At 41.7% G+C, this 286,859-nt stretch overlaps 7 protein-coding genes across 9 annotated transcripts; 4 read left to right on the forward strand and 3 right to left on the reverse strand.

Moving 5' to 3' along the window:
• The first annotated feature begins 6,026 nt into the window (after positions 1 to 6,026).
• Positions 6,027 to 12,652, forward strand: purg (purine-rich element binding protein G). The gene has a single exon (XM_067398434.1). It carries the CDS (start codon positions 6,339 to 6,341, stop codon positions 7,311 to 7,313), a length of 975 nt encoding a protein of 324 aa, XP_067254535.1. The 5' UTR covers positions 6,027 to 6,338; the 3' UTR covers positions 7,314 to 12,652.
• A 1,047-nt stretch (positions 12,653 to 13,699) lies between these two features.
• Positions 13,700 to 23,089, forward strand: LOC137028962 (uncharacterized). 2 transcript variants are annotated; one of them, XM_067398435.1, is made up of 9 exons: positions 13,700 to 13,838; positions 14,907 to 15,051; positions 15,203 to 15,368; positions 15,529 to 15,763; positions 15,872 to 16,015; positions 16,104 to 16,266; positions 16,460 to 21,564; positions 22,019 to 22,065; positions 22,157 to 23,089. In XM_067398435.1, the coding sequence occupies exons 2-9, from the start codon at positions 14,931 to 14,933 to the stop codon at positions 22,812 to 22,814; spliced, it is 6,639 nt and encodes a 2,212-aa protein (XP_067254536.1). In that variant the 5' UTR covers positions 13,700 to 13,838; positions 14,907 to 14,930; the 3' UTR covers positions 22,815 to 23,089. The 2 variants fall into 2 exon arrangements, with proteins under 2 accessions (XP_067254536.1, XP_067254537.1); XM_067398436.1 differs by lacking the exon at positions 13,700 to 13,838 and having other exon boundaries at positions 14,956 to 15,061.
• Positions 23,090 to 23,605: 516 nt separating this feature from the next.
• On the forward strand, positions 23,606 to 33,610 carry ppp2cb (protein phosphatase 2, catalytic subunit, beta isozyme). The gene is made up of 7 exons (XM_067398438.1): positions 23,606 to 24,030; positions 28,808 to 29,017; positions 29,098 to 29,271; positions 29,382 to 29,471; positions 31,112 to 31,273; positions 31,376 to 31,494; positions 32,888 to 33,610. Exons 1-7 carry the CDS (start codon positions 23,929 to 23,931, stop codon positions 32,958 to 32,960), a joined length of 930 nt encoding a protein of 309 aa, XP_067254539.1. The 5' UTR covers positions 23,606 to 23,928; the 3' UTR covers positions 32,961 to 33,610.
• Positions 33,611 to 33,798: 188 nt separating this feature from the next.
• ubxn8 (UBX domain protein 8) lies at positions 33,799 to 39,549 on the reverse strand. The gene is made up of 8 exons (XM_067398439.1): positions 39,462 to 39,549; positions 38,855 to 38,980; positions 38,692 to 38,765; positions 38,449 to 38,571; positions 35,149 to 35,280; positions 34,962 to 35,003; positions 34,764 to 34,838; positions 33,799 to 34,686 (listed from the first exon to the last, which is right to left on the reverse strand). The coding sequence occupies exons 1-8, from the start codon at positions 39,535 to 39,537 to the stop codon at positions 34,516 to 34,518; spliced, it is 819 nt and encodes a 272-aa protein (XP_067254540.1). The 5' UTR covers positions 39,538 to 39,549; the 3' UTR covers positions 33,799 to 34,515.
• Positions 39,550 to 39,991: 442 nt separating this feature from the next.
• hint1 (histidine triad nucleotide binding protein 1) lies at positions 39,992 to 43,163 on the forward strand. Its single transcript, XM_067395737.1, has 3 exons — positions 39,992 to 40,151; positions 40,628 to 40,732; positions 42,883 to 43,163. The coding sequence occupies exons 1-3, from the start codon at positions 40,041 to 40,043 to the stop codon at positions 43,045 to 43,047; spliced, it is 381 nt and encodes a 126-aa protein (XP_067251838.1). The 5' UTR covers positions 39,992 to 40,040; the 3' UTR covers positions 43,048 to 43,163.
• A 22,817-nt stretch (positions 43,164 to 65,980) lies between these two features.
• chsy3 (chondroitin sulfate synthase 3) lies at positions 65,981 to 187,262 on the reverse strand. 2 transcript variants are annotated; one of them, XM_067395738.1, is made up of 4 exons: positions 187,141 to 187,189; positions 186,105 to 186,700; positions 184,376 to 184,659; positions 65,981 to 68,249 (listed from the first exon to the last, which is right to left on the reverse strand). In XM_067395738.1, the coding sequence occupies exons 1-4, from the start codon at positions 187,161 to 187,163 to the stop codon at positions 66,687 to 66,689; spliced, it is 2,466 nt and encodes an 821-aa protein (XP_067251839.1). In that variant the 5' UTR covers positions 187,164 to 187,189; the 3' UTR covers positions 65,981 to 66,686. The 2 variants fall into 2 exon arrangements, with proteins under 2 accessions (XP_067251839.1, XP_067251840.1); XM_067395739.1 differs by having other exon boundaries at positions 186,105 to 187,262.
• Positions 187,263 to 197,603: 10,341 nt separating this feature from the next.
• LOC137028411 (major intrinsically disordered Notch2-binding receptor 1) lies at positions 197,604 to 232,750 on the reverse strand. The gene is made up of 5 exons (XM_067397166.1): positions 232,604 to 232,750; positions 224,386 to 224,721; positions 220,872 to 221,066; positions 210,894 to 211,124; positions 197,604 to 197,872 (listed from the first exon to the last, which is right to left on the reverse strand). The coding sequence occupies exons 1-5, from the start codon at positions 232,748 to 232,750 to the stop codon at positions 197,681 to 197,683; spliced, it is 1,101 nt and encodes a 366-aa protein (XP_067253267.1). The 3' UTR covers positions 197,604 to 197,680.
• Between the last annotated feature and the right edge of the window lie 54,109 nt (positions 232,751 to 286,859).

Below are 286,859 nucleotides of genomic sequence, written 5' to 3' on the forward strand. Positions count from 1 at the left end.
ATGTCACAATTCCTCTTAAGCTAATTGCAAATCTCTTTTATGTTTATGCTTTTAAAAAGCTTTTGTGCTCCTGACACATATATTACATATGTGAGAACTTAAATATAGACTGCTGACTCAACTTCAATAGGCTACAAAAGTGAAAAATCTCTGTTTTTTTCTGTGAATATTTGATTTAAAATGATGTAATGATAAAAAATTCACAAGGATAATTTAAAATTTCATGAATGATTGTAAGACTTAACTTATGTGTTCATGTTTTGAGGTAATAAGGAGCACTAGTGTTTTATGAGGTGTGAGGTAGGCCTATTTGCCTATATCTGGTGACAGGAAGGTTGCCTAATTTCACATATCAGATACTGATGCAATCTGTAATATTTTGCACTCATGCTTCATTATAGTGTGTTACTTGATAAGTTCATTACAATTGTTAAATAAGGCATATTGTTAACTTATAAATTGCCATTGGCTTTATATTATATTGCAACCTCAAATTCATAGAATTCTGTGTTTACAAGGTAATTAATTACTAAGTTCTAGATGATCTGAAAGATATTATATGACATGAGCTCTCTCAATATACTTCAATACAAAGATTGTGAAAGTTTCTCATGTTTGAAGTAAAACAATTGAATAATGCGTGCTTCACAGGGTTAAATCTGGGAACGGAATGGGGATCAGATATAATTCGCTATTTGCATGGATAACACAGAGCAGTCAAAACAGCATCAAAACAGCTTTGTTTCTGAGTCAAGTCACCTTTATTTAGTGTTGGATGTAATGCATTACTAAGTAATTAATTACTGTAATTTAATTACTTTTCTCTTGAAAAGTAAAGTAATGGATTACTCTTAATTGTTCTGTAATTTAACAGTTACTTCTGCTAATATTAAATACGACATACACCAATAGTGGATTTAGCATAAAAGAGTACACCCCCTTTGAAAAGTAACATTTTAAACAATATCTTAATGAACACAAAAACAATTTCCAAAATGTAGACAAGACTAAGTTTAATATAAAATATGTTTAACTTATAACATGAAAGTAAGCTTAATAATATAACTTAGATTACACATTTTTCAGTTTTACTTAAATTAGGGTGATGCAAAGATGAGTACACCCCACAACAAAAACTACATCTAGTACTTTGTATGACTTCCATGATTTTTAATGACAACACCAAGTCTTCTAGGCATGGAATGAACACGTTGGCGACATTTTGGAACAGCTGTCTTTTTCCATTCTTCAAGAATGACCTCTTTTAGAGACTGGATGCTGGATGGAGAGTGATGCTCAACTTGTCTCTTCAGAATTCCCCTATAGGTGGTCGATTGGGTTCAGTGCAGGAACCACTGAATCATTTTCACCCTGTTCTTCTTCAGAAATCCAACAGTGGCTTAAATGTGTTTAGGATCATTGTCATGTTGGAAAAGTGCATGACGACCAAGGGTACTGAGTGATGGCAGCATCTTCTCTTTCAGTATAGAGCAGTACATCTGTGAATTCATGATGCCTTCAATGAAATGCAGCTCCCCGACACCAGTAGCACTCATGCAGCCCCACACAAGGACACTGCCACCACCATGTTTCACTGTTGGCACCATGCATTTTTCTTTGTATTCCTCACCTTCGTGACACCATCCAGTTTTGAAGCCATCAGTTCCAAAAATATTTGTCTTGGTCTCATCACTCCAGAGTCCCAGTAGTCTTCATCTTTGTCAGCATGGGCCCTGGCAAAATCTAGGCAGGCTTTTTTGTGCCTGGGCTTTTAGGAGAGGCTTCTTTCATGGACGGCACCCATGCATGTCATTCCTCTGCAGTGTACGTCTTATTGTGTCACAGGAAATAGTCACCCCAGTTTGGCTTTCTACTTCTTAAGATAACTGCAGTGAACTTGCATGCCGTTTTTCTTCAACCCTTCTCATCAGAGGACGCTCCTGTTGAGGTGTTAACTTCCATGGACAACCTGGACGTCTCTGTGAGATGGTTGCAGTTCTAGCTTCTTTTTTTTTTTTTTTTTTTGTACCACTTTTGCTACAGTATTCTGACTGATAAGTAAAGCTTTGCTGATCTTCTTGTAGCCTTCACCTTTCTGGTGTAAAGAAATTATTGTGACATTTCTCTTCCATGTTATGCCATTGCTGACAGCATGAAATGGGAAGGGGTTTTAACACCCTTTTATAGTCAACTGTCTGCTGGATACCTGTGTAATGAATAATTAGACTCACCTGTGGTTGAATTCTTGTTAAATAAGACAATTGTGGTCTAAAATTTAGCTTTGCTCCAGAGACTTTCAGTGGGGTGTACTCATTTTTGCATCACCCTAATTTGTGTAAAACTGAAAATTTTGTTCTCTAAGTTATATTATTAACCCCACTTTCATGTTATAAGTTAAACAGATGTTATATAAAACTTAGTCTTGTCAACATTTTGGAAATTGTTTTGTGTTCATTGAGATATTGTTTAAAATGTTACTTTTCAAAGGGGGTGTACTTATTTACGCTGAGCACTGTATTTTTTTCAATGTAACCTTCTGTCTTTAAATAGCACTTTAGTCAGATCAACAATAACTTATTTGAAAGAATTAAAACAAAAAACAATTTCATGTCTATCCTTGTATTGTTCACATGGTCGATGTTGATATTGGATTTAGAAAGAAATTAGTAATAAGTAATACAAACATTTGGCCAAACGAACCAAGATGTGTGATCGGGGCGCAAAAATTGAAAAATGGGGTATGCAGTATATAAAGTGCATAGGGGAGCAAAATTGTTTGAAAATCTTTTTGAATAAAACTTTTAAATATATATGGTTGTTGAAAAATAATGTTTGTTTAGCATTTTAAATGAGCAAAAAATATATTTTATTATATCAAGTGACATGAACTGCTCACCATTTCGCCGTTGCTTAGTTACGGACAGTCACATGTCCAAAATTGACAGAGGAGGGAAGCGTTCTGGGACGCAGAACAGAAAACATAAAAAAGAAAAACTGAAAAAAATGAAAAACAGTGTCTTAAAACGAGGAAATCGGTGTCCAAGTGGGTAACAAGAAATTGGTAAGCGCTTTTATCATTGTACGTTACGTCTTTGATGTCATACACCGATCGGTCTGTGTAGCGCCGCTTCAAGTCTTTAATGAATAGCTAACGTTAGTCCGCTGAATCATGGTTTCACTTGGTTCGTTCAAAATGAACAAGTTAGGGTGATGCAACAGTTCTGCTTTGTCTTTTTAGGCAAAACTGAACAAAACAGACAATATTTTGTCTAAAATAACACAATATAAACTTACCGAACTGTTGTATAAAATCAGTATTGCATTTTGCAGTTTGCACTCGTTATATTTTGGACAAAAACAGCACTCGTGAAATATTGCACTCAGTTACTCTTGTGATATTGCTTAACTCAGGGGTGTCAAACATACGGCCCGCGGGCCGAATGTCGCCCCCAAAGGTGTCCAATCTGACCCGGGGGATGATTTTTAACACCAATAATAATAATAAAAAAAATAGAGATCCACTAGTTCACTGGCCATAAATCCAAACGTTTTTTAGTTTTATTTTGGTCAATCTTTATTCTGGGATTGCAAACAAACTGCATTGTAATAACTTCCCAAAATTTCATTTTTGTGAAAATATTTACGAAGTCTGTAAACAGGACGTTAACACGCTGAATACGGACACAAAGAGGAGAACAGACGCCCCAGCAGAGAAAATACTCTATCATGTACAAGCTCACTGTTGCGAAAAATAGGAAGATAAATAAAATATTAAATTGGGATTGATATGAATGTATCTCTGAAGGGAACTTTTTTCTTCAGAAAAGTTTTGATGGCTTTTCCTCTTATCTCCGTACAAAGTAGTACGTTAGTCTATTTATAAACGCAGCTTTGCTTATAGCGGTAACCATGGAAACGCTATATCACTGCTGTTCCATAAGCGCTACCTACTGTCAGAGAGTGAATTTGTATTTTCATTCAGTCCGTCTGCTGATTTTGTTTTGTGCAAGTGTCTTATGTCGCATAATTTCACAAAGCTGAAGTCAGACCATGCGGTTTTTGCGTTTAATCTGGAAATTATACAGTAATTTCAATTAAAAATAACTGCTCATGCACATAAAATTTTTGTTGGGATTGTGATAAAAATGCAGTGTTTGCCTCTAATATCAAAGAGCTACACATATTTTTTGAACAAACAACAATTAAATTTGCTTAAAAAAAATAAAAAGTTTGCAACCAGTATCAGAATCGGCCAATTTGCTTCTTAAAATTTGGAATTGGCCATGAAAAATCAAAATAGGTGCATCACTAATAAAAAAATAAATAAATAAAGCATTATTTTAAAAATCAAATATTTTCGGTGTAGAAACAAATGCAGTTTTAAAGAGCAGTGTACTAGTTTTCTATATGTTTAATATTAATGCAACTATCAGCACACTAAGGTTTTTTTTTTTTTTTTTTTAAAGGTAATTCGGTCCGCACATGGTCCATTTTTTTCTAATCCGGCCCTCACCCTAAAATGAGTTTGACACCCCTGGCGTAACTCACGTTGCATTAATCAAAATGTTTATTAACTAAAGCACTGCGTGATACTATTTCAATGTGATTTCCGTCATTTTGACAGATAATAAATTGTATTTAGGCTACCTAAAACAAACCTGGAAAGAGACACGAGGATTTAAAGAAGAAAACGAGAGATTCTTCATTCATTCCAGTCAATTATTAATGGGATATTGTAAATTAAATCGGAAGAACACACCACATATGTGTAGGATATGTTGTCCTTTTTCATACTATTACAGCGGAATGCAAAGGAGGGTTGGGGGGTAATCATGAGAAAAAGAATGCAGCGACTGAAAAGAGCTCTTGACATAGATATTCTTATTATAAAGTCACAAAGCGTTACGTTAATTCTCATGATGTCTGAAAATAAAACATGAAGCAAAATTGACAGCTCATTCAGTCAAACTGACAGATAAGATTTAGTTGTAGGGCAACCTTGTGATTTGAAATGATACATTTCAGTCTTTTTGAATGGAAGTTCCAAAAAAACTGGAAGTGCCACGCATAATTCAAAACGCAGCAGGCTTTTCAGGAATAAGGTGGATAATGTCAGATGACCTACATAGGTTTGGGGCGGGGCAAGTGTGTTAAATGCATTCAAATTTTTAACGATTTTTATTTTTTAATGAATTAATTTTAATTTAATTAATTAATCTAATTAACTTGTTAAATATACAGCCCTAATTTTAATGTAAAAATGCAGGAAGTTTTAGGGGATAGAGGATAGAGTGGCAAGAAAAAGTATGTGAATCCTTTGGAATTAGTTAATTTTCTGCATTAATTGATCATATCATCAATTTCTCAATGTCATATTCATCATGTTTCTATTTTCGCACTCTTGATATTTTAGAGTGTTACCCCTTCATTGCTGTTTAACATCATGGATGATTTTGTAGATTACACAAAAATCGTATTTTTGCATTCATTTACAATGATGGTCATTTTTGACCGCGAACAACACAAGTCTGAACAACTTTTTTATGTCCATTTAGCTTTTTCGAATCCACAATTTTTTACTTTTTTTTTTTTTGGTGGTGGTTACATAGCGACTGCCATTAAAGTAAAAGTTTCATAGCATTCTGATGAAGAAGCGATTTTTAAATATTTTTTTTTTCTGTTTAAAATGACCAAATAACACCAGAGGGGTAATGTCATAATTTCTATATGTCATAATTATGAATTAGTATGCCATATTTTCGACTCTTTATGTCATGATTTACAAAAGCATGATTTATTGTATGTGGCGGAAATGAACTTCCATTGAAAAGCGACATGTGGTGGTATACTGTAGAACTACAATGTACAATAGTAGTATAATACTATTGGTGGTGTACTACTACATATTTTGCCGTGTGCGCAGTGGAGTGCGTGTTGTAGTACGCAGAAGCGGTATGTGAGTTAAGTTGAGCTGCGCTGTGAAGCGCGCGCGTGCGCGCCCCTGTGTGTGGTAGAGGGAGGGGGAGTGGGTCATTGGGTTCATTCGCACTACAGCAGCGGCGCCCTCCATAGAGATCCGCTTGTCTCTCTCACTCCAGCTGGCAGGAATATGTGTCAGATGGATGGTGAGGCGAAAAACAAGAGCTTTTAAAATATGGTGCAAACGGTACGTGCCTCCGCGCTTCGCTTGACCTTTCATCAGGACAAAGGAAGTCGATGAGCCGTTTTAAGCGGAGCCGCTGCTGCTGCCATTTTCAGGTCAGTCGAGGAGACTCGCCGGAGCTCGAGTTGTCGATAAGCGGAATAATACAGAGCGGAGAGATGATGAAGCGCCGTGAATGATTATGGCCGATAGTCACCGGAGGGGCACGGACAGAGGCAGAGGCAGGATGACATCAGGATACTCGCAGCAGTACGCGAGCAGCAAAGCGTCAGACATACAGGAGCTCGCATCCAAGCGCGTGGACATCCAGAAGAAGCGCTTCTACCTGGACGTGAAGCAGAGCACCCGCGGCCGCTTCCTGAAGATCGCTGAGGTGTGGATCGGCCGAGGCAGACACGACAACATCCGCAAGAGCAAACTCACCCTGTCCATGTCCATGGCGCCCGACTTGCGCTACTGCCTGGGCGACTTCATCGATTACTACGCGCACATAGGGCTCCGAGGATGCCAGGCGCCGGACCGCCGACCGGAGGAGCAGAGCAACGGCCAGGGCCGCGCGCTGGAACCCCGCCGGAGAGCAGCGGACCAAGCGGCGTCTCCCAGCGGCTCCGCCGCATCGGAGGAGCAGACGCACCGGGTGCTGAAGAGCGAGTTCATCGAGCGGGACAACAGAAAGTACTACCTGGACCTGAAGGAGAACCAGCGCGGCCGGTTCCTGCGCATCAGGCAGACCGTCACCCGAGGACACGGCGGCATGGGTTACTACGGGCAGGGCATCGAGCAGACCATCGTGCTGCCCGCGCAAGGGCTCATCGAGTTCCGAGACGCGCTGTCTCAGCTCATCGACGACTACGGCGACGACGAACCCGAGCGGGCCTGCGCGCGGAACCACGACGAGTCGCCCGAACTGCCCGAGGCGGCGTCGTTCCGCGTCGACAACAAGCGCTTTTACTTCGATGTGGGCTCGAACAGGTTCGGCGTGTTTCTGAAGATCAGCGAGGTCCGGCAGCCCTACAGGAACACCATCACCGTCCCGCTGAAAGCCTGGGCGCGCTTTGGGGAGAACTTCATGAGGTACGAGGAGGAGATGCGACACATCTTCAGCTGTCATAAAGAGAAGAGGACAGACACGGAGGAGCACGAGGATTGACGCAGACTACTGTTTCTGATCTTGCTCTTGTTAGTTGTACCTCTAGCGGACCGTCCGGCCCCTTCTGTTCATGGCCATTATTGTAGTTGATATGAATCTAGGCAGAGTCCAAACGGCTTGTCCCTGTGCAGAGAGGCTCTGCTGGGGTTGCAGTGTGTGTGTGGGACCGGACAGGTGCAGTATTTCAGTGAGTGTGTGTGTGTGTGTGTGTGTGTGAGAGAGAGAGAGAGCGTGCTTATGAGAGCATTAGGACTTGGTCTCTTGCATCCAATGCTTCTTCCCAGGCTTTACATGTATGAGGCTGCTGTGCAATTTCTCAGAGCTGGGAATCAAATAATCAAGATCTTATCAAGCACTTATGTCAGAGATACACTGCACAAATTCGTTCTGAACGATCGAGTGCTGGAGTATTTTGATGGTCCAAAGTGAGGGCCCCCCCCCTTGAAGTCTGACTTCATCTCAATGATCAAAAGAATGGCTACACTTTGCCAATGCACAAAAACATTACTTTCCCCATCTGAAATCAGAAACCAAAAAGTGCATTTAATATTTACATTATTTGGATGAATTATTTACACACTAGCCTAATGAAAAATATCCAATTTAATGAGGTGCTTAAACTATAGAGCATCAAATATGACATTGTGTGGCTTTAGCATAAATGATGAACGCAAACACCAAGATTAGGTTTATTTAAAAGCGTTTAAACATGGCTTTAAATAATGGATTTTTTCCATCTCTCTGACAAGACAAATGCTGAATCACTCTTGATTGGTGTGCAATATATTATTTTCATCAGTCCCTGTCAGTGGGATTAAACGAGAACTGTGCAAAAGCAAAGCGAACATGAATGGGCTGTTAAATTATGTTCGTTTTAAATAGCAGAATGTAATATAGCTTGGTTTGGATGGTTATGTGAGGTGTTGCATTATGGATTTACAAAGATCTAAAAAAAAAAAAAAAAAAAAAGGTTAAATGCGTTTGACATGATGTCATTCTGCTTAAAACAAGCTGTGGTTAAAACAACATATTATCATACATATTTCCTACTGCATAACTAATAACTAATAATCATTCCTTTTTTATATGGCGTAGGATAAAATAAACAAATTACAAGCAAATAGCTGCATCCCCAGATGTCTTTCATGCCCAATTCATTGGATTGTGGGAAATGATTTTGCAGATTTTGGCATACAGTTTTAAAATCTACACTGAAATTGGGCATACTATGCACAGTATGTATTCTGCATACTGAATTTCTATTGAATATAATACAAGCAGTAGTGTACTATTATGAAAAACACAAAAAGCATATGTTATCTATAGTTGCCTTTACCAAACCTTTTTTTCTGGGCTTGTAGCATTTAGAGGCATGACATTCGTGCATCTAGGCAGTTGTTTTCTCGTTGAAGCACAACTAAAGGAATTTTTGCATTGGTTTTAGGAGTTGGCTTCTGTTTATTTGTACTGTAATTACTGTCCAGCTGACAGGAAAAGCAATTCGTTTCGGCACTTCTATTGATACGTTTTGAGTTCTCAGCTATCAACAGATGTCACCTAATACCTTTTCTTCTCTTTTCGTAAGTGTGTGTGTGTGTGTGTGTGTTTGTGTGTGAGAGAGAGAGAGAGAGAATATTAATCTTGTTTCAGAATATGACTGAATTATGGGTACGTTCTATGGGTTAGTGTTAAAGGGTTAGTTCACCCAAAAATGAAAATTCTGTCATTAATTACTGACCCTCATGTCGTTCCACACCCGTAAGACCTTCGTTCATCTTCGGAACACAAATTAAGATATTTTTGATGATATCTGAGAGCTTTCTGACTCCTCAATAGACAGCAATTTAACCACCGCTTTTAAGTTCCAGAAAGGTACTAAAGACATTGTTAAAATAGTTGACGCTTAAAATAATACTACTGTGCTTTTTACGTCCAGCACTTCCAGGTTTTACGTCAGAATGATGGCTCAGTATTGAGCATGTGAGCAGCACAACGTATGCGTGTGATGCTGACGGCAGAGCCAGCCAATAATGACTCTGTGTTCTGATGTAGAACCTGGAAGAGCTGGACGTAAACAGCGTATGAGAATGATAGGGCTGGATAAAAAAATATCGATTTCTCGATTTTAATTGATTCTCATTTTTATGAACCAATATCGATTCTTAAATCCCAAGAATCAATTAGTCTAGTCTGTTTTCAGTTGATGAATGAGCAGAATATGTAGCGCCTCCCATCCAATAAATCGCAATAATCTTTGTGCTTTGCTACTTTTGATATGAAGCAAAGTCTCAGATTTCAAATGACGTCCATCTTATTATGAGATTCAAAAAATAAATACCATTTTGGCGCTGTTTAATGTGACGTGACAGATCGCTTTAGCGCCTCAGTTAAAGAGAAGCAGCAGCACGGAGTGCATGTGAACGTCCTCTCCTCCGCTTTAATACCAGTTACAGCGCGAAATAGACACAACTAAACATCTGAAGGTATGTTAAAATATACAGCACAACTTACCGAAATCCGTATCATGTCTCGTTTAATAGCTCAATCAGTGTTTCAACCTCGGAAAGACGTCAATAGAACAGCTCGTAAACAATGCGACGTAACATCACATTTACCTCAGAAAAACATATTCAGTGACCATAAACTCAATAGTCAACTAGAAAAAATTAACTCTAGAAAGAAACATTCTGATCAGTATAGCTATGCACCGATACATATTCATTATAATTTTTAATGTTCTTCAATATTTAATGCATGTTTGAATAAATCAGTTATGACAGTGATTTAAATATTTATATTTCAAAAAACGAATTGGAATAGAAATATGATTATGTAATTCTAAACTTTATTTATGATAAAAAAATCATTGAGTGTAATTTAAGTGTTTGCATATAGACCTTGAAAGTGGAGGTTAAATTGCTGTCAGAAAGCTCTTGGATATCATCAAAAATGTCCTAATTTGTGTTCCGAAGATGAACAAAGGTCTTACGACATGAGGGTGAGTGATTAATGACAGAATTTTCATTTTTGGGTGAACTAAGCCTTTAAGATGCTGATCTATAACAGACACCTCCTACAGGAAGCACTTTATTTAAACAGCACTTTGAGCTGCTTCACCACTGCAAAGAGGAACTTCGTATGTGCCCCATGTGAGAAGAGTGACAATCGTGCTCCCAAATGAACACCTCAGCCTTTCAGAAGTGCATTCATCTGTTTGCTCTTTGCACTTCTTGGTTTATTTCGATCACATTTGGTTGCGATGTGTCTGATAAGCGTATCACTGACACCAAGTATTCAGTCTGTGATTGTATTGTTCTCATTGTCTGGTTCGTTTCCTTTGACTGTCTGCACACAGATTTCTTACAATAAGGGCTGCTATAGGAGGCAGAATATACTAGTGTGGGTCATAATGCCTAGTGTTCAGATTACCTATATTTAGAAGGTAGGAATGATGAGGCAGTTGTTATCTCCCCCTTTTTTTCTTCCAAGGGCATCAAAATATTTATAAAGTTACCCTTGAATGGCAGCGGCAGGTTATTTCCTCTTACTTATGAAGCAGTATAAAAGCTGGCGCGAAATGGATGAACCGTGTGCACTTTAAAAATCTGAGTACAGGTTTGTTCCCAACAAAGAAAACGAGTAGAAGTATGCTTGTTATACGTGTATGTGCAATGCATGACCAGAAGAGAGCAGTGTTCGTATGATGTTTTTCTTGCTTTATGTATAGGTGGTGTATAATTATTGCTAGTGTACACAGTTTTATCACCCAGATAAAATGACTGATTTCATTTTAAAAAGCAATTATTGGGAAGACTGCTGTCTATTTTTCTGTAGTGTTAGAGGAAACAGCTATGTCAATTTATAAGGCCATCTCAAAATGCTATTGTATTGCAGCTATATCCAAGTTACTCTAAACACTTGAATTCATGAAATTGGACTGTTATGCATAACATGTACTGAAGTCAACCCATAGGCCTTAAAATCATTACACTGTGGTTGTAATGATTGAATTTAGGGTTACAAATTGTTGCTCCAACGTAGTTTGCCTTCATCTCTAAAACGTAACATTTTGTACGCATGATATAAGAAAACAAAAGAAACGGGAAAAAAAGTATTTCGAATGCGATAACATGATCTCGCAAATAAAATGAACAATAACACAGAGTCAAAAAGTAAAATATTCTTTCTGGAAATATCAGAGCAGAGATGCATAAACTTCTGTATTTGTTCTTGGTAGTTTTGTGGGTAATGTGATGTTCTAAAAAAAGAAAACAGAGTGGTTGTTCACAAGCTTTCTTGAGTTGTTCCTTTTTTATCTTTGTGTTGACCATCTGCAGTTGGAATTAAGACGTGTCAGTGTTTGGTAAATGATTTTAAAAGATGGCAAAATTTTTAAAAGATGTTTTTGTGTACCTTTAGATAATGTAATGTAGTGTGTCCTCCTGTAGAGCCTTTTAATATTATACGAATCAAAAACAAGAAAGAAATGGTTCTGTCTAGTAGCACTTTCTTTAATGTGAGTACTGTATTAGTTTCTGTTTAACATGTATGGTACAGTATGAATATTCCTGATTTGCCTTGTAATGTTTTTAAAAGGTTGAAATATGTAGGATACATATATGGAGAAATATGAAGCTTAAAATTGACGTTTGTGCATGCCAACAGTAGGGTCCTGACAAACTTCACACATATATATATATATGAAAAAATGGTGCTATATGAGAACTTATAAAGGTGCTGTTCTGGACCCTAGCTGCATGCATGCTGAATGACAATGGAAACAGTAGAGCAACCCCGAGGCCAGACGCCGTCGTCAATCTCATGATGCCCATTCTCAACGCAAGCAGTTTTGCGTAACTGTAAATCATGCATACATCCAGGCGCTCATGACCGTGAGCCTGCGTTCCAGTCGTGTGTTGGTGGCTCCCTGCCTGCACACTAGTCTGCTGTCGTTTTCCAGTTACGGTTGACATAGGAAAGGTGTGTTTACTCCTGTTTAAGCTGCAAAAATATGTCAGACATGCAACCAGGGAGCAGCCAATCTAGCATGACTGATACTCCTATGTTACAGTGAATAACAGCGCATTATAAATATGTGGGTGTGATAACTGGAATCAGTTGAGCTCTAGCCATCTTCTGGTGGATATCCACACCAAAGTACATGCTGAAATGTGTGATGCTTATTTACAGTTGCCCAATATTTGTGTGTAAAAGTTCCACAGACAATCTAATAAAGTACAACTTTTTTATGTTTAAAATGTGTCCTTTGATCAACTCTTTAGATATCATTGGCTAACAGGATGATATTTTATTGACTGTTGTAAGCATATGCTGGCAAAACGGGGATGTTATCTTTTTTCCCATTAAAGTGACTTCATAACCTTTTTTTTGTAGTCGTTTGTACATAAGTGTTTTGGTGTAACATGCTTTTTTTTTTTAAATTAGTGTCTCTGAACGGTCACAAGGATAAATGTGTACAAACAGTAAAGGATACAGATCATCTGACTGTCTTGTAGTTTTACGCAAACTATTTTGCATTGTTTGGCTAGTGTGTTCCGCATATACTGAGTCTTAACTCTAGTGATCTTCTTCTCGTGTCAGGAAGAAATATCCCTCTGACTCAGGGTCATTTGAGCTTTAGCTCTGAGCCATGGTTTCTGATAGCTGCCTGATAGTGCTGGCCTTTTCTTTCAGAAATACTGGTTATTTAGTCACATGATTGCAGCAAGGAATTGTTTTCATCTCTTTTCATCTGCATTCATAGGATGTGTAAGTATTTTAAGAACTTCGTCAGAGATTCGAATCATTCTCAAGAAGAAGAAAAACCCACAAAAAAGGAAGCACACAGAAAACGGCAGCTTCATATGCGGGTGTGATGATGGGCGTAAACGCTGTAAATAGAGGCTTCTCTTTCTGAGAACGATGGTCAGTTGGTGCACAGCTTCAAGTAAAAAAACCATTTCCCCTATTGCATAAATGATCCAAAGTGCATCTGAGAAATGCACATATGTTGGAAATACAAATACTACAAAAAAAAATATGAAATAACCATTATATTCAGATTCAAGTGTCTTTAATCAGATCTTGAATCTTTATACATTGTAAAAACAAGGGACAAGAATATATTGGCTAGTCTTTTTCTAATGGCCACTGTTTTCCTTTATGAAGCCCTGCATGTGGCGACCCTTAAACCATATATCAAGCAGAGATTCTCAAATAGTATAATACTAAAATTCAAAAGTATTCTCAAAGTAAAATGAAGCAAATGTTCTCATCTCTTGTGTATGTGGGTGATATTTTCTCGAGGCTCACTGGTGGTTGGACTAAAGAAGAACCCGTGGTGTTAGAGCTAACAGTACTAGGTAATTTCCTGTGCCTTTGCTGTTCAGCGTTTGAGGTCAAGCGATTTCCTTTTTGGTATGTCTCACTTGATGTTCCTCAAACTGAAGTGACAAACTTCGCACAGTTCCTTGCTAAGACATCTTCGACCATGTCATACATGTTCAACTGCCATTTTACATGATGGTAAGTACCTAAATTTTTGATCCTACAAGGCGAAACTAGGATATCTTTCATCAGCGTATTGATACATGTCAGTTTGTTTTTTCGGTTATGGTGTAGACATAAGTTTACTTGGCAATAAAGATTTCACATATATTCATATCTGGGTTTTCACATGCACTGTTATGTGAAAATAACCAACATGTAATTTAATACTACTAACAATACAGCTTTAGCCAAATCAGCTTTCACTAGAACCCACGTGATTGTCATTGCATAACAGCAACGTTCCCTAAACCATTATATTAGTACTGACCACGTCTAAAGGCTGCTTTTACATGTAAAAGCTTACATACCTGTGTCGATGTTTACATTTCATTGGTGTATTTTACCATGCTGTGTGTTGAGTTTTGCTGTGGCAGCGTTATTATTTTCCAAGATGCATTTCTTTTTCTCAGTCAAGATTTCTGCAAGCCCTCCTTGTCCTAAATAGCATCGTATTCGTCTGTTTAAAAAGTTATTGTTGAACTAAAACCTCACTGACTTTTTATGGTTGGACAGTCACATGTTAAATAGAACAAACAGAGAGTTGACCAGGTTTAATCAAAGTTCATGTTTGTGAGCACCACAACATTATCTGGACAACAGGGAAGCTCTCGCTGCCATGACGTTTGGTAAGATTTAGTTTTAACTTTAACCATTATTCTACATAAAGACAGTTCTCAGTATGGTAATGCTGGCCTTCGGAACTATAGCAAATATCCATGTGAGTAAATGATTACTGGGTGCTGATAAGTGTGCTTTAGTGCTAGTGGGGCACAGGTGCTTTAGTGCTAGTGGGGCAACATGCACTTTTGTTATATAAATGCACCAATGATCCTGAATCCATATACATTTAGTTATCTATACAAACACCAAAGACGGCAACTGCGAACTTGTGAAAGAGCAAATCGGCTGTTTAGGTTTCCGTGTTTTATCTGTTAAGAGTGACTGCTTATTACAGTGTTTTAGGAATATCGCAGAGAGTCTTCAGATGAAATCTAAACTCTCTTTTTGAACGTCGGATTAATTAAGGTTTATCATCTTTTTTAGGGTGAGTATCAGTTGTAAACAAGAATGGAGCAAAGACAGCGTGAGGAGACAGTAGAGGGCTCCAGATCACAACAGTCAACATTAACAGGAACCCTGGCACTGAAGAACTTCACTATACCCAGGAAGAAACGGACCTCTGGAGAAGGTTTTTCTAGGTTTTCACAAAATCCACATCAGCAGAAAAATATTTGTGATGGCATGCAAACTGTGTGATGATGTTACTGTCGTAATCCAGAGTTACTGTTAAATTCATCTGCTGTTTTTTAATGAGTGCTGTTTCACTTTTGTTTGGTCAGTCCTACTGGAACATTGCTCAGAGGAGAGCCGTGATTACAGTCTCATACAGACAAAACTGAGAGATTCCAACCTAGACACAAGGAAGGACAGAGCAAACGCATGGGTCTGGAGAGATGTTTGTTTAGTGCACAATGAAGAACTCCTTAAAAAGTTCTCTGAAAAAAGGTAATTACATAAAACTGCAGTGTGCAATAACATCTTCAGTGATTCTGCTTCATACATCTGTTACCTACTGTAGCTGTATATTTAAAAAAGTGAATCCACAATAAATGAATTTTGTTTGCTTTCCATTACTTATCTGTCACCGCTCATTGACTGACTACAGGGCAGAGATGCGTGCTAAAGGAAGACACGGGAGAGAAATGGAGGAAAGCTTCTGTTTTTTAGTTGCATCAGATCAAATGACAGCCCAGATTTATCAGCATGGTCTGCGGGTTGGCAACACAGTCCAGCATGCCTTGGGAAAGCCATCACATGGTGTATATCTGTTTAAGCATGTTGATGTGGCATTAAAGTCAACTACCAGCATATTAAGTGCAAACAAAATGCTAATTTTCAAGGTTTGTTGAATGTTTCTTGTTCTTGTACTCTATTCAGTCTGAACATTTTGGAATGACACTTACTTATGAAATGACAATTGTGAGCATTTTTGTGCTTTGGCGCTTCAGGTTCTTTATGGAAAGGTGAAAAAAATTGCTCCAAGCTTGGACTGGAATAAGACGCAGGATCCCATAGTGAGCTTTGACTGTCACATGTGTAAAGATGCAGTGTCCCATCGAGACACTCTTCATCAGCAAGTACTGGGCTCTGCTGTGAGTTGATTAATTTCAGAATAGCAAATTATCCAATCAAATGTACCTACAGATTAGCAGGAGTCTTAATAAAACATTGTTTTTCTAGGTTTTTCTATTTGACTTTAATGAAAATCATGAGCTCAGTGAAAGACCCAGGCAGTGTTTGCCGTATGCTGTAGCTTCATTCGTTCCTGCCAGCAGTGCCATTCTGACTATACCTACAAACTTACCACTCTCTCCTTCAACGCTACCTCTTGGCCAAGTGCAGGGTAAGATAAAACAAACCCCTTTTTTAACACATCAAATACATGCCCATCATTATCACATCAAGTATATTCGTATTACACTTTCCATGATACATATGATTTCAAAACAGATTTGTAGAAATGAATGTCTTGTGATCATGCATCTATCTATTTAATTAAAAACATGTTGTTTATTCTACCACTGAAAATGCAATAGATCGTTTTAAGGCCTGTACTGTGGCAGAGAGAAGAAGAAAAGGAAACACAGCCACCATTACATTCAAACATTTTGGCACACCGGGCTGCTTTGAGACGGATTATACCCCTCAGAATCCAGGAGTAGAAGCTCCATTTCAAAAGACTGATATGCAAAACACTCGGCCACTCAAGCCAAAACAGAACTGGACTCCTGCCAGTGAGGACTCTGTATCTTCCAGCAGTTCAGTACCCGTTATGGATCACACTGCTCTCTCCCAAAGCTTGCTGGGAAAGAAAGCATTCACAAATCGAAGTAAAGACAGTAAATGGGACAAAAGACCTCAAAGTCCACTGGACAAAATTTCCACCTTAGTGTATTCTTCACGCTTGGTTAGGGATCCGCGTCTGTCTAGACAAGAAGCAAACCAACAGACCAACTGCTCAGAGGGTGAGGCAGCATACACTGGCTCAGCATGTGATAATAAAAAAAGCCAACTAGCCTGTCAAAACCAACAAGACAATTATGGGTTTGCTGGAAATAAGTGTGATTCAAAAGAGTCATCAAACATGGACAAGAAGGAAGCTCAAAGAGATGAGGGTCCTTGTTCCCTAAAATCTTCAATGAATGATGAAGGTGTGCCTACCCCAGCATTGCCCTCAATGAAGTTATTCAAAATGAAGTTTCAGAAATATGCTGCCTACTTTAGAATGAGTGAGGAAGAGAGACAACAAAAAATCTGGTCACAAGAAAACATGTCACTAGAACAAAAGCAAGAATTAGCTAACCGTATACTTTTCTATGAGGTTTTTTATGAGAAGTATAAAAAGGGATTACTCTTTCAAAAAATCTATGAGACAAATGAGACCTCCAGTCTGTCTCAAAGAGAGCCCAAAGAAAATCGTGTTTTACAGACAAAAGACAATCCATACAAACAGAATCAGTCCAGTTTTTGCCAAGCACAATGGCATGATGCTGCAAGTTTGTCAGATAACAATGATTTTGTTAACAGGGATAAATGGAGCACAACGCACATTCATGAGAACGAACATCCAGATCATCCAGAACCCAGTGCAGTAATGTTGACAGAAAAGGTACAGGCTCACCTACAGGAGGATGTGGGTCTGATTCAGTCTCCAGATAAACTTTCAGAGCAATCATTGGTGCTGGGTTCACTGAATCTCAACCTCACAGATGAAAAACATGATACACAAAGTGTTCAGTTTGATCTCAATCACCCGAGTCTTTTAACTTGTCCCTCTAATGAAGCTAAGCTTAATCACAGCACAGGATGTGAGCTCTCCAGAAGTGCAGGAGAAGACATGAAGGAGAATGAATCTACTCCAGGTGTTAACTTGGTTGAAAGGCCCAGCACTGAATCATCCCTTATGTATGCAAACAACGTAATCGTCATGGATATTGCAAGCTGTGTCGAAGTCTCTAGCTGTGGGACATCAGACAATTGTAATCTCAGCCCTGCCATGACAGAAAAGCAAAAGCAGAATGGGAAAAGTTGCAGTGGTGTTCAAGAGATGGATTCCTTTAGACAGGTAAAATACTGTGAAATACCTCCAGAGCTTGAAATGGAAACAGTACAACTGGACTACAGCGCTCACAGGGAATTGTACAAAAGACTTCAACTTGATCAACTATTGCCAAGCAAAACTCAAAAGCATGTTTTCTCCTCAAGGGCTTACCTTACACCCAGAGTTATGGGCAGACCCGCAGACACCATTTCCAAGCCAAAAAATGAAAGCAAAGATCACAACAAAGCCAAAACATACCTACACACGATAATCTCAGAAGATCTCCATCTCAGAGTTACTCTAAAAGCAAACAAAACGTCTGCCCATATAAGAGAAATGCTTTCTCTTTCTGAACGATTTTCAAAAATCAAAGGCCTTCAAAAGAAATTGAGTGGAAGAAACAACAAAGTAATTCAAACCCCAGGGACCCAAATGTGCAGCAGTGAAGGACACAAAAAAACTGCAACCAGTAATGCCGAACTAATACAGCTACTAGCTCAGAGGTTCAGTAAATCTAAAATATATGTGAAAAGCACAAGCTTGAGCAGACCAGGCAGTAAGAAGGCATGTCTCAAAAAACAGCACACAGTTCTATCACTAGGTCACTCTCTAAAGAGAAGCAAATATGTCAAGAAGACATGTTTTTGGAAAGCAAAGAAGAATATTAGCAGAAAAATTGTGTCAGCTAAGAGTGCCCATGAAACAGTAAACAGCAAGGCAACATCAGACTCTTCAAACATTCTGTCACATACATCTGAAAAAGATCAAGACCCAGACTCTATTTTAAGAGTAATGTCTCACACATCTGATGCTGAGGATGACAGACAGTGGTTTCACATTGAGAGTTGTCAGGAAGCTAATGCTTTTAAAGGTATACTCCAAGATCAATGTTCTCCAACCATGTCTGTTATCAGCAAAGATCTGACACCATCCATAGGTTTCAACACTATTCCTGGGACCAAAGAGGAACCAATAAATCATACAGAAGCATGTTCAGAAGATCTCTGTGAAAGTAACTCAGTCTACACTCAGAAGGCATCAAAAGATTTAACTTCACACCTAATCTCAGTAATGGTGGATAAAGAAGTGAAGACAACTAAAAACATCCCAAATCAAAACGAAACAACCTTGATGACAAGCACTAGCAAAGATTATGAGAGTATTACAGAAGGTATTACAGAGCGCAAGAGGGAGAACATGTTGCTGAAAGTGACATCAGACAATAGATTGAATCCATTAAGCAACGAGCATTTCACAATGAAAATATCAGTAGATGACGATGTATATGCTTCTAAGAGCTTAAGTATACATGATTATGAAGCATCAAAAACACACAGTGATGTGACCGCAAGCAACACAAACAACAGTCATACAACTAAATTCACAGAACCCAACGTGATGGATACTATCAATAATACAGCTGAGACAGACACTATCAAATGTCAGCAAAATGCAAGTGTGAAAAGTTCTTTAAATGTACAAGCTAGAGAACACATGCCAGCAAATATCCCATATATGGACCACCCATGTGTCAAAATTTTTACCAGCACATCTAATGGCAGCAGTGTGTGGAGTACTGATACAAAGGTGTTGGAAGAGGCAACATCAGATTCAAAGCAGGGTGGTCTAGAGGCTTTGAAATGTGCATCAAATAATGTTGTAGATCTTACTGTTGATGATCCAGCTTTGAGTGGTCAATGTGAGATTTCTTCAGAGCACATAAAGAGCAGCAACACCAATTTGCTTGGTTCTACCAAATCATCAAGTACTCACATAATCAAAGACAAATGTGATTTATCAAGGCCAGAGCAGAACAAAAAAGATGACGTGAACTCACCAGAAACCCAGCTTATTTCTAAACTAAGAGATTATCTGACCAAATTTGAGTCCACTGTCAAGAAACAAGAAGTAGTAAATGAAGATCTGAAAGAAAGACCAGTGGTGTGGATAACACTTGACAGCACGGCACATAAACAGCAGTTGTTTGAAAAAGGCCAGTACTGTATGGTGAATCTTCCCTGCCTGATGCCTCCTGAGAGTGACGCAGTTACAAATGGCAGTTCCAGTGAATGCACCAAAACCTCTATTCAAACCAGGAAGGATCCTCAAAGTGAACATGCTCAAACTGGAACTGATGTTTGCCTGCTAGTGCCTGTTGAATCTAAGAGAGGCAGACGATCTTCTCAAACCAAACGCACCAGAAGATCAAGAAGGAGCAAAGTCACTAGTGTCAGTCCTGACAGCACCAGTGCATTAGACACCGTCAAAGATAACACGAGTCCTCATCCCTTGGTCCAGGTGAACGACCTGAATATTGGTTCCCCAGAAATCTCCGTTAATAACACCTGCAATGCCCAGTTAAAGATGCAAAGAAATAACACAACTGGCCAACAAAATCCCTCAGCGAATTTGGATAGTTTATGTGAACGAAAGAGTCCAGAGAATCAGTCTTCGAACACGATCATAGAAATCATTGATGATGGCAATGTGAGCAGTACATTCGCTGGCAATGAATACAGCATCAGTGACATTTCAAACACTCTTAAAATGGCTGACGAAACAACCTCGTTAACCGAACTTGGATCTTTGCAGTCTAAATGCAAAAACATGTTGCAGCACTTTATCTCGAGTTTTGAACGAGATCAGAAAGTGCCATTCAACCAGTCTTTCGTTTCAAGGTGTCTCATCTTAGAACAATATTTGGAACATCCACCTGCACAAGTAGACCTGAAGTATGAAGCTGTGAATTCTTACTTGGAGTTGCAGATGATGATGGAAGCTTGGCAATTTGTTGAAAACAAAATGAACTTCATGAGAGGTAAACCTACTTTTAGGAGTTTGCTTTGGTATGATCCTTCTCTTTACGGAGAACTCTACAAGGGGGAGGTTGGCTTTCAGCAGCAGTCGTCGTTGTTTGCTTCTTTTCAAAAGATCTTGGCACAAGAGGGCTACAGCAAACTGCAAGAATACTACAGTGCAGTGTCCACGTTGCACCAACAGCTCCATGCGGCCCCTCATGCATCTTACTACATGTATCTGAAAAGCAAGCGTGAGCTCCTCGAGGCTGAGGCTGCTCTCAGAAATCCCCACGATATTAAAAGCTTCTTTTTATCTGTACCAATTGCTGCGATGATCAATTTTGGAGACAGTTTGGAAAGACTGGAAAAGGTCCACAAAGTTATAATGACTTTTGTGGAAACACCATCAGATCAGTTGCCAGGGACATTTGATGTTGGAAAAGCAGAGCATCTGTCCATCGCATGCAGATATCTCCAAGAAAAAGCCCTTTTCTTGAAATCATGCAAAGAAGTGATTTGCAAAATATCATGGTTTGGAATCGAGCACCTTCTATATGATGCCTCTAAGGTTCTTGTATGGAAAGACATGGGTCATGGTGCACCAAGTGAGGTTCTCAAGACATATAAGAATTCAAACCCACAGATTATTTTTGGGGTGACGGAGTCAGGAGTTGCTCTCGTGAACAAAGTGGAACAGCCTCCTCCGTCCATGGATGGAGCAGAGACCAAACAAAAGATTGATGCTGCACGGAAACGCAAAAGTTTACAGTTGTGGATGTCCTCTCAACCCCGTGTTGCACAGGTAAGATTTTGCTCAGATATATAGCATATATAAACATAAAGTATATAGTATATAATATATATAAAGTCAACATTAAATCAAAATGTTAGGTTTTATTGTGACTCGGGGTTCATGTTTTTCCAAAGAAAATAATTGTTTCTTTCTCAGAAATTACTTTGCCCTTTCCTCATAATGCTTATAATGCATTATTTTAGCAACCTCTAACTTGGTCTGGCTCCTTACTTTAGCTATAACACACATTTCTCTCAATCCAATCAATTCCCAGTGAATAAAGTCCTTCCATTCTTTTTTTATAAAGAAAATATCTTCTTGAATATGGGTTGCAAATGGCAGTTTACTTTGACTTTTAGGAAGCTAAAGAGTTGTTTTTTGGACGATAGAGATATTTAATTAAAAAATTTGAAAGAAAAACATTGTGTATCTTTCTGAATGTTTTTCTATATATATAATCTAGAGTATAAAGGCTGACAAGGAGGTGGCTTACAACATGGCTAAAAGGAGGTAGGAGATTTTTAAAATGTAATATAAAGAATAAATATCTTTTTTTAATGGCTAATAAATGTGGCTAATAAATGTTTTCCAACATCCTCAGGGCAACACATCCACCTGTATCACAATATAACATGAATAATAAAGGTGTGAACCCCCTTTTCCAAACAACTCCTGCAAGCCATGTTGAGATTCCAAGGCCTTACTACACTCTTCCTCACAGAGTGGATCGGGGCCATTGGGGAATGGTTGGAAGCACCGCTGCAGACTGGAATGTGTCTTCACCTTCCACGTCTCATGCACACTCTGAAATAAGTTCTCATCTTCTGTCTAAAAGACGTGTGACTTTATCACACTCTGACGAGAGGAGATCTTTAGCAGACATACAAAGACCTCAATGGCCTTCAGTCTCGGCTCCACAAGCAACTTTACGAGGAGATTCTTGTGTTACACATCCATCGTTTGATAGTGTTAAATATCAACAAACTAACACTGCAGCACATCGTCCTGTGCTCTCACAAGAACAAGTAAACCAGTTCAGTTTGGCCATGACACAACCTTATAATTTACCAAATTGTCCTTTGAATGCAAATTTGGTACATCCTCCTCTCTCAGTTCAGGCTTTGACACATGTCCCTGTGCCCAGCACAATTACAGCTATTCATTACCCTTATTTCCTTCTGAATGGACAAACATACACCACAGGCTCCACTTCAGCCATTCACCCTGATACTAGATATTATCCCAACACCATGGGCTAATGAACTACAAGCTATAAGTGAATCACATAGATAGCCTATGTATTTTTGAAAATTACATCAAAGAACTGGTTTTACATCTTATAACTAAAGTCACTGATACATACATATGCACTTGGTACTTTTAAGCAAATGTACTTTAATGTGACTTTAATGTATATATTATATAACATACATTTTCAGGTAAAACCATCCATTTCTGTATATAACAGTGTTTTGTACAGAGCTTAATTACTTTATTGTGGTATTTATTTGCAATTCAACATTTATTTTCTACATCAATATAACATTAATAAAGAAATTATTTGATAATTCTACAAATTTAGTAGAAAAACTGTTTTTCAAACAGATATTGTCTGTGACTTCTTACACATCATTAGAAACACGATACTTACATATACAGTACACTGTACTTTTCATGATTCTGGCATATGTAGGTCCAGCCACACAATTTTGCCAGGTATTTTACATAACTAACAGTATTAATCTGCTGAGTTGTATTACTTTACTGTTTAGAAATGTGTCACTTGAGTAGTAACTTTTTTTTATATTTTATATTTTTATATTTTATATTTTTCTGTTTATATTGCAGAACCAATAAGTAGCCTATTAAATAGTCATTATATTAGGCACAGAGATGCATGTTATGTCTAATAGGTTTCACACTAATTCATTGTAAACATTAAAAATGCACAGTTTGGCCTTCTTTTAACAATGGAAAAGTATGTGTGGTCTTCCTGGCCACAGGAGGCAGCAGAGCGTTCAGTGGCATGCCTTTCTGGTGACGTCATGGGCGGCGATAGCAGCGGCCATTACACAGCGCGTTTATGAGGAAGGTCGGAAGCGCAACGAGTCAACGGAAAATCTATCAACGACAGATCGCGCATACAGTCAAAAGACAGATATCTGTTATCGCCAAGCCTAGATAAAAACACCCGTGGCACGGCATTTGGCGTTTAATGAGCTGATATCCGAGTTGAACAGCAGTGTTTGTGCTTCGCGTCGGCCCAGCGCGTGAGTGTGGCAGTGGTACATTAAACGAGTTCAGTGCGCGCGCACTCACTGCTGATTTAATTACCGAAGAATCTGTGAGAATTACCGCAGAATCGCGCCGGTGATGGATGATAAAACGTTCACGAAAGAATTAGACCAATGGGTCGAACAGCTGAACGAGTGTAAACAGCTGACCGAGAACCAAGTGAGAACACTCTGCGAGAAGGTAAAGAAAATCTCGTGTTTTATACATTATTAGCTCATATTTGTCATTTAATAAACAAATGATTCCATTAAATATAACCCTTAGCATTACTGAACGCTCTGTGAGAACATAAAATATATACATCATTATTATATGAAACAATCATCAAGGTTCTTTGAACCATTTTTTGATGCAATGAATGGGATTTACATACAAACACACACTGATTTGGATATTTGTAGCTTAGGAAAAATACTTTTGTGCGTTAATGTATTCTGTATTGTGGCAAAGTAAACGAAATAAAGTTCGCAGTAGTCCTTAAACAATTACATTGTTGCATACAGTAAAGTTGATAGAGAACTCCTTAATACTTTTGTAACCTGCATAGAAAGGTTGGAGGAAACATGTCTACTGATATTCCATAATGACTAAAGCAAATCACTTTAGGCTATTTACAAATTCTCATTGCTCACCAAAATATGTTGAGGACCCATCGAAATGATGCTCCTGATTTGTATATTCTTGTCACATTTAATAATAAATTACATTTAATAATTCTAACGTGATAAAGTTAACGTTATTATAGCATCATTTGACTGATGTAACACGGCAGCCAACACACCTCAAAGTGTTCCTGGTAACTTTATTTCAAAGGTTAATGAATTTGCAACAGGTGAATGTAACAGTTTTAACAAGTCAAACATTTCAGTCTTGGTAACAATTTATTTAAGCCACAAAATATTCATTCTGTAAATAAGTATAATGAAAAAGTACTTCAAATGTTTATATTTGGTTGCCTGTATTTATTCATGTCAGTATTTGTTATATAAATTTGTCATTTGCAGTCTATATAACTTGAAATTGACCTGCCTGTCTGGTTGAATAGTATCCTCCAGCACTAAAGTTGCTTCTATTTACAGTCACTACCACAGTTGTTTACATGTGACACAGATGTTACCTCACATCTGTCTGATGTCATCATGGACTCCATGGATATCCAAAGATTTACCAAAACATTGCCTAGAAAATGTGTGTAGTTATTTTATATAACCAAATGCTTAAATAATACAAGTTAGTAAAAATTGCAATTAAAATAAGGAAATAAAGCAGCTCTGGTGGCTCAAACAGCAGAGAATATCTGATAAAATGTATCAGTGCAGTCAGTGTATGTGTTTCTGGATAAAAAGTAGTAAGGCTTTATCAGGAGTTCTTTGTGGTGTCTGAAGTGAAGATGGTTTTCAGTATGAGATTTAGTGCTATATTGTGAATTTAGTCATGGCGAAAGAGCATTTTTGGGCACAAAACACAGTGAGTAACTATTCTGTAGTGTGGCATAGAAAGCCTTATTGCTTTTATAAAACGGTTACTGTTTATTAAAAATATTGAGGTAAAAATTATATCAAAATGTTATTTATAAAGCACATTCATTAGGTACCATTATTCTGCTCGAAGATCTAATCCTGACAGAACAGCAGAATGCCATTTTAAAAAACAACCTTATCCATTATGATTTGACGATATTGCAGTATTGCTTAATCTACAAACACGAAGACATGTTTTTCATAACTGTCACAACTTGCCATTCTGATGTTTTGAATGTTACCCATACAGCTCTTCAGGAAGAGCTGAGAAATGCTTTTTTCATTGAGCCAGTGAGTCTTCATATAGTAAAATGTGATGCCTTTTGTTTTGAGTTTGCTGGTTTTGTTTGTACTTTTTAAGAATATGTCAGGCCTTTGTCATCATCACAGGTATGCACGTGGAGCAAAGATTCAAAAATAGACAGCATGGCTTGATCCGTACTGGTCTAAATCTGCCCATGTATTGCTACACAATTGTGGACCCTTAAAAAGGGTTAAAAGTAAAGAAAACTCTGTTCCCTACTGTACTAAATAGAAATGGGACCAAAGGTCTCCATGGAAACACACTCATACTGTCTCCATGGTGATGGGGGTTGTTCTCTCAGCAGTTATTGATTAGATTTCACAGTGATACAGAGTGCACAGACATGCACGTCCATCAGATAAGCACTCTGGCGTCTTTTATTCTTGTTGTGACTTAATCTTTGCATGTTTTAAAGCTGCTGTTGTCTTGAGGATTTCTCAGCATGGTCTAACTTTAGACAATCCTATATAGAAGCCGGCCCGTATTAGCAGCCTGTCCATTTATTCTCAATTCAGCATCGGTATTCCAGTAAAGGCAGGCTTTGTTTTGACTGACAATGTTAGAGAGATTTGGGAGCATGCATTAATGATATTAAACTAGATTTTTTTTACATTTTCTGATGAAAGTTTCAGTGGTGCTTGCCTGGTCACTTAACAAGACTTCAAGGAGACTCTGTTCATGTCCATACAATGGGTGTACTGAGTGTTCAAGTCACTAGATTAGAGAAATAGTGCCTCTTGCTTTATCAAACACCATTAATGAGTGTGAAAATTGTCTAAAGCAATCTTGGTGCTTGAGTTGTATGAATAAAGCTGGATGTTTGTAGCTCCTCCTTAAAAAACAACCAGATTGGGTTTTGGAAATGTTCTTGTCTGTTTTTCTGCTCCGTGCGCTTGAGGTTAACCCAGGCTAGGCATGCACTGACGCACTGAATGCTTTCACAACACTTATTTTCAGCTGCCAAAAATTTTCAGGCCGAAATGGTTGTGAAGGGTCGAAATCATTGACCGAAACAATGATGTTGAATTGGCACTTCTCCAGTGGTGCAGTTTGATTTTTCAGCATCTATTTCATGCACACAATGTGGATGAACAACAACAGTTAAATGTGTCAACTAGGGGTGGGCGATATGAGTGTTTATTTCACGATAACAATATATATCATAATATAGGCTAGTTATCTTTACTTTTGTTTTTATGAAAAAATAAGAACACATAAGCAAATTACAAACAGACAGTAGAACAATAAATGGACAATAGAACAAATATACAAATTAAATTTAAGCTTTTCAGGTACAGTTGGTTTATTTAACACATAGTCAGTCAGCGCAAGTCCCCATGTTCTATCACTGAGTAACTTTAAGTAGTTCTCTAGTACACAATAAATATATTTACGTACTGTGATCTAAACGATAGCAATTTTGTTGTCACAATATATATCTTTATCCAGCCCTAGCAACAGCGATACTGATAGAGTTGTAAATCTCAAGATCAATCTTTAGTCTGTGCTTTTTTTCTGTTGATGCTAGAATAAAACTTCACCGAACATTTGTAGTGCACCAGCCATCCAATAATCGCAATAAGTTTTGTTACTTTTGATATGAAACAGTCTAGACTTTCTAATTTTTTAGAAAGTTACATTTACCTCAGGAAAGCTATTCGGTGACCATGAACTCAATAGTTAGCTAGAAAAAAAATAACTCTAGAGAGCATCATTTTGGTAAATACATGCAGTATATTACATATTCATTATATTTTTTACTTGTCAGTGGTCTTCATTATTTAATTTACGTTTGAATCTGTTTTAAAAACAAATGATTACAGCCATCATTTAAATGTTAAAATTTAACCAGCAAATTGGTGTAGAAATATTCTATTACTAAAAAGTTGATAAAAATGTGCAATTTAAATTTTTGTAAATAAATTTAAGTAATTGATTATTAAACAAACTTTGAAAGGAAAAAAAGTTTTCTAAAAGACTTAATTTTGGTGTTTAGGCAAAATTCATAATATTAATCAAGTGTAATATTAATACAATTAAATTCCCACTCATTAATGGAGTTAAGCATTAAAATTATGTATTCATTATCCAGAAGTTAAAGAAAAATTAGATTAATTTAAATGGAAATATTTGCAGTAGATGCACTGCTTTTGAACACTTTTCCTGTGGCACGCTCTGTTTTAATTCTCTAATGACAGTGAGGAATGCTAGACGCATGATAATTCCCCTTTAAATTGCAGAACTCGTGTTCGGAGAAAATATTTCTTGTGAGAACAATAGATGTGTGCTTGAATCTATTATGGAAGACACTGCAGGTCCATTGTCCGGTTTGAAAAGGTCCGATGACAATACTGTTCAACCACTGCTGTACGGAGGTGCTATTGATGTGCAGGCAGACAGTATCCCAATGCTAACTCCTGTGATGAAAAATACTATTGTATTTGAAGGATAGAATTTGAAGGAAACGGTAAGATTTGCACGTTTTTTTAAGATGTTTTGTCACTGACACAAGTCAGACAATTGTATTTACGCTGCTGCAAAAATGTAATATATTTGATTAATTTAAATAATTAAATTAAAAAGGCTATTTGGCCAGTGGAAAAGAATGAGAATAATTTGAGAATAAATGAGAGAGAATAAATGTTTTCTCTGAAAAATATTTAAAATGGCTTTTATGGATCTTTTGATATAGTATTTATTCTAAAACAAGACAAGGATGCAAAATAATTTTAGCAATGTAATGCGACCTGCACAAATAGCATTTACAGTCCATTGTCTCTTATTTTCTTGTCTTGTAGCCTACCGTTAAACATGGTATCACGTAGATGGGAATATGCATATGAAAGGGATATGCAGATGACGTTATGCGTAGTAAAACTAGGCGTTGTAAGCTCCATATGTCGCTATTTTGGGGAAGAGACGGAGTGGAGATGCACTGGGTTTTATAAAGGGAATTTTGCGCATGTTCTGGCGTATGGATAGTTTTATAAATGTATGAAAACGTTTGTGCATATGCAAAATCTAGCTTTTGTGTATACGCATACTTTTAGGATGAAATCTACGTAAAGTTTTATACATGAGGTCCTTGGACTCTTACTGTGACTGATGCACTGTCTTATTCTCACACACGCAGGCTAAAGAGATTCTCACTAAGGAGTCCAATGTGCAGGAGGTGCGCTGCCCCGTCACAGTGTGTGGAGATGTGCATGGCCAGTTTCATGACCTTATGGAGCTCTTCAGAATTGGTGGGAAGTCACCTGACACCAACTACCTGTTTATGGGCGACTATGTAGACAGAGGATATTACTCAGTGGAAACAGTTACACTTCTTGTTGCACTAAAGGTACGTTTGCTACATTTGCTATGATGGTCTTGCAAACACTTCAGACTTCTTGACATTCCATTTGTCGTCTTCATTTGTAGGTTCGCTATCCAGAACGCATCACGATATTGCGAGGAAACCACGAGAGCAGACAGATCACACAGGTGTACGGTTTCTATGACGAGTGCTTGAGGAAATATGGCAACGCCAACGTCTGGAAGTATTTCACAGACCTCTTTGACTACCTACCCCTTACAGCCCTGGTGGATGGGCAGGTGAGAAACCCTCCTCTTCTGAGAAATACACATAAGAACAATAACAGAACCGATGTAACTTCTCTGCTGTAGAATCCTATCTTGTATAACTGTCTCTCTCTTTGTGTCAGATCTTCTGCCTGCACGGTGGTCTCTCTCCATCCATAGACACACTGGATCACATTCGTGCTCTGGATCGTCTGCAGGAGGTTCCACATGAGGTCAGTACAACCACAGATCGCATCTACATTATTGACTGCGTCAAGTGGCTTGAAGAAAGAGGACATCAGTGTGTGTAGCAGTAGTGTAAAAGTTAGTGTAAAGGTTTTGGTCTGTGTGAATGAAATGTTGTATCAGAACTGCTCTGCCCTTGCCATGACACTCAAAAAGACTGGCACATATTGTTTGGAATCTAATTGAATTAACTGTGGGAGAAGAAAGAAAAATGTTTAAAGGCGCAGTGTGTAAATTTTAGCAGCATCTACCGGCGAGGTTGCGAATTGCAATATAGAGAAGCTACTGTGGCCAACACAGGACAAAGATGTTGTCGTCTGAGACGGAAGAGACTAGCCAGTCAAGCATATGCCCTCTGTAGAGCAGTTTGTCCATTTAGGGCTACTGTAGAAACATGACGCCGCAAATTGCGACTTAACATGTAAGGGGACCTGTGGTGTATGTAGATAGAAATGTTTCATTCAAGGTAATAAAAACATAACGCTTCATTATGTAAGGTCTTTATATACCACTTAAAACATAGTTTTGTATATTATATTGCATTTGTCAATTGATCCTCATTCAATTTCTTTCAATTGAAATTTACACATTGCACCTTTAAAGGGGTAATTAATTGCTGGCAACCTTTTAATAAAACCTGTCTATGCAGTAGAAACACTTTAAACCTTTTGTTACTTGCTGCACATGGAAACACAACCATCTTCGCATATTTTTGGGCTTCCTGTGGTTTTCAGTGAAAATAAATGTTCAGTGGTTTAACATTTGAAAATTAAGACAACCATAAATATTAATGTAATTGTACAATTGTAGTCTAAAATTTTTGCATTATTATTATTATTATTATTATTATTTTTAAATACTATTTTTTTTAAGAGGAATATAAAATTTAATATTTTATATTTGAATAGTAATTGTTATATAATTTCTTTCCATAATCGTGTTTTTTTTTTTTTTTTTTTTTTTGTCAGAAAATAGCAATTAGATGAATAAACTGAATAAAGGGCCGTTCTCAACAAAAAATGACACAGCACTAGTTGAATAAAAGTTCTCTTGTGTAGTTATAGTTGTATTTATAAATGGACACCAGCCTCAATTTCCCCTCTATCCCTATACTGTTTTACTGGGAAACTGCTGCAAATGAATCGATTCAGACTATTTTATAAATTCACATGGCCTATTCATCAGAAACCAAAACAATGCTTAATGCTCCAAATGATTCAATTGCATCGCTAGTTCTGATTTTAAAAAGCCGACAGAAATATGCGACATGTCTTCATAACTGAAATTCTCAAGTAAAATGTGTCTTAAGTCAATCCCTCATGTTACACAGTGTAGTTCACACTCATTCACCGTCACATGCAGTATATAATGGGCTTTCGTCTGCTCTTATCAAGATCAGATTCATGGGTGTTGAGCTGAACTCTTGTGACTGTATAGCCCTGTAGAACCTTGTCTCTTAAACCTTTATTACCTCTTTAGATAAAATAACCAAGATACCAGCTCTACTTGTAAATGTCAGGAGTAATTAAAGTGCGTTTTAGATATATGGCATCGATACATCACACGTTCTCCTAAAGGCTTTCACTGGTTTGAGGGGATTTGCTGTAAATCGGTGTGTGTGTTTCAGGGACCCATGTGTGACCTGCTGTGGTCAGACCCTGATGATCGTGGTGGCTGGGGAATCTCGCCACGAGGAGCCGGTTACACATTTGGACAAGACATTTCTGAGACCTTCAACCACGCTAATGGCCTCACGCTGGTGTCCCGTGCCCATCAGCTGGTCATGGAGGTGAGATCCACAGTTCAACTTTTCGCAACCCTTCAGTGGAATAACGATTAAGATCAGATCGGATATAAAACAACTTTTTTTTTCTTCTTTTTTTTCTTTCAGGGGTACAATTGGTGTCATGATAGGAACGTTGTCACTATCTTCAGTGCGCCAAACTACTGCTATCGCTGTGGCAACCAGGCAGCCATTATGGAACTGGACGATACCCTTAAATATTCATTGTAAGTTACACTTATTATGATGATCTTTCTCATATAAAGTGTTATGTCAAGAACAAGTCTGAACCTTACTTCAAGTGTTTTACTTAAAGAATGAAAATGAAGCCTGTTTCGAGGACTATAAAGGTTTTCAACTTTTATGGCATTATCTTCATTTTGTGACATTAATTTCATTGCTTTTGAAGTCCCTAGTATGCTTTTTCGGGTATTTTCTTTCATGTAGTGTGTAATGTCTGCAAAGTTTTAAAGATCAAAGTGTACGACACAGTTATTGTCTCCTACAAGAAAGAAATGAGTCATCAGCAATTCCGGTCTCACTTCCATTACACATCTATGTAGGTTTATAACAAATTTGCATAATGCCCACCTATGGTCTTCATTGGGTACCCATGAACAATCTATGATCTACTTTGACCCTCAAACACTGTAGTTGTAGTTGAGAAGCAGTGTGTCGAAGACGTGCCAAATCCACTTTGCATCCACTTCCAAAGAATGAGGACTCAGGCTGGAATTTATACAGTAAAACTGATTCCATCATTACAGTTCACATCGCTGTTCTGAAATTCAGATATGGTAATGGGAGTATTCACTGTATGCACTGTAAAAGCACAACAGACTGGGCCATCTTACCAATCGGATCAGAGTAATCAATCACAACAGATTGGAGCCAGCTGACCAATCTGAGCAGAGGAAGCTCTCATAAAGGAGGGGTTTTGAGAGTCTGATTCCTTTATTGAACAGTTTCAGATGCTGTGAGAGAAGAGGTGATGCAGCTATGTACATTATGAGAAAATGTAAATGTTTATTGACCTTGGATGCATGTAAAGCTATTGTAGGAGACTCCAAAACAGAATTGGGAACTTTTAAAATGGCATAATAGGGGCACTTTAACCATATTACTGCAAAATTCTTATTGCTGTGTAATTGTCAACAAACTGCAAGAAACTCTGGTACTCTGAACACTCCCCAGTCTGCCATTGGTTGAACAAAAACACCCCAAACTCATGTGTTGCTGTGTTGGAATGTGAGCAGTGTTTTCATAGCACCAGTGTTGGACACTTCAGGAAAATCAGCCTACATATGTCTTACTGCATATTAAATCAGGATAGGAGAAAGAAAAAACGACTTGCAGTAATGACGCTAATAACAATCACCATTGAGAATAGTGGGAATTAAAAATACTATATATACAGCAATGTGAACTGTGGGGTAAAATGCGCTTAATTGCAATTAAAATGTCACAATGCAAAAAATCTCTTTAGTCCTAAAATGATGCTTCATTTTCATGCATTCTGCAATATATTTCTTACTTGTTGAGGTTTTGGAGTGAAATTTGATCAGAACATGTTTTCATGATTTGAACATATAGTGAGCGACATTTTTCTTTTTCCCCCAGCCTTCAGTTTGATCCAGCTCCTCGACGTGGAGAGCCTCACGTCACCCGCCGCACCCCCGACTACTTCCTATAAGCGAGCACTGGCCTGCCTCCAAAGACCTCTGACGCAAATGAAAAATTGACAATTCCAAACATGCATACATCTATTCGTCCAATGTGTACATAAAATGGGGGATATGTTCTGACACAACACTAACATGGACCAAAATGTGCCATACAAGCATTTAATGCCCAAATCCGATCGCTCTGTCTCAGTACTGCTACAAAGTGTCTCGTTTTAGCCTATAGTGCAAATTGCCTGCTGTATACAATGAATAGAGTTGTTCCCTTCGTTCTTGAATTGTAAATTACTCTGAGTAAAAAAACAAGCAACTAGCTTTCTCTTACAGTTTCACTGGAAAAAAAAAGTCATTTAAGTTGGCAATGCCAGGCATGTGAAAAACAGTAACATTTTATACACAAACTGACGTCCTTTCCTCTATCTTCACCAAAAAAACACAAAAAAATCCAATCGGGAAGGAATGTTGAAACCGAAGGAAGTGCCTCTTCCGTTCTGGGAGTGAACACACAAGTGTACATGGACTTTATCTGACTGTCCCTCTTCGTCTAATATTACCATTTTATTTTATTTTGTGTTTCCTGTCTTCTGTGTATTTGTTAATAAGTGATGGCCTCTTCTTTGGTGTATTTGAACTAATAAAGTACTTTTAATCGCAAGCTACTCCAAAACCACACACTAGTTGTGCTTTTTTGACATTGCTAATTGAGGATTATTGTTATTGAGAGTAAAACTACTCAGTAAGAAATGTAGAGGATAAATGTTTTATTTTTGTAGTTTACATTACGAATTGACTGGAGCATGAAAAGTGTTTATGTTTGTTGTACTAGAGTGGTGCAGGTCATTGTTTAAGCTTTGACTGGTTATCATCGTCCTCTGCTGGTACATGTGAAACTACACCATCTGGCTGCAAAGAGCTTCTTTCTCCATTCACAGATGGTCTAAAATATCCATGTATTCTGAGAACATGCACTTTTGCAAACAAGCATTTTATCACTTTGTAGTTGTAATTTTTACCAGCGAACGATTCTTTGGTTCCCATGGAGGTTGAATTTCAAAGTCAATGTCCAGAACTTCACATCCCAAAGGTGACACTTACTCAATTCGAGCACTGCCATAACCGCGTTTCAAAGAAAAACGGGAACGAAATCTTACGCTGACCTGCATTTAATTGATGTCAAAATTGTATGTACCTCAAACCTTTAAGTATATGAACATTCAGATATTAGATCAAATAAGACAAGAGTACCAATCTGCAGCCTAATATAAAAACTACCTGAGAATTCTGACCCTAACAACCCTTGTTTTATTACCATAATTTTGTTGCTGATTTAAAAAACATTCTATCTAAACAGGATTATTCTCATGTATTTATAGAAAAACTAAGATCAGCAAACACTGCAAGATTCATCCATAAGCCAGTTGAACAGCAAAAGTGAAGTTACAATGAAATATATCCCAATTCTGGCAGATGTAGAGAATGAAGTCCTTTTGATTGGTGCACGATGTTACAGCACTGATACTGATATCCATTAAGCCCCATAAAAGCGTTTCTAAAATAGAAGTTCTCTTAGGTAACAGAGGGGTCTTTCTCCTCCACGTGCAGCAGTGTGTCTGTGAGAATCCCAGCCTCCTCCAGGCTCACGTCTGCAGCCATCAACAGGGTTTTCCTGGGGTAGGATGTACACAGTATGTAGAGAGCAGGAGGGTATCCTGTCTTCATCATCCAGTCAAGGAGGAGCTAATGATCATAAGAAATTAGTATTAACTTGTCATCTTTCTAGTCAAAGCAGATGACAGTAATCAGGAAGGACTCACCATCGAGCTCCAGGTTTTGAGGAATCGCCGGTGAATCGTTCTTCTGCTTGGACATCTTAGAGCTATTTTTACAACCTGTTAGTGAATTACAGAGCAGAGCTCTAACTGTAAATACATGACTTAACAGAAGAAATGAATAGTTATCATTGGGTCATCTGCTTGTTTTTATTCATATGTAGGAAGAGTTGGTCCACTCACCCCTTCAGTATCTGCTGACGGCTCATCGGGCAAAACTATGACCTTTAATGGAAAGAAAAAAACATTTCTTCAACACAGGCCCATAATGGGGCTCAAATTTCTGAAAGTCGTACATAAATCTACACCTGTGCTTAAGGGCTCTTTTAGAGCACCATTCCAAGCGAAACACACATTCACTGTTTCCCACCTTCTTCTGCTTGGGCGCTTCCTTTTGGACAGGATCTCGAGTAACAGTCTGCAGCAGCTTCCGTCTCCTTCTGGCTCCCTGATTAGGATTCTCATCTACACTGACATCAAGACACATCTGATCCTCTTCCCCCTGAACCACAAAATACAAATAAAAGTGCTCTCAGTAATATGTGTCAGTCATTTTAGACCAGGGATGTCCAATCAGCGTCACTGTCCTGCAGAGTTTAGCTCCAACTTTAGCTCTCAACACATCTACCTGGAAGTTTGTAGAATGCCAAGTAAGACTAGCTGGTTAGAGAGACACAATGATTCACTTCATGCGCAATTCAAAACTCTTTTGCTGAAGATTACGAGATTAAAGAAAATGAAGAATTTAAACTCATGTACACTGATGAAAATAAAAGAAATTATCTTGCTCACTTGCATAGAGCTCAGTGCAAGTGAAACTTGTGTAGTTTATTTAGTTGATAATATATAGTGATAGAGACTCGGACATGTAAGGTCACATTATATTTAAAGCTTATTTGCAGCTAATTTTTATTACATATGATCTGTAAATATTAATATTCACTGAAACTAAATAATTAACAATAACTGTTAAACTAAAATCGCTTGTGTAATGGATTAATAATAATATATATCATTGAATTATATAAATCATATATAAATCCTAAAATCATTCTAAGTAATTATCATTAAAGCCAGACAATTTAATTGTTAAATATTTTTTTACTATATAGTGACCTTTAATTTGGACAAAGAGAAACTGGGGTGTGACTTTATTGCGTTGGATGTGTCAGTGTCACTTTGCTCACATCCGATTGGCCTAAATTCAGTTTGAGATCTCTGAACCATAACATAACCTTTCCGGAGCAGGTTAGCTATGGAGCGTAAGTTACTTGCTTTCTTTCATGGTACCTAAAACCCAGGATTGGCGCGAACTAATCTGAAACTTACCTGGCTAGCCAGCTAATCCGGCTTCATGGTACAGGCCCCAGGTGTGTTTAACTAGGGTTGGAGCTGATCAGTGGCCCTCCAGGAGCAGGTTTGGACACCCCTGTTTTAGACTCGAGCCAATGCAGTGTATCATGTAAAAGTTTACTGTTAACAATGCCATTATAGAGATGCTCTATTTGTAGTCAGCCATTATTACAATTAATTGGCTTCATGTCAAACGTCACATGAACAAACAGGAAAGGAGGTCTCATTGCACCCGCTTGTCGAAGAAAGTGTTAACAGCAATATCAACCGACCCCGACATCTATGGATACTAAGGTATCTTGAATAAAGCAGCTCAATATTTAACAAAGAGCTGAACCGGAAGTGATGCGACCTGTTTTGCACAATATGTAAGTTTGTTGTGCATAATCCCCATTACTACTACTAATAGCTTTTTAATGAAGATAATTCCTAGATTCAGTACACTTACACATTACTGTGGCAGCCAGCAATCCTAGAAAAGATGCTGGAAAGGTTGCTAAAATCATCACAATATTCTGCAACTGTACTGATTATATCAGGAGTTCCAAACTCTGGCCCTTGTGATCCAACCCTGATCAAACTCACCTGCCTGTAGCTTTCTAGTGACCGTGACATTGATTAGCTTTTTCAGGTGTGTTTGAACAGGGTTGGAGCTGAACTCTGCAGGACAGTGAAGCTGTGTCTGAAACTGCTCCCTATTTTTTAAAAAGTGCACTATATCGTGTTACTGCCATTCTGTAGTGGTGTCCAATTCTGAGTGAACAATATCATTCCCTACGTTCATTCACTCTTTTATACCCACAATGCACTCTGATTTGGAGTGTACTTATGATGCACACTCACCAACTGACTATTTCCCATATTGCAGTGCAAGACGGCAATAGAGATCACAAGAAAATAAAAGATGGGCCATGGCAACACCAGAGGCGGCAACTTCTACAAATCTAAGTGTAATGTTTTGCTAATTAAAGTACATCTGTATGATGATATTGTGAAGCGTAATGATAGAGATTGATTGATGCGGTAATTATTTTCAACTGCATAATATTAAAATTACTCAAACACCATTGTTTCCTCCTTCTTATGTAAATCTCATTTGTTTAAAATACTTCTGAAAAACAGGCGAATCTCAACATACCACCGAATGTTACGTAACAGTCAGGATCATTAATATGTACGCCCCCTAAATTTGCATATGCCAGCTCATGTTCAAGGCATTACACAAGGGCAGCCAGTATTAACGTCTGAATCTGTGCACAGCAGAATCTTCAGACTAGGTAAGCAAGCAAGGACAATAGCGAAAAATGGCAGATGGACCAATAATAACTGACATGATCCATGATAACATGATATTTTTAGTGATATTTGTAAATTGTCTTTCTAAATGTTTCGTTAGCATGTTGCTAATGTACTGTTAAATGTGGTTAAAGTTACCATCGTTTATTACTGTATTCACGGACACAAGACTGTCGCTATTTTCATTTTTAAACACTTGCAATCTGTATAATTCATAAACACAACTTCATTCTTTATAAATCTCTCTAACAGTGTGTAATGGTAGTTTTAGCCACGGAGCACTATCAAACTCATTCAGAATCAAATGTAAACATCCAAATAAATACCATACTCACATGATCAGATATGCTGCATGACGAACACTTTGTAAAGATCCATTTTGAGGGTTATATTAGCTGTGTTAACTTTGTTTATGCAATGTATATAGAGTCAAGAGCTCAGGGGCGGGGAGCGCGACGATTTAAAGGGGCCGCAGCCTGAATCGGTGCATATTTAATTATGCCCCAAAATAGGCAGATAAAAAAATGTATTAAAAAAATCTATGGGGTATTTTGAGCTGAAACTTCACAGACACATTCAGGGGACACCTTAGACTTATATTACATCTTGTGAAAAAAACGTTCTAGGGCACCTTTAATATAATAAACATAATAATGAATATACATAACAGCCAGTTGTTTTGAACATCTTGAGGGCCAGAGTTGAGAACTATACTATATCTAAATTGTTTATTTTTCTGATGCATGAGTAGTACAGTCTAACATGTATTACAACTTTAACTTTTTGACTGAATAACAACACTATTGTCTTCTGGACTGCATCTTTTTGCATCTTTGATCATTATGTTCCTGTTTATCAGTGTAAATTTGATTTTTAAAAATCTGTTTTATAATGCGCAACAGAAATAAAGGTGCCTTGACTTATTTTTAATTGTTTTAAAACAAAAACAAAACAAAACAAAACAGAAAAACACATTACCCGTACTGCAGCATGTAGCACTAGTGATAATGAGTTTGCTCACCCCGACTGGAAACCCTTGGCTGAGTTTCCAGGTCTCTCCTGTCAAGCGATGGTGCCGCTCCATTTTCTGCTGGAGCAAAGAGTTCTGTCTTGGCTTTAACACTCTTTCAGCATAGTCAGACATCTTCATGATATGAGAAACAACATATTTACTGTTAGAATATATTCAGAACATATTTACTGACCTACAGTGGAACATTTATTTGCTTTTAAAGGCAGAGAGTTGTGTGTTGTGGTGCTGAACCTTGTCATTGTGTTGATGTTGTTGAATTCTTCTAACTTGCTCTTGTTTCAGTCTGCTGGATTCATGCAGTGGGTCTGCAAGATGAAAAACTTCAATTATACAGTTACAGCAAATATACAACTACACAATTAAATAATAAAAATTGTCATCTGAATGTATGTACTGTCTGGGAGCTCTTGACACACTGGAAAGAAGAAAGATTTCAGCCTCGGTAACATATAAATCAGCCATGTGCAGATGCCCAGGAATATGAGCCCGCGTCCGGCCAGCTTCAGAGCATCTGTAACACCTTTAACACACATCAAACAGCTGTCAGGCTCTCAGTGGTCAGATCTTAGCAGCCCTGGATCACTTCACAGCTGCTGCTGCAGCAGCATTAACACATGCTGATCTTCAAGATTTATAGCAACATCCTCAAAATCAGAACAATATCAAATTCCACTGGAGGAAAAAAAGAAAGCTATAATAATTTGATAAGCAGTATCACACCACTGGTATTTTAAAGGCACACGTAGGAGGACTTCGAAATTTGAAAATTGATCTAAATAAAATGATACTATTAATTCAATTTCATCAATTGCTTCCTTCTGCTGACATTTTTAACACATTTTGTTTTCACTTAAGTAGAAGACTGTATTTTACAGGAAATTGTAATAATGAATTTGGAGCCATTTGTTCTTGCTCTATTAAAATTAGCGACACGAAGTGTTTTCAAAAAAAATAAAAGAATAATAACTGCTGGAATAATGATTCTCATGACATCGTGTTACCAATTAACGAGTGTTTCCATGAAATGAAGCAAAATCCTGCCAGTAAAACACAGATCACAACACCTCTGTTAGACATGTCAGCAGTGATACGAATAACAACACGGAAGTAAGCTGTTTCAAATTAAAAGCTGACAAGACGCGAAAAATACATAAACAATATTATTTAAGTATTTTATTAGACCTTGCTTTATAATGGAGTTTTTAGGTTTGTGTTGAGCTTTAGTCCAATTCAGTTTATTTCTGCGCTGTTATCACCGAACAGATCTATGCAGCAAGATTGCAATCATAGAATATTAAAATTATGGAACTTCTCAGTTTAATTAGATTTTATTATTATGAATACAAGCATTATAGGACAAATGAAGCAAGCAATAAACTCTGAAATATATAGGTTGTCTCGGGATGGCGCTTTTATTATGAAAAGACTTTATTTTAAGCTGTCTAATCATGTGGCTGATCGTCAGTGGGCTCTGTCCAGTCGCTGTTCTCGTTTTGTGCTGGTCTCAGCCAATAGGCGTTGAGCTGTGTGTTCGCTTGTTTGATTGACAGCTCCGCAGCTGCAGAAGCAGATCTGTGATCATGGCGGATGAGGTGTCGCGAGCCCAGAGCGCGCAGCCGGGAGGAGACACGATATTCGGCAAAATCATCCGTAAAGAGATTCCTGCCAACATCATTTATGAAGATGATCAGGTGCGATCTCTGCTGTTTGTACAGCCATAGCGATACTGCCATCAGGGCTGACAGGCAAGTCTGTGGTCGATTCTGCGCCTGATCTGCAGCATTACAATGCGCTTCAGACTATTTATAAGAATGAGAATCATTCGAGTGTCTGATCTCTGTCATAGACGCGTTTGAAGTTCAGTTGCAAATTCATTTCGAGTTCTGCTGACAGTTATATTGAAATCGAGGATATCTGGAAATGTGCCAACTTTCAGTGCTAGTTCACATGTCCTGCACATGTATGTGAACTCATTTCTGCACAACTTTGTTGCACATTGAACAGCGATTGATGAAGGCGGCGCCGTCCAAAATAATGAAAACTTTCAGTTACACGACAGTTTTACTACTTACTTACTTTTTAATACACCCAGTTGAATAATGCACATTGTTAAACTCTCTCTCTCTCTTTCTGTCCCTCTCTTTCTGTGTGTGTAATGAATTATTAGTGTATTGCCTTCCATGATGTGGCCCCTCAGGCTCCCACTCACTTCCTGGTGGTCCCCAGAAAGCCCATCACTCAGATCTCTAAAGTAGAGGATGCTGATAAAGAGGTCAGTATTAAACTGACACTGTATCACAGTGTGTTTGAACTTCATCTCAAAGCCACAGACCTCCAACTGAATCTCGTGCACATTAATCTACTTACATATTTGTAGTTTTGATCTTGTTCATTTAATAATTCTTCTTCAATAAAGAGTTCTGATCCAAATCAACCTGCTCACAATGTTACAATCATTAATATATACAGGTGCATCTCAATAAATTAGAATATCATGAAAAAGTTTGTTCTCTCTGTGATTTAATTGAAAATGTAAAACAAATATATTCTTGATTTATTAGACAAAGAAAAATATTTACATACTTTTTTGTTTTCATTTTGATGATTACAGCTTGCTGCTCGTCAAAATAAAAAAATCAGTATCTCAAATTATTAGAATATTTAATTTTCAAGTTCTATTAAATTACCATTCTCAGGATATAAATACTAGGTTTAGGTCAGTAATCCCAACAGCAGTCATGGGGAAGTCTGCTGACTTGACAGTTGTCCAGAAGACGATCATCAAGACCCTCTACAATGAGGGTAAGCCACAGAGGGTCATTGCTGAAAGAGCTGGCTGTTCGCAGAGTGCTGTGCCAAAGCATATTCATGGAAAGTTGACTGGAAGGAAAAAGTGTGGTAGGAAAAGGTGTACAAGTGAAAGGAATGACCGCAGGCTTGAGAAGATTGTCAGGCGAAGCCGATTTAAGAACTTAGGAGAGCTTCAAAAGGAGTGGACTGAAGCTGCAGTCAGTGCATCAAGAGCCACCGCATACAGACGCTACAACTGTCACATTCCACATACCAAGCTACTTCTGAACCAAAGACAACTTCAGAAGCGTTTTACCTGGGCTGAGGAGAAAAAGAACTGGACTGTTATAATAAGTGTTCCAAAGTCCTCTTTTCAGATGAAACTAAATTTTGCATTTCATTTGGAAATTAAGGTCCCAGAGTCTGGAGGAAGAGTGGAGAGGCACAGAAACCATGTTGCTTGAAGTCCAGTGTGAAGTTTCCACAGTCAGTGATGATTTGGGCTGCCATGTCATCTGCTGGTGTTGGTCCACTGTGTTTTCTGAAGTCCACAGTCAACGCAGCCATCTACCTGGAAATTTTAGAGCACTTCATGCTTCCTTCTGCTGACAAGCTTTATGGAGATGCTGATTTCATTTTCCAGCAGGATTTGGCACCTGCCCACACTACCAAAGGTACCAAAAGCTGGTTCAATGACCATGGTGTTACTGTTCTTGATTGGCCAGCAAACTCGCCTGACCTGAACCCCATAGAAAATCTATGAGGTATTGTCAAGAGGAAGATGAGAGACACCAGACCCAAGAATGCAGATGACCTGAAGGCCGCTATCAAAGAAACCTGGGCTTCCATTACACCTGAGCAGTGCCACAGGCTGATTGCCTCCATGCCATGCCGCATTGATGCAGTAATTCATGCAAAAGGAGGCCCAAACCAAGTATTGAGTGCATAGAAATGAACATTTCAGAAGCCTGACATTTCTGTTTAAAATATCCTTTTTTTATTGATCTTATGAAGTATTCTAATTTATTGAGATAGTGAATTGGTGGGTTTTTGTTAAATGTGAGCCAAAATCATCACAATTAAAAGAACAAAAGACTTAAAGTACTTCAGTCTATGTGCATTGAATTTTTTTAATACACGAGTTCCGCAATTTGAGTTGAATTACTAAAATAAATGAACTTTTCCACAACATTCTAATTTATTGAGATGCACCTGTGTGTATGTATGTATGTGTGTGTGTGTGTGTGTGTGTGTGTGTGTGTGTGTGTGTGTGTGTGTGTGTACGTATATACACACATATATATACATATATATATATGTATATGTTTAATGCAAAATATTCAGAAAGAACATTTGCAATACTTCATGGGAGTGGACAGTTACAGCTGTTTCCTGTGATTCTCTGATTGGTAGATTGAAGATTGTATTCATAATTACTCAGTTATTAAACACAATTGAAAGGTTATTGCTAAAAATCAGTATTATGATCTAGCTTTGTAACTCATGCCTTTAGGTTTATATTTTTATAAGGGCACTTCTTGAAATCTATGCCAATTGACTAGATCTACTGGTGGATGTGTTGGATGTTTTTGTGAGTGTTATATATTCTGATGTTTCTTTGTATTGGCACAGCTGCTCGGACACCTGATGGTGGTTGCTAAGAAGTGTGCCGAGCAGGTGGGTTTACCCAGAGGATACCGACTGGTGCTCAATGAGGGTCCCGACGGCGGACAGTCCGTTTACCATGTTCACATCCACGTCCTGGGTGGCCGTCAGCTGGGATGGCCTCCTGGATAACCACTTTATAGCTAGTTGTGTCATTGTTCGCCATAACTGAGGTTAAATGTTAAATGTCAAGTAAGAATCAATCCAGAAAATAAGTTCTGACTGAGGATGTCAATAAAAACCATTAAATGTTATTTTTTGGAATGTGTCATTATTCTAGTCTTGCTACCAATATTCTGTGTTTTTGGTTGTATTTCTCAGGCTGACTCTTGAATCCTATGTTATGTAGTTATAACATTGTTAACTTTGAGAAATAAAAAGGGATTTAGAAAGCAGTAAACATACAAATAAAGGATGTGTTCAAGTATTTCCCCATGAAGATCAACATAAGCCTCTGAGCTCAGAACAACAGCAACATGAGAATGAGCTGATATACAAATCTTTTATATGAATAATGTCAAGCTTTATAGTGTGTGCATTCAAGTCAAGGTTATTCCATTTGCTCAACTATTATATTAAATACAGATCATACATTTGCAAAATTCAAACAGACTTCATTATATAAATCAAATGTAAATAACAGGCAGCTGACTGCCATACAACTGCGGTTCATTATTTAGCCTAACCTTTACACGGAAATGAGTGAAATGGTTTCTTGCGTTACAGCACCCTCATTAGGCTCATATGAGTATTTATTTAGTTGAAATTGGCCAGGAACAATTTGAAAATTGGGATGGATGGATGGACAGAAGGCAAGGCACAGTTAGAATGACTGTTAAGTCACTGACTGTGTCCTTAGCACCAGTGCCAGCATGATGTGTATGATATCTGGTTTAAAAGGAACATTTGATTTGTGGAAAGAAAACATGACTTGTTCAAAAGTTTTGTAGTGTTTTTGGAACAAAATCTGTTGTCAGTTACCTACCCTTATGTTGATCCAAATTATTTTTAATAGTAAGAGGTAAAAAAAAGTAATTTTGTGAAAAATTCTAAGCGTTCATCTCTTTCCTTGCAACATGCAAACATGAAGGCACAGTGAATCTGAGATGACTAAACTCATAGACAAGCCCTAACGTGTATTTGTTGATACTCAGCTTCAACAACATCCTGCCAAAGAAACGTTTGTCTTTAAGTCCCAGCATAGTCTAGAGAACATACTGTTTTTAATTTTCCCTGTGTGTTACTACAGGGGTGTTCTCTCATGAGGACTTCCCATACCTGAGTACTGACGGTTTCCCATTAGATTCTGTATTCTTGTTGAAGATCTGAAGATGTGCTTCAGGTCAAGATCCTGAACAATGTTGGAGTGAGGGGGTATCCATGTTTGATGCTTCACCTTTTGGAGAATGCAATGACTATATATATATATATATATATATATATATATATATATATATATATATATATATATATATATATATATATATATAATTCAGGTTGATGGGACACTTTTTGCTATTGAAATGACTGGGAAAAGTGTCTAAGAGTTTAGATGAATCTAAACTCAGTAACTGGCCTACAGTATATTTACCCCATTTCAATAGTCCATTTACAGTTACTATTATAAAAAATACACTTACTTGTAGGTTTAAAATTGTACATGAGGCACATTTAATGTCCAACATCAAATATTTTAACGAAATGTATATTTTAGAATTATTGCGCTTCTATAATTGCCTTCCGTGTGTTTAGCGTGCAGCAGTGCTCATTCACTGTGAAGTTTAGCAGCAAAATGGAAATATTTGGATGACTTTCTAACATTTACAGATGGAGAATAAACTTGTGTAAAGTAAGTTATGCACTGAGGAAAACACCATGTCTCAAACACATAAAATAGCATAAAATGTATACTGTTTCCTATGGTGGATCGATTTGATCCATGATCGACTTCTAGGTTAAAAAAAAGCGTGCACGTGAAATTATCTTGACTAGGTAAACCTGGATCGAATTAGCGGGACTGCGTGAACTTCAATTACCTTTTATGAAACCGTTTTAGCCCCAACTCATTTGTTAGGTTAATTCAAGTCAGGTTTTGGAGTTTAATCCTCGCTTTTCTTAGCAACTTTTATGAAACAGCTCTCAGGTAGACGAGCAATGATTGTGTCAGAGATTCAATTTGAAACAAAAAATAACAAATTTTATTCAAATGTAGCAAATAAGTTTCAAGATAAGATAGATAAGTAAATCCTAATTATTAATATCCAAAGTATTGTATCTAACAGATGAAGTTTAAGATCAGAGTATAGAGAAAGAAAGGCCCAAAAGAAGCAAGATAGGCTATTTGCAGAATGAAAGGAGAGAAAAGAAAGAAGCCCCAAATCTTCTGAAACTAAACATGTTAATATGCTGTGCCTCTGTAACAGGAAGGGACTAGGGAAAGTACCTATTAAAGTTCTTTGTACTTCCCTTGCAAACCATTTAATGATGAACACAAGACAAAATGTACCCCAGCAGCTCTGATTGGGTCACCATGGCCCTTGTAAGGCATGTGGAATAACTTAAGAAGGAATTGTGATTTTAACACCTTTAAGAAAATACTGTAGATTTTGCATTATCTCACGTCTGCGGAGATGGAAGCAGACATATTTCCAGACAGGTAGAAGCTAGTGAGACTAGGGAAACTCACATCTAGGACCCTCACCATCAGCACTGGAGCTCCCCTTACAAAAAAGAAATATACTTCAAGTTCATTTTATGAAGTATACTTAAGTATACTTTATGTAGTAAGTATACTAATATCAATGTGTACTAGTAGTAAACTTGTAAGTGTACTATTTCAATACTGCTTGGGACTAAATTGGCCCACTTTAAGTATATAAAAATATTAGTTTAAGTGTACTATAAGTGTAAAAGTAGTCAACTTTCAATGCACGACTGTACTTGCATCTGTACTGCAAGTGAACTTATAAGTATACTAGTAGTTTACTATTTCAATACTAGTAGTACATTTTTAGTTAATGAAAGTATACTTTGAAGTGTACTTTCGGTAAACTACTAGCTTGGTAGTTTTATACTGCAAATATACTTGTAAGTTTTCTTTAAGGTCACATAAAATCAAACTATAACAGTTTACTATTTATATATTATATTTGCACTTTCAGTATACCACTATGTTCCAATTCATTTTTTATACTTGAAATATAGGCTACATTTAAATGTACTTTAATTTAATAAACATTTTATTTTAGCTTCATGCATCCTTTTTTATCAACACTTGCAAGTTTCATAAAGAAAGGCAACATTTTAAACAAAAAGTTGAGAAAATTGCATTTTTGTCAAAGACTACGTCTGGATCAGAATCAGAACGATGATGCAGATTTCAAAGCAGATGGAGTAGATCGAGTCCATTCCTCTTTATGGGTTCATCATTTCAATCGGTAATGTTAGGCAGTTGTGATTTACATGCTGTTTTATGTTTGATGATCACGTTATTTTATATTTGCGTGAGCAATCTTTTATCACTTATTTCAGCTTCTTCTTCTCCTGTGTTTTGATCCAGAGATTCTGTACTCTTTCATAAGATGCATTATAGCGCCCCCTACTGTAACCGTATAACAGTGAAAACATGGATGGATGGAAAATGCAGTCATGCCGGGGAAAGAGTAAAGTAGATTTTAAGTAAATTCCTATTTACACCAGTGGACTAACCTACACAAAAATTCACACACTCAGAATTCGGAACATAACTGTTTTCTTTATAAATCAATATTTTCAAACAAGGTTTGTTTATAAGACTGTATGTAAAACTATGTAAAAAACAAACAAACAAACAAATCAACAAACAAAAAACCCTATATTTAAATAAGCTACTACATCAAAAGATTAAACTACAATCCAAGTATACTTGGAATACTTAATTATACTTTTAAATACATTTCTATCAGTATAAGTCAAGTATACTTGAGTGAAATTTTAAGTAGTTATGTTTCTGAGAAGTACATAAAAAGTAGGCTGAAAGTATACTTTCTTATTTTTTAGTTGAAAAGATAGTACACTTGAATAAATGTCTTTTTCGTAAGGGTCCTCAGGGATCTGTTCTCTCCCCACTGCTCTTCTCCCTCTACAGAAATGACTGCACCTCCAAAGACCCCTCTGTCAAGCTCCTGAAGTTTGCAGATGACACTACACCACTCACCATCATGAACAACACTGTGGAAGCAGTGGAGTCATTCAGGTTCCTGGGCACCACCATCTCTCAGGACCTGAAGTGGGATACTCATATTGACTCCACTGTGAAAAAGGCCCAGCAGAGGTTGTACTTCCTTTGTCAACTGAAGAAGTTCAATTTGTCGGTTCTCTGCACTTGTATAACAGTATGGTTTGGGTCAGCCAGCAAATTAGACATAAGAATACTATCTGCAACAGACTGTAAGGACAACTGAAAGGATAATTGGTGTGCACCTGCCCAACCTCCAGGACTTGTACATCTTCAAAGTGAAGAAATGAGCAGGTAACATCATCACAGACCACAGCCTGTTTGCACTTCTGCCCTCAGGCAGACGTTACAGATCTCTGTGCATAGAATATCTAGGCATAAAAACAGTTTCTTTCCCTAGGCTATCTCTACCTTAAATAGCTAGCACACAATCACCTGTTTTTATAATTCACAATTCAGTACTCTTATGTACTCAACTGAGAGCCAAGCAATGTTGTGGCAAAATGAAAACGACTCTTACTGCATAAAAGACAAACTCTTCCAAACTTTCAAAGGTTTTATTTCTTGCAAGAAAGGTCAGACAGTCATACAGAAACACAAGTAGCTGCAGAGTATAAGACAAAGAATGAAAGCTTCCCCTCACTTTTATATCTCTAACATCCTAGGCTGAAGCCTCTGTCCTTTTACCAAATTAGGAACATGTTTACCACTTCAGTGTTTTTCCACGTGACAGTCACATCTCTTTTATATATACCCATACAATTGAAGAACATATGGTATTTGTTCAGGCCCTGGAAGAGAGCCAAAAATACATCCCAATGTCTCCCTCTAGGTGATTTGTCCTGCCACCATAAGTCACTCAAAGAATGCATACTTAAGCACTTCTAAGAAAAACATAATCCTTTAACCATAAGCATATAAGTAAAATCATATGGAAATTATACAGAAATTCAAAATTTCTTCCACAATTCCCCCCTTTTTATCATTCATTGATAACTAATCACTACATCTATTACAATGCTTCACTAAGGTAAAAATCTTCTCAAAAAATATGAAAACAAGCAAATTTAAGTTATTACATCACATTTGTACTCTTCATCTCTGATTTTCGTACAAACGATCACTCTTCTTAAATTTGTGTAGGAAGTAAGAAAAAACTCTTAAAGGATTAGTTCACTTTCAAATTGAAATTTTCATCCATGATTTCATCCACAGATTTTCATGACTTTCTTTCTTCAGTCGAAAAGAAATTAAGGTTTTTGATGAAAACATTCCAGGATTTTTCTCCACATAGTGGACTTCAATGGAGCCAAAATGGCTGAAGGTCAAAATTTCAGTTTACAGCGATCTCAGATGAGAAATAAAGGTCTTATCTAGAGTAACCATCGTTCATTTTCTAAACAAAAATTTAAAAATTCATACATTTTAACCATAAATGCTCACCTTGAACTAGCTCTCTTCTTCTTCTCTATTTGAATTCCAGCAGTATAGACACTGCTAAGTGTATTACTGCCCTCCACAGGTCAAAGTTTGAACTAAATTGTCATATAAAATGTGCTAGTGTAAGTATATAATAATTAGATCAAACTTTAACCTGTGAAGGGCAGTAATACACTTAGCAGTGTCTACACTGCCGGAATTAATAAGAGAAGTTCAAGCATTTATTGTTAAATCTTATATATATATATATATATATATATATATATATATATATATATATATATATATATATATATATATATATATATATATATATATATATATATATATATTTATTTATTATTATTAATTAGTTTTATTATTAATAATAGTTATTATTATTATTATTAGTTTTTTTTTTTTTTTTTAAGAAAATGAGCGATGGTTTCTCTAGATAAGACCTTTATTCCTTGTCTGGGATCATGTAGAACGTTTTGAAGCTGCACTGAAACTGTAATTTTGACCTTCAACCCGTTTGGGCTCCATTGAAGTCCACTATAAGGAGAATGATCCGGGAATGTTTTCATCAAAAACCTTAATTTCTTTTCAACTGAAGAAAGAAAGACATGAACATCTTGGATGACATGGGGGTGAGTAAATTATCAGGGAATTTTCATTTGAAAGTTAACTAATCCTTTAAGGCTGATTTTTAGGTGACAGACCCTAATATAAGCAAGCAAAATATAAGTACAGGTTTGTTATCTGGGAGCCAGGCTAAACGATCAAACACTGTTATTGTATTCTTGACAATGTTAGAAGAGATTGACATCTCAAAATCTAAACACACGACAGTATGTTCTGCTATCAAGTGTTTAACTGGGAGATCAACTTAAACTAGGCCAAACCCACAGACACTCTCTATATCAAATATGATATCAAAGATATCAAATACAAAGAAATATGAGGAGGATAGGTATAAGTTCATAATTTAATAGAGTGATCGATAAACTATTCCAAGACTTGCCTTAATCAATCCCTCTAAGGATTGTAATATGCATGGAAAATCAGGAAACAACAAATTGAGGTAACCACCCAATCATAGAACTAAAGATAGCATCATTCATTTTTACAGACATATAGCATGTACCATCTTAGTTGTATAACATCTTTTCACAAAAGATCTATTTTGTAGCCTGCGATGTGTCATTGTCGAACCTCAGTGGTGATTTGGAATTCCTTGAGCTGATTTCACCTGTACACAACCGTTAGACAGGATAGAAGACATTTCTTTACAATAGTTCAACATGTCATGTTCACACAATTCGGTTGATTGCACTCATTGGTTAGCCCCTTTCATTCTCAAAAGTGGGGTCTTCTAACCCAATTTGAAAAATTTCAGCCATATTTTCAGCCATACATTCGTTAATTGAGATACCATCCCACCCTTTGATGCATTGCCCATCAATTTATCATAGTGGTTAAAGAAATGTTTCTCTAAACAACATTTGCCATCTTTGTCTTTAATTCTGCAAACAGATTTCCTCCAGCTTTCTCTGCCTCTGATCATGCTCTGTAAAGGGTTATTTTCAGGTAACAGATTACACACAATCTCCTGTGTCTGCTGGCATTTCCTACAGAAACAGTCTTTTTGCATTAGTTTGTCAGCACAAACAGAAATTCAAACCACAGCACCTCAAAAATCATCTTCCACCCCAAACCAATAATGGGAGTCTGTGTAGATAGTCACAATTTTGTCAGTCATCAGTTTACCCACTCCAGTGAGGGTCACAAGCTCATCTGCTCATAATTAGCAGACAGCAGCCCTGAAACTAACACTTCACATTCCATGGTCACAACTTATCCTTCGCAATTCAGGCCTGTTTTTTTGTCTCTGAAGGCAGAGACACAGTTCTCACAGTTATCAAGTGGTTTGTCTAGCAGGTCAGGTCATGGTGTACAGACCTGATCAAGAATAGTCAAACAACAATGATGTTCCTTCCCATCCTCCTTTGTTCCCCCACCAGTCCTTCATACTGTGAACTGTTACTGGGCTCTCTGGATAATTTTGATTGCCAGTGTGTCACTGTTTCTCTGGCATCAAGTCTACAACATTTTACGTCTAGCATTCTGATCACACATTAGACCCTCAGTTGAATATAGACATTTTAACCCATGGACAGCAATCTTCAATTTCACAATTCCAATTTTCCATAATAAATACATAAACATACTAATCCATAGAGTAATTCAACATCATAAATGACAAATGTAGTCATAATTACCACTACAGAGCTGGATAACCAATCCTCTTAAAACTCGCCCCATGTTCTGTATTGTCTTTTCATCAGATTCAATTAGAATTATCGGCTTGTCAAAATGTGTCATTTCACTTAACCCATCTGTAATGATAAAACACACTCATTCCAAAAGGTTAATGACATACACACTGGGGGCAGAATGGTTCCCCAAACTAACACACACAAAACATAGTTCAGTCACCCTCACACTCACTCATACTCATACTAGGCACACATGAATATGAACTGCTTATTTTCAAGGTTTGCTTTTAGTGTTAAATCTAAAAAAAACATATTTAAACTTCACATTTTTCCTGTAGTTCTTTACTTAGTTTTTACATGATCTCTTATCCAGTTTCAAAGCATTTCTGTTCATTATAATTCTTTTTTATAAAAGTCAGCTGTGTTGTTTTGGTTCTAATCTCATTGCTTTGTTTTGTTTAAGCTTTAGCAGGCTGATAACAGACAGACAGAGTATCCTTGCCTCTACTCTACTCTCTCTTACTGCACAAATAATCTTTTCAACAGTCTCACAAGACTGTAACTTAGACAAAATGTAATATTAAATTCATTACTATATAGAACCCTTAATCATTCAAGATTACAGTTTTTTACAGACGCTAGGACACATTTCTCAATACTTAGGTCACTTTTGCAAAACTCTTCACACAGTTCTCCTAACCAACTTTCATCTTGGCAAAGCATTTCATTTCACACTCAAAATGCACTACAACTACCAAAACACTTTATTCAGGTCTCAAATCAACTCATTCTTCCAGAACACTAGCAAAGGTTGACAGCCGACAAACACACTTTGTCACCCACAAAACAATGACCTAAAAAACACTAACAACATGTAGCATTATACAATGTTTTCTTGTGTAAATCAAGGACACATCTCTGTTTATAATTCACTGCAATATATGTTACTGGAATGAATCAGACATGATGCAGAATTCGTCAATATTTTATGTCATTTATTTATTTTTATAATTTTGTATAATTCCAAAATACAAGAATTTGTATACACACCATCCACTGATACAGATACAATTCAATTGTTTTTATAGCATTTAATTTTCAGATTTAAAATATATTTCATTAAAATATTACTGTAGGAATGTAACAAATTTCTGTCTTATTCAGTTTTGTATTATGTTATTGTTTTGAACATAAGTTTAACAGTTTTGAAAACAGTATGTAAGCGTGTGCAAATTGGCCTGTACGTACAAAGAGTTTTGGCAGTTGTTGTGTCTGAGTCTGAGAAAAGAATTCATGAAATTTGAGAGATGTAGTCATTGAATGCATTTTGTGCCAAAGCAATGATAATTGATCCTCAGTTTAGCCCATATAGACTTCTGTTGTGCTCACTGTGTGAAGAGTTTTGCAAAAGTGACCTAAGTATTGAGAAATGTGTCCTAGCGTCTGTAAAAAACTGTAAAATATAAATGTTTATTTTTCAAATAAAACTATTACCACAGTCTAAAAATGTTATGCTAGGAGCGTTTTTAAAGTTATCTTTAGGTTCAATGCTGAATTCACTTAACTTTCTCTTGAATCTGCAAACGTGGTCTTCATCTTTAACCACCACCATGCCTTGGAATTATCCTCTGCCATGTCTAATAGAGTACCTCTCAGGGATGACGTTTTTTTGTAGGCCAACCCGGAAGTTAGTGGCGCACAGGTTCCCTCAATCAAAAGCCTATGCATTTTTCCCATAGACTTTTGGAAAATCACAAACAATAAGCTCTGTGTGTAACAAAGGGTTATGACACTTACACGTTTTGTCTACCAAGATAATCTTTACAAGTTAACACAACATTTATACATTTTGAAGCCTAAATAAAGTCGTCAGATATAAAAAGCTAACAGTAGTCTAAACGGACTACAGCCCACCATGGTTGTGGATCAATGTCACCACCACCAAGCTTCCTCATACTTTATTTAGAAAACAACTTTATTTAAAAACATGCTCACTGATTATGATCTGTGCTGTGCATGGATACTTATCCACTTTTTCATGAGAAATGCTGTCCAAATGTCTTGTTTGTCATGATGACGTCTAAAGTCCCCGCCAAAGGAAGTAGTCGTTTTTAGCAATTTGTTAGCAACCGTTTTTAAGACACAATAAAAGGTTTAAAAAATATGTCATAGATCAAAACGTGAAAATATTTAGAAGCTTTGTTAACCACAGACCTTATTTCAGGCGATTTAGCAAAAACCACTTAAAAAAAAACATTGACTTTAGGTCGATGGAACCGGAAGTCCTAAAATGCTAACTCGCTTCCGGGTTTTCCCTACAAAAACACGTCATCCCTAATGTACTCTTTGACCTGCAGGAATGAAAACTGTAATAGAGACACATTAGTTTAAAATCAACACAGCCTCATGAATTCAGGGATTCATCGTAATGTTGAGTCTGAAACTTCTATACAGAGTTTGCTCATAAGGCAACCAACATCATATTAATACATTTTTCTATGATCTCCCCAGAAATTACGGACAATCATCTCATGGTCTCAGTCGGCTCTTGAAAGCTCATTCCCATCAGCCCTTTATCAATAATCTTTTTCCTCAGGGTGTTGTCCCCTGGCATAGTTGCATCAAGTTGTGGCCACTTGTCACAATGAAAAACAAGCCATCCTAGGAATGCGGCTGGTGAGTGGTATATAGGAACATTTTTGGGGCAGACTGCTGTAACTTCTCACAAGTCATCCCCCCTTAATGATGCTGCTGGCCTCACAAACATCCGCTCAACTCTCATACCCATCTCACATAAAACACCTCCCTTCAGGGTAGGTACCCAGTGGCGGCAGTAACCCCTGCCTTAGGTTGTCCCCTGTCAGGCCAAAGAGGATCTTACCCATCATTGAGAAATCACCTCATGCACACTGGTAACCGCTTTTTTCCGATTCCAAAATCTTTGACAGTTTTCTTCAGCAGAATCAGGTGTTTTCTGGAGCTTAGGGAAGGAGCATTCAAGAGCCACCACAGCCATTTGACTGCCTAATAGTGTTAAAACATGGAGACAGGTTAATGACAGCAGTATTTAATCACTAAAATCATTAGACATTCTCTTAGCAGTGTTATCACAACTGTCCATTCAGTGTAGTGTTCTGCTACATCTGTAGCCTGTGCCATCGGCCCTGCATGGTGGTGACAAAGATCAGAAAAAAAGTCATAGAAGAAATTCATCAAAATAGTCACTTCTATCATTCAAAGTGTGTATTACTATTTTAAAGACTTATTTATACTCATTGAGTTTTACTATGACACATTTAACAACAAATTGCCCTCTTCATGGCAATCATTTCTTTTAACATCTCTGTGTCCATGATTTTCAACTGAGACACTGTGCTTCACTATAAATAGCTTATTATCACTTATGACACAGGCTCAGATAGCAGCATTTTGAATGAGAGAGAGAGACACATTCAGGACTAGTACACTGCCTTTTTATAACTTTTAACATCAGACTTTATCTACTGTCTTTTGACTCTGGCCCAGCTTAAGACTTTGCCAGAAATTACATTAATTTTCAAATAAACAACTGTGTTTATATTTGTCTTTTACTAACACATCACAGAATTTAGAAATTACAAATTTCCAATCAGGTCAAGTCTCTGTTACAACTGGCAGTCTCATTTTTGCCATTTAAACCCCCTTCATTTTGACCACCAAAAACAAAACATTTAGAAATTAAAGGTCCTAAATCATTTTAATTATTTTACACTATGGTAGTGATGTGCTCATCATATAAACAAGTGTAATAAATACATACATGTAAATACAAATTTTTATTTATACAGTTGTATACACATTACTTAATACACAAATCTGTACACAAGTGTTCTGACCTAGATGTGTATTACTTTATCAGTTTTTAATTTATTTTTTATTCTTAATTTTTCTTAATCTTACTTATTTAAAGGTTCTTTCTATTTTCTTATTTATGTATGTACGCAGAGCTCCTGAAAACCACAACACATTCCTTCTGTGTTTGCACACACTTGGCGAATGAAGCTCATTCTGATTCTGATATTTTGATACCAAGGTACATCACATAATCAGTTCTGATGGAAATACACCTACTCGATCTTACAGCACAGAAGAGACAAAAAAATGTAACATTTGGAAATAATCTAACATATCAGAGCATATAGTAGAATATATGTAAATGATTGTTAAAATAAATAACGTAAAAATAAATTATGTAACATAAGGCATTGAAATGATCTAGAATTCATTAAGAATAGATTCATAACAATTAATAAAAGAAATTAATAAAAGACATAAATTTGAATATGAAAGATTTTGCATGCATCAGGCTCCTATGTGCAGGGTGGAAATCGTGCAAACCTAGAAAAAAGCCCTTCATCAATCAAAAGCAAAGAAGAGTCAGGTTCAGATTTGCAAAAGGCCATAAGGATTGGTCTGTAGAGGACTGTGAGGTCATCTGCTCTTATCAATCCAGTTTAAACCTGGTTGTCTAATGGTTAGATGGAGATCTGGAAAGCCACAGTGTCTTGCACCCACTGTGAAATATGGTGGAGGATCAGTGATGATCTAGATCGATGTGTCCAATCCTACTCTCAAGGGTCACCTGCAAGGTTTAGCTCCAATTTGCCTCAACACACCTGCCTGGAAGTTTTTATGCCTAATAAGACCTTGATTAGCTGGTGTCTAATTGGTTGGAGCTAAACTCTGCAGGACAGTGGCCCTCCAGGAGCCGGTTTGGACACCCCTGATCTAGGTGATGAACTTACCGTAAACAGCTCTGACAGAGTTATAGATTGGCCCAAAGCAGACTTCTTACTTCAGCGCGTTCGAACCATGTGCATGATCATATATGTAATCTTCATTCTTTGTTCACTCAGCATCATAACAGTAAAATAAGTCAACCAAACTATTCTCCAGTATTTCAGGTAGTACTCTTCAACTCCAGTCCTGAAGGGCTGGTGTCTTGCAGACTTTAGTTTCAACCCTAACCAATGTACAAGCTAATCACAGTGTTCAGAATTACTTGCAAATTACAGACCAGTGGGTTTAATTAGGCTTGGAAATAACACGGCCCTCCAGGACTGAATTTGAAGAGCCCTGAAGCACTTTTTAACATTATTTTCTCAGAACAAGTGCCTAACCTGAACTGGGGCCTGGAGGGAGGAGGCCTGTGAGGACCAGACACTTTCACGTTGTTTTACATTTTAATTCAAACCTGCTCTGTCATTTAAAGACCTGGAAAAAATTCAATACATATTCTCATAATATCTGCACCTGTGTCACACTCTGTGTACCTTCAGTTTAAGTTTGCCATATTAAAATTTGTCACACCAAAAAACATCAGGTCCAATCAAGTTTCTACTTCTTTTTCTCATATGTCGAGTCCCACTGTTTTGACTAACCACACAGAACAGAATGAAACCGCAACGCTACACTAAATTACCTAAATAGAAATAGGTAATATTACACATATGTAATAATAAAAATCCACACCAACACATTTTACCACAATCTACTTGAAGGTTGATTAAGGCCATAATAGTCATTATCAGTGACACTGATTAAACAGTTTTAGAAGATTCATCGTCAAGATTTCAAATACTGAAAAGTACTTTAAATTGAAGTAATCCATCAATTCCCAGTTATGTTCACATATTTCTTAGCATTTTAGATTTCCAGAGGGAGATGTACCATAAGGGGGCGCTGCATGCATCACAGTTTGATACTCACTGTAAAACACTCTCCATCTGAAAACTGATGTGAGGGTTTTTTTTGTGGGTGACGTGTCTACAGAAACTGTAATATCATGGAAGGAAAGTTTTGTAGGTGATGAACAGACACTTTGAGATGTAACCAGCTAACAGTCTGGTGGTTTTCAGACTTCCTCATAAGTTTTACTCTTAGGGTAAGACAGCAGCACTTAAACAGTTGTAAAGTATATTAAAATATAAATGAAATTAAATTTTTATACAATATTGTTGAAGGTAACCTACTGAAGCAGTAAGACTATACTGGAGAACATCTACATTTTGCTGTCTTTACCATTTTCAGAGTCATTCATGTAGACATTTTAGATATTCACATGGGTTCACTCTTACACTGTAATATGTTAAATTCTGAAGATATTCTGTAATGATCTTTTCTGGTGAAGTCTGCATTTTATGCACACTGAGCAGGTTTTAATCAATTTCTTCACTTTAGTAGCAGCATATTATGAGAGCTGATGAGCGTGTCATTTCATTTGTTTTCCCTTCATTCAGATGATAATGCAGCAGTCAGTCATTCATCACTACACACACACACACACACACACATATTAAGAACTGATGAAAGAAGAATACATACGACCTCTACTATAAATCCCCAGCAAGCAGACGGTCATACAAACAACCTTAACAGCACAATATGAGGACAATAAAATGTAATGTGTTCTGTTGTAAAATAAATGCTGACTTGATAAATATGTAACCAAGCAAAAGGACAACAGCCTCCTCATCTCGTCGTCTCAAGAAATGAAGGTGAAACATCTGTTTATTATGTGAAGCCATAAAAATGGTGTAGTAGTACAAAGAAGCTAGTCTTCAATAATACAAAACAAATACTAGTCTATCAGACTGCATGCCTTTAAGTGTAGTTTCACAAGTTCGCCTGCCCATTCAGTCTGAATGGTTAATGGTAAAACAAACTTGCCATGCTGTCCTCGAAGGAGGCTTGAACCCGAGGCTCGGCTCAAGCCCGAGTTAAACCCCCCTATAACGGTACTGCGTAGAGGGAGAATAAGAGAAATAGAGGAGGAGATGGGGAGGAGGAGGGATGCTGGAAGAATTGTCGCTGGGATGACGCAGTGACTGCTGCTTATATAAGCTCGTAATGAGGATTGACTGAATGTTTAGGCTCCTCCCGAACCTACATTTGGAACTACATTTCACAAGTTCACCTGCCCATTCAGTCTGAATGGTTAATGGTAAAACAAACCTGGCTTGCTGTCCTCGAAGGAGGCTCGAACCCGAGGCTCGGCTTGAGCTCTGAGTTAAACCCGCAAAAAGATATTTACAAGGACAGCAAGCTGGGCAGTCAACTAAGAGTAGTTCAACAATATAAGTACAGAAGACTTAAAGGATTTAATCCCTCTCTCCCCCAAATATGTGCTGAGTATTTTTTTGCTGTTGCCGTATTGGGGGAAATATAAGGCAGCTTGTGTGGTGAATTTCCTGCGGGAGCTAAATGAGAAAACAAAAGGCTCCTGCAGGAACAGAGAGAGAAATCACTGATGGGACAGTGGAGGGATACTTTTCTGTTCCTACAGATGATTAGTTGGTGAACTGATTCGAGAGTGGAGGCTGAAATCACTGCTGCGGCTGTGAGAAATAACTTTACAGAGCAGTGGGGGAGATCATTGCTGTAGTAGATAGAAATAAAGTTTTAGTCTGAAAGCTGATGCGAGATCATTGGCTGAAATCACTGCTGTGGCAGTGGGGAATAAAGTTTTGATCTGAAGACTGTTGAGAGAGCTGTGGCTGGAATCACTGCTGTGGCAGTGGGGAAAAAGGATTTAGTGTGAAACCTGATGCGGGCGCAGCGGTCAAAATCATTGCTGTGTCAGTGGGGAATAAAGTTTAATCTCTAAGCTGTTGCAAGAGCACACGCCAAAATACCTGCTGTGGTAGTAAAATTCAATTCAATTCACATTTATTTGTATAGTGCTTTTCACAATATATATTGTTTCAAAGCAGCTTTACAGAAATTCATGTATCTACATTACAATTTAGTGTGGTCTGTTACCAGAGGTCACAGTGTCCAAGTAATAGATTTCAGAAATGTACATATACAAATCACACAGTTATCTAAAAATGTATTAATTTACTCCAGAAACAATGGGCTCATTAAATTAATTATTATAAGCTGTGAAAAATAATTACAATATATGAAAAATTTAGCATTGATATTTGCTAAAAAAATATTTTTAATGAGGGGAGAAATCACTGCTGCGGCAGTGAGAAATAAAAGTCTTACTGGAGAGCCTAAAGGGAAACCCATGCTAGGTAGTCTTGCACCACTTGAATGGAGATAGGCTGATGGAACTTTTAAGGTGGATGTGGAAATTCTGCAATTGCAGAGGAGAGGAGGAGAGCAGGAGGAGTTATTGATTCATGCGTTACAGGTACGCAGCAATACTTTGTTGAATGGGTAATTGATGAGCTTGAGTTTGTGTGACGGGGTTGAACTCAAGTCTGTTTGGAAAGTGTTTTGGAACAATGTTTCAAAGGATTTGGGAGTATAATTGTTGTTGACAAAGAGGGGATCAGCAGGCTAAAAATAAGGAAACAGACTGGTTAGGTTTGAGGGATTTGGGTAATTTAACAATGAAAATTGAATGGCTGCTCATTAACTGATCTGTTTGGCTATGCTTGATATTGTGGATGGTGTCGCTGTATAATACTTGGAGATTGGAGAAAGACAAATGGATCTGCGCGGTGGATTGAATTTAGAATTGCAAGTAGATTCGGAGCATCTGAAAAATCTGAAGAACGTGAGGATGAATAGAGAGTTGATTGTTCCGGTGATGTTTTCTTAGTGATTTCCTGCAGGGGAGGAATAAGCATTTGCTTAATACTTTACGAGAATCTAAAAGGCTGGGCTCATATATTTGAATTTGTGTCAGCATCACAAGCATGTGTTGTGCTGCTCACGTGTTCAGCTTCGGCCAATTCTGAGTTGGCGTTCTGACGTAAACAAGGCAATGACGTTGACGTTGCAGCCTATGTGTGGATCAGATACCCTTGGATTTCATCAAAAATATCTTAATTTGTGTTCCGAAGATGAACGAAGGTCTTACTGGTATGGAACGACATGAGGGTGAGTACTTAATGGGTCTCATTCATGAAACACGAGCAGAATGAATTTTTGTGTAAATCGTGTGTAAAGTGGTTCTGGCGTAAATTTTCGGATTCATTAAAATGTTCGTATTTTCCAAATGTTAGTTGGTACGTAAGAAATCTACACCTGCTCCCAGCCACGAGTAAATAGTGCGTTTAACATCCGAACGTTTTGCTCATTAATAATGCTGCATTTTAATTCACCTTATTCGGGTACATATTTACACAGCATTTTGAAAAAAATATATATAGTCATTGTAATGTATAATGTACATATGCTCGATGATGATGGTGGTCCTCCTCCAGTTTGAATACGATTTTTTTTCGAAGTGAACTAATTCGTTTTTTGCAGTCAAGCTGCATGTCGAACCATTTTCTTTTCACTTCTGGGACTGTTCGAAACTGGGACTGTTCATCTGTTAACAGATGAAACTCCATTAACAGCATCTGTTGCCAAGCTTCCTTTTTTGGGGGCCTGATACGCCACTATATATGTACGCTTAAAATGTGGTGTTTTGAATGAACTTCTGATAATAAAACTTCAATTTCTGCATCTGAGAAATGTATCTTTTTCATTCGCTTTTGAGAAGACATGTTGAAATCCTTAATTTGGTGCCATAATATGATGCCCATATATAGTTGTCAGTCGGATTTAATGGGCGGGATTTATGGTAATTGAGAATGAACGTGCACGCGCGTCCCATTTACAACTGATTGGAATTCATTAACACACACACACATTTCACTATCACTTCTGACGTTTAAGAAGTATTTGTGAATCAGGAGAAGAGTTTTCGGGAAGGTCTCTTTACGTGAAAATCACACACATATTTACTCATATATTTATGAATGTTTCATGAATGAGACCCAATGACAGCAATTACATTTTTGTGTGAACTAACCCTTTAAGACCTTTAAGACTTCTCCAGCCCTAGTATTGCTTTATTAATTATTTAATAAATGTTAATGTGTAAAATTATTAAAAATTGTTATTAGTGCAATAATTATGTGTCTAATTATTGCACTAATGGTCAGAGTAACAATAACGTTTCTAGTGTGATCTGATAGCTTGACTATTTTCTTTAAATGTCCCATCACCGAAGATGTGGACATGTGTTTTAACATTAATTCAAAATATTTAGGAAGAGTTGAATGCATGTAAACTGATACTGGCCAGTTGCAGTGGTGGAAAGATTAACAGACAGCAGTTTCATCAATAGACAACTTGTTGAAGCACCTCCAATATTCACAGTTGAGGGAGGTGTTACAACCACTAGATAAACAGTGCTGGCCACAGGCTCACACAGACTTACTGTAATTTACAAGCACACTCTGTATAGTGACATTTCTCAGTGTAACAGCAGGAGAACTGTGGATAAGTTCTGTGACTGAAAGTTTCAGGTGCAGCAGATTAGTTTCCTGTAAAACACACAGGGGCTTTTAGGTCCATTTTAATGTTAAAATATTATTTGTTACCTGTGTGCTGTCTTTCTATTTATGTGTTTATGTAAGGATGAAGTGGCTACCCTTACAAAAAAAGAAGTATACTTTATGTTAATTTTATGAAGTATACTTAAGTAATGTTCAAGTATATTTTAGTATACTTTATGTAGGAAGTATACTAATATGTGTACTAGTAGTAAAAATGTAAGCGTACCATTTCGATACTGCTTGGGACTAAATTGTAAGTTTACTTGTAAATACTTTTAAGTTTTCTTTAAGGTAACATAAAATCATACTTATAGTTTACTATTTATATATTATATTTGCACTTTCAGTATACCACTATGTTCCAATTTAGGAATCCTTATTTTATACTTGAAATATAGGCTAACTTTAAATGAACTTTAATTTTATTTTAGCTTTATGCATCCTTTTTTATCAACACTTAAAGGATTAGTTCACTTTCAAATAAAATTTTCCTGATAATTTACTCACCCCCATGTCATCCAAGATGTCCATGTCCTTCTTTCTTCAGTCGAAAAGAAATAAAGGTTTTTGATGAAAACATTCCAGGATTATTATTACGCCTTCCCTATTCTACTTACGGAACGAACGCAGCACCAGTTCCATTTTTTCCGTAAGAAGAATAGGAAAGGTGTAGGACATCTTCATATTGAAGAATACGAAAGTGCGGTTTTGGTGGAAGCACTTGGAAGGCGATCATTTGTTTATATAAAGCATATACATTTAAATTTTTTTTCGAAAATGACCAATCGTTTCACTAGATAAGACCCTTATTCCTCGTCTGGTATCGTTTAAAGCCCTTTGAAGCTGCACTGAAACAAATTTTTACCTTCAACCATTTGGAGGCCATTGAAGTCCACTTTAAGGAGAAAAATCCTGGAATGTTTTCATCAAAAACCTCAAAGACATGAACATCTTGGATGACATGGGGGTGAGTAAATTATCAGGAAAATTTTATTTGAATGTGAACTAATCCTTTAAATGTGGGTAACTTTCATAAAGAAAGGCAACATTTTAAACAAAAAGTTGAGAAAATTGCATTTTTGTCAAAGACTACTTCTGGATCTGATTCAGAACGATGATGCAGATTTCAAAACACGATGATGCAGATTTCAAAACACAGATGGAGTAGATTGAGTCCATTAACACTCCCAAACCTTCACAGTCACAGTCATATACTTGTATCTGTACTACAAGTGAACTTATAAGTATACTAGTAGTTTACTATTTTAATGCTAGTAGTATTTTTTTTACAGTCATTTCCTCTTTCATTTCATTCGGTAATGTTGGCAGTTGTGATTTACATGCTGTTTAATGTTTGATGATCATGTTATTTTATATTTGCATGAGCAATCTTTTATCACTTGTTTCAGCTTCTTCTTTTCCAGTGTTTTGATCCAGAGATTCTGTACTTTTTCATAAGATACATTATAGTTCCCCCTACTGTAACCGTATAAAAGTGAAAACATGGATAGCTAGAAAAATCAGTCATGGCGGGGAAATAGTAAAGTAGCTTTTAAGTAAATTCCTATGTACACCAGTGGACTAGCCTACACAAAAATTCAGACACTCAGAATTCAGATCATAATTGTTTTCTTTATAAATCAATATTTTCAAACAATGTTTGTTTATAAACCTGTATGTAAAACTATGTAAAAAAAAAAACTATATTTAAATAGGCTACTCAGTCAAAACACAACTACAATCCAAGTATACTTGGAATACTTAATTATACTTTTAAGTATCAAAAGAACACATTAGGCTTGTTCGAGATGCATCGGCGCTTTGCAGACCGATCGGCGTATTACATCAAAGTACCGCGGGAGCGTTTGGAGAGCATACAAATCGCTCTCACGGTATATTGATGTCATACGCCGATTGGTCTGCGCAGTGCCAATGCACCTTGAACAAGCCTATTCACAAGGGGAGCACATGGCAGGGAGTCACATGACATGACAGGAACCATGACTATGAAAAAGACAAAATAAAAGACATGAAAACAAAGAACACCCAAAACCAACTGTGACACCCAAGGGGAAACCCGTTCGGTATGATCAAGGTTACACGCTGATGAAGCATGTTTCTCCTCCAACATATGACCGGTGGATACAGGACATTTTCTATTGCATTGGGCTTGAAAAGTTAAGATGCTCACTCTCTGGTTCACTTAAAACTTTTCACAAGACCTGGGATCCCTTCTTAAATTACATTAAGGGTTTACCTTGCACACCTGTAACTAGTAGTGATACATAATTTTCATTCATCAGAAGGATCTTTTTGGAAGGAACTTTAAGAAATGTATTTATTTTATTTTATTTTATTTTATATATATATGTGTGTGTGTGTGTGTGTGTGTGTGTGTGTGTATGTATATAGATCATGTTTTTTTTTCTTTTTTTTTTTTATTTCTTTGACATTGATTTTGGGGAGGGGGATCATGTAAGGGGTTAATAATGGACAACATTTTGTTTACTGTTTTCATGATGTCTATTCTGTACTGTCCCTAAAAATCAATAAAAAAGATTGGGAGTAAGGTTACACGCTGATGCCTTTGTACCCTTGTCATATAGAAGAAACCATGGTTCCTGTCCCAGGGGAGCTGACATCGTTGAGGCAGGGGCTGAGGCCCAGGGAATGTTGACTCTATCCCGAGATGGTGGAGTTAACGTTAGAGTTGGCTAGGCGGAGATGGATCTGTTTGTGTCGTAAGAGATGACCCACTGCCCACTCTGGTTCTCCCTCACACATCCAGCTCATCTGGTACTGGATGCCAAGTTTGCCAGAACAGGATCTGCCTACTCCTTGTAGCCCAATTCTGGCAGGCCCGAGTGTGGAAACTGTGGGTGTGGCCCCTGAAGGGGATCAGCTCCAGAATACTGGTCTCTCAACCTCAACTCTAGAACTCCCTCCACGGGGAAACTATATACCTCAAGTGGAGACTCTTCACTTTATGGTGCAGAGAACGTCAGCTGGACCCAGTTAACTGCCCTGTGGCATCAGTGCTGGAATTTCCTTCAAGACTGCTTCCCCATCCCCATCCACACTTAAGGTTTAAGTGGAGGCCATTCCTGCCTCCCAAGCACCACTGAGCGAGGGATCTTGGGGAGACAAAATGGCTTGGTGATTGTTTTCACCTTTTTAACCAAACTGAGTTCTCTCCAGTCTAAAATAATATGGGAACCAGACGTTATACAAACACAGCTCCCACACTAGCTAGTAATTGCTCGCCGTGCAGGCTGTGCTTTTGCATAATCATAAACTGATTGAATATCATCTAGCTCTTAAGCCCTGTTCGCACCACCAGAGACTTTGTTGTGGCAGCAGCTTCCAATCACAGTGACCTCATCTCATTCATTTTCAATGAGTTTGTGACTTTCTTGTGGCATGAGTGAAGATGTTTTCCCAGAAAACATTCATTTTAGCGGCAAATAATTTTTTTCACCATCAAAATGGGTTGATATGGTATATACTTCACTGTATTGCTACAAACAGCCTGCAGCAACAAAGTCCACTTGAGAATTGTGTGCTATATAATATTAAAAATTCACTATATATGAAAAGTACTTTATGTTCAGCAGAAACAGTGTAAATCCAAAGTACACTGGAGTGTTTACCAGCTAGCTCTTGTGTTTCATTAAGTATTCATGCCTCATGAATCCAGACATTAACCTTTAAAACAGCATGGCCACAACGATCCTTTACACCTGTCAGGGTGATAAGTGTTTTCGCCCACTACTCACGTATCAATATTCCACTTCAAAGGTCAAAAGGCTCATTTACAAAATTTTTCTGGCAACACCCACAAAAAAAATAACCTTCAAGATCTGTTTAACGCTAATAACCATAAATTACTTGAGTGTACAAACTATTGTATGAGAAACAAAGAAATAAGTCTGTGAAAACCCTTTAGGATCAATAATTTATAACAAAACAATACTATCATAATACTATTTGTACTCTAGAGTCCAGACTGATTTTTTAAAAAAGTTTATTATTTACTTACCTGTGTCATTCTTGGTCTTGATAGATCTTCAGAGTGAAAATGAGGTTGAAAAAAGGTTCCCAATCCTTCTCAAAGACAAATGATTGATTTACAATGTCTTGTTTATGAATGAAAAGTACACTAATTCTTAGTCACAAAATTACAGTAATGCTAATGTAACATATACTGTACATTTAAGGTGCACAGTAAAGAAGCAACTCTCCAGCAAAGCTCATATTCAGTCCCTCTTCTCCTTTTGCATAATGAGCTTTATAATGTGGATAATGATGTGAAACCGCTTAACTCAGCAGAAGCAGCACAGAGGAACAATGGGAGATCAATTGGCTGAGAAACATGAACACAAAGCGGATATGCTGTATGATCTGGTTTTTAAATTTAAATCCTAACAACAGAATTAGCTCTGTTGTAACATACAATATCTGAAAAGTTCTTACATCTTTTTATATATATTTTATGATGATATGCTGCTATTTTTGGCTGCTATTTCATGTTCATCCATAATCTTTGATCATAGAAACTTATATATTTTAGCATTTGAATTAATTTAAGATTATTGGTTTTCACATAAGGATTTTCTGAAAATTGCATCATTCATTGTACAAGATGGATGTCTAAAACCTACATTGCCTACAATTTTTTCATACAACATTTGACTTAAAAGCAAGAATAAAGGAAATAATGTTTAGAAAATAAATAATTTAAACCATAGACAGATACATTTCAAGTATGCATTTAAATGTTTTTATTATAAATAATTTCAATGCCACTGAATTTTTCTGCCAGCAAATGGAAAAATCATTAAAGCCACAAAGCAAAAAAAAAAAAAAAAAAGAAAAAAAAGAGTAAGTTGTTCATTGCAGCACACAAGAAAAAAACAACAAAGACATAGATGTCACATGGTAACCAGTACCATAATATCATTGAGCAATTTTTGGTAGAAAAACAAAATCATCAAACAGTTCACATCCATTAAAAAATACTGAAATAAGGTATAATATTTCTCCTTGTATAAATCAGAGAACTCAATTTGTCTTGCACTTTCCCCAGCGAGAAAATTTAAAGCACATTTGTGGCACTTTCTGTACATTATTATTATTGTCTTGTTTATGATTTTTATAACCACTGCAATGTAAACTAGCTTGTTTCTATTTAATGACATACAAAGAACACCAATTTACTTAGTCCTTAGGACCTTATTAAACACATGGCAAAACATGCTCTTTAAGATATGAGCGGAAAAAAAGATGGAAAACAAATTACCGCATAAGCTCCAAAGTGACCTTCTTTTCAGACTTGGAAGATGCTGCAACATTTTAGATGGCAAGGAAAAACTTTTGAAAGTTGCACTAAAGGAATTGGATTGTACTCATTTGATACGACATACATTCACACAGAACCACTAAAATTATTCACACGTACAGTGAATGCCTTGCTGTTTGCACTTTTGCAGATCTGAGGTAAACTCCAGTGATTGCTGGGGAAAGGTCGGAACATCAGGAGGAAGTCCTGTTATAACCGACACCTAAATGTTTGGACAACCACAATTGTGCCAACTGCATTGTTGATGCATAAGTGCTTGCTTTGGACCCCACACACATTTTGTATTGCTTGGGCTCTAAATGTGTGTCACAGAGGACAGGATGAAAAATATGCACAATACCAGCTTCTTGAGAGCGAAACACTTTCAAGCCAGAATTGATGACTTTAGTGAACAAATCAACATCCTCTAAACCCCAGCCTTGTATTGAGGTGTCAAACCCCCCAGATCTAAGCAAGTCACTTTTGAATATGCAGCTGATACCAAATCCATAATCTCGCCAGAATCCACTCTTCTTGGTAAAGACAAAGTTGCTGTCTTCTGGAGGGTCACCAGCATAGACAATTTTGGGATCATACTGACTGAAGACAACAGGGAAATACACCTGACGTCCTTCAATGGTGTTGTCACGACACCTCTGGAGGGCATCAGTGTTGAAGACCAGGTCCACGTCACAGAAAAACAGCAGTGAGTTGTTCCTCAGCTGAGAGGAGCCCATCTCAAGGGCCAGTCCTCGAGAAAAGTCTCCTGTCATAGGTATGATAGACAGGTCTGCTTTAGGATATCTGTTGTGATATTCCTTTATCAGCTCTAGGTGTCTCTCCTTATCCTGGTTTGTATCATTGTCAACCAGGATTATGGTCAGTTTCACGTTCTGGTTGGGGATCAGGCAGATTCTCTCAAAGTTTTCCATGTAACGTACAAAGATTTCATAGCGACCGGTGAGCGGTACAAGGAAGTGGACTTTTGTCTGACTCTGGACTTTTGTGGACTCTGAGATCTGGAAGGAAGAGAAGATCTTGAGCGAATTGGAGAGGAAAGAGAGAGAACGAGAGTCACCATTGATGGTGTCTTCTAGTTCAGCAACATCCAGTTCCTCTGCCTCGCTGAAGAATGGCCGACTGAAAGACTGCTGAAGGTAAGCGTGTCTCCGTACTGGCACTGTCACTTTCCTACCCTTATGCTTCTTGTAGAGCAGCAGAAGGTCCAGGATGTATTCAGCACCGTGAAGTGGATCCACCCTTCTATAGCCGTACTGGATCTCTTTGAAGTCTATGACACGGCCTCGAGTTTTGGAGTTCTCATTGATCATTTCCATCACTTGAAGCACTGTGTCTTCCAGAGCTGAGCGGACCAGGTTTCCAAGGCCCTGACGGGGCATCTGCTTCTTACTAGTAGAAAACAGGTGCCTACCGGTAAAAAAATCCCACTCGATGACGTCTTCCCGCTCTGTGGGCCGGTAGCGTGTGTAGGAAGGTGGCGCCCCTAGTAGCTGGTCCTCCCACTGCACCGCAGTGTTGCTTAGGCGGCTCATGGTGACACCTTCACGGTGCAGCTGAATAGTGCGGTACCGCAGCTGAGAGATCTTGCGACTGAGCAAGTAGCTGTGCAGCCGGTACTGATAAGCTGGACGCTTGTTAGGGTGCAACGTGATGGCATTGTGGATCTTGCTACTGTGAAGATCCTGGATGAAACCTTTCTTGTTGTGTTCATAGTTCTCATAGAACAACTGCTGCATCTGCAGAGAGATAGAAGAAAACAACAACAGGCAATTTGAATATTTTAGTGACTTGATAATTAACACTCAGTTTCAAATGGAAATTACATCTTGTCAAAAGAATGTGGACCCCCAAACACAATCACCCATACGTGCTTGTTTATCATGACAAAAAGCATAAATCTCTCCCTACAAGAGCTTTCACTCTTCTGGGAAGGTCTTCCACTATCAGGGTTCCTCAAATCCAGCCCTGGAAGGCCACTGCCTTGGAGAGTTTAGCTCCAACCCTAATCAAAGACATCTGTACAAGCCAATCAAGGTCTTCAGAGTTACAGGTAGGTGAGTTTGATCAGGATTTGAGCTAAACTCAACATGTCAGTGGCCCTCCAGGGCCAGATTTGAGGAACCCTGCACTAGATGCTCATCATGAATACAGGGATCTGCTCCCAAAAGTACCAGTGGGTAATATGGTCTGGCTCACCAGTGTGACTCCAGGAACAGGGTTGGGAGCCACTGATTTAGCAGAGACTTTTATTCAAAACTTATAAATGTGTAATCTAACAAGGAATTCACCGCAGAGCCAACAATATTCATAGTATACTATGCCAGGTTAATTAAAAAACTAGATTAGGAAACAAGCTAGAGCAGATGTGAAATGCAGACTTTTTTTGTAGAACGTGTTTATAGGTTGTGAAGTGGAAAGTGTTTGCAGGAGAGCTGCTTTTTGAACGTTATGATGGTCTCAGTTCATTCCACCAGCAAAGAGCTGAGAGGGTGAAGGTTTTGGAAAGCAAATTTGTAGCTCACTTTGAAGGACTCTGGGACTCTGTTCAAGTCACTCATTTAGTGACTGTCATTGGTGGGAGGGAGCATACACTTGTAAGAGTGTACTGAGGTAAGAGAGTGCAGTTTCAGTAAATTTGATTATGGGGCTGCTGGGATCAGTTACTGTCATGCTGGAACAGAAAACTGAATTATCTAAAATGCCACTGTAGGAAGTAGCATTAAAAACGACTGGAAAAGCTGATTATGTTCAGAAGAAGTCTAGGGTGTCCACATACTTATGACTATACAGTGTGTCTGACACATAATGCTCACTGTCATTTTTGTGTTTTATAAGACAGTGGTAGATCCTTGCATAGCTGATACAGAGTCAAGGGCAGCAGCTCTTGGACACTTGGCTTCACTTCACTTCACTCACTTCTCTGAGAAGCTCCCTGTGCTTTTTTTCTCCCCTGCCTTTTCTCACTTCTGCTGCTCATGTCTGATCTCACCTAGGGCACTATGTGAGTCAGAGCCGCCACTGGTATGAGATATGTACTGGAAAGCAAGACATGACTGTGTTCTAGCCAAGTTCATTGAATGGAATTTTTGACCAGCCCTGTCTAGTCCAATGTGAAATATTAGTGGCTAGACAAAGAGACCATGTTAACTCCGGATATTATTTGATACATAGTGGATTGGCCTGAGAGAGAAGCCATCAAAGCTGAGCACAGCTGTGCAAACTGAACATCTGTATGGCATCAGAATTTTTATCAGCTTTTATCAGCTCTGCAGCTTCAATGCAAGTGCTCTCAACCTCACACAGGTAAACCTCCAAGTGTGCCATATTTTGTATTTGAGAGATCTGTTAACCCACATATATAAGCAGAAAGGCCAGTAAGCAGCTTTCTCCACACATTTCTGTTACCTTAGTTGTCCTGTGTTTTCCCACACACGTGTACCCTTAAAAAACTTGTAAGAATACCGCTTATGCATTTACATGACCACATAAGCCTTGTTCTCTGGTAGAAATCCAGGTGTGTTAAACACTACTAACATCCTTCAAATGGAATAAGGATGGCATTAGTGTTTATGTGATGTTTCAGAATGTTGCTTTCTGCAATAAATTATTTTCATGAATGCATGTAAAAAGGATACATTTAAATAATGCTACGAGCCATATTTTTGAAAGTAGCGTGTCTTTAAGCATAGTAGATGAACCTATAGACATAGACATGACGTAAATCTTTATTTGAAGATTTTTTAATGGCTCAATAATTTATTTCTAAAAAAAGAGAGAGAAAAAAGTTCATCCTATATATTGTACTTAAACTCAGCTTAAACTTTCAAGTGCCTTTATAACTTTTTTACTGCAATGTAATCCCCAACTGAGCAGGTCCTAACTGTACATTTTTCCAGTTAGCTATCTGCCAATACATATATATATATATGGACATGAGTTGAGTTGGTTTTGATTTACTATGTTATTATTATTATTATTACAGTTACAGTATGTAGGCAACAGCCAATTATACAGTTTATTGTTGTTATGGGCAAACATACAGAGAAGCCACTACTGACCAATACAATCAAGTATTGCAGAGAGATTTAATCTGTAAAACTGCAACTGAACAATATTGTGTGAAAGCTTTGTGGTAGTTTGTGATGTTGTTTAAGACCTGTCTGTTTTTGAGTCATTTTCTTTCTCTCATCCAGCAATCCTGTTTAAAACAGAACAGTTGAGTCACCCTTAGATGTGAACAGCTGATGTAGTCATAACTCCTCATGATGCTTTTCATTTTGTACTTACAATTTATGGAAAAATTATTATTCTTCCCCCCTAGTGTGCATTATGATTATTAGTTTATCCCATGCGTTAGACTCAATGACTCACCATGTGACGTCTCAAACAGTAAGTATTATATTGTAAGTGTTCTTTGCGTGTGATGTGCTTGTTGACACTCAGAGTCAAATATTAACATGTTTATTCTGACCTGTCCTATACTCATACATTTTGCTCTAAAAGCTTCTTCCAGCACGTCACTACTGATGCTGTGTTGCTGTTTGAGTGACTGACTAACACTGGACTGTGGTGTAATTCCCTTGTTTTTACACCAGAACTCCAGACGTGAGCAATCACAATCTACCTCATTCCTCCAAAAAGATGAAGCGAGTTCCCTGCAGTGTTCAGACACTTCTACATCACTTACAGAGCTAATCAGGGATCCCCTAACGACCCTTAGCCCCCTAATATCTTATGATGTTTTGATTATCAGGAGTGAATTACACTAAATTGCTTGCAACAAAGCTCAGAGAGTGATCTTGTTAATGAAGGAAAGCTGAACATTCTCAAGCTAAAGTTCTATGACTAATTTCTAGCAGTTAATAGCAGTTTCATAATGTGATAGATGCTGATGTCTGCAACTTATCTCACAAGCCTTTCTGGTCATTTGTCTGCTGACAGGATGTAAATGGAAAGTTGGCTCTGGGCTCTAGTGGTCCTTTTATAAATGCTGCAGTCATGCAGTCGTCAGCGTCGGCCAATGTTTTGCAACCAGTATAAAGCAGCTAGTGTCTCCAGAGCAAAACTCTAATTCAGACTCATCTCTGAAAAGCACAAATTTGTATTTGGTATCTATTTAGATAATAGAAAGCAAAACAAGCATAAGTGACCCTAGTGGGACACAGTAAACCTCTATGCTGCATTAAAGCTGCCATGAAACATGTACAAGTCCAGTCATGAGATGGGTCATGCACAGACAGGAGGAAGTGTATAAGCCTCTGCAATATGTGGAAGAGTAAGAGGAGAAAGTGTTAAGTCACGTTTATTTATATTGTGCTTTATATAATACAGATAGTTTCAAAGCAGCTTTACAGTGTTAAACAGGAAAAACAGTCATATTTTTCAGGATTTCAGGAATCAGTCATTTAGATTACAATTACAACTTGAATTTCAAATATGAAGCCGCTCTGAAACAGATAATATAATGTCTTTAAAGGGATAGTTTACCCAAAAATGAAAATTCTGTCATCATTTACTCTTCCTCAATTTGTTCCAAACCTGTATGAATTTCTTTGTTTTGCTGAACACAAAGGAAGATATTTTGAAAAATGTCTGTAACCAAACAGTTGATGGAGCTTACGCTATATCCTACACCTTCCTTATTCAACTTACGGAACAGACGTGGCACCAGTTCCGTTATTTTCGTAATTTGAATACTTACTGCAATTATAAAGCTCGGATGTGTCAGGATATTTCTTAATATACCTCCGATTGTGTTCATCAGAAAGAAGAAAGTCATATACACCTAGGATGGCTTGAGGGATAGTAAAGCTAGGGCTAATTTTAATTTCAAACTGAACTAATCCTTTAAAGCATGTTAGACCTGCACTTAAGCAGAGCAGTTCCTGTATTTCACAGCTCACATTCAATCTCAAGCCCATTTCCACTAAAATGTAGCATATGCACACGTATCAGGACCGTCAATAAAATCTGGAATCTTCAGGATGCTTCTCGCATGCTGGACTGTGTTGTAAGCTGACCTCGGCTCCGGCCGGTCTAGAGAAAAACAAACACTCTGACACATTTGTTACCCTCCGAAGTAAAACAGAAAACTCCAACTTCCCAACTTTGGAGACTTCAAAAGGAGCATCCCCCAGGGACTGACCAGATCACATTCCAACACACACCACACACAAACAAACGCATACAGAAACACACAAACATACATTTTTGACTGTATATGTAAAATACAACTATGCTGAAAAATATCCATCATGTATTTCGAGCGTATGCATGTTTTCTAGTGTTTAACACTCTCGGGTCGGCGGTCACGCCGGCGTGATCACCACGTTTTTTTTCGAACCTGTGTGAAAGAGACTCAAAATACTCCGTTAATGTTGCACATACAATTAAGAGTTATACACCATTTTAATCTGTGGAATATCTTCTTTTATTTGTATACACTCAGAGTAACAACAAAATGTTGTGCTTTTTGTAAAATAAAGAAAACTAACATGATGCGTGATCTCTCGTCTCCCTCTGAACGAACTCCAATCTGATAGTTCTCAGAAAATGAACTGTAACTTAGTGAATACTAATGACAAAAAAAATAGACTTATGTCTAAAAAAACGTTGAAATGTCAGGTTTTAAATCGTGTAAGTCAAATCGAAAACAAACATTCTGTGTTTATGTAATCTGTATGAAAAGAGAGCCATGTCAGAAATCCGTGATTCAGATCATTATCCGCTAATGCGGCCACACCCATGGAGCCAGCACTATTCAGACGTAAATTCAGAGTCAATACTTGCATTCATCATCTCAATCGTGTATTTATTGTCTTGAAAAGTGTTTTGAATAGCCGTAGTTAGTGATCTCTGGCCTCTGTTAGTTCAGTTATTTCCTGGATTGCCTATTCTTCTTTAGTGCTCAGGCATTTGTGGACTAAAGGTGTACAGAGTGCCCTCCGGCTTTAAGTATGAATTCAAAACAAAGTATCCAGTAATGACAATAAATCCTGAATAAATATTACTCCTCTGTATAGAAAATTGACAAACATATGAGAATCCATCAGTATTTCTCCAAATGTGCATGCTTTTAAGCTAAAAGCCTATATGAAATGCAGTAGAGGTAACATAATTGTTCAGACACTTTGCATCACAGAAATACATTATATTTTAAAGAATATTATAGAATACCATTATTTTAAATTGTAATAATATTTCACAGTATTGCTATTTTTTCTGTATGTTTGATTTACACCATGATGAGATTTGAGACATGATCAGCAGAGGGTTTTTTCACAGCCTACCTGACTGAAAGAGCTCATTATTTATGTAGCTCGTTAGAGCTCTTTATGCAATTCTTTTGTCTTCTCAGGTGAGAATCATCCATTATTCATGATTATTCACACCTCCACGCATACTGTGTTTCTTGACCAAAGATGTTTTAGAAAATTTAAATCTCTCTATTGTTTTATATGAACAAGCAGGCAGCATAATTTTTACCACATTTTGAAGCAAAAACTCTAGTCTACAACCTCAAATACCCAGAAGTGTTGTGAACAAAGATTTAATATATATTTTTTGGCTTTATTTCAGTGATTTAAGTTTTTTGTTTTTTCAATAACCATGCATAAACGTTATTCCTTCAAAAACACAAACATGTACATACATGTTCCTCAAATATTATTGTAGCCTAGTTTGTGCTGAATACAGTGTAATGACACTTTTTCCATTAATATGTTTGTGAATAACTGAAAAAAGCACAAATGTCAGGGCATGTCAAAACTTCTCCAGGCCCCAAAAATCCTCAGACCCCTGAGGGTTAAATGAGTGTATTTGTGCTAGTGTGCATTTTAATGATGGAATTTTGTCTGTAAACTATAACTTCTTTTATATGCCTTTCTGATCTATCGAGTTTGATCTCTCCGTAAAGCTCCGGACTCGAGCTATTCACTGAGATATGTCACATAGCTGACAAATGCATTCTTCTATGTGTTTAATGATATTGTGAAGAAAGTACTCCATCTCGAAATCCGATCTGATAGTCGGAAAGTATGCAAATTCAGCTTGGAGACAAGACAAAGAAAGAGCTTGCCCGCCAACTTTGCATCAATGTCATTAGCTACTCCACCTCAAGGAGGTGTGTCGACCTATCTGTCATAAAAAAGAACACCAGGATTCTCCTGTGTGTTCTCCTGACGGCCCTGAATCACTCACGCACGTCTCTCCCGGATGTCACGGCGACGCGCTTCCATCGCGCTCATCACGGGACCACCACCTCTCCGGCGAAACTAACTTTCACGTCCTCAGTTCAAACCCTCCCGCGGAAATGGAAGAAGCCAATGAACTGCAGCAGCACTGACCTGAAACCCCGCAAGCAAACTGATGCAAGTACCGTTTGGGAATCCTAGATAATGAAACTGATTTCTATGCTGGCTTTCCAGGACTGTTAGGTTTCGCTATTTGCCTTCTCTCTTTCCTTCCTTTCCTGTCTCTACGTTCCCTTTTGTATATATTTGTATATACGTATAACCTATGTATTAGTAGTTTTCATATATTAAATATATATTAAATCTTTGTTCTCTTGCTCGTTCCACAAAGACCAGGTCATTTTAACGTTTCGATCCTATGTCCTTGCTTTATGTTTGGATGCTAGAATAGGAAGTTTTTCTCGTTGGCCAGAGAACAGACCTTCCTTTTTACAACATTCTGAGGAGCTAGTTTGCCGGACAAACGAACAGTTTCTCTAAATAATTATTAAACCAGAACTAATCATATATATAATTTATTACAATTCGTTGTGATTAATTCGCCATATATGGTTAATTCCCCCTTGGGTCGGTATGTGCATAATAATTCATAAAGCTTTATGAATTATTATATTAATATCCCACCCATAAATCGATTAATAACTGTACAAATCGTTACAAAAACTATAAAATAAATGAGGAGAAAGTGATTCCAGGACTCAAGAATGAAGCTTTGTTATTTATGTTCTACTTCACAGCACATTAAAGGGGACTTATTATGCAAAATTCACTTTTACGTGGTATTTGAACATAAACATGTGCCAGCAGTGTGTGTACACAACCACCCTATAATGATAAAAATCCACTCACTTCTTTTTTTTCTGCCCCAATCCCCATAAATCAAAAGCAGTGTCTCAGAACAAGCTTTTTGCAGATTGTAGCTTTTGTGACATCACAAATGATTAGGCCCCGCCCATGACTGCTGTTGGACTCTGCCCTATTAGCATAGACCTAACAACCTAACGACTGTTTATGTGAACTTTGTGTATTTTTGTCATAATCTTTTGTGTATTTGACAGTTTAAGTGCAATAACACGTAAAAGACTCATGGGTCACGCTGTCTGACAGCTAACTTTCTGTGCACACGCTTCAGGTGTGTGCACTCAGAAAACCATATATGAGAAGTTTAGACTGATATTAAAACACATGCAGATAATAACATTTCATGATGATTAAGAACTGCAATGTCACTTGAGCGTGGTTGCAATAGAGATGTTAATCAAAACCAAATGGATGTTTTGTTAGGTTTTGGCAGAGTATCAGAGGCACAAGCTATACAGGCTCCACCCTCCTCTGGAAAATGGGCTGGGGAGCAGCAGCTCATTTGCATTTAAAGATACATGCACGAAAACAGCATGTTTTTCTTTCCACTCAAAAATGGGCATTTACAACATGGTATAATAAATGATCTGTGGGGTATTTTGAGGGTAAGGTGTGAGATGATGTCCACAAGATCACATTTTGACCACTTAGTCTGGCACAACTGACACAAAGCAAAACTAAATTGCAAGATTTTATGTTTTTGAAAGGTATAACTTTTGCTCACCAAGGCTTCATTTATTTGATCAAAAATACAATAAAAAAGTAATATTGTGAAAAATGACTACAATTTAATAGAACTATTTTAATATATTGTAAAATGTAATTTATTCCTGTAATCAAAGCTGAATTTTCAGCACCATTACTCCATTCTTCAGTTTCATATGATTCTTCAAAAATCATTCTAATATGATGATTTAGTGTGTAATTATTACCAATTATTATTAATGCACAGTTATTAATAATGGTTCTTAACATCATTGTTGCTGCTTCATATTTTTTGGAATCTGTGATTTTTTTTTTCAGGATTCTTTGATGAAGTTCAATAGAACAGCATTTATTTGAAATAGAAATTTTTGTAACATTATAAATGTTTTTATTGTCACTTTTGACTTAACCCTGATGAAAAAAAATTTTTTTCAGTGGGTGCTTTTTCTAAGATCATGAGACTTAGTTGTGATTCTCATATAGGTATCAGCTTTGTCTTCTGGTGCAAATTGCATAAACATAGCATAGTTTAACTAAGTAGCAGTTAACCAAAGGCAATCAGTCTTACTTTTCCAATTCAAATTAAACAGATATACCTTTATATGTAACTGACTTTAAAAAAGTTATTACCAGGCTTGAAGAAAAAAAAAAAAAAAAGATGTCTAACTTTTAAGACTAATCTAAGAGCTTTTTGCAACCAGACCCAGATGTCTTCCATTTTATTTGAGGAGAAACATGTTAAATTTTACATTTTACTAATAAATACTGAAACTATCATTTAAATACATTTCAGAACATGAAGGGTTACTTTTTGAAATGTATCTTCAATGCCCAACATTGTATATGCAGTGCATATTCCATACAATGGATTAGACAAGTGTAAGATGATTAGTCTAAGATAAATACTTTCTTTAAAAAAAAAAAAATGAAATACCAGTGCTTCATGGTTGTTATATAACCTCTGCTAAAATCATTGTGCAAAAAACACTGTCTACACTAAACTTCTTCTCACACTTGTCTCCTGAGACAAAAACAACACAGTGTGTGATGTTATTGAGATCTCTTTTAAACTTTAGAGGAGACAAGAGTGAGAGCACCAGAGACTATAGCTGAGGAGAAAAGCCTGAGCACAATGTGTGATATCATTGAGATCTCTTCTGAACTTTTAATGGGATAATGTTAGCATTCCAGAGTCTCTAGGTAAGGAGAAAAATTTGAGCACAGTAGCTATGTTTCCATCACCCTGTTTTTATGCACATTTTGAAGTATCGCATCAGAAATGAGTGATGGAAATGCCAAATGTCGAATAAAAATCCCATAATCTGCAAAAACGTTTTTACACTCACTTGAGGTGGTTTTTGACTTGTGCAAAAAAAAAAGGGTTAATGCGAATAATGGGAGATGGAAATGCATTTGCTGAATAAATTCTGACGTAGCGAACATTAAACTTTTAAGTGTTTTAAGTGACATTAAACATTAAATGTCTATCGTAATCGTCCGTTTCCGCTGATGGTGCTGTAACAGAAAACTTTATGTTGGATTCTGTTATGATGCATTAATTCTAGATGTACTGGCGCTCTTCGTATATGTGTGTGTGCAATGCATTTTCCAATCGGGGCTTGCTGTGGATAGGGTCATGCACCCAGGTTTTTCGGGCTTGTCCTCTCATGTGTGTGACGCTTAATAAAGTTGAGAACAGTTCAGACTGCTCTCGTTTATTGTTTTTTTTTTATTCGTAAGTGTTCAGGCGAACCCTTCATGAATGCTCGGTCACAGTGTTTTATTTACTGGTTACTATGTTACCAATACCACTGTTATCAGCTCAAACAACTTGATAGAAGCACACCTAAATCACATGTCTTTTTTTCTTTTTTTGGCAAACATTGAAAAGATTTCCTTCACATTTGGATGGAAACCCAGCTAGTGTGTAATGTTATTGAGATCTCTTCTAAAACTTTAAAGAAGACCAATGTGAGAGTGTTAGAGTTTTTGTCTCAGGAAACAAGTGTGAGAAGCAGGAGACTCAAGCAGAAGTCTCCATTTGATGTTAAAGTAACCTCATTTTTGTCTAGGAGAAACATTTGAGATGTTAAAGGATCAGTTCACTTTCATATAAAAAATGTCCTGATGATTTACTCACCCCCATGTCATCCAAGATGTCCATGTCTAGATAAGACCCTTATTCCTCGTCTGGTATTGTTTAAAGCCCTTTGAAGCTGCAAAAATTGTAATTTAATCTTCAACCATTTGGGGCTAATTGAAGTCCACTATAAGGAGAATAATCCTGGAATGTTTTCATCAAAAACCTTAATTTCTTTTCGACTGAAGAAAGAAGGACATGGATGACATGAGGGAGAGTAAATTATCAGGAAATTTTTATATGAAAGTGAACTAATCCTTTAAAGAGATCTCACTTTTGATTTTTCTTTCCTATGGGAATGTGCCCTTGATGAATAAAAGTATTAATTTTTTTTCTTTTTTAAAATTATTCCAAATGGTAGTGTATCTATAACTTTTTATTGTTCCATAATAAGTAGCTTGTGACACCAAATTATAAAATATTAAATAATTATAATAAAATATGTTCTCAAAACTCACAAGACTTATAATAAAAACTATGGCATGTGACATGCCATGTTTATCTGTAAGCTGGTGTAGAAACAATCATCTTGCAGCTCTCAGGACAGGTGTACTGTGGGCCGGTTTACTGATCACAGACTCCAGAAGCTTTTCGATCAGATCAACTGCTCTTCCTCAGGGTTTCCTACATCCTTCGCCTACACCTGCTATACTGCAGTGGGAACATTGATATATTTAAGGTAATGGGTAAGGGGTGAGTAGTCATACACCAAATGTGGCTTGTCTGTTGTTGAGTCTCTGAAGTTTTGTTGGTGCAACAAAACACAGGCTTATTTTCACCACATTAACTCCAATCTGAGGAATCTCATTTGATTCTTCCTTGAGCTATGAGGCAATAACACCACAAAGACCTCTGCTATTTCACTCACAGTCAGGGTGTTCTGTGTTTAGATGTTGTTATTCGTTTACAAGAGGAGATGAGAATCTGAGTGGAGAATGAACAGTGATTTTTAGTGTTCAGAGGGACAACTACTCATTCAGTTGTTCACTCAACACTACTCATGACAGTGTTGTGTTTGCTGCACACCATGTGAGTTCACAGCCTTTGAAGGAACATGATGATGTTTCAAATTCAGAAAGTGAAACGTATATTAAAATCTGAAATGTTAAAAAATAATGTTCACACATTAATGTAATCCAAATCTGGTTTGTTGTCTATAATGGAGAGTTTGATCCAAGTTTTAGCCCCCCCTGGACTTACTTAGGTTTGGGGTGTAGGATTGTTCCAGGCCTGAGGTAGGCACAAATTTTTGGAGTGAAATCCAAAAGGCATTTTTGCACCCTTGAAGTGGGAAGTCATTAAATGAATGTGAGCAACTTAACCCCTCCATTGAGCACCCTCCCACAAGACTGTTAGCTATGGGTACATGCAATCATTTCAAGGTAATTTTACCATTTATGATCACTTTCAAGTTTTTTTTTTTTTTTTGTGTGTGTGTGTGTGTGTGTGTGTGTGTGTGTGTGTAATTTTCATAATGCATGCAATAATATTTAAACAATCTAAATAAGATTCATAGGTAAGAAAGTGTTTAATAGTAGCCATGGCAACATTCTGATGACATCGTCTTTCATTGCTTAACCAAGTGTGCTCCAAATGGCTATATTCACGAGTTCACATATCCATATAATTAAATAGAGTAAAGTTATGCTATAAGTTATGCGTATTTGGTGTGCTGTCCGGGGAGAGGGCTCCGAGCTCAGAATTTTAGCCCAAACCCAGAGTACTCCCCCGGTGTGGTAAAAGTAGATAGAACTATAAGTGAGGAGATGGGGTGGAGGAGGGATGCTGATAAACTCTGAGATGAACAGAAGTCAGTCTGCTGAATTTATACCTTTTGACATTGGTTGAGTTGATTAACTGAATGCTCTCCACCTGTGATAATTAGGTTAATTATCTGAACTTGCTCCTCCCGAATTTTGTTATTAAAACATAATTTATGAGTTACCACTTCAGAGTGAGTAGGGCATAGGGATGTTCACTTCCAGATGGAATTCACCCTATAAATATGATTACTCTAGCATTATGATTGGTTGGATTACATGAACATTCTTCTACATGAACTTTAAGAACTCAAAGAACTCAAATCTTTCAGCATATTTAAACTTGCCACATCACTGTTGATCATGAGACATATATAATAGATCTGAGAGCTCTAGTGGAGAGAAGCATCATTACTACTTCTCTCTAGTGCTCGTTTCATGGAGAGTATCATGCTTCATTTTCATGTTAGATTAACTTTGATCTGCAATTCACTGATGTTCAAATATGCTCTGAGTAATAATGGAATTCAACAGCAAAAAAAAAAAAAATCAACTACATAATCAAGGGTCATCAATCAAGGGATTTGTGAAAATCTTGTCACTATGCAGACATTGATTTGCCTTTGAACTTTAGTGTGACGATCAGTTGGGAGACTGTAGGCCATGATATTCAGCACTGAGGAGAGATGGATGAATGTGGACATCCCCTCCTCAGAGACATCTCTCTGATGTAGAGAGCTGGTTTCAAGCCGAGTGATTATGAGCCAAATCATGAAACATTCACAAACTGTAAAAAAGCTGGTTAATTGTGTGAATTCACCATATATGGTAAGAAAACACATGCAACTAACTAAACATGATACATCATGTGTGAATCTGTTCAATGTTCTCTGGAGAGGATGTTGTTTAACCAATTGCAAGAACCAGTGAGGTTTGCTCTTGCATGTCAAGCAAGTATGTTTTGCTTCCATTTACCATATTTGATGTGCTCAGTTCCCTTTTGTGGGAGCTATTGACGCTACATCAATGACGTGATGGGAACCCTCTGTATGATGTGTTTGTGAAGACCACTGTATCCAACCAATGATGTGACAAGACGTCAGAGGCGGGTGATGTCACGTACCAGGAAACTATAGCATACCCGGAAAAAAGAACGCTAGCTTCTGTTGTCTTCAGCAATATATATATATATATATATATATACACACATTGATCTCTTCGTCCAAGGACAAGAGTTTCAAAGCACAAATAAGACAAGATATATATAAAATGGCAGAAAAGACCAAGCAGCAGTTCACAAAGTGTGTGCCTCCCTGCACTCGGTTCATCTTGGGTGGGGACACACACGAGATGTGTGTAATGTGTCTGGGAGTTGAGCATGCACAGGCAGCTCTCGAGGGAGCTGTCTGTGTACACTGTGAAAGGCTCACTCTCAGAGTGCTGAGGTTGTGCCGCACGCTCTTTGAGGAGGGCATTGCAGCGAGACACAGACGCTCAATATATCTTCCTCCGAGAAGGTTGATGTGGAGAGCGTCGAGGCTGGTGATGAGGAACCGCCATCCAGCTTATGAGGAGCTGATGGAGGTGGTGACCAGGGCAGTCGCTAAACTAAATATAGACTGGCCCGCAGAGAGGAGTGAGACAAAGTCAAAAAGTAAATTAGATGAGCGCTTCCTCCCCGCATGGTCACTACCCCAGCGTCGGGGTCTGCCGTTCTTTCCCGACCTCCACACCGAGGTGTCAAGGTCGTGGAATAGACCAGTGCAATATCATGTTTTCAGCCCACAAACATCAACATACAGTTACATCATGGGGCTGAAACACCACGGCTATGGGGCGATGCCTCAGGTTGAAGAGACGCTTGCAAGCTATCTCTCGCCCGAGTCCGCATCGTCCCTCAAGACCCCAACATTGCCCACCAAACCTCTTAAGACAACATCGGGCTTGGTGGGCAAGGCTTATTCGGCGGCAGGTCAGGCTGCAGCTGGCCTTCACACCATGGCAATCTTGCAAGCGTATCAGGCTGACGTGCTGGGGGAAATAAACGAGAGCGGGGAAGCAACAATTGAGTTCATTCAAGAGCTCAGGAAAGCGATAGATCTAGCTCTCCGAGCCACCAAGGAGACGGCCAAGTCAATCGGCCGCTGAAAAAGCACCATAAACCAGTCGGGTTAGACTGTCTGGAGAGACTGGTTCCCTTAGTAGAATTTATGGAAGAATAGAAACGTCTCCCGACGTGCTGCTCATGATAGAACAGGTTTACAGAATACAGTTTGGTTCTCGTCTGCCCAGGTTCAACGGGGTCCTTCCCACAGTGGTGACCCCAGAGCAGTCTCTGGTTATGGAACAAGAGGTTATGACACTTTTGCAAAAAGGAGCTATAGAGAGGGTTCCTCCTCCCAGCAAAATGTCAGGCTTCTAAAGCCGCTACTTCATTTTTCCGAAGAAGGATGGAGGGTTGCGTCCGATCATAGATTTACATGTGCTAAAGTCCAAAGTGCTTACACTCAAACAGATTATCCCACAGATCAGGTCCGAGGACTGGTTTGTGGCGATAGACCAGAAAGATGCATACTTTCATGTATCCATCCATCCTTCTCACAGGAAGTTCCTCAGGTTTGCTTTCGGGGGCGAAGCTTACCAATACAGGGTTCTTCCTTTCGGCCTATCATTATCACCCCGCACGTTCACAAAGTGCGTGGATGCTCTGGCTCCGCTGAGACTCCAGGGCATCCACGTACTGAACTATATCGACGATTGGTTGATACTAGCTCAAACAGAACAATTTGCAGTTCAACATCGAGATGTTGTTCTGTTGCACATGAAAAAGCTTGGGCTGAGGCTCAATGCCAAAAAGAGTGTGCTGGTTACGAGTCAAATTGCCAACTATCTAGGGGTAGTTTGGGATTCCACTACGATGCAGGCACATCTGTCTCCTGCTCGTGTTCCATTCTCGGAGCAGTGAATGGGGTGAAGTTAGGCCAGTCACTCACTGTAAAACAGTTTCAGAGACTGTTGGGTCTGATGGCAGCTGCGTCCAACGTGATTACTTTTGGCCTTCTGCACTGGACCAAGGGGTTTTCTCAGAGGGGAAATCCTTTTCGCATGATCAAAGTCACACGGCGATGCCTTCGTGCTCTGGTCATGTGGAAAAAGCCTCAGGGTCTATGGGAGGACCATCAGCTCTCCTGGCACATAAATCGGCTGTAGATGATGGTGGTGTTTCTTGCACTGAAACACTTCCTCCCAGACCTGAGGGGCCATCATGTGTTGGTTCGCATGGACAACACGTCGGTGGTCTCATACATCAACCATCAGGGGGGTCTACGGTCTCGTCAACTTTACAAATTGGCCCGTCGGATCCTCCTGTAGGCCCAGGGAAAGCTCCTCTCAGTAAAAGCAGCTTATATCCCAGGGCATCTAAATGTGGGGGCAGATTTATAACCTGGACATAACTCCTACTCCGGGTGCCTCAGTTCTACAAGATAATAGACAGGTACTTGGTGATACGGCATAGTTGGGATAGCATTCCCATCATGTCATTGACGTAGCGTCGATAGTTCCCATGAAAGGGAACGTCTTGGATTACTGATGTAACCCTTGTTCCTTGAGTAAGGGAACGAGATGCTACGTCTCGTTGCCGTACCCCCTGCATACCTGTGAGCGTCTTGCTTCAGACATATTCCAGAAGCTAGCGTTCTTTGTTCCGGGTATGCTTTATAGTTTCCTGGTCCGTGACATCACCCGCCTCTGACGTCTTGTCGCATCATTGGTTGGATACAGAGGTGCTTCACAAACACATCATACAGAGGGTTCCCATCACGTCATTGATGTAGCGTCTCGTTCCCTTACTCAGGGAACAAGGGTTACATAAGTAACCTGAGACGTTCTCAGCCCATATTACAGCACATATAAAGATAAATATTCCTCCAGCCAGTGTGTGTCTGTATAGCATATGAGTAGAGTAGCTGAAGCAGAGCTGTACTCGATTCTCAAGTGCAGTAAACATGAAAAGAGCAGAAAAAATGTTTATTGATTATGTCCACAAAATGAGAATGAGATGTTTCCTAGCACAAGAGAAATGAACATGAGTTTGATTAAATTATTAGTCTTCCCCTCCCTGTAGTTCTCAAATCTCATTCACACTGGCATCACTGTTGATGCACCATATCTGTACAAAATTGTGAATTTGGCTCTGTTTATCACACAAATGTTAATATTATTTACTTATTTTGGCCAAATTTGGAGCTTCACAGGTTTAGTCATTCCATCTATGGAAAAGAGCAGCGTGAACATTTTGTTAAACTTCTCCCGTTGTGGTTCACAGAAGACAAAAAGTCATACAGGTTTGGAACAACATAAGGGTGAGTAAAATTTTTGACATGCAGTAAGAAGTTCTTGGTCAAAGGTGTCATTGTAGCAGTCTGGTAACTTGTAAATGCAGCGTTCTATCGAGGTAGACTGATTTCAACCTGTTAAAGCAAACAAAAGGATCTTAAGTAAAGTCTGCCAATCAGCTTTTTGTTTCCCGAAAGCTCTTAACATTTTGGCAACATGCATAGACTGTCTGTGAGTCTAATGGTCTTTGGACTGACGCCTGCAGTCTGAGCTCAGGATCAGCAGATTAATCAAATGATCAGATGCAAGTTTCATCAGCGTTTCTGCAGCTCATGTGACTGCTCTTAGCTGTTTATTTGAGAGATTATATGAGTGGGGAGAGATTATTTTTTTGGGAGCCGAATAAAGGTAGATTTTCAGGTTGGTCACGAATAGAAACTCAACGAGCATATACAGTAGGTGGAGGGTGAACCAACTCCGGAGTAAGGCAAGGAGATGTGCTTCCTCTTTAAAAACACATTTAAAAAGAATGTCATGAAATAGTTTCAAGTTATATGTCACCTAGCAACAACCAACACATATCCCAGCATAAACACTCATGATAAATTATTTGTTATTAAAGCAGTTACGTTCACAAAATACTAATAATTTGAACAGAATAGCAAGCATACTGTATGCATGATTTGGCATGGCAGCTAATTTCACATTTCACATTTCAGAGAGAATCATTGAAGCTACAAGAGGATCTGCATACTGTAAGTGTTTTGCTGTCGTTTCTAGTTGATTTTAGTGCTGTATAGTTGCTTTACTGCTTGTTTACTGAGGTCACGTGGCAAATCGCGTTTGGTTTCGTTTGCTCTGAGTCAGTAAGGCGTGGTCAAAGCCAGCTTAGTATATAAACAGTTGTTATTTAGCATTCATTAGAGAGAATCATTTAAGCTACAAGAGGATCTGCATACTGTAAGTGTTTTGCTGTCGTTTCTAGTTGATTTTAGTGCTGTATAGTTGCTTTACTGCTTGTTTACTGAGGTCACGTGGCAAATCGCGTTTGGTTTCGTTTGCTCTGAGTCAGTAAGGCGTGGTCAAAGCCAGCTTAGTATATAAACAGTTGTTATTTAGCATTCATTAGAGAGAATCATTGAAGCTACAAGAGGATCTGCATACTGTAAGTGTTTTGCTGTCGTTTCTAGTTGATTTTAGTGCTGTATAGTTGCTTTACTGCTTGTTTACTGAGGTCACGTGGCAAATCGCGTTTGGTTTCGTTTGCTCTGAGTCAGTAAGGCGTGGTCAAAGCCAGCTTAGTATATAAACAGTTGTTATTTAGCATTCATTAGAGAGAATCATTGAAGCTACAAGAGGATCTGCATACTGTAAGTGTTTTGCTGTCGTTTCTAGTTGATTTTAGTGCTGTATAGTTGCTTTACTGCTTGTTTACTGAGGTCACGTGGCAAATCGCGTTTGGTTTCGTTTGCTCTGAGTCAGTAAGGCGTGGTCAAATATAATAATAATAAACTATTACCTTAAAGGTGCTGTAGAATGTCTTTTCAAAAGATGTAATATAAGTCTAAGGTGTCCCCTGAATGTGTCTGTGAAGTTTCAGCTCAAAATACCTCATAGATTTTTTTTAATTAATTTTTTTAACTGCCTATTTTGGGGCATCATTAACTATGCACCGATTCAGGCTGCGCGGCCCCTTTAAATCTCTCGCTCCCTGCCCTCCTGAGCTCTCGACTATAAGTGCATTTATACAGTGCATAAACAAAGTTCACACAGCTAATCCTCAAATGGATCTTTACAAGATGTTCGTCATTCATGCTGCATGCATGCATTGATTCCTGTGAGTATAGTATTTATTTGAATGTTTACATTTGATTCTGAATGAGTTTGAGGCTATATGCTCTGTGGATAACGGGCTAATGCTACACTGTTGGAGAGATTTACAAAGAATGAAGTTGTGTTTATGAATTATACAGACTGCAAGTGTTTAAAAATGAAAATAGCGACAGCTCTTGTCTCCGTGAATACAGTAATAAATGATGGTAACTTTAACCACATTTAACAGTACATTAGCAACATGCTAACGAAACATTTAGAAATATCACTAAAAATATCATGTAATCATGGATCATGTCAGTTATTATTGCTCCATCTGCCATTTTTCGCTATTGTCCTTGCTTGCTTTCCTAGTCTGATGATTCTGCTGTGCACAGATCCAGACGTTAATACTGGCTGCTCTTGTGTAATGCCTTGAACATGGGCTGGCATATGCAAATATTGGGTCATACATAGGGATGTCCCGATCACGTTTTTTTGCCCTCGAGTCCGAGTCCGAGTCATTTGATTTTGAGTATCTGCCGATACCGAGTCCCGATCCGATACTTAATAGCCTACATAAAAAAGAATAAAGAAGAGCGAAAAAACAGATCCAGGAACAGTGCTTTTCAGGTTTTTCAGGTATTCGGTTTTCAAATAGTAATCAAATATAAAATATCACTGCATATTATCTTTACTGTATAAAATAAATAAAGATTAATCATTATTGAAGTTACAAAAACTATTCAGTCAAGAGCAGTGAGTGATTTCTTTGTTTTTTGTTGTTTGATTTAACATTAAATACAGGCAGCAGGAATAGTTGATGTCCCTTTAAGACATGCACGATCCAGTTCATATACTGTTACACATGCGCTGTCTTTCTCGACTAATATACGTTCATTTAAGACATAACCGACTATGTTTGCTAGGATACTCGCTAGGACGGGCATGTTGACATAATGTTTGTATGAATTTGTCTGCTGAAGCGCAAGACTTGAAAGAGAACTCAGTATTTGCGCGCTGACTGGAATAAGCGTGTGCGCGCTTCGGATGAGCGCACACAAATCTTCTCACAGCGCGCGCGAGTTCTCTTTCGCGTCTTGTTCTTTAAGGTTTAAATCAGCAAGGCTTAAAAGAGTTAGTTTAAATACAGACAGCAACGTGTGCAACGTGTGTCAACACCCGGGTGATGACGGCGTAAATGACTGGACATGAGAGCAGACGGCACTCGCAGTTAACAGTTTACAAAGAGTGACTGTTTTGTCCACGCTTTCTGATTATCGTTGTTGTAACGTTTTGTGCATCCATCGACTGAAACATACATTATCTGAACTCTGTCTGTATTCCACGTTGCTATTTTAAACAAACCATATTAACCAATAGATGCGTCGTCATTCGAGATGGACCGCAGTGCAAGTGCGGTCTGTAAGTGGAGAACCGTTGCACCCCTTATACATATATATCCGAGTCCTGATCGGGAGGTAATGTCCGATTCCGATCGAGTCTGAAACCACATGATCGGGCCCGATTTCCGATCATGTGATCGGATCTGGACATCCCTAGTCATACATATTAATGATCCCGACTGTTACGTAACAGTCAGTGTTATGTTGAGATTCGCCTGTTTTCCGGAGGTCTTTTAAACAAATGAGATTGATATAAGAAGGAGGAAGCAATGGAGTTTGAAACTCAATGTATGTCTTTTCCATGTACTGAACTCTTGTTATTCAACTATGCTGAGGTAAATTCAATTTTTGATTATAGGGCACCTTTAACTAATGCAGAAAAACAATTCTCAATTAAAAAATCTCTATTCACTGTGATATTCACAATATGATATTATATTCTATGATATTGGGACATCACACAGACAAACACATTTGTATATGACTGCTTCTAAAGCAAGATATCGATGAATAGTTTTACATCATCGCACCATAGGAGCCGCCCACTGGCATTCAGTCACTTAACGGCTGACACTTGACTACAGTGGATGAGAGCATTGCGCCAAAAGCAAATAGAACCCATTATAATCACTGACGCTGTCTACACTGGATACAGTATACAGTGTTTATTTTTAAATGACAACCCAAATTGTGTTGGAGGATTGTATGTTTGTTCAGAGCATTTGACAACCAATTGTTTTATTATTGAGACACAGTGTAATGGAGAGTTTGTAAATATAAGGCAGCCAACTGTATTGGATCTGACAGTAACATCACTTACCGTCAATAAACAATTTCAAAATGCTCTGTCTTTCAATGATGGTTATATATGGATGTTTTCAAAACTCTTACTCATGTGCAATAGGGAGGGGCCGTTGATACGTTTTCCTATGCAATGATGTTGGCCGTTTACTGACAAGCCTTAAAGGAGCCGCCCCTTAAAAACGGATAATTTCAGACAGAAGGCCAGAATAAGGGTTGAAAATAATAATTTTTCTATAATCCATATGTATTATGTATGTCATGACCTGTATAAAACAATGACTGTGTTAATGCTTGAAAACATTAACAATGAACAACATCCTGCATCATTTGACATAGTAAACAGGAGCTTACATGAGCATGCTTTTCATGCATCAAGAAAGCTTCCACAAGATCCACTGAGGTTTGTTCTCACGCACCAAGCACACACGGCCGCACTTCTGTTTACCATATTTGTTGTGCTCTATGTACAGTGCACAGCATAAATGAGTAACACCCCCTCTGAAATTCTGAAAGTCAGCAATTACTCAATTACTTAGAAGACATGCTAGGGTTCTTTAGAGATATAATGTTCCAACAAGTCTGCTAAATCAATTACCAAAGAAGCATGTCAAAATTATTCAGGAAAATAAGATTCCCTTTCGTGGGAACTATCGACGCTGCGTGGTAACGCATTGGGAACCTTCTGCGTGATGTCGTCACTGAAGCACTCATGTATCTAGCCAATCGCGTAGCGAGACGTCAGAGACGGGTGACGTCACGGACCAGGAAGCTATAAAGCACACTTGAATGCAGAGCACGCCAGCTTCTGTGTCTTCAGCAAGCGCTCTATGTTCTCTTGTGTGTCTTATTTGGTGTTGTTTGTCCTGCTTATTTGGAAAACATTATCTCTTCGTCTGAGGACAAGAGTGTTACCGTGCACCACACATATATATATATATTTATATAGTGATAAGACACGAGTGAAATGGCGGAAGACAGACAATTTAAAAAGTGTGTTCACCCATGTACACGATATATTCCAGATGGGGACACTCACGAGATGTGTGTTGTCTGCCTGGGGGTTGAGCATGCACAGGCAGCTCTCGAGGGGGCTGTCTGTGTTCATTGCGAGAGGCTCACCCTCAGAGTTTTAAGATCACGCCGGGCACTCTTTAACAATAAAGAGGGTGCTCCGGTTGGCGTTCCCCGCGGATCGGGTCCCGCTGTTGCTGAGGCGCAGCGGCGGCTTCACTCGTGGGGTTCGCAAATGGAGCTGGCAGAGGGGGTTGAGACGGGCCCAGCCTTATCTCGCCCTTTACCGGCCAGCCCCAGTGCCTCTTCTCAGGCGGCGGAAGCACGCGCAGCGGTTTCTTCCCCCCGGAGAGAGGCACCCGCGCTTCATCTCTCTTCCTCCGAGGAGGTTGATGTGATTAGCGTGGGGGAAGAGGAACCGCCATCCTCTTCCCCAGCATATGAGGAGCTCCTGGAGGTAGTGACTAGGGCTGTGGCCAAATTAAAAATCGACTGGCCAGCAGCTCGGTCACTACCCCAGCGTCGGGGTTTGCCTTTCTTTCCTGACCTCCACACCGAGGTTTCGAGGTTATGGAAAAAGCCGGCGTCTTATCGTGTGTTCAGCCCTCAAACCTTAATGTATAGTAACATCGTGGGGCTGAAACAGCAAGGCTATGCGGCGATGCCTCGGGTGGAAGCGACGCTTGCGGGCTATCTCTCCCCTGAGTCTGCATCGTCGCTGAAAACCCCGACGTTGCCCACCAAGCCACTAAAAACCACATCAAGCTTGGTGGGCAAGGCTTACGCGGCAGCAGGTCAGGCGGCGGCATGCTTACATACCATGTCGCTCTTACAAGCATATCAAGCTGACCTGCTGGGGGAAGTGGAGAAGAGCGGGGAGGCCACATATGAGTGCATCCAGGAAATCAGGATGGCAACTGACCTGGCTCTCCGTGCCACCAAAGAGACGGCAAAAGAAATCGGCCGCTCTATGGCAGCATTGGTGGCTACGGAGAGGCACTTGTGGCTGAACCTCTCGGACATAAGGGAGTGTGACAAATCCTCCCTTATGGACGCGTCGCTGTCTCCTGCGGGCCTCTTCGGCGACGCCGTTACAACAGTCGTCGAGAGGTTCCAGGAGGCTAAGAAACAATCTGCGGCGTTCCAGAGGTTCATCCCCCGCAAACCAAGAATCCCTCCCCCCGAGGCTGATGAGCGGGATCAGCCTCGGCCGTCGACGAGCTCCTCAGTGCACCACAGAGCGCAACAAAAGATCAGCGTGGCCGCCCGTGCTCCCCCGCAGAGAGCTTGGGGATCGGGTCGGCCCGCTCAGCCGAAGCCTTCTAGGGGCAGAACGGACCTGCGCGCCGTTATCCTGGCCCGGAAGGCTTCGAAGCGGTCCTGATGTCTGTGGGTCAGGAACCGTTGAGGGCGGCCCCCTCCGAAGGGAGCCGGCGAAAAATACATCTAACAGCCGCTCCCCTTCGGCGCCCTCAGGGGGTCGTTATGCCAACCCTGCCACCCAGCGTGCGTCAGGGCGCAGCGGTCCCCACCGACCCTCCAAAGAGGGCCGGCCACTTGATTCGATTGTTCTCTGCCGGTGCGCCGCTTCAGAGCGTCGAATCAGGTGCTCAAAAAACACCAGAGGCCAGTCTCGAGAGACTGGTTCCCTTAGTAAATTTTCTGGTAGAATGGAAACTTCTCCCGAATATATCATAATGGGTGCTGCTCACTATAAAAGAGGGTTACAAGATCCAGTTCGGGTCTTGCCCGCCCAGATTCAACAGGGTTCTTCCCACAGTGGTAACCCCCGAGCAGTCTCTGATTATGGAACAAGAAGTTGCGACACTTTTGCAAAAAGGAGCTATAGAAAGGGTTCCTCCTCCCAGCAATCAGTCAGGTTTCTACAGCCGTTATTTCATTGTTCCAAAGAAGGATGGAGGTCTACGACCTATCATAGATTTACGTGTGCTAAATCGCTCAATACAAAAGCTCAAGTTCAAGATGCTGACACTCAAACAGATTATACCACAGATCAGGTCCGAGGACTGGTTTGTGGCAATAGACCTGAAAGATGCGTACTTTCATGTGTCCATCCATCCTTCTCACAGGAAGTTCCTCAGGTTTGCTTTTGGGGGCGAAGCTTACCAGTACAGGGTTCTTCCGTTTGGCCTATCATTATCACCCCGCACATTCACGAAATGCGTGGACGCAGCTCTGGCTCCGCTGAGGATCCAGGGCATTCGCATACTGAATTATATCGACGATTGGTTGATTCTAGCTCGGTCAGAGCAACTAGCAGTTCAGCACCGAGATGCCGTTCTGTCCCATATGAAGAGGCTTGGGCTGAGGCTCAATGCCAAAAAGAGTGTGCTAGTTCCAGCTCAATCCACCAACTATCTGGGGGTAGTGTGGGACTCCACCACGATGCGGGCACATTTGTCCCCCGCTCGGGTGAGTGCCATTCTTATGGCTATGAAAGGGGTGAAGTTAGGCCAGTCACTCACTGTAAAACAGTTCCAGAAACTGCTGGGTCTGATGGCAGCTGCGTCCAACGTAATACCTTTTGGCCTTCTGCACATGAGACCCCTACAGTGGTGGCTCAGGACCAGGGGGTTCTCCCCGAGCGGAAATCCTTTTCGCATGATCAAAGTCTCAAAACGATGTCTTCGTTCTCTGACCATGTGGAAAGACCCCCGGTTCCTGTCCCAGGGACCCGTGTTGGGGGCCCCTACTCGTCGAGTAATGCTTACAACAGATGCCTCCCTCACGGGCTGGGGAGCGATCATGAGTGGTCGCTCAGCTCAGGGCCTTTGGGAAGACCATCAGTTCTCTTGGCACATAAATCGGCTAGAGATGATGGCAGTGTTTCTAGCTTTAAAACACTTTCTCCCAGACCTGAGAGGCTACCATGTGTTGGTTCGTACGGACAACACTGCAGTGGTTGCATATATAAATCATCAGGGGGGTCTGCGGTCTCGCCGACTATATTACTTGGCCCGTCAGATCCTCCTGTGGTCCCAAGGGAAGCTGCTCTCGCTGAGGGCAGCTTACATCCTGGGACATCTAAATGTGGGAGCAGATGCCCTGTCGAGGCAGGGGCCAAGGCCCGGGGAGTGGAGGCTCCACCCAGAAGTGGTGAGTCTCCTATGGAAAAATTTCGGTCGAGCGGAAGTCGACCTGTTTGCTTCGGGAGAGTCAACCCAGTATCCGCTCTGGTACTCCCTAACACATCCAGCACCTCTGGGTCTGGATGCTATGGTACAGACATGGCCGAGGCTGCACCTGTACGCATTTCCCCCGATCGCCCTGCTCCCGGGAGTTCTGGGAAAAGTACGCCGAGAAGGGGCCAATCTAATACTGGTAGCCCCATTCTGGCCAACCAGGATATGGTTCTCAGACCTAGTGTCGTTACTCAACGGCTCCCCAATGGAGCTTCCTCTCAGACAGGACCTCCTGTCCCAAGCGGGCGGCACGATCATACATCCCCGCCCAGAACGACTGAAACTATGGGATTGGCCCCTGAGGGGGCCAGGCTCGTAGATGCTGGCCTCCCAACTGAGGTTGTGGAGACCATTCTTAACTCCAGAGCTCCCGCCACGAGGAAGTTGTATGCTTACAAATGGAATTTGTTTTCTACCTGGTACAGACATTTAAATACGGACCCTGTCCTTTCTTCCATTAGCTGTGTGCTAAAATTCCTCCAGGAAAAATTCTCGGAGGGTCTATCTCACTCAACCCTAAAGGTTTATGTCGCAGCAATCTCAGCATATCATGCACCTCTTGAGGGGAATATCTCGGTAAGACGAGACCCCCTCGTCACACGCTTCCTCCGTGGCACACTGAGGTTGAGGCCTCCAGTGCGCACAAGGGTGCCAACCTGGGACTTGGCTGTGGTCTTACAAGGGTTAGCTGAGGCTCCCTTTGAACCACTAGAGGAGGTTCCTGAGAGGTTCCTCACTCTGAAAACGATTCTTTTATTGGCTATCACTTCTCTGAAGCGGATAGGAGATTTACAAGCACTTTCTGTCGTTCCCTCTTTCCTTGAATTTGCTCCAGGAATGGTGAAGGCATTCCCTACCAATGTCCCAGGCCCCATTGTGCTTCAGTCTTTCTATCCTCCTCCATTTGAATCTGCGGATCAGGAAAAGTTGAATCTGTTATGCCCAGTAAGGGCTTTGGATACTTATGTCCACAGAGCTGCCCTGTGGCGTAAGTCAGATCAGTTGTTTGTCTGTTATGGGTCCCCTAAAAAAGGGGGCCCAGCATCAAAACAGAGAATGAGCAAGTGGGTGGTCGAGGCCATCTCACTTGCATGCGAAGCGGCCGGACAGCCCTCTCCCTTGAATGTTCGCGCCCATTCGACCAGGGGTATGGCGGCATCAAAAGCTCTGATGTCGGGAGTCTCCATGAGTGATATATGTGATGCAGCTGGATGGTCATGCCAGCACACATTTATTAAATATTATAACCTTGATGTTGGCTCCACTCCGGGGTCCTCTGTCCTGTCAAGATAACCTTGGCAAGTGCTTGAGCTACGGCTCAGTTGGGATTGCGTTCCCAATGCGTTACCACGCAGCGTCGATAGTTCCCACGAAAGGGAACGTCTCAGGTTACAGATGTAACCCTGGTTCCCTGAGTAGGGAACGAGACGCTGCGTCTCTTGCCATACCCCTGCACACTTGCGAGTGCTTGCTTCAGACTTACTTAGAAGCTGGCGTGCTCTGCATTCGAGTGTGCTTTATAGCTTCCTGGTCCGTGACGTCACCCGTCTCTGACGTCTCGCTACGCGATTGGCTAGATACATGAGTGCTTCAGTGACGACATCACGCAGAAGGTTCCCAATGTGTTACCACGCAGCGTCTCGTTCCCTACTCAGGGAACCAGGGTTGCATCTGTAACCTGAGACGTTTTCTTATCAAGGTGATAAAAAATGAGTACACCCTCCTAAAAGTTACTAAATAAAATGAAATAAAAATTTTCTGGTGTATGTTTAAGGCAATGTTTGGTAAGTATATTGAACCAAAACATTTAAAGAGAAGTAATTTCTTGACAATTAAAAGTGTTATATAGCCCACTGAATCATTCTCAGACTTAATGCTGACAACAATGAAACCACTTTTGAGAGAACTGTCAGGAGACTTATTTCTTAGCACAAAAGAGGACAGTGGTACAAGAGGATTACCAATTCATTGTTTTAAGCGTGAAAATATAGCAAAAGTAACACAGAAATTCAAAAACAATAGACTTGTGACAGGGCCCCTGAAATAATCAAGCCTTCATTTTAAGCTTTCATTTAGTGATGAGGGATATTTTTGCTAGAAAAAGAGCAGGAGAAATAACAAGCAAGTGTCTCAGAGCCAGCAAAAGCTATGAAAAGAGTGACTGTTTATCTCACAGAGTAAGATGCAGCCTGCAGAAGTGACATGCATGGTTGTTGTCCACACTGGAACTACCTTTATTGTGCCAAAGCACAATAAAGTCAGTTAGCCATTTCTAAAGCCCATATTTACAAAATATAGATTCTGGTGTCAATACTCTCGTCTCATGAGACCAAATCAATCATTTTTGATCTAACAGCATCCAAAATGTTATGGTGTTGCTCGAGGAGGAGTACAGTTGCCACAGTATAGTTCAGTGGTAGTAAAGCTATTATATAGGGATGTATGAGTGCTGAAGGTGTGAGGGAGTTGTGCTTTATCAATGCTGTCATGAATTCCCACACCACTGTGTAACACAAACTAGAAACAGAAGATGTTACCCTTTCCTCATTCCCTGCATTGTTGGGCATTTTTTCAACATGACAATGAGGATATGCATTCTCCCAAGCTGAAAAAGCTTCTGTGGACATGTATTGCACTCAATCTTTACACTCTTGAGTGCCTGTGGGGGATTCTGTACACTCCCTATTAAAGATCAGGGCATTTAAAGAGCTCATCATCCAGGAGTTAAACAGGACAGATGTGACAATTTGTCATGAACTTGTACACTCCGTGCCAAGAAGGGTCAGAGCAGTATATTATATAAAATTATGGAGGGCATACTGAGTACTAGAATATTATACATTTGTTAAATTAAATCTAGGGTGTACTCATTTCTGCAATCCTTAGCAAAATTGGCTAATTACTTATTTTATGACTATTAATGACATATATTTCTCATTTTTTATTATGTATATGTTTAATACATTTTAGTTTTGCCATCTTTCCATGAATTGTATCATAAAGAAAATACATCTTTTGTATTTATTCAGAGGGGGTGTACTCATTTATGCTGCGTACTGTATGTGTGTTGATCAATGTTTAAATGAGAGCCTGAAATTAAATGAGCATTCATTTGTATCTTTATGATAGTCTATTCAGAATGACGTGTCTAGTAATACTGAGTGCATTCATCATTGTTATTTGAACATGTATATTAAGACCATCAAATGTGGTTCATAGGTCCACAATAAATGACAGTAAAAAAAATGTTTGACAACAGATAATAGCAGAGACAGAAAACATCTATGTGGCTGAGAGATGAAGAGGACTGCAGTGTGTAGTCAACACTCCATCTGTGAGTGGGTGTCGCTCCTCAGAGAACGCTGGGTAAGAATCTCCAGCAGAGACGCTGCCATGTGTGCTGTCAAAATCGTTTATAAACTATAACACGATCTCATCGATCTTTAAATTCCTGTTTTAGATATATTCAACAAGATGTTAGCCTGTTTCATTTATTGATAAGCAATAAACCTTCTTACGATTCAACAACAAATCATTCTGTTACTTCATTGTACCTTCACAAAAACACCCAGCAAAGACAGATCTACCTGTCCAAACAACACATGGGCTGAAATTTACAGATCATTTGTCAACAGTAGACTGGTTGCACATTTACTTCTTAAAAAAGTCAATCCCCTAAAATTAAAATGCATTATGCATCAGAAGTTGTTCAGAAGTGCCAACTTCAGAGGTGGCACTCTAGTCTAAAGAAAATAACTGGTAGAAAGACAAAGATTACAAGATGACAATTCAACAAGACACACACAGAACAGTAGCAGATGGAGGGAGTGTTTAGGAAGCTTGTTTGAAAGTCATTATTTTTGCCATTTCCTCTGGTGATGCTAGTGGAGCTGGAATGAAACAGTTTTATTTTCATTTTAGTAAGGTTCCTCTCTCTTGTAACCTTCATATCTTCAGTCAACAAGAGTAAACTGAAGCTGCTTGTCAGCTGCAATTCTGCAGTTTACATAACTGTGGATCACTGTAGACTGAAAGAAACTTCTGAGTAAATAGAGGCCTGTCTGGACTGAAGACAACAGCATGAGTAGGATAAGACTTATAAGAAATGGAACAATTCTGGTTTCAATTCCGGTAACGTCTCTGTAAGTACTTGAAGAAGTGCTTCATTAGTGCATGTCACCCTATCTGCTCTGGGTTCATAGCGAGTTGGAAATCAGTAGCTCAATAACCGCTTGCCCAGTTCAGTCACTGAAAGAGTCATTTGACTCTTATTAAACCTCTTATTAAATAACCACAACTAGATCCTAAAGAATTAGTCAATTACAGGCCGATCTCAAATCTTACTTTTCTGTCAAAAATACTAGAAAAGGCAGTTTCATCGCAACTGTGTTCCTTTTTAGAAAGAAATAATATCTGTGAGGATTTCCAGTCAGGATTTAGACTGTACCATAGTACTGAGACTGCTCTCATTAGAGTCACTAATGGTTTGCTCTTATCATCAGATCGTGGTTGTATCTCTCTATTAGTGTTACTGGATCTTAGTGCTGCATTTGACACTATCGATCACAATATTCTCTTAAATAGACTTGAAAATTATGTTGGCATTAGTGGAATTGCATTGGTATGGTTCCAATCATATTTATCTGACCGTTATCAGTTTGTAGTAGTAAACGATGAGATATCATATCGATCACAAGTTAAATATGGAGTACCGCAAGGCTCAGTACTAGGACCATTGCTTTTCACTCTGTACATGCTACCCTTGGGAGATATCATTAGGAAGCATGGCATTAGTTTTCATTGTTACGCTGATGATACTCAGCTCTATATTTCTTCATGCCCTGACGAAACTTACCAATTCACAAAATTAGCAGAATGCATAGCTGATATAAAAAACTGGATGACCAGTAATTTCCTACTACTAAATTCAGAAAAAACAGAGATTCTAATTTTTGGACCAAAAACTTCTTCACGTAATAACCTAGAATATTGTCTAACACTTGATGGCTGCTCTGTTAAGTCTTCATCATCAGCTAGGAACCTGGGTGTGCTCTTTGATACCAATCTTTCATTTGAAGGCCATGTTACTAGCATCTGTAAAACCGCTTTCTTCCATCTTAAAAATATATCTAAACTAAGACATATGCTCTCAATGAAGAATGCAGAACAGTTAGTTAATGCGTTCATGACCTCAAGGTTAGATTACTGTAACGCTCTACTGGGTGGTTGTTCCTCCCGCTTGATAAATAAACTACAGCTCGTACAAAATGCAGCAGCTAGAGTCCTTACTAGAACTAGGAAGTATGACCATATTAGCCCAGTTCTGTCATCACTGCATTGGCTTCCTGTTAAACATCGTATAGATTTTAAAATCTTGTTAATTACTTACAAAGCACTAAATGGTTTAGCCCCCCAGTACCTAAGCGAGCTCTTAATGCATTATAGTCCTTCACGTTTATTGCGATCTCAGAATTCAGGCCAGCTGATATACCTAGAATATTGAAATCAACTGTAGATCGTTCTCCTATTTGGCACCTAAACTGTAGAACAACCTTCCCAGCATTGTTCGGGATGCAGACACACTCTGTCAGTTTAAATCTAGACTAAAAACGCATCTCTTTAACCTGGCATACACATAACACATTATATATTTATATTTTCAAATCCGTTAAAGGATTATTAGGCTGCATAAATTAGTTCAGCCGGAACCGGGAACACTTGGTATAACACCAGATGTACTTGTTACATCAGAAAAAGAATGGCATCTACACTAATATTAGTCTTTCTGTTTATCCCGAGGTTTACCATAGTCAACCGGATTCGGGGCCGTTTCCAGGTGATACCGAGGACCGGTGCCTTGACACGACCACAACGCAGCCCTGTATCAGCAGAGATTGAGTCGACTAGATCATCCATTGTGAAGACATCATCAGCCTATGACGTCAAACAGCGCGAACTGTGACGTATAAAGGGAGCGCCTGGGGAAGCAGTCTCACTACTCCAGTAAGAGCATTTCTATCATGTCTGAGAAACGTTTCAGGAATTGTGCTGATCCTTATCCTAGGTTTCTTACACCTGAGGACACACACAACCTGTGCGTTATGTGTCTGGGTGTGGAGCACGCACGGACAGTGCTTGAGGGTGCTGTCTGTGTTAACTGTGAGCATCTTCCCATGAGGATGCTCCGTTCTCGTCTGGCCCTCTTCTCGAGGGGAGAGGCGGCAACACTGTTGCCTGGTGGTTCTGGCCCCGCTTGCGCTAAGGCAGAGCGGCGGCTGAAATCATGGGGCTCTCAGGTGGAGCTCGCTGAGGAATTTGAGAGGGCAGAGAGCAGGAGATGGCTGAGGAGGAGGCGGTGGGTGAGCCCACAGCCTCTCTCAGGCCACCCTGCCCGGCATATTCGGAGTTATTGGAAGTTATGGAGCGCACTGCGGACAGGTTACAGCTGCCTTGGGAGCGTGTTAGGAAGGAACCTGCTCACAGTAGATTAGACAAACGCTTCCTTTCAGATCATAACCCCATAACTCTGGGGAGCCTTACATTCCTTCCTTATCTACATGTCGAGATCGAGAGGGCATGGAAGAATCCTTACTCGTCCCAAATTTATCGACATCAGCGAGCCAGCTCTGCTGATGTTGAGGGTTTGAGCCAGTATGGATATACGTCGATGCCTCCTATAGATGAGACGTTTGCGAACTATCTTGCTACAGGCAGCGCACCGTCATTGAAAGCTCCGGCCCTGCCATTCAGGCGTTACGTCACCTTCAGCGCCCTGGATGGCAGGGCCGGAGCTTTCAATGATGGTGCGCTTACGCCGCTGCAGGTCAGGCTGGTGCTGCTTTGCATTCTATGGCAATTTTACAAGCGTACCAGGCTGATGTGCTCAAGGATCTTGATCAGGGGCAGGGTCTGTCCGCTAAGGTGGTTGCCGAGTTGCGCCGGACCGCGGTTCTCGCTCTGAGGGCCACCAAGCAGACTGTTGCCGGTCTATGGCAGCGATGATGGCCACGGATCGGCATCTGTGGCTCAACTGTGCAGACATTGGAGAGAAAGAAAAGCGTTTTCTCCTCGATGCCCCAGTCTCGCCATCTGAACATTTTGGCACATCCGTTGAGGCGGTTGTTGAGAAGTTCAAGGACACGAGGGCGCGCTCTGCTGCATTCAGATCCTGTATCCCGCTCAGATCCGGATCTTGGCCCAGACAGCCGGGGGGCTCCGCCAGCAGCGCAGATGATCGATCTCTCCTCGCGGGGGCTGAAAACATCTCGCCCTCGCTTGTTTTTCTTCTTCCGCCTCCCGGCAGCATTAATAACATTCTGTATGCTCTGGCTTTTGCAGTCAGGCTGATGGTCAGGGCCTATGATGAATATTTTTCTGACGGCCTACCGTTTGGTTTGATAGTGAAAGTACTTTTAGGCTTAAAGGACTTTGGATTTTCCTTCTCTTCTAATGGTTACAGAAAGGGAAGGTGTCTTCGTCCCACAAGCCGCAGGAGGTAAGCGAGGTCTCTTTTTATCCTCCATAGAAAAAGGGAAAATGTAGACCTTGTCTTTTTCCTGTGTAGTTTCCCGAGTATATAGTTTGTCTTAGAAGGGGTTAATTTGGGCTAGATAACTGAAACGCTGGGTTGGCTAGTTGTATTCACAGCTACTGTTTATCGCTGTGTTATTTTTAGCCTCCTGTGTTAGAGTGGCTTGCTCTTTGACTTTGGTGTTTGTTAGAGTTGTCACTCTTTGTTTCAGTTATGTGTACTTATTCCGTCTCTCGGTCGCTTGGCGCTGTTGTCTGGTGCTCGTCATTTTCAGCGCTATTGATTAGATGAGCCCATAGTGCAGCAGGGTCTCTTCAGGCTAGGGCTAGGTGCTAGTGTTTTTCAAAGACTATTATCACTATTTTTTATTTTGTGATTTCCTAGTTCTGGCCTCCTCCTGAGGGAGTTGTTGACCGTATGCCCCTTTTGTAAACCCCTATCATATTGCTATGTAGGTGCTATAGCTAATTTTAACAGCTGGGTTTAGGCTGTGTTTTTAGCCTTCCTGATGCTGTAGTTCTCAGGTGGTAGGCCCTTATCTTTGAGAAGATAAGTCATGCACTGTTGCTAAGCCCCACTTTAGAACCTTTTCTTGCCGATAATGTTTACAATGAGCCCCTTGAAATTTATACAAGTTTGAGATACGATTTTACTCATATAAAAGGGGTTCTTTTATTCTCTAGGGCTCATTGCGGATTTCAGTGTAAATCTGCTTTGTGAAACATTTATCCTGTCTGGATGGCATGTATTACAAAGTATTCATGTTTGCTTTGAGTTCTAGCTTAACCCTACATACATATGTGAGCTTACTCCCATCGATCGTGACCTCAGCAGCTGCCTTGCATTAGCTGTTGGATGGTTGGCCCCTCTTTTTGGTAGCCTCCTTTCTATTATAGCTTGTGTTTAGTCGCTGTTGGTTATGATCATGAGTTGGCTCATGTATTTGTAGCACTGCCTCAGGCTTTTGCTCATGTTGTCTGAGGTAATAGGCCTGTGCGGCCTTTCTCAGTTCGTGATAGTATTTCTATGTACTGAGGTACATTGCTTGTTGGAATATGCAGGCTTGAGCTAAGGTTTGGTAAGTTAGTTCCCCACTTATTGTGTAGGATCTAGACCTGCCCCCTTGAGCTTGGGCCCTGTTATGACCACGGGCTGGCACCACATGGCACTAAAAGTAGTAGGCCTTGCCAGGCCTCCTTTGTAGCTTCTGTGTTGACCCAGCCGGGTTGGTCATTTCTGGACTCATTCCATGGTTGAGTTATGTCTTTGACTCTCGCCGCCTTCAGCCGCGCCCACCTCTGTTCGAATAGGCTCTGTCGGGCCTTTTGTTAAGTTCTGTGGTGTAGTGTGTACTTCTTTACCCAAGGGTTTTCAAGTACCTTGTCTGCGGGCTGGCCCTAGTCATGAAGCTGCCACTGGTTGTTGCCATGTGTTCATAAAGGTTGTAGGCCCCCGTCAGGGCCTCATTTCTTTCTGCATATTGGCACAGCTTTGTGTGGGTTTCTATGCGACTCACCACCATGGATGGGTCTCGATGCCACTAGCTGACGCCGCGTGTATATGGGTTGTAGGCCTTTGCAGGCCTCCTTTGTGTGACGTGGGAGTTTGGCTTTGTACTCCTCTTGCTTTGAGAGTAAAAGGTGCTTTTACTGAGTACATTTCTGAAGTGGCTTGCCTCTCAAGGTGAGCTTTGTACTAGGTTTTATGTATTTTTGTATTTTTATTTTGTACTTTGGTCTGGTTTTATGCATTTGCTGCCTTGAGCTTGGTCTCCTTTAGCTCTAGTCGAGCTAAATAGCTACCCTGTCTCTTACTTGGTTCTAATTTGCTCCTAGAACTTTAGTGGCCGCTAGCTGACACCACATGCGATGGGTAGCTTGAGGGCCTCCTTGTAAGCACGCTGGCTCTTCCCTTTCAGTTTTTATTTACAGTAAAGGGTCTTATGTCGCTGGCTGGCTGGGGCTCAGGCTGGCTAATGACCTCCGGTCCAGTCCAGTTGTCTAGCCTGAACGAGCTGATGCCACGTGTCTGCTGAGGTTATAGGCCCACGGGGCCTTCCTTAGTGCATGTTGGCGTACGTTGTACTCCTCTTGCTTAAAGAGTAAAAGGGTGCTTTTACTGAGTACACTGCTCATTGGTTTGTGTTGGATGGGCTGTCTTGTGGGCACTCACAGCTACCTAATCACTTGGTTGGTCATGTGCTCATCATGATTTGTTTCAGTTCTTTGGCCTTTCGGCCATCCTGAATACCACCTGGTATGATTGGGTTCGTGTTGTGATGATTAGTTCTCTATAGAACTTGTAACTATGCTGTAGGCCCCTTTTGTTCTGCCACCATGTTTATGTGCCTACAGTATGGTCTGTCTGTTAGGTTGAGCTTCGTACTTCCCTCTGGGTTGACTGCGTAATTGTGCTTAGCTCCCTAAGCTGGTCATTGGTTGAAGACTTTTATGAAGCCTCCTGTTCGGACTGGCCCCAGGCTGGTTTGTGCTCCCCTGTACCAGGGTTTTTCTAGCACACAGCCTCCTCAGCACTTTATCAGAAGCTGAGTAGATCCTAGGATGAGTGGTCTTACTCCCCTCAATACGAGGGTTTATAGCACTCAGCTGAGTTCCGCTTTCCAGGATGCCCATATCTGCATGTGGGTTTTGAGTTGCTTACTGCATATTGCAGTCGCTCTTACCTGCTCTCCTCTTTGGAGTTTGCGCATTGAAGATTCTGTATGTCAGACAAGGTTGGCCCAGACTATGTTTGGTTTTCCCTAAATTGGTAGAGCCTCCTTGGTGGCGTCAGGGGTTAATTTATCCCCCTAGTGACTGGCCAGGTTTCCTCTAGTTCCCTGGCCACATTCACTTTAAGTGACCACTTCCTACGGGTTGTTGGTCTCAGATGCCTTAGCAGCCTTTGTAGCCCTTTTGCAAAAGGCCTCTTTAGGCTCAGCTTGGGCTTTCCCTGGAACTGCCGGACTTTTGTCCAGACTTCTTGGGCATGCACTCTCCTGCTCTCCTCTTTGGAGTTCGCGCATTGGAGATTCTGTATGTCAGACAAGGTTGGCCCAGACTATGTTTGGTTTACCCTAAATTGGTACAGCCTCCTTGGTGGCGTCAGGGGTTAATTTATCCTCCTAGTGACTGGCCGGGTTTCCTCTGGTTCCCTGGCCACATTCCCTTTAAGTGACCACTTCCTACAGGTTGTTGGTCTCAGATGCCTTAGCAGCCTTTGTAGGCCTTTTGCAAAAGGCCTCTTTAGGCTCAGCTTGGGCTTTCCCTGGAACTGCGGGACTTTTGTCCAGACTTCTTGGGCATGCACTCTCCTTCAGCATGGTGGCGTGGGTATATCGTTCCCCATAGCGCAATTCATAGCGCAGAGTTGAGTTCCCTTTAGAAAGGGAACGTCTCAGGTTATGTATGTAACCATGGTTCCCTGAGAACAGGGAACGAGACTCTGTGCTTCCATGCCATGCTTCGGGGTGCCTGCGGAACAGTCCCTCAAAGACGTGAAGGTGTTTGACTGCTTCCCCAGGCGCTCCCTTTATACGTCACGGTTCGCGCCTTTTGACGTCATAGGCTGTCGCCGGCCAATAGGATTGGAGTTGTGTGATTCTTGGCATTTCGAACACGGGTCACGAGGGACGTTCCCCATAGCGCAATTCAAAGCGCAGAGTCACGTTCCCTGTTCTCAGGGAACCATGGTTACATGCGTAACCTGACACGTTCTTCTCAAGACTGTAGATGTTTTACATGCCTTGCTTTACTCAGAACAGCGTTTAAGCTGGAATATAAATGAGGAATTCCTCTAGCAGCTCAAGGTTACAGCAATGACTACTGCTCTACATCCGCATTTAATGAAATATTCATGGTGACGTTTCCTAATGAGGCTACTGGAATTAGTCCTGACACTGGCAGACAGTGTAACATGGTGCAGGGCTGCACACAGCTTTCTGTTGTCTCTGGTCATAGTAAAATTTTCAGAGAGGCCGAAGGCCATGATGCATTTGGGAAGGCTGTTTATCATGCCGGTGTGGTGGGGAGTGAAAGTGGGTTGCATAACAGTGTTCATAATGTGGTTTGTGTGGTGCAGTGTTTCTTGATCTCGATTTCATAATCTAACACAGTGGTCCTCAATGTGTGGGTCATCAAATCTCATTAACTTTACATTCAAATCTGCCGTCTTGATGATGCACAAGAACCAATAAAGATTGTGCAGCTTCTTCTTCTTGTCCTAATACAGTTCTTGATTGGAATGCCATGTAGGTGAATAAATTATGTCAGAATGTTCATTTTTAGATGAACTATCGTGAAATGACTCACTGACATTTGGCATTCAGACCAATTGCTATGACACAGGTACACCCCATTTCTCTGGATCATCTCTCAGATGCTTCCAAACTGGACTGGACCTGTGGCAAATTCAAAATGGTCCAAAATCAATTTGGAAAGGCAGACACCAGCCTAACATCTGAAGATGCATTTAAGAGCATAAACCATGGCTATCCGTGCTGAAAAATTAATCAGCGCTGGTCACTAGCATAAGGTATGTTTTGTATGCTGGGATCTGCATGGGATGGTCACACTCAATTGCCATTCCAGTGTTCGGTCTAAAACGCAATTGCCCATCTTTTGCCACAGGACAGAAATTGTGAGTACATTTTCTTTCATCCTTGAAGAAATGTAATATAAAGATTTTACACAGTAACATTTATCTTCAGCAACACTGTTAAAGTAAATAGCAAATTTTTACAGCTCAGTGGCCTTTATAATTCCTAAATGGGAAATGTTTGGGACAACCAGGTCTCTTTCTAGAGCTGGGTGCCTGGCCAAACTGAGGAGAAGGGCCTTTGTAAAAGGACTGTGTAAAGCTAGTGGCTGTAATCACTGACAAATGTGCTTTTTCCTTTTAATACATTTGCAAAGTTTGTCATTATGATGTATGGAGTATACACAGTGTGACAAAATTAAAATATTTAAATATTTAAAAAAAAAACCTTGTGGTTAATGATTAATAAAGACTGTTAGTCAAGTCAAGTCACCTTTATTTATATAGCGCTTTTTACAATACAGATTGTGTCAATGCAGCTTTACAGTGATAACTGGTATATAATTTGGCTGCACAGCAGCTCTTAAAGAATAGTGTCAATGCAGGCAGATCAAAGCACTGTTGAATAAATGTCAAGAATACTGTTGAATATCAAATATCAAGTCAAATGTCAAGTGTCCCCAACTAAGCAAGCCAAAAGCGACAGCGGCAAGGAACCCAAACTCCAACAGGTGACATCAGGTGGCAAATAGGTGTTAAATGGAGAAAAAAACCTTGGGAGAAACCAGGCTTACCAAGGAAACCAGGAGAAACCAAGACTGCTGTATGCACCTGTCTGTCCATGCATTATCATGGCATTAGACAGATCAAACTGTATGACCAATTCATACATACATATAGGTAAATCCATATTCATGCAACATTAATATGGGACTTCAAGGTATTACCACAGCACATATCAAAAACAAACCCTTTGGCAGTTTTGGATAATAAAAGTATAAAATTAATAATGTTGAATTGCAAAGAATGAGCATTCAGTGTATGCAATAATACTAATGGCTGTAGCACCACAACATCAATTATTCTGTTTCACAAGCACTAATAATATCCCACAGCTCATAATATTAGGCTGTCTATAGAAATAATCATCATATGAATCATAATGTGCTGTTGAGAAATCATTCACATGAGAGGAACACATTACACATTACAGATGGCATAAGAGTGCTGAATGTTCTCAGTGTTTAACCAGGAAAAAGGCTCTTCACTCTGATACCCAAGACTACAGCAAACGGTGAAAGTGTTGAATTTTCCCAATTAATGGCAAGTAAAAGCGTGGAAGTGTCTCAAGTGCAGTATTTGAATGGCTCATATCATGCTGCTGTTGTGTCTGATGAAATAAAGGAGAAGAAGGATGGAACTGATAAAAAAAATCACACAGGTTTAAACTGAACAGTGCTCTAAGACAAACTTGTGCCTAAACGCAGTCACAGCTGGCAGTCCAAAAAGCAACCTCATAATTTAGAATAATATGACATTGAATAAGTATGATATCTTTTCCCCTCAGTGCTTTCTTGCCAGTAAGCCATTTAAAGCTGAATAATTCTTATCTTTTTAGGTTAGAATACTAATTAAAATCATCCCAAAATGATGATAGCCACTGAATATCTTCATTAACATTAAACATTTAATAACAGCATCTCAGCTCAATACAGCTCTCATTAATAATATCAGCTGGAAAACATACAGTACACATTCTTTACATTGGGTCTGTAAAAAAATAAAGTAATAAGAATAACAGTATAACAGTAATAAAAATGTCATTCATCACAGACTGCCTCATGAAGGTGCTTTTATACATACATCTTTGTGTTTAGTCAAAGCTTTTGAATTATGAATGGGTCATGCTCATTCTCATCACACCGTTATTCTTTACATACTAAGTGATCAGGGCAGGAATGGATAGTGTATCTTCAGTATTCATCAGCATATTGCTGAGCTAACGCATGTATTGAGCATGATCAGCTTTGCTGCTCTGTGATGGCCTAGTATGTGGTGTTTTGGGTAATGGCTGCGTTTTTGAGAGTTATGTGGGTGTTTCATACTGAAGTGCTCCAGGAATATCAAATATTACATCTGCATAACTGACCTGGGCAGCGTTTCCCAAAAGCATCGTAAGCCTAAGTTGAACTTAAGTCCAACTTAAGCTTACAATGCTTTTGGGAAACACTGCCCTGAGCAGTAAACAGCCTGAAGTGTTAACGCATTAACCCTCATGAGGCTTCACACTGATACTGCTCTGCGCTGAGCTGATCTGAAAAGATCCGTGTTTGAAAAGGAAAGCAAAGCTTTTCTTTGGACTGAAAATAAAGAGCACACTACCACTACAAATACTGCCTCTATTCAGAAATAGATTGATTATTATGAGCAACTAAAGGGTAAAACAAAGTGTGAAGAAAAGAGAAAAAAAAAAAAAATCTAATTATATAATGTTATATAATATCTGATTTTAACCTTCCAAAATCAGTCTATTCCCAATCACATTTTCATATGCATGAGGAGAGGTACATCAGTCCATTAAAATGTAGCTGTGGGCAGGGCTCTCTCTTGTACCAAGCCACAGATATAAAAACCAAGCGATAGACAAAATGTTGTGCTGCTAGTTGCAGTCTTGGCGGGTTATACAAATGGTTTATTTGTCTGTTGTCTTCTACTGTGTTGCATGCAGCCCATTTACACTACCAACATTGCATAACTCAGCTGTCTTCATTTCTATCACCGTAGTTTGACAGGAAATGGAATACATTATAGTGTGGTGAAAGGATGACATCAAAACCCAGAAAACTCACTCGGTTACTAACGTAACCTCGGTTCCCTGAGATACGGAACGAGTACTGCGTATGGGGGAAATGTCTCCCTTTTCCCCGCTACTGAAGCCTTTTCAATAACGCAGTGCAGCTGCATCGTCATTGGTTCACTCATTGCAAGTCGTTGAACCAATGACGGCGCGGCTTTGCTTTGTATTTGGCTGGAACTTTCAAACTTTCCCGCCGAAAGGGGCGGGGTAAAGCCCTATATAAGTGAGAATTTCGCCATAGGCTACTCAGGCCATATCGACTGAAGCGAAGACACTGAGTGCAGCATAGTGGCACGGCAAGTAACGCAGTACTCGTTCCGTATCTCAGGGAACCGAGGTTACGTTAGTAACCGAGTAAGTTCCCTTTCGATACTTCACTCCTACTGCATTTGGGGGAACGAATTCAACCACGCCGTGCCACTGCTGGGGAACGACTGGACTTGACCGGACACCGCGAGGGGACTGAGTGTCAAGTGGGAGGCCAAAGCTGCCATCACCCTTGTGCACTACGAGGGAAAAACTCCCGGGTTTTGAGAGGAGGTCCCGTCTCAGAGGAATCGGCCAGGGGGCTTTCGTGGAAAGCCTGAATAGCTCCGAGGTCCAAACTTGCCACCTCCAGAGTGGGGCCACTAACAGAACTCTGTGTCTGTCTTCCCTGACACGCCTGATTCCCATGGGGAACAGAGCGACCGGGGGAAAAGCGTAGAGAAGGGTGTTGGGCCAGGAGTGGGCCAGCGCATCCTCCTTCTTCGAAAAATAAATTGGGCAATGAGAGCTGTCTTGAGAGGCAAAGACGTCTACCTCTGCTTTCCCTAATAACTCCCAAATGGTGTGAACTATCTGGGGATGGAGCATCCACCCGTCTGAGGGGACGTTGCTCCGGGACAGCATGTCGGTTCCCAGGTTATTCTTTCCAGGAATGTGGGTTGCTCTGAGTGACCGAACCCGTGAAGAAGCCCATTCTAGCAGTCGTTTCGCCAGGGCGGATAGCAACGTCCTCCGTGACACTGCCTGTAGGGGTACTCCAAGACTGAACCAAGAGGGGTTCATCCAGGGCCTGATTGACCTTGAGGCGCAAGCGTCCGTGCCGCCATGCGTGAGGAGGGACCCGAAATTTCAGCCAGTACTGAAGAGGCCGCATTAGTAGCAGGCCTAGCTGCAGCACCGGGGAGGCGGAAGCCATCAGCCCTAGCAACCTCTGGAACAGCTTCAGAGGGAGGTAAGCTTTGTTCTTGACGGAGGCCGCAAGCTGCTGAATGGTCAGAGCGCGCTCTGACGAGACTACTGCCGTCATACTGACAGAGTCGAGAACTGCACCCAGGAACGAGATACGTTGAGTGGGAAGCAGCGAGCTCTTGGCTAAATTGACCCTGAGACCCAGACACTGCAGGTGGCTGAAAAGCACGGATCTGTGGTGCTCCAACTCCGACCGTGAGCTGGCTAGGATGAGCCAGTCGTCGAGATAGTTTAGAACGCGTATACCCATCTGTCTGAGAGGGGAGAGCGCAGCGTTCATGCACTTCGCGAAAGTGCGAGGAGCTAGGGACAACCCGAAGGGAAGGACCGTATACTGGTAAGCCACACCTTCGAAAGCGAATCTCAAGAATCGCCTGTGCTTGGGGGCTATCTGGATATGAAAGTAAGCATCTTTCAGGTCCAGAAGGGGGCACTAATTCTATAGCGCCTTTTCTCAGAAGAGTTAAAACCTCGGCCCGGAGGACATGAGCGTCGTCCGGTTGTACCGTAGTTTGAATCACCCCGCCAAAGCGCGGGGGCCTTCTGGCAAACTGGAGCGAGTAGCCTAGGCTTATGGTTCTCAGAATCCAACTTGATACACCGGGGATGGCTCGCCAAGCCTTGACCCGGGCAGCAAGGGGTAGAATGACATCGGATGGCGACCCGCTTAGAAGGGGGTCGCACACCAGTATGGTAGGAAGAGGAAATAAGCTCTTTTGAGGAGTGTGGGAAAATTGGGTCGCCGTGATAACGGCGGTTGTTGAGGACGCAGCAAGTGTGGGCCCTGTTACTGCAGGATGCATTTGTCCCGCGGCCAGAGATAAACGAGGCAGAGGGGAGCATGTGCGAGCGAGCTTTCGGGGTGGTCCGGCCGTGGCGAGACCTGCCCCGATCCTCTTCTTTTCTGGCTGATAAGGACGACTTCTGAGGCGCCGGGTCCAGCACGATCTTGGGCCGGGGTCCCTGGCGTTTCGGGAAGCTTGTGCGCTTAGCAGAGCGCGAGCGGTGGCGGTGCTCTTTGGGCGGCGCAGCCTGAGAGGCAGAAGGGGCTGGTTTCGTCTGCTGAGCCGGCGCAGGCCTGGGGCGGCTAGGAGCAGATGCTGAGCTTGAACGTTTGGGCAGGAAATGTCTCATTGCTTGAGAAGACTTCTGTGCTGCCGTGAAACGCTCTGTAAAACCTTCCACTGCCGGTCCAAAGAGTCCTGACGGGGAAACAGGCGCATTGAGGAAGGCCGTCTTGTCCTGATCCTTGATTTCCGTCAGGTTAAGACATAAATAGTGCTCTAGCACCACCAGGCTGGCCATTGATCTGCCAATGGCTTGAGCCGCTGCCTTTGTGGCCCGCAGGGCTAAATCAGTCATGCTGCGGAGATCCCTGAAGGCGGTCTCTTCAGTGGCAGACTCGTCCATGGCGCGGAGAAGTTTGGCCTGGAAGACCTGGAAGATGGCCATAGAATGGAGCGCTGAGGCAGCTTGGCCAGCGGAGGCGTACGCTCTTCCTGCAAGGGCAGAAGTGGTCCTGCAAGGTTAAGACGGAAGGGAACGCTTCGTCTTCCAGCCCATAGCCACGGGCGGACAGAGGTGAGCGGCCACTGCTTCGTCCAGGGGCGGCAGGTGTTCGTATCCCTTCTCCTCCGAACCATCAACTGAGGTTAGGACTGAGCGGTGAGAAGTGTGCAGGCGGGCTGAATAGGGGGCGAGCCATGACTTCGCCAGCTCCTGATGAAGCTCAGGAAAGAACGGGGCCGAGCGTTGCTGAGGAGCTTGACGGCGGCCTGGGAGGAACCACTCGTCCAGGCGGCTTCGTGACGGCTCCTCTGGTGGAGCCCAGTTGGCTCGGCTTCAGATAGGACGCAGAAAAGTTCGGCGTCCATACCCGCGCCGCGATCAATGGGCTCCAGGGGAGGCAGGGGGGCGGGGTCGTCAGACTCGCCCAGCCAGTGCTCCGGTTCAGAGGCTGCCAGAGACACGGAGTCATCGAGCTGCTCTTCGTCGGATCCGCCGAAGGAAACAAGGTCGCTTGCATCTGCTGAGGGACGTTGTTCAGGGCGGGAGAACAGTACTGGGGACTGCTTTCTGCTAGGAGAGGGCGAGGCACGCGGGCAGTGGGCCGACGTGAGCTCGCTCAGCTCAGTGCGCTGGGCCGGTCTTCCCCGCTGTCTCTTCCTAGCCGGCTCGCGGGAGGAAGGAGAGATGAGGGCGCGATCGGCGGGGTCACTTCCCTTGAAGAAAGAAGCCTGTGAGCGCAGTGATGCCAGGCTCATAGCCTCGCAGTGTGAGCAAGAGCCTCCAGCAAGCGCGTCATCTGCGTGGGACTTGCCCAGACATCCGACGCACTCGCCGTGGCCGTCTGCATCAAGCAGAGGGTTTCTGCACGTAGTGCAGTGGTGAGGCATTGAAAAATGCCGGGGCGCCGTGATAACGGCGATTGTGGTGCTCTTAAACGGCGAGGGCCGTAAGCGGTGAAAACCGCTGTGGAAAGTGCTCTTAATGCGGTGTGAGAACCGCAGAAAAATGCTCTATTAAATGCGCCGGATGGCGGCAGGAGACGCGCTGAGTCCGGGCCGGAAACAGGAAGCGGGAGGCGGCTCGTCGACGGCGCGCAGGCGGCAGTCGGCGAGGGCGAATCCGGCGACTCAGCTGGGTCCGCTGCAGGGCCTCTTCGACGGCGGCAGAGCTTCTTCCAAGCCGGCGAGCTTCTTTCCAGGCGAGCAGGCTTCTGCAAGGATCAGCGAGGAGAAGACGAGTCGTCGCTGAAGGAGAAAGGACTGAGTAGCCTATGGCGAAATGCTCACTTATATAGGGCTTTACCCCACCCCTTTCGGCGGGAAAGTTTGCACGCTTTGTCGCCATAGGCTGCGCAGCAAAGCCACGCCGTCATTGGTTCAACGACTTGCAATGAGTGAACCAATGACGATGCAGCTGCACTGCGTTATTGAAAAGGCTTCAGTAGCGGGGAAAAAGGGAGACTTTTCCCCCATACGCAGTACGAGTGAAGTATCGAAAGGGAACTAATTTACCACTGGTACCCTCAAGATGTTTCTATGTTTTTATAATGGTGTTTTTCAATTTATAATACTTAGTAAAGTAAGGTTTTTGGGAAACATAACTTGATACTTCGACAGTGTACAATGAACACACTCACACCCCAAACTTATTGTTACACATATTCAGTTATTGGGTAGTTTCTGTGTTCCTTTGTTTCCCACTTCTCATGTTGTTTCATTGTTGACATTCATTATCATCACAGGTGTTAATCATTAGTTCCCTCATTTGCCCTGTGTTTAAGTTACTCTGTTTTACTCTTCAGTTGTCGGTTGTTGTTTGTGTTTAGCGCACGCTGCTATGCCTGATTGCCTTCTTGTTTATTAAACCTTGTTTGTATTTTGAATCCTGCCTTCAGTCTTCATCTTCTTCAGCATTGTATATCAAATGTAAATGTATGTCCTGATTATGTTGCACTTAATTTTCATGGTTAAATAAACATTACATAAAAAAGAGAGACCAAATACAATTCTATTTTGTATTTTTACAGTATGTAATGTTCTTAAAACCAAGTATATATTTCATCACGTTTTTACACATTTTTAAATTCATTCCAAAATAATTACTAAAGGCAGTAACAATTTGAACAATATATTTTATTTGTGAACTAATATTCAGCTTTTCTTTTTAACAGTCAACTTAATTTGAGCAGTCATGAACTGTAAAACATTTTCAGCTGGTTAAACTTAGAAATGAAAGTTCACCTGCTGCCTTAAAATTGTAAGTGAACTCAACTTGATAACTCAAAACTTAAAAATTAAACTTAAAGTAATACATTGTCCTGGCTATTTGTAAGTTGAAACAAAAGTTATCTTCAAGTTGAGTTAACTTATGTTTAGTTGAGTTAACTCACATTTTTAAGGCAGCAGGTGAACTTTCATTTCTAAGTTTAACCAGCTGAAAATGTTTTACACACTCATCACAGACACAAAGACATACCTTTAATTTCACTTCACTGATTGCTCTCTAAAAACCCTCACAGTCATCATGTTTTCAGGCCATTTCAAATGTGATTTTGACGTGACATAAAGCGCTGATATGTAAGTGGCTGAGTTGTATACTTACTTTTTAATTAGCACCTCTGTTTTCATTCAGGCCGTTTTAAGAACATGCACAAAAACAAGAGAGAGGATTTACAAATCAGTCATTCAATCGTAACCGATCATATCCAATCATAGCACAATAGAGGCATTGCCTCCTCTCATGTGACTTTCCACCATTCATTCTCAATTCCCCCCCCCCCCCCCCCGCCCCATTAAACCTACCGCATACTTTAGGGGTTCTGTTAAAACTGAATGGGCTCAAGGGAGGCATGAGAGACACGGCTTTACCTGCGGGTGTCGCTGTTGTACAGTGTTACTTTACTAGTGATTTTCACACTTTTTAATGTCACATTTTGTAATATTTGCATTGTTTTATTTTTGTATTATTATTTTCTCATCCAGTTTTTTGAGGAGACACTGCCTCCCTTTCCTCCTAGGAAAACTTCACAAACCCACACCTAGATGGAATGTATGCTTGCACGAAACTCCGAACCTCTGACCATTTTAGACTGAAAGTAGATTAACAGTAGCGATAGCTAATAGGAATTTAACTTTTTTTTTTTTTTTTTTAGATTTCATGCTTACGGTGTATATTGTTTGTATATATTGCTTTTATAATGTATACAATATGCTAGTTTTACTGTTTGACAGTTTAAATATTTTACTTTTTAATTAAAATGTGACAAGCCACAGACGAACAGAGCTTTCACACCGAACACGAAACGACTGATTGCCTTCAGCTAATTCATGCCTGCATGATAGGTGGCTCTGGCCGAGAATACATTTTTCCTCATGTATGTATTTTGTAGGTTTTCCCATTTGGCTTTAACCTTGTACGCTGCACAACATACAACAGTAAATTAAGATAAATAAAGTTTGGTACTGTGCCAGAACTATCTATAATGCTTCGGAGATCTTATGAGAATTTTCTTTTGACCAAATACATCATTAAATACTGTTGCAGCTGGGTGTATTAGAGCTATAATTAACATTATGCTACACATCACAACTTATGAGATTATTACTAGCCTATGTTTTTGCTCAAACCCCACTTTAAACCATTGAGTGCTTGTATTACCTTCCAACCGATAAAGTGTTAACCCTATGGTATGCTATATGATATCAATGAGGAAAAAATTATTTGTGTTGTTTTTCCTGCTTAAAATGGGACACTTTAGCAATATCAATAACCATTTTCATAAATTTTTAATTTAAACATTTTATATCCAGCTGTTGCTCTCAGGCAACATTGTACCATTGTGGAACACAAGTATTACCAAACCATCATATCTTTATGTTATCATATCAAGCTATCATATCCATCTTCATCCTCATCTCCATCTTCTCTCTCACCCTCACTCTCTCCCTAATGGACTGTCACTATGACCTTATCTTCCTCATTATAGTATGACCCCTCATCCTCACCCTCACCAACTGGCTGTGCTACCTGTGTTTATGAAGTGCTATAGAAAATGTGCAGATCATAATATATACAGATATAGTATGTGAAATACTATTCTTATAGGTGCATTACAAAATCATGTAAAAATGCAAATATATTTACACAATTCTAAATGCCCCGATATACTTCAAACTAAATCGAAGAACGAACTGATATGACGTCATTTCGAACGAAATCAGGCCAAAATGAAGTTCGTTTTGTGTTCTTTTTGGAAGTTCGAAACGGCTTGCCAAAGCGAACTTTCAGGAAAAGTTTGCTCCAGCTGCAAAACACCTTTGTACTACCATTGGTCAGTGGCGATAACATAATAGGAGGTGTGTGCCGAGTCTCCGCCTTCACTCGCGTGGACAGTGTCTCTGACTCATTTTGTGTGTTTGAGCTTGTTGAGGTAAGATCTCCACGGGTAAAAACATGAACACACTGTATAGTCGTTTTATAGTACAAAATGAAGTTGTGCATCTGATAAAATGAGGCACTGACATTGTTTATCATGTTTGATACTACAAAGCTGCTTGATTTTAAACAATCTATTGAATAAAGTGCTATATAAATAAACGAGACTGGAGAGCTAATTTGCAGAACTCGCGCTAATATACCCATATTGTTATAATCAGATACTTTTCTTATTCTTTCTATAAAAAATGCTTGCTATTTTCTCATTTTTGTTGTGTTTATTTTGTTAGTGAGAAGAAACGGCACGGCACATATTTTGTATATTTATCTAACAGTTGCTCTCAACAGTGTGGGCAGTGTCAGATTTACAGTATATCGCTGGTCACGCATTTCGAACTTCATTTTACCCCTAAACGATGAACGAAAAAGAACTTCGTTTGAAGTATATTCAATGTATTCAGTGTATTCAAACCCATTATGCCTGTATGGCCTTTTGCGATTCCATTATGGTATAATGTTGCCTCGAGGCAACACAGAGTTTTTTTGTTACTTTCTCTAAAACATTTGATGATATATTATGTAAAGTTCTTGAAAATACGTCTTTACTTGCCAGTGAAGGTGATTCATATTTTTTTGTGGGTGATTAAATGGATACAAATAAGTAAAAAATTCACTTTTCATTGGAGAAAATATGGGGCCATGTGACATGTGCTGAAACAGGACACAAAATGGACCCCTGTGGGTCATGTTTTAGTCTTTTTTGCACTTTCATTGATTAGTATTTAGATATTCTGCCCTGAGATATGTTTGATCAATAAATTGGTGTCTTATTTTATTAAAAACAAACTAAAATAGACTATGTTGCCTGGAGGCAACACCGCATCTATAATGCTCAGGAGATCTTATGAGAATTGTTTTGACCAAATACATCATTAAATACTGTTGCAGTTATGTGTATTAGAGCTACAATTAGCATTAAGCTACACATCACAACTTATGAAATTATTACTAGCCTATGTTTTTGCTGAAACCCAACTTTAAACCAGTGAGTGCTTGTATTTGTCACTGTTCGCAGATTCATCGACTCATTTATTGTGTGTGTTTGTGTGTGTGTGCGCGTGTGTGTCCACGGCTGATTAGTTGATCAGCGCCAGCTGGAGCTCATCAGGATCCCTATTTAATGTCTGAGCTTTTTGCCCTGTGTTGTCAGATTGTTGGTGTTCTCAAGCGGTGTGTTTCTTGGCCGTGGTTTTGTCTCTTGTCGTGTTAACCGTCCCCATTTGGAGCCTGCTGGATTTTTTTCCTGTTGGATATTTCTCTGAGGACTGGTCGCCCATTGCGCTCCCTGCGCTGCCAAGAGACTTTTGCCATCTGCACCCACGACTTTCTGACTGTTGGTTTCTCTGCTCTGCTGAAATTTGTTCTATTAAATCATTTTTCTGCATTTGCAATTGACTCCTCGTCATTTCCTGTGACAGTATTAACTTCCGACTGATTAAAGTGTTAAATCTAAAGTGATTTTTTTTAAATAATGGGGAGAAGTGCATTATTTGTAGTGTTTTATTATAAACTGAAAATATTCCTAAAAATATCCTGCACGAAAAACACATACAAAACATATCACTGTAATTATTAATTTAGCTTCATGTTTCATCTGTAGCAATGTTTCTCTTAGTTGTGTACATGCGGAACCGTGCAGCACTCAGAACAAGGAAATGAACATGTTGTCATTTGGAAGGGCAGAAATTATGATTATATAATGTGATTGACAGCTCTAGAGCGATTGAGCTTTCTTACTCATAACACACATGCACTGAAGCACTCTGTACGCTGTTTTATGCTCTTTGGATTGCATAATTCAGTGGAAAATGAATAGAAATTAAATTCTGTAAAAAGGACATAAGAATAAATCTGTTCTCAGACACCAATGATTAAAAGAACTCCATTCTCTTCTCTCTTCCATAATACTTTTCTTTGTTACACTGGTTTTCAAAACAGCGCCACCAATCCTTTTGGCCTCCACCTTTTCATTATTGATTTTATCAATTTGTCCTTATAGTCCATTATAGATTCAGGTAGTATCTGTTAGCAGATATGAGCTCTGGGAACAGATCGCAGCTTGTCACATTTCAGTGTGAAAAGCAGCATGATTTATTGCTGTAGATACTGTCTATCAAAAGAACTTAGCCAACAGGGAAGGATTCAAACACTTCTCACTGGATCTTGCAGCTCTGTTTAATAACAGTGTTGTGATTGAGATCGGTCAAAGACAATATATATAAAGACAGTTCACTCCCATTACTTGTGAATGGGAAAAACTGCAACGTGCAATATGGCGGAACACGTCGCTTTTTAAGTAAAAGAGCCAATCGCTGATTGGTAAAGCCATTGTGTCACTGCAGCTGCTGTCAGAAGCTTTGTTTCCAATAGAAACCTGAGACTCGCGCTTAGGACTGCACATGCGCATTGGCTGCTCTAGCCTGAAAACTAAGCTTTTTTAATGCTATTTGAGCATAAGAAACAACATTTATGGGACAGGTCATGTCAGATTTTGCTGCTGATTTGAAATATTGTTATTTCATTGTGAGTTCGTCAAGCAGTTTTTGAGATTTCAGGATTCCCCCATTCAAATGGATAGCCCCTGTTTCCTGTTACACCTGGCTCAAAGGTGTAACATTAAGGGAGACGACACGGCGGAATAACTTCAATCATAATATTTATTAACCAAAAAAAACAATCAAGAGGTCAGTATCAGTAGAGTTAATCAGTATGAACTGCAAGTGAATGGATGCATCAATTGAAACGTTGTCAGCGCAAATGTATGGATGTAAAACAAGATACAAAATAACAACATTAGAGCGCGGTCCTGGCAAACTGCTCCCAACAAGAGCTGAGCAGCCGCCCCGATGAACTCCTACAGCATGTTTAAATAAGACCCATGATAAGGAACAGGTGTACTGAAGTCACGCCCCAAAAGTCAGGACCTACAACAAAGAAAAAACCAAAACACAAAAACCAACACAATCCTAACACACCCCCCTTTTAAAAAATTAACCCACAAAAAAAAAAAAAAAAAACAGAAAAAAAAAAACTCACATCAGTTGCAGACAGAACTTCACGTCACTCCATCACGGGGGCACGTGACAGAGTGTCTGCTAGAACATTCTCAGCACCCTTAATATGTTTAATCGTTAAATTATATGGCTGTAAGAAAAGTACCCATCGCATTAAGCGTTGACTCGGACTCTGTAATGAGTGAAGAAACGTCAAGGGATTGTGATCGGAATAGATTACTACCGGAGAGCCTCCCCCGACATAAACGTCAAAATGTTGGAGAGCCCAAATCACTGCCAGCGTTTCCTTCTCAATAACGGAGTAGTTCAATTGAAAGGAGTTACACTTGCGTGAAAAATAACGGCCCACCTCTCTTCCCAAATAAGAAACCGTTGCCCGTGCAAAATCACATTTAGACAAATTCACTGTCAAATTAGCCTCCACTAGACGCTGAAATAAAGCTTGTATCCGTCTCACATGTTGATCCCAATCATCGCTGTAAACTATAACGTCGTCCAAATAAACTGCGCAGCCGTCTAAACCTGAAACCACACGGTTCATTAACCTCTGACAGGTCGCGGTTCTTACCGCTCTAGAGCATTTCCTAAGCGGATTCATCCGCTCTAAAAGAGCTTCCGCGGCCCTCGCAGCTCTAAAAGAGCCCCCCAATCGCCGTTTTCACGGCGCCGGCGTTTTTTAATGCCGCGTCACTCCTGTGACACCTGCAGAGCCCCTCTGCAGGACAGCGATGGACACGACGAGTGTGTTGGATGCCTGGGTAAGCCCCATGTGGAAGCTTACTGACGCTTCATGCCCGCACTGCGAGTGCATGAGTCTGGCCTCTCTGCGCTCGCGGGTTGCTTTCTTTGCCGGAAGCAGTCCCACCGCTCGCGCCCTCCCGTTCCCTTCCCGCCGCAAGACTGCGAGGAAGAGACAGCGGGGTAGAGCGACCCAGCGCACGGAGTCGAGCGAGCTCACGTCGGCCCAGCCCCCGCGTGCCTCGCCCTCTCCCACCAGAGAGCAGTCGCCCGTCAGATTCTCCCACCCTGAGCAGCGTCCCTCAGCATACGCAAGTGACCTTGTCTCATTCGGTGGATCGGATGAAGAGCCGCTAGATGAGTCCATGTCTCTCGCGGCTTCCGAAGCAGAAGGCTGGGCTGGCGAGCTCACCTCTGTCCTCCAACGGCTGTGGGCTGGAAATCTAAGAGGGCCCTTCCTTCAAAGCCCTGCAGAACTACCTCCACCCTGGCTTCGCGAGCCTATGCATCTGCAGGCCAAGCTGCCTCGGCGCTCCACACTATGGCCAACTTCCAAGTGTTTCAAGCCAAGCTTCTCCGCTCTATGGACGAGTCCGGCTTTGATGCACCCGCCTTCAGGGACCTCCGCAGCGACACTGACCTAGCCCTGCGAGCCACGAAGGCCACAGCCCAGGCCATTGGAAGGTCCATGGCCAGCCTGGTGGTTTTGGAGCGCCACTTATGGCTCAACTTGACAGAGATCAAGGACGCGGATAAGATGGCCTTTTTAGACGCCCTTGTCTCGCCTTCCGGTCTCTTTGGGCCATCGGTAGAGGGTCTCACCGAGCGATTCACCGCAGCACAGAAGTCGTCTCAGGCCATGAGACACTTATTGCCAAAACGCTCCAGCTCCGCATCTGCTTCAAGCCAACCCAGGCCTGCGCCGGCTCAGCAGAGCAAGCCTGCCCCCTCTGCCTCCCAGGCAGCACCGCCAAAGGAGCAACACCAGCGCTCTCGCTCTGCCAGATGCTTCCTCCCGAGACGCCAGGGACCCCGGCCCAAGATTGCGCTGGACCCTGTGATGCCTAAGTCATCCTGATTTAAGAGGAAGGAAGAGGACGGGGGAATGTCTCGCTGCGGCCGGACCACCCCCAAAGCTCCTTTGCGCAGTTTCCCCTCCGCCTCGTTCACATCCGGGCGTGGGAATGACGCTCAGTGTTACAGATGGACCCACAAATGTTGCGTCCACACAAACCGCCGTTTTCACAACGAACACATTTTTACGTTTTATAAAAAAGGGCAAATTTCCTCTTTCACTCCCCTCGGTGTACAGCCCTCCCTCAGGCGGGCTGTCAGCCGATGTCATTCAACCTCTTGCCACCCGGGTCGAGGCTTGGCGGGCCATCCCCGGGCTGTCAAAGTGGGTCCTAGGGATCATAAGTCAGGGCTACTCGCTCCAGTTCGCCCGAAGACCCCCACGCTTCGGCGGGGTGCTTCAAACTTCTGTGATTTCGGACAACGTTCACGTTCTCCGAACCGAAGTCTTGGCGCTGCTCAGGAAAGGGGCTATAGAAATAGTCTCTCCTCCAGAGAGCGAGTCAGGCTTTTACAGCTGTTACTTTCTGGTCCCCAAGAAAGATGGCAGTCTCAGACCCATCTTAGATCTCAGGATCTTGAACCGCTCCCTCATGAGACGGAAGTTCAAGATGCTGATGCTGAAGCAGATCCTTGCACAGATTTGTCACGAGGACTGGTTCTGCTCACTGGACCTGAAAGATGCCTACTTTCACATCCAGATAGCCCCCCACCACAGGCGGTTTTTGAGATTCGCCTTCGAGGGTGTGGCTTACCAATACACGGTCCTAACCTTCCGGCTGTCCCTGGCTCCTCGCACTTTTACCAAGTGCATGAATGCGTCTCTCTCCCCACTCAGACAGATGGGAATCCGTGTTCTGAATTATCTTGACGATTGGCTCATTCTGGCCCACTCGCGAGCAGAGCTAGAACGTCACAGATCTGTGCTCCTCAGCCATCTAGAATGCCTGGGACTCAGGGTCAACCTATCCAAGAGCTTGCTGCTTCCCAGCCAACACATTTCGTTCCTGGGAGCAGTTTTCGACTCTGTCCGCATGACGGCAGTAGTCTGGCAATTCGGCAGCTCGCGGCTTCCGTCACAAACAAAGCCTACCTACCTCTGAAGATCGGATGCGGCCTCTGCAGTACTGGCTGAAGTTTCGGGTCCCCCCCCCAGCCCCCCCATCAACCCCCCCCCCCCCCAGCCACCCCCCCCCCCCCCCCGGCCGCTTCTGTCTCAAGGTCAATCAGGCCTGTCTATCAGCCCTGAAGCCCTGGCTGAACCCCCAGTGGTTCAAGCGTGGCGTACCCCTTCAGGCAGCGTCGCGAAGGACGATGCTCTCGACGGACGCTTCCAACTCAGGTTGGGGCGCTCTGTGCGAGGGCAGTCCGGCCTTCGGCTCGTGGTCACACGAGGAGAGCCATCTTCATATCAACTGCCTAGAAATGCTGGCAGTGATACGTGCCCTTCCCTTCTTTCAGGCTCACCTGACTGGACGCCACGTCTTAGTCCAATCGGACAGCATGACGGTGGTGTCGTACATAAATCACCAGGGAGGTCTTTCGTCCAGCCGCTTGTGCACACTGGCGAACCGTCTTCTGGAATGGGCTCTACCCAGGATTTTGTCGCTCAGGGTGACACACATTCCTGGGAAAACCAATCTGGGAGCAGACATGCTGTCTCGGAGCAATGTTCCCTCAGACGAGTGGACGCTCCACCTGGTTCTCACAATATGGGAATTCTTCGGAAAGGCAGAGGTCGACCTCTTCGCCTCAGAAGACAATTCTCATTGCCCAACTTATTTCTCGAGGAAGGACGACGCACTGGCCCACCATTGGCCCAGCACCCTTCTTTACGCATTCCCCCCGATCGCTCTGATCCCTCAGGTTATCAGACGAATCAAGGAACACGAGCACAGAGTCCTCCTGGTGGCCCCGCTCTGGAGGAGCCAGGTTTGGTCCTCAGAGCTGTTCAGGCTCTCCACGAGAGCCCCGTGGCCCATTCCTCTGAGACGGGACCTTCTCTCTCAAGCAAACAGGACAATTTGGCACCCGCAGCCAGAACTTTGGGCTCTGCACTTATGGTCCCTCGACGGGAGCCGGTTAACCTCCCCGGGGAAGTGTTGAACACCATCTCTCAGGTGAGAGCTCCATCTATGAGACGTCTCTATGCCCAGAAATGGTCAATCTTTGTTGATTGGTGCTCTGCACGCAACATAGATCCAGCGGAATGTGACGTATCTCCGATACTGTCCTTCCTCCAAAAGCGTTTGAATTCAGGGCGAGCCCCTTCAACGCTCAAAGTTTACGTAGCAGTCATTGCAGCGTTTCACTCTCCTATCGCTGGCCAGTCGGTGGGCAGAAACGGCCTAGTGGTGCATTTCTTGAGGGGTGCTAGGCGATTGAATCCTCCTCGTCCCCTCACTGGGACATCCCTTTGAGCCGCTATTCTCAGCTGACCTCAAGCCCCTGACGCTTAAGACCGCTTTGCTAATAGCTTTAGCATCGGTTAAGCGTGTCGGCGATCTGCAGGCCCTCTCTGTGAGCCCTGCTTGCCTCGAATTTGGGCCCAACGACTCTAAAGTCGTATTGAAACCCAGGCGTGGCTACACCCCCGAGGTGCTCTCGACCCCGTTCAGAGCACAGGTCATCTCCCTCTCTGCGCTCCCTGTCTCGTCAGAAGAGCAAGAGCTGGAGTTGCTCTGCCCTGTTAGGGCATTGAGAACTTATGTAGAGCGATCACAGCCTTTCCGGCTATCAGATCAGCTCTTTGTTTGCTTTGGCGGCCGCACCAAAGGGTCTCCGGTCTCAAAGCAACGCCTCTCGCGTTGGATTGTCGACGCCATAGCTCTTTGTTACTCCTCCATGGGCTCAGAGTGCCCTATAGGAGTTAGAGCTCACTCCACTAGAAGTATGGCCTCTTCGTGGGCCTGGTCCAGTGGAGTTTCCATCAAAGACATCTGTGAGGCGGCCGGCTGGTCCTCGCCGTCCACCTTTGTCAGATTCTACCAGTTGGACGTTCCGACTTTGCAAGCTCGGGTCCTATCGGTGTGATGCAGCGGCCTCTTCGAGCCCCGCCTCTAACCGGTTCAGGAGGTATCTCCTCTTGTAGTGTAACTATGGTTTTGATGGCTTCGGCCTTCTCATTAGTTTCGTGGACCCCCCTAGGCGTCCCAAACTTGTCCAGTCGTTCCCTGCCGTGGCACGGAGCGGTTGAATTCGTTCCCCATACGCAGTACGAGTGAAGTATCGAAAGGGAACGTACTCGGTTACTAACGTAACCTCGGTTCCCTGAGATACGGAACGACTACTGCGGTACTTGCCGTCCCACGAGGCTGCGGCTTCAGGGTCGTCGCTTCAGTCGATATGGCATGAAATCCTATGGTGAAACGTCCGCTTATATTGCACTAAACCCCGCCCCTTTCGGCGGGAATATTCGCAAGCTTTCTCGCCATAGGTCGCGCAGCTATGCCGCGCCGTCATTGGTTCAACAACTTCTCATGAGTGAACCAATGGCAATGCAGTTACACTGCGTTATTGAAAAAGGCTTCAGTGACGGGGAAAAAGGGAGACTTTTCCCCATACGCAGTACTCATTCCGTATCTCAGGGACCCGAGGTTACATTAGTAACCGAGTACGTTTTTCGCCATAGTGACTACTAATCACCTACACCTGTCCCTCGTCAGCCCCTTGTTAACCTGTGTATTTATATCCCATGTTTCTTGTGTTCCTTGTCTTTTCCTATGGCTGTATGTTTGGTGTACTCTTTCTGTTCCCTGGTTCTTCAAATTGGATTTATTGGTATATTTTTTATGTTAATAAATTTCACTGCATTTGGATCTAGCTCTCCCTTGTTTTTGTATCAGGGCTTAAAAACGAAAAAATAAAAAAATAAAAATTAAATCGTTCCACTCCAAGCAGAATCGGTATTTTAGTATTTTTTATTTTCTGTTCCAGCGTTCCTTCTGTATTATAAATGTGACCCGTCACGGAAACCAGGGACGCAAGTCGGCAGCACAACATTCGCGCCTCTCCGTGTTTGATATAGCAGTATTGGTATATTTAAAAGCGTACATTTTAAGTTTGAAATCGGCTTGTTTTTCTGAGATTCTATCTCGCAGTAGGGGCGTGTCATTGTCTGTTTGTATTTCCTTAGCCAGATACGCTGGCTTTTGTTTCTTTTGTTATTGCCCCCGCCCTCCAAGGGAAGCGTGGCTACTTAGTATGCAGCACCGGCTCTGCTGGATTCTTTAGCTGCGGAAAAAAGTGGCGAATTATTGGACATTTAGAGGCAAACAGACGGTTACATCCACGAAGAAGACCCTGACAAAGAGAAAGTGTGCCCGAACGACTTATTTCATTGGAGGCAACGAGATCTGCAAGAATACTTTTCTGTTTCTTATGGGGTGAGTTTCCATAAACATCAAAGTTTTTCGTTTTGTGTTCATTCTAAGAACACGTACAAGTTTTCTCATGTGTCTATTGTTATTAGTTAGCTCAGGACTGTCATTTTTATTAAATTACTATATAATGTTAGCATCTGCTATTAATTTGAATAGCGCTTCAATTGCTTGAAGTGACTGGTGTGAATGACTTAGCCCACGTAAACCTCATTCTTGAATTGAATGTGATGCTAATAATTTTAGCCCATGGTGGAGAAAGTGCTACTTAATATTCTTAACAAGGATTTACTAACGTAATAGTAAATGTATCAGATTAAATTCCTACTAAGTATAAAGTATCCATAGCCGTAAAATGTGCGTTATTAAGTCAAAAGTAAAAGTATTGAAGAGTTTAATGTACAGGATTTTTTTAATCCTTTGACTCAAACCAGGTCTAACCACTAACTGAGGTCTAAACCAGGAAAGATAAATTAAAAGATAAATTACTGACATTTACAATGCACATTATGCTTTATTATTAAAAGTATGCGGTCAGATTTTTCCTGTTGCGTCTGTCGTTGCTATGCAACCATGTAGCTTTACAGGGGGGAGCTTTACAGGGGGTATGGCTTATCTAAATGAGATGTAAATGAGCCCTATTGTCACTCCCAGCAGGTGAGAACAGGCGAGAACTGCACAAGTTTTAGAGGCATTTTCTCTCTTTAGAGCTTTTTTGAGTGCCTACCTTCAAATGGCCACAACTTCTCCAAATATTAACAGATTTCCATGTGTTACACATCGTTGGAAAGCTTGGAGACTACACTTTCAGAATCTGTGAATATCTCAAAATGTCCCAGAACCGACTTGTGTCCCTATACTTTCCGTGATTGGTCACAAATGTTCCAAAACCGGTTTGATTAGAAAAAATAACGGTTAATAACGTTATTTTTTTTTTTTTTTTCATGTAGCCTATTTAATAATAATAATAATAAAACGTACAGCATGTTATTTATTAGAACAAAGAGAGTGTATTTGCTGTCTTAGCCATGATTCTGTCCAAATGTAAACCTATTTAACGAAAGGAAAAACAATGGTTTTTAGATTAAAATATTTTTTCAAGATACTTTAAGGTTTGCTGCATGGTTAAAAATACAGACGCTATTCCTGAGAGGATAAAGATAAGTCGCATAGGCATCGCATTTATTATTACATTCAGAAATAATGATAATAAAGTTAGCGGTAAATAAAAGACACAAATAACGAAAACTTTTCTAGATCTTTGGACTGCGCCACAAATAACCACTTTCGTTTTGTTAATCTGTAGACCTAATTATTTAAGTGAAATATTTTGTGTAGCTTATAGACCTAAATATTGTTATGTAGGTAGGCCTAGTTTTCTCTGTTCACAGAAGCGCTGCAGATGTCATTGAAAATTGTACTATCCTGCCATTTTCGCTGGTTTCAAAACGCACAACAAGCTCCATATTAGCCTACTTGACATTCATTTTCACTTAAATGTAGGCCTAATACTTGACGGTTGGTGACATATATCATCGGAAAAACTAATGCCAGGGCATTGCCATTGTGACTTACCTAACCTATGATGACTACGCGGACATTTTACTCACTGTAGAGCCTGAGCGTGGGCATTTCACTCACGTTGGATGCGTCAGCATCACATTTGCATAGGCTGTACTATTTGAATTCGTAATTGGTCGACTGCCAAATCAAAATATTAAATGGAAGGATTAAATAACATTATTAAGCAGTTAACGGACATTTCAAATTAGCGTTTTTGTTCAGAACGATTAAATTTGATTTCCCTTCCGTTTCTGGTTACATTCCAGTCAAAATTTCATTCGTTTTTTTCGTTTTCATTCCTTGAACCGGTTCAGAGCCCCGGTCTGAATAGGTTAATTGGGTTATTTAAAAATAAAATGTATTTGACTCTGTGACATAAACAATGATATGATGTTTTTTCCATGTTCATCTTTCTTTAATGTGTAATGTTGCTGTTTAAGCATGAAAAAGTCTCTCCAAAGGGAGTTATTCTCTATATCAGTGTGCACTGTTTCTGAACTCCCTGAAACGCCTCCACTGTAGTCTTGAGTTTTCTTCTGGGAACAGAGGATATCAAACATGTTTGATATTTTTAGCAGATTTTAGAACACATTGTTTTCATTTGTCACGTGTCTTCTAGCAACAAGGCATGTGAGTTTGTTGTATTTGTAATGACTTGATGTCTAGTAGTGTGTGATTCTCAGTCGTTTTGTGTATGATGCCCAGTTGTAACTATTTACAAAATCGACAAGATTATGATACATTGCCTAATGGTTTTAAAATCTGTTGAGATCTGTTCAGATTTTAAAAGTTGTATAACAGCCTTAACCCTCTGGAGTCTGAGGCTGATTTGAGGCCTGGAGAAGTTTTGACATGCCCTGACATTTGTGCTTTTTTCAGTTGTTCATAAACATGTTAATGGAAAAAGTGTCATTACACTGTATTCAGCACAAACTAGGCTACAATAATATGTGAGGAACATGTATGTACATGTTTGTGTTTTTGAAGGAATAACATTTATGCGTGGTTATTGAAAAAACAAAAAACTTAAGTCACTCTAATAAGGCCAAAAAAAGTATAGTAAATCTGTGTTTACAATACTTTAGGGTATTGGAGGTTGTAGACTAGAGTTTTTGCTTCAAAATTATGTAAAAATTATGCTGCCTACTCCTTCATATAAAACAATATATTGATTTAGTATTTGTAAGACACGTTTTGCCAAGAAACACAGTATGCGTGGAGGCGTTAATCACCACTGAATAATGGGCCATTCTCACCTGAGAAGACAAAAGAATTGCATAGTAATGAGCTGAAATGAGCGGAAATGACTTGCATATTAATGAGGCATTTCAGTCAGGTAGGCTGTGAAAAAAACCTTCTGTGATGTCTCAAGCTCATCATGCTATATGAAACATACAAAAAAATATTTTTACAGTAATGATTTTATATTATACTTTAAAATATAATGTATTTCTGTGATGCAAAGAGTCTGAATATAGACTTTTAGTTTAAAACCATGTACATTTGGAGAAATATTGGATTCTCATATGCTTATGTCAATTTTTTATACACAGGAGATATATATATATATTTAATATTCATTGTCATTACTATGAGCGCTGGTGTTTTCAATTCATCCTTGAAGTCGGAGGGCGCTCTGTGCATTTTTAGTCCACAAATTCATCTAAAAGAAGAAGAGGCTATTCCATCAATGGAGTTTCCAATACATACTGCAGCCGGAGTGCGCTAAAGAAACAAAAACTCATCTAAAATTCATCTGTAGAAGAAAAGAAAACAGGAACTAACTGCATGTCTTCTAGAGCTCCCTAACCATGACTTTTACAACCAGATAAACACATTTCAAGACAATAAATACACGATTGCCTCTGAATTTGCCTCTGAATAGCGCTCCCTCCGTGGGCGTGGCCGCATTAGCAGATAATGAGCTGAATCACGGACTTCTGACATGGCTCTCTTTTCATACAGATTACATAAACACAGAAGGTTTGTTTTCGATTTGACTTACATGATTTAAAACCTGACATCTTAACGTTTTTTAGGACATAAGTTTAATTTTTCTGTGATTAGTATTCACTAAGTTGCAGTTAATTTTCTGAGAACTATCAGATTGAAGTTCGTTCAGAGGGAGAGGAGAGATCACGCATCATGTTAGTTTTCTTTATTTTACAAAAAGCACAACATTGTGTTTTTACTCTGAGTGTATACAAATAATAGAAGATATTCTATAGTTTCAATTGATATATTAATTATGTCTCTATGACAAAAAATTACGGAGTATTTTAAGTCTGTTTTGCTGCAATGTGAAAAAAACCCTGCAAAACGCGCCGGCGCGTTTTCAGAGCTTAGAGTGTTAAGACCGTCCTCCTGGTTGCATTGGCTTTGCTCAAGAGGGTAGGGGACCTGCATGCATTTTTGGTCGACAAATCGTGCCTGGAATTCAGCCCCAGTGACTCTCACGTCATCCTGAGACCCCGGCCCGGATATGTGCCTAAGGTTCCTACCACTCCCTTCAAAGATCAGGTAGTGAACCTGCAAGCGCTGCCTTCGGAGGAGGCAGACCCAGCCCTAGCTTTGCTCTGTCCCATCCGCGCTCTGCGTGTGCACGTAGACAGAACGCAAAGCTTCAGGACCTCAAATCAGCTCTTTGTCTGTTACGGAGGCCAGCAGAAGGGAAAGGCTGTCTCCAAGCAGAGGATGGCCCACTGGATAGTGGATGCCATCGCCCTGACGTCCCCTGGGCCAGATACGTGCATCTTTGACTCCAGTCGTGTTCCCCGCTTGGCCAACCCTGTCAAGTTCCTCCGCCTCCCCCTTCGGCTCGGACATTGCGGAGTGTCTGATGCCAGGCCAACATCCGTCACTGACGTTGTCTGTTGGCTGGGTTCCATATGTTGCGATCCCTCTACGTGAGCGGTCCCATATGTGTAATTGTCCATGATCTAAAACTCCCTACGGTGAGTCTGTGTCTTTCCCTTAGCAGAGCCAGCTCTGCTGTCACCTGTCAGATGAGTCTCCCCCTACCCAGGTGGAGCCATCCCAGGGACTCCACTCCTGCCTACTGCCCCCCCGGCCAGTCCATATGTGTATTCTCCATGTAAACTCCTCCCCCATTGGGAAGGTAGTGGCCTCCGCAGCGTCCCTTACGGGTTCGCTTCCCCAGTGTAATCTAGTTTACTTAGTGGGTATGTCGGAACAGCAGTAGACTCTCTTGGCGTAAGCCTGCCCCCTTCACCGTCCCAATTGGTGCGACGGGTGGCTAGAGCTTGCGCTGGGCACTGGAAGGGGTTTCGTAACTGTAGCGACGGTAAGGGGCGACGACAATTCCCAAACATGCTCAAAGCGCTTGACCAATCACAACACACTGATCCAGCCGACCAATCAGAGCACATGTGCTTTTCAGAAGAAGGGGCTTCATAGAGACAGGAACTAAACAGGTGTGCATTTCCCATACAACGACGTAACTCACTGCTTAACTACCATAGTACAATTCATCAATGAAGAAATCAACTAGCTAGTCATGACTGTTCTCCAAAATCTTCTGTACTAGAGCACGTACGCATATGTGCACTCTTCAAAAACAGTGCTTTAAATCTCCTGACAAACTAAAAGATGTAAATGAAATTTGTATATATTTGAAATAAAAGTTCTGTCATGACAACTCTCTGAGTGTTTGGCATGGTAATGGGTGTGACAATGTTGATATGTTTGGTCTTGGTGGAATAGATCTGCTACGCTGCTGCTGCAGAGCAAGTATGGGACTTGCTACTGCCAATACATAAACAACACACTACTGTGAGCAAGTAAGACATGCTGCTGCTGTAAAATATAGCGAACATGAATTACTCATAGCAGATCAATACAGGTGGAGCTGGGGAAGTTGGAGGGTTTCTGGAAGCGCACTGCACTGCTAAGGAAAATGCTACTCATGTATTTGAAGATTGAGCATGCAAGCTCATTGGCTACTGATAAAGTAGGAACCATTTATCTGTGTCCTATAGATAATGATGTGATTACAAGCAGGTTGAGTTAAGGACCTATTAGCCTGCACATCTAGAGTTTCATGACATAACTTTGTATATATAGATTGTACTGAATTGCAACTTACCTCTGTTCGTTGTCAGTTTATCAGCATCCCTCCACCATCTCATCTCCTCACTTCTAGTCCTAACTATTCTTATCACAACTGGGGGAGTACTTTGGGTTCGGGCCAAAATTCCAAGCTTGGAGCCCTTCACCTGGACAGCACGCCAAATACGCATAACCTTTACTCTACTTAATTATATGTATGTTTGAACTAGGGCTGTGCTGATAAATGATATCATATCGAATCGCTATAAAATATATGTCGATAACGATGATAAGCTTTAGTCATTTTTACTCTATATGGATTAATATAAGAGCCAATCATACAGCAGAAATATGTGACAACAGCCAATCAGCATGCAGCTTTAAAAATTCACGTCAAAGAACAAAGTCAATTTCCTACCGCACTTTGCAAATCAAACTCGACACAAGGAAGAAAAAAATGAGTGGAAGTTATTATCCAAAAATGATGAAATTGTCGACAAAAAAAGGTAGCACGAATTCAGTTATATGGAAGTGGTTTGGTTATTTTAAAAGCGACCAGGCCAGATTAAAATGATCTGTAAAATATGTCGTCGGACGGTGAAAAACAAGACTGGTAACACAGCCAACTTATTCCATCACAGTGCTTCCCACACATAGACTTTACTTGGGTGGGCCGCCCAGGTATATTAACAGCCGCCCAAAAATATTTGGAGACACATTTATGATTTTATTATTTTTATCCTCTCATACTCTTGTATCTGCCCAAGATAATGAAACCATCCGCGAAACCATCTGCAATCTACGTGTTTCATACCTGCTCATTATGTGTGTGTCAGAACTGTTTACTCCCACTGACATTCCCACGTTAGCTGGATATTTCACAAAGAGCACTGCATGTTGCAATGTCACAAGACGGCGCTGTTGCACATTCTACACTTCCACAGGCTTGCGCAACAGCGATGAATGAAAAGCACAGATTGATGTTAAGCGATTGCTAATGAACTCAAGTTGATGAATTATGACAATGTCTACTTTATGGCCTTTATATATAATGTTTTAGACGGTTGTAAGAATCTGAAGGATCAGCCTACAATTGTGTAGACATTTCAAAATAAGAGTTTCCAGTGTATTTCGGGCTTGTTTATAATTAAAAGACACACGCCAAGTTAGTAAGTTGTCTTAATTTTTAAGGCCAAATGTGTAATCTGTTATTGTTAATAAACTATACTTTAAAATGTAATTAATGAACCCTCAAATATTTGTGGCTTCAGTCAGAATGTAAGAGAGGTTCTGCAAAAATGTTAAATATGTGAAAAAATAAGGTGTTTTTTGACCATTCAAAAAACCTCTTCTAGTAGAGCCCAAAAACAAAATCAAGACTTTGTAAAATGGCATAATATGGCCTTTTTAATGGCTTTGCAATGCACGTACAGTACACATCATTTAACCCTGTAAACACAAAAATATGATGCTACACACATATTATTTTATGTCAGGCTTAAGATTCAGCCTTACTGGAACAGTTCATGTCCACACACAACCACATGTGCTTCAGTTCAATATAAACTGACACTGACACATAGCCTACATTATATCATGTTTGCACTTGAGAAATTCAAAGCATGTGAATGAAGAAAGAAATTAAGATCAAAATATTTGTTCATGCTACAAAAGTGTTGTGCAAAGTGAATTACACTTTGAAGTTTGATTCTTTCAGTGTTGATCCTCCTGCAGGCATAATATCAAATTTCCTGTAAATAATGTGATAATGCTTGTATGCATGAAAGTATCTTGTGAGCCACATGAAATGAGGTGGCAGGCCGGTTTTGTCTTTTTTTTGCCTTGAATTTGACATGTGATCTGGGGCACCAGAGAGAGTGTGCTGAGCAACTGGGTTACTGTCTATTACAGAAACTGCAAAGCCTCCTACCAGCAGAGAACATTTCACATATATATGATGAAAACCCAGTAATGCTTTTGAATTAGCTTCGGTCATCACCAATGCTAGTTTGTTTCATTCTAAACGATGCTGCTTATAATTCAGTTTGTTTTGCTAGTCTATGTCTGTTTGGTGGTGTTTGTCCATTATCACACACCAGGGTCCTACACACAGGCGGGTACCCAAAGTGTGAACTGCTAATATTTGATGTAAAGGGTGGAATAATATTTATGTGGCCATTTGCGGGTCAGGAATCAATAGGCACTGGTGGACTGCCTATGTGCACAACCTATGTGATTTGAACATAATTGTGCATATTTGTTTAAAATAGTATGAGCAGATTCACATGATGTAGGCAAAGTGTTTTTTGTTTGTTTGTTTGTTTTCTTTTCATTAGCTATTACCATGTTGGGCTGCTTGTCTATTTTTCTATTTTTATTTTAGAAATATTTTTCTATTTCTATTTCTATTTTATCAACTCAGAATGCCTAATGTTGTTCATGTTCATGTATTTATTAAGCACCGATAAACACAACAGCAGTTGAACCATAGTGCTGTACAAATAAAATAAAACAATGAGAGGAAAAAAAACAATACTAATAAAATCAGCAAAGTTAACATCCAGGGTTTAAAAAGCCAAAGTAAAAAAATCATATCAGTTTAGATTTAAACTCATAGACAGAATTTGACATTTTCACAGATAAAGGGAGACTATTCCATTGCCTAGGCCCAACTATCGCAAATGCACGATCAGCTCTTGCCTTGAACCATGATCTAGGCTGAGACAAAGAGCAGTTTGTTGTAGATCTCAGACATCTTGTTGACTTTTTTTCTTTTAATAAGTCAGACAAATAAGAGGGTGCCAGATCATTTAGGGATTTAAAAACAAAGACCAATATCTTAAGATCAATTTGATAACGCACTGGTAGCCAGTTTAAAGTCTTTAAGATTGGAGTAATATGCTCTCACGAGTCCCAGTTCAAAACCTGGCTGCAGCATTTTGAAGCATATCGAGTTGTGATATTGAAGACTGAGTTAGACCAACACATAAAGAATTACAGTAGTTCAGGTGCGATAGGACAAGGGCATGCGTGACTTTCTCAAGATTTTTAAAAGATAACCAAGGCTTGAATCTAGAGAGATGTTTTAACTGGAAAAAACATGACTTCACTACTGTATTAATATGTTGATCAAATTCTGATCAAATCTAAAAGGAATCCCAAATTTTTCACAGTTGGTTTGATAAAGGTGTTCAGACACCCAAGATTAAGGTTCACATTAGCCTTTTTCGCCTGGGACCCAAACACAATAACAATAATCTTGATTTGATTGCTTGTGTTACATGAGAAAATACATAATTTTTTCTACCTGATGTAGTAGATTTAATGCAGGTGCGGTTTGGGTCGTGGCCTTTATGTCAAATGGGTTGGGTTGAGTATGGAATTAGTGCTGCTGTCGGATAACGGGTCATGTGTTCTGTGAGGGTGCGGGTTTACCAAACAGGACCCGTGCAGAACTCTGTCACACACCACGTGAAAACTTTTCTCAATGTGCTGGGTAAATCATTGGCTGTCGGCTGCTTCTCAGACATAACTGCTCCACTGCTTCACTGACATCCACGACCCTTTGCACCCTTGACGCATATACTTCAGTACATATCTATATTAATATTAGGAGTATACCATGCCAGTAGATCTCAGAATATTAAAATGTGACGAGATTTCTCATTGAGGTGAAAAGCTGCCTCACGATATCTTGATTATGGTTGAAATTAAGTCTAGGAAATACATTTTACTTATTTTTGTTATTTATACTGTTTTTATTTCTATGTTCAATTTGTGGAAATGAGTTCAATTAGGAGGTCACACAGCCTCAGTCAGAAGTTCTAGAAGCTCATAATTTATGTACAGTAAGATCTGAGGAGACTTGAAAAATGTGAAATCATACAGGAGATAAGCCACATTTTACAGTGCTTGTATATTGTTGTCTTTCAATACATATGATAATTCATACTCAGAAAGTAGAACTGTAATGATATTCATTACAAGATGATTAGTTAAAAAAATTCAAAATACACCTGCAGACTATTTTTCCAGTCATGATTTTTCTTTGAAGTTTTCTTAAAAATAATATGTAAAAATCTTGTCTCGTTCTCGTGAACCCAATTTCGTGTCTCGTCTCGTAAGCTATGTATCTCGTCACACCCCTCGTATATACAGTGGGTACGGAAAGTATTCAGACCCCCTTTAATTTTTCACTCTTTAAAATCATTTAAGTTCATTTTTTTTCCTCATTAATGTACACACAGTACCCCATATTGACAGAAAAACACAGAATAGTTGACATTTTTGCAGATTTATTAAAAAAGAAAAACTTAAATATCACATGGTCGTAAGTATTCAAACCCTTTGCTGTGACACTCATATATTTAACTCGGGTGCTGTCCATTTCTTCTGATCATCCTTGAGATGGTTTTACACCTTAATTTGAGTCCAGCTGTGTTTGATTATACTGATTGGACTTGATTAGGAAAGCCACACACCTTTCTATATAAGACCTTACAGCTCACAGTGCATGTCAGAGCAAATGAGAATCATGAGGTAATAGGAACTGCCTGAAGAGCTCAGAGACAGAATTGTGGCAAGGCACAGATCTTGCCAAGGTTACAAAAAAATTTCTGCTGCACTTAAGGTTCCTAAGAGCCTCCATAATCCTTAAATGGAAGACATTTGGGACAACCAGAAACCTTCCTAGAGCTGACCGTCCGGCCAAACTGAGCTATCAGGGGAGAAGAGCCTTGGTGAGAGAGGTAAAGAAGAACCCAAAGATCACTGTGGCTGAGCTCCAGAGATGTAGTCAGGAGATGGGAGAAAGTTGTAGAAAGTCAACCATCACTGCAGCCCTCCACCAGTCAGGGCTTTATGGCAGAGTGGCCCGACAGAAGCCTCTCCTCAGTGCAAAACACATGAAAGCCCACATGGAGTTTGCTAAAAAACACCTGAAGGACTCCAAGATGGTGAGAAATAAGATTCTCTGGTCTGATGAGACCAAGATAGAACTTTTTGGCCTTAATTCTAAGCGGTATGTGTGGAGAAAACCAGGTTCTGCTCATCACCTGTCCAATACAGTCCCAACAGTGAAGCATGGTGGTGGCAGCATCATGCTGTGGGGGTGTTTTTCTGCTGCAGGGACAGGACAACTGGTTGCAATCGAGGGAAAGATGAATGTGGCCAAGTACAGGGATATCCTGGACGAAAACCTTCTCCAGAGTAATCAGGACCTCAGACTGGGCCAAATGTTTACCTTCCAACAAGACAATGACCCTAAGCACACAGCTAAAATAATGAAGGAGTGGCTTCACAACAACTCAGTGACTGTTCTTGAATGGCCCAGCCAGAGCCCTGAATTAAACCCAATTGAGCATCTCTGGAGAGACCTAAAAATGTCTGTCCACCAACGTTTACCATCCAACCTGACTGAACTGGAGAGGATCTGCAAGGAGGAATGGCAGAGGATCCCCAAATCCAGGTGTGAAAAACTTGTTGCATCTTTCCCAAAAAGACTCATGGCTGAATTAGATCAAAAGGGTGCTTCTACTAAATACTGAGCAAAGGGTCTGAATACTAAGGACCATGTGATATTTCAGTTTTTCTTTTTTAATAAATCTGCAAAAATGTCAATAATTCTGTGTTTTTCTGTCAATATGGGGTACTGTGTGTACATTAATGAGGAAAAAAATTGACTTAAATGATTTTAGCAAATGGCTGCAATATAACAAAGAGTGAAAAATTTAAGGGGGTCTGAATACTTTCCGTACCCAATGTATGTACTTTAATATCTAATGTTGTACATACAGAATTATTGTTATTATTAAAATCATATTATTAGTATTCAATGTGCCCTGAGAAATACATGTTAAACAAGAAATTATGAGCTCATGGCTTTAATCTATCAGTGGGATTACATTGTTTTTGCATTGAGTTTAATTTTAGCCTTTGACTGGTGTCACATCTATCAATTTTTTTCAGTGATTTACTGGCGCAAGGGTGAAATAACCTGTCACTCACATGTGATCCACCAATAGCAAACCACAACCTTCCAATTAATTCAAAATCCCACCCCAAATTTCTTCTTGTTCCAGAAGCCGCTTCACTTGGATATATGTCACACTAAAGAAGAAAATACTATCACAACTTCCATTTCATGCCAAATTTAATGCAATTTTTGTACAGGTCAGAGGCACAATAGTTTTGTTATAATTGATTGTACTAACATGTTAAATTGACAGCTTTAGTGAAATTTATTTGAGCACAACTCAGTAAAGACAGATGAGATGAGTTTTCTTCATTTGTTTACTTCTCTTGCATTGCAAATGTGGCTCAGTTTGTATAGCATCTTAAATCATATATGGATATATAATGACTGTTCCATGACATGATAAGAGTGTACACTGGCATATAAAATCCTACATTAATGTTTCTGGATGACATCAACAGCAAATTAGAGCTGTAATAGCCATGTTTTCTTTATATGTGGTCAGTTATGTATGAATGTTGTCATCTACAAACCCCATTTCCAGAAAAGTTGGAACATTTTGTAAAATGCAATAAAAACCACAATCTGTGATTTGTTCATTCTCTTGAACCTTTTTTTTAACTGACAAAAGTACAAAGAAAAGATTTCCAATGTTTTCACTGAACAACTGTCACACCACATGGACTTTCAGTTTGTTTGTTTTCATTAATCACATGTGCTCATTTGTTCTGTTTTCCCTCCACAATCAGTCACCATGGACACTAACCTATTTTTTGGGGTTTTTGCATAGGATTCAGTCTGTTCCCCAGTCTCCAGCCATCTGTGCCACCCAGCCATTTGGCCTCGCCGGACTCCCTCGGCACATCGGCTCCACCTGGGTCAGACATTGCTTCACCTCCGCTGCGGACTTGCAGAGGGTCTGCTGCTCTCTGGTCCTACACCCCTTCGACTACAGCTTGCTCCGCCCTACCTCAGGCTCCGCCTCTTCCCTCGGTCGCTCCAACTCGTCCTCAGACCTCCGGGTCCTCTCCTTGATCTTGGGAGGTCGTCACTGTTGTTCTGTCACACCACATGGACTTTCAGTTTGTTTGTTTTCATTAGTCACATGTGCTCCTTTGTTCTGTTAAAGGGATAGTTCACCCAAAAATGAAAATTTGATGTTTATCTGCTTACCTCCAGCGCATCCAAGATGTAGGTGACTTTGTTTCTTCACAAATGATGATTTTTAAGTGCAACTGTTGCCGTCTGTCAGTTAAATAATGCGAGTGAATGGGAACTCTATCAATAAGAGTCGAAAAAACATGCATAGACAAATCCAAATTAAACCCTGCGGCTCGTGACGACACATTGATGTCCAAAGACACAAAATGATCTGTTTGTGCGAGAAGCCGAACAGTATTTTTTATCATTTTTTACCTCTAAAACACCACAATGTCCAACTGCGTTCAGTACTCAGGTAGTGTGATCGTGCTCTGACAACGGCAGTGATGTCTCGCACTCATTGAAGTATAAGCGCAAGACATCACTGCCATTGTCAGAGCGTGATCAGACCTCACTAACCAAGTACTGAACACAGTTGGACATTGTGGTTGTTTTAGAGCTAAAAAATTATAAAAAATACTTTTCGGTTTCTCGCACAAACAGATCGTTTCATGTCTTAGGACATGAGCCGCAGGGTTTAATTTGGATTTGTCTATGCATGTTTTTTCGACTCTTATTGATAGAGTTCCCATTCACTCACATTATTTGACTGACAGACGGCAACGGTTGGAGTTAAAAATCATCATTTGTGTTCTACTGAAGAAACAAAGTCACCTACATCTTGGATGCGCTGGGGCTAAGCAGATAAACATCAAATTTTCATTTTTGGGTGAACTATCCCTTTAATTGTCTGTGCATTTAAGTTCCTGGTTTTCTTCAGTTCAATGTCGGGTCTCATATGTCACATGTGTTGTGTTCCTGCCTTCATCTGTATTTGCCTGTTGGATTATCTAGTAAAGACTTATTGAGGTTTATCTTCTTCGTTGTGTGAGTTTATACACAGCCACCACGTTACACCGACATAATTGTTCCAATTTGGAACCAACTCCAATTCAAAAATCACATTTCTCAATGCAAGATTGTAAATAATTTGTTTATTATTTCACCATCCATAATATTGCGAAAAGAGTCTGTGTAAGGCAAGGTAGGAAACCTTTGTTAACTGTGTGTGACCTTTAAGCCTTCAGATGGCACTGCATGAGAAACCATCATGCTGCTGTGTTAAATATAGCCACATGTGCTCAGGAGTACTTTGGAAAACCATTGTCACTGAACACAATCTGCTGCTGCATCAAGAAATGCAACTCAAATCTCTGTTACGCAAAGAGAAAGCTACACATCAGTTCTTTGCAGAGATGCTACCGAGTTTTCTGGGCCTGAGCTTGTCTTAGATGGTCTAAAAGACAGTAGAAATGTGTGCTGTGGTAAGATGAGTCCACGTTTCAGCATGGTTTTGGAAAAAATGGACACAGTTTTCAGTCCCAAAGATGAAAGGGACCATCCAGACTTTCATCAGCGACAGGTACAAGACAATGCCAGGCCTAATTCTGCACATGCTACAACAAAGTGGTTTCGAGACACTCTACACCATAGAGTGGATGTGGTTGACTGTCTGTCTGCAGTCCAGATCTGTCTCCTATTGAAAATGTATGGAACATCATGAAAAGGAGAATCAGACAACGACAACCATGGACTAGTGAGCAGATATCTTGTATCAGGTGAGATTGGGTAAAAATTCCACTTGCAAAACTGCAAAAATTAGTTTGCTCAGTTCCCAAACATTTTAAAAGCGTAATTAAATGGAAAGGTGATTTGACACCGTGGTAAACATGGCTCTGTCCCAACTTTTCTGGAGTGTGTTACAGCCATCAAAATCAAAATTTGTTTATATTTACTTCACAAGTTCGCCCATTCAGTCTGAATGGTTAATGGTAAAACAAACTTGGCTTACTGTCCTCGAAGGAGGTCTTGAACCTGATAATAACAGAATAATAACCCCCTATAACAGTACTGCATAGAGGGATAATAAGAGAAATAGAGGAGGAGATGGGGAGTAGGGATGCTGGAAGAATTGCACTGGGATGACGCAGTGACTGCTGCTTATATACGCTCGATGATTGACAGGACTGAATGTTTAGGCTCCTCCCGAACCTACATTTGGAACTACATAAAATATAATAAAGATGTTCAGTGAAATATTTTCTTTGTACTTTTGTCAGTTAATAAATAAAGGTTCAAGAGAATTAACAGATCACAGATTATTGATTTTATTGCATTTTACTAAAAGTCTTAACTTTTATGGAAATGGGGTTTGTATAATGTGTGTGCAATTCAGTGATGTCATGAGCCATTACACTCACTCCATATTCCAGCAGCTACCTATCTGGTGGTGTTGTTTATAGAAATGCTCTTTTTACATTGTGTAACATTGTGTAACTTTCACATTGTGTATACATTCGGTGAGGACACACAAACATCCTCTTAATGTAAATTTCAGTAGGCTTAATAGAATTAAATACTGGCACAATGTGTGAATATTTTCAGTCATGTCTTGTGAGACAAACAAGCTTTATATTTCAAATGTTGCAATTTGTTTATCCAGCAATACATATTTTAAACAGATCATATACGTTAGTAAGTTTATAGCAATAAACTTCTTTTACAGGAATTTAAATCAGCCCTTCTCAGCGTTTGTACAAAATATTCAAAAGGTCAAGAGCGTAATTTCTGCTGAATTGGCAAAATAATAGGTTTCCAAAAGGTTTCAAACACTTTTTTTGACATTAATGGGATTCTCATTATCTTTCTGTTCAGGTCAGCACAGTAGAAGTCAATTGAAGAACAAATACTGTATACTGAGAAAACTGACAGAAACATGCAGCACTTATTGTTTCCCTGGATAAGAATTTTGGTGAACAGCTTGCAGACAACAGCTGAAAGAGCCCATGAAGCAGACAGCACAGAAAATATATGCTTTAACGACATCCAGGAGCTTTGTTCAAATTACTGCTCATTACTCCTGATGTATTCAAAATCCACAGTGGGCCTATGTATAGATATGAAGCTTTAGCGCAAGTTCTGCCAGGAAGACTCAATTGTTATGTCACTTATTAGTTCAGATCTGACCAATCATTATCTAACACTATAAAAGATCGGTATTTACACATGTCTGAATTCGCACATGATAATGCCAACCTTCATGTTGGTGCGGGATATAGCTCATTTAAAATCCAGCTGATTTGTCGATATCTATTAAATTCCTGATATTTTTGATGAACCACTGATGAACCACTGTAAGCAATGTTCCTCTCATGATGCATGTACAGACCTATTATCGTGATTATCTAAATAATCACACAGATTACAAAATGTTTGCGTTTATTGATTTACTACTCCAATGTAAAATATTAATTTTAGACAGGGATATGTTAAATGATACAGTGTCATTTAAATTCATGTCAGCCTATCATTCTGAATGTTCATTGAGCTGTTGCGGCAATAGGAGAAAAGATTCCCATTTAATTTCAGAAGCATGCAGGTTCTCTCTTCGCGGATTTCTCCTGTTTTCGAATTTCGTTTAAGCAATATCATCAAAGTAGTCTGGGTAAACCCAGCCTGATCTGCCGAATTGATTTAGCTCGGCAACTCAGTCTGGGAACCCGTGCATTCATTTCTGTTGCACTGTTACACTTTTATGGGGACCAATCACAGACTGGCTTATCCACCTTGCTCGCTATTGGCGGGTATAACACGATGACGATAGAGAAGCGACAGCAAGCAGCTTTCAAACTCTATCTGATCTACCCGTCTCTCGCACGACCCTCAATCCAAAATAACAATGCACAATCACAGTGACGCCGATTGTGTTAAGCATTTACCTTATCTGAGAGAAATGTAGCAGAGCGTTGATCCGACAGTCTCTTCATAGGAAGATTACAAACAGCGATTAATGACACACAATGATTCTCTGCTGTTATTTATGTGGTTTGCGTCACGATGTGAGTACAGGACTCTTCTACTTCAATGCCCCTTGATGGTAGACAATATTTTTATTATTATGCTCTATGTTTCGTCTCCCTGCTTCTTGAATCTCGCGCCGCCTGAGCTGACTGGAATTCTTTTTGGTTGTCATGACAATGACCTAGTTTAGGGCGGCTATATTCCGCATTCATTTACACTGAACCAGAACAGTATCAGAGTTGCCTTTTAAACTCTCGACGATGCTGAATGACTTCTTTAGTTAGCAAACAAATTGCTCGAGTGGGTGTAAATACCGATCACTTTCATGTTTTTTGCACAACCTGCAAAAATCGCTCGATGCCATTGCTGCTTCTGGAAACCGCGGATCAATGCTACAAACCAATACTGTCACGATCACAGTCGGCTCCTGTCAGTTTCTGGACTACGCTTCCCACAATCCTCCCTGCCAATCACATGCACTCACTCCACCAATCACCTGTTGCCACATACAGCCATGCACACTCCACACTAATCACCACACCCAGCTGATACGCATTACCTGGACTATAAAGGAATCACACACACACCACCTCACCGCGAGGTCTTGATTCCTTGTGACAATTCTGAGTGTTTCCTTGTATCCTGTCTGCCTGTGATTGATCTTGCCTGTTCCCATTTATTGACCTGTTGCTGCCTGTCCTGACTCTTGCCTTGTATACTGTTCTGTGAATGATATCCGCCTGCCTCGATCTACTGCCTGTGCCCTGACTACGATTCTGCCTAACCCTCTGCTGTACCTGTTTGCTCCTGATTTACCCTGCCTGTACGGCCACGCTTACTTTTGTAATAAAAGCTTGCAAATGGATCTCCGCCTCAGTCCCGCTTCGTTACAAATACAAACTAACCCTGTGTCTCAATCAGCTCCCTAGTTCCCTAGGTCGTGAATCAGAATATCATGAAAGTGAATGTGGCTGATTCCCTGATCAGTGCCCTGACTACTGAACTAGGGAGCTGATTGAGACACACGGTAAACCTGTCTGGAGTTTTCGCATCGCTCTGCAAAGTACGTCACCCGGATCATTGATCTGATTGGTTGAAGGACTATCCAATTGCATGACTAATGCTCGTTGATCACGCCTCTTGTGCAGTAGAAAATACATAGCAAACTCCCCAGACCAATGTTCAATTTTAAATTGAGCTTGGTTTGGTGATAGCCAGACTATCATCAAAGGGCAAGACACGGCTGCATTCTTCACCATCCTCGCGTTATCACTACAGATCAGGCATTTCATCTCAGAGATAAGTATTTTCATTGTGTTATGCACTTTGATGTCAATTGGGTGTAGAATCATCTTTTGCTCTCTTTTCACATTCACAATCCATATTATGCAGGCGCACGCATTTGTTAGAGTCAGAGCGCTCGTTGTTCAACGTGAGCGCTTGTAGTGCTCATTTGCATTGTAGCCTATAGCACATTGTTAATGATCCATCCACATGATTCAAGTACCATTCATTTTAGGAAGTAGAAAACAATAGGCTTGTTTGAGATGCGGCTGGCCTCGCCTAAAGTTCAGCCGAGAGTAGGCGGCTGCAGTGAGGGGAGGAGTGAAAAAAGTGCAGGCAAGATGGACAATTCTCCGTTCTCGGAGTGCATCAGACACCTGCGAGATCAAAGGCGGATATCGCGGGATTCACACTCGTGCGCTGTGTTGCTGATAAACTGGATGTAATTTACGTTCTGTTGCTTTTAAATTAAAATAAACATAATGAAAAATACACCCAAAGTACTTGATATTTATTTCCATTCAAAGGAGGTGTGTATCAATCATTTTTATTTTAATTACAGACATGTTTTTATATATTTTTATAAATATGATAACAATCACATAACCCACAGAGAGATCGCACTCTCAGAGAGTTTTGGAATATTCACACATAATTTATAAGCATAAAATCATGGTATTCGTGTTTCAAAATCAAACATTTTAAAAGAGATCAATACATCACGGTTACACGTTTAAACCAATAAGCTTTAAGCTGTGTCGTCATCAAGTCGTTTCCCATCGTGCTTTTGGTCAGTGCAGTCTGTGGAGAGGAACTGTGCTCGACTGCAGAATCCGACACGTCCGCCTCGCCCTCGCGAGAGGTTTTTGACACTCGGACACATTTCTAACCGGCATGCATCTCATCTCAGAATTTGCTCATCTCAAACAAGCCTAAAGAATGGCGTACCATATCCAGCTCTATCGTTGCAAGGCTTGGGAAACCCTAATTGTGGTTTAAACCTTAAAGGAACACACACCCACATCATTACATTTTAATGTATAGTCTAGATTATTCCAACGAGACATTGTGTTATCTTTTTCTGCGACTATACACTCAAAAAATAACTCTTTGAACGAACATAAAAAAAATCATGGAAAGGATTTCCACATGATTAAGTTGCTTTATTTCAGCATTATGCAATTCGTCTCGGTTACGCATGTAACCCTCGTTCCCTGAAGGAGGGAACGGAGACCGTTAGTGACCGACGAATTGGGATATCGCTAGAGAGCCCTATCAGCTTCGAGTGAACTAAAACAAGCCAATGGAATTGGCGTGCGATATATGCATAATGCGCACCGCCTCCAACAGGTGTATATAAATAGGAAGCAGATGCAATCGCACTCTGTTTTTCGCTGAGGAGACAACTGGTGTCCACACAACAGCGAGGGTACAGAAACTGTGGCGACGGGACGTACGTCTCCGTTACCTCCTTCAGGGAACGAGGGTTACATACGTAACCGAGACGTTCCCTTTCAGTCGGTCACGTTCGACGTACGTCAGTAGTGACCGACGAATTGGGATCCCAACTAAAGCGCCACAGTTACGAAACCCCTTCCAGTGCCCAGCGCAAGCTCAGCCGCCCATAGCACCGGCTGGACGGTGAAGGGGGCGAGCTTACACCGAGAGAGTCTACTGCTGTTCCGACATACCCACTAAGTAAACTAGACTACACTGGGAAAGCGAACCCGTAGGGGACGCTGCGGAGGCCACTACCTACCCAATGGGGGAGGAGTTTACGTGGAGAATACACATATGGACTGGCCCGGGGGGCAGTACGCATATGGAGTCCCTGGGATGGCTCCACCTGGGTAGGGGGAGGCTCATCTGACAGGTGACAGCAGAGCTGGCTCTGCTAAGGGAAAGACACGGACTCGTCGTAGGGAGTTTTAAACCGTGGATAATTACACATATGGGACCGCTCACGTAGAGGAGTCACGACATATGGGTCCCAGCCAACAGACAGCGTCAGCGACGGATGTAGGCCTGGCATCAGACACTCCGCAATGTCCAAGCCGAAGGGGGAGGCGGAGGAACTCGACAGGGTTCGCCAAGCGGGGAACACGACTGGAGTGAAAGTATGCACGTATCCGGCCAGTGGCGGGAATGGCATTGCAAGCCGACACTCAGAGCGGGTACAACACGTCTACCGACTAGTGGATGCGAGTACACGTGAAGATACCGGCTCTACACGTAGGCTATAAAACCTAGCGAACGTGTTAGGTGTCGCCCAGCCCGCAGCTCTATAGATATCTGTCAGCGAGGCACCATGAGCCAGCGCCCAGGAAGAGGCCTCCCCTCTGGTGGAGTGGGCTCTCAACCCGAGCGGGCAAGGCACGCCCTGGGATTCGTACGCCAAGGCGATGGCATCCACTATCCAGTGGGCCATCCTCTGCTTGGAGACAGCCTTTCCCTTCTGCTGGCCTCCGTAACAGACGAAAAACTGATCTGAGGTCCTGAAACTTCGCGTTCTGTCCACGTAAACGCGCAGAGCGCGGACGGGACAGAGCAAAGCTAGGGCTGGGTCTGAGAACCAGGTCCGAGTGGGCCAGTACGGAGCCACTAACAGAACCTGCTCCTCGTCCTCCCTGACCTTGCACAAGAGTTGTGCGAGAAGGCTCACTGGGGGAAACGCATATTTGCGCAGACCCGGGGGCCAGCTATGTGCCAGGGCATCCGTGCCGAGCGTGCCGCCGGTCAGGGAATAAAACCACTGGCAGTGGGCAGTTTCTGGGGAGGCAAACAGGTCTACCTGGGCCTCGCCGAAATGCTGCCAAATCAGCTGAACCGCTTGGGGGTGGAGCCGCCACTCGCCCGCAAGTGGAGGCTGCCGTGACAGCTCGTCGGCTGTACGGTTGAGCACACCTGGGACATGAGTGGCCCGAAGGGACCTCAGATGCTTCTGACTCCACAACAAGAGATGGCGGGCGAGTTGCAACATGCGACGGGAGCGTAGACCACCTTGATGGTTGATGTACGCAACGGCCGCAGTGCTGTCCGAGCGGACCAGTATGTGCTTGTCTGACAGCAGCTCCTTGAAGCGGCCCAGTGCAAGACGTACTGCGCAACTCCAGGCAATTGATATGCCAATGCAGTTGAGGCCCCGTCCATAGACCCGACACTGCATGCCCGTTGTACGTGGCCCCCCATCTGGTGGCGGAGGCATCTGTGGAGACCACAGCGTGCCTGGACACCTGTTCCAGGGGCACTCCGGCCCGCAGGAACAAGGGGTCCGACCACCGGATGAGAGTGCGTCGGCAGCTCGGTGTCACGGGAACACGGAGCGTACCGCGCTGCCACGCCCATCTCGGGACCCGTCCGCGAAGCCAGTGTTGGGGAACTTGAGGGGAACAATGGCCGCCTCCGCAATCTTCGTAAAGACACGGGGTGACAGGGCCAGCCCGAAGGGTAGGACTTTGTACTGACATGCCCGACCCTAGAACGAAAACCGTAGGAAGGGTCTGTGGCGAGGCAAAATCGAGACATGAAAGTACGCGTCCTTCAGGTCGATCGCTGCAAACCAATCCCAGGGACGGACGCATTCGAAAATGCGCTTCTGCGCATCTTGAACGGCAACTTGTGAAGGTACCGGTTCAAGACGCACAGATCCAGGATTGGCCATAGCCCACCGCCCTTTTTGGTACAATGAAGTAGGGGGCTGTAAAACCCCAACTTCATATCGGCTGGAGGGACCGGCTCGATTGCATCCTTCGCCAGGAGGACAGCAATCTCTGCCCGGAGAACAGGTGCGTTGTCCAGTGACACCTGAGTGTAGTGGACACCCCTGAAAACCGGGGGACGCCGGGCGAACTGAATCGCATAGCCGAGTCTGATGGTACAAATGAGCCAGCTGGACAGACTCTGCGAGGTAGCAGTGTGAATGGGAGAAGGCACATGGGGTGCGGCCTGAACCACCACACTGGAACCTGCTGGTGAAGTGAGAGAGGGCTGAGAGTGGCAAGGCGGGGCCTTGCACACTACCAGCCACACCCTCTTGGGACCTGGAGGATCAGAAAACAGTTCTATTCGTGGGTACCGCTGGACTCCGGAGAGCCAGCGGCGGAACAGACCAGAATTCTCCACCCGGCCCTCCTCCGGGGAAAGAACTGTTTCCTTCAGCTGCAGGTCACCATATCCCCAGGACCGCCTCCTGTTAACCAACTGGGTTGGCTGCGGGGAGAGCGGGCTGGGTTTTAGGCCAGCTTGTGAGATGAGCACATCGAGAAAGTGTACTTGACGATGACACATCCCAGCAAGACTAGCCAGGGGTGTTTCCGGACCACCATGGTGGACATTGTCTGGCCAGAGGCCTGCGCTATGACCTGCATCATGCGTAGCTCAACCCTGACTCAGATCTACCCCCCTAAAGGGTAGTGAGAGAGAAAACTTGTAATGCAGATTATGGCCCCCTTGGCGCTCCATATTTAACACCAAAGAGGCCACAAAACTGCCAAGTTTTTCCATGCATGTCCGGGCACAGGGGGCGGGGCAAGGCGAGTGCGCGTCACACAACCGGGAAAAGCATGGTTGTCAAGTCTGAATCTGATTCAGCATGAGCACATCACGACTGTGGGATGCTCAGCATCATCTTCATTTTCAGAGCCCAACAATACTCTCTCCAATGTCGCAGTCGACATCTGATCCTCTGCTGGAGCTCCGACTAAGACGCTAGGTCCCTCATGAGAAGGACCAGCAATCCAAGCAGAAGCTACCAGCCATGTTGGACAGTGAACGTGGCCGTCCAACTGGACGACACACGGCGCACTGGGCGCCGACGTGGTCATGTTTTACTAAACATGAACCACCCACGGACATAGTCACAACATGTTTGCGATGCACTAGAGGAGTGGGGGGCCCACGGAGAATGGCTCGGCGGGTATAGCCCCTCTGTGATCCTCTGGTCACCCTGGCTTATTAACCAAAGTAGTATTCTTCTTATTCAGAAAAATAACTAGATCGGGGAATAAGTGAGGGGACTCCACCTCATTAACACTCTGAGGTCTAAAAACGCGCCGGCGCGTTTTGCAGGTTTTTTTTCACATTGCAGCAAAACAGACTTAAAATACTCCGTCATTTCTTGTCATAGAGACATAAGTAATATATCAATTGAAACTATAGAATATCTTCTTTTATTTATATACACTCAAAGTAAAAACAAAATGTTGTGCTTTTTGTAAAATAAAGAAAACTAACATGATGCGTGATCTCTCCTCTCCCTCTGAACGAAGTCCAATCTGATAATTCTCAGAAAATGAACTGTAACTTAGTGAATACTAATCACAGAAAAATTAAACTTATGTCTAAAAAAACGTTAAGATGTCAGGTTTTAAATCATGTAAGTCAAATCGAAAACAAACCTTCTGTGTTTATGTAATCTGTATGAAAAGAGAGCCATGTCAGAAATCCGTGTTTCAGCTCATTATCCGCTTATGCGGCCACGCCCACGGAGCCAGCACTATTCACACGCAAATTCAGAGGCAATACATGCATTCATCATCTCAATTGTGTATTTATTGTCTTGAAAAGTGTTTATCTGGATGTAAAAGTCATGGTTAGCGATCTCTAGAAGACATGCAGTTACTTCCTGTTTACTTTTCTTCTACAGATGAAGTTTAGATGAGTTTTTGTTTCTTTAGCGCCCTCCGGCTGCAGTATGTATTGGAAACTCCATTCATGGAATAGCCTCTTCTTCTTTTAGATGAATTTGTGGACTAAAAATGCACAGAGCGCCCTCCGACTTCAAGGATGAATTGAAAACACCAATGCTTATAGTAATGACAATGAATATTAAATTAATATAACTCCTCTGTATAGAAAATTGACATAAGCATATAAGAATCCAATATTTCTCCAAATGTGCATGTTTTTAAACTAAAAGCCTATATTCAGACTCTTTGCATCACAGAAATACATTATATTTTAAAGTATAATATAAAACCATTACTTTATATTGTAATAATATTTTTCTGTATGTTTCATATATCATAATGAGCTTGAGACATCACAGAAGGTTTTTTTCACAGCCTACCTGACTGAAATGCCTCATTAATATGCAAGTCATTTCAGCTCATTACTATCCAATTCTTTTGTCTTCTCAGGTGAGAATGGCCCATTTTCAGTGGTGATTCATGCCTCCTCGCATACGGTGTTTCTTGGCAAAAAGTGTCTTACAAAAACTAAATCAATATATTGTTTTATATGAAGGAATAGGCAGCATAATTTTTATATAATTTTGAAGCAAAAACTCTAGCCTACAACCTCCAATACCCAAAAGTCTTGTGAACACAGATTTACTATACTTTTTTTGGCCTTATTTCAGTGACTTAAGTTTTAGTTTTTTCAATAACCACGCATAAATGTTATTCCTTCAAAAACACAAACATGTACATACATGTTCCTCACATATTATTGTAGCCTAGTTTGTGCTGAATACAGTGTAATGACACTTTTGTCATTTATATGTTTATGAACAACTGAAAAAAGCACAAATGTCAGGGCATGTCAAAACTTCTCCAAGCCCCAAATCAGCCTCAGACTCCAGAGGGTTAAAGGTGTTCGAGTCTCGACCGTGCATCTAGAGCGCCAGACGACGCGCAGGGTTGCCATGGCAACGCGCGCTGTCAGCCGGCAGCTCGACGGCACACGGCGCGCTGAACGCTCAAGCCCTTACGAGAAAGGCGAGACAAACAACGCGCCGACGTGGGCATATTCTCATAAGAGAATATGAACCACCCACAAACACAGTCTCAGCACGCTAAGCAGACATGAGAGAAAGTGGTTGTGGCCGTCATTGAGGATAGGAAACGACCGCCTCCAGAAACGCACGGACAGAATGACGTCTTGAAAAAGACGCAGTGTCTGTCTGTGAAGCTCTTTTAGAAGGGGAAGAGTCAGCTCTCTCGTGCTGAAGCACACAGGGAGTGACGCGATGTGTTCAGGTACACCACTCCCCGAACACACCGGGAGGAACCGGCCCAAATCGCAACAGACAACTGCGTTTTATATGGGAATTCAGTTGCTGTTAAAACAGCAGTTGAGAGCTTAAGCTCAGGCTCCCCGGGAAGCTCGCGACCTCGCTGTTGTGCTTTAACGCCAACACAAACATATAACACTCCAGTGAATATGCAAGGAAGTTACACTAAATAAAGGGAACGTTTATGTTTCTTAAACAGCAGGGGGAAAAAAGAAATACAACCGGAGACCGATGTCAACAATAAACCCAAATGTATTTACAATTCAATCAGTGTACACCACAAAAAAAAAATCACATTAAACATCCAATATAAAAAAAATGTGTGTGTGTGTGTGTGTATGTGTGCATGTGTGTCAACATAGTCTCTAGAGTCCAGCGCAATGAAAAGTTTATATAGGAGCAGTCTCACCGGGAAAACAACCAGTCCGTGAGCAGGATCCTACAGGTATAATCCAACTGTTTTGAGTCCTCTTGGGCGAGTAATCCGGAAAAAACAATATACTCCACAAGAGATGGCGAGAAAACAGCACAGCACAAAAACAGTCGGAAAAACAAGGCAAGGGGAAAAAAAATTGTGTTTAGAAAAGACGCGCCCCTAAACACCGGCGTGCCGGTTCCTTATATGGAAAAAACATAGGAAAACATCCCGCTGAGTTGACGTAACGTCACGTGACGACGGAGCGCGAGCGGAATCTCGCGGGAGCAGATTCTCGCGGGAGTATAAATCTGGGTCAAACACAGACAACATATAAGGGAGAAAACAACATACAGGGGATAGCTATTTACATGTAATAGTCAATGTATTATTATTATTATTGGCTATAATTGGCTTCCCCTTATGTGGCAACGCTACAAACAGACGCTGAATCTCCAAGGCTGTTTAGTTTCACTATTGTGAAGTCTGAAGCTGGACACCAACTGTTGGCTCAGAAGCGAAAGACAGAGTGCGATTGCATCTGCTTCCTATTTATATACACCTGTCGGAGGCGGTGCGCATTATGCAAATATCGCACGCCAATTCCATTGGCTTGTTTTAGTTCACTCGAAGCTGATAGGGCTCTCTAGCGATATCCCAATTCGTCGGTCACTACTGACGTACGTCGAACGTGACCGACTGAAAGGGAACTGTTATTCCAATTTAATGTACTTACGTCGGGTCAACATAATTTATTAAGGTTGATTCAACTTATTTACTATGGTTGGGCACAGCTTGACAAAACAACTGACTAAGGAAGAATCTATGTAAAATAGTTATGTCCAACTTACACAATTCAATCATGGACAATGGTTCCACATGATTGAGACAAGTAAAATCCAATAGAATCAACCATGTTAAATTAACTAGAATCAATTGTGTTCATTTAAAATAAAATAAAAAGCACTAAATAAATACAAATAAATTGTTTTCATATACATTGATTTTTACAATTAATTCTTCTTGTTTAATTTTGTGATTTACATAACTTTTGTGATGTTCTGTGTTAGAAATCGAGATGTGATACTGGATTCATCCTAAATTACCTTAACCAAAACATTGTAAAGCTTAAATTGATGATAAGTCCATTGGTGGCAATGGTTTTACAATCAACATAGGCTTACAATGCTTTTGGGAAATGCAACCCAGAGCACTACCACAGTGATTACTTTCTTATTAAAGTAATTTTAAAGTTTGTTAGCAGGTCCTCAACCCAAGCACAAGTGCAACAATTCACCACAATGGTAACCCTAAAACTATTAAAAGAAACTTTTAAATACAAACATAATAGAACAGTAAACATTAAAAATTCTTTCCATTTCCTCATCTTCCTAAAAACTGCTTAAAATAACACTTTATTTCAACATTTACACTCCTAGTTCAGCCCCTTTGCAAAGCATGATGGGAAGTGAAAATCCTGTTTGACTGATTCCTGGTTCGGTTTACTTGATTGAAACATGTTATTTCAATATGAAAACATCAAGTTAAGTCAAAGAGTAATCGTTTCAAGTCAGTTTAACATGAATCAATCACATTTAAACCAGAAACCTGATACAATGGTGTTGAATTAAAATAAATTGTTTAAATAAAGTGAACAGCATCTGACAAATTCATCAGTTTACTCCAATAAATTAATACTAATTCTAGAATGACTGTTACAGATCTGGTAGCTTAGAAAACTCACGACGAAGGTAATAGCAGAAAACACAGTCTTTAATCCAACAGGAGAGCATAACGGGTTACACCAGTAACATCTTACATTATACAGTGACTGACAAAGAACACAGAACAGGCAGGAACTTAAATACACAGATAATGACTACTAAACAGGAACAGCTGACGAGACTTAATTAGAAACCATAATGACTAATGAGGACTAATGCAGACAAGACAAAACAGAGGTAAACAGAACATACACGTGACAATGACTGGGGTGATTTAAATGTAATAAATAGTGTTTGATGTTTTCAGGCAAGTATTTAGCTTCAGGAAATAAATAAATTAAATGTAAATAACACTGCATAGTCTTCACTGCATAAAATGAATATAATCAATTGCAGTGTGAAATTGCGGGCGTGATTGCTAATAAGAGACAGATATCAGTGCCACGCGAGTCCCAGGGGATAGCTATAAAGGAATGAGACGATTCATTCTACCAAAATACTCCCAAGTGTTGAAATACTACTCATACAGGTCAGTTTATCCGTCGAATTTAAATTGTGACTATTGTGGATGCACTCATCGCGATTGTGCAGCCTACTGCATTTCAAACATCAGAATTACTTTGCGCTCCGTACTCTGCCCCTGCCTGGTTATAAACATTTCGCTTGTGCTTATCGCACCCCCATCTCCTGTGCAGGGCACTTTACAGTTTTTCTCTTCACTGAGGTATTAAACAACAATACTCACATTGTTTTCCTTTTGCAAAGGTTTGCTAGCTTTTGCAGGGTTCAATAGCTAGCTAAGGTTAGCTAGTAAAGCGTTATCAAGTAAAGCATTTTCCTTTCTACAATGGCATTATACGACAAGGTTTTCTCAGTCTTTATCTGTGTCTATGTATTTTCAGTATTCTCGTACTTATCTTTCATGTTATTTGGTTAATTTTCTTTTGGGGGTTCTCTTGGCAGGTTCTGGTGGCTAATGGAGTCCTGTTTGCTAAAGCCCAGTTCACAGAGCCAGCGACAAAGCAACAGGATCCCATTCATTTCAATGGAGCGCTGGCGACTTCCTGCGACAAGAGCGACAGTGACCGTTGGCGACAGAATGTAGCTTGTCAAGCTACAGGAGACACGTGACAAAAGTTCAGATATTTAAACTTTATGCAAATCAGGAGCGAATTTCACGAGCAATAACTAACAGAAGTGAAGGCTCTGTGTAGCTCACATCACCGTCTCGAGTGCTGGCAAGACAGACAGGAATAGTTCTGGAGCAATTTCACTGTTTTATATGATTTGGCTGTACATACACTGATATAATAAAACGCTGCATGGAAAAGAAACTGTCGGCAGTCTTGTGAGTTTGATTCATACATTTTGTGTTGTTAATTATATGATGATGTGAGCAGTTTAGCAATGCTGCAGTTCATATTACAGTTTCCCCTGTACATTGTGTTGATAATTGGGGACAAGACATTTGATTATTTGTGAAATTCGAATGACGTTTTAGTATTTTTTTTTGACGGTATGAGTGAGTTTGTTGATAGAATGATAGAATGATTGTTAATCTAATGAATGATTTAATGCACTGAGCTCTACAGTCACAATACTCTGCAACAGCAGAATGTTACTTTTAATTATTTTAAGCCTAATTCCTAGTCAAATTAGAATTATTTCTTAGTTTTATATATCATTTGTGATTGCATTTTCTATAGATATGGCCAGACGTGCAGTCTACCAATGACATTAGAGCGACAGCAGGAATGCCCACAAGCGACTTGACAGTACAGAGACTAGCGACATGCAGCGAAAAAGTCGCTGGTGGTGTGAACGGGGTCAGCCACGCCCTTGCCTTCATCTTCAGACAGGAATCGCAAAGTCCGCAACCCTCAGGATGTGAGCTATGGACGGGGCCTACGCCAAAGAACCTTATCTTGTGATATTTTGCTTGCTGATTGGTAATAAATATCATTGTTTCATTATCTTGCCTACTGAGTCTTTCTGGTAGAAATGATTATATATATCACATATGGCAAATGCATGACTTTCATCAGGCCCTTTGTTGTTTTTAGGGATGGAGAAACTGCAGAATTACTGTTACAAGTATTTTTAGCCACTGATGTGATGAGGAGGAACACTTCAAAGGAGCGACCCACAGAAATGCATGAATGTTAATTGCAGCCGTGGGACATCTTGAGTAAGATCCACAGTAATTCACAAGCAATACAGAGAGACGAATTTTAATATTATGTTCCATTGAACTATACACTTGATAGTACAATGAAAAGCATACAAAACTGTCATTAAAAGGATAGTTCACCCAAAAATGAAAATTTGATGTTTATCTGTTTACCCCAAGGGCATCCAAGATGTAGGTGACTTTGTTTCTTCAGTAGAACACAAATGATGATTTTTAACTGCAACCGTTGCCGTCTGTCAGTCAAATAATGCGAGTGAATGGGAACACAATCTATAAGAGTCGAAAAAACTTGCATAGACAAATCCAAATTAAACCCTGCGGCTTGTGATGACACACTGATGTCCTAAGACACTAAACGATCGAGAAACCGAACAGTATTTATATTATTTTTTACCTCTAAAACACCACTATGTCCAACTGCGTTCAGCACTCAGTTAGTGAGGTCTAATCTCGCTCTGACAACAGAAGTAATGACTAGCACTCATTAAAGTATAAGTGTGAGACATCACTGCAAGAAACAAAATCACCTACATCTTGGATGCCCTGGGGATAAGCAGATAAACTATCCCTTTAAAATATACTGCAAAAACAATGGGTAAGCGAAACAACAGCACATGTTAAAAATTGCCTCATGGACCACCACTGATAATGTTAATTTTTTTTGCAGTTTTTTGGGTCTTACCAAAAAAACATTGGTATCCTATTTTTACTGCCAAAATACACACTATTTGAGATCAGATTATCAAAAGATAAGGCCAGTTCTACATTCCTCCAATAATGTTCCCTCAGCAGCAGAAACTCCTACTAGCGACCAACAGTGCAGTGATGAAACTGCTGTCAGTGTGAATGGGGCTGATAAATTAATAACATCCCGACAATCAATAGCTATTTATGGTGTTCTGGCTCAGTATCAGTGTTACAAATCATTCATACTATTTGATTTAAACATTCAGGAACAGCCTGGAATTAATCTTCCACATCTATGTTTGTCCTTCACTATCAGGATGTCAAACTGTCAACATGTCAAATGTTAATTCTAGCTTGAACGAATGTCAGTTAAACTGATGATGAGTACTTCTACAGATGATGTTATGACAATAATCTGTAACATTTAGTTCTACAGTATAGCACTATACACACTGTAACACACAGGACAGGTATGAGCAGATTACAGAGAAAGAAATGTCAGGACAGACAGACAGATGGCAGACAAGATCAGAGCAACAGACAGATACCTTTGTGTCCTGTACTGCAGCGATGAAGAGCTTCACATTTACTGTTGTGTTTTGTGATTTGGACAGAAAACTTGTACTTGTTTATTTTCTTGACTGCTTTCAATGAAGTTAAATTTGGAGCACACTTTGATTTACAAGTAAGCAAACTGCAAGGAAGAATAAAAAGTATGACTTTTGCCCTGGAAATGTCATTGTGTTTATTGGAATCAATCGATCAAATAAACCTGAAGAACAGTGATTGCAATTTACAGCCTTGGACTTAACAAGAGTCATAAACGTGTTAGTTACTGACACATGTTCACAGAGTCATTGACATTACCTGTGTGCTAATGAATGTCCTCTGACTTATAAATTAGGGCTGGGTATTGATTCAAATGCTCTGATTTGATTTCGATTCACAAGATCTCAATTCGATTCGATTCTCGATTTTCGATTCAATTCAATTATTAATTTTAACTGCCCCCACCACAAACTAAAGAACAAAGTAGTTATTGTTTTTGACCCATGTCATTGTACTGTAATAAATACAGTTTTGACACCAAAATCTTAGATACCAGTGACATTTCACAATTCATATTCCAATTTCGATACCACAACTAAAACTAAATTTCAAACATTATTAAAGACAAGTAAACAGTCATTAAGAAAAGAAAAACAAATAATCAAACTACAAACAATAGCACAAATAAAATAGGCTACAATAGAATATTTTCTAACAGTAGGTAGGTCTAACAGTAGTTTTCAGGTACAGTTTAAAGCTAGATTAAAAACACATCTCTTTAGCTTGGCATACACAAAACACATTATCAAATCATAATTTCACAACCGAAAATTAGGTCAGACGGAACCGGGAACACTTCCTAATTAATATTAGTCTCTCTGTTTATTCCGAGGTTTCCTCTATCACTGTAAAGGTGCTATGACACAATCTGCACTTTAAAAAGTATATAAATATAGGACTTGACTTGATCATTTACTTATTTTTGCTGCATTACAAACACGGACAGCAGCAGGTTTATTTTTGGCTGCTGTCACTTTAAGACTAAAATATGGATCGAATGTCCTATTACATAGGCTATATGTTGTGTTTCTCTACTGTTTACATTCACTTAACCCATGACTGACTTAAGACAATCGACTGTATACGGTATTTTGAGATCATTTTGTGTGTGCATGTGTCCGTTCAAGCACAAGGAGTAGCGAAACAGTTGATTATGTGTTCGCGCACCACCTAAAGGTGTCTCTGTGTGTGTGCGTGCTTTGAGTGAAAACAGCACAGAAAACAGTGCGTGATTGCAAATCGAGATCTCTTTTGCTTTTTTCTTGCATTTGAATCACCCGGGTGCAGGTGAGACCTGAACAGCACACTTTGCTATCTGTGTTTAAGCTAAACTCATTTAAGCCTTGCTAATTTAATCTGAAGCGGCGTCTCACTGACTCACTCTCCATCTTAAAAATATATCTAAACTACAACATATGCTCTCAATGACAAATGTGGAACAGTTAGTTCATGCGTTCATGACCTCAAGGCTAGATTACTGTAACGCTCTTCTGGGTGGTTGTTCTGCTCACCTGTTAAACAAACTACAACTGGTCCAAAACGTTCTTACTAGAACCAGGAATTATGACCATATTAGCCCGGTTCTGTCAACACTGCATTGGCTCCCTATTAAACATCGCATAGACTTTAAAATCTTGCTACTTACCTACAAAGCACTAAATGGTTTAGCTCTCCAGTACCTGAGCGAGCTCTTGATGCATTATAGTCCTTCACGTCTATTGCGATCTCAGAATTCAGGCCAGCTGATAATACCTAGAATATCAAAATCAACCGCAAGCGGTAGATCCTTTTCCTATTTAGCACCTAAACTTTGGAATAGTCTTCCTATTACTGTTCGGGAAGCAGACACTCTCTGTCAGTCTAAGTCTAGACTAAAAACACATCTGTTTAAACTTGCATACACATAAACCATTATCTACTTATCTATAATTCAAATCATGTAAATTGTTAGGCTGCATAGATTAGGTCAGCCGGAACCGGGAACACTTCCCATAACACCTGATGTACTCGCTACATCATAAGAAGAATGGCGTCTACGCTAATATCCTTTCTCTGTTTATCCCGTGGTTTGCCGCAGCCTGCCAGATCCAGGCCGTATCCAGATGAGATGAAGGATCTGCATCTAGACATGATGATAACGCAGGCCAAACATTTCCCTTTCCTTTCCCTATGTATAGATAAAACATTGTCAAAATTATTCCAGTTCGCATGGATCCGCGGACAACAAATTTTTCTGTATTATGCGGACCAGTAAAGTAATTTGGCAAATATCACTTTTTTAAAAAGACCAAGCTTCTGCACACATGCACACTCAAACATGCAAACCTATAGACTAAACATGTAAATGAACAGCAAGAATGCATTAAATATATTCGATTTTCAGTAGGAAAGGTGTCATTTAAGTGGCCCCTAAAGTAATAATTAACAATTTTTCCAACGGAAGTGATTCAATCAAAAACCAACTTTAGCTTGATAAGAACTTTCCTATTGTCACTGTGAAGCTGCTTTGAAACAATATATATATTGTGAAAAGCACTATATAAACGAAGATGATTTGACTTGACAGCTTACAAAAGTTCTCTTTAGATTCTTGTGCTTGAAAGGACAAATTCACACAAAAATTATGTCAACATGCCCATCTTGGCGAATATTCTAGCAAGCAAACATAAGCTGCTTTTCCATAGTCGGGCCGAAAGGTTCTCATTGCGTAATCGTTCCAGGGGCGTGGGCACGGGGTGGCAGCTGCCACCTTAATAATTAGTCTTGACTAGTGCCACAGCTGGCATACTGATGTAATGCACAAATAATTTTTGGTTTTGGTTTGGCGTTAGTCAACATCCTGATCGGCTTAATTATCTACAAGATTAACTTACCTAGATTGGGACACTTTAAAAGCACATATCTAATACGAACTATAATTCACAATTTAGTTTCATGTCTGAAATCAATTTATTTAGATAAAGGCGCATTTCTGTCCCTGCAGTAGGCTGAGTAAAAAGCTAAATCGGAGTGAATCAACAGACTGGAGAGCAGGCTACGCCGCTTCAGTATGTCGGAAGAATGCACTCTTGTCCACAAGCCCGGTTTCAAAATTAAACGTGAAAAAAAGTAAAGAAAAAAAAAAGTGCTTCTGAAATTAGTTTGGGTGCTCTAATAAAGTTCAGATGCAGCCTAATGTGTAAGCACTCAGCAACACCTTAACAAAAATAGCAATGTACAAGAGACGGACAAGATTTACAGTTATTACTTTAAGAAAGCCTGACTGCAGCAGCATTTAAAAAATATTTTGATGCGAAAATTCAAATATTTTAATCTATTAGTCTGCATTTACACTGGTTAATACACATTGACCCATTAATGTCCCTTTGATTGCTATGGTTTTCACTGTTAACCACTGCAATTTTGAGAGTGAATACCATAGTTATATGTGTATGTCACTTCCGAAACTTTGCAGTTTGTACGGAGCCGTTGATCTAAATAGCAGTATGAAAAAGCAAACTGTTATTAAATACTGAATGGATAGCCTAGAAAGTGCACAAAGAGTGCTCTATAATCACTAAAGGCATTCATCTGATCTCAAGTCATCGTGATCTCACAAAGTAATCATATTAATTAAACATGATTAATGTAATAATATTATAATCAATGAAGCCACTGCACAATAAATCTCTTATTTACATCGTGTCTACACGTTGTTGAAAGGATTTGCAAACTCAGTACTGAATAAAAAAGGAAAAACTTGCATTCATGTGGAGAAATAGCCAAATCAAAACATTAAAGATGTTAATTTTTTAAAAATCTAAATTACAAGTTTTTTTTTTTATTATCGAATTTTTAAATTGTTGACAGTTTAGTTGTGACATCTCAGAGATTAGCTGATTTCTGGATTAATAACTAATTGCTATTAAAATGTGAAAGTATCAAATATTAAGCAAATATTAAAGCTGCAGTCCAGCATTTTTCCTCTTTGTCGCCATCTCTGTTTGAAACCTGCGAACCTTGTTATCATTACATGCGTTGTGCATCGGTACGACTCCTCAGCAGATAAATTTAATGTTTGCTGTCAATCACTACACCGGTGTGGATACTGTACTTTAGAATCACAGATTCTACGTCTTGAAAGTATTACTAATATAAGAATTTTCACTGGAAAATGTAATCTGAACAAGTAACATTTCTGCCACTTTTGTTCTGACCAACAGAGGAAAAAAGCATTAGCCTACAATAAATCGTGCTGCCAATATTGATTAAATCTAATGATCGCTTAGCTCGGATCACACCAAACCATGCAAATTATTATTTCTGTTATACTTTGTTCTCAAATTGTTAATGTTAACAACATCAGCATTGCATGACTATGTTTATGTAGTGTGTATTTAGCATTACCTGTAGATTAAAATTTTTGTAGACAGTCCACAGTCCAAAGTCTTTTGCTTTTTGACTACAGGTGAATCTCAGTTGTCACTGATGATTGTCATTTGGACCTTTATGGATTACAATCTGCCATCAAAACAATATGTTTAATTATTTCAGCTGCTGTGAGAACAGGCTATAAATGATCCGCTACAAGCAGCATCCTCACATGATAAAACCGTCTAGCCTGGACTCCTTCCTTTCTGTTTACAGGCGTGACGTAATGATGCAAAGACGAACTGTTGCATGCTCGAATTTCCCACAGAAATCCACCAGGTCACTCTTATTATAAAACATTATTACAAGCTTACCGTTGTGAATCGAGCCAAGATAAGGAGATAGTTTTGAACACTGGCTGGATAAGTACTTGCACATAAATTGATTTTGGATCATTGTTAACCAAAAAAAGCAGCTTTAAAATGACCCTAAAATGACCCTTTTGTGAAACCATTGGTTTTATTATTAATTTGTGTTTACGTCGCACAGGCCTTTTTCCCACCAAGTACTTGTCAAGGGCTTCTCGAGGCTAGATGTTCAGAGAATGGAGGATTTCTGGCGGATTCTCCCCCTGTGGAAACATCTGTAGCAAATCATTCGCTGTAAAACCTCTTCAATGGAGTGGTAATTTCAGTGGTCCAAGGGGAAGCAGCTTGGGTTTTACACTACGCCCCACGAAAAAATTCATATTACTAAGCAATCACTGACAGGAATAACATAAAATAGGTATAATTTTAAAGCTTAGAAACTCACCAAAAAAACTACACGAGCGCAGTATCAGGCCTGTATCAGTGCATCCCTAGTTACCATGATCTAGAAGTGAATGATACTATGGAAGAACATTAGTGCATTTTAATAAAACCAAATCCAAAGTAGAATCAAGGTCGCATCAACTCCATCCCATTGTCAGAACATTTACATTTTTAAGTATTTTACACTGATGTTAATATCAGGAAATTTACATCTGCATACTAACTCAATCTCAGCGCCTTACTGTCAAATTTCCATGAGACAAATTATGTAATATTATTAGTAAATCCACTTTGTGAGAAACAATCAATTAATCCATTCTCCCTAAACACGCAGGCAGAATTTCCTGCTCTGGGTGACATAAGGGTAAAAGAGATAAACTCAGTGACACTTCATGATGGATGATGGTTCTTGCCATGACACAGGAAGTGACTTGCATGCATCATGCTTCTGGTGTGGCCTCATCTAGACAAGCAGATCATTACTGAGAGTGACAGGACAACAGCATGAAAAATCTGTTTAAATTATGGAGATGAAGCAAGTGATACAATGAAGAACAGAATATCTGTCCATAGGATTTCCTCACATAAGTGATAAAGGAATCAATTCTTGGAGCAAGTTCAGCCACTGCAAACAATGGACATGGAAATAAATTAGTACATTAACCCAAGCAATTAATGCTTGATAGCTTTGTATGTAGAGAGCACCAACAATGAATCTGATTCAGAGCACAGTGTTTAGAATGGACTACTATTGACAAAAGAAGCAGAAGACATTGCATGGGTCAATAGATAAATGTTGTTCACTGTAGTCGCAAACAGCAGTTAAAACAAACCTGGAGCATTCATTGAATGAATTGTCTGTCATTGCGTTATCATATTAAATTGATCTGCAAAGACAGTGGAAAACAAATGCTTGCAATGCATTAATGTCACTATGAATTGGCTTTGACTAGTGTGGATGGTAACTTTTTAAGAAATGCAACAAAAAGCACTTTCTTAATGACACAAAACAGTAGCCTGACCCTGGCATTTTTTATTTTATGTTTTCCATGTTGATGTAGGCTAACAAACTTGATCTAATTAATCTGAAGAGATACAGATGGTCTACTAAACAAAAAAGATGACTGACTGTTGTTTTCTTTAAGCAAGCTGAACAGTTTTTTTTTTCTTTTCTGTTATTGTCGTAACTCCAAAACCTCATGTGGCGACATATTCCTGCAGTTAAACCACTGACACTAAAATAAGGAACAAAATCAAGATGGGTCAGACTGATTTTTTTGTGATGCTGTGAGTGATAAAATGACCTCCAATGATATACAGTACTGTGTGACAGTTTAAGTGACTTTAGGGACTAAGCATGTTTTGGAAAATAATGCCATGAAGACTTTTTAATATCTCAATTAATTTCTATTAACTAAATCAAAATTATTAAAGAATCATGCAACCATTTAACATTTAATACACAAGATACTCCCCTATGGACCTCATCTGTAGCACGATGCCACTCATCACAGACAATAATTTAAACTCATACCTTAGTGTATATGAACAGAGCTAACAAAGCTAACAAAGATATAGTGAAGAGCAAACAATTCAAACTTATAATAGAGATCCTGCTCTTATGACTGATAATAGAGTGCAGTGATAATTCTTCAGTGAATTATCTTCTTTGAATTTAATATGAATGTAGTATATCATTTAACAGCTGGAATGATGGCTACATTCATATAGTGTTTGCGTGTGTCTCGACTTTACAAAGAAAGGCACAGTAAACTCATGGAGCTAACTTTTCAATCATTATTTTGATGGATGACGCAGAGAAAACTCTGACCAATAAGAGGACAGTTGTACTCGCATGTGACTTGCATAAACACATTTTGGTACGCTTTGAAATGTTGCCATGTGAAAGCAAACCGAACCCAGAAAAAAATGCAACATTTTAACAAATTTAGAGCCTGTTTCGGAACATAACAAATGATCCATAGGTGTGAAAACACCCTAAGAGAATTATGATAATGAAGAAATTATAATTCAAGTTAAAATAACATTAAGTTATTAATTAGAATGCTAATGTAGGCCTGCCTTTACAGGTTTATACATTATTGATTTAAATCAGTTTGAAAAAAAGGGGAAGGTGGTTGAATGGCATTGTAACCTTCTGAAATTCTACAACAGGTAGGATGATGCAGTTTTATGTACTGCATTATGAAATTGTTCACTGCTCTCTCTCACTTTCTGTGTATACATGCACCAAAAAAAAAAAAAAAAAAAAGAGGTTCCCTGACCTGGCAGCCTGCTCCTGAGGTAAGATGCTCCCTGTTCTCAATGCACAGCAGGAATCATGGACAATGTCTATGGCAAAGCTCCTGATAATTCCAGAAGATGAAACAGCTTCCAAAGGACTCTGGTGAGTTCTACTTGTCAATTCCATTAGTTCAACCTTGCCTGCAGATGCAACTTCATTAGCATTCAAGTCACAGCTTGCTCTGGCCAGTAGGACATATAATAAGAAAAGCTTTGATGTTCCCATCATTTAGTCCAGAATGCCTTTGGGAGGACATACATTTCCTGTGACAGAAGCTCAGGAATTTTTCTCAGGCATTTTTCCCAGTTCTCCTGGGAACATTTCAGGACACTGGAATGGATATCAGTGAAGGTAGTGAGTACGGCCCGTCTATGCTACTCAACATCATAAGTAGATCCTCTGAGAATACTTCACAGGTGACACTTCAAAGATAAAACACATAATGAGCTGTTCACAGATCCACATGTTTCACTGATGTTGTTTGAGTCTTCCCTCATGCACCGAGATACACTAATTTAATTAAGTTCCTTATTTTGCATTAACATGACAGCACTATTCACAACAAAGGAATATTTATTGTGAATGTTTACTGCAAATACCTATGCATCTTTTCACTATCCTTAGATAGGGCTGACCAATACAATTAGAGTTTTGGCTCATGTGTCCTAAGCTGTTTCCAGCACAATGGTGGTGTTAACACACCAAAAAAAAAAAAAAATCAGCATTGAAAGGTACATGGAGCTGCCCACTCTCTGATGCCAGAAGAAATGGTCAATCTCAAGAGTGCTCACACTTCTGTAGAAGGACCAAACTCAGACCTCTTTCAGTGCCATCAAACTAAATGGTAAACTGAGTGAAAAGAACACAGATGTGTCTGTATTCACGTCTCCATTTCAAGGATTTTAACATTACGGGACAATACTGTGAAGCAGTAATATTCTGTTATCTACCATATCTTTGATTCCCCTTCCTGGTCTTCTGTCTACCTCTTCGGCTGATGAAAGCATTGACTTTCTGTTGACCATTTTTATATCAAATCACATGTGAAGGAGAGAGGTTCAGCATGCCTGAAACTAGGCATGGGTCTAACATTAACGAGGCTGGGTCTAACATTACACATAAAGGAGAATAGAGAAAGTAATTAAATTTGACAGAGCCATTTCACTGGAGGCAGAAAGCCAAATGTTCTAGATAGGATGATACATTTACCGGTCATCTTCACACTGCATCCTGAAGCTGTTTTCGAAAAACAGAGTACTATGAGTACAGTATTAGCCTACCCCTTGCACAACATTAGGACATTGTAGAGATAGAAGCATAAATATAAGTGGCTTGTCGACTTCTGCTTGTTTGGTCACTTTCTTCACATATTATACACACTGAATATATAATATCTCTATGATCAACTAGGCTCACAATGCTTTTGGGAAAAGCAGCCCAGAATAGTTACTAAATCAACATCAGATTCATTGCCTTATTAACCAACAAATTGTCATTACTCGCTGTCCCGCTGTCACATTTCCTACCTGCGACTGTGAAATACGAAGTGAGAAGACTCAGGGTGTGTTCACACTTGTAGTTCAGTTCACTTGATTCGTTTGGTCCAGACATTTAGCCCTGGTCTGCTTAGTCAAGTCAAGTCATCTTCATATAGCGCTTTTCACAATACATATCGTTTCAAAGCAGCTTCACAGTGACAATAGGAAAATTATTATCGAGCTAAAATTGTTTTTTGATTGAATCACTTCCGTTGGAAAAATTTGGTAATTATTACTTTAGGGGCCACTTAAATGACACCTTTCCTACTGAAAAACAAATACCTTTAATGCATTCCTGCTGTTCATTTATGTGTTTAGTCTATAGGTTTGCATGTTTGAGTGTGTATGTGCACAGAAGCTTGGTCTTTTAAAAAAAGTGATATTTGCCAAATTACCTGTCTAGTCCGCATAAAAAAGAAAAATTAGTTGTTCTATGCGAACTGGAATAATTTTGATAACGTTTTATCTATACATAGGGAAAGGAAAGGGAAGAAGGCCTTCGCAGGGGATAGTTAAACTGACACTTCAGGGCTGTCTAGGCACAGGTCAAGGCGCAGGTCCTTCATCTCATCTGTATACGGCCTGGATCTGGCAGGCTGCGGCAAACAGAGATAAACAGAGAGAGACTAAGTACACAGGTGTTATGGGAAGTGTTCCCAGTTCCAGCTGATCTAATCTATGCAGCCTAACAATTTACATGATTTGAAGCAAGTTTAAACAGATGTGTTTTTAGTCTAGATTTAAAGTGACAGAGTGTGTCTGCTTCCCAAACAGTGATAGGAAGACTGTTCCAAAGTTTAGATGCTAAATAGGAAAAGGATCTACCGCCTGCAGTTGATTTTGATATTCTAGGTATTATCAACTGACCAGAATTCTGCAATAGAATTATCGCAATAGATCGCAAAAAATCTTAATAGAAGGACTATTAAGAGCTCGCTCAAGTACTGCGGAGCTAAACCATTTAGTGCTTTGTAAGTAATCAGCAATATTTTAAAATGTATACGATGTTTAATAGGGAGCCAATGCAGTGTTGACAGAACTGGGCTAATATGGTCATACTTCCTGGTTCTGGTAAGAACTCGAGCTGCTGCGTTTTGGACCAGCTGTAGTTTGTTTAACAGGTGAGCGGAACAACCACCCAGTAGAGCATTACAGTAATCTAGCCTTGAGGTCATTGAATGCATGAACTAACTGTTCCGCATTTGTCATTGAGAGTATATGTCGTAGCTTAGATATATTTTTAAGATGGAAGAATGCGGTTTTACATATGCTAGAAACATGGCTTTCAAATGAAAGATTGGTATCAAAGAGCACACCCAGGTTCCTAACTGACAATGAAGACTTAACAGAGCAGCCATCAAGTGTTAGACAGTATTCTAGGTTATTACATGAAGAAGTTAGCGTATACATTGTCATTTTTAACACCAAACCTAAACGCATAGGGATACATTCACAACCAGATTGGTCAGCCTTTATGAAGTATATTTTGAGACGTTACAAGAATCCCTCTGTCACACACACAAATGAAGAACTGCTGTGGTGAGATGCAATTCTGACACCTGTACCGAACTGTGATGGGCAAAATTGTGATTATTATGAGAAAACTACCCTACCCTATTTATTCTCCCTGTATTTGCAATCCTCTGCTGGATCATCGTCGTACATTCCCTCATGTGTGTGTTTGTCTCAAGTCAAGTCAAGAAGTCAAGTTAGAAAGTCAAGTCAAGAAGTCAAGTCTAGTCTTGTTTCCCCCTTGGGTTAGTTTTTTTGTTGTTTTTTTTTTGTTTCATTTTTATTAATAAAAGCCCATTATATTCTGCGATTGAGTCCTCGCTTCATCCCCTCACCCACCATCCCTGACAATAACATGTACTTGTCAGCATTCTACCTCCTGTAGTTTGTCTCCATGCCTCTAGAGGCCCCCTGTGTTCCCCTCTGTCTTATTCTTCCTCGTTTGATCTTGTTAGCATTATCCAGGTCACCTGTGCCTTGTTTCTCTTAGGGTATTTTAGCTTTGTTTTTCCTTTTGTTCCTCACTTGGTTTTTGAGTCTTGGCTGCGTGCTACCTGCTTGTTGTTCCAAGTCTTTCCTAGTCCTTCCATTCTACCTCAAGTAAGGTGTTCTTAGTTATTTCATTGTTAAGGAGCTCTAGTTTTGTTTTCTCCCCTCGAGGAGCTTTTATTTTTATATGTTTCTCTCATGTTACCAATGCCTCTGTCTGAGAAGAACTTCTGTTAGATTTTTGGCTTGCAAAGACTTTTTTTTAATAAACCAACATTGCCTGGAGTTCTGCCTTGAGTGTTTCGTTTGGGTCCAACTTTACAACCTCTGTGGTCTAGTGGCAGATCTCTCAACTACCACATCAGAGACCCGAGTTCTAGCCCAGCTTGTGACAGAAAAACCAAGTCAGTCATGGACCCAGAAACACTTAGTTCCAAGGACCTGTTGGCAGTGATTGCTCAACACGAGGCATCTTTTCAGCGCCACGAAGCCGTTCTCAGCCGACAAGAAGAGCTAATGGGCAAACACTCTCAACTCTTGGCCGATGTGATGAGTTCCATCCGCCAGCTCTTCGAACGCCTCCCTGGTTCTTCACCTTCCTCTGCATCACCGCCGAGTGTGGACAGACCTTCTCCTGTGGCGGAGCCCCGACTGCCACCTCCTAAGCCCTTTGCTGGAGATCCCAGTTCCTGCCAGGGTTTCCTCACCCAGTGCTCTCTCACCTTCGAGCTCCAACCCTCAAGTTTTCCCACAGATCGCTCTAAGATTGCTTACATTATTACCCTTCTCTCAGATAAGGCTCTCTCCTGGGCCTCTGCAGTATGGGAATCCCAGGATGACTGTTGTGAGTCCTATGTGGCATTCGTGGAAGAATTCAAGCGAGTGTTTGATCATCCTGTCAGTGGTCAGGAGGCTTCCAAGCGCCTACTCACTCTCCGTCAGGGTTCCCGTAGCACTGCAGATTTCGCCATAGAGTTTCGGACAATAGCAGCAAAGAGCGGATGGAACGATGAGGCACTGAGGGTCTGCTTTCAAGGAGGGTTGTCTGAGCCACTTCAAGACGAGTTAGCCACTCGAGAACCAGCTGAGGATCTTGAGTCCCTCATAGCAATGGCCATCCGCCTAGACAATCGCCTGAGAGAGCGGAGAGTGGGAGTCACATTCTCAAGTTCCTCTGAATAGATCTGTTTCTCCAGTTGGTATTCCTGCATCCAGAACTTCCCCAGTTCCCGAACAGCTCCATGATTCCCCAGAAGACATGCAGTTGGGCCATTCCAGGCTTTCTCCCAGCGAGAGGGAACGTCGCAGGAGGGAGCGTCGTTGCCTCTACTGCGGTGCTTCCGGCCATTTCCGTTCCACTTGCCCCGAGCTCTCGGGAAACGCCTGTCCCCGTACAGCAACAGGAGGGCTGTGATGGGGAAAATTAGAGGTCCTCCTGCTAACGCCGTCCTGACAGTTCCAGCCACTTTGTCCTGGGAAGGCCACCAGCATCTGGTCCAGGCTATGATCGATTCTGGGGCCGCAGGCGACTTCTTAGATCTAACCTTGGCTAAGAAACTAAAGATTCCTACCCAACTTCTTCCTCACCCCCAGGCAGTTACCGCTTTGGATGGCAGACCTCTGGAACCAGGAAAAGTAACAGAGGCCACTCAGTCCCTGCAACTTACCATCTTTCAACACCAGCAGGAGGAGACCTTCTATCTTATTGACCCCCCCGAGTACCCCATTATCCTGGGTCACCCTTGGCTGCGCAGACATAATCTGCATATCGACTGGCCCACTGGCACTATTCTAAGTTGGGGTCCCACTTGCCAACTCTCTTGTCTACTTCAGAGTCCTCCAGCCCCTAGTTCTGAATTTCAAGACTCCGTCGACCTATCCCGAGTCCCCAGCGTTTATCATCAATTCAAGGCAGTGTTCAGCAAGTCCCGGGCTACCTCCTTACCACCTCACCGCACCTACGACTGTGCTATTGATTTACTCCCTGGCTCCTGCCCTCCCAGGGGTCGGATCTTCTCCCTGTCTCCCCCAGAGCGCTCAGCTATGGACATCTACATTAAGGAATCCTTGGCAGCCGGCATCATCCGTGCCTCTACCTCCCCAGCTGGGGCAGGTTTCTTCTTTGTTGAGAAGAAAGACGGGGGTCTTAGGCCTTGTATTGATTACCGGGGCCTCAACAAGATCACAGTTCGGAATCGATACCCCCTACCTCTCATGGCCACAGCTTTTGAGCTACTTCAAGGGGCTTCCATCTTTACTAAGCTGGATCTCCGCAATGCTTACCATCTTGTGCGGATCCGGCAGGGAGACGAATGGAAGACTGCCTTCAACACCCCCACAGGCCACTACGAGTATCTCGTAATGCCGTTTGGGCTCACCAATGCCCCTGCAGTATTCCAAGCGTTAATTAATGATGTCCTCCGGGACCTGCTCAATCAGTTCGTCTTTGTATACCTTGACGATATTCTCATTTTCTCTAAATCTCTGGAGGAGCATGAGGGGCATGTTAGCAGGGTACTCCAGAGACTCCTCGACAATCACCTCTATGTAAAGCCCGAGAAGTGTGATTTCCATGTTACACAGGCTCAGTTTCTTGGATTCATTGTCACTCCTGGCCACCTGGAGATGGACCCTAAGAAGGTAGAAGCGGTCCACAACTGGCCCATACCTACTACGGTCAAGGAGGTTCAACGTTTTATTGGCTTTGCAAACTTCTATAGGAAGTTTATTAAGAATTTCAGCTCTGTGGTGGCCCCCTTGACTGCGCTTACCAAGGGAGGAGGAACTAAGATTCAGTGGGGTCCGGAGGCAGCAGGGGCCTTCAAGGATCTCAAGTGCCGCTTCACTTCCGCTCCCATTCTTTTGATCCCTGACCCAGAAAGACCTTTTGTGGTGGAGGTGGATGCTTCAGAGGTGGGGGTAGGGGCCATCCTGTCACAGAGAGGTGAAGATGGAAAATTACACCCTTGCGCCTTTATGTCTCGTCGCCTGTTGGATGCTGAGTGCAACTACCACGTGGGGGATCGTGAGTTGCTTGCGGTAAAACTTGCCTTGGAGGAGTGGCGCCACTGGCTTGAGGGGGCTCAGCACCCTTTCCAGGTTCTCACGGACCACAAAAACCTAGAATATCTCCAGCAGGCTAAGCGGTTAAACCCCCGGCAAGCTCGATGGTCACTGTATTTTAATCGATTCCAGTTTCTCCTATCTTAGAGGCCTGGCACCAAAAATGTCAAGCCGGATGCCCTGTCTCGAGCCTACTCTCCTGAGACACAAGAGAAGCCTTTGACATCAATAATTCCGAGGTCTAGGATTGTCGCACCCCTTCAGTGGGAACTGGAAAGAGTGGTGCTCCTGTTTGTTCCTCAGTCTGCCAGGGCCCGGGTCTTGCAGTGGGGTCATGAGTCTCCCTTGACTTGCCATCCAGGAAGTGCTCGCACCCTTGACTTTCTCCAGTGGTGGTTTTGGTGGCCATCCATCAAGAAGGATGTTAAGGTCTATGTGGAAGCCTGCCCTGTGTGCAACCAAGGAAAGTCTACACACCAGCGACCTCAGGGACTGCTCCGTCCCTTACCTGTTCCCCGCAGGCCATGGTCGCACCTTTCTCTGGACTTTGTTACTGGACTTCCACCATCCCAGGACAACACGGTCATCCTGGTGGTTGTAGACCGGTTCTCTAAGGCTGCCCGGTTCATTCCCCTGCCCAAGCTGCCTTCGGCCAAGGAGACTGCAGAGCTTCTCATTAACCATGTCTTCCGTATATTTGGTATTCCCTTGGACATTGTCTCTGATCGAGGTCCCCAGTTTTCATCCCGGTTCTGGGGAGCCTTCTGCAGGCTTATTGGGCCCACAGCTAGCCTATCATCTGGGTTCCATCCAGAATCAAATGGCCAAACGGAACGAATTAATCAGGACCTGGAGACCACCCTCCGGTGTATGGCGGCTAATAATCCCACGTCTTGGGCCACCTATATAATTTGGGCTGAATATGCTCACAACACCCTCCAGTCCTCGGCCACTGGACTATCCCCCTTTGAATGCCAGTTTGGATATACGCCCCCATTATTCCCAGAGGAAGAAGCACAAGTAGGCGTTCCCTCAGCCCAACGCTTTTTCCAACGCTGTCGACAAACATGGAGGAAGGCCAGACTCACCCTCCTTAGTACTTCCCAAAGATACCAAGATCAAGCTAATCGCCGCCGCCGGACTGCTCCTAATTTCCGAGCCGGTCAAAGAGTTTGGCTAGCTACAAAGAACCTGCCCCTCCGGGTCGAATCCAAGAAACTTTCCCAGAAATACATCGGCCCTTTTCGCATAGCAAGGAAAGTTAACTCTGTTTCTTATCGTTTATTTCTCCCTCGTTCTCTTAGAATTAACCCCACATTTCATGTCTCATTACTAAAACCTGTCTTGTCTTCTCCCTTTGCCCCCCCACACAGACCCCCTCCACCTCCCAGGATCATCAACGGCCAGCCAGCCTACACAGTGCGCCGGATACTGGACTCCTGGAGGGTCCAGAACTCGTTACAGTATCTGGTGGACTGGGAGGGCTACGGGCCGGAGGAGCGCTCCTGGGTTCCAGCCAAAGACATCCTGGACCCAAGCTTGATCCGGGAGTTTCGCACCCGGAGGCCGGGGCGTTCTGGAAGGAACGTCAGGAGCCGTTCCTAGAGGAGGGGGTCCTGTCAGCATTCTACCTCCTGTAGTTTGTCTCCATGCCTCTAGAGGCCCCCTGTGTTCCCCTCTGTCTTATTCTTCCTCGTTTGATCTTGTTAGCATTATCCAGGTTACCTGTGCCTTGTTTCTCTTAGGGTATTTTAGCTTTGTTTTTCCTTTTGTTCCTCACTTGGTTTTTGAGTCTTGGCTGCGTGCTACCTGCTTGTTGTTCCAAGTCTTTCCTAGTTGTAAGTGTCATTGAAAGGATTCATGTACAAAGATGTTTATTTTTGTTCAGAAAAAAGGGGAATATTTTTGTTGAATATTATTATTACTCGCGCTGATAAAATGTGTCTTTATTTTCCTTAAGATGCAATATGTTTCATTATACAGTTACACCAGTTATTGTCTTTGATTTGGTACCGCTAGTATTGCGAGATTTAACGAGAGCTTGAGAGACTATCGGACCACAGGTACAATAGACATGCCCCCCCCATGCTCGGGACTTTCAGAGCGAGAGCCACGCTTAAGGCAGCTCCCAAAGCCTAGTTAACTAGCTGCATAAGGTACTTGTTTTGTACATGTATAATAACTGTAATTGTGAAGTTGTGTTGTGCTGATTATACTGTTCACTGTATACAGCTAGAAAACGCATACATTGATTGAATATTCGCCTAAAGACCTCCGAAGTGACAAGCGGCCACGAGGTAGCTATTTTTATTTTACACTTGTGTGCTTAGCAAGCCAAAGTGGAGTGTCTAATTGCACTGTTTACTCTGTCCTGTAGTTTTCACGGCGTTTCATGGCATTTGAGAAGGCTAATAAATGCGCCCGTACTCGAGAAACCGTGTGCAGTGTTGTCATTGAGGAGCTACAGTGAAAACTCGCCCAGCCCAGCGCCGGTGAGAAGCTCGAGTTGAAGACGGCAGCTACAGTGGGTCGCGGTACCGAGGTACACCACAAGGTGGCACCATTAAACCAGTTCACCGCTCCCCAGCAACAGAGCTCTGTCAATAAAAGACAATCAAAATGAAGTTAAGTAGAATACAAGTAAAAGACTACGGAAATAAGAGTGGTTTAAGCCAAGTTAAACTTAACTAAAGTTATCTACCGCACTTTATGGTTATCTTTTGTTTTCATTACTGAAGTTTTTATGCATTTGTTTGAAGTTAAAACTATTGAAGGTTCATTCAAGCTATAAGTTAACATAGCCTGCTGATTAAGAAGTTCATTATCAAAGGTTTACACAAAACAATAGTAATCTTAATGCAATATTTAAGGCACATATGCACTAATCTACATACCACTGCATATTTAAACTTACACTGAGTTAAAACAATAACATCTGACTAGACATAAAGAATGATTGATGAACCCAATGAAAAGAACTGCTCTGAACCAACTACTCAACCTGAAGCAAGGACTCGCAAGAGCGAAAGAACAAGAACATTAACCGAAAAAGGAAAAGAGCTTCAAGAAGACAAGCTTAAAGCTCTCAAGCGCAGATACAAGGTTGTTTATGAAAAATGGAGATATGAGGCAAGATTAAGTAAAGTAATATTGACTGATACAGCCATTGAGAGTGAGTTAACTGAGTTGATAGATAATGTGAATATTGCTTGCCGGAATGTACAAGCCATATACAATGAGATCCATCAGATACAAGCTCCTGATTCAGATATGAGATGCAAAGTAGATGCGTGTACATCCCTTTCAGATTTCATTGTAAAAAGGGCTGAAAAATGGCTAGAGGGACATGCTGAAGATGACAAAGAGCCATGGCCAGATGTTGGATCATGCTTGGAGTCGTCAGGATCCAAATCAAGGTCAAAGTCACAAGGGTCAAATTGTAACTCGGTTCTCTCAAGCGCGCAGTCAGTTAAAAGAGTAGAAGCAGCAGCTGATGCAGCGGCATCTCAAGAAATATTGGCTGTTATGGAGGAACAAGAGAGACAAGCAAGTGCACTACAAAAATTAGAAGTTGAAACCAAACAATGTGAACTTGAAAATTTGATAAGACAGCAAGCAATGGAAGAGCAGCGTAGGAAACTTGAACGTTTGGAAGAAATCAAAAGGTTGAATGCTGCCAAGGCCAGAGTAAAAATCTACAATGAAGCTGAAAACAACTATGAGAGCCGTAGCTTGCCGTACAGCAATAAACTGATGAGTGAATGTCATGCAGTTCCTATCACACCACTCGCACTCTTCCAAGCACCAAATGCCACAAGTTTTGCATTTACCCCACTCGCTAATACAGAAATCACAAGTCAAGCTCTCAAAGCCTCAAGTCCACCATTCATTCCTCAAGCAACACCAGTACCAACAGCTGTCACACAACTTCAGCAAAACTCAGATTTGGTCAGCATATTGGCAGAAGCTATAAGTGCTAATCATCTTCCAACTCCAGAACCTGCAATGTTCACCGGAGACCCCTTAAAGTTTAAAGACTGGCAGTTGTCATTCGAAACCTTAATCGAAAGGAAAAACATTCCCAAAAGAGAGAGACTCTACTACCTCAGAAAGTACCTTGGTGGGTCTGCAAAAAAGGCAGTTGAAGGATTTCTCCTAGTAGGTACAGATGAAGCATATGACTCAGCTTGGCAATTGTTGGAAAAGAGATTTGGTGATCCCTTCACCATCGGAAAGTGTTTCAGAGACAAGCTCCATAGTTGGCCTAAAATAAGCTCCAAAGACGGATGTGAGTTGAGAGAATTTGCAGACTTCCTTAAAAGTTGTGAAGCAGCAATGCCACGTATCAAGACGCTGGAAGTTCTCAATGATTGTATGGAGAGCCAAAGGATCTTGCTGAAACTACCAGATTGGCTTGTGTCTAGATGGAACCGCAAAGCGAAGGAGATGAGACAAACTAATGGAGATTACCCAGCTTTCCAGACATTTGTGGTATTCATGTCAACAGAAGCAGACTTAGCTTGCGACCCCATAACATCAATACAGGCGCTCAAAGGTTTGGAAGCAGATAAACCCAAACACTCAAGAAATCAAGTCACTCAAGCCAAAACTCTAACAACAAACTCAAGTAACTCAAGTCACAATGTTGCTACATGCATATTTTGCAAAAAAACTGGTCACTCTCTCGACAAATGTCGCAAGTTTGCAGAAAAGGCTGTTCAAGATCGCGTCAAGTTTGTACAAACAGAAATGCTTTGTTTCGGATGTTTAAGGACAGGACATCACTCAAAGAAGTGCGACAAGAGAAGCACATGTGACAAGTGTCAAAAGAGACATCCAACATGCCTGCACAATGACAAATTCACGGAACGTAAAGCAACAGCCCCTGTGAAAACAGATGAGTCTCAAGACAAGACAGGCACTCAAGTAAAGGTCGATCCTAAAGACAAAGATGTACCTGCAATTGCAACAACCAATAGAGTTGCTCAAGAAAGCCCAAGCACTTTGACATCATCTATATTACCTGTCTGGGTTTCATCCATAAAGAATCCAGGTCAGGAAGTACTGGTGTATGCACTCCTCGACTCACAGAGCGATACATCTTTCATCTTGGATGAAGTAGCCCAAGACCTTGACACAGACAAAAGCAAAGCCAGTTTACGGCTATCGACGATGTCCGCCAAGTTAACCGTTATACCATGTGAAAAGCTGTTAAACCTACAAGTAAGAGGATTCCACAGCAAGCAGAGGATTGCATTGCCACCAGTCTTCACAAGAGAGTTCATCCCAGCGAATAAGTCACACATTCCAACGTTTGAGACGGCCTTGAAGTGGCCTCACCTTGAAAGGCTGGCAGATAAGTTACCTCCACTGCTGGAATGTGAAGTTGGCCTACTTATCGGCTACAACTGCCAACAAGCCCTTTTACCAAGAGAAGTTCTGGCTGGCACAGAAAATCAACCCTATGCGCAACTAACGGATCTTGGCTGGAGCATCGTTGGTTGCTCTTATCAAGTACACAATCAAAGTGATGTTATTGGCACCAGTCACAGAGTCATTGTGCATGAAGTAACCCCCACAGTGCAACAATCAGTTGAGCTCAGGCAAGAAGTGCACTTTGTATGCAGAACCCAAGTGAAAGAAGTCACTCCACTGGATGTGATAAAGGCTCTGGAAGCAGATTTCGCTGAGCACACAACAGATGACAATCCAGTCTCCCAGGAAGACATACTGTTTATGTCAAAGGTGAACAAAGGCATTAGGCAGAAGGATAATGGTCATTACGAACTCCCACTTCCATTCAAAACAGACAATCCAAATCTCCCAAACAACAAACAGTATGCAGAACGCAGATTGTCTTCACTGGAACGTCGTCTCAGAAAAGATGAGAAATACTATAAGGATTACGTCAAGTTCATGGATGATATCATTTCTCGTGGAGATGCAGAAAGGGTCCCAGAGCTGGACAACGAGACAGCCTGGTACATCCCACACCACGGGGTGTACCACCCCCACAAGCCCGACAAGATCCGTGTAGTTTTTGATTGTTCAGCTCGAAAGCAAATACTCCAGGCGTTGTGCAAAGACAAAGTCAATTGGGACGATGATCTCCCTGAACACATCCTGCCACAATGGGAATCGTGGCTCCGAGACCTGCCCAAATTAGCAGCTCTAAAAATCCCACGAAGCTACTCGCAGAACATTGACATTGCACAATACGAACTACACAACTTTTCAAATGCAAGTCTTAACGGTTATGGTGCCTGCTCATACCTCAGAGCAATAAGCAGAGAAGGACAGATCACCTGCTCACTCGTCATGGGTAAAGCAAGAGTTACACCCACTAAACAAACGACCATCCCAAGGCTTGAGTTGTCTTCCGCCGTGACTTCAGTCCGCAACGCAGATGTAATCAAGCAAGAACTTGAAATCAAAAATCTCCAAGAGTTTTATTGGACTGACTCACAAGTTGTACTAGCCTATATAAACAACGACGCCAAAAGATTCCACACATTCGTTGCAAATCGTATCCAACGAATAAGACAAAGCACAAGTCCCGACCAATGGCAACATGTCATCTCCGAAAGCAACCCAGCTGATCACGCCTCGAGAGGCTTGGATGCAACTCGGCTTAAGGACTCGAGCTGGATACGGGGTCCCGCGTTCCTTTGGCGGCAGGATCTTCCAGACAGGGGGGAGACGGTGGGAGAAATGCTCGAAGCAGATCCTGAGCTTCGTAAAGGTCACACACACACCATTCAGACAAAATAAGCAAACACCTTGCTGGAACGCATAAAGAAGTTCTCAGACTGGTCAAGAGCAGTAGGAGCCATTGCTCGACTCAAAAGATTCATCAAAGAGTTCAAAGGCTCACAACAAAGAACAAACAAAGCTTCTGATCTCGAAGAGAGAAAGGATACTGAAATCTTCATTATCAAGCAAGCGCAAAGAGAAGCCTTTGCTGAAGAAATAAAGAAAATAAGATCACAAAGAGAAAGTACTCTACACAAGCGCAACAGAATAAAACAGTTGAACGCTTTCCTGGACAAAGCAGATGTTCTCAGGGTGGGAGGACGGCTATCCCAATCAGCCTTACACCATGAAGTCAAACACCCCGCAATTCTTCCCAAAGAATCTCACGTGTCAGCCCTACTCGTCAAACACCACCACGAACGTGTACACCACCAAGGAAGAGGCATGACTCTAAATGAATTGCGTGCAAATGGAATATGGATTCTGGGATGTGGAAATGTGGTGTCTTCGCACATCTATCACTGCGTGAAGTGTAGAAGATACAGAAGAGCTACAGACGTCCAACAGATGGCAGATTTGCCAGAAGTGAGAACAGAAACAGCCCCTCCGTTTACTTATTGTGGCGTTGACTGTTTCGGCCCTTTCATAGTAAAGGAAGGAAGAAAGGAAGTCAAAAGATATGGACTACTGTTCACATGCTTATGTTCACGAGCTGTGCATATTGAAACTCTAGACGATCTAACAACAGATGCCTTTATTAATGCCCTTCGAACTCTCATAGCAATAAGAGGCCCCGTCCGGCAACTAAGATGCGACCAAGGGACAAACTTTGTGGGCGCCAGGAGAGAGTTTACGGAGTTAATGAAAGGAATGGATCAAGAACGCCAACGAATCATTGGATGCGAGTTCGTGATGAATGTCCCAGCAGCAAGCCATATGGGAGGCGTCTGGGAACGTCAAATTCGAACGGTGCGAAGCATACTAACAGCAATGCTACACAAGTCCTCAAACAGACTCGACACAACGAGTTTAAGAACATTTCTTTATGAGACAATGGCAATCATCAATAGCAGACCACTAAGTGTTGAACATCTCAACAATCCCGCCGGTCCAGAACCACTTACGCCAAATCACATATTAACAATGAAGTCATCAGTTATTCTCCCTCCTCCCGGACAGTTCTCCAAAGAAGATTTGTATTTGAACAAAAGATGGAGAAGAGTACAGTTTCTTGCAAATGAGTTCTGGCAGAGATGGAAGCGAGAATACCTGTTAAATCTCCAACAGCGACAAAAATGGCAGAAAGCATCACGTAACCTACAAGTAAATGACATAGTGATTCTGCAGGACGACAATGCACCAAGATGTAAATGGAAACTTGCTCGTGTGATAGAGACATTACAAAGTACAGATGGAAAAGTTCGAAAGGTGAAGCTGAAGACCAGTGACACTACTTTTGACAAAGGAAAACCACAGACGAGACTAATACACATAGAAAGACCTATTCACAAGATTGTGACTTTAATCGAGGCTGATAAAGTTCATACACATAGTCAAGACTCAGACACTTCTTAGAAAATCACATTGAAAGTTTGGTGATTTTGGTAGGAGTGTAAGTGTCATTGAAAGGATTCATGTACAAAGATGTTTATTTTTGTTCAGAAAAAAGGGGAATATTTTTGTTGAATATTATTATTACTCGCGCTGATAAAATGTGTCTTTATTTTCCTTAAGATGCAATATGTTTCATTATACAGTTACACCAGTTATTGTCTTTGGTTTGGTACCGCTAGTATTGCGAGATTTAACGAGAGCTTGAGAGACTATCGGACCACAGGTACAATAGACATGCCCTCACATGCTCGGGACTTTCAGAGCGAGAGCCACGCTTAAGGCAGCTCCCAAAGCCTAGTTAACTAGCTGCATAAGGTACTTGTTTTGTACATGTATAATAACTGTAATTGTGAAGTTGTGTTGTGCTGATTATACTGTTCAATGTATACAGCTAGAAAACGCATACATTGATTGAATATTCGCCTAAAGACCTCCGAAGTGACAAGCGGCCACGAGGTAGCTATTTTTATTTTACACTTGTGTGCTTAGCAAGCCAAAGTGGAGTGTCTAATTGCACTGTTTACTCTGTCCTGTAGTTTTCACGGCGTTTCATGGCATTTGAGAAGGCTAATAAATGCGCCCGTACTCGAGAAACCGTGTGCAGTGTTGTCATTGAGGAGCTACACTAGTCCTTCCATTCTACCTCAAGTAAGGTGTTCTTAGTTATTTCATTGTTAAGGAGCTCTAGTTTTGTTTTCTCCCCTCGAGGAGCTTTTATTTTTATATGTTTCTCTCATGTTACCAATGCCTCTGTCTGAGAAGAACTTCTGTTAGATTTTTGGCTTGCAAAGACTTTTTTTTAATAAACCAACATTGCCTGGAGTTCTGCCTTGAGTGTTTCGTTTGGGTCCAACTTTACAACCTCTGTGGTCTAGTGGCAGATCTCTCAACTACCACATCAGAGACCCGAGTTCTAGCCCAGCTTGTGACAGAACTGAATCATGCACAATAAGACCATAAACTTGTTTTAAGCAAATAGGGTCCAATTCCATTTCATGTTGACTTTAGGTGTGCATTCTGTATTGTGAGAATGTTCTATTTAACACACATTTAATTTCTCTTCCTTAAAGGGTTAGTTCACCAAAAAATGAAAATTCTGTCATTAATTTCTCACCCTTATGTTGTTCCACACCCATAAGACCTTTGTTCATCTTCGGAACACAAATTAAGATATTTTTGATGAAATCCATGTGTTATAAGACATTGTTAAAACCGTCGACGTGACTGCAGTGGTTCAACCTTAATGTTATGAAACGACAAGCGACTTTTTGGGCCAGATTTACTAAACAGGGCAAAGTAGCGTGAGAGCGCAATTCCACAAATGCACCAATGTTCCACCACAGCATCGTTCATGAAAAAAGAGACAGCGCGCATGGAATAAACTACGCATTTCTTAACATTTACAGTATTGAATTAAAATAAAGTAACGAGAGGAACGTTGCCCATTGTAGCGAAGTAAAAGTACAGATTTTTCATTACAAATGTACTCAAGTTAAAGTAAAAGTACCCATATTTTAATCTGCTCTAAAAAGTACAAATTTTCCAAAAAACTACTCAAGTACATGTAACGAAGTAAATGTACTTCGTTACTACCCACCTCTGCGTATGAGTGCTGCCAGAATTGCTGCAGAGGTTGAAGGGGTGGGGGGTCAGCCTGTCAGTGCTCAGACCATATGCAGCACACTGCATCAAATTGGTCTGCATGGCTGTCATACCAGAAGGAAGCCTCTTCTAAAGATGTAAAGATGATGCACAAGAAAGCCTGCAAACAGTTTGCTGAAGACAAGCAGACTAAGGACACGGATTTCTGGAACCATGTCCTGTGGTCTGATGAGACCAAGATAAACTTATTTGGTTCAGATGGCGTCAAGTGTGTGGTGGCAACCAGATGAGGAGTACAAAGACAAGTGTGTCTTGCCTACAGTCAAGCATGGTGGTGGGAGTGTCATGGTCTGGGGCTGCATGAGTGCTGCCGGCACTGGGGAGCTACAGTTCATTGAGGGAACCATGAACGAGCAGAGCATGATCCCTTCCCTTAGGAGAATGGGCAGCAGGGCAGTATTTCAACATGATAACGACCCCAAACACACATCCAAAACGACCACTGCCTTGCTAAAGAAGCTGAGGGTAAAGGTGATGGACTGGCCAAGCATGTCTCCGGACTGGTACCCTGTTAAGCATCTGTGGGGCATCCTCAGATGGAAGGTGGAGGAGCGCAAGGTCTCTAACATCCACCGGCTTCGTGATGTTGTCATGGAGGAGTGGAAGAGGACTCCAGTGGAAACCTGTGAAGTTATAGTGAACTCCATGCCCAAAAGGGTTAAAGCAGTACTGGAAAATAATTGTGGCCACACAAAATATTGACACTTTGGACATTTTCACTTAGGGGTGTACTCACTTTTGTGGCCAGTGGTTTAGACATTAATGGCTGTGTGTTGTTATTTTGAGGGGACAGCAAATTTACACTGTTATACAGGCTGTACAATCACTACTTTACATTGTAGCAAAGTGTGCTCACTTCTGTCAGATACTGTGTGTGTATATACATATATATATATATATATATATATATATATATATATATATATATATATATATATATATATAATATACACCTTCACATTTTACTATAGAAATGAAACTTGGATATATTTTAGAATAGTCAATGTGCGGCTTGTATAGCAGTATAGATTTACTGTCCTCTGAAAATAACTTAACATACAGCCATTATTGTCAAAATGGAAAGTATGTTCTCCCTTCTACCATGCAGTCTCTGTTCTCTGTGGTGTCTCCTCCTAGCAGCAACAATTGCAGCCATGTCACAAAATGGGTTAAGACATGCTTTTTTGGGGCGTTAAATAATGGCGCAAATACCAGTAAATTGACCAGCTCAAACATTAGTAAATCACGTTGCGTGATTCATTTAAATACTCTCCTCCCATAAATTTTGCATCTGAAAGGAATACTCCTACAAATGCATATGCAATAAGGTTAGCCACAAAAACAACTCAGTCCACGCCTTTTCAGTGCTAATTTTGCACTGTCGTGTCCCGACAGTAGTTTTTTAACGCCAAAAGAGGGTTTGTGCTAGTGCAAGCTCTTAGTAAATCTGGCCCTTTGTGAGCAAAAAAAAAAAAAAAACTAAACAAAAAAAAAAACTTTATTCAACAATATCTTTTCTTCTGTGTCATTCTAATACATTGTTTATGTCCAGCGCTTCCAGATTCTACGTGGGAACGCCGACTCGTTATTGGCCGGCTACTGCGTCAGCATCACATGCATGTGCTGTGCTGCACATGTGTGCAGCTTTGGCCAATACTGAGCCAGCATTTTGGTGTAAACACGGAAGCCTTCACTGTGCTTACTGCTTCACCTGTGTAAAGATAATGAAAGGGAAAAGAAGAGATTGTTGAATAAAGTCGTTTTGTTTTGTTTTTGTGCACAAAAACTATTCTCGTCACATCATAAAATTAAGGTTGAACCATTGTAGTCACGTCGACTGTTTTAACAATGTCTTTAGTATATTTCTGGACCTTGAAAGTGTTGATTATATTGCTGACTTGGACAAGTCATATACCTCTCGCTCAGATTTCATCAAAAATACCTTGTTTGTGTTACAGAATTTTCATTTTTGGGTGAACTAACCCTTTAATGTCACTGCCTAAGATATCTTGACATATTTATCAAAAAATGTGGCCAAAACATTCCCATACTTATGTGTGTGTAAATATTTGCTTGCTTTTGCTTTGCTCAGTGAAAACATTTTGAAGATACAGTTCAACCCACACAACATGAAGTGTCAGAGTGAGGGAGGAACATCAAGCCTTTAAGTCTGCATGGAGGAAATCTGCGCTGAGGAATTATCGGACAAAAACACAGCTCACTCTCTCAGAGTCTATACTCACATGAAATCAAGTCAAGACTCACAATCAAATGTGCCATTTTTCAGTATTCTCTTCAAGCAGGAACACTGATCAATATTCATGTCCTTCAATGCAAAATTAAAGATTTCTTCTTGCTAGCTATGACTAAAAAAAAAACAAAACAACAAAAAACAACAACAGGCCAATACAAAAAATAAAGCCAATAACACAACCAGCTGACTTCAGCATCACTTTCATTTTTATTCTTCAGATGATACAAAAATCTATCTGCATGCTTGCAGAAATAACATGCCACAAGAATATGGTCATTATTTTATACCACGGTATTAACATCTGGTACAGCACAGTTCTCTTTGTAAGCATGTCATTGAGGTATTAAAGTAAATGGTGTGTGTTAGTCAGTAAACGCTGTGTGTTAGTGTTTGTGTCTCTGAGGTGCTGAATACATTTAACAGCGACTGAATGAATCAGTGACATAATGCTGTGTCAGTTCCTGTCCTGAGCTGCATGATAAACCATCTCTCAGATGGACCCATCGGGCTCTAGCGACCCCTGACGCACCAATGCCGCTGTGATCATCAAGCCTTATATCAGTACCGGCCTACAGAAAAAGGCAGCATTGGCTTTGGGCATGTGGCTAAAAGCAAGAAATTTACTGGTAGGCCAGTCTTTTTTGCAGTCTGGAAAAGATGTTAGAACCCCTCTCCATACCTATAAGCAGCCAAAGCACAAACCTATCTGGGTCTACGAAACCATTCATAGTGGGCACCACTGGCTGGTGCAGGAGCATGCAGTTACATAAGGTCTGTTTTCAGCAGTACTTTAGACTGGAGATAAATCCATTTTACAAAGGAAAAAACCAAGTCGAGTCAAATTTATTTGTATAGTGGCCGGTAACAAGGGCTTGAGCCACTAATGCAGTTATAACAGAGAGAGAGACTGACTGACTGATTTAAGCATCTGTGAAATACCCGAGTCTGTGCGGTTCAACAGTTCAGCAACAGTGTCTAACAGTGAAGATGAGTGTTTATCTCCTTCAAAAACAGTATTATGTAGCTTTTTTATTTAAATTAAAGTCACAGGGCAGTGCTGACAACAATTTTCTGTACACATGTATGTTTCTGTGTGTGTGTGTGAGTGTGTTCTGCATGTGTGTGTGTTCTGTATGGGAGAGAGTGTAGGAGAAAAAGAGCATACATTACATAGATAATTAAACGTAATTTCTTAGGGAAGACATGGATATAGTTTGTCATTTTTATTCTATAGTTTGTTGTATTTATTTGCTTGGTCAATGTCTTTGTTGTTTTTAGTTGCTGTTGTCAGTTGTAAGGACCTTTGAAATAAATGAATTCATTTGTGATATGGAACAGTAATGTGATCTAAACCTGCCTGGAACTACTTTAGCTGTGCATTTACTGGAAAATATTTGCACACCTTAGTAAGCAGTTGTAGTTATTTTTACATGTACCACATACAATAATTCATTCCTTTTTTCAATTTTAAAATAATTGCAAACAATTTCATGATGTTAAGGGGTACTGATATTAAAAGTCATCTTCTCATTGGCTACATGTTCTGTCAGTCAAAACTTGACCACAAAAACAATGTCTCGCAGTATACAGAAAAAAGTATAGGATGTGCCTCTCAAAACATCACAAAATCTGACTGCAAAATCTAACCTTGGACATTTTGAGTCATGCGAATGCAGATTAGAAATCTGTCACAATACTTTGCTCTTAGCTAGTCATGTGACAGCTTCAAAGCCATAGGTGTGCAGCCAGAGTGAAAGCACATGCTCAAACACCTGATGCATGCACATGCCTGTTAAGAGTCATGATGCAGAGATTAACATGGGGAACTGAGGTGCCCTTCTTCTCCCAATAATTCACTTTCACCCTCCACATCCAATAACAGGCAGAAATAAAACAAGACAAGCGTACACTTGCCAGGAAGGGAACCACATACATATAGACACACACACGACGGATGCCAGATCTGTTCACTCAGTTTTTTTGAGACACTGTATGATAACGCTATGTAGGCAAATCCAGTATCATGAAACCTCTGAAGATGTTTAGCAATGCAGATTTGTTGCATATGATTACATTGCCATGAATACTGAAATGAAAGCATGAATAAAACATTAAAAGTCTCTGTCCCATGGCAAACCAGAAAAACACTGCTCCATCGACACAGAGCTATGTGTTTACATGCAGTATAACTGGTTTCACAGCTATTCGGTGTAATACTTGTCTGTCAGTATGTCTGACATATTAATAGTACAAAACTCATCAGCTGTCCTCGTAGTATCATTGGCAGACAGAAACCTGCAGATTATCAGTAATTGTCATTCAAATGAAACCTGCTTTTAAACCTCTGTTTCTAGCAACTATGGATGAAACAATACCAACATTTTAGATACAAGTCTCTGGTACCTTGGTATAAAATATCAGTAACACTTTACAATAAGATTTCATTAGTTAACATTAGTTAACTTCTTTAGTTAACATGAACTAAGAATTAACAATACTTCTACAGCATTTAATAATCTTAGTTAATATTAATTTCAACATTTATTAATGCATTATTAAAATCAAATGTTGTATTTGTTAACATTAGTTAATGCACAGTGAACTAACATGAACAATCATTAAAATTAACTAATGTTTACCAAATGAGAACGTATTGTAAAGTGTTACCAAAATATCAATACAAATAAGCAGCAAATAAACAGCCTGATGATATGAAACCAGAGCTACTTCAATGTCAATAATTTGCAATTGATGTTGTAAGATATATAAAAATGCTGGCATCAGCTATTCATTTAGATGACACATAGAAGAGCATACAGTTTTCCATATTGTTACATGTCCTATCCTAGAGAAAATATGCACATTCATACTCTTCTTGCATTTCAAGACATACACACAAGGTTATTTGGGCCCTACTGTCTAAATCACACGTTATCTTTAAATCCAACTTTAAGTTATCCCTCTGAGAGCATTGGCTAAAATGTCTAAAGGAGGACTATAATCTGGCAACTGATATTCAGAAGAGAAATCTAAAAGTAGAGGCACATCACAACGGTGCATGCAACAACAAATCTGAACTGAACTGAACAAATAATCCACTGTAACCCTGACCAGCACATATTTATGTCTTTAATTGAATAGTACAAGAAATATCATGCATTAACATTCCTATCATTTGAAGCAGAGAATCAAAATGTAAACACGGAGTAATGAGAGGTTAAGATAAACTCGAACTCTAGAGACTCTAAGACGGAGCACCTAAAGTCAGCACAATTCACCCCATTCAAACCAAATTCCACAGAAGCATGTTAACCGGTGTTACCTCGTATGACCAGACGCACTGGGTCCCTCCAAAACGCCTGACGCAGCGTCCTATCTCCACATCTTCATGAGTAGTGTACATCTCCCTGAGACAGGACCCAATGTGAGGTGCCATCCTGCGGAGAACCTCCCGGCTGAAGATCATGCCTGGACCACCCATGCAGAAGTTCTCTCCAGGCTCCAGGGCCAGTTTACCCAGCTCCTCTGTGGTACCAAGACCCGTCTGACCGAGATACAGCGGTTTACTACTGTTAAGAGAGCGAAGAAACAACTCCAACTTCTCACCTATAGGAGGTAGAATCATTGGAGAAACAATGAGGTTAAAAGAAAAATCTAACATAGCCATTTATATCAATTCTATATGGTAAGTTATGAATGACTAATATTCTTAAACATACTAATATTAACATTAATTAATGTACTTAACATTTCTCATCAAGTGTAGAACAAATTATAGACAGTATTAAGTCACATTAGATGACCTGTGAAATAAAAAGTTGAAATAAAATAGCTGTTATTTTTGCATAAAGCCAGTCCTATTCATATCTTTATGCGTAAAACCTTTTTAATGAGGAAAAAAATATATTGTCTTCACCAAATATAGTTTGATTGACCAATGGATACAGCCACCTAAATTGATTTGTACAAACTAATGACAGCGATCAAACATCACTGACTAAAATCAGAGTTCAGATTAACATCTCAGATTAACATCTGAGTTCATTTTACAAAAAAACCTGCCTAGAGTCTATCCGGGTCATATTTCACCCCAGAAATCAAAGGAAGGACATTATATTTTGCATAAAGAAAATGAAGCCTGATTTTAGGACGATTATTATTGTTATTATTAACATTGTGACATTATTTTAATTTTACCCTTAAATTCTGATTACTCTAATATATAAAAAATAATCTTATATTATATATTTTTTTTATATATATATTATACATTTATTTTACTGTAAAAATTAAATCAAATGAAAATCACCATGAAAAAAAAAGCTTAATGTAAAATGTCTGGATACATTACATTAATACGTATTTGGGGAAAGTTCAACTGTCATTAAAATAATGTCCAAATGCAAAACATCTCAGTGGTCCTACAATAAGCTTCCAAAACATATATAATTTCCCTTAAAAAGGCACTTTAACTCATTGTCATTATTTTAAAGTTGTTTGTTGTAAAAATATTTCAAAAGCTCTGTGTATGCATCAAAATGCTTCAGCACAGCAATGTCTGGTAAAACTTTAGTTTAGTGTCATTGTTACATGTTACATGTAATTACTGTAGTAATAACTATAAATTATGCATAATTACATGCAATTACCCCAAACCAAACCCTCATCCTAACCCTAACCCTACAGTAGTTAATTATTATTATTTAGTACTCAAATGTATAATTACACTGTAATACTGACACCTTAAAATCAAGTGTAACTCAATGTCTTTTTTCACTCTTGCTCTTCATATTCATATCATACCCTTATTCATACTATACTTTTATTTTTATTATTCTTCCTGGTTTGTCTTTTATTGTATATTATTTTATGTTTTATTGCCTTGTACTTTAATATATATTATTGTATATTCTTTTATATTTTATTGTCTTTGTTTTTTATGTCTGTTCTCCTTCTACCCCATCTTTCTCATGAAGACAAAACAAAGTAGGAATTTCATTGCACTAAGTACATATTAAAATAAAGATCTTGAATCCTATTCAGCTATTCACCTCTGATGTAGACATCGTCATCAGCCCTCATAAACCACTCATATTTATCCAAATAATGGTCGTGCATGTACTTCAACATCATGAAAGACTTCTTCTGAGGAGGGTATGAATCGTCCACCTCTGTCAGCGAGATAACAGGCACTGGAATTGGCAAGGGCACCTTCTCAGAGCCCTCACTGGAGAAGAACTCCACCCGCCCGGGGATGCTGGGGGTCCACGTCCTGTAGGCAGCCACGGCCCTGGAGGCCAGATACTTCTGAGCTGTCATGACCCCCACATACAAGAAACTATTAGCTGGAGGTACAGGTCCCGCTCCACTGCTGTTCCCTGTCCTATTAAGCTCCTCTTCACCTTCATCACTGCCTTCCTGGCTAGAGAAGACTGGCTGCAGCTGCTTGTGTCTGCCACTGGTTGATGAGGTACTGTGGGCGGTGTCTAAAACTTTAGCCTGAGCCCTGGCGTTATTGTAGTATGTACACACTGAAGACCTTCTGTTCTTCGCACTGATTTCTACAACTCTGGGCACAACCAGCCACGACGCGGCTGTGAAGCCCAGAAAAACCCCCACGATGACGCTCACCAACGGTCTTCTAGACCTGAGGGCCATCGCACAGTCAATACAGCAGATTACTCATATACAACAGTCTCCTCAAACTGATATGTGCATTTTAGAGTCAAATGACTGACGACTATGATTATCTAACATCTGCAAAGTGCGTTCGCGTGCACGTCGCGCAACCCGAAGGTGAGTGTTGTCCCATTACACGTGAGGTAAACATCTTTCAAATGTATCGATCACAAAATTTATCGGTTAAAATCCATCCAAGTGTTGATATCGCAGCTCTCTTTTCAATTCTCTCTTGCTTGGCGAGGAGAGTTTAATATAATTCTTTCGGTAGTTGCCAACGGCGCTTACAATACACATTACTTAAGTGAAAACGCGTCACACTGTAACGTTTATAAAGTTGACGCTTCCTTTTCCAAGCAATGAAGGCTTGCGTTGTGCCGTTCTCCACTGAAGACACCGTTTCCTCACCTCACTATAAAGACATACTGCATTCACGTAACCCTTTTCCTCATTCAGCTGCTTCAGTCTCCACAGACTCGCCATTTTCCTCACAGTTTGACGCGAAGAAACGGAACTTTTTCTCCTCGTCTCTCAAGCATTTCTCCGGGTTTAAGCCTCTGGGCGCACTGATGTAACGGGACAAACGCTCTTTGCTTCGCCTCAGTCACGGGGCGGAGCGAAACAGCTGCGCTTTCTCTTCCCTGGCTGACGTTTGCAGGGAAATCCAAAGAAGGCAGGAATTTCACTGCGCTGGGCTTCATCGGTGTACTGACTCTGAATATTTGATTTAAACATAAGCTACATACACGATGTCTAAAAGTCACAAGACTACGTGTACCCAAAAGATAAAATGAATAAATAAATAAAAATAAAGTTGTAAGTGATGTTTTTATACTATGAATAACATTTAGCCTCTGCCTGACAGATACCAACCCACGTAATGACAAATTACACCTGACTGAGTGGCCTGCCAAAAAAATAAAAAATAAATAAATAATAATAATAATTTTTGGAAATACCTAATCGGTGGTGTGACTATCTAAAACATTAAAAATATTTGGGAAACCTGTTTGGAAACTGTCAATACCTGCATAAACCTGCAATAGGCCTACCACATATTTTCATCATGTACAGAAACTGATAAGGAACTTCTTGACTGTTAAAACTGTCAATACCTGCGTAAACCTGCTATAGGCCTAGTACCACATATTTCCATCATGTACAGAAACTGATTAGGAACTTCTTGACTGTTAAAGAAGTGCTCTGTAGCACGTATGTTGTATAAATGTATAAATACATTGTATAAAGACATGAAACATCCATCCAACATGAAAATTCTTTACTTTGGTGTTGTTAAACAATTTAAGCACAAGGAGCAACTTTCTTTGTAAGTATGTACGAAAAGAGTTCATAGTTAGTTCTACAGTATTTTTTATTATTATTCATCTTTATGACTCCTTAGCTTCCATAGTATTATGGGATAGCAAAGTGTCCACTGTTTGCACACTTTAGAATCCCATCATATGCAGTACGTCATCTAGGTATTGTTCACCTAAAATCTGTTCAGATTTTAAAAGTTGTGTAGTGTATTCTAGCCTTTACCCAGCACTCAATGTTCCTATCAATATTTCAGTGATCATGTCACATGATACAAATTTTCTGTCTGCTAAAGTGGAATATTTACCTACCTTACTTTGAAAACTAGCCTGAAATCCATCTTGTCATTTGCCAGTGATGAAGATCTTCATTACCCAATGAATGTAAAAGCATTTTCCAAACAAATACCTCAATTTACAAAGGTATTCCTTGAACCACCATGTAAATAACCTACATGAATGTCAGATTAGTCTTCTTTGTTTGTTTGTTTTGAAAAATAATTTTAAGATAAGTTTTGTTTTGTCTTGACAGTATGCATCTTATCTGGTTTACTTTTTTAACCACTTTCTCTCATTTTCTCTGGTCATTACTCAATACATTTTTCTTTTTTAGTTCAGGCTTTGGTATCCTTGTTAACTAGATTTGATCCACACAATGCATGGCAAACTATTTACTTAGATAAAGGCCTTATGACAACTTGACCCAATTTTCCCTATTTATACAATTCCTGAGAAATTAAAAATGTAGTGAATAAAACTAAAAGTAACATTTGGAATGTTAGTTTTGCATTAAAATGTGTTTTCTAGATATTACCAATCATCGGCACACACTCAGTTTTGACCCCCCTACTTATCAGACTAGAAATGCACCCCTCTCAAATACAGAGTTGTCAAATATTCTACATGTATGATATAATTCTATTTTGCATATGTGTGGTCATTACAGGGACTCGGTTTGTTGACACATGTGGCCCACAAGAGATTCTTACTTGTAAAAACCATTCATGTCCTCATAGAACTTCAGAATGAAGAATTCTGACGTGTATTGACTGTGGACTCTGGTTCCCACATTTTATTATTATTATTATTATATTTAGATTACTCTTGTCATAATCTGGTGCTAACTTCAATTTAGACATGTATTTTAGACTTGCATGTGGCATGTTAAAGTTGTTTATTACTTTTTAGGATTATCTCAGTGCTAGTCATAACAATACATGAATTATAATTATTTATACCTAATATTGCATGCCCACTTGGCTCTGTTTCAGACTACACTTTCTCTGTCTTTTAAAGACAAAAATTCACAATTTTGTCATTGACAGCAACAGCTGATGATTTTTTTCAGCTATATCTCATCAGATATTTCTCTCTGATCTTTCATTTTACAATATTCATGAAGATGTGCATGTTCCACCTAGGGTTTATCTAATTAACTGAGGAAGATACAATGTTTGCTTCAAATGAAAAAGAGACTGAAACATGGTTTCATCAGCACTCCAGCACTTAAAAAAGCATGCTTTTTTAAGCTGTAAAATTACATCCACAAAGGCAACTAGAGGTCAATCTGGTAGTTATTATAGCTGTCAGAAATAGCAGAGCAGTGGTTGGCTCAAGAGAATCATTCACAGTACTCTACAGTTAACCTGACAGTTCAGCCATTCATAGCATTGCTGCTTTACAGGGTGGAGTCAAGACTTGAAGTCTGACAAGAAACAATTCACAGAACTCACACAGACACAAGTTACACACACCAAAGGAATTCTGCCAGCAGGCCATTCAGTGCACATTTACAAAAAAAATAAAAAATAAAAAAATAAATTAAAAAAATGCTGTTAAGTGAATGTTTAAACCATTGTTTCAAATGTTTTGGCTTATAACGACTAAGTAAATAAATAAAATACTTCATCATGAAGTTTTGATATGAAACTGTCTTTTGAATTATGACACCTCCTAGTGGTGATTTTTAGCCATTTTTGATCCCCTGATAAAATTTATAGGAATCAAACTACACAATCTAAAGCAACTTGCAAATAGATTAAACAAAAAATATTTATAAGACAAAATACCGACATGGTGACAAATCAAACCCAGTTAAATGTGTATTAACAGGTCAGATTACATAAATATAAATCTAACATGAAATAACATTGAACATTACGGTAATACTTTGCAGTAAGGTCTCATTTGTTAACATTAGTTAATGTATTAACATGAAGAAACAGTGAGCAATACATTTATTACATTATTTATTAATCTTTGTTAATGTTAATAAAAATCCAGCTGTTTATTATTTGTTCATGTTAGTTCACAGTGTATTACAGTTTTTTACAGACGCTAGGACACATTTCTCAATACTTAGGTCAGTTTTGCAAAACTCTTCACACAGTTCTCCTAACCAACTTTCAGCTTGGCAAAGCAGTTCATTTCACATTCAAAATGCACTACAACTACCAAAACACTTTATTCAGGTCTCAAATCAACTCATTCTTCCAGAGCACTAGCAAAGGTTGACAGCCGACAAACACACTTTGTCACCCACAAAACAATTACCTAAAAAACACTAACAACATGTAGCATTATACAATGTGTAAAACAAGGACACATTTCTGTTTATAATTCACTGCAATATATGTTACTGGAATAAATCAGACATGATGCAGAATTCGTCGACATTTTATGTCGTTTATTTATTTGTATTTATTTTTATATTTTTGCATTTTTTTGAGTAATTACAAAATACAAGAATTTGTATACACACCATCCACTGATGCAGATAGAATTCAATTGTTTTTATAGCATTTAATTTTAAGATATATTTCATTAAAATATATTTCATTAAAATATTACTGTAGGAATGTAGCAAATTGCTTTCTTATTCAGTTTTGTATTATGTTATTGTTTTGAACATAAGTTTAACAGTTTTGAAAACAGTATGTAAGCATGTGCAAATTGGCATGTACGTACAAAGAGTTTTGGCAGTTGTTGTGTCTGAGTGAGAAAAGAATTCATGAAATTTGAGAGATGTAGTCATTGAATGCATTTTGTGCCAAAGCAATGATAATTGATCCTCAGTTTAGCCCACATAGACTTCTGTTGTGCTCACTGTGTGAAGAGTTTTGCAAAAGTGACCTAAGTATTGAGAAATGTGTCCTAGCGTCTGTAAAAAACTGTAACTAATTGTTATGACCACCAGTTGGAGTGCCCCAGTTAACCACTAGAGGGCACTCCAACGCGGACTTTTGTCACCTTTCGGAACTTCATTTCCCATAACGCACTTCCTGGACTCATTATCCTTCATTGCACCAGCTGTTTTGAGTTTGCCATTAGCTATTTATACTCAGTTGTTTCTGCCTTTGTTTGTGGTTTGTTCTATTGTGTTACATGCACTTTGTGTCTCTGGTTTTCTGTTTTTGTGGACTGTTTCTGTGGAGTTTGACCCTTGCCTGTGTCTGGATTACGTTTTGGATTACCCCATTAAAGCTGCGCTTGGATCTTACCATCTTGTCTGTGTGCATTACGTGACACTAATGTTAACAAATGCATTCGATTTCCATAATGTATTAGTAAATGTTGAAATTAACATTAACTAAAATTAATAAATGCTGTAGAAGTATTGTTCATTCTTAGTTCATGTTAAAGCTGCTGTCCGTAACTTTTTTTTGGTTAAAAATGATCCAAAATCCATTTTTGAGCAAGTACGTAACCAGCCAGTCTTCAAAACAATCTCCTTACCTTAGCCGATTCACAACGGCAAGCTTGTAATAATGTTTTATAATTCTGGTGGTGCTGGTGGGTTTTTGCAGGAAATTCGAGCATGTCTTTGCATCATTGTGTCACGTTACATGCACAGAAGACCATTGGTCAAGGTCATGATTTTCATTAAATAATACATTAACACATTGGTTTGCTTTTCACCAAACTCTATCATACACCCCAGAAGACTTGGAATATATGGCACGTGTCACATGGGATCATTCTGTGATACTTTTGTGTCTTTCTTTAAAAAAAAAGTTGCTTGTGTCTATTCACTGCCATTATATGAACTAGCGTAAACAGGATTTTTTTTTTTTTTTTAATCTCCTTTTGTGGTTTAAAAAACAAACAAAGGATATACTACATTAGAACTACAGCAGAGTAAATTATGACTTAATTTTCATTTTAGGGTGAACTATCCCTTTAACAAGCTATTATCATCTGCCTGCAGATTTGTCATTTGAAAAAGCCTGAACCCAAATGAAGTCTGACACAGTATTTGTAAATACTGTGATGTAGATATCAATGTAAATAGGAAAAAACGAGCTATAAATTTCACTAATATAACAGCATTTGAACTCGTCCATCACCATTACAAGGGCGTTTCTAGCCTTTCATCATGATTGAGGCACAGGCCCTCGATCAAAAAAGTGTCCCCACATTTTTTTTTTATAACATACTATTATGGATATATGAATTTAAATTCTCTTTTTGTCTTCCATCTATATTTCGATGTGAAAAACTGCAGAAAACAATTTATTGCATGAGTGATTCTAAGCAGTTGATAGCAAACACAACACATGATTGATACAATAATCATTTTCAGGGAACTCGCGCTGCATCAGTTGCTATGGGAACGCATCTGCGTGATTGCGTCTTTGAAGTACATCCAATGGGGTGACGGAACGTCATAGGCGGGTGACCTCACTGACCAGGAACTATAAAGCCTACCTGAAAACACACTCATTCAGCTTCTATGTCTTCAGCAAGCGCTACATGTGAAATTGTTTGTCCTATTTATTGTTGTCTGTCTACCATCTATATTATGGCGAGCGAACAGCAGTTCAGAAAGTGTGTTTATATATTTAGCATTTTGGGAAGAGATACTCACCAGATGTGTGTTGTTTGTTTGGGAGTGCAGCATGCCCAAGCAGCTTTTGAGGAAGCTGCTTGTGGCATTGTGATCTTTTCATGAGGCTGCCCTCCCGCCAAGCCCTCTTTGAGGAAGGGGGCGGCTCGCATTCCATCGCGGCTTGGGTTCCGCTTCTGCCGAGGCAGACCAGCGCCTGATGTCGTGGGGTTTGCAAATTAATCTAACAGAGGGTTTAGAGACGTGCGCTGCCCTATCTCAGCCCTCACCTGTTGGATTTAATGTCTCTATTCTGATCAGGAAGCATGCGCTGTGGTTCCTTCCACTCCAGTTGAGGCAGCTGCACTGATGGCATCCAGTTCTGAGGAGTTGGATGTTGTTAGTGTGGACTTGTCAAGACTTGTCACTTCAGTTTTTCTTGCTTACTGAGGAGTTTGTGGCTTACCGTTTTTCCTAACCTCCACAATGAGGTGTCCAGGTTGTGGAATAAGCCTGTCTCATACCATATATTTACATCATACAGTAATGTGTAAGGTATGAGAGGGCACGGTTATGGGGCGATGCCAAGAGCAGAAGAGACACTTGGAAGAGCCATCTCTCCCCTCAGTCTGTATCGTCCCTTAAAGCCCCGACTGCCTACCAAGCCAATTATTATTACATAAAAAAAAAACAAAAAAACAAAAAAAACACTGGTGGGAAAAGTGTCTCTGCGGCTGCTGTGCGGGAGCAGCCGAGGCCGAGTACGAACTCCGCACACAGACAACACCAGAACAGAGCGTTGGGCAAGATGGATCTGAGGACCGTCATTGCTGCTAAGAGCTTCGTTGAAGCTGAAGCCAGACGGCGTTCACCTCATTATACGTCTGCCTTTCTGTGCCCCCAGGGGGACGCTCTGCCAACCACGCCGCAATGCTGGGGCACATTAGTTCCCCGCAAGTCACCTGAGGGTGGCTTGCACTCTCTGAGTCAGCCAAGCCAGTTGTTCCCTGCCAGTGTGCCAATTCAGGGCATTGTGCAGGCTGCACAAAACACACCATACTCAAGAGGCTGGTTCCCTGACTAGTTTTTCTGACAGAAGGGAGTGTCTGTCAAAAGTATCTCAGGGGTCCTGCACATGATAAAAAGGGAATGCTGTTCAATTCAGAACATGACCACCCTGATTGAGCGGGGTTCTGCCATCAATGGTGGGCCCCGAGCAGGCTCTGGTGTTGGCACAAGAAGTAGAGACTCTGATGCAAAAGGTGGTTATAGAAGGGCTCCTCCTCCCAGCAGGGAGTCAGGCTTTTACAGCCGGTACTTCATTGTTCTGAAAAAAAAAAAAAAAAAAGTAAAGAGGATGGAGGGTGTGTTCGATCTTAGATCTATATCAGCTATTCGAACAGTAGCAAAGCTCAAGTTTGCTTTTGAGGGCAAAGCTTACCAATTTCGGGTTCTTCCCCTCGGCCTAGCACTGTCACCCTGAACCTTCACCAAAGGTGTAGATATGGCTTTGATGCCCTTGAACATTGAGGGCATCCGCATCTTTAACTAAACTGACGATTGGTTGATTCTGGCTCAGTCTGAGTATATGGCGGTTCAACATCGAGGTGTTGTTCTCGCCCACATGAAAAGGTTGGGGTTGAGGCTAAACGCAAAGAAAAGTGTGCTTTCTCCTATTCTGAGAACCACTTATCTAGGCATGGTATGGGAATCGAATGTCTTGTGTGTTCGTCTGTTGCCTGCTCACATAGCATCGATTCTCTTAGCCGTTTCAGATATAAAGCTAGGCCAGTCACTTACTGTCAAACAGTTTTCAGAGGCTGTTAGGTCTCATGGCAGCAGCGTTCAATGGGATACCTTTTGGCTTCCTGAACATGAGACCGTTGCAGTAGTGGCTCAAAAACCAAGGGGTTCTCGCTGAGGGGGCCTTCATGCCCTAGTCATATGGAAACAACCTTGGTTTCTGTCCCAGGGACCTGTGTTGGGATCTCTCGGTCATCGCATCATGCTAATGACAGATGCATCCCTCACAGGCTGGGGGGCGATCACGAGTGGTCGCTCTGCTTGGGGTCTATGGCAGGACCATCATCTCCCTTGGTGTATAAATCACCTGGAGGTGTTGGCAGTGTTCCTTTCACTTCCTTTCAAAACCTTAAGGGCCATCATGTGCTGGCCGCTTAGGCAACACATTGGTGGTCTCGTGTATATATCAGGGGGGTCTGAGATCAAGCCCGTTTTACAGACTGGCTCATCAGATCCTCCTGTGGACCCTAGAGAAACTGCTCTCATTCAGGCAGTTTACATCCCAGGGTACCTCAATTATGGAGCAGACATCCTGTCGAGGTAGGGGCCGAGGCCCAGGGAATAGAGACTTCACCCCTAGGTGGGGAAGCTCTTATGGGAGAACTTCGGCAGTGCCGAAGTGGATCTGTTTGCGTCTCGAGAGACGACTCACTGTCCATTATGGTTCTCCATGACAAAGCCAGCACCTTTGGGGTTGGTTGTTTTGGTACAGCCGTGTCTGAAGCTACATCTGTAAGTTTTTCCCTGATTGCGCTGCTCCCGGGAGTTCTGGAGAGAGTTTGCCAGGACGGGGTCTTGCTGTTGGTAGTAACCCTGTTCTGACTGGTTCAAGTTTGTTCTCAGACCTGATGTCCTCTGATCCGGAAGGACCTTCTCTCTCAGGCGAGCGGCTTGATCCTTAACACTTCCTTAAAATTTCTCACACTTGTTTCTGCTTGCTACTACAACTCTTAAAAGAACTGGAGACAGTCAAGCACTCTCGTTATCTCCATTGTGCCTAGAATTTGCGCCTGGTATGGTCAAGGGGCTTTCTTGCATCCTAGACCAGGATACACTCCAAAGGTTCTCACTAATATTGTGAGACCTATTGTACTGCAGGCCTTCTGTCCTCAATGTGTCACAATCTGGTCCAGATGAAGATAAAAAAAAAAAGGTTCAAACAGGTTTCAGTAAACAAAAGGTTCTTTAATAAAACAAACTCAGGTAATCCAAATGCAAGAAGGCAACATAACAACATGTTTCAAACAAACATACAAACAATACCAGACACTAACTGAATGAAAAGGAGGAACTTAAGTATGCAAGGTGATTGAACTCAAATGACAAACAGGTGATGACTCATTAATCAGAAACCACAGTTACAAATGAGGAGTGGGAAACCGGAACAAAGGAAAAAAGAAAACTGATAGAAACAAAATAGAAAGTCCATGAAAACGAAACCAAAACATGCAGTTTGTGATACTATAGCTGTGTCTCATTTTGAAGTCTGCATCCTACGGAGGTCGCATTTGAAAGCTGCATACATCATCGAGGTGGTCTCATTTAAGAAAAGTAACCATTAGATTGAAAAGTAAGAAAGAAATTACAGTATTTTACACTTTATGAGGAACAACAGTCAATTTTATTACTGTTACTTTTCTTAAATAAGACATCCTTAATGACATATGCAGCCTTCAAATGTGACCTCTGGACGATGCAGCCTCCGAAATGAGACGCAGGTTTTGACATAAGTTTCACATTTTTTTCTGACACCTTCAATTATGCTACGCTATACACTATGCACTAATACATAATTATGCACCACACAGTGTGAACTCCACAAGTTTATTTTGTAATTTAACATTTGAATCTGTCCCCTCTGCTACGTAATTTTCAGTGTGAACACACTCACACTATATATACTACAAAATGGCATTTACACATTTACACATGGCATAAAAAATTACACATTTATTTGGTGTTTTTGCTTTTTCACAGAACACATGGAACAACAACAACAACAATGAAAAAAAAAGCTATTACTACAGAACATCAAATTTTTGACAGATAATACTTAAGCAGAATGCAAATTTGTAAATGTAGTTTAAGTATAAACTAATATATATATATTTTTTTTTATTTTTTTAAGATATATAATCTTAATGTCATATTGTGTCATATTTATCAAAATAAAACAGATAAAAATAGACCCCACTTTTTGGTATTTAGCCTAATATAGTCTTCTCTTGAACATATTGTACATTAAGTTGCACAAATAAAACTCAAATCTGTTTATCTGACAAATACATATAATGCATTTCATTTTGGATAAAGAAAGCAAGCACTGCACAGACTGAATATTCACTCACATCAGTTTCTCCTTTTGTGTTTTGTTTTGTAGCTGGTATTATTGCACGGTAGACCAATATTTCTTTGTATAATTAATTGTATGTTTCAGTAATAGCCGTTTTTCTTACCTGATTATAATGACAGCAATATAATTTTGCCTTACCAAATTTATCAAAAAGATTAAATGGCTTTATCAGTGAAATCCATTTGAGACATTCATTTTTCTGTTGTGGGAGGCATAAATTGTAGTGTGCAATTCAGACTCACAGAACATCAATTCACATGAAGATTGCACTTCTTCCTTATATAATTTCATTTCATAATGGGTTAATGGATTATTTCCAAAAGGTAATAACCTTTCAATTTTAAGCCTAAACTACAACAGTAAACTACAGTTTTTAACCCTGCTGGCTACGTTATTATAGTAATAAACATTATATCCCAACTGAATATTTTTGGATTGTTTTTTTATTACACCACAAGCCTTGTGGATTGATCACAACAGAAAAAATGCAATTTAGATAAAAAAAAAAAAAGTATACTAGTTATCATATTGACCCACCCCTCTATACCATATGACATATACATGATGTGAAGTGTTTGCTGTTGTTCAGCTGAACTGTCAGATTGTCGTAGGAATGGATGCAGACTAGAGTAAGTGGATGGCATGGCTCCATCAGTTTCTTGATTGTGTTACCATTATTGGCACAGTAATAATGATCACTACTGCACAAACGAACAGAATGATGAATACAAATGATTTACAAATTTTGTTCCTCTTAATTTCAGCTGCTTTCTTCTTGAGCAAAGAATCATAGCCAGGGGTGTAGAGGTCTTCCAGCCAGAAGCTCAGCTCTCTTGGGTCTTCCTGAAGGACACAAGACACATTCAGAACATTATTCTTTCTGAGTTTACTGCAATTTAAAAGGAATTTCAGATTGTGATAGCAAATGCTAGATCTTTTATATTTAACTTTACATGATAATTAATGTATTTAATTAATGTTAACAAATTAGGTCTTATTTTAAATTGTTACCAAATAATGTTGAAAATGGATGTTGACCATTATATTGGGTGATCAAATTGCAATACAGGATAAGCAGAATGTATTAATTAGAATGTCACCTTAATATTGCTTATTATTTTTTTTGCATACAGCAAGATTATTCATGATTGTTAATTATTTTTGTCATGGTTAAAGTGTCATATTCACATAACAGAGCCAGTAGCACTTAAAGGTGCAGTAAGCGATTTTCGAGAAACACATGTTTGAAATCAATGCAAAAAACACACACCTCCCTTCATTGCTCCACACCCAAAATGCACAAATGTCTCAAGGCTACGACTGTAACCATATGGTTTCCTGAGAAGGGGAACTCAACACTGCTTCTTGGATTGATGTTATGGGGAACGCCCTCAGCGTGACCAGTTTCTGAAGCACATGTGAAAGCACTCTAGTACAGGGCTCTCAAGTCTCACGCATTGGGCGTAAGACACACGCATTTCAACCCGTTCACACGCTCACATGCCACACCTTGTATTTCTCACGCAGAGATCTCCAGGATAATGCACAATAAGTTGCGCCGCTATTAGAGGAATCAAGCGAGTTCCCCATAGAGTTCAGAAGGCCCTGCCACGCACCAGTTAATCTAATAAAAAAAATAAAGCTACCGAACAGCCAATCAGAAAATAGAATTACTGTATCCGGGTAAGATTTAGATATTCCCGCCACAAAAATATTTATGTTCTGATTCCAACGACACATTCTGTGATTCACGGGCTCGCGCACTGATTCAGATGTTCGCTGAAGTAGTTAGCTACAGAGGAGGACATCTGTCAGTCACTCACATCTGGCTACAGACTGATCGTGATCGATGTGGGACCATATCCTATGAGTACAGTAAGTCATACTTGGGTAAAATTGGTTTTATATTCGCACATTCAGACTTCTGATAAATTCAGACTTTCCAATAAATGTGCAATAAATTAATGTTTGCGAATTTTAAGCAGCGACATGATATTATACACTTATAATAAGTGTTTATATTCTGACTATTTCAGACCGGACTGGTAGGACTCGCCGCAGAGTATGTAACTTCGTGACTCGCCATAGACATACCATGAGACATACACGGAGAAAAGTAGCTCCGGCTAGAATGTTCCTCCGCAAGACGCGTGCAGTTCTGTTTATTAACCGCTAGAGGGCCAAAAATCGTGGACAGCAGCTTTAAATTACGATTATTTTGAGAAAATGAGAGACGTTTTTTATTTTTATTTTTTATTCAAGTTGTCATCACCATTTCTGAACAAACTTATGATTAGGTAATATACACAACAAGTTTGTGTTTTATCTTAAGGTTTTCATTCGGTTTAAAACATTAAACAATATGTGTAAACAAAAAATATAGGCCTAAAGAACAAAAGCATTATAGGCTCAAGCAGTGAGCGGGAAAAAACACTAGTAAAGCAGAGCGCGCCAGTTATCGTGCCGAACGTAACGTACATATAAGGTACACTAGAGTCAGAATATGGTTACCATGTTTATATTATTTCACATTACAATGTTGAGGAAAAACAATAATATAATGTGTATGATTATATTACCATTATCTATCTCTCACACTCACTCACTCACTCACTCACTCACATACACACAAAAATGCTGAATTAAATAAATATTTTTTTATTTGTACGAATGTGTAATTTTTCATATCAGACCCCCTGTTACGGCTGGTGGTGTACAACGCATACAACGAGGAGATAGAATGAATATAAGTCTTTACTTGAGGAGAAACAGGAATCCAATGGAACATACACCAACATAATACAAACGATACCGGACAACACAAGACTAGAAACACAGGGTATATATACAAGGGACTAACAAAGGAACTAAACTAGGTGACAGGATAATAAACAAGGCACAGGTGAATCAAATGAACTAATTAACAGAACAGGGAAACTAGGTCACAAGGGCAGACAGAGACATGACATGTAACATTTCGCCCCCTCCCGGATAGGCGCGTCCTCGCGCCGTAAGAGTCCAGAGGAGGGAGGGAGGGGGTTCTGGAGGAGGGCGGAGTACAAACAAAAAAGAAAAGAGTCCATAGAAAACAACAAAGACAGTCCAAGGGGGAGTGGAGGGTGGGAGGAGCCAGGGGGAAGCCAGGAGCAGGAGGAGCCAGATGTTACCCCAGAAGCCAGCCAGGACGAGGCCCCAGGGTAGAGTCGCAGGTGGGAGGAGCCATGGTGGAGTCGGCTTGGGGGCAGACGACACCCTGGGGACGACCAACGGAGATGCAGCTGGAGACCCAGGTGTAACTGAAGAGCCGACGAGCCCACGCGCAGCCGATGGTCCTGGAGACCGAGGAGGAGCCATGGCGACGAGCGTCCGAGGAGGAGGCGGACATCCAGAGGGCAGAGGCTGAGCCGGTGGGACCGAGGATGTAGGCGGAGCTGGAGGGAAGGAGGAGCCAGACGGAGCCGTAGGTGCAGGCAGGTGGACGACTGACCAAGGCGGAGCCGGAAAGACGAGGGAGCCCGGAGAAGCCGTATGGCCGATGGTGTCCGGTGGAGCCGAGGGAGGGAGGAGCCAGGGTGATGCCGAAGTGTCGACGGGCCGAGGTGGAGCAGGGGGCGTGGAGGCTGGAAGTGGAGGCAGGGGATCCTCTTGAGTGGATGTAGTGGAGGACCTGAAGATGCTCGACATCCCCACCTGGCATGTGGGAGATGTCGAGCAGCTGAAGGGCAGAGGTGATGGTGGGGCTGAGGAACTGGCTGTGAGACTGGGTGACGGAGGAGGCGGGAGAGGGAGGCTGGGTGGGCAGACAGGGAACTCAGGAGACGGAGATCTGGAGAACACTGGAGATTGGTCCTCTGGAGGCTCAGGAGAATCATTAAAAACAGGAGAATCAGGGGAATGGGAAGTCACCTCTCCGAAAAAATCGATTAAATCAACTGTAAAAATATCTTTCAGTTCCTCAGCATATTTGCCAGTGTCAGTCATAGTTTCCATTGTGGTGGTGTTGTGGGCGGAGCTTTCCTCCCAGCCCTCGAGCTCCACAAGCACTCCCTTGACGTCGGATGATGTCACCGGCTCACGCACCTGGTCAGACCCTTGATGTGAGGTTGGCTCCGGGGCGATGGTACCGTCCGAACCCTTCCTCGGTCCAGGCTCATCCATCGCGGCAGGCTTGCCTCCTCGGTCTGCGGTGGGCACGTGAGACATCTCCATTGCGATGTTCGTCGATGGTGGTTGACTGGCTTCTGGCAGTGAAGTGGGGCTGGTGGCGAAGTCATCCTCCGCGGGGCTGATGGTGATTAGCGAGTCGTTACACACCAGCACCCACTTCACGAATGCGGCGAAGTCCTTCCGAGGACCGCTCCCTGGGAGGCGTGCCTGGGACCGCTCGCTAAGGCTGGAGATGTAGTACACGCAGAGCGAGCGGTCAGGATAGTGTGTGAGGCACGCCAACTCCAAAAAATCCAAGGTGTGGGATTCCAGGGAGCGGTCCCTCTGCTCCAGGCACAAAAGGGCAACAGCAGGGTCCATGGTGATGGGAAAAACAAGGGGAAAAAACAAACAAAAAGAAAATCGCCACAAAAACTGTTTTGGTCCGGTATTCTGTTACGGCTGGTGGTGTACAACGCATACAACGAGGAGATAGAATGAATATAAGTCTTTACTTGAGGAGAAACAGGAATCCAATGGAACATACACCAACATAATACAAACGATACCGGACAACACAAGACTAGAAACACAGGGTATATATACAAGGGACTAACAAAGGAACTAAACTAGGTGACAGGATAATAAACAAGGCACAGGTGAATCAAATGAACTAATTAACAGAACAGGGAAACTAGGTCACAAGGGCAGACAGAGACATGACATGTAACACCCCCGTCCCCACCCAAACCCCCGTCGGCGCCGAAATCTCACTCTGAACTCAGTTCAAAACTTGAGAGCCCTGTAGATATTATTGGCAGACGACAGTCCATGACATCATTAGCAGAGCTCCTGTGAGTATAAGAAGGAGCCTGTGATACACATCATCAACTTTTTTTTGTCAGAAGGAGATGTGCAGGCAAGCCCAAGTTATGGAAACGAGATGCAGTGTCTTGTTCCCCTTCTCAGGGAATCATGGTTACAGTTGTAAGCTGATGCATTCCTTTCAGACAAAATGTGTTGTAAGTTTAGAAACATTTTGAGTCCCCCCTCTCTTGTCTCACAGTGCTTTAGTCCACTGCTGGTGGGAGAGAACAAAGTTCTTCAGTAGTTGTGGAACTCCAGTAAGTAGGCTGTCAAGGCTATTTCATTCACTTTAAACATGGATGAAGTGATTATTTTCTCTTTAATATAGATGTTGCTGAGTCATTAATAAATTAGTCATGACAAAACAATGATGATAACCAAAGTGTTTTTCCATGAGTACACTATGTTAGCGATTATAACGTTACCTAGCTTGTGTAATACCGTAGCTTGTTGGAAAGTAAGTCAACCACTACAACTAACATGGTGATAAACCTATGTGTGAACTGATTTTAGGCTAATATTGTAGATCTACCATTGTGTTGGGTTTTGCTCAATATGATGTTAAGTGGCAAATCAATGGGCTTGCTGCAGTTGAACGTCCTCTGTCCCAGACGAAACTTAAAATACTATGAGGAGGTTGCAAGATAATTTTATAATTATAATATGACCGCGTGGTGAACATATGAACCTAAGTCATATTTAAAGGGGTCATATAATGCCACTTTTACAAGATGTAAAATATGTCTCTGATGTCCCCAGAGTGTGTATGTGAAGTTTTAGCTCAAAATACCTCACAGATAATTTTTTATAGCATGTTAAATTTGTCACTTTTTGAGGGTGGGCAAAAACACTCAGTTTTTGTGTGTATCCCTTTAAATGCACATGAGATGCTGCTTTCAAGAAGAGCGCAGAGTTTCAAGAGCTCTTGTTAGCAGCAGATTACCTCAGACTCATTGAAAATGTCAGAAACTGTTCAGCCTTTTATGTTCAAACCGGAATCAGACAATGATGGAGAGACTCAAGAAGAAGTGATAACATGTATGCAACAGGACTTTGGTTAGTTGATGAATTTATGTAGCTGATGTGGAGTTAACTATCCTAAAGTTATTGATTGCATATTCTGTCATGATAATTTATAAATCACTCATGTGGGAACTGTTGTAAGATGCCTACAGAGAATATTTGCTGCATGAAGATAGAACAGGTATAGTTTAGTTTCATTACGGTTATAATTTGTCATGTTGTCATCTTGCTTTTGACATGCATTTGTGTTATGTATTGTATTGCAATAACATGGCCTCGCCCCCTTTGTTGCGTGTTCTTGGGGGCAGGGTTTATGCAAATTTTAGTGTTAGTGATGTCACCAACCCGGGAAGAAGCTTGTTGTAGTCCCAACCAGCCGTTTGTTGTAGTCCTTAAACATAGAATTCTTTAAAAGAAAATATCTCCCTTTGTATTGAACTTTGAGCATCCTAACCTTGCAGACATTGTTTATGCTCTAACAGCAACATTACAAACTAATTAAAGTTAAAAAAGTGAAATTGCTATGAACCACCTCTTTAAATAACTATTGATTTATGTTGTTGGCCAAATAAAATGAAAGAGAAAAGAAAAACTGACATATCGTCCTGAGACAGTATTTTTTCACGTCATTATATTGTTTAGACCATAAGAAACAAATGAAAAAATAACATTTTTCATATATTCATATGTTATGCTATGTCCTCTGTAGTGGACAACAGGTCTAAGTTGAAGGTTTTTTTTTTTTTTATCACCAATCAATTTTTAGGCTTCAGGATTGTTTTTAACCAGACTTTGTATAAAGATGATTCTCAACTATGTTATGAAAGATATAAAGGAATTAATTGGTATGCCATTTTACTTTATGCAATATGTGGGTAAAATAGCCATACATGGGTTTTCCGATTCAATATAATGTATCTATACACTGTATCTAATTTGCATATTAATGTGTTCTTGGAGCAACATGCAACGAAAAAAGAAGTGTAATAATGGGAGTAATAATTGGCAACATTTTCATAATAATATCTAATAATTAATAGGAATATTGATATATAATATCTTTCCTTATTCACAAAATGCATGATAAACATGATTTAAGTCCTGTTGTCCTCTACAGAGATCATGTATGAAATCAATGTCCTGTTTCGAAACAGAAAGTCATATTTTGATTTGAAACCCCATAACATTTTCCTGAGATGTTGATTTATAATAAACAATTTGAAAATTAATCAGATTTAGATGATAATTACAAAATATTATCATATTTCCATAAGAGTGCTAATTTTCATTTTCAGTGATATTTAAAGAAGAAACCTCTAAAAATTTGGTATCCTGCAAAGCCCTGAATATGCTCTTTACAGGAAATCCAGACTTAAAACTGTGACATGTATGATGTCAGAGAAAATCACTAAAATGTAATATCCACTACAGAGGACAAAAGCCTATTCCTGGTCCTAGGAGGATAAGATAATTTTTCAGTGCACCAAAGTGGCACGCATATTTGTACAAGTACAATTTTGTCTATATTATTTGTTTCCCCTTCAAAAATTTCTCTTGAGAAATTTTATGTTTATTGTCCCCCCATGCACATGCACAAGAGTATACAAGCAAAAGTTTGTTGTTAGTTGCCAGCTGTACACCAGCTCTATACAAACAATGACAATCAAAAATATCCTGTTACTATAGCTAACATTACAACAACAGCATTTCTTGGTTCAGCTTTTGTAGTATTAATGTGGGTCCTAAAGAACTTGATTTATCATAACCCTTCTTTTCCCAGTGATATTCCTCTGATTCCTAATGTCTTTCTGCCATGTCTTTTTCTATAATCTTTCTTCAAATCTCCCTCTTGCTCACTCTCTCCTCCCTCATCATGAGTATACGCCCCCTATTGCTGTATCAGAGTTTCATATTTAAAATACAAAATATGAGTAATGTCTCGGTTACAAAGGTAACCCTCGTTCCCTGAAGGAGGGAACGGAGACATACGTCAGACAATAGGAATCTCGAATAGGAATCTCGCTAGAGAGGCCAATCTACTTCGAGTGTAACTAAAACGAGCCAATGCACATTGGCATGCAATCATATGCATCAGCTGCTCGCCTCGCAGCGCAGGTATATAATGAGCAGCAGGTGCGTTGCATCTTCAGGTTTTCGCTGAGGAGCCGAACCGGATAGGCGGCAGCATCAGCGAGGTACAGCGAGGTACAGCGACTGTGGCGACGGGACGTACGTCTCCGTTCCCTCCTTCAGGGAACGAGGGTTATCTTTGTTATCTAGCCGGAGCATCTCCATCCTCTGCTTGGAGACAGCCTTTCCATTCTGCTGGCCTCCATAACAGAGAAAGAGCTGGTCTGAGGTCCTGAGGCTTTGGATTCTGTCTATGTACAGTCGCAAAGCGCGAACTGGACAGAGTAAAGCCAGGGCTGGGTCTGCTTCCTCCGAGGGCAGCGCTTGCAGGCTCACCACCTGGTCCCTGAAGGGAGTGGTAGGAACCTTGGGCACATAGCCAGGCCGAGGTCTTAGTACCACGTGGCTATCACCCGGCCTGAACTCCAGGCACGATTCGTCGACCAAAAATGACTGCAGGTCCCCTACCCTCTTGACGGAGGCCAATGCCACCAGCAGCAAAGTCTTCATAGACAGAATCTTTAAGTCTGCTGACAGCAAAGGCTCAAAGGGAGCAATCTGAAGTGCTCTCAGCACCAGAGTGAGGTCCCAAGAGGGTATGGGGGGATGAGGAGGATTTAACCGTCTCGCCCCCCAAAGGAACCTGATGACCAGGTCGTGCTGACCAACAGATTTGCCATCTATGTGGTCGTGGTAAGCGGATATAGCAGCAGTATGGACTTTGAGGGTGGAGGGGGACAGCCTACGCTCCAACCCTTGCTGCAAGAAGGAAAGCATGACTCTGATCGAGCATCTTCGGGGGTCTTCCCGGCGAGAAGAGCACCACTCGACGAACAGGTTCCACTTTGAGGCGTAAGCACGTCTTGTAGACAGTGCACGTGCCGAAGTGATGGTGTTAAGTACCTCACGGGGTAAGTCACCTAGAACCTCTGCGTCCCGTCCAAGGGACCAGACATGGAGTTTCCAGAGGTCTGGACGCGGGTGCCAAAGAGTGCCCCGTCTCTGAGAAAGAAGGTCTTTCCTCAGAGGGATGGGCCAGGGAGGGGCTGTCGCGAGGAGTGAGAGTTCTGGGAACCAGGTCCGGTTGGGCCAGTAAGGCGCAACTAACAAGACCTGCTCCTCATCCTCCCTGACTTTGCACAGGGTCTGTGCAAGTAGGCTCACTGGGGGAAACGCATATTTGCACAGGCACCGGGGCCAGCTGTGAGCCAGTGCATCTGTCCCGAGTGTCTCCTCGGTCAGAGAGTAAAACAACTGGCAGTGGGAGGCAAACAGGTCTACCTGAGCCTCTCCGAATTCTCTCCAGATCAGCTGAACAACCTGGGGGTGGAGTCGCCACTCTCCTGGCAGCGCAGCTCGTGATAGCTCGTCGGCCACACGGTTTAGCACACCGGGAACATGAATGGCGCGAAGCAACCTCAGATGCTTCCGACTCCACAGGAGGAGATGGCGGGCGAGTTGCGACATGCGACGGGAGCGTAGACCACCTTGACGGTTGATGTACGCAACGGTCGCAGTGTTGTCCGTACGGACCAGTACATGCTTGCCCCGAAGCAGGCCTTTGAGGCGGCTCAGAGCAAGGCGTACTGCCAGCAACTCGAGGCAATTGATGTGCCAATGCAGATGGGGTCCCGTCCAAACCCCTGAGACTGCATGCCCGTTGTACGTGGCACCCCAGCCGGTGGCAGAAGCATCTGTGAAAACCACAGCATGCCAGGACACTTGTTCTAGGGGCACACCTGCCCGGAGAAACAAAGGGTCCGACCACGGACTGAAGGTTTGGCGGCACTCCTGAGTGACTGGAACTCGGCCGTGAAGCCAGTGCTGAAGCGGTGTCATATGAAGCAGACCGAGCGGTGTTACAGCCGCTGCAGCCGCCATATGCCCCAGGAGCCTCTGAAAGAACTTCAGTGGGACCGCTGTCCTGCCGTTGAACGTATTCAGGCAGTTCCTCTGTGAGGCGTGCTATCTGTTCGACCGAATCCAACTCCATACCGAGAAAAGAGATCCTCTACACTGGGGCGAGTTTGCTCTTTTCCCAGTTGACCCGAAGCCCCAACTGGCTGAGGTGACTGAGCACCAAGTCCCTGTGTTCGCACAACTGATCCCGAGACTGTGCTAGAATGAGCCAGTCGTCTAGATTCTCTCATGGGAACAGGGGCTCCCTCCATGACTTTTGTGAAGACGCGGGGAGACAGGGCCAGCCCGAAGGGTAGGACTCTGTACTGATATGCTCGACCTTCGAACGCGAATCTCAGGAATGGCCTGTGTCGCGGAAGAAATCGAAACATGGAAGTACGCGTCCTTCAGGTCGATCGCTGCAAACCAATCTCGGGGACGGATGCACTCGAAAATGCATTTCTGTGTGAGCATTTTGAACGGTAGCTTGTGGAGGCTCCGATTCAAAACTCGCAGGTCCAAGATCGGTCGTAACACGCCGCTTTTCTTGGGTACGATGAAGTAGGGGCTGTAGAACCCCGACCTCAAATCGGCTGGAGGGACCGGCTCTATCGCATCCTTCACCAGTAGGACTGCGATCTCCGCACGCAGGACAGGGGCATCGGCATCTTTCACTGTAGTGAAGAGGACGTCCCTGAACGGGCGAACTGAATCGCAAAGCCGAACCTGATGGTCCGAAGGAGCCAGCGAGACAGACTGGGGAGCGCTAACCAGGCTTGCACAGACCGTACAAGCGGGACCAAAGGGACCACCAGTGTACCCGCAGCAGGGCAGCGAGGTGGAACACAGGGACACGGCTCGGGGGGCTCTCTTTGTGAGGCGGCCCGAAGCGGCGTCACAGTGTGCTAGGCAACACTTACCTGGCTCCACGGATGGACAGAGGGAGCAGTGGAGGCTTTGGCTGCCCGCTGCTCGCTGCTGTCCGCTGGCGACAGAAGAGGGGGATGAGAGTGGTGAGGTTTTTCTCCTCCCACTGCTCTCCAAACCTTCTTCAGACCTGGAAATGGAGGAACTGCTCTTTTAAATTTGGGTACCGCTGCCTCTTGGTTCAGTGGCGGAACAGAAACAAACCCAATAAAAGGATTTACCACCCGGCCCTCCTCCAGGGGTGGAAGAGCAGCCCCACCCATCTCTGGGTCGCCCGTCTCAGGGGTGATTCTCACCAACCACTTAAACAGCTGCAGAGACGGGAGGTGTCATCTCCCCGCAATGGACACAGCAGAGCCTGCTGGGCCGGAGTTTCTTGCAGGGGACGACACCCTTGGCGACGAGCAAACTGAGGGGCGGCCCAAGAGGAACTCAATGGTTTGTCATGGGAAGCTCCCCGATCCGCTACTAACTGAGGAGAACAGCTGGGCTCAGTCCTCGACAGTGTCACCGAAAAGGCCACCTCGTAAGATGGGAGCATTGAGAAAGCATTTAGCTTGACAACCTCTCACACCTCACAAGGTAAGCCAGGGGGCACTTCTGGACCACTGAGATGGACATCGTCTGGCTGAGGGCCTGCGCTGTGACTTTGATCACGGTTAGTCAACAAGCGCAGCTCAACCCCAGCACAGAACTACCCTCATGCAAAAAGAGTGCCTTGGCCTCACATGCAGGGTGGGTGTGGTCTGTGTACAGCCACCCCATCCAAGAGCGTAGTGAGAGAGGAAAAACTTATGCAGATTTTGGCACCTTTGGCATTCCATATTTATGGCACCAATATACCCCCATACTGCCAAGTTTTCCATGCACATCTGGAAGACCCAGGAAAGCATGGCTGTAAACTCAGAATCTGAGTCAGCATAAGCACACACCATTACAGTAGGCAGCGTCACCCTCATTTACAGAGCATAACAGCACTCTCTCCGATGCTGCAATCGACGTCTGTCCCTCAGCTGGAGTTCTGAATGAAATGCTAGGTTCCCCTATGAGAAGGACCTGCAATCCAATCCAGAAACTGCACAGCTTGCAATGCGCTAGAGAGGGAGGGGCCCTAGGGGGTTGGTTCCCCGAAGGAACCCCTCAACCTCATGTCACCCAAGCCATATCAGCAAAGTAGACCTCTTCTGGTGCACCAGAGAGGGCGCTACAATGGAGATTATGCAAGGGAACCACACATCTAGAGCGCTGAGTGAGCGCTGGGTTGCCGTGACAACCCGCGCTGCAGCCCGGCAGCTCGACGGCACACGACACGCAGAGGAGCGAGAGGTTTGCTCTCATTGATCTCCACGTTCTCCCAGAGTTTCGGGCAGACCCGCGGCTGTGCTTTTACACACAAGCGGCAGCTGGCCAACAACAGAGGGGACTCAAGCTTCCCGGAGAAAGAAGAGTCACGACCGGCGTGTCAACGTGATCATGTTCTCATATGAAAACATGAACACCCACGAACATCATTTCAGCATGCGCCCAGACATGTGAAACGGTGATCGTGGCCGTCAGTGAGGACAGGAATGACCGCATCCAGAAACACAAGTAGGATGTCATCTTTAAAAAGACGTGAATCTACTTGTGTAAGCTCTTTCAGGGACTTTACTCTTTTAGAAGTGCTGAAGCACGCAGGGGAACGGCCACCGCAACACAGACAGGAATTGTGTGCAGCCTGTCGTGTGCTCTCTCTCTCTCTTTGAAGGCGCTCACTCTTACCAGCCGTAAAAACGGCTTTCCAGCGCTCAAAAGCGCACCGTACAGGCCGTGAGAACAGCCTTCTGACGCTGTCAAACAGCTATTTGCTCAAAAACGGCAAACGAAACAAAAACAGAAAAAGAGAGGACTTCGACCCCGCTGCTGTGCTGTTCACCCACACTCAGGAAAAAAGAGAAGTTCAACCAAAAAGCTTGACTCGTCTTCTAGCAGACACTCGCTTGCAGAGAAAAGGAACAAACACCGTTCGGCTCCAAAGCGAAAAGCTGAAGATGCAACGCACCTGCTGCTCATTATATACCCGCGCTGCGAGGCGAGCAGCTGATGCATATGATTGCATGCCAATGTGCATTGGCTCGTTTTAGTTACACTCGAAGTAGATTGGCCTCTCTAGCAAGATTCCTATTCGTCGATCTGTCCGACGCACGTTGAACGTGACCGACTGAATGGGAACTGTATTTAGTTATATAAAAATTTAAATGACTGGTAAATTACATTTAAAAGTATTTACATTACTGAAGGGATTTTATTGTCATTTGTTTAATATTTAATTTAATATTCAGCCAGAAAATGTATTGATTCTGCATTCTGAGGAGTGACTGATCAAGAAGAAAATTATAACATTCCAGTGAGTTAACAAAATAAAAGGAGGATAATACGTCACTGAGTAAATTCCATTGCAATTACAAAGAGACAGAATCTGTTCAATTTGTTTTTGTTGCAGTCTCAAGAATAAAGAATGTTTATTTGAGAAATGCATTAGACATACAAATAATATATTATATATATTTTTGCCTTGTTCTATAAAAATAAACCCATGTGCATTCAGAAAAAGTTGTTGTTCTATACACTCTGAGGGGTTTTGATTTTATTTATTTTTTTTTTTTTCGATTTAAAAGGTCTGATTAAAAAAATCTACCAGTGAAAGAATTCGATTACTTACCTCGAGTAATCTAATATGTTACAAATGATATTTTACAGCATGTATTCTGTAACATGTAGTGGAATACACTTTTAAAGTAACTGTCCCATATCACATTCTTATAATCTGATGTTATTCAAATTGCAATATCCAGTATGCATTTGTCTGTGCCTGTGTGGGCTGAAGTAGTACCTTCATATAGTCTGCCAGCTGACCGTGTGCAGTGTGTCTGTCATAGTCCTGAATGGTCCAGGATGGTTTGGACTTGTTCTCCTCCGTGTGGATGATGTTGATGTGAGAATAGAGAGGATTCTGCTTTATCTTTGGTTTTAGAGTCTGAGGAGTGATGTGTTTCTCCAGCTCTCTGTCTTCAAACACATGACTGTCTGCTGGTGGCTTTCCTTCCTTTCCTCTCTCCCTTCCCTACACAAAACACAGTGGGATTTATGAAGAGGGAATTTCAATAAAAATGTTCCTTAAAAAAAAAAAAAGTAATCATTGGCTAGAGTGAAATCCCATGTTGGTCCATGCCAGTCAACAGATGCATCAACATAGTCATGCTGCAGCACAGCTTTGTGTGAATGCTGTAATTAGTGTGTCCAGTCCTGGTCATGGAGGACCACCTTCCTGAAGAGTGTAGCATCAATGTGTTTAGGATCACTAGAAACTTCCAGAAAGGTGTGTTGGAGTAGGTCGGAGCTAAACTCTGCAGAAAAGTAGCCCTCAAGGAGCAGGACTGGATACCCCTGCCCTACGTTAAACCCTACTCTAAACTTGACTGATAATGTGAGCAAAAACCTTGAAATGATGTGTTGAAATAACAACATGTTCACTACCAATTTGTCACATATTGACGCTTGTAGGACCCCTTGGCTTTACTATTTAACACACAGGGTAGCATCATTTTTTGACATGCACTTTCAGTTGCTGCTTTATGCATCAGATCAAGATGCATTTAATTATTTGCATACATTTATAAAAGTAGAAATGATTTTAAAAATGTTTATACTTTCATAGATATTTTGGAACATCTAACTCGTCCCTTATCTTAAACCTACCCACTTTTCAACAATATAAAACACGTAACAGGCAAATAAAACTACAGTCATAGGTATTTTACTGCAAAAACTGATCAGTATAAAAGTATTAAAAAGAACTTTATTGTTGCATTCCAAGTCTTCTGAGGCCATACAATATCTTTATGTTTTAATCACTGACAATGCTCCCATTCTGTGAACGCATGCAGTCATACATCTCACTCTTCTTTGGGGTTTAAAATACAAAGTTCTATCATGAAACTCTAGATCAGGGATAAAAACTCATTTGCCTATAACTTTCTTCTAATCCTAAAGACATTGATTAGCTGGTTCAGGTGTGTTTGATTAGGGTTGGAGCTAAACTCTGCTGGACACTGGCCCTCCAGGACCGGAGTTGTCCATCCCTGCTCTAGATTCACAGGCTAATAGGTCCTTAAAAGGATAGTTCACCCATAAAGGAAAATTTGATGTTTATCTGCTTACCCCCAGGGCATCCAAGATGAAGATGACTTTTTTTCTTCAGTCGAACGGAAATTATGATTTTTAACTGCAACCGCTGCCGTCTGTCAGTCAAATAATAGCAGTGATTGGGAACTTGAACAATAAGAGTCGAAAAAACTTCCATAGACAAATCCAAATTAAACTCTGCGGCTCGTGACGGCACATTGATGTCCTTAGACACGAAACGATCAGTTTGTGCGAGAAACCGAACAGTATTTATATAATTTTTTACCTCTAATAAACCACTATGTCCAACTTCGTTCAGCTTCCGGCTAGTGAGGTCTGATCGCTCTCTGACAACGGAAGTGATGTCTTGCGCTCATTGAAGTATATGGTCGAGACATCACTTCCGTCATCAGAACGCGTTTTTTGACCTCACTAACAGGAAGCTGAACAAAGTTGGACATGGTGTATTAGAGTGGTGTATTTATATTAGATTATATAAATAATGTTCGGTTTCTCGCACAGACCGATCGTTTCGTGTCTTAGGACATTAATGTGTCGTCACGAGCCGCAGGTTTTAATTTTGATTTGTCTAAGCAAGTTTTATTTACTCTTATAGTTGAAGTTCCCATCTACTGCTATTATTTGACTGACAGACGGCAGCGGTTGCAGTTAAAAATCATAATTTGCGTTCGACTGAAGAAAAAAAGTCTCCTACATCTTGGATGCACTGGGGGTAAGCAGATAAACATCAAATTTTTATTTTTGGGTGAACTATCCCTTCAACTTAACTTGCTTGTAATTACAACATTATCTACATGTAATGTTGATGTAATGCTGCTTTGGATGGATTCTTGTGGTGTGCACAGGATCTAAGCTTTACAATGGATGAAGACAGTGATCGCTTTTGGGTCACACAAATCAAATGTCTAGCCTGACACTTGGAATATTTCTACTTTAATTAATTGACTGTAATCGTATCTACCCGTATTATATCCTGTGTTTTATGTTACATAATAATTAAATGGATACGTTTTGGGGTAGGGGTTGGGTTACTGCTCAAAAATCTCTAAACAGTTTAATTTACACTGATTGTGGCTGTTTAAATTAAAAATCATACCCCAACATATTGTTATGTAATGGTGGTATATCAAACACACGACGAGAAAGAGTAAGTTAAATAAGTCTTTACTTGATAATCCACAGGGAGAAACACAGAATCCAGAGCAGAACATGCACCAACACATCACTTCCATAAACAAGACCCAACAAACAACTGAAGACAAACAGGAACTTAAATACACCGACTGATTAACTCAAATAACGAACAGCTGTGATGAATGTGATTGGTGTCCATAATACCTGATTGTGGCAGGAAACTAGAACAAAGGAACATGTGACAAAATGAAAACAAACAAACTGAAAGTCCATGTGAACGTGACACATATATGTCATAATATCAAAACTATACACAAATATATAACTTAACCATGACTATAAAATCCCCATGCTCATTGCGTCTGTCTATAATGCCAAAATTGTTTCATTCCCAGCAATGGAGTACCTTGCACAAAAAAATGTGGGAAATAACCTCAGCAGTTTATTTCTACACACTTTAAGCCCATCTGTCAGGTGTCATGTTGCATGGGACGTAGCACTATTATAGTGCACTATTTGAGGAAACAGCCATTTGTAGTGGTGTCCAAAATAGTGGACATTATCGAATGGACTCATTCAATGATGTGATCGTGAAGCACCTCTGTATCTAACCAAGAGGCGGGTGACATCACGGACCAGGAAACTATAAAGCATACCCAGAACAAAGAACGCTAGCTTCTGGAATATGTCTGAAGCAAGATGCTCACAGGTATGCAGGGGTATACCAACGCGACGCAGCGTCTCTTTCCCTTACTCAGGGAACAAGTGTTATATCAGTAACCCGAGACGTTCCCTTTCGTGGGAACTATCGACGCTACGTCAATGACGTGATGGGAACACTATCCCAACTACGCCGTATCACCAAGTACCTGTCTATTATCTTGTAGAACTGAGGCACCCGGAGTAGGAGTTATGTCTAGGTTGTAAAATCTAATGAACGTGTGCTGGGATGACCATCCAGCTGCATCACAGATATCATTTAATGACACTCCTGACATTAACACTTTAGAAGCGGCCATTCCCCTTGTAGAATGAGCACGGACCACCCACTTGCTCATCCTCTGCTTAGATGCTGGGCCCCCTTTCTGGTCTGTTCCCATTCAGTCGGTCACGTTCGACGTACGTCGGACAGACCGACGAATAGGAATCTCGCTAGAGAGGCCAATCTACTTCGAGTGTAACTAAACGAGCCAATGCACATTGGCATGCAATCATATGCATCAGCTGCTCGCCTTTTTACGGCTGGTAAGAGTGAGCGCCTTCAAAGAGAGAGAAAGCACATGACAGGCTGCACACAATCCCTGTCTGTGTTGCGGTGGCCGTTCCCCTGCGTGCTTCAGCACTTCTAAAAGAGTAAAGTCCCTGAAAGAGCTTACACAAGTAGATTCGCGTCTTTTTAAAGACGACATCCTACTTGTGTTTCTGGATGCGATCGTTCCTGTCCTCACTGACGGCCACGATCACCGTTTCGCATGTCTGGGCGCGTGCTGAAATGATGTTCGTGGGTGTTCATGTTTTCATATGAGAACATGATCACGTCGACACGCCGGTCGTGACTCTTCTTTCTCCGGGAAGCTTGAGTCCCCTCTGTTGTTGGCCAGCTGCCGCTTGTGTGTAAAAGCACAGCCGCGGCTCTGCCCGACACTCTGGGAGACCGCGGAGATCAGCGAGAGCAAACCTCTCGCTCCTCTGCGTGTCGTGTGCCGTCGAGCTGCCGGGCTGCAGCGCGGGTTGTCACGGCAACCCAGCGCTCGCTCGGCGCTCTAGATGCGCGGTTCCCTTGCGTAATCTCCATTGTAGCGCCCTCTCTGGTGCACCAGAAGAGGTCTACTTTGCTGATATGGCTTGGGTGACATGAGGTTGAGGGGTTCCTTCGGGGAACCAACCCCCTAGGGCCCCTCCCTCTCTAGCGCATTGCAAGCTGTGCAGTTTCTGGATTGGATTGCTGGTCCTTTTCATAGGGGAACCTAGCATTTCATTCAGAGCTCCAGCTGAGGGACAGACGTCGATTGCAGCATCGGAGAGAGTGCTGTTATGCTCTGGAAATGAGGGTGACGCTGCCCACTGTAATGGTGTGTGCTTATGCTGACTCAGATTCAGAGTTTACAGCCATGCTTTCCTGGGTCTTCCAGATGTGCATGGAAAACTTGGCAGTATGGGGGTATATTGGTGCCATAAATATGGAATGCCAAAGGTGCCAATCTGCATAAGTTTTTCCTCTCTCACTACCCTCTTGGATGGGGTGGCTGTACACAGACCACACCCACCCTGCATGTGAGGCCAAGGCACTCTTTTTGCATGAGGGTAGTTCTGTGCTGGGGTTGAGCTGCGCTTGTTGACTAACCGTGATCAAAGTCACGGCGCAGGCCCTCAGCCAGACGATGTCCACCTCCGTGGTCCAGAAGTGCCCCCTGGCTTACCTTGTGAGGTGTGAGAGGTTGTCAAGCTAAATGCTTTCTCAATGCTCCCATCTTACGAGGTGGCCTTTCGGTGACACTGTCGAGGACTGAGCCCAGCGGTTCTCCTCAGTTAGTAGCGGATAGGGGAGCTTCCCATGACAAACCATTGAGTTCCTCTTGGGCCGCCCCTCAGTCTGCTCGTCGCCAAGGGTGTCGTCCCCTGCAAGAAACTCCGGCCCAGCAGGCTCTGCTGTGTCCATTGCGGGGAGATGACGCCTCCCGTCTCTGCAGCTGTTTAACTGGTTGGTGAGAATCACCCCTGAGACGGGCGACCCAGAGATGGGTGGGGCTGCTCTTCCACCCCTGGAGGAGGGCCAGGTGGTAAATCCTTTATTGGGTTTGTTTCTGTTCCGCCACTGACCCAAGAGGCAGCGGTACCCAAATTTTAAAGAGCAGTTCCTCCATTTCCAGGTCTGAAGAGGGTTTGGAGAGCAGTGGGAGGAGAAAAACCTCACCACTCTCATCCCCCTCTTCTGTCGCCAGCGGACAGCAGCGAGCAGCGGGCAGCCAAAGCCTCGACTGCTCCCTCTGTCCATCCGTGGAGCCAGGTAAGTGTTGCCTAGCACACTGTGACGCCGCTTCGGGCCGCCTCACAAAGAGAGCCCCCCGAGCCGCGTCCCTGTGTTCCACCTCGCTGCCCTGCTGCGGGTACACCGGTGGTCCCTTTGGTCCTGCTTGTACGGTCTCTGCGAGCCGGGTTAGCGCTCCCCAGTCCGTCTCGCTGGCTCCTTCGGACCATCAGGGTCGGCTTTGCGATTCAGTTCGCCCGGCTCCCCCCAAGTTCAGGGACGTCCTCTTCACTACAGTGAAAGATGCCGATGCCCCTGTCCTGCGTGCGGAGATCGCAGTCCTACTGGCGAAGGACGCGATAGAGCCGGTCCCTCCAGCCGATTTGAGGTCGGGGTTCTACAGCCCCTACTTCATTGTACCCAGGAAAAGCGGCGGGTTACGACCGATCTTGGACCTGCGAGTTTTGAATCGGAGCCTCCACAAGCTACCATTCAAAATGCTCACGCAGAAACGCATTTTCGAGTGCATCCGTCCCCGAGATTGGTTTGCAGCGATTGACCTGAAGGACGCGTACTTCCATGTTTCAATTCTTCCGCGACACAGGCCATTCCTGAGATTCGCGTTCGAAGGTCGAGCATATCAGTACAGAGTCCTACCCTTCGGGCTGGCCCTGTCTCCCCGCGTCTTCACGAAAGTCGTGGAGGGAGCCCTTGTTCCCATGAGAGAACGGGGTGTTCGCATTCTCAACTATCTCGACGACTGGCTCATTCTAGCACAGTCCCGGGATCAGTTGTGCAAACTCAGGGATTTGGTGCTCAGACACCTCAGCCAGTTGGGGCTTCAGGTCAACTGGGAAAAGAGCAAACTCGCCCCGGTGCAGAGGATCTCTTTTCTCGGTATGGAGTTGGATTCGGTCGAGCAGATAGCACGCCTCACAGAGGAACGCGCTTGGTCAGTGTTGAACTGCCTGAATACATTCAATGGCAGGACAGCGGTCCCACTGAAGTTCTTTCAGAGGCTCCTGGGGCATATGGCGGCTGCTGCGGCTGTAACACCGCTCGGTCTGCTTCATATGAGACCGCTTCAGCACTGGCTTCACGGCCGAGTCCCGAGATGGGCGTGGCAGCGCGGCACATTCCGGGTGCCAATCACTCAGGAGTGCCGCCGAACCTTCAGTCCGTGGTCGGACCCCTTGTTTCTTCGGGCAGGAGTGCCCCTAGAACAGGTGTCCCGGCATGCTGTGGTGTTCACAGATGCTTCTGCCACCGGCTGGGGTGCCACGTAATACGGGCATGCAGTCTCAGGGGTTTGGACGGGACCCCATCTGCATTGGCACATCAATTGCCTCGAGTTGCTGGCAGTACGCCTTGCTCTGAGCCGCCTCAAAGGCCTGCTTCAGGGCAAGCATGTACTGGTCCGTATGGACAACACTGCGACCGTTGCGTACATCAACCGTCAAGGTGGTCTACGCTCCCGTCGCATGTCACAACTCGCCCGCCATCTCCTCCTGTGGAGTCGGAAGCATCTGAGGTCGCTTCGCGCCATTCATGTCTCCGGTGTGCTCAACCGTGTGGCCGACGAGCTATCACGAGCTGCGCTGCCAGGAGAGTGGCGACTCCACCCCCAGGTGGTTCAGCTGATCTGGAGAGAATTCGGAAAGGCTCAGGTAGACCTGTTTGCCTCACCAGAAACCTCCCACTGCCAGTTGTTTTACTCTCTGACCGAGGGGACACTCGGGACAGATGCACTGGCTCACAGCTGGCCCCGGGGCCTGCGCAAATATGCGTTTCCCCCAGTGAGCCTACTTGCACAGACCCTGTGCAAAGTCAGGGAGGACGAGGAGCAGGTCTTGTTAGTTGCGCCTTACTGGCCCAACCGGACCTGGTTCCCAGAACTCTCACTCCTCGCGACAGCCCCTCCCTGGCCCATCCCTCTGAGGAAAGACCTTCTTTCTCAGAGACGGGGCACTCTTTGGCACCCGCGTCCAGACCTCTGGAAACTCCATGTCTGGTCCCTTGGACGGGATGCGGAGGTTCTAGGTGACTTACCCCCTGAGGTACTTAACACCATCACTTCGGCACGTGCACTGTCTACGAGACGTGCTTACGCCTCCAAAGTGGAACCTGTTCGTCGAGTGGTGCTCTTCTCGCCGGGAAGACCCCCGAAGATGCTCGATCAGAGTCGTGCTTTCCTTCTTGCAGTAGGGTTGGAGCGTAGGCTGTCCCCCCTCCACCCTCAAAAGTCCATACTGCTGCTATATCCGCTTACCACGACCACTTAGATGGCAAATCTGTTGGTCAGCACGACCTGGTCATCAGGTTCCTTAGGGGGGCGAGACGGTTAAATCCTTCTCGTCCCCTCTCCATACCCTCTTGGGACCTCACTCTGGTGCTGAGAGCACTTCAGATTGCTCCCTTTGAGCCTTTGCTGTCAGCAGACTTAAAGATTCTGTCTATGAAGACTTTGCTGCTGGTGGCATTGGCCTCCATCAAGAGGGTAGGGGACCTGCAGTCATTTTCGGTCGACGAATCGTGCCTGGAGTTCGGGCCGGGTGATAGCCTGGTGGTACTAAGACCCCGGCCTGGCTATGTGCCCAAGGTTCCTACCACTCCCTTCAGGGACCAGGTGGTGAGCCTGCAAGCGCTGCCCTCGGAGGAGGCAGACCCAGCCCTGGCTTTACTCTGTCCAGTCCGCGCTTTGCGACTGTACATAGACAGAACCTAAAGCCTCAGGACCTCAGACCAGCTCTTGTCTGTTATGGAGGCCAGCAGAAGGGAAAGGCTGTCTCCAAGCAGAGGATGGCCCACTGGATAGTGGATGCCATCGCCCTGGCTTACCAAGCTCAGGGTGTGCCCTGCCCGCTCAGGTTGCATGCTCACTCCACGAGAGGTGTCGCATCCTCCTGGGCGCTGGCTCGTGGCGCCTCGCTGACAGACATTTGTAGAGCTGCGGGCTGGGCGACACAACACGTTCGCTAGATACTATAGCCTTCGTGTCGAGCCGGTCTCCTCCCATGTTCTCGCCACAGGTCAGAGGCACGGAGAGGCCCCGGCTTAGTGTCGGCTTGCTGCGCTACATGCGCTTCTTTTCTCCAGAGAGTCCCTACAAGGCAGACCCTGTCGAGTCCTCCGATATCCCTTCGGCAGCCGACGTGGCGGAGCGTCTGGCGCCAGGCCTATACTCCGTTGTATCCTTGAGAACCGGGTTTAGGCTGGGTTCCATATGTGTGACCCTACGGGGATCCCATATGGTTGGTTCCACGGTTGCTCCTAAACGAAGCCCGTGTCTTTCCCTCTGGGAGAACCTACCCTTCATCGGGTTGGAGTCACCCCAGCTCTTCCATATGTAGCACAGCCCTACAGGGTTAGTCCATATGTACTTCTCCACATAACTCCTTCGGGGAAGGATGTGGCTTCCGCAGCGTTCCTTTCCCAGCGAAGGGTACGCTTTCCCAGCGTTATCCAATAGTCTCACTGAATGGGTTTTGGGGAACAGCAGTGATCGACTCTCTCTGTGTTAGCCCTGTCCCACCATCCTCGGGCAAGGGGGTTCAGGTGGCTTGCAACAGAGCGCTGGAAGGGGGCAGCTCCTGTGGCGCTTTGGTAGGGATTCCTATTCGTCGGTCTGTCCGACGTACGTCGAAACGTGACCGACTGAATGGGAACGTCTCGGTTACAAAGGTAACCCTCGTTCCCTGAAGGAGGGAACGGAGACGTACGTCCCGTCGCCACAGTCGCTGTACCCCGCTGATGCTGCCGCCTATCCGGTTCGGCTCCTCAGCGAAAACCTGAAGATGCAACGCACCTGCTGCTCATTATATACCCGCGCTGCGAGGCGAGCAGCTGATGCATATGATTGCATGCCAATGTGCATTGGCTCGTTTAGTTACACTCGAAGTAGATTGGCCTCTCTAGCGAGATTCCTATTCGTCGGTCTGTCCGACGTACGTCTCCGTTCCCTCCTTCAGGGAACGAGGGTTACCTTTGTAACCGAGACGTTTTTCGCCACAGGGCAGCTCTGTGGACGTAAGCATCCAAAGCCCTAATTGGGCACAGCAGATTACGTTTCTCCTGATCCGAATTTTCAAAAGGAGGAGGACAGAAGGCCTGGAGTAAAATAGGACCCGGGACATTTGTTGGGACCTTCGGCACATAGCCAGGTCTTGTATGCAGGAACACCTTAACCACACCAGGCGCGAATTCCAGACACGAAGGAGCAACCGATAGTGCTTGTAGATCTCCTATTCTTTTCAGAGATGATATTGCCAGAAGAAATATTGTTTTTAAGGTGAGAAACTTTTCTGGTACTTCTATTGGTTCAAAGGGAGCCTCAGCTAACCCTTACAAGACTATAGTCAAGTCCCATGCTGGAGTCCTTGAACGTACTACAGGCCTCAGCCTTAATGTACCGCGGAGGAAGCGTATGACTAGGGAGTCTCTAACCACCGAATTAAACCTTCTGAAAATTTTTCTTGAAGGAACTGAAGCACAAAGCTGATAGGTGACTGGACAGGGTCCATATTACGTTGACTACACCATGTAGAGAACAATTTCCATTTGTACATATACAACTTCCTCATGGAGGGAGCTCTGGATTGAAGGATGGTCTCCACAACCTCGGTTGAGAGACCGGGAATCTATGAGCCTTGCCCCCTCAGAGTCCTGGCCCACAGCCTCCATAGTTCTGGGCGGGGATGATGAATCATGCCGCCCGCTTGTGACAGGAGATCCTGTCTGAGAGGAAGCTCCATAGGAGAGCTGTGAAGTAAGGATATTAGATCCGCAAACCATATCCTGGTCTGCCAGTACGGGGCCACCATTACCAGATCGACCCCTTCCTGACAAACTTTTTCCAGAACTCCCGGGAGCAGTGAGACCGGGGGAAATGCATACAGACGCGGCCTCGGCCATGTCTGTAGCATGGCATCCAGCCCTAGAGGTGCTGTTTCCGTCAGAGAATACCACAGAGGGCACTGGGTTGACTCCTCTGTGGCAAACAGGTTGACTTGAGCTTGACCGAAATTTTTCCAAATAAGCTCCACCACCTCAGTGTGGAGTTTCCATTCCCCAGGCCTCGGGCCCTGCCTCGACAGGGCGTCTGCCCCCACATTCAGATGCCCTGGGATATAAGCTGCTTTTATTGAAAGGAGCTTTCCCTGGGCCCACAGGAGGATCCGACGGGCCAATTTGTAACCCCCTGATGGTTGATGTATGAGACCACCGACGTGTTGTCCGTGCGAACCAACACGTGATAGCCCCTCAGGTCTGGGAGGAAGTGTTTCAGTGCAAGAAACACCACCATCATCTCCAGCCAATTTATGTGCCAGGAGAGCTGATGGTCCTCCCATAGACCCTGAGCCGAGCGACCACTTATGATCGCCCCCCAGCCCATGAGGGAAGCATCCGTCGTAAGCATTACACGACGACGAGAAGTCCCCAACACAGGTCCCTGGGACAGGAACCAAGACTTTTTCCACATAACCAGAGCATGAAGGCATCGCCGCATGACTTTGATCATGCGAAAAGGATTTCCCCTCGGAGAAAACTCCTTGATCCTGAGCCACCACTGTAAGGGTCTCATGTGCAGAAGGCCAAAAGTGATCACGTTGGACGCAGTTGCCATCAGACCCAACAGTCTCTGAAACTGTTTTACAGTGAGTGACTGGCTTAACTTCACCCCATTCACGGCTCAGAGAATGGAACTCACGAGCAGGAGACAGACGTGCCTGCATCGTAGTGGAATCCCAAACTACCCCTAGATAGTTGGCAATTTGACTCAGAACCAGCACACTCTTTGTGGAATTGAGCCTCAGCCCAAGCTTCTTCATGTGCGACAGAACAACATCTCGATGTTGAACTGCCAACTGTTCTGTTTGAGCTAGTATCAATCAATTGTCAATATAGTTCAGTACGCAGATGCCCTGGAATCTCAGTGGAGCCAGAGCTGCATCCACGCACTTCGTGAACTTGCAGGGTGATAATGATAGGCCGAAAGGAAGAACACTGTATTGGTAAGCTTCGCCCCCGAAAGCAAACCTGAGGAACTTCCTGTGAGAAGGATGGATTGATACAAGAAAGTATGCGTCTTTCAGGTCTATCGCCACAACCAATCCTCGGACCTGATCTGTGGGATCTGTTTGAGTGTAAGCATTTTGAACTTCAACTTTCGTACAGATCGATTTAGCACACGTAAATCTATGATCGGACGCAACCCTCCATCCTTCTTCGGAACTATGAAGTAGCGGCTGTAGAAGCCTGACATTTTGCTGGGAGGAGGAACCCTCTCTATTGCTCCTTTTTGCAAAAGCGTCATAACCTCTTGTTCCATAACCAGAGACTGCTCTGGGGTCACCACTGTGGGAAGGACCCCGTTGAACCTGGACGGACGAGAACCGAACTGTATTCTGTAACTCTATCATGAGCAGCACCCATTTCGAAATGTTCGGGAGACGTTTCCATTCTTGCATAAATTCTACTAAGGGAGAGAGTCTCTCAAGACTGGTCTCTGGTGTTTTTTGAGCACTTGGCTCGTTGTTCTGATGTGGCGCACCGGCAGACAAGACGAATCAAGTGACAACCGACCCTCCTCGGAGGATCGGTGGAGACCGCTGCGCCCTGATGCACACTGGGTGGCAGGGTTGGCAGAACGGCCCCCTAAGGGCTCCGAAGGGGAATGGATATTAGATTTTTTGACACCCAGACCTCTCCGGAGGGGGCTGCCCTCATAAGTCCCAGACGGCTGTCTCGTCTTTAGTGAGTTGTGTTGCATTTCTGTCTGTACCTGTTGGATCTGTCAAGTAAAGATTATTTTGTAGCTATTCTCCTTCGTTGTGTGTTTCCTGCGCAAGCAACTTGTAGCAGAAGACCGGACCTAACAAAAGTGATTGTAAGCGTCCTGCTTATAAACGTTTTTTTCCAGTTTCGTGTTCAGTGTTTTGTTTTCCGTTTTCTTATCACCCTGTTGGCACCATGGACACTGCACCAGTTCTAATACTCCCTCGAGGAACATTTAATGGATTATTTGTTTCTAGCCCCTCTCAACACCTTCCCGGATGATGTCCTGCGCTTGTTCCTGATCACCGGACTCAACATCTCCACAAGAGCACAGTTAACTGGGAGGGGTCCTCAGGGGAGCTTCCAGGAATTCGTGGAGTGGGTGCTCACAACTCACAACCCAGTGCACAACCAAGACCACCCAGACGGTGAGGATTGGCAGATTGAGGCCATCACAGGCCACGTGAGGGACTCCGCTGCGACGTTTGAGCCAGTGCCTGTTGGAGCGACCAAGCCGAACAACGCGATGGAGCCTGAGCAACACGAGTCTGACCAGGTGTGCAAGCCGGCTGCTACATCCATCGCCGAGGGAGTTCTAGTGGACACTGAGGGCATGGAAGTGAGCCCCACCCACCCTCCCACCACTGAGAGTGAGTTTCTGGATGCTGCATGGGACTTATGTCATTTTGGAGATATTGAACCTTTTGATCTATTATCGGAATCTGTCAATTATGTCCCCAGTTCTCTGTCCCCACCCATCCTCCCTCTCCCACCACCACTCCAAAATGACTGTTTTATTTCATGTGGATATCTGTATTACCCTTCAAGATCCTCTTTAGTTCCCAACCAGTTCTGCTAACCTGTCTTCGCTGTCTCCCATCAGCCCCTCTGTTTCCACCTCTACCTCCTCTCAGTGGCACGGTTACACCGCTGCACTGCTGGGAGTCATCTCCTCCAGGGCTTTGGGATCCCGTGATTCTGCCTCCAACCTCTGCATGCTCCACTCCACTTCGCTTGACTCCCTCGGTACATCGGCTCTGCTTCGGTCAGACTTCGCTCTACCTATGCCTCGGACTTATGGGCTGTTCGCTGCCCTCCAGCCCTCCACCTCTTTGGCTGTCGCTAGCTCCGCCCTCCCTCAGGCTCCACCTCCGCCCTTGGTCACCCCAACTCAACCTCAGCCCTCCGGATCCCTGCTTCCATCTCGGGGGGGCGTCACTGCGGCTCCGTCACGGACGTCGAGGTCATCAGTGTCCTGTCACAGCATCAGCTCTCTGGTTACGCGGTGGGCTCCACATCCCACCTCGACATTGCTTCCTGCCATCGCCATGACGTCATCCAGCTGTCTTCCACCGTGGCTCCTCCATCCAGCGATGCCGCCGTGATGCGCAGCCCTGTTTGTGCACTGGGGTACCATCTGCCCATCCCTGTTCAAGGCCACCCTTTGGATCACATCTCCTGCACCACCCTGGACTCTTATGTTCTGCCCCCTCCGGGTTGGCCGTCCTCCTCCTGAACCACCACCATTCTTTGCCACGATCCAATCTGCCGGCTGTTGCCATCCCGGCACCTCCTCGTCTCCCAACACCCTCCCTCTCTCTTTGGGTGTTCCTGTTTGTGTTACAGCTCGAGGACGCGCCTACTCGGAGGGGGCGTAGTGTTACTGTCTCAGTCACATTCTGTTTGTTGTCATGTCACATGATCTCCTTTGTTTTGTTTTCCTGCCATCATCAGTCACCATGGACACTAACTTGATTGTCACAGCTGTTTGTCACTTTGGTTAATTGCTCTGTGTATTTAAGTTCCTGTTTTCCCTATGTTCATTGTCCGGTCTCGTCTTTAGTGAGTTGTGTTGCATTTCTGTCTGTACCTGTTGGATCTGTCAAGTAAAGACTTATTTTGTAGCTATTCTCCTTCGTCGTGTTTTTCCTGTGGACACACTTCCTTGATTTTGCAAACTTCTACAGACGATTCATCAAGAACTTCTTTTACCAGTCTACTAACCAACCTGTTGAAAGGCAAGCCCAAGGGCCAGATTTACTAACAGCTTGCACCAGCGCAAACCCTCTTTTGGCATTAAAAAACATTAAAAGACACGCAGTGCAAAATTAGCACTGAAAAGGTATGGGTATGGAGTTGTTTTGTGGCTGACCTTATTGCATATGCATTTATAGGAGTTTCCCTTTCAAATGTATGGGAGGAGAGTATTTAAAGGAATCACACAATGTGATTTACTAATATTTGAGCTTGTCAATTTACTGTTATTTGCACCATTATTTACCACCCAAGAACAGCATGTCTTAACCCATGTTGCGACATGGCTGCAATTGTTGCTGCTAGAAGGAGACACCACAGAGAATAGAGAGCCTGTGATTGAAAGGAGAATTATATATATAAACGATTATAATATATAAACAATATATATATATAAACGATATATAAACTCCCATTGGCGCATTTGTGGAATTGCGCTCTCACACTAATTTGCCCTGTTTAGTAAATCTGGCCTCAAGTCTCTTTCCTGGACTTCAGCGACCACCGAAGCATTCCATCTACTCAAAGAGGCATTCACCAGCTCACCACTCCTCGTCCATCCAAACACCAATCAACCATTCGTAGTGGAAGTGGACGCATCAACTACGGGGCTAGGAGTGTTGCTGTCTCAGCAGCAGGGGAACCCGGCCAGACTCCTTCCATGCGCCTTCTTCTCCAAGAAGCTCACCCTACTGAAAAACTACAACATCAGCAACAGATAGCTCCTAGCCACCAAATTAGCCCTCGAGGAGTGGAGGTATTGGTTGGAGGGTGCTCAACATGCCTTTACAGTTTTGACTGATCCTGCTGCCAGGATTCTGAGCAGAACCCGAAAACATGAACACATCACACCAGTCCTCAGGTCCTTGCACTGGCTTCCTGTTGCATTTAGAATTGATTTTAAAGTACTGTTACTTGTTTATAAATCACTCAATGGTCTAGGACCTCAATACATTGCAGATATGCTCATAGAATATAAACCTAACAGATCACCCAGATCATCAGGATCAAGTCATTTAGAAATACAAAGGGTTCACTCAAAGCAAGGAGAGTCCGCTTTTAGCTGTTATGCCAGCCGCAGCTGGAACCAGCTTCCAGAAGAGGTAAGGTGTGCTCCAAAAGTAGCCACATTCAAATCCAGACTCAAAACACATCTTTTTATCTATGCATTTGCTGATTGAGCACTGTGCTATGTCCGAACTGTTTGCACTTTATTTTATACGTATTATCTTTTTATTCTTTTAATTCCTTTTCCTGTTTTTATTTCATTTTTAATGTATTTTATATCTTTTATGTATCATCTTGTTATTCTGACTTTTAATGACTGTTATTTCTATTCCTTATGTTCTATTTTTATTATTCTTTTTTATGTAAAGCACTTTCATTTTACCATTGTGTATGAAATGTGCTATACAAATAAAATTGCCTTGCCTTGCCTTGCCTTGATCACAAAAACTTAGAATATCTAAGAGAAGCTAAAAGGTTGAATCCTTGCCAAACCAAATGGGCTCTGTTCTTCACCAGATTCAGTTTCTTCATTTCCTATCGTCCTGGTACAAAGAATGTAAAGGTTGACACACTCTCCCATCTTCATGCTCCAGAGGAAACCCATAAAGAACCCATTCTTCCCTCAAATCTGGTGGTGAGTCCCATACAGTGGTCCCTTGACCCGCTAACCTCCTCCAATGCCTCTGAAGCTCCTTCCCCTTCCAAACCATCCTTGGTCAAACCTAGGAGTGGACTTCATCAACGACCTGCCCCCTTCTGATGGTAATACTTGTATTCTGGTGATTATTGACCATTTCTCTAAATCAGGTCATCTGCTTCCTCTCAAGAGTCTTTCCACAACCATCGAGACCGCTGAACTTCTCTTCAATCATGTATTCATATTTTTGGCCGAGACCGAGACCGAGAGCCCTAATTCATCTCCAGAGTGTGGAGACCTTTCTTCACCCTCCTAGGTGTGACTGTGAGTCTCTCATCTGGATATCATCCCCAGTGGAATGGGCAGACAGAGAGAAGGATCCAGGACATAGGACGCTTCCTATGAACCTTTTGCCATGGCCACCCGAACTCTTGGAACCAGTTCCTAGGCTGGGCCGAGTACGTGTAGAACTCCTTCCTCCTCCGTCAGCTTGCCACTGGACTCACTACCTTCCAGTGCGTACTTAATTACCATCTACCCTTGTTTCCATGGTTAGGAGAACCATCTGATGTTCCATTCGTCGGCCACCGGTTCCAAGAGAGCGGGTGCAGCATCAAAAGATCCAAGCCAATGTTCAACGCAAGGAAACTCCCACATACCAACCAGGACAGAAGGTTTGGCTATCCACAAGGTGCATCCCCATCAGGATGCGCCTGCCCTGCAAGAAGCTCAGTCCCAGATTCATTGGCCCCATCACCTGTCAGATCAACCCGGTCACCTAATAGCTCAAACTCCCCTCACGCTACAGAATTCATCCTTCATTCCACGTTTTACTATTTAAACCTTATCACTCTCCTGTTTCTGCCTCCACAGAGCCGAAGTGTTTTATTCATATCAGATGATTATTGTGTATGAAACAATTAAGTTTATATTTCTCCCAGTTCACCGGCCACATACTCTTATGAATTGCGGGGAAAATACTGAATTTAAGTGATGTAAATCTGAATTACAGTGCTCATCAAATGTTTTATCAACTAACATGATTATTAAAGGTGTTTAAATGACAAAACACATTTAAATGTCTAAATGAGGATCACCCACATTCGCATTGCTGAAGCTCACAGGCCCCATCTTGTGTACCGAGCCCATAGAGTACCTTAGGGATGACGTGTGTGAGAAGCGAGTTAGCATTTTAGTTGAGGGTTGAGAGAGTCTCTGCTGATAGGCATGAGCAGATCTCTTTCTATGGCTCTGGACAGGAGGTGATCAGCTTCACCCCAGAAATTATGTTCTCTGACTCTCTGATGTTCTCTGAAGTTAACAGATGAGGCAAAGCTTGTCCTGCCAATGGTGTGGCCTTCAGAGAACATCAGCTCAGACCATCAGAGCGAAATGAAGGCTTCTCCTCCAGACACCATGGAGAAAATCCCAACACGTGAGATGGAAATTAATCATGATTTAAAAAAAAAAAAAAAAAAAACTTCTTGAGGTCTAGGCCACTGGCCTTATTTTAACAAGGAGCTTTCCAGAAATATGAACTTAAATGCATTTAAGTAAATGAACATTGCTTCTGTAAACTACAAGTTAGACTATTTATTAGAGCTGCAACTAACTACTTTTTTCTTGAATCAGTTTATCAGATAAAAACAAGTCACATTTTCAGGAATTTGTTGAAAACTGAATCAGTTTCTGATCTGGTTAGAGATGTTTCTAATAGTTTGCTATTCATTGTTCTTTATTTTAGAAAAAGCTGAAAAAGGAAGGATGAGAAAAGTAGTCTGTGCCTTCTTCCAGGCGGCATGTGAGACTGTAAAGCACCGCCTCCCCTGCCACGACTCGGACAATATCAAGCCTCCTGATCTGGATCTAGATTATTCTGAGCCGGTGAGGACCTGTTGGACCAGGTCTGTCCAGATCTCGAGCCATCACCTGTGGAAGAAAGTCCCTCCGAGATTGAGCAACCGGCCGTTGATTCCGATTTAGCCGGTTCAGTGTTGTCGCTTGTGCCAGAAACACCTGAAGAAGAGTTGTCAGTTGTCCAGAAACCCAACTGCGGGAACGCGGGAACCCACATATTCAATGACAGAATTAAGGTCACCATCAAGTGCATCCCCAAGTGCAGAGTGGACCGTTATCTTGATGTTGTAATTTGGCAAAATGTGCAGATTATAGCAAGAGTAGCAAACATAAAGCTGCAATGTCCATCCGCCCATCTTCTAATTTAAGAGTTACTCATAGCATTCTGTCAAACAACTGTTGTTGTTTGTTTTTTCTCTAGCCTGGTCATTCCAAACCTGTGCTTGGAGAAGTGACACTTATGTTTTGGTTGGGACAAGCTCCCTCATGCCCCAACATCATCAAATTACACCACTGGATTCAGGATGAGAGCAGCTTCATGCTCATTATGGAGAAACCTGAACCATGCAGGTGCTTGGAGGATTACATCTTGATGTCAGATGACATCACTGAAAGAAAAGCACACTGGTTAATGTTTTAGGCAGTTCAAGCAGTCAAACACTGCCATGAATGTGGAGTTTTCTCTGGTTTCTATCCAGGCGGGTAACATTCTGGTGACTATCCACAGTTAACGGATTTCTGCTGTGCTCGTCTCATCAGTACTGAGGCCTTTTACAGCAGTTAATATCAAGATTTGAGAGTTGGTGTGTTTGGTTACTGTAACCATGTTTGGTGCCTTTTGTATCACATTATATTTTCTTCTTGATTAGAAAATGGCTCAACACTAAAACTGTATGTCTCGCTTACAGGATCAGACTTGTACACCCCAATTGAGGTCATAAGGCACACAATATTTCATGCTGGCCCAGCACATGTCTGGGCACTGGGAGTTTTGCTCTTTGAAATTATGCATGGATATTTGCCCTTTGAAAACTTCAACGCAATAGTGCGTAGCTACATCGACATGGATCCGGCCATTTCCACAGGTGAAAACACAACACACTAACACAAATAGTTCAACATTATCAGGGGATCTGTCAAATCTAGCCACTAGAAATGTTTACTTTTTACAAAAGCTTTTTTTTAACATAACCTGCGTTCTCTTGTTTTACAGCTTGCCATTGCCTGGTTTTCCAGTGCTTGAGCTGTAATCCGGCTCACCAGCTGACGCTAGAGCATCTGGAAGAGCACTGGTGGATAAAAGCCTAGATTGTTAGCCTAGAGGAGAGGTAGGGAACTACATTACATCCACTGTCAGAAGAGCATAATGAATGAAAGCAATCAGAGGACAGCTCTACATATAGCCATTAAGAAAAAGACTACAAGACTCAATACCTCATACTTTCAGGAAAGATGCAACCATTCAGCTGGTGCATCTTCCAAGAAAGTATGTGACCTGCGTTCTTCCAGAGACATTTTGAGCTGTAAATAACTTTGGAGCTGCTGGAAAATGACAGCTTAACACTGATTACGTTTTTACATGCACAACAGACACATCAGACTAACATGAATGTTGCCAGAAATTGTTTAAGACAGCAAAGCAACGTTTGCGTTTACATGCGCTGTGGTAGCCACATATTCTAAAGGCGGCAATGTCAGTAAATGGCTTTTCATGCCATGCTCTTCAAACACTCAATCCACTATCCACACTAGTTCACTTTCAAATGAAAATTACCCCAAGCTTTACTCACCCTCAAGCCATCCTAGGTGTAGGCTATATGACTTTCTTCTTTCTGATGAACAAAATTGGAGATATATTAATAAATATCCTGACGCATCCAAACTTTATAATGGCACTAAGCGGGATCAACGAGTATGAGCTGAAGAAAGTGCATCCATCATAAACATATTCCACACAGCTCCGGGGGGTTAATAAAGGCCTTCTGAAGCGAAGCAATGCATTTGTGTAAAAAATATCCATATTTAACAAGTTATGAATTAAAATACCTAGCTTCCGCCAGACCGTCTGTATTCTACTTATGAAGAAAGTGTAAAACTCTCGCAGTTCATAACGCTTACGCTATGTCCTACGCCAGGGATGGGCAACTCCGGTCCTGGAGGGCCACTGCCCAGCAGAGTTTAGCTCCAACCCTAATCAAACACACCTGAACCAGCTAATCAAGGTCTTTAGGATTAGTAGAAAGTTATAGGCAAGTGAGTTTTTATCAGGGATGGAGATAAACTCTGCAGGACACTGGCCCTCCAGGACTGGAGTTGCCTATCCCTGTCCTACGCCTTCCCTATTCAACTTATGGAAAAAGCTTGACTGACAGAACGCCAGTTCCATTTTTTTTTGTAATTTGAATATGGAAGGTGGTCTGGTGGAAGTTAGATATTTTACTTCATAACTTGTTAAATATGGATATTTTTTTTAAAAATGATGCAAAATAAATTTTTGAGCAAGTACATAACCAGACAGTGTTCAAAACTATTTCTTTACCTTAGCCCGATTCACAATGTTTTATAATTTGGGGGGTACTGGTGGGTTTTTGCAGGAAAATCAAGCATGTCGCTGTTTGTCTTTGCGTCATTGCGTCACGTCTGTTTAAATAAAGAACGAGTCCCAGCTTGTAGGCTATATGGCATGTGAGGCGGATCATGTACAACTTTTTCGCACAGCAGCTGCAATAATTTAACTTATCATTTGGATGGCGGATTGTATGGTATGACAAATTAACGTTCAAGATTAGAGAGTACAGAAATTGAAATCTACAGGTAATGCTAATACACACTAATACACACAGTCACACAATGCTGATGTTGTTAACATTAACAAAGAACAAAGTATAACAATAATAATAATTTGCACTGTTTGACATGATCCGAGCCAAGCAGTCATTATATTTACTCACCATTGGCAGCGTGATTTATTGTAATTTTTTTTCTCAGTTGGTCGGAATAAAAGTGGCAGACATGTTACTTACTTGTTCGAATGACATTTTCTGGTTAAAATTCTTACTTTGGTCATACTTCATGACTACAATCTACGTATCTAAGTATCCACACCAGTGCAGTGACTGACAGCAAACATTAGATTCATCCGTGCTGAGGAGTCATGCCGAGGCACAACCCACGTAAAGATGATAATTCAGCAAACAACTATAGATGAACCGAAAAAAAAAAAAAAAAAAAAACTAAGCAAAAAACTAAACAAAGAAAGGATATTTTTCAAAAAGGCAAGGCATTTTTTATTTATTTAATATTTGATGATTTCATTCAATTTCCATAGTATTACTTTTTTGAATACTAGACTAAACCTAGACCTACCTGAAAATGTGTGTCTTTGTTCTGTTGTTTAATTGTCCTATTGTTCATAATTAGCTTCTTTTTTCATATAATTTTACTGATTGCTTAAGTTTTTACCTATATTAGGCTCGTTATTGAAATCGGGGGGCACCATCGTGCATGTTGTGTCAGAAGGGAGGCCAATTGACCAGGAGTGTATGTGTAATGATGACAATGAATACAGATTTTGACTGACAGATTTGAAGACAACAGCAACACAACAGTTAAGAATATGTACAGTTTTAGGTCACCTCACTGCCCTGACATAAACCAAACTGAAGACATTACTTTGAAAAAAACACCTAAAGTCAAAAGAAACAGAAAAGTGTTTATTAATGTACTGCTAAAGTTTACTACTACTAGTAAAGGAGTGTATTAAGTCCAGAGTTAAATCAAGCTAAATTAGGTGAAATAAAATAAAATCCATAAAAAAGTAACATTACCTTTTATTGAATTATACGCTTTTTTTGTATTAAGTTATATTGTGTTTTATAAGCAAATGAAGACTAAAGACTGAATAAATTCTGTTCCGATAACAAATTCTGTTCCTCAGTCAGACTGTTTCTACAGCAGCTTGAGTCTATATGTTAACAGAGTTTACCTGCGAGTACATCCTGTTGTGCCACTGGCTTTGGTGAGACAACGCAGCACCAATCTGGAACATTCCATGTGTAGCTGGCAGCATTCCCACATCTAGCTGCAGGAATTTCTCTGGATGATTGTTGTTTGGCAGGACGGCTATGTCCATTTTGTGACTTGTGTAAGGCTGAAATGAGCCTTACTGAGTTTGATCTCAGTGTGAGTGTGTAATTATTCATGATGTAACTCTATCTGAGCCCATGTGATACCACTATCCTGCTAGTGAAGGGCTAGTTCCACACCTGCACTGACTACTGGCAGAATGTTACGCAATGCATGTCCTGATATTGCTGAGTTAGATGCGTTCCTGGGTCAACATATTTTGTTGATCCTGGAACAATATTCTAGTCTGAAAATTTAGTCTTAACCCTATTCCTACACCTAAACCTAACCCTACCCATAAGTTATCCCAAAAATCAGAGGGAAATGATAGATGAATAACGCTGATGTAGAAGCATCAATTCATGATTTTAAGCCTAAACTTGACATAATCTGTAAACTTGTCCCTCAAATCTGATTGGTTGATTTGAATGTTTTTCCAGGATCAACAAAAATGTTGACCCAGGAACATGTTGAACTCAGCAATATCAGGTTATGTGTTACGCAATACCGCCATCTTTAAAACAAAAAACTTTTTTTTTTGAGTTGAGATCTCTTTGATGTATTTTTTAAAAAAAACCCAAAGACAACAAATTCACAAAACATCAGTAGAGACCACTAACTATCATGAACAAAGCAAATACAGTTTGATAAATTATTCTTAGAAATATATAAACATATCAGCATTATAACTTTCTAGAGCTATTGATCTATGTTGAAAATGAGGAACAACATTTTAAATGTCAAATAATATTTTCAATATGATTATGAGCAAAAAAAAGCATAGTTACTTTTTTGTCCATTCTTAAATTTTCAGTCTACAGCATTGTACCGCATGAAGACATGATGAAATATGTGTGCATACACAATGCTGGTTCTTGTTTGGAGCACTAGAGTATATGAAATATATCAATAAAAACTTGAAACACGCTTGCTCCGGTCAGGATATGAATGATAAAAGCAGAGCTGGGTAGATTACTTCGAAATTGTAATCAGTTACAAGCAGAGCTGGGTAGATTACTTCGAAATTGTAATCAGTTACTGATTCCAAATTAGATGACAAAAATTGTAGTTAGTAACACAATTCATTACATTACATATTTATGGTAATGTAATCTGACTACTTTTGGATTATTTTTGGAATACTTTTGACTACACTCTTACATTGATTTTGTAGCGCTTTTAACCCTGTCCTATTTTCAGAAAGGTAAGAGAGCGCCCTGAGTTCGAATTAATAAACTTGGTATTTTCAACTGAATGGGTTGAGGGTGATTATTTACTCACTTTAACTTGTTTTTGTGTAACTGTGTTTGTTATGTCTTTCCTTGGGTTCCCCTAAACTGCATTCACATAAATAGTGAAATGGGATTTTAATGTTTCTCGCTACTGAAATAATGGATTTATCAATTACCACATTTTCACATATTCACTTTTACCCCCTTTCCACCAGCACGAACCAGGTGCTAGTTCAGAGCTAGTGCTAGTGCTAGTTCGGAGTTGGTTCAACTGACGAGCCTTCTAAGAACCAGTTTGCCTTTCCACAGGCTAGAGAGCAGCACAGAGCCAGGTCTTGTATACGTCTCATATTTCACAGCAAAGCTAGTGCCGCAGCGCCAAACACAAATACACCAGGCTCGTTTGAGATGCATCGGCTTCTCGCAAAGTGATCGGCACATGACATCAGAACGATCCAAAAGTACAAGGAGTCGTATGTTCTACAAGCGGACCCGCGGCACCCGCCGAATTGGTCCACGCTGCTCCGATGCATCTCGAACCAGCCTTCTATCAACAATCGCGGATGTTTCACTACTGTTGATGCTCATGGCTTTGCGAACCTACATCGGCATCCAAACACGGCTCGCCGTAATTTGTATATAGACGGAGATTACGATTGAGCTGCTATTAGCTCGATTAGCTGCTATTTCAAAAATGGCGGTCACAAGTTTCTTGTTGGTCACGGTAACCCCGCCCCCAGCCCCTGACGCAAGCGGTTCTTACTTCTAGCCCAGCAATGTTTTGGTGCTACTTACGAACCACTTTTTCTGGTTCGGAGCTGGTGCTTTGTGTGTCGAAAGACAAAGAACTGATTTGAAACTAGGCTCTGGCTCCGAACCAGCACTCAAACTGCCTTGGTGGAAAAGGGGTATTTGTAGTAAATAGTCCTCATGACACTTTTTTTCAGATATAAACCTTAAAATTTGAGCACCCAAACAATAAGCTGGCAATATGAGCCAACTCTAAAAATAACTCAATATGTCTGTTTTTTGTTCTTTGTTGCAGGCCTTTTTGATGCTGGGGTAGCCTACGTTGTGGTCAAAAAAACTAAAAGACCGCTTCACTCCTCACGGAGCAAACATAGGCGGAAAATACCTTTAAATCCAATGAAAAGAGTGTTTCACCATTCAGCGCTAGATGTCCATCAAACTCGCGATCGCTGCGATTTCCTCAGGGCCAAAGGAATTCCAAGCACTTCCGCTAACTAAGAAGTCTATCTGGAATCATCCTCATAGGAAGCTGCCACGAATCCTCGCGCTAATGACTCGCCAACCGAACATGCAGTCCATCCGAGCAAGATAGACACTGTTCCGTCTCTGTAGTACAAGTTTCTGTTCTCGGTTTGACAACGCACTTACTACAGCAACTATTGTAGCACTCTACAGCAGGGGTCTCAAACTCAAATTGGCGGAGGTTTCTGTGATTGACACCTCATAGGAGGGCCATATTAACATTCAAGCGCAAGAAAGCACAACATTTCAGAAAATGTACTTTCCTTTAAAATATTTATAGTATAATATGTTAGTAGGCCTAATGAAATTGGAAGTAAATGAGAAATATTGCATTTACCATACTAAATGTAAACAGCAGTGTCTCTCTCATTGTTACAGTGTAATATAATAATATAATACTATTACTAATATAATACTACTAATAATACTACTAATATAATACTATTAATTGCAATAGTCTGGTGCAACTTCTCACATCCAACAAGGTGCATGGAATGAAAAAAAAATTAGTAATTTAGGAACAAAACCAGCAACACTTGTGGCGTGGAGGGGTCAGAAATAAACAAAAAAACTGGAGCTATATATATATCAACTTTATTTTGCCAAAAAATAAAAATCTCTCATTGTTACACATTATTAGATTTGAACATTTAGTGGAAGTATTTTCACTTACTTTATGTTAGCTTAAATAACATTAAAATCTTGCACTGAACAACACTGTACTGAACAAATACAATCCCTGAATACATTTGTACACTCTTCTGAGACACATTTGTCCAAGATGCCGTTTGAGCATCGGTAACGTTTAATGGTTGCATCGGACGTGTTTCGGTGATTTAAATAGACGCTTGTGAGTTGTGACTTGAAGTCGAGTGCTTTTACTGTAATTTAGGCAAGCGCGCTCATAATAGAAGCGGTTGAGAGCGCGGCTCATGGTTGCATAGCAACGACAGATTCCACTGGAGCGAAAGCGCATTGGAAAGAAGAATGCGGCGCGGCCACTTGATGTGACGCGATATGTAAATGCCCCTAGAACGGCGAATTTTTCTTTGCATATCAGAGAGGTAGCAACTAGATAATAATAATAATAATAATAATAATAATTTAGCGGGCCGGATGATGTTTTATTTTTGAGATCAGTTGCGGGCCGGGTAGAGGGGGAGGGCGGGCCGTAAATGGCCCGCGGGCCGGCAGTTTGAGACCACTGCTCTACAGCATTATTTATGCTATATACTTTTGTGAAACAATATGATACCAGATCATTGCACGCTATTTTTTTCCTCGTGCTTGTCAGACACAGACAAGGACACAGATGAGGTAAAGTGTAACAGTGTTTATTAACAGAGGTTTCAGACACAGGTGATGACACAGGTAGGGAATCTTGACACGTAGAACTGACGATAGGTATAACAATGATAACTTTCCTTGGCAGATGACGATGGTGACACAGATGATGACGGAGGACCCAGGACTGGAGGTGAAGACGATGAAGACAACAGTAGGTACAATGTTCAGGTAAGACGACGTCGAGTGACGTGTAGGGATCGGTGCAAGACCAGACAATGAGTGAATGGGACTGGCGTGCTTATATGTGGCTCTGGTGATGATGCACAGGTGTTCAGTATTCAGGTGATTGTGAACGAGTGGGCGTGGCGTAAGTGTTAGTGTCAGAAGGTGCAGATTGTGTAGCCGTGACAGTACCCCCTCCTCCACAGGCAGCTCCTGACGGCTGGGAACGACGGCGGCGACGGGGTCTACCACGGCCTCGAGGAGCGGGACGGTCGGGATGTTCATGGTGGAATTCGGTAAGTAGACTGGGGTCAAGGATATCCTGGCGGTTGACCCAGCATCGCTCCTCTGGGCCGTAGTTCTCACAGTCCACTAGGTACTCCAGTTGGGACCCACGTCGCCGCGAGTCAAGGATAGCTCTCACCCGGTAGATGTTGGTGTCTTCATCGATGGCAGGAGGAGGAGGTACGGCATCATCACCAGGTTCTGTGGAAGGAGGAGACAAAGGGTCAGTGAAGGGTTTGAGAAGAGAAACATGGAAGGATGGTGAGATGCGGTACTGTGCTGGGAGTTGGAGACGGTAGGTCACTTCATTCAGCTGCCTCTCGATGGTGAATGGTCCGATGTACCGGGGACTCAGCTTACGGCAAGGCAGCCGGAGGCGGATGTCCCGAGTGGAGAGCCAAACTTGTTGTCCTGGTTGATATTGAGGAGTGGGTCATCGGCGGGCGTCAGCTTGCTCCTTGTGCCTCCGGACTGCCCGCTGGAGGTGCACGTGAGCTGAGTCCCAGACCCTCTCGCTCTGTCGGAACCAGTGATCTACCGCTGGGATCTCAGAGGGCTCACCCGACCATGGAAACAAGGGAGGTTGGTATCCTAACACACACTGGAACGGGGTGAGCCCTGTGGTGGACTGCAGGAGGGAATTCTGGGCGTATTCGGCCCAGGGCAGATACTGGCTCCAACAGTCCTGGTTACGGTGACAGTAGACCCTCAGGAACCTCCCTAATTCCTGGATTTTCCGCTCAGTCTGGCCGTTGGTCTGAGGGTGGTATCCTGACGAGAGGCTGACGGATACCCCTAGGAGGCGGAAGAATGCGGTCAAGACCCGGGAGAGGAACTGTGGTCCGCGGTCAGAAACGATGTCTTCCGGTAAACCGAAGTGGCGGAAGACGTTGTGAAAGAGTGCCTCTGCCGTTTCGAAGGCCGTTGGTAGTCCTTTGAGAGGAATGAGCTTACAGGATTTCGAGAATCTATCCACCACAACGAGTATACAGGTGAATCCTTGAGAGGAAGGCAGATCTGTCATAAAGTCTATTCCAATGTGGGTCCAGGGTTGTTCTGGGATGGGCAGAGGCACAAGCTTTCCTTCAGGCAATCTCCTAGGGGTATCCGCGATGGCACAGACTGAGCAGCCCCTGATGTACCGGGAGATGTCCTGAGGCATGGATGGCCACCAATAGCGTTGTTGAAGGAGCGAGAGGGTCCTTCTCCTGCCTGGGTGTCCAGAGCCCGGAGATGAGTGAGCCAAGTCCAAGACGGTGATTCGGTGATGAGGTGGAACGTACAATCTACCCTCTGTACCTCCCGGTGGAGCAGGTTGGAGAAGATTCTCTTGTTGGATCTGTTGGTTGATGGTCCATTGGATAGGGCTTACGATCATGGCTGGAGGGAGGATAGGTTCTGGAGTTTCAGGATTGGGATCTGCCTGGTGAAGACGAGATAGAGCATCCGCACGGTTGTTCTGATCTCCTGGACGGTAGGTAACTTTGAAGTTGAATCTGGTGAAGAATAAAGCCCATCGGGCTTGGCGATGGTTGAGTCTTTTTGCGTCTCGTAGATATTCGAGGTTGCGGTGGTCAGTGATGACTTCAAACGGTAGTTTTGCTCCCTCCAGCCAATGTCGCCACTCCTCCAAGGCTAGCTTAATCGCCAGGAGCTCACGATTGCCAATGTCGTAATTCTGCTCCGCCGGGGATAGCTTCTTGGAATAGAAGGCACATGGATGGAGTCGTGGAGGATCCCCCTGCCGCTGGGACAGTACCGCTCCAACCCCGGTGGAAGAGGCATCCACCTCAACGATGAACTGGCGGTTTGGGTCAGGATGGACCAGGATTGGAGCGGAATGGAAGGCGAGTTTCAACTGATGGAAGGCGTTCGTGGCCGTGGGGTTCCAGGACAGAGACTTGGGCCGGTTACGGAGAAGAGAGGGGAGTGGTGAACTGAGCATGCTGTAGTTGTTTATGAAACGGCGGTAGAAATTAGCACAGCCCAGGAACCTCTGAAGCTCCTTGATGGTGTTGGGTTGCTTCCAGTGAGTGATGGCTTCCACCTTCCCCTGGTCCATCTTCACACCATTGGGATCAATGACATAACCCAGGAACTGGACTTTCAACTGAGGTGGATTGGACCGGTAGTGGTGTTTTTCTGGATGAAGAAGATGGTTGAGGAACCTTTACAAGCAAGGTGATGCAGTTCTCATGGCAGTTCTTACCCCACTTGAGGTTTTCACCAGTTGACCAATGGATGTACGGTTGGTGTAGGTTTAACCACGGGCGTCCCAGGATAATGTCAGCGGTTGACTCCTCCAGCACCATAAATGTGATGTCCTCCACATGCAAGTGACCAACGCGAAGGACGAATGTGGGGGAGAAGTAACGGACATGACCTCGGCCCAGCGGTTTTCCCTGTATAGTAGTTATTCTCAGGTCGACGGGACTGCGTTGACGTTTGGCATTCAGGTGATTGAGGGTTTGTTGGCTGATGAAGTTCCCTGCCGACCCGGAGTCGATGAGGGCTTGTACTGAAACAGAAGATTGACAATGTCTTAGGTTCACCCAGGTCTTAGTTAAACGTGCTGTTTGATGAGGTAATTGAATGGTACTCACCGCTGGACGAGGAGGTCGAACAGGACAGGTGGGTAGTTGATGTCCATCTCCCCCACAATACAAGCACAAACGTAAATTGATGCGGCGTTGTCATTTTGAGGTGGTGAGATGGTATGTATCAACTTGCATGGGTTCAGGTGCTGGAGGCGCGACAGATGGTGAGACGAGCGGAGGATTTACAGCGGGAGTGGTGTGAGTGCAAGCAGCGAGTCGTTGGGAGACCCGGATAGTTCTTTGGATTAAACTCTCTAATCCCAGGGAATCTTCATACACCACGATCAATTGTTGAACTTCTTCGCGTAATCCATGACGAAAAGCTGTGAGGAGAGCGGTTTCATTCCAGCCGCTGATATAGGTGAGGGTGCGGAAGCGCACAGCATATGAACTCACAGTCTCGTTCCTTTCTTGTTGAATGTTGAATAGCTGATCGTGAATGGATAAGTCAGCAGTCTGCTGGCCGAAGACTTCCTTTAACTGGGAACAGAATGAGGACACGGAACCAAGGATCGCAGAATTAACTTCCCATAATGATTAGGCCCATTGCAGGGCTTTAACTGATAGTAGATTGATGATGAATGCCACCCGGTTTCTTTCGGTGGTGAATAGATGAGTATTGGCTTCCATGTAAAGAGATCATTGTAGTAGGAACCCGCTGCAATCCTCCGCTGCGCCGCTGTATGTCGCTGGTTTGGCCATGGGACTCGCAGGGGCAGCTGAAGTAGTGAGTGGTGTAGTAGGTGTTGATGATGACGGTGTGGTGGTTGTGGTATTTTGAAGGAGTGAGGACTGTACAGCGTTGACCAGTGCCAGGAAGGGATCCGCGGTGCGGTCCCCGCCTGTGTCTGAAGAGCTCTGCATCAGGTCTGATCTTCTGTCAGACACAGACGAGGACACAGATGAGGTAAAGTGTAACAGTGTTTATTAACAAAGGTTTCAGACACAGGTGATGACACAGGTAGGGAATCTTGACACGTAGAACTGACGATAGGTATAACAATGATAACTTTCCTTGGCAGATGACGATGGTGACACAGATGATGACGGAGGACTCAGGACTGGAGGTGAAGACGATGAAGACAACAGTAGGTACAATGTTCAGGTAAGACGAGGTCGAGTGACGTGTAGGGATCGGTGCAAGACCAGACAATGAGTGAATGGGACTGGCGTGCTTATATGTGGCTCTGGTGATGATGCACAGGTGTTCAGTATTCAGGTGATTGTGAACGAGTGGGCGTGGCGTAAGTGTTCGTGTCAGAAGGTGCAGATTGTGTAGCCGTGACAGTGCTCTCCTCCTCCTTCCTCATTAACCCTCTTCCCACCCTCCTTTTCTTAATCTAAATCTAAATAAAAACTGATTGGCCACCCAACATGGACAAGAACACGATTGGCTTAACAATGAAAATGTCAAAACACAAAAATAATAAAAATAATAAATACCCCATCGATGTAACAAATATACATTCACAACCATTTACATTATAATTTGCACATAAAAGAAAATATAAAATAAAACATTTTTAAATTATTACACTGGGTTACAATTTGAATAGGATAATCTTGTACCATATTGATATAAAAATACAAAGAAAAATAAAATATATTCCATTCTTTATCAACAACATGAAGTATATTAAATATTACATTATGTCAGGTTTTCAGCCATGCCAGAGTCCTCCGGTGCACCATTTGCGGAGATTATTACATCCCTCGCGGTCATGCAGCATGATCAACACCAGGCCCTGCTGGACTTACGGCAAGATCAGGAGAGGTGGTTCCAGGCCGTCCTCCAAGCCAAGCAGGAAGACCGCGAGAGGTTCTGGAGCTGGATGGAACGGGAGGTTCGCTGTGCCCGCCAACCTCCCACTCAACAAAATGGGGCCTGAGGACGACCCAGAGGCATTTTTGGATTTATTTGAAAAATCGGCAATGCACCTGGTCCCATTGCTCTCCGGGGAGTCCCAGGTAGTGGCACAGCAGCTTCCGGTGCGGAATCTCCTGGACTTCGATGATCTCAAGAGGGCCATCATCCAGCGGGTTGGCCAGAGTCCTGAACAGCATCGCCAGCGCTTCCGCTTCCTGAAGCTAGGCGAGTCCGGCCGGCCCTTTGTGATGGCCCAACAGCTCCGGGACTCCTGCCGCAAATGGTTGCTGGGCGATGGAAACGACGTGGAGATGATCATCGACTGAGTGGTGCTGGAGCAATTTATCACTCGGCTTCCAAGAAGAATGGCCGAGTGGGTCCAGTGCCACCGCCCCACGTTGCTGGTGTCGGCTATCCAACTCGCGGAGGACCAGGGGGGAAGACCAGAGGGGTGGGAATGGCACCGGCCGGGTTGGACACCGCTCCTGTTTCTCCCCTCTCTCCACGTCAGCCGCCTAATCCACTCTCTGCCACTGGAGCGGCGGGGAGGTCTGGGCCGGTCTGCTGGCGTTGCGGGGACCCGGACCATTTTGTGGACAGGTGTCCTGTTATGGAGGTGGGAACAATGGTCTGGGTCCCGGATGTCCCGCAAGCTGCCCCCGGTCATAACACGTTTATGGAAAATATCAGAGACTGCTTGAGGAATGAAGACAATTTTTATGTGATTATAATCGTGTATTTATTTGGTTTAATGTTTTATCTGTCTCTTCCCTGTGCGATTCCTGACAAATGCACATCTTTCACAGATTCACACAATCCGGTTAACACGTATGACTCATAACTCCTGTTGTCTTCTCATGAGCTCCCTCTGTTGCTCTGGCTGAAAGGATCAGGATAGATAGATGGAGAGATCGCTCAAACATCCTCGGATAGCAATCATCGCATAATTTAGAGGAAAATAAATAGAAATGCTCAGAAAGGTGACGTAAACATAGGGTATGTTATCAATATATTTCTAAATGTGTAAGCCTTTGGATTTAAAAGCTTTAGTGGAGTTGTTTTTTGCATTCTTGTGATCGCAAATAAATGGAAGCATGCGCAACTAAAAAGGTCTGTGTTTTCTATCAGTTAGATTAAGCATGATTGATGTGCACTCCTGACATAAATTAATATATTACTATTACTGTAACTTTTTTTAATTGTAAATAAATACCTGTGAGTATCAAGGGGGGTACCTATCAGGCATTGGTGGATTCAGGATGTAACCAAACCTCGATTCATCAAAATTTGATACATTCCGGGGCATTGGATAATAACCGCGTGGTTAAGGTGCGGTGTGTGCACGGGGATGTGGTAGAGTATCCTATTGTGCCAGTCATTATTCAATTCAGGGGTTAAAAGCATAGTGTTGAAGTGGCAGTTAACCCGCACCTCCGGCATCCGTTAATTTTGGGAATTAATTGGCCAGCGTTTACAGAATTATTGGGGGCTTTATGTACGGATGCTTGTTGGGGAAAAAATGCACCGGAGGGGAACGCGAGTGTGCAGGCGGGAGAGACTGAATCGGGACCACTGAGTACTGCATCAGGGGAACAGAGCGAAATCGAGAGACTTATTCTCTCGGAGCACGGTGATTTTCCCCTGGAGCAGTCTCAGGATGAGACGCTGAAACGTGTGTTTGAACAGGTCAGTACCATCGACGGTCAGCCTCTCCATCCTTAACAACCGTTTACCTATCCATATTTTGTAATTATAAAAAATAGGTTGTATCGAGTGACCCAAGACACTCAGACAAAAGAGGATACAACCCAGTTGTTAGATCCTAGGAGCCGTAGGGAAATGCTTTTTCAAGCGGCTCATTCTAATCCAATGGCTGGTCATTTAGGACAGGTAACGACACTAAATCGCCTCATGACCTGATTTTTTTGGCCGGGCATTCATGAGAATGTGCGCAGGTGGTGCGTGGCTTGTCGTGAATGTCAGTTGGTAAACCCACCGGTCACCCCAAAAGCGCCTTTGCACCCCTCCCATTAATGCAGGTCCTCTTCGAGAGAATTGGCATGGGCCTCATCGGGGCATTAGAGCGATCAGCAAGAGGACAGTGTTTTGCATTAATCATTGTGGATTATGCAACACGATATTCAGAAGCAGTGGCTCTCCGCAACATTTCCGCTAAGAGTGTTGCTGACGCACTGTTTTCTTTAATTTCCCCAGTGGGGATTCCTAAGGAAATCCTCACTGATCAGGGCACGGCGTTTATGTCACGGACGTTACGCGAACTTTACGAATTATTGGACATTAAAACGATTCGGACCAGCGTCTTTCACCCACAAACGAACGGGCTGGTCTAACGTTTTAATCGCACGCTTAAAACAATGATTCGTAAATTTGTTCAGGAAGATGCCAAAAATTGGGACAAATGGTTGGAACCCCTGTTGTTCGCTGTGCGAGAGGTCCCGCAAGCCTCCACGGGGTTTTCCCCCTTCGAGCTCCTCTATGGTCGCCAGCCCAGAGGGGTGTTAGACGGCATAAGAGAGGCTTGGGAGGATGGACCTTCTCAATCTAAAAACGAAATTCAGTATGTGCTGGACCTGAGAACAAAACTCCACACTTTGGGGCGGCTCTCTATGGAGAATTTGTTACAGGACCAGGACAGACAGAGCCGGCTGTATAACAGGGGGACCAATTTGCGGGAGATAAAGTGCTTGTATTACTTCCAATGTCAAGTTCAAAATTACTTGCAAAGTGGCAAGGACCGTTCGAGGTCACACGGCAAGTTGGAGAGCTCGATTATGAGGTAATACGCTCAGATAGGAGATGAGCACGTCAAATTTATCATCTCCTGAAAAAAGGGAATGAGGGAGAATCAGTAATGCTGCCGACGGTGATTAGCGGAGAGGATGATCTTGGGCCAGAGGCGAATATAAAAAAACAATCTCTCGCACTGGCCCCAGGGGGAGATCATGTCTCGCCCTCCTAGCTCATTGATTTAACCAAATTACAGGCAGAGTTTGCTGACGTGTTTTCTCCCCTACCTGGCTGTACAAACCTCATTCAGCTCCATATCGAGAAAAGTAGTTCAGGAAGAATTAGGTGTGATGCTTGAAATGGGGGTAATAGAAGAATCCAACAGTAACTGGGCGAGCCCGATAGTTTTGGTTCCTAAAACGGACAGCTCGGTCTGGTACTGTGTGGATTATCGCAAGGTGAATGCTGTGTCGAAATTCGACGCATATCCAATGCCACGGGTTGACGAATTGCTTGACCGGCTGGGTACAGCTTGTTTTTATTCGACATTGGACTTAACAAAGGGTTATTGGCAGATCCCCTTGTCTCCATTATCCCGAGAAAAAACAGCTTTCACGACGCCGTTTGGATTACACCAATTTGTTACACTTCCGTTCTGGCTGTTCGGGGCAACGGCTACCTTTCAGTGGCTGATGGACAGGGTTTTACGGCCCCATGCTGCATATGCGGCTGCCTATCTAGATGATATAATCATATTTAGTAATGACTGGCAGCGGCATATGCAGCATTTGAGGGCGGTCTTAAGGTCGCTGAGGGTAGCCGGGCTCACGGCCAACCCGAAGAAGTGTGCAATTGGGCACGTGGAAGTAAAGTATCTGGGCTTCCACTTGGGGCATGGACAAGTGCGTCCCCAAATTGATAAGACTGCAGCAGTTGCGACCTGTCCGCGCCCTAAGACCAAAAAGGAGGTGAAACAGTTCTTGGGGCTGGCGGGATATTACAGAAGGTTTGTGCCTAATTATTCGGACCTCACCAGCCCCTTGACTGATCTTACTAAATAGGAGGCACCAGATACGGTCCAGTGGACGGAGACGTGCCAGCAGGCGTTTACCCAGGTAAAGGCTGCTCTGTGTGGCGGGCCGTTGCTTCACTCTCCTGATTTTTCTCTCCCTTTTGTGTTGCAGACTGACGCATCGGACAGGGGGCTGGGTGTAGTCCTGTCCCAGGAGATAGAGGAACGGCTGGTGCTGTACATTAGTCGCAAGCTCTCTAAGAGAGAGACTAAGTACAGCACCGTGGAGAAGGAGTGTTTGGTCATCAGGTGGGCCATCCTCACCCTCCGCTATTATCTCCTGGGATGGGAATTCACCCTCTGTTCGGACCACGCTCCTCTGCAGTGGCTCCACTGCATGAAGGATACCAACGTGTGGATCACCTGTTGGTATCTAGCTTTACAGCCTTTTAAATTCAAGGTGGTCCACAGGCCGGGTGTTCAGATGGCTGTGGCCGATTTCGGTGGGGGGTGGGGGGGTTTGGTGTGGGGGCGGTGGGGGTATGTGTCAAGGGGGGCGTGGTTCAGCGGAGTCTGCAGCGGGAGAGAGAGGGAGGAGACGCGCTGTGACTGAGTGGATTAGGCGCAAATAACAAACACCTGTCTCTTGTTTCAGTAATTGGCGTGGAGAGAGTATTTAACGACAGGAGAAGCAGGAGCCAGCGAGAGAGAGAAGGACTACTGGCTGTTCAACACTCCTGGATGCCTGCCTGTTCATGTTGGAGTGAACTATTATTGTTTTGACTGTTTTGTGCTGGTCTGCACACCGTTCTGTTGTTATTATATTGTTTAATAAACAGCCAGTAGTCAAAGCTGACCCTGTCCTCTTCCCTCCTTATATCTGAACTCTGTTACAATATTATATTTTATATATTATATATTTTTTTGTTTACCTGCATGTCATGTGACTATTAACTGACATCAGAGAACCATGAACTTAATTTTATTATTTATTATTGTTATTATTATTATTATTTTAATTTTACTATTGTCCTAACATTGTTAATATGAAATGATGTGAATGTGTACATTTCAATGGGCTTAAAGCAGTGGTCTCAAACTGCCGGCCCGCGGGCCATTTACGGCCCGCCCTCCCCCTCTACCCGGCCTGCAACTGATCTAAAAAAATATATAATCCGGCTTGCTAAATTATTATTATTCCCTAGTTGCTACCTGACTGATATGCAAAGAAAAAGTCGCCGTTCTATGGGGGCATTCACACATCGCGTCACATAAGCGGCCACGCCGCATTCTCCTTCTTTCCAATGCGCTTTTGCTCCAGTGGCGTCTCTCGTTGCTATTCAACCATGAGCCGTGCTCTCAACCACATCTCTTCTATTATGAGCGCGCTTGCCTAAATTACAGTAAAAGCACTCGACTTTAAGTCACGAGCGTCTATTTAAAACCACCGAAACGCGTCCGATGCAACCATTAAACGTTACCGATGCTCAAACGGCATCTTGGACAAATGTGTCTCAGCTGTGTGAGCACAAGCGCTGCCAAGTGTCTGTCAAGAAACAGAAGAGTGTAAATGTATTCAGGGATTGTATTTGTTATGTACAGTGTTGTTCAGTGCAAGATTTTAATGTTATTTAAGCTAACATGAAGTAAAGGAAAATACTACCACTAAATGTTAAAAACTAATAATGTATGTAACAATGAGAGATTTTTATTTTTTGGCAAAATAAAGTTGATATATTTAGCTCTAGATTTTTGTTTATTTCTGACCCCTCCACACCACAAGTGTTGCTTGTTTTGTTCCTAAATTACTAATTTTTTTATTCCATGCACCTTGTTGGATGTGAGAATTTGCACCAGACTATTGCAATTATTAGTATTGCATTAGTATATTAGTAGTATTATATTAGTAATAGTATTATATAATTATATTACACTCTGTAACAATGAGAGAGACACTGCTGTTTACATTTAGTATGGTAAATAAAATATTTATAGTATAGGTATAAAATATTTTAGTAGGCCTAATGAAAGTAAGTGAGAAATAATGCAAAGGAAAGTACATTTTCTGAAATGTTGCTCTTTCTTGCGCTTGAATGTTAATAAGGCCCTCCTATGAGGTGTCAATCACAGAAATGGCCCCCCGCCAATTTGAGATTGAGACCCCTGGCTTAAAGACAAAAGCCTTCCAATACGAAAGCCCTAATACATGGTTAAACTCAGTGAGTTTTATATATAAATATATATATATATAATATAATATATATTTTATATATATTATAAAATAAATGAATGTGTTTGTCAGGAGCTGATTAGATATGAAATGCTGCAATGTTGAGAAAACAATTTTTAAAAGTGAAATGTCTTCTGTAAATCCAGTGATCAACTGCTGTGTGGGTCTCAGTTTTCAGTGACAGTCACATGACTAGTGGCTGGTCTGTCTGTGGATTTCCATTCGTGCATGCTCTGCATTTTACAAACACTTTTGTGTTACTGTACTGACAAAACATACACTTATGGCACATGATCCCCCAGATTCACAGACAAAGTTTACGGACTAAAATGATGTTTGAGCTGTTTTAACTGAAAGCAGCTTGCACTGATATATCTTAAAATAGCTCAGAAAAAATTAAAAAATAGCAGCACTTTTCCCTTGATAGTTGTTGTTTTATTGATGTGCAACCTGTACATATCTGTTAACATCTCAAAACAATGTTTTAGGGTTTTATGACCATTTAATGAGAAACACGACTTGAAACATTTTTTTGTAAACTTTATTTAGTTTTCTAAAATGACATTTGTTTTTAATGAACAAAGGTCGAAGGAAACAATTGTAGGCCTATGGTATACTGAATGAATAAAAATAAGGGAACTCTAGTTACAGATGAATATCCCTGATACATAAAATAGAAGGGTTCAAAACAGATCACAGTGGTAACATCAGGAGTGTGTGAAAAAAATGAAGAAGAAGAAAAAAAACTACAATAACAAGATAATAATAGTTAGGTAAATAAATTACAGAGTTACAGAGATAATGCAGTATACCAAGCAGTATAAACATTTATCACATTCCTAAGTGATATAGTACAAGCTTCCATATTTTCCAAAATATATCTAGCTTGTCATAGTTAATAAGTCATAACTTCTCAATAAGAATAATGCTCACTAGCTCACTCAGCAGCACATCAAATGTTGGAACTATGTCCAGTTTCCACCTCTGAAGAATCAATCTCTTTGGAAGAACCATACATATAGAATTACATTGTCTTTCAAATTTACTAAAAGAATGTACCCCAAACCCCAAAAATGGTCCTCCCTATGGTGGTGGACCCCGTGCAATCTCTGGTAATGGAACAGGAAGTTTTGACGCTCTTGCAAAAAGGAGCTGTAGAAAGGGTTTCTCCTCCCAGCAAGCTGTCAGGGTTTTACAGCCGGTATTTCATTGTTCCAAAGAAGGATGGAGGGTTGCGTCCTGTTCTAGATTTACGTGTGTTAAATCGTTCTGTTCAGAAGCTCAAGTTCAAGATGCTTACACTCAAACAGATCATCCCACAGATCAGATCTGAGGACTGGTTTGTGACAATAGATCTGAAAGTCACTTACTTTCATGTATCCATCCATCCTCAGCACAGGAAGTTCATCAGATTTGCTTTCGGGGGTGAAGCTTATCAATACAGGGTTCTTCCTTTCAGCCTAGCACTTTCACCCCGCACCTTCACAAAATGCGTTGATGCAGCTCTGGCTCCTCTGAGACTCAAGGGCATTCGCGTGTTGAAATATATTGACGATTGGTTGATTTTAGCTCAATCCGAGCACATGGCAGTTCAACATGGAGATGCCGTTCTGTCTCATATGAGAAGGTTAGGGCTGAGACTCAATGCCAAGAAGAGTGTGCTTCTTCCAGCTCAAACTACCAACTATCTAGGGGTAGACTGAGATTCCACTACGATGCAGGCACATCTGTCTCCTGCTCATGTGAATTCCATTCTCTCAGCCATGAATGGGGTAAAAGTAGGCCAGTCACTCACTGTAAAACAGTTTCAGAGACTGTTCAGAGGTCTGATGGCAGCTGTGTCAAACGTGATACCTTTTGGCCTGCTGCACATGAGACTTAGTCAAGTCAAGTCAAGTCACCCTTATTTATATAGCGCTTTTTACAATGCAGATTGTGTCAAAGCAGCTTTACAGTGATAATTGGTATATCATTTTTCCTTTTAAAGAATAGTGTCAATGCAGGCAGATCAAAAGCACTGTTGAATATCAAATGTCAAGTCAAATTAAATTAAATCAGGGCTGCACGATTAATTGTATTTTATCATGATAACGATATCTGCTTCTCTTGATTGATTTTAAATAATCGTCACGATATTGGCCCGCTCTATGAAAATGAACATAATTTGGAAATATTGGAAGTAATATTAGGAATTTCGCTGTTTTATCTTTTGAAGTTCCTAAAGGTTTTACCAGTTTTCATAATGTTGATCAGCTAGAAATTATTTTTCTTTGCTTTACGAATTTGCCGGGCAATTTGAATCTGGTTTGTCTTATTGCAAACGAATTGTGCTGCTTTAAAATCTAATGTGAATACATATTACAAAGCGCTCACCAAAACCATGTTTTGTATTAATTTACCATCTAACGAAGTTATCATAGTTGGTTAAATTTAAGTCTTTGTGCCACCTACAGGCCTTTTGGGTGAAGTGTAGGTTGGTAAAGAACTTGCAAAATAGCCATAGTTTCATTACTCTTTTGATAGAATAAACATGATTAATAATCGTGATTATAATTTTGAGGAAACTGTGGCACTGGCTGTCGTGTTGATGATGTCTTCACAATGGATGATCTAGTCGACTCGATCTCTGCTAATACAGGGCTGCGTTGTGGTCGTGTCAAGGCCTCAGTCTCATCTGGAAACGGCCCTGAATCTGGTTGACTACGGTAAACCTCGGGATAAACAGAAAGACTAATATTAGCGTAGATGCCATTCTTTTTTTGATGTAACAAGTACATCTGGTGTTATAGGAAGTGTTCCCGGTTCCGGCTGAACTAATTTATGCAGCCTAATAATCCTTTAACGGATTTGAAAATATAAATATATAATGTGTTATGTGTATGCCAGGTTAAAGAGATGCGTTTTTAGTCTAGATTTAAACTGACAGAGTGTGTCTGCATCCCGAACAATGCTAGGAAGGTTGTTCCACAGTTTAGGTGCCAAATAGGAGAAGGATCTACCGCCTGCAGTTGATTTCGATATTCTAGGTATTATCAGCTGGCCTGAATTCTGAGATCGCAATAAACGTGAAGGACTATAATGCATCTAGAGCTCGCTTAGGTACTGGGGGGCTAAACCATTTAGTGCTTTGTAAGTAATTAACAAGATTTTAAAATCTATACGATGTTTAACAGGAAGCCAAATGCAGTGACGACAACTGGGCTAATATGGTCATACTTCCTAGTTCTAGTAAGGACTCTAGCAGCTGCTCTAACTTTTCGCATGATCAAGGTCACGCAGCGATGCCTCCGTGCATTAGTCATGTGGAAAAAGCCTTGGTTCCTGTCCCAAGGACCTGTGCTGGGGGCTCCTTGTCGTCGCGTAATGCTAACGACGGATGCTTTCCTCATGAGTGGTCGCTCAGCTCAGGGTCTGTGGGAGGACCATCTATTTTCCTGGCACATAAATCGGCTGGAAATGATGGTGGTATTTTGAGCTCTCAAATACTTCCTCCCAGACCTGAGGGGCCATCATGTGTTGGTCCGCATGGACAACATGTCAGTGGTCTCCTATATCAACTGTAGTGAACAACAGACGTGATGGCACCAGAGCTTCACAACAGACATTCTTTTGTCCCACTTTGATTAATCAAAAGAATGTGATCGGACCCTCAACGTCAAGTAAACGACTATTGTAATCAGGACTGCCAAAGGTGGAAGACAGGAAAGATGACATCAACGGCCCATTGATGATAGGCTAATCTCATCACGAGTTGCCTTTGTTCACTTAGTTCAAGGTGCGAATGACCATGGACTCCTAGGGCTGCCAAACCGGCTCTGGCTAGAGCACAGCAAGAACAAAGAAATGCTCAGAAAGGAAGACATTTTCTAAACATATTGGCTTGAAATCACCAAAAATGGACAGGAATACTGTAAGGAACATGTTCTATGTGTCCTTGTACTCATCCAGGAAACTGTGCACACACAGTAGAAACCACACCTGGAATAAAAGCCAATGCAACTACACCCACTGAGACAGAAGTGTGATACCTCAACCAATTCACATCAAGTTTGGACTCTACGAGTTCAGAAAACTGCCACAAGGACTTTGAGAAAGGTTTGAAAAAGAAATTAAAGGATTTCCAAGATCCTAAAGACATTGTCTTATTTAACTGTGTACTTTGGAACAATACAACAAGTTTCACAGGATGAAAGGTGGGCGTGTTAAGGGATGGACACCTGGAATGCTGTGACCCAATTACATCACCACATCAGGAAAGGTGGGGATTAGTAATCCCCTCCACAACGAGAAGGAATAAAAGTTTTCCTAAGTGAACAGACCCTTGTTCTGAGTTTCTAACCTGACGAGGGAAGAACAACAGCACGACCAAGGTGAAACTCTTGCGAGTAAACCTTTCACCGCACGGATCAAGCAGCCAAAGTGCTTCTGCAGAGGACTTTGACTCCTGACCTGCATAACCCAAGTACTCCAACCTACAGAAGATCCTACGGACCGACCACCATCTGACCTACAATAACAAAAAATGTCCTTTGTCAGGAAAACATAGCCTCAGCAAACACTGTAACTTGTGAGCATTTACCATATTGTTGCTAAGCATAGCATAGGGCGTATGTACCTAATAAGTCTATAATATTGCATTGTTGTTTCTTTGTGAAACCTGTCAGAAGAGGTCAACACCCACTGACGATTCAAAGCTAGCATTGTACCCTTTGCTTCTTTGTGTGACCTGTTGTAACAGGGGTTATCTATACTTTTAAAGGCAGCTGAGTGTAACATACAGGCACGTGCACAGGTAGGGCTCAACCTGTGCAGAGCACATGCCCTTTTTGTCCTTACACTCCGAAGTGCCCTTTTTTTTCGGAGGTGTTTTATTTTATTTATTTATTTTCTTCAATAAATTAATGCTATTGGTCACCGTTTACGTCTGTCTGTCTGATTTACAAATATATTTAGCCTAATAAAAGTATTAAAACGAGCTTGTGACAAAATCTTTTTGGATCCGCTCAAACTGTCAGTCAAACCTCTTAACTCCGCCCCCTGAGTGCGCGAACTGAAGTTCCACAGCATTGCAGCTGAACGTCTTGCAACGGTAAATAAATATCTTGTTTTTTGAATAAGTAGGCTACAACGTTGTATTTATGAAAGAAACACTAGTATGTGTATAAAGTTTCATATTTTATATATTTGAGGCCTGAGACCGGCAGCGGAGAGAGAGGGAGGGGGCTGCAATCTAAGTTAGTCATCATAGCCAACAGCCTACAAATAGCCTTAAATTGCCTGTGCATACAGTACACTAGTATTACATATTTTGTAAATTGAGATTTTGGCCAAACGTATTTTACAACACGAAAAACTGAGCGCTCATAACCTAATGATGACGTAGCCTAATGTGATGATGTCGTTTAAATGACAAATATTGCACATTTGCACACATTTGCTGGTCAAAAACCCGGCGTTACTGCATTTTTAGTTTGACACGAAGCGAACGATCCTCGTCAGCTAGGTAAAATATATTTCTAAGAAATTTCTTCTTTGATTTATGATGGCTATCTGCCGATACACTTAATTCATTAATATTTAACGTTAATCACATTATATATGGTCACACAGTATGGTTAATGTTTACAACGTTAATATGTATTTGCTCACTATATAATTTTTTAAATCTAGTATTGTATACTCCCCACTCGTCTTCACATGTACAGTTGTGGCCAGAATTATTAGACCCCTTCATAAATATGATCAAAGATGACTCTAAAAATAAATCTGCATTGTTTATCCTTTTGATCTTTAATTTATAAAATTAGCAAAAATCTAACCTTTCATTGAAGAAAAAGAATTGAAAGTGGGGGGGAAATAACATTATGAAATAAATGTTTTTCTCAAAACACGTTGGCCACAATTATTAGCACCCTTTTATTCAATTATTTTTGCAACCTCCTTTTGCCAAGATAACAGCTCTGAGTCTTCACCTAGAATGACTGATGAGTTTGGAGAACACCTGACAAGAGATCAGAGATCATTTGTTCATGCAGAATCTCTCCAGATCCTTCAGATTCCCAGCTCCATGTTGGTGCTTCTTCTCTTCAGTTCACTTCACTCATTTTCTTTAGGGTTCAGGTCAGGGGACTGGGATGGTCATGGCAGAAGCTTCATTTTGTGCTCAGTGACCCATTTTTGTGCTGGTTTTGATGTTTGTTTTGGATCATTGTCCTGACGGATGATCCAACCACAGCCCATTATAAGATTTCTAGCAGAAGTGGTCAGGTTTTGATTTTTTATCTGTTGGTATTTGATAGAATCCATGATACCATGTATCTGAACAAGTTGTCCAGGACCTCCAGCAGAAAAATAGGCCTACAACATTAAAGATCCAGCAGTATATTTAACCGTGGGCATGGGGTACTTTTTATCCATGTGTGCATTAAAACCATCTGGTGGGTTTGCTGCCAAAAAGCTCTTGTTTTAGTTTCATCTGACCATAGAAGCTTGTCCCGTTTGAAGTTCCAGTCTTGTCTGACAACTGAATATGCTGGAGATTGTTTCTGGATGAGAGCAGAGGATTTTTCTTGAAACCCTCCCAAACAACTTGTGGTGATGTAGGTGCTTTTGATACATTTTTTTTTTAGACTTTCTGAGATTCAAGACTCAACTAATCACTGCAGTTCTCCAGCTGTGATCCTTGGAGAGTCTTGGGCCACTCAAACTTTCCCCCTCACCACACATTAGGATGATTTAGACACATGTCCTCTTTCAGTCAGATTTGTAACATCTTTAGTTGATTGGAACTTCTCAATTATTGCCCTGATAGTGGAAATGGGCATTTTCAATGCTTCAGCTATTTTCTTACAGCCACTTTCTATTTTGTGAAGCTCGACAATCATTTGCTACACATCAGAACTATATTCTTTGTTTTTTCTCATTATGATGAATGATTAAGGGAATTTGGCCTTTGTGTTTCCTCATGTTTATACTCCTGTGGAACAGGAAGTCATGGCTGGCCAATTTCATGTTCATGATCACCCCGGTGAGCTAAAAAAATTAAATATGAATGGGAATATACTTCAGAGATATTTTACTCATAAAAAATTCTAGGGGTGTTAATAATTGTGGGCAATGTGTTTTGGAGAAAAACATTTATTTCTTAATGTTATTTTCCCCCACTTTCAATTCTTTTGCTTCAATGAAAGGTTAGATGTTTGCTAATTTTATGAATTAAAGATCAAAAGGATAAACAATGCAGATTTATTTTTAGAGTCATCTTTGATCATATTTATGAAGGGGTCTAATAATTCTGGCCACAACTGTATAAACATGGTTTACAGTAATGTACAAAGAACTAAAAACATTACAGAATCATCAGGTCACTGTGCTTCTTTATATTTTATCATGCAGAATGTGTGTATTAATGTGTGTTAAGAGTGACATCCCATTGGATCACAGTGAAGTCATAAACATCTTCAAGCACATGGCTCACAGATGATTGCTGTATAATTAGTTTTAAAGAAGCCCTGAAACCCTGTATGTATGTATATATATATATATATATATATATATATATATATATATATATATATATATATATATCAGGGGCGTTTCCTCCGAGTAGGCAAGGGATGCAGTGCCTCCTCAAAAAAATAGGATGAGAAAATAATCCATATTACATATAAAACAACACAAATATTACAAATTATGATATTAAAAAGAGCGCAAGTCACGCGTATTTCTTAAGGAACACTGCCCAACAGCAACACCCACAGGTAAAGTTACACAGAGGAGTCATGCCTCCCTTTCCTCTCATCAGAACCCCGGCTTGCGGTGGGTTTTGTGGGGGGTAATTGAGAATGAATGGGGGAAAGTCACGTGAGAGGAGGCAATGTCTCCATCGCGCTATGATTGGATGTAATTGGTTATGATTGGATATGATTGGTTTGTGCGATAAATCCCGCCTCTCGTTGACGTGCGCGTTCCGCGCGTAGGTTTGACTGAACAAATGATGGCGTCAATCGGAAGACTAATCGAAAAGTAAGTAAACAGATCACCCAGTTAGATATATCACTGCTTTATGTTACGTCAAAATCAAACTTGAAATGGACTGAAAGCATGATTACTGCGGGGTTTTTTAGTGCAATCAGCTTGGTGAAATTAAAAATGCAATTCGTGTCTGTGACAGACGGTGTTAATGGAGCATGACTGATGATCCAAAATAATCTAGGTTGACAATTAAAAAGAAAAACCGCAATAAACAAATAAAATATATTGTTTAAATTATTATTGCCTTTACAAAATAGAGTTGTATTTGTATACTTTTTTTTTTTTTTTTTTTTTTTATGTACTGTAAAGTAATGTTCATTTAACAAGGAAGATTTGTCAACTTTAAGAGTAATGCACATGAATTTACAATGATTCATAAAAAAATAAAAAAAAATAAAAAGTGCCTCCTCATTTCAGAGCACCACTGCACGCCACTGATATATATATATATATATATATATATATATATATATATATATATAAATATATATATATATATATATATATATTAGGGCTGTGTTACAGATCCCGTGTTCCCCTGGACTCTATTTCCCAAGATCCTTCTGTTCTCCACACCTGCACTCACTTCCCTCGTCAGCTCCTCATCGTCACTCATCACCTGCACCTGGACTCTATTGTCAGCACTCCCCATATATTGCACTCACTCCCTTCACTCCTCGTCCGTTCTCTGTTTGTGTTAGTGTTTGTATGGTGTTCTCTGCCTTCGTTTATATTAAAGTATTGAATGTATTGTGGAAATCCGTATCTGCCTCATCTCTACACCAGCAAACGTAACAGAAGAACGGACCTAAAACGACCGGATTTTCCACAGGGAAAAAAAAAAAAGAAATAATGGAGACTTTCACCGGCTCCCTGGATCCAGCTCCTCCAACGCCTCTCACCCTGACAGCCGGCGATCGCCTTATCGGGCTCCTGCAGGTAGGTCGTTCGCTGGAGAGGTATGTGGAGGAGTTCGTTGAGCTCGCTTATTTGTCTGACTGGCCTGAAGCAGTTTTGATCTCCCTGTTTCTGGATGGACTAGATGATGACACCATCCGTTTTAGTGAACCCGATTACCGTTTCTCCTTAAGCGAAACCATAAATTCCATTTTATGGTTAAATGATTCCAAATTTATTTGGGTTCAGGATGGGTGTCTGTCTCTAGTCCATCCAGAGACACGGTTGGCCGGGCCAGTCAGTCAACCTCCGGCTTCCTCTGCATACCTTTCCAGCGAACTCCCTGCCTGCCCCACACGGAACCCACAATCCTCAACTGGGTCCCGTAAGCGGAGGAGGAGGAAGCAAGCCGCTCCAGTGTCTCCAGAGCCCGTTCCAGTATCTCCAGAGCCAGCTCTAGTATCTCCAGAGCCCGCTCCAGTATCTCCAGAGCCCGCTCCAGTATCTCCAGAGCCCGCTCCAGTATCTCCAGAGCCCGCTCCAGTATCTCCAGAGCCAGCTCCAGTCCCCACAGAGCCAGCTCCAGTGCCTGTGGGGATTTTAATTGTATTTGAGGGGATGAAATGGCCCTCAACCCCAGTCTCCTCCGAGCCAAGTTCTCCAGTCTCCGCCACCGAGCCAAGTTCTCCAGTCTCCGCCGCCGAGCCAAGTTCTCCAGTCTCCGCCGCCGAGCCAAGTTCTCCAGTCTCCGCCGCCGAGCCAAGTTCTCCAGTCTCCGCCGCCGAGCCAAGTTCTCCAGTCTCCGCCGCCGAGCCAAGTTCTCCAGTCTCCGCCGCCGAGCCAAGTTCTCCAGTCTCCGCCGCCGAGCCAAGTTCTCCAGTCTCCGCCGCCGAGCAAAGTTCTCCAGTCTCCGCCGCCGAGCAAAGTTCTCCAGTCTCCGCCGCCGAGCAAAGTTCTCCAGTCTCCGCCGCCGAGCAAAGTTCTCCAGTCTCCGCCGCCGAGCAAAGTTCTCCAGTCTCCGCCGCCGAGCAAAGTTCTCCAGTCTCCGCCGCCGAGCCTGCCGCTCCAGCCGCCGCCGCCGAGCCTGCCGCTCCAGCCGCCGCCGCCGAGCCTGCCGCTCCAGCCGCCGCCGCCGAGCCTGCCGCTCCAGCCGCCGCCGCCGAGCCTGCCGCTCCAGCCGCCGCCGCCGAGCCTGCCGCTCCAGCCGCCGCCGCCGAGCCTGCCGCTCCAGCCGCCGCCGCCGAGCCTGCCGCTCCTGCCACCACCGAGCCCTTTGTTATGAACTTTGTAAGGACTGTGTTCCCTCCCTGCCTCCCTCTCCCGCCTCCCATGTGTTTCTTCACTGAACCTTCACCTCAAGCCCCCTCGCCCAGATCTCCACCTCGGACCTCTGGGCGATTACCTTCACCCCGGCTCCAACCTCCCTCTGCTCCACCGTTGTCCATCAGTCCACCAGCTTCACCAGTATCCATCCTGCCTCCACTCACACCTTGTTCACTCGTCGGCCTGCCCTCCCCTCTGGACTACACTCCTCCGGCTCCGCTCCGTCACTCCGTCCCTCAGTTCCAGTTGGCCTCCTCACTCCCCCCGGTGTTCGTTTTGTTGGCTGTCCTCCTGCTTCCACTGCGGCCTTCTGGAGCCCCGGCTGCGCTTCGGTCGGCGGAGCCTACAGTTCGGCCATCACCCGCCGGTCCCTCACCGCCGCCTGGGCTCAACGCCTCGAAGGCTTCGGCCCCTGACCCTGCATGGCTGCCCTCGGCCCCTGACCCTGCATGGCTGCCCTCGGCCCCTGACCCTGCATGGCTGCCCTCGGCCCCTGACCCGCCATGGCTGCCCTCGGCCCCTGACCCGCCATGGCTGCCCACGGCCCCTGACCCGCCATGGCTGCCCACGGCCCCTGACCCGCCATGGCTGCCCACGGCCCCTGACCCGCCATGGCTGCCCACGGCCCCTGACCCGCCATGGCTGCCCACGGCCCCTGACCCGCCATGGCTGCCCACGGCCCCTGACCCGCCATGGCTGCCCACGGCTCCTGACCCGCCATGGCTGCCCACGGCTCCTGACCCGCCATGGCTTTTGAGCCTGCCCTGGAGACCTCCACTCCAGTCTACTCCTCCCCCTGCTCCGGTTTGAGGTCTCCAGGGCGCCCACCCCCCTCCCGGTTGTTACATCTACGGCGCGAGGACGCGCCTACCGGGAGGGGGAGGTACTGTTACAGATCCCGTGTTCCCCTGGACTCTATTTCCCAAGATCCTTCTGTTCTCCACACCTGCACTCACTTCCCTCGTCAGCTCCTCATCGTCACTCATCACCTGCACCTGGACTCTATTGTCAGCACTCCCCATATATTGCACTCACTCCCTTCACTCCTCGTCCGTTCTCTGTTTGTGTTAGTGTTTGTATGGTGTTCTCTGCCTTCGTTTATATTAAAGTATTGAATGTATTGTGGAAATCCGTATCTGCCTCATCTCTACACCAGCAAACGTAACAGGCTGTCAATCGATTAAAAATTATTATTGTTTATTGTTATTTATTTGGTGGGGTGCCCTTTTTCATTTTTAGCACATGCCCCTCAAAAGATCTGTGCACGGCCCTGGTAACATAGCATAACCAAATGGCTGAATTAACCACGCCTGAACAGCTGGTAGTAGACCTTACCAGAGGCGTTAATCCAGGGTACGTAGAAACACTTCATGGTCTGGACTATGATGAAATTAGCCAGAAAACAGAAGAGCTGGTATCTGAAACAGCAACCAAAGCCCCAAAGGGTGACAAGCTGATTAAACTGCTCTCTAGTTTAGCGTTAAACTGGGCTGCCCAGCTAGCGCAAGCTGTTGATAAAGTAAACATTGCCCGGGATCATATAAAAGATAGAGATTTGAGGATAGAGGACCTTAAGAGTGAGATTGCTGAGCTGCGTAAAGAAAATGACCGGCTAAGGGCTGAAGCTGATAGTCTGTCAGCAGAAAAAGAGGACTTGCGATGTATTGTCCATGATCAGGAAGCTGAAGCTAGAAAGCTAAATGATAAGTAAATAGAAGCTAAAAAAAAGAGCTCAGGGAACTTAAGGACACTCACGCCCCCTTCTGTAGTAGACCATCAAGATGTGGATACTGCCACTCTGCAAAGAGAGCTGGCACAAACTCGGCAAGAATTATCTGCAAAGGCAGATGAGTTAAATGCTGTGAAAACAAGCAAAACTGAAGTAAAGGCAGAATTAAGAGCTGCATTGTCTGAAATTTCTAGTTTGAGATCTGACCTAGAAATGGAGAGAAGGCTTTATGCTGATACTCGTGAACAAGCGGAAATGTTTAAGCGACAGCTACATGATTCCAAATGTGTCCAAGCCCAGCTTAGGGAAGAGTTAGGCAGAGAAATTGACAAGTTGAGAGACTTTCAACGCAGTCACAACAGACCTACTGTTAGGGCCCTGGACTGGCCAAGCAAACCAGATGTTGCTGAGCGAAGATTTGAGGAAATAGGGAGAAGGTTGAAAGAATTGGATATAGAGGGAGATACCCGTTATGAGCTGCCCGAACCACAAAGTGTGCATTCCAGCCCTTTTGGTTCAATGGCCAGGGACCCCCTGTATGATAATCTAGCACGGGGACGGCGCTACCAGCAGAGTAGCGAACCTGTAATTACTGGCCGCCGAGCCACAGATGCTAGCCCTTATCATTTCCATGAAGCAGCGTTTGATTCTCCAGCCTGGGGAAGACCTGCTCACCTGTCTTATGAACCTCCAAGCTCATTCTTAGCTAGAGATAGCCGACTGTGTCAACTTAGGGAATTGGCACGAGACATTGAAGTGTTTAACCCTGATTCCCCTGGTAGCAACATAGAGTTATATCTTAAAGATGTTAACTATGCTCTGTCCTACATCCCAGAAGCCACTATGACGGATAAGCTTCTCCTCCTGAGAAAGACAACCTCACGGTCTGTCCATGGCTTTATGGAACGTCAGAATCCTGCTGTTGCTGAAAACTATTATGAAATGTGTAGGGCTCTTAATTCAGTTAACAATCTTTCACGATTGTTCTTTATTGTCAAGGTGAGAATCCTGACTGGTGCCCCGAAATATTGGAAGGAATCATCTGACTCAATATTAATATTAATACAAAATATTAATATTAATATTTAAGACCAAAAATCACTACATTTGTGGTGCCCTCATGTGAGGCTAATCCAAAATCACTACACAACCATCATGGGGGTCTGAGGTCTCGCCATTTGTGCAATTTGGCCCATCGGATCTTCCTGTGGGCCAAGGGGAAGCTCCTCTCCCTGAGAGCAGCTTACATCCCGGGGCATCAAAATGTGGGGGCAGACATCCTGTCGAGGCAGGGGCCGAGGCCCGGGGAATGGAGACACCACCCCGAGGTGGTGGAGCTCATTTGGAAAAACCTCAGTCGAGCGGAATTCGACCTATTTGCTTCGAAAGAAACAACTCACTGCCCTTTGTGGTTTTCTCGGACTCATCCAGCCCCTCTGGGTTTGGATGCCATGGTGTCACTTCTCGACAGCTCTCCTATGGAGATCCCCCTCAGACAGGACTTCCTGTCTCAAGCAGGCAGCATAATAATTCACCCCCGCCCAGAGTTGTGGAAACTGTGGGCCTGGCCTCTGAGGGGGCTAGGCTCATAGAATCCGGTCTCTCAACTGAGGTTGTGGAGACCATACTCCACTCCAGAGCTCGCTCCAAAAGAAAGCTATATGCGTATAAAGGGAAATGGGAGCGTTGAGCGGAAGTTCTACCCGGAAGACTCTAATGCACGTCATTGCTCATTATCTAACCAATCATCACACGCCACCTGGGTATATAAGTTCTGTTCCCACCCACTATTGTGTTCGCAGATACTATCGCTGGCATTTCTCACGATACATGTACAGGCCTATTGTGATTATCTAAATATTCACACAGACAATGTTAGCGGTAGTCCGATGTACTACAATGTGAAATGGAACTGGGATGGAACTGGGATGGAACTGTGCTTGTTAGCATTGGTACATTAATAGCATGTCGGTAATGATCCGCATGAAAGCAGAGTTGAACTCGTTGTCTAACAGCAGGAAAAATGACATGCTTCGTAACTTGGGTATGGTGCATCTAGCAATTTTGACTTCCTTTGTAAACGAGGCAGAAACATTATTAGTTATGTTCTGCGTGGTGGTAATAAGGCTATGTCGTTTGCATTCTGCTTAAAAAACATGTTTTATTCTCATTAAATTACTGTACGTGTTCACATTTCTTTAGTTAAAGGCAAGGCAAGGCATTTATCTTTATACGACTTTATATTGCGATACGACAAATTTAACAGATTATTTAAATAACCCTTTTCGGAAAGTAATAATTCTAGGACGATTGGGGTGATTTAAATGAAATAAATGGTGTTTTACATATTTCAGGTATGTATTAACATCCAGGAAATAAATAATTAAAATGTAAATTAACACTGTATTAACTGTATTAAATGAATTTAATGTACCTGTGCTAAAGGCCCACTTGCCCATTGCCAGGCGCGATTGCCAATGACAGACCGATTTCAGTGCCACATGCAAGTCCCAGCCTGGACTTCCAGGATAGGAATGAGTCAAATCATTCTACCGAAGTACTTTCAATTGCTTGAATACTACTCATACAAGTAAGTTCATTTTCTGAATTAAAACTGAGGTGACGCAGGGCTGTCTCACTGGGCACTCATATTAAATTGCCATTAAGTGTTAAAGTTGCAGAATGCTATTCTATTAGTCTGTTGACTGTAAGCTAGACCAACAGTATGATATTCTAACATTCCATCGTGTTGAGCTCATGCATAACATAAATTCTCTCGTGTACTTTTGCTCACCTGTCTATTAATGTGCCAGAGCGGCTCTGTCAAGTCGAAGTTCGTCGCAAAGCTGTCTCATTTCATAAACGCCATGCTGATGTTCATCCTCACTTCAATTCTCTTATTCCAGTTTGCTCGCCATGTTCCATAGTGTTGGATGAAACAGCGTACCACTAGACATTACGCAGCTGTCAATATGTTTTCACGGTTACTATCAAAGACTATTGAATAACACAAGACGTGTCACTCTTTATTGTTTGAATGGGAGAAACTGTAACTCGCAATATGACTGTATATGTCCCACCTTCTAAATAAGAGCCAATCGTCGATTGGCGTCGATTGGCGTCATCGCGTTGCCGTTAGAAGCTTCAGTTTCTATAGAAACAGTCAGACGCGCACCTCCGAAATGAGGCACGAGACGCGCATATAGGTATGCCCTTCGGAGAATTTGATGTTCCCCATTCAAAGAGATAGGAGTGCCACTTGCATGCCCGAGAGGCATTTCAAGATGGCCGCAGAGTGAAATGTCTTGTCTTAAAATGACTTTTGTTACTATGCAGTACAAGAAGACAGGGATAAGGCAGTATTGCAGTTATTACGCCATTGATGGGCGACAATGGATGGTATTTTAAATTTGTGACTTTCTCTGAATATTCAAATCTTGCTAACATTTAGGATAATGTATGTACGCAATTTACATAAAGTGTTCAATGAAAAAAAAAAAAATTGCACGGAACAAGTTGTTTAGTCCTACATATCGTCTCTGAAGCTGCAAAGTTAAGATCGAATACGTGGATCCCCTATAACAGTTCATCTGTTACGGGTCTCCTAAGAAGGGAGGCCCTGCGTCTAAGCAGAGAATGAACAATTGGGTGGTCGAGGCTTACACATCTCACTTACACATTCTACCAGGGATATGGCTGCCTTAAGGGCTTTAATTTTGGGGGTCCCCCTCCATGATATATGTGATGTGGTTGGGTGGTCCTCTCAGCATATGTTCATCAGGTTCTATAACCTTGAATTAGGCTCCACTCCGGGGTCTGCTGTGCTCTCGTCCTAAGATAACAGACAGGCACTTTGCATTATGGCGTAGTTGGGATAGGGTTCCCAATGCGTCTCGACGCAGCTCGTAGTTCCCATGAAAGGGAACATCTCGGTTTACGTATGTAACCCTGGTTCCCTGAATTGGGAACGAAACGCTGCATTGCCTTGCCATACTCCATGCATCCCTGTGAGTATCTTGTTTCAGCCAATCAGAGGCTAGCGTTCTTTGTTCTGGGTATGCTTTATAGTTTCCTGGTCTGTGACATCACCCGCCTCTGACGTTCCGTCACGCCATTGGTTCGATTTCACAAGTGCTTCATGACACAATCACGCAGGAGCGATCCCAATGCATCTCGACGCAGCATCTAGTTCCCTATTCAGGGAACCAGGGTTACGTATGTAACCCAAGACGTTTTCTCAATGGATCTTCCTATGGCAAGTTGAACATGCTATGGATAACCTACCTAAGAAGACAGTCATGTACTTTTATGTGAGAGAACTTCTTGCTTTTACTTTCCTGTGTTCTGATTACATTGAATATATTCTTGCTATTATGTTATTATGTTCATGTAGCAAATTAGCTCAAAAGAAATATGAATAATTAATCATAACTAGTTATAATTAATTATAAATATTTGGATCAGTTAATAAAATTGTCACGGTTGGTGATCCGCGGTCTCATTCTGGTGTTTGTGTGTGTGTGTGTGTGTGTTTCGTCAGGTTGTTTCATGTGGGCGTCACCGCTGATTGTCTATGATCATCCTCGTTTGTTCTTCGGCTGGAGTTGTGGTCTTTATGGCGTTCTGTTTCTGTACCTGTTCTTCGTTGGATTCTTCACCTGGTCACCTGCATTCACTTGGGCTTCCCTCCTCGATCTGCACCCACCTGTTCCTGGCAGCCCGTCGAAGTCCCTGCGTCACCACTCACCTGCTGCTGCTACGTGTCCCTGGAATAATCTGTGTGTGAAGCTCAATAAAGAGAACTTTTTACTTGCACTTGCATCCGCTTGTATTTCCGTGACAGAAATTAACAATGTAATAAAATTATTATTACAATCAATTAACCTGTTGTCCAATGAACACACAGTGTTAATTGTTTATAAAGTCTAAGAAATGTTCATTTCCAGGTTATGGGAAATAACAATCTTATTGTACAGTACTACTCAGAGCATGCAGTCAGGATCTGCATGAATAGGGACTCCAGTGTATGAGCATGAAACACGGTTCAACTTTATGTGTGACATGAACAAGACTTTATTAACTAGACTAAACACTTAACTACTCTAAAATTCACACACACACATACATGCAAACAGTTTACCAAGGGAAAGAGAGAGCTAAAGCAGAGTACAGGAAGCAAGAAGTTACAGCATTGTTTGAAATTCAGCAGATCAACAGCCTTGAGCAAACCATCATTTTAGTTTTAACAGGCCCTTCTTTAAAAGGGGTAAGGCTACTCAATGTATCAAATAATGAGACTAAGTTTGATACTTGCATGTCTCGCCCATTTGAATTAAAACTGTCCTCATGCAATTTGTTGAATCTTTGCTGACACTGTCTTGATGAAAGAGAACCAGTTGGATTCAGAGGATTTTTGGTGAATGCAAGGTCTATGCCGAAGCCTGGCACAAGCTTGGGGTTCCTTAGAAGCTTCTAGTAGGCCTACAGCGTCATCTTGACATCAGCATTTGTCAGTAAAAGAGAAGAAGAAAGAGACTGTGATCTTGTGATTTGAAATTTTAAAGGTGCCCTAGAATCAGAATTTGAATTTACCTCGGCATAGTTGAATAACAAGAGTTCAGTACATGGAAAAGACATACATTGAGTTTCAAACCCCATTGTTTCCTCCTTCTTATGTAAATCTCATTTGTTTAAAATACTTCCGGAAAACACTCGGATCTCAACATAACACCGACTGTTACGTAACAGTCGGGATCATTAATATGTATGACCCCAATATTTGCATAATGCCAGCCCATTTGACACATTAGACAAGGAAAGGCAGTATTAATGGCTGGATCTGTGCACAGACAAGGTAAGCAAGCAAGAACAACAGCGAAAAATGGCAGATGGAGCAATAATAACTGAGATGATCCATGATATCATGATATTTTTAGTGATATTTGTAAATTGTCTTTCTAAATGTTTCATTAGCATGTTGCTAATATACTGTTAAATGTGGTTAAAGTTACCATAGTTTCTTACTGTATTTGCGGAGACGAGAGTCATTGCTGTTTTCATTTTTAAACACGTGCAGTCTGTATAATTCATAAACACAACTTCATTCTTTATAAATCTCTCCAACAGTGTGTAATGTTAGCTTTAGCCACAGAGCATAGCCTCAAACTCACACAAAATCAAACGTAACCATCTAAATAAATACTTTACTCACATAATTCGAAGCATGCATACAGCATGCATGACGAACATCTTGTAAAGATCCATTTGAGGGTTATATTAGCTGTGTAAACTTTGTTTATGCGATGTATATATAGTCGAGAGCTCGTGGGGCAGAGGGAACGCATCTCTTAAAGGGGCCGTGCTGAAAAAATCAGTGCATAGTTAATGATGCCCCAAAATAGGCAGCTAAAAAAAATAATTTAAAAAAATCTATGGGGTATTTTGAGCTGAAACTTCACAGACACATTCAGGGGACACCCTAGACTTATATATCTTGTAAAAAAATTATCTAGGGCACCTTTAAAGGGTGAAGTTGTCACACCCTCTTGAGGTGTCTGAGCCAATAAGGAGTTGTCGCCTTGGAGGGAACTTTACGAGTCTTTGTGCCTTTGGCAGGATATTAGCATAAGACTGGATTGTATGAATGAGAAAAGAACCTTCTAGATTCTTATAATACTAATGTGTCACAGAGTTAGTAACATGTAACATAAATTACCAAATAGGAAACGAAAGTTGGAGTCCGTAGATACCAAACATGCTACACATGTGATTTTAGTTAACTATAAATTTGCAACTTTGGAACATTAATACCAAAATAGTTCAAAAGAGAGAATTAATACATAGAATAAAGCCTATATAAAAGGAAAATCATGAGATGGGAAAATTGGATACATGTTTATACATATCTCAAGTGGTTATATATAGAATATATAGGATTGAGAGGGTTTATTTGTCCTTCTCAGAAAGAATGAGTCATTAGTCTCTGCAAAATTCTTTCTGATCATAAAAAGTTCTTATCAGTTTTCCTGTGTCCTGTAACAGGACACCTAGTCCTGCCAGTATGTTAGCTACGTTTGGGATGCTAGTTGCAGTTTTAGGGGGATGGGTTTAGAGAATTTTGATAGAGTGAGTTTCTGGATAATTCATTAAATATAATGAATAATTGTGTGTCTGATTGGTCCAGACGATACATTCACAAGCATAATAAAAAAAAATATTTAAAAAATCACTCAGATTAGGGACTATGTGCAAATTATACACCATCAGAGTTGCAATTTTATTTCATTTACACAATTATTAACAACAACTTTAAAGATGAACACATAAATTCAGTAATTATAATCTATAAACATTATATTCTGGAATGTGTCACTCTGAGCTTTTACTTTTGATGAAAATGAAAATTGTAATTTATTATTCACCCTCATGCCGTTCTACGCCCGTAAGACCTTTGTTCATCTTCGGAACACAAATTAAGATTATTTTAAGATATTTAAAACAGTTCATGTGAGTACAGTAGTTCAACCTTAATATTACAAAGCCACAAGAATACTTTATGTGTGCCAAAAAAACAAACAAAATAATTATGTGGTGATCAGGGCGCCGTTCCCTCACAGCTCTCGCCCGCCCTGATCGCCACAAATGACTTTTCAACAATATCTAGAGATGCCGATTTCAAAACGCTGCTTCGAAGCTTTACAAATCTTTTGGTCCGAATCAGTGGTTCAGATCACGTATCAAACTCACATGTCAAAATCACATGAACTATTGAAATTTCAAACACTTATGATGTAACGAAGCCTCATTTACTGAAATCATGTTGAGTTTTGGGGCCCCCTGCTGACCAAGCAGTTGATGACTGCAGTTACAGCAGCACTGTTGACCTCATTTATTACATATAAACATTGCTTTCGTAACCAAATTTGAATGCAAACATTGTTTGCTGATCAGTGTTTTTATGTGAATAAGCCTAAATTAAATCTGCTCATCATTTAAAGTGATTGTGTCTCTTCAGAAGACTTGGATTAAACTGCTCTATTCATGATTCTTAATGAACATTTTGAAGCGTCAGAGTTATGGCTGAATGGACTTTTAATGGAGGGACAGATTTCTCCCAGATTTCATTCAAATATGCCGTCTTCATATTTGTGTCCCGAAGATGCACAAAAGTTTGGAATGACATGAGGTTAAATAAATGATGACATTTTCAACTTTGGGTAAACTAACACTAATCAAATCGGCATGTGCTCTTTGACTGGCACTGAGCCAGAGACGGACGCGCGCAGTGCTTGTCATAGGCTATCACAACTGTGCAGTGGTGTATAAAGTACTTGAAAACCATACTTGAGTAAAAGTAGAGATATCTTACCAGAAAATGACTTTGGTAGAAGTTAAAGTTGCTGTTTAGAATGTTACTTGAGTAAAAGTTTTAAAGTATGCGATATTTTTTGTACTTAAGTGCGAAAAGTATTTTTTTTTTATATTAAACGTACTTAAGTATTGAAAGTAAAAGTACAAGTAAATGTAAAATACAAAAGGAATGCAAAAAAATATTATTAAAAATTGTTCTATACACAGTTTGAGCAGCAAGATTGTGTTCAGTTTTAACACTCTTACATTTTGTTTCTTTAAATTAAAAAAATGGCTAAATGTTTATTTTAATTTTCATACATAAAAAAATACTAATATATTAATTACACATTGATCATTCATGTTAATTTATAGTGCATTATAACTAATGTAAGAGACAACTTTAAAGTGTTAAAATGTAAATTTTGAATTTAAAAATGAAAAATACTTTTATTAACCTTGTTTAATGTTACTGTAACGTAGGCAGGACTCAGAGTAAGATCCACATGCAAAGCTTTATTAAATGTTGAGCGTGGTCGTACAGGCATGGTCAAACGGGGCGAACAGGAACATCAGAGACAGGCAGAATCGTAGTCAGAGAACAGGCAGAGGTCAAAAGGCAGGCAGCTAACAATCACAGAACTGTAGAACCAGACAGGGATCAGCAACAGGAACCGGAACAGACAGGGAAACAGAATAACAACGCTTGGAAATGTCACACAGGGAAAACAAGACCTAGCAGTGAGGTGATGTGTGTAAGAGTCTTTTATAGTCCTGGTAATGAGCTGCAGCTGGGTGTGGTGATTAGTGATTAGTGTTAAGTGTGTGCAGGTGAGTGGCAGAGAGGATGATGGGAGATGTAGTCCGGGAACTGACAGGAACAGACGGTGATCATGACATAATGCCCCCCTCCCGGAAGGCGCGTCCTCGCGGCGTAAAAGGAACAGCTAGGGAGGGAGGGTGGGTGCATTGGAGACCTGCATGCAGACAGGAACGGGGTCCCCAATGCAGGTCCAGGAGCCTCGGGCGGCCACGGCGGGTCAGGAGGCTCAGGCGGCCACGGCGGGTCAGGTGGCTCAGGCGGCCACGGCGGGTCAGGTGGCTCAGGCGGCCACGGCAGGTCAGGTGGCCACGGCAGGTCAGGTCAGGTGGCCACGCGGGTCAGGTGGCTCAGGCGGCCACGGCAGGTCAAGAGCCTCGGGCGGCCACGGCGGGTCAAGAGCCTCGGGCGGCCACGGCGGGTCAAGAGCCAAGGGCGGCCACGGCGGGTCAGGAGCCAAGGGCGGCCACGGCGGGTCAGGAGCCAAGGGCGGCCACGGCGGGTCAGGAGCCAAGGGCGGCCACGGCGGGCCAGGAGCCAAGGGCGGCCACGGCGGGTCAGGAGCCAAGGGCGGCCACGGCGGGCCAGGAGCCAAGGGCGGCCACGGCGGGTCAGGAGCCAAGGGCAGCCACGGCGGGCCAGGAGCCAAGGGCGGCCACGGCGGGTCAGGAGGCTTGGGCAGCCACTGCGGGACAGAGTCCAAAGATGTCCATGGTGGGTCAGAGTCCATTAGTGACCACAACAAGTTGCAAACCAAAGGTGGCCGGGCATGGTCCCCACCCACAAGCTCCCCACCCTTGGGTTTATCAAGCTCCTGGGCAGATGGTTATCTTCCGCATTTGAATTCTACATAAGACCAAATTCCAGAACCATTCTTGAAGCTCAAAAAGTCCTTTCAAGTCTCGAGTAAGGTAAAATTTGCATATACTGGTGGTGGTGTTGGTGCTATGTTATCATTACTAATCTTAATAGCACTCGTCTTTTGTTTAATCTTCTTGTGGCCTCGTCTCTGTTTTTATTGGCGTCTCAAAATGTTGCTGCTTATGATTATTGCATCTGTCGGCCTTCACGGTCATTCTAACTATTCAAGGATTTAGTGTATGAGTGGCTATCGTGTAGTTTATCGTGTCTATGTGGCCTTACGTGGCCGTTGTTGCCGCTCAAGGCTTCCTGTCTATGTGGTCTAACGTGGCCATTGTCGCCGCTCAAGGCTGTCATGTTTATGTGGCTTATTATGGCCTTTTCCTTTATGTGATATTGTCTTTTCTAAATCCTTTCATGCTAATTATTATTATCTCTGTTTCAGGATCTGCAAGACTCATCAGTGGTGCGTATACATTCCTCTCACCTCTTTTGGGGAAGTAGGCTCCGTCCAGTTGTGATATCTATTTACCATCCTTTGGGGGTCGGCTTCGCCCCTGCCTTCATTCCGGGCAGGATACGCCGAGCCTACAACCATTTGGATGCGTGCTACGGACGGGGCCTACGCCAAAGAACTTTATCTTGTTGTATAACTTTCTGGTCGTTAATAAATTGTGTTAAAATCATTATGTTATTTTGCCTCCTGAGTCTTTCTGGTAGAAATGTAAGCTCTAGCGTAAGTTCTGCCGGGAAGACTCTAGTGTTACGTCATTCATTAGACTAACCAATCATTATGGAACACCTTGGTATAAAGCATCAGCACTTACACTTATCTGAGTTTGCAGATGCTGACGCCAAGAGTCACGTCGCGTCTCTAGATCAGTCCGGGAGCGGAGAGGGTTGCGTTCCAGTGTGACTGATCCACTGATTTCAGCATGAGCGGCTGGCATTCCTAAGCCTCCGCCAGCTGCTACGCTCTCAAGCCCGGTGGCCGCTTCGCTCTCAAGCCCGGTGGCCGCTTCGCTCTCAAGCCCGGTGGCCGCTTCGCTCTCAAGCCCGGTGGCCGCTTCGCTCTCAAGCCCGATGGCCGCTTCGCTCTCAAGCCAGCCGGCCGCTTCGCTCTCAAGCCAGCCGGTCGCTTCGCACTCAAGCCAGCCGGTGGCAACGCTCTCAAGTTCGCCGGTGGCAACGCTCTCAAGTTCTCCGGTGGCAACGCTCTCAAGTTCGCCGGTGGCCACGCTCTCAAGTTCGCCGGTGGCCACGCTCTCAAGCTCGCCGGTTGCAACGCTCTCAAGCTCGCCGGTTGCCATGGACTCAAGCGCCCTGGATGCGATGGACAATATGGCTGCTTTGCCAGTGCCCACGGGCAAGATGGCCGCCCCCTCGGTGCGTAAGGATGCAGGGGGCGTTCCAGCCACTGAGTCCGCTCCAGAATCCGCTCCAACCAGTGAACCATCGCCTCATCCTCAGAAGAGGAGGAGGAGGAGGAGGAAGAAGGCGTCCTCCTCTCCTCAAGACACAGACGCACTCTGTGCGTTCGCTCGGCAGCTGCTATGAGACACCTGTTGCACACTGCAGTAAGATCAATCGATATTAGTCATGGTAAAACATGGTACTTGCTGTAAATCAAGAAAACAACATTCAAACAAAAAGACTTAATGTGTTGAGCTATATAACATAAGTAGTTTTCTGTTAATGAATGTATCCAAACAGTTGCCCATGTGTCTAATAAAACACATAATATACTAAAGTGTCTTTGATGTTTCCACGGTTTCTACAAAATAAAACCTGAAATCGAGGGTAATGATGTCATTGATAGGCAATGCACAGACATGGTCTGTGTCCTGGTTAAAATTGCTTATTTCTCTGGATTTAAACAATTTTGGAATTTTTTTGGGGATAATGTAAGTACACAAGTCAACAATATATATATATTTTTTCTAGGGGTTTTTGGACATTTTAATCCAAAAATCTTACATATTTGTGCCTTTAACTGATTGCATATGTCAGAATTATTGCATGACTCGGGCAGAGAAAAGCTGTTGCCATCAAACATTGTTTACTTAATCAACTGAGTCAGTGTAATGGTGAAGGAATCGATCAAAGTATTTTGTAGTTTTTTTAAAATACAAAAATATAGTAGTTTATTTTGATACATTTTGTGGCTGCTGTATTTTGTAGTTTATTTTGATACACTTGAAATTAAGGTATTTGGTATTTTATTTTAAAATACATTTTGATGTATTTTTGCCCAACCCTGCTGTTCTCCACTAATGCAGCATCTAGTCAACAAACTAATTACGTTATAGAGATATGAAAATATGTACTGTAGTGTACACTGTATAACATACCGTTTTGTTATCCGTTTTAAATCATATTTTTGAAGTTTCCCGCTCACGTGTCAAAACAAATTATACGAGGCATCAGTGGCAATTTCTATTTTGCCTCTAGAGGCCCCTCTCGTAATGACAGCGCACTCTTCTCAGCCGCTCCAGCACCGGACGCAACCCGGAAAATGAAATCAACCACGGTTGTGCGAGCACTTGTTTGCAAATGCTTGCTTGCAGTCTACAAAGGAAACAGAGGAGCTAATTAATAAGACACACCTGAACTAAGGACTCAACTCAAATCAGTAACCTAGGAGACAAACAGGTAGGGAACGGAGGTAAAGGTATGTTCATGCCATATCGTGATAACTGTAACTACGAGATTCTGGCTCGTAAAAAGCGTTCACGTCATCGTAGAGCTCGTAATTACAGCTTGTAAGCTGGGAGTTTTCAGAAAGCTCCCACATGTACCACGTGGCTGCTGTACCACCTGACCTCTGTAGATTCATTTAGGCATTGATAGTGGTGCCATAGAAATGCATAATCCAAGTCCAAGGACATGAACAGCTCCGAATACAACATCACGTGTTATCATCTCAAGATTCCGGTAAATACAAGGTGGCGTGAACGCAGCATAATTAACAGAGTAGAGGATGGAAGAGTCATGTGACGTGCTAATGAACCTAGTCACACTTGAGTAGAGCTCTGTACATTTGGCCCCTTTTTCTGCCGAGTTTTTGTTTTATGTTAAGTTTTACTCACTATTTGTACTTTACCAGATGGCACACAATTGAACACAGCCGGATTTGTCACCGTCGTCTTCTCCGATTAAGAACAGATCCAAGACACCAACCACGAGTGATACGGTTGACAAAATGGCTAACACAGTAGCACACTTTGAGGACATTCTAAAAACCGAGTTGACGGCGATGCGGAGTGAATTTTCTTCTTACATGTCATTTGTGCAGTCTCTATGCTCTAAACTTCTTACAGGTGAGATGCGAGAACAAAAGAAAGTAGTCGCAGATCACGATGTGCGATTAGCCATGCTTGAACAACAGGTGGTAGACTTACAAGACCTTAACAGGCGCAGCAATCTGCGTCTGGTTGGATTGCCTGAAGGATCAGAAAAGGATGACCCTATGGGTTTTTTGAAAAGATCGCTGCTGACATGGCTCCCTTCTCTGGTGGGTAGGGAGATTGAAGTGGAACGAGCACATCGCGTGTACACGAAGGTCTCGTGCTAAACCACTGGTCTTTCTCTTGAAACTTTTGCGGTACATGGACAGGGAGCTCATCCTGCGGGCGGCCAGACTTCATTCTCCGGTGAAAACAAGCAACGGAACAACGCTGTCCTTCTTTCCAGACTTTTCTCCTATGACTGCAAAAAGAAGAAGTGCATTTGCACCAATTCGGAGGGAAATGAGGGAAGCTGGCATCCAGAATTTCCTTCTTTATCCTGCAACACTGAAGATCATTCTCAATCAGGGTGAACAAAAAACACTGTCCTCCCCAGAGGAAGCAAGACATTTTCTCAATTGCCATTCAGCTACTAACCCTCTGTGAACTTCTGCAGGATATGTTCTGTCTTTAATTAAAGAAGAGATGCTCTAACTTGTCAGGTGATTGGTCTTTTACAAAGTGTTCACCTCACTTTATTTTTATATCACAAATATTGAAACTCTTTCAATTCACATTGTATTTCTAATTTCGTGTTAGGTTGTGTGCTATGGTTTCTGCATTTGAAATGTAGTTATGTTATTTTATGTATTTATTTTTATTTGTTTATTTATTTGTTATATTTTATTTATTTATTTTGACATACTTACTAGCCATTATGTCAGCACAGGGCCAGTGTTGGTGCTTCAGTAATGTGCAGGTTTCTGTTGACGACACGGATCATATTAAGGGGGGCTGGCGGATCAAGGTTTGTTCTTGGTTTGATCCGCCATAGTTCATGGGAATATAGTTTTGTTGTTTCTCCACATGGTGATGGGAAGGGTAGGGGGTGGCTTGATGGTAGACTCAAATGGCTTCTTTTTCTGAGTTGTACTTTGTTTTGTCAAGCAGCATTTCTATTTGATACCTATGACTGAGCTTAATATTCTGAAAAATATTCTGAGTAAACAGCCCTCACAAACGCACAAGTTTTTTGGATTTTTTGAGAAGAAGAAAGATTGATATAGCTTTAGCTCAAGACTCCCATTTGAAAGAGGAGGATGTACGCAGGTGCAATAACAAGTTTTATGAAGTGGTATCTCATTCATCTACAGTACAGATACTAAAACTAAAGTTGTCCTAATATTGGTGTGGAGGACTTTAAATATCACTATTTTGGATAAAGTCTGTGGCTTAGATGGTAGAGTAACACACATAAAAACAGCAGTGGAGAATAGGAATATTGTATTTCTTTCAGTTTATGTACTTGTGACAGATATTGTGTGCGTTAAACTGGTTTTCACTTTCCAGCCATGCTCTTCCATTAAAAAGAGGTGCAACAATCCAGAGGTCCAAAGAACAAAACTTTAATCCAGTTGACAGAAGTATACAAATATATGGGTTTCTGAGTCTGTGTGTGTGGTTTCTTTCAATAAAAAAATTTAGAAATACAATATATGTTACAATATTATATAACATTGTTGAAATAAGATATACATCTTTGCATATATAAGTCACTGTTCCTATAAATGTTGTTCTACACAGTGTAACACAGTGATATTAACTGATGACGCAGTTACAATAAAATTGCGCTGGTCAAAATGGCGTCATTAAAGCCCGCATTAGATAAACAACATAATATGCTTACTTACGATCAGGTACTTTAGCAAAATAATCATAATGATGCAAGTATTTAACATTTAGAAATTACTTACTTTCAATGACGCACACTATATTGCCCAAATTGTAGCAGTAACAAAGAACTATCTTCACTCCGTCTCAAACGCGTACACTCTGATCCAATATAACACGAACACAGAGAGGATACATGGATTCAGATATATGCTGTTCCATACTGCAACCTGCTGGCGCAGTTGTGTAACAGAGAACTTTGTACAGCCACCCCACAAATATACTTGTTATATTTGTAATTAAGCAAAGTGCTCTAGTTCGTCTCTAAGAATTGTCATCATTATCAGTCAATTCGGGTAGTACAACCAGCTTAGCTACAGGGCGAGTATATGTACGGTCTTTGATGTTTACCTCTGCAGTGCAGACATTACCATCATCACTGGCAATAATTTTCGTAACACGGCCAACTGGCCACAAAGCTCTGGGTAGTTGATGGTCAACAACCATAACCACTTGTCCTGCTGAGAGGTTAGGAGAAGAGTTCAGCCATTTATGACGAAGTTGCAGACTGGGCAAGTACTTCCGGATGAACTGGCTGGGTCATTCTACAGAAACGTCCACTTTTCTGTCCCTAGACTTTACAGAAATATTACACTTGAAAAACACTTTAGGATTACAATTTTTTTATATTTTAATATGAAACAATATGTTATTTGAACAATTAAACCTTCTTGAGCCATCAATGTGCCAATATTTGTTTTTTAATTAATTCTAAAAATTCCAAGCACCACAGAAGTGCTTGTCCCCACAGTCATGTACAGAGGGAAAGTGCTTTATTTTGAGCTCAGAAACAGGTTTTTCTACCATTTTAATTTCAATAATGTATCCATAACTATCAAATATATAATGTAAATAACATAAAAAAAAACAAATGCCAAATAAATATTATAAAATATATAATGAATGTAGTTGTCCCCTGGTGTTGTGTCACTGGTGTTACCTTTAACAAAAATCTCTTATTTTGAAAGAAAAAGTCACACTGATGGCATCACTCGACTTCCTTCTTCCTGTTTCCTGAAGATCAATGAAGAAAGGCAAATGAAAAGTCCACTATCTCTTTTCAATTATCAGAAATTTTAATTAGAAAATCATAATTTCATACGAAGCTTTTAGTTGAAGTCACTGGTGTGACCTACTTTATTGCTAGGGAATTATAAAAAACTAGAATACAAATGGATTAAACTACTTGATTTAGTGAATATATCATGATTGACAACATGTGGGTTGACACCTTTCAGCAGCCATTTTGTAAAATGCATTTTTCATGAAAATTGTCACTGGTGTTACTGTCACTGGTGTTACCTTTTTATGAAAATGTCACTGGTGTTACTGTCACTGGTGTTACCCATTTATAGATAAACTTTATTTAAAGCTATTCATTTAGTTCTTTTGCATAAAATAGCACTAAGATTACATGATTATAACTCTTCTTTCTCATTGTTAATTCTCCTTTGGGCAGATATGTCTAAATTAAGGGTATTTGGCTAAATTCAGTGCAGCGACTTTACAGACAGTGTATTTTACAGACAGTTTTAAAATGTTGTTTATGATCTTTTTCTGACTGTTTTCACTAAGTGTCAAAGATAAGTCTTTTATTGTACACCAAATGTAAAAATTTAGTACAATCTACTTAATTATAGTTGAAAAATTAAGGATCTTTGGTCCTACGTATACGTCACTGGAGATTCATTTTGTCACTGGTGTTACTGTTTTTTGTCTGTCACATTAAATAAAATGTGTCATATGTGACATGATAATAATTTTACATCCATTGAATTCTGCTACACTCAAGAATTAAGATTTAAAGGATTGCATCATTACTTTTCATAACTGTTTTTCCAAAATTGTCATTGTTATAGCAAATACATGGTTGCGAAATTGAATTATCATTCAATCACACTTTTAACTAACCTGATTAAAATAAAAAACACATAATCTCCTTATTTTTTGCATTATCATTATTATTCTGTAACTCTGACTGCATGTGCTGAAAAAAAAAGATAAATAATATTTCATAAAATTGTTTAAAAATGCCAGAGAAGTAAGGTAACACCAGTGACAAAAAAGGGGACATGCAGTCTTTAAATAAATGTACAAAAAAATAAAAAAATCATTAAGCTGTCATTTATGTGTATTCATAAAGTCAAAGTGTAATATAATAATGTGGTCTAAGTTTAAATGTTAGAAAAATAAATACATTTTAAGACATTTTGTCATACCAAAAGTGGACGTTTCTGTAGAATGACCCGGCTCCAGAAGTGATCAGCTATCACCTGGCTGTGTCGGTATCGCTTGCGTCCCAATAGATCACTTGGTCCATACACGGCTTGTGGAAGGGAGGCATCCCGCCGCCCCATTAGCAGCAAGTTGGGTGTGATTTGATCAGGATCAGAGATGTCTGATGACACATATCCCAAAGGTTTTGCGTTCATAATGCCCTCAACTTCAATCAATACAGTCTGCAGTACCTCTTCTGAGAGCATCAGGTCTTTTAAGACTACCTGTAGGGAGGCTTTGATGGATTTGATTTCTCTCTCCCATGCTCCTCCGAAGTGGGGAGCATGTGGTGGGTTAAATTTGAAATCAATATTCTGCTTAGCTAGCTGTTCTTGTAGCTCAGGTTTCAGAGAAGCAAAGGCTTCCTGTAATTCCCTTTCTCCTCCACGAAAGTTTGTCCCTTAAGGAGTTCATAAGGCTTGCCTCGTCTTGCTACAAATCTTCTGAGCGCCAGCAAAAAGGAATCTGTGGTCTAAGTGTATGCACCTTGTTGTTAGGCATTTAAATATAGTGCCCCAACGTTTCTCATGTCGTCTTCCCAGCTTTATTTGGTAAGGACCAAAGCAATCAACTCCAGTAGACCAGAAGGGGGGTTTAAAGAGATGCAACCGTGCAGAGGGCAGATCAGCCATTTTAGGCACAGTTGGTTTCTTACGCCACTTGATACACTCTGTACACTTGATTTGGGTGGATTTCATCCTCTTGTAGTATTTCTGCTTTACGAAGTCGGCCTCCAACACGAATCACACCAAGGGATTGGTCGTAAACTGGAGAGAGTGGGTACTGGTTTCTGCATCTGAAGTGCTTTGAGTTCTTCAGGAAAGCTCTCCATTTGTGCTCGACGGAGGAGTGCAACTTCAGTTTGTATGCGTACATCAGCAGACATGGATGGTGTAGTCTCTCCATTAATGTGTTGGTATTCAGCATCCACAAGTTCATCCCAAGACTCATAATTTGTTAGATCTAGGGCTGGGTTACCAGTGACTGAGATGGTGCCACAGAAGGTGGTTTTGCGCAACTCTTCCTTTTCTTCACAATGTAACGGGGGGCATAAGGGCCATTGATCTGCAGGTTGAAAGAGGAAAGAGGGGCCATCCCTCCAGCGCCAGGGAGAAGACAATTCCAACAATGTTCTGCCTCTTGTTATGTCGTCGGCAGGATTGTTGTTGGAATCAACATACCTCCAGTTCTCAGCTCCTACCAGATCTTGAATCTCTGAAATTCGAGTTCCAACAAACACTTTATACTGGCAGGACTCTGATTTTATCCAGCTCAGTACTATTGTAGAGTCAGACCACATAGTTGTTTGTCTGAGAGTGAGGCTGAGTTCAGTGTTCAGTACTCGAGCCAGCTGGGCTCCAGTGAGTGCAGCACAGAGTTCTAGGCGGGGAATTGAGAGCTGTTTCTTCGGTGCGACCCGGGACCTTGCCATAACAAAGGATATGTGGACATCACCCTGCTTGTCCTCCGCTCTAAGATAGGCAACTGACCCATAGGCCTTCTCTGAAGCATCACAGAAAACGTGAAGATCAATTGTAGCAGAGTGAGAGTCAGCACATAAGGGAAAGTAGCATCTCGGCAGGGATATGTTCTGTAGGTTAGAGAGTTCATTTTCCCATGTTTGCCATACAGAGAGGAGCTCGTCATCAATGGGATTATCCCACCCTCTATCTTTCTTCCAAAGAGCATGAATGAGGACTCGTGTGGTGTATGGAATTATAAATCCAATGGGATCGTATTGGCTGGCGAGCGTTTGGTACACATTTCTCATGGTGGGGACTGCATCTGATATCGTTCGTTGCTTGTAACCGATAGTGTCAGAGACGCAGTGCCACTTTAGGCAGAGAGTAGATTTCTGAGGGTCTACCTTGTCGTCCGTAAGCCAGAGTTCACAGTTTTGTGAGCTTGCTTCAGTTGGAAGGTGAGCTATAACATCAGTGATGTTGCTTGCCCACTGTCGTATTTCAAAACCTCCTGTAGCAAGAAAGGTTCTGTGTTTATTAAGGAAGTCTTTGGCCTGTGTTGGGTTCTGGAAAGACTGGAGACAGTTATCTACATAGAAAGCATGCAGAACAGATTCCATAACATCCTCATTGTCTGCTATATGGTCTCTGACATAACGTTGGAGGGCATAAACCGCACAGCACGGGCTGCAGGTCGTTCCAAATGGCAATACCCGCCATTCGTAAATGTCTGGACTGCGTTCCCTTTCCATGTTCCTCCAAATGAATCTAAGTAGTGGTTGATCCTCAGGGAGAAGCCTCACCTGATGGAACATGGCTTTAATATCCCCGCTGATTGCTACGGCATGCTCTCTAAACCGTAAGAGTACACCAAGCAGGAATGGACCTAGGGTAGGTCCTGGTAGCAGACTGTCATTCAGACAGGCTTGCTGATAGTTGAAGGAACAGTTAAAGACCACTCTCGCCTTGCCATTGTGGTATACCATGTGATGGGGTATATCATGACTCGGGGGATTTGTTAGCTTCATCTAATGTGATCTTCGTAGCATAACCAGCTTTCTCCAACTCGTCTACCTCAGCGTTATATACAGCAGCTTGTTCAGGATTACAGCCCAGTTTGCGTTCAGTAGATCTGAGAAGAGCCATTACTGCAGTGGGGGAAGCTTTGAGAAGTACAGCATTTTTTCGACGGATAAGAGGTGTAGCATAACGGCTCACTCCGTCCACTAGGACACGTGCTGTTTTCTCTTCCAGCATTTCCATTGCAGCTTGGTCTTGCTTGGAACGAGTCATATCCTTGACGTTCTGGAATGGCAATGTGTCAAGTTGCCAAAGCTTTTCAATGTGCTGATGTAAAGCTTGAGCCGGGCAAAGGAACGCTGTGTGCAGGCAGGAGCTTTCAACAACCAGGTGATTTAGAAAGGTTGTGGGCCCTTGAATTGTCCATCCCAGCAAAGTTTGAGTTGCTACAGGAGTTCCTGGAGGACCTAGGTGGACAGGACTGATGGGAGTTATTAAATGTGGATGATCAGATCCAATGAGCACCATAGGCTGAACATTGCTGAATGTCTTTAATGGAATTCCTGTTAAATGCTGGTACTTCTGCTGCATGACATCAGCAGGGCATGACTGTCGAGCCAGGTTCAATTCACTAGCTGAGAAAGCGTGTAGGATCTGGAACGTAACTCTTGGGTTGGCGATGGCGGACACTTCCAAGGATACAGTGATCCCCTGAAGCTGAACAATATCCTGTCTGATTGTTCTCAGTGTTAATGTTTCATTAGTACCTTTCAGTCCGAGATGTTTCAAGGCAGCATACAATATGACTGTTCGTTCTGAGCCATCGTCTAATACGGCAAAGGTATTAAGAGTTATCCTTCCATTGCGAAGCTGAATAGGGACAACTTTTAACATGACTCTCCCTGAATGGCTACCTTTATCCAGGTATACCGTATGAGGGGACGTGCTGAGAGTGAGAACACTGGGAATCTTACTGGTTGCAATTTCGTGTAGAACATCTAGATGTTGTCCACCACAGCTGGAGCAGGGTTTCTTTAGTGTACATTTGTCGGGCTTGTGTCCACGACCACACCGCCAGCACCTGTCTTTCTCTTTGATCCAGTTAGCCTTGTCTGTCAGACTTAGCTTAGCAAACTCAGCACAAGCACTAAGATAGTGGTCTTGGTTATTACAGTGAGGACAGAATGGATTGAATCGTTCTCTTTTCTTAGAGGTGGTAGAGTCTGCAACACAAGGAGAAGTCATACCAGAGGTTAATTCATCCTTGGTCTCATGCTTATTGCCAAGAAGAATGGTGGTAGTCCGAAACTTCTGCTGCCTTGGTTGTCTTGATTCTCAACGTGTGGCCTCCACGTGAGCTGCCTCTGAAACTCTACGAGAGATCTGTATAGCCTGAGATTTCTTCTCAAGCCACCGAGCAAGATCAGGAAGAGTGTAGGTTCGAGTAGTGCCACTCATGAGGATTCCTTGGGTCAGACAGTGTTCAACAAAGGAGTCGCGGTAAGTGGCAGGTAACTTAGTGAGTAATGTATCTACATGAGAACCGCACTGAAGTTCAGCACTAGCAGGACCATCCAGTGTCAGCATACCCACTAAAGTGTTTACTGCAGCGGCGAAGTCTTCGAAGGCTTGGGCATCACCTGGTTTCACTGTGGAAGCATTAAGAATTTCCTTAAGTTCACTTTGGACCAGCTGCCTGGGTTGTCCATACCGTTTTTGTAAAGCCTGCATTGAATGGGTGTATGGCATTGGGCTGTTAACGAACCGCTTTGCAATCTGGTAGGCAGTGGGCAATTTCGAGTGATCTAAGAGAACTTGGTACTTGTAATCCTCAGTTAGGTGTGGATGGGGTCCAAGTATACTGTCTAGGCCCTTCTTAAGTAGGAGGAAGTCACTCTCCTTTCCTGAAGAGAAAGGTAACAGCTTAGGTTTCAGTATGCCATAGGAAGCAGTGATAGCCATCTCCATTAGACCTGGCATTGCATGTTGATTTGGGTAGGTAGTCAATGTAGAGGCTTGCATGACAGGTGGGTAGCCAAGGGCTGGAGCTGGTACATACTGTGGCACGAAAGAAGAAGTATGAGGCAGATGGCCTTGTGCTGGAAAGGGGTGTGCTTGAGTTACTGTTGGCGGCCACAAGAAGGACTGCGTTGCCGGTAACTGTGGTTGAAGCTTCACTTGGGAAGGCATCTGAGGCATTGAATATGACCTGGAAATTTGCTTGGGTTGCACAGTTGGTTGAAGCCCTGGCACAGATGTTGGACAAGCAAGTGGTACTGATGGTCCCTGGATTTCGTTAAGTCTCTAAGGGCTGAGCTAACTGTGGAGCAGGCAAAATCAACTTAGATGGCTCATTGCGTTTTATAGTCTCATCAGGGTTTATGTGGTGTATGACTGAAGTGGGGGAATGAGTCAGTTCACTTCGCAAGTGATGATCAGGATTGAAAGGTACGGGAGAGGGACTTTCATAATGCAGAGAAGGGCTCTTCTCATATGAAATACGTCTCACACTGTCCATTTCTACCTGTAAATCTCTCATTTCACCGACCAGTCTCTTAAACCGCGTCTCTAGTTGTTGCAATCCTGATTCATTGTCTCTGCTAACAGTGATAGCTGGTGTCGAAGTTGTACGCATCACCTGACGGGGGTGAAAAATCTCTGTTCCTGCTTGATTAGATTCCATCAACACAGGAGGGACGTTCTGATATGGTGGATAGCTGTACATAAAGTCCTCCAGATAGGCTGGTGCCCTCCGGGTGCGGGCTGGCCGAGGACTGATTGGTGGCTGTCCATCATAATAGTCTCTGGATGTTGCCATGGTGTAATCAGTGAACTCCGACTCGAAGGACCATTTGTGACAGATATTGTGTGCGTTAAACTGGTTTTCACTTTCCAGCCATGCTCTTCCATTAAAAAGAGGTGCAACAATCCAGAGGTCCAAAGAACAAAACTTTAATCCAGTTGACAGAAGTATACAAATATATGGGTTTCTGAGTCTGTGTGTGTGGTTTCTTTCAATAAAAAAAATGTAGAAATACAATATATGTTACAATATTATATAACATTGTTGAAATAAGATATACATCTTTGCATATATAAGTCACTGTTCCTATAAATGTTGTTCTACACAGTGTAACACAGTGATATAAACTGATGACGCAGTTACAATAAAATTGCGCTGGTCAAAATGGCGTCATTAAAGCCCGCATTAGATAAACAACATAATATGCTTACTTACGATCAGGTACTTTAGCAAAATAATCATAATGATGCAAGTATTTAACATTTAGAAATTACTTACTTTCAATGACGCACACTATATTGCCCAAATTGTAGCAGTAACAAAGAACTATCTTCACTCCGTCTCAAACGCGTACACTCTGATCCAATATAACACGAACACAGAGAGGATACATGGATTCAGATATATGCTGTTCCATACTGCCACCTGCTGGCGCAGTTGTGTAACAGAGAACTTTGTACAGTACTCCTGACCCCGCTTTCTTCTCTTTACTCTCAGTTTACCTCTTGAAATTTTCTGAGTTTGAAATTGTAATGATTGCAGATATGAATTCTGTAATATACCATAGTTTAGATATATCTGGATCAAAGGAATCACACTCTCAAGCTCTTTGTTCTGACAAATTTTACCAATGTGTAACTTCATCCTCATTGATGGATATTTGGCGATTATTAAACCCTTCTGCTTGGTCATTCACTTGTTTCTCACAAAACCTATTCACGAATCGACTACACTGCATTCCAAATTATTATGCAATTGGCATATCAGTAAGATTTCAGTACAATAAACATTCAGATTTTAGTTTTTCTAAAAAAGTGTTTGTTTGTTTATTTATCCATGTCTTTTTAGATAACTGGTATCAATCTCAGACAAAATAATTAGCTAGATCTATGGAAACCCTACTTAGAGGTTGTTCCACATTATTAAGCAAGTCACAGTTCTCATGCAATATGGGAGGAAGAAAGATCTTTCTGAAGATGAAAAGCATGAAATGGTGCAATGTTGTGCAAAAGGCATGAAAACAACTAATTTTGTGTGAAACTGAAATGGAGATTATACAATTATCATAAGATTTGTGAGTGATTTAGAGCACAGCAGAACTTGGTCAGATAAAGGCTTATTAATGAAAGTTCCTCTCAAAAAATTTACTATATTAAAAGGACAGCTATAAAATAGCCAGTGTTGAGGTGTCTCTGGAGTCTCAGTGGGTGTACAAATACATTTTCAAACAGTTGTATTGCTGTGGTGTTTTTTTGCAGCATGGGATAGTGCATAGTGCATTGTACTTTTTAGACCATAGCTGAAAATGGCCAGTTATGAACTCCACATATCTTGCAAAAGTAATTTTAATACCCTCCATCTCACTTCCCAGTATTCCAGCCCAAATAATCACCCACCAGCTCCTTGATGACGTCGCAGTCTTGTTGGAACGTGGTGGCCATTCACCAACCATCCAGAAATCCATCCATTTAGACTATCCATTGTAGTACGGCATTAGTCAGTGAATTAAACTATTTAAAAATGAGTCTTCATGTATTTCTAAACCCAATGTAAATGTTTCTCTTTGTGAGGTTTGGTTTGGAGTGACTGAAATGCATCTTTACGCACAACTGCCAGCCTGCATAGAGAGCTTCTTGAGACTCCAGAGACTCCAGCAGCTTCAAATACCTGTTTGCTGCTTAACACTGGCTTTTTTTTTATGCCTTTTAATACAATTAATTTTTTTGACAAGAACTTTCCTCAATAAGCCTTTATCTGACCGAGTTCTGCTGTGCTCTAAATCACTCACAAATCTTATGATAATTTGATAATCTCCATTCAGTTTTCACACAATATTAATTGTTTTCATGCCTTTTGCACAACATTGCACCATTTCATGCTTTTCATCTTCAGAAAGATCTTTCTTCCTCCTCATATTGCATGAGAACTGTGACTTGCTTAATAATGTGGAACAACCTCTAAGTAGGGTTTCCATAGATCTGGCAAATTATTTTGTCTGAGATTGATACCAGTTATCTAAAAAGACATGGATAAATAAACAAACAAACACTTTTTTAGAAAAACTAAAATCTGAATGTTTATTGTACAGAAATCTTACTGATTTGTCTCTTGCATAATAATTTGGAACGCAGTGTATATTTTTATTTCTACTTCTTTATCCTTAGCTGCTCAAGATGCGGATATTTGCTCCCTGTCTCTGTCTGATCATGATGGTAATTTGTGCAGATTATCTCTGGTCCCCCGGCCAACTCAGGCCTCTAGATGTCTATTTAACCCTAAATTGTTACAGGACGAAAGCTTTTGCAGTCTGTTTAGAAATAGGTTTGTAAATTAACTCAGTGGATGATCCACAAACACTTTGGAAAGTGGTTAAAGGCTTTATAAGAAATAACTCAATTTCATATGCCTCTTTCCTTTAGAAAAAAACGACATAAAAAGATGCACAGCTTCAGAACTTCACGAAAGATAATCAACATTTTTCCTCGTATAATACCCTCAGCAAAATGATGACAGTTAGGACCGAACTCAATTCACTACTGAGATCCAGGGCAGAATTTTTGATTCAAACCTTTTAGCTTTGAGATTACGCAACAGTTAAAAGTTTGTATCATAGTTAGTTTTAGAGGGGTTTTGGTTAGCTAGGAGATTGGGAGGCTGGGAGACTAGCTTAAACCAGCTGAACACCAGCTAACCCAGGCTGGGAGACTAGCTTGACCAGCTAAGCCAGGCTGGGAGACTAGCTTAAACCAGCAGAACACCAGCTAACCCAGGCTGGGAGACTAGCTTGACCAGCTAAGCCAGGCTGGGAGACCAGCTAAAACCAGCTATTTCCAGCTTAAACCAGCTAAGACAGCTGGCCAACCAGCTTAGGCTTGTTTTATTTGTTTTTTTCAGCATACTCAAGGTTCATTTCACTCATCTATTAATATAGCTATTATTTCTCTCCTCTTAAAGAAAGAAAAAAATCTGACTTCCTGTTCTAGCTATCGGCCACTTTCTCTGATAGGGACGGATGTTAAATTGTATGCTAAAGTGTTGGCCCGGCATTCAGACAGATTTATGGGTAGTTTAGTTTATTATGATAGTCAGGGTTTATTAAATCTCGCTCCTCCTCGGATAACTTGCACAGGTTATGTCATATTGTTAATTCAGCGAGTATGTTGACATCCCTTTGTACAGTATTATCTCTGGATGCGATGAAGGCTTTCGACCAGCTAGAATGGAACTATTTATGGATGGTTCTACAGCATCTGGGTTTAGGATCAAGTTTTATAAACATGATTAAAGTTCTGTACACCAATCCAGCAGTTGCTGTTCTCACTGGTTAAGTTTGTTCGAATCCATTCTTTATACATCAAGGTACTCGTCAGGGTTGCCCGCTTTCTCCTTTGTTGTTTGCCTTACCCCTGGAACCCTTAGCACAAGCGGTCCGACAATCTGAAAGTATATCTCCAATAATTATAAGGAACACATACCATCATATGTCATTGTTCACTGATGACATCTTCTTTTGGGAGAAACCATCATATTCTATCTACAATAATTTTTAATTTTATTTTTCCTTACATTTATATAGCGCTTTTCTGGGTACTCAAAGCGCTTTACATATGGAAGAGGGTATCTCCACCAATGTGCAGCATCCACCTGGATGATGCGACAGCAGCCATATTGATGAAGCCAATCAGTGTTTGGGGATGATTAGGAGGCCATGATGGACAAAGGCCAATGGGCAAATTTGGCCAGTATATCGGGGTTACACCCCTACTCTGTTTGAAGGACATCCTGGGATTTTTAACGACCACAGAGAGTCAGGACCTCATCTGAAGGACGGTGCTTTTTGACAGTATAGTGTCCCCATCACTATACTGGGGCTTTAGGACCCACACAGACCACAGTGTGAGCACCCCCTGCTGGCCTCACTAACACCTCTTCCAGCAGCAAACCTATTTTTCCCAGGAGGTCTCCCATCCAGGTACTAACCAGGCTCAGTCCTGCTTAGCTTCAGTGGGGAACCAGTCTTGGGCTACAGGGTGACATGGCTCTGTCAGATGTTGAATTTATTTGACCATTTTGGATCCCTCTCTGGGTTTAAAATTAATTGGAGCAAGTCATGTTTACACCCCTTCAATTTTGAAATTGACCCCATACCCCTATTCATATCTGTTCCGGCGGTCCAGTCCTTTAAATACCTGGACATAGATGTCTTTCCATCCCTGCAGGAAATTGTCACAAAAAACTTGAATGGTATTTTAGCAAAAGTGTCCTCAGATTTGGAAAACTGGTCTCTTCTCCCTACTTCTTTTCATGCTCATATATTGGTGATTAAAATGAATGTTCCACATATTCATTTCTTTTAATAAATGATTCCTCTTTCTCCATCTGCTGGCTACT

This window comes from Chanodichthys erythropterus, chromosome 10 (genome assembly GCF_024489055.1).
Source record: "Chanodichthys erythropterus isolate Z2021 chromosome 10, ASM2448905v1, whole genome shotgun sequence".
Classification (NCBI taxonomy): Eukaryota; Metazoa; Chordata; class Actinopteri; order Cypriniformes; family Xenocyprididae; genus Chanodichthys; species Chanodichthys erythropterus.

Bases quoted from the DNA above. Each gene is read 5' to 3' on its own strand.
- ubxn8 (XM_067398439.1), bottom strand. From the start codon at position 39,537: ATGTCTAACAGAGGTGTTGTGATCTGTGTTTTACTGGCAGGATTTTGC. The intron at 35,004-35,148 runs GTGGGAAACAGT...TTTCCATTAAAG, and splicing joins AAGCGCCCAAGCAGAAGAAG to GTCATAGTTTTGCCCGATGA. The intron at 34,687-34,763 runs GTGAGTCCTTCC...TATGATCATTAG, and splicing joins TCAAAACCTGGAGCTCGATG to CTCCTCCTTGACTGGATGAT.
- LOC137028962 (XM_067398435.1), top strand. From the start codon at position 14,931: ATGGAGCAAAGACAGCGTGAGGAGACAGTAGAGGGCTCCAGATCACAA. The intron at 15,052-15,202 runs GTTTTTCTAGGT...TTGTTTGGTCAG, and splicing joins GAAACGGACCTCTGGAGAAG to TCCTACTGGAACATTGCTCA. The intron at 16,016-16,103 runs GTGAGTTGATTA...TTGTTTTTCTAG, and splicing joins AGCAAGTACTGGGCTCTGCT to GTTTTTCTATTTGACTTTAA.
- purg (XM_067398434.1), top strand. From the start codon at position 6,339: ATGATTATGGCCGATAGTCACCGGAGGGGCACGGACAGAGGCAGAGGC.
- ppp2cb (XM_067398438.1), top strand. From the start codon at position 23,929: ATGGATGATAAAACGTTCACGAAAGAATTAGACCAATGGGTCGAACAG. The intron at 24,031-28,807 runs GTAAAGAAAATC...TCACACACGCAG, and splicing joins TGAGAACACTCTGCGAGAAG to GCTAAAGAGATTCTCACTAA. The intron at 29,272-29,381 runs GTGAGAAACCCT...TCTTTGTGTCAG, and splicing joins CAGCCCTGGTGGATGGGCAG to ATCTTCTGCCTGCACGGTGG.
- chsy3 (XM_067395738.1), bottom strand. From the start codon at position 187,163: ATGCAGTATGTCTTTATAGTGAG. The intron at 186,701-187,140 runs GTGAGGAAACGG...GATGGCCCTCAG, and splicing joins CAGTATGTCTTTATAGTGAG to GTCTAGAAGACCGTTGGTGA. The intron at 184,660-186,104 runs GTGAATAGCTGA...TACCTCCTATAG, and splicing joins TGACGATGTCTACATCAGAG to GTGAGAAGTTGGAGTTGTTT.
- hint1 (XM_067395737.1), top strand. From the start codon at position 40,041: ATGGCGGATGAGGTGTCGCGAGCCCAGAGCGCGCAGCCGGGAGGAGAC. The intron at 40,152-40,627 runs GTGCGATCTCTG...ATGAATTATTAG, and splicing joins TCATTTATGAAGATGATCAG to TGTATTGCCTTCCATGATGT. The intron at 40,733-42,882 runs GTCAGTATTAAA...GTATTGGCACAG, and splicing joins TAGAGGATGCTGATAAAGAG to CTGCTCGGACACCTGATGGT.
- LOC137028411 (XM_067397166.1), bottom strand. From the start codon at position 232,750: ATGGACATAGCCGTCCTGCCAAACAACAATCATCCAGAGAAATTCCTG. The intron at 224,722-232,603 runs GTAAACTCTGTT...CCCTCCGAGTAG, and splicing joins ACAACAGGATGTACTCGCAG to GCGCGTCCTCGAGCTGTAAC. The intron at 221,067-224,385 runs GTGGGATGTGGA...CTTACTTCACAG, and splicing joins TGGCAGGAAGCAATGTCGAG to CTCTCCTATGGAGCTTCCTC.